At 37.0% G+C, this 288358-nt stretch overlaps 18 protein-coding genes across 27 annotated transcripts in view; 7 read left to right on the top strand and 11 right to left on the bottom strand.

Annotated features, from left to right (window-relative positions):
• Positions 1-30623: 30623 nt before the first annotated feature.
• On the bottom strand, positions 30624-32919 carry LOC120633119 (transcription factor jun-D). The gene has a single exon (XM_039903231.1). The coding sequence runs from the start codon at positions 32794-32796 to the stop codon at positions 32080-32082; it is 717 nt and encodes a 238-aa protein (XP_039759165.1). The 5' UTR covers positions 32797-32919; the 3' UTR covers positions 30624-32079.
• A 3169-nt stretch (positions 32920-36088) lies between these two features.
• LOC120633292 (peptidylprolyl isomerase domain and WD repeat-containing protein 1) lies at positions 36089-53371 on the bottom strand. 3 transcript variants are annotated; one of them, XM_039903475.1, is made up of 12 exons: positions 53331-53371; positions 53069-53221; positions 52493-52653; positions 47467-47605; positions 46441-46528; positions 45296-45620; positions 43927-44045; positions 41231-41423; positions 40430-40664; positions 39032-39220; positions 37427-37578; positions 36089-36286 (listed from the first exon to the last, which is right to left on the bottom strand). In XM_039903475.1, the coding sequence occupies exons 2-12, from the start codon at positions 53190-53192 to the stop codon at positions 36143-36145; spliced, it is 1869 nt and encodes a 622-aa protein (XP_039759409.1). In that variant the 5' UTR covers positions 53193-53221; positions 53331-53371; the 3' UTR covers positions 36089-36142. The 3 variants fall into 3 exon arrangements, with proteins under 3 accessions (XP_039759409.1, XP_039759410.1, XP_039759408.1); XM_039903476.1 differs by having other exon boundaries at positions 53290-53361; XM_039903474.1 differs by having other exon boundaries at positions 53069-53361.
• Positions 53372-60151: 6780 nt separating this feature from the next.
• Positions 60152-76247, top strand: LOC120633089 (CCHC-type zinc finger protein CG3800-like). Of its 2 annotated transcripts, none has more exons than XM_039903196.1 (3): positions 60152-60319; positions 68892-69072; positions 75282-76247. In XM_039903196.1, the coding sequence occupies exons 2-3, from the start codon at positions 68894-68896 to the stop codon at positions 75538-75540; spliced, it is 438 nt and encodes a 145-aa protein (XP_039759130.1). In that variant the 5' UTR covers positions 60152-60319; positions 68892-68893; the 3' UTR covers positions 75541-76247. The 2 variants fall into 2 exon arrangements, with proteins under 2 accessions (XP_039759130.1, XP_039759131.1); XM_039903197.1 differs by lacking the exon at positions 60152-60319 and adding an exon at positions 62574-62595.
• A 5212-nt stretch (positions 76248-81459) lies between these two features.
• Positions 81460-119893, top strand: LOC120633532 (CD109 antigen). The gene is made up of 33 exons (XM_039903766.1): positions 81460-81697; positions 83156-83605; positions 84105-84285; positions 85096-85267; positions 88043-88155; positions 90011-90151; positions 93463-93679; positions 95163-95341; positions 96311-96499; positions 97272-97496; positions 97939-98116; positions 99262-99437; positions 99764-99874; positions 100587-100727; positions 100984-101133; positions 101737-101876; positions 102791-102954; positions 103408-103631; positions 104507-104683; positions 105735-105917; positions 106350-106586; positions 107107-107291; positions 108047-108149; positions 108944-109105; positions 109492-109593; positions 110456-110642; positions 111784-111938; positions 112419-112490; positions 113053-113214; positions 114580-114773; positions 115952-116126; positions 116527-116632; positions 117882-119893. The coding sequence occupies exons 2-33, from the start codon at positions 83181-83183 to the stop codon at positions 118070-118072; spliced, it is 5517 nt and encodes a 1838-aa protein (XP_039759700.1). The 5' UTR covers positions 81460-81697; positions 83156-83180; the 3' UTR covers positions 118073-119893.
• Positions 119894-122645: 2752 nt separating this feature from the next.
• LOC120633533 (ER membrane protein complex subunit 7) lies at positions 122646-124839 on the bottom strand. Its single transcript, XM_039903767.1, has 2 exons — positions 124273-124839; positions 122646-123014 (listed from the first exon to the last, which is right to left on the bottom strand). Exons 1-2 carry the CDS (start codon positions 124677-124679, stop codon positions 122753-122755), a joined length of 669 nt encoding a protein of 222 aa, XP_039759701.1. The 5' UTR covers positions 124680-124839; the 3' UTR covers positions 122646-122752.
• Positions 124840-125990: 1151 nt separating this feature from the next.
• Positions 125991-131849, top strand: LOC120633325 (beta-hexosaminidase subunit beta-like). The gene is made up of 10 exons (XM_039903516.1): positions 125991-126264; positions 127729-127948; positions 129564-129673; positions 130021-130229; positions 130306-130418; positions 130497-130698; positions 130800-130926; positions 131101-131184; positions 131320-131522; positions 131614-131849. The coding sequence occupies exons 1-10, from the start codon at positions 126085-126087 to the stop codon at positions 131795-131797; spliced, it is 1632 nt and encodes a 543-aa protein (XP_039759450.1). The 5' UTR covers positions 125991-126084; the 3' UTR covers positions 131798-131849.
• A 211-nt stretch (positions 131850-132060) lies between these two features.
• LOC120633174 lies at positions 132061-151389 on the top strand. Its single transcript, XM_039903305.1, has 10 exons — positions 132061-132286; positions 132359-132641; positions 135669-135897; positions 141498-141646; positions 142797-142873; positions 143348-143430; positions 144898-145083; positions 145565-145699; positions 146819-147082; positions 149529-151389. The coding sequence occupies exons 1-10, from the start codon at positions 132224-132226 to the stop codon at positions 149770-149772; spliced, it is 1713 nt and encodes a 570-aa protein (XP_039759239.1). The 5' UTR covers positions 132061-132223; the 3' UTR covers positions 149773-151389.
• On the bottom strand, positions 147515-149181 carry LOC120633175. The gene is made up of 2 exons (XM_039903307.1): positions 148993-149181; positions 147515-148886 (listed from the first exon to the last, which is right to left on the bottom strand). Exons 1-2 carry the CDS (start codon positions 149029-149031, stop codon positions 147549-147551), a joined length of 1377 nt encoding a protein of 458 aa, XP_039759241.1. The 5' UTR covers positions 149032-149181; the 3' UTR covers positions 147515-147548.
• A 10473-nt stretch (positions 151390-161862) lies between the features above and the next one.
• Positions 161863-186244, bottom strand: LOC120633004 (WD repeat-containing protein CG11141). Its single transcript, XM_039903025.1, has 9 exons — positions 185876-186244; positions 185220-185383; positions 181903-182026; positions 177836-177999; positions 176197-176332; positions 171069-171268; positions 170384-170487; positions 163184-163688; positions 161863-162925 (listed from the first exon to the last, which is right to left on the bottom strand). Exons 1-9 carry the CDS (start codon positions 186098-186100, stop codon positions 162451-162453), a joined length of 2097 nt encoding a protein of 698 aa, XP_039758959.1. The 5' UTR covers positions 186101-186244; the 3' UTR covers positions 161863-162450.
• Positions 186245-186871: 627 nt separating this feature from the next.
• On the top strand, positions 186872-198331 carry LOC120633131 (minor histocompatibility antigen H13). The gene is made up of 6 exons (XM_039903246.1): positions 186872-187161; positions 188640-188821; positions 192529-192703; positions 193619-193802; positions 194717-195026; positions 196093-198331. Exons 1-6 carry the CDS (start codon positions 186970-186972, stop codon positions 196157-196159), a joined length of 1110 nt encoding a protein of 369 aa, XP_039759180.1. The 5' UTR covers positions 186872-186969; the 3' UTR covers positions 196160-198331.
• Positions 198332-198770: 439 nt separating this feature from the next.
• LOC120633176 (RNA 3'-terminal phosphate cyclase) lies at positions 198771-212315 on the bottom strand. Its single transcript, XM_039903308.1, has 9 exons — positions 212160-212315; positions 211965-212082; positions 205595-205721; positions 204287-204472; positions 203600-203738; positions 202741-202856; positions 201103-201250; positions 199754-199864; positions 198771-198981 (listed from the first exon to the last, which is right to left on the bottom strand). The coding sequence occupies exons 1-9, from the start codon at positions 212199-212201 to the stop codon at positions 198892-198894; spliced, it is 1077 nt and encodes a 358-aa protein (XP_039759242.1). The 5' UTR covers positions 212202-212315; the 3' UTR covers positions 198771-198891.
• Positions 212316-212802: 487 nt separating this feature from the next.
• LOC120633062 (arp2/3 complex-activating protein rickA-like) lies at positions 212803-222866 on the top strand. Of its 3 annotated transcripts, XM_039903149.1 has the most exons (7): positions 212804-213019; positions 214475-214610; positions 214691-214842; positions 215630-216118; positions 221404-221518; positions 222350-222558; positions 222593-222866. In XM_039903149.1, the coding sequence occupies exons 1-6, from the start codon at positions 212972-212974 to the stop codon at positions 222547-222549; spliced, it is 1140 nt and encodes a 379-aa protein (XP_039759083.1). In that variant the 5' UTR covers positions 212804-212971; the 3' UTR covers positions 222550-222558; positions 222593-222866. The 3 variants fall into 3 exon arrangements, with proteins under 3 accessions (XP_039759080.1, XP_039759083.1, XP_039759081.1); XM_039903147.1 differs by having other exon boundaries at positions 222350-222866; XM_039903146.1 differs by lacking the exons at positions 221404-221518; positions 222350-222558; positions 222593-222866 and having other exon boundaries at positions 212803-213019; positions 215630-220479.
• Positions 222867-230238: 7372 nt separating this feature from the next.
• Positions 230239-242974, bottom strand: LOC120633132 (iroquois-class homeodomain protein irx-2-like). 2 transcript variants are annotated; one of them, XM_039903247.1, is made up of 8 exons: positions 242653-242974; positions 236522-236637; positions 235216-235365; positions 234345-234524; positions 233548-233744; positions 233268-233406; positions 232348-232481; positions 230239-231203 (listed from the first exon to the last, which is right to left on the bottom strand). In XM_039903247.1, exons 1-7 carry the CDS (start codon positions 242795-242797, stop codon positions 232365-232367), a joined length of 1044 nt encoding a protein of 347 aa, XP_039759181.1. In that variant the 5' UTR covers positions 242798-242974; the 3' UTR covers positions 230239-231203; positions 232348-232364. The 2 variants fall into 2 exon arrangements, with proteins under 2 accessions (XP_039759181.1, XP_039759182.1); XM_039903248.1 differs by lacking the exon at positions 242653-242974 and adding an exon at positions 242319-242541.
• Positions 242975-245022: 2048 nt separating this feature from the next.
• Positions 245023-246800, bottom strand: LOC120633169 (lipase 3-like). The gene has a single exon (XM_039903300.1). The coding sequence runs from the start codon at positions 246786-246788 to the stop codon at positions 245145-245147; it is 1644 nt and encodes a 547-aa protein (XP_039759234.1). The 5' UTR covers positions 246789-246800; the 3' UTR covers positions 245023-245144.
• Positions 246801-252043: 5243 nt separating this feature from the next.
• Positions 252044-253429, top strand: LOC120633406 (lipase 3-like). Its single transcript, XM_039903613.1, has one exon. The coding sequence runs from the start codon at positions 252044-252046 to the stop codon at positions 253427-253429; it is 1386 nt and encodes a 461-aa protein (XP_039759547.1).
• Positions 253430-256702: 3273 nt separating this feature from the next.
• Positions 256703-258499, bottom strand: LOC120633236 (lipase 3-like). Its single transcript, XM_039903391.1, has one exon. It carries the CDS (start codon positions 258485-258487, stop codon positions 257108-257110), a length of 1380 nt encoding a protein of 459 aa, XP_039759325.1. The 5' UTR covers positions 258488-258499; the 3' UTR covers positions 256703-257107.
• An 8182-nt stretch (positions 258500-266681) lies between these two features.
• On the bottom strand, positions 266682-279108 carry LOC120633201. 3 transcript variants are annotated; one of them, XM_039903344.1, is made up of 7 exons: positions 279059-279108; positions 275391-275454; positions 273578-273914; positions 272204-272357; positions 270859-270944; positions 270606-270697; positions 266682-267662 (listed from the first exon to the last, which is right to left on the bottom strand). In XM_039903344.1, exons 2-7 carry the CDS (start codon positions 275448-275450, stop codon positions 266730-266732), a joined length of 1662 nt encoding a protein of 553 aa, XP_039759278.1. In that variant the 5' UTR covers positions 275451-275454; positions 279059-279108; the 3' UTR covers positions 266682-266729. The 3 variants fall into 3 exon arrangements, with proteins under 3 accessions (XP_039759278.1, XP_039759279.1, XP_039759280.1); XM_039903345.1 differs by lacking the exon at positions 279059-279108 and adding an exon at positions 276599-276691; XM_039903346.1 differs by lacking the exons at positions 275391-275454; positions 279059-279108 and adding an exon at positions 275348-275377.
• Positions 279109-283042: 3934 nt separating this feature from the next.
• Positions 283043-288358, bottom strand: part of LOC120633352 — a 14165-nt gene continuing 8849 nt past the window's right edge. For both annotated transcript variants that reach the window (XM_039903545.1, XM_039903546.1), the window contains 3 exons: positions 285654-285700; positions 284944-285056; positions 283043-284442 (listed from right to left, as the gene is read on the bottom strand). In XM_039903545.1, the coding sequence (XP_039759479.1) occupies positions 283579-284442; positions 284944-285056; positions 285654-285700 (1024 nt within the window). In that variant the 3' untranslated portion in view covers positions 283043-283578. The remainder of the gene's footprint in view (positions 284443-284943; positions 285057-285653; positions 285701-288358) is intronic.

Genomic DNA, 288358 nt, shown 5'->3' with positions numbered 1-288358 from the left:
CAAGAATTGCTCGTTTAAAGATATAAGATTCTGTTTCGGCGCACACACTAATGCACAAACACGCACACACACAGACACACGCGTCCTAAAGCAATATAGAAACTATAAGCAAACCTTTGTAACGGCAGGGCACACTCACACAGATGCATGCACCGACGGGGCCCCAAAGCTATTATCGCAGGATTTCAGTCGTGTGCACACTACGCGGGTGCTTTGCTTAGCTTTGAATGTGAATTCAGAGACAGTTCAGTTTTATCATTAAAAAGTAGGTTAATACGCATATGTATTACCTATTTTATGTTCAGTTTGAAGTTTCTCCGCATACCTAAAGGTCAATTACCCGCATAGAAAGTTAGAGCTCCGTTTTACTGTATTTAAATGTACGAAACACCCCCCTAGTAAGCACACGTTGACAGTAATACAACAATGGCAGTTAATATCCGAATTACAGGCGGGGTGAACGGCCCGGTCATCACTCCTGCGACGTTCACAATGAGTTTACTGCTGATAATAATCGTTTTAACGATCAACATTTTCCCGTGAAACATGGTGGGTAGCAGTGGCGTGCACTAAATGCACAAAAATACTGCCTACCCTAATTTTATTATATAACTCGCATATTAGGAGGATTCTTTCGATTTGTGTAATATTCTTGGTTTATGCCTATCCTGGACAAAAACCCTGTGCCCGCCACTGGTGGGTCGGTACTCATTGGATTTTAAAACGAATCAAATCAAATTAAACCTTTATATACCTATTGAAATAAACATTAACGCACTCTTGTGTCTGATACGTCATTTTTTCAAATAAACCTTCATATAAACACTAGCTGTTGCCCACGACGCGTCTGTGTTTGATTTTGTTCTTTGATGTGGCATTCAATTCAGATGTAGTTCTAAAAAATAAAAAGTATTCTGTATCGTTAAGCCTTAAATGAGGGGTTTGTTGCTGCGGAGTTGTCCGCCGAGGAGTTCTGTCCTCTATCTCAAACCACATTCAGATCTACACAAAGTTTGGGCAAAATTAACACATATTATAACCTCTGTAGTACAAAAATAATTATTTAAATCGGTTAGAATTTGTCGGAGTTATGATTTAAAATCGCCAAACACTTTCATCCCCTCTCCCAAAGGAACGGAGGTTAGTGTTGGGATAAAAATTATCCTATATTACTTCTAACACTTCCAAGAATATTTGTACAAAGTTTCATGAGGATCGGTTAAGTAGTTTTTCCGTGAAAGCGTAACAAACAAACTTACATTGACATTTATAATATTAGTAGGGATAGGGATAGGGATTAACGCACTCTTGTATCTGGATACGCCATTTTTTTATAGAGTACTGACACGATAATTATATCTACATCACCATCACCCATCACCCACCCATCATCACAAGGCGATATATGAAAAATTGACGGCCAAACTTTACTAGTTGGAGAGGCATCTAAAGAAGAAGAAGGAACTATAATATACATTACGTTACAACCCTTAGTTTACACGAGTCAAATCGCGGGGAACAACTAGAAGTAAATATTTGGATTTACTTTGTGTCTGTTTGCATATACCATTTATTTTTGTGCCACAGTCATTTTGGAGAGTGCAAATAAATAACGAAAATAAATTATTAAGTTTAGATGGAACTCTTAATTATTTTGGGCAATTTTAATCAATCAAAGTCTGATACTCTTGACTTTTGGTTAGACCGACAGAACTTAACGATTCAAATGAGCTTGTAAAACCTACTCGTATTTGTATATCAAAGTAACTCTGGTTGAAGAAACTCTAGTTTTTTATGACACTACAGTATTTCGTGTGGGATGACTCCCACAATAACAACTTCAAGGTGCCTTGACTTTGCCGTATTTTCTCTATCTCCAACAGAGGACTTTCTTCCCATCGGATGACAGTCGACTGGCGCAGTGGGCAGCGACCCTGCTTTCTGAGTTTGTGTGATGAGCATAAGTGTTTTTCAGTGTGTGGGTGTTTATATGTATTTTCTAAGTATTTATGTATATAATTGATAAAAATATTCATCAGTCATCTTAGTACCCATAATACAAGCTACGCTTACTTTGGGGCTAGGTGGCGATGTGTGTATGGTCGTAGTATATTTATTTATTTATTTATCGGGGGAAATATCTGCTTGGTACGGCAATTATTACCGTACGTTACTAATTCTGAAAACAAAACATTAAAAAATATTAAAATAATACTGACTTAAGCGATGGTAGTATGACAGCTGGGTGTTCTTTCTCCGATGAATGTTTGCAGGCTGATAGCCTTCGCTTGCGATTGTATGTAAAGCGGGAACATTGAAGTGTCGAATACGACATTGTTTTGTGGACAATCGGCAATAAATCTTCATGTCAGTATTGAACAATGACATTTTAATGGGTAAATGTATCCATCATTATCATCCTCATTCTCAGCCTATTGAAGTCCCATGGCTGGATGGATGGATGGACACAGGCATCTCTCATTCTGAAGAAAGATCTGGAGGTTAGAATGGGAGATTGCAGTAAATGGCTAATTTTAGTGTTTATTATAAAAACAACTTCTGTTAAGTAGTGGTAACTCTCCGGACGAGCTCTGTCACAAAAAACTCTACACTACTCACACAAATCAAAGACGTATCCTTATACGTTCCAAGTATGAATGTATCTGAAAAAGTACAAAATCAGTCCACTAAAGCCCTCCTGAACCAGAAGTATTTTTTACTTTTTCTCTCCCGCATGCCATATATCAAAAGTCCTGATAATTTATTGGTATTACGAGCTTGTATGAAAATTAATGATATATAAAAGTTAGGCTGGGTTTACACATTCAATTTTTATGTCAAACTGGTGTACAGTCGAAGGCTCATGAACTTGTAAGGATGTGCTCAAGAACCATTAAATTTAGTTCCATCACACTGACAGATTGTTATTTGGAATAGCATATATTCTTCCGAGAAAACTAACCGTTAGTTTTTACGAATGATAAACGAATGTTATTAGTAAAAACTGTAATAAACAAGGACGAAGTTGCGGGCAACAGTAAGTATTTTAATATAAAAGTTAATTTATTATAGGCTGGATAGGAACAAATCTAACTGTAGACCCCCAACGAGGTTGACGGATGAAAACACGCGAGTCCTAGATCGCTGGACCCAAGCGGGACTAGACCGTGGTATTTGGAACTCCCTACAAAAGACATATGTCCAGAAATGACCGTCCATACGTGGACATGACTGACGAGAACAAATATCAGAGAGATTACTTTATTCATTCAAATCACGTATAAAAATTATGAAAACTAAACTTTACAGTGAATCATTTGTTTAGACTAAATAATCAACGTGAAGTCAACGTCTCCTGAGGATGCTCCGGTTTCGAAGCGAAGCGTGCGAGGAGGTTGCATTGCCGTGGATTTGGTGTGGAGTGTAGGGATTGAAGAAGTTGTAAATTACAACATACAGATTCTCCTGCATTTCGCAGAGTCTAGCAAATTAAGCGTAACGCCTGCTTTTATCCAACACTAGTGTTGCCCAAATTCAGTCTTGGTCTTGCAGTCTTGGTCTTGTTCTTGCGTTTTTGCAAGACCAAGACCAAGAACAAGACCGCGTATTTTTAGCAAGACCAAGACCAAGACTGACCGTGCAAGACTTGAGCAAGAACAAGACATAGCCTGCAAGACTCTTGCGTCTTGCAGCTAGGACTTAGCGCTATTTCACGGAGTAGTTAGGTGTAACAGTTCGGTGTATAGGTAGGTAGGTACGCTTAGGAATTCTATGAGACGCAAAAAACTATATCAAAGAATATGAAAAACTGGACCTATGCGCATTACGACTAATACCATAAACATAGCGAATAAAAAAATATCTATTAAAATCAAACTGAGTGCATGCATAGTTATGTTTTAACCATCGGCACTTTGATAATGCGGCATCAAAGGTTTTGTACTTACTTCTCAAAGAAATTTGCCGCTTTTCGGAAGTACATGGTTATGATACACGCGCCGGCGGCTTCTTTTGAAATCTAAAACAATCGTTGCCGCCGCGCCGAAATCATAACATTTGACACTATTCATGCAAAATAATTTCGAATTTTAAGAGTACCTACAGGTGTTCCAAAGAATAAATAAGTTTCAGAGTGCTTAGAATGAAAATGAATACATTATACTGATCACGCAAGTAGTATTATGATTAGGATAAAATGGTGAGGATAGGTAGTAGATGTCATAATAATTCATTCTAGTAAGTAATTATAATATTGATTACTTATATGGTTTTAAACTAATTACTTAGGTACTATTATTGTACATTTAGTCATTATATTTCTTAAGTTTTTACAAGAAAAAATAGCAAAAAAGTGTTCGAATATCTCTGAGAGAGATGATGAGAGTAAGTATTTACTAGCTGTGCCCGCGACTTCGTCCACGAGGAATAGTAACTTTGGAGGTATAGTGACGTTCAGGATTTATTTATTTATTTTAAAACTTCTGTCATCAAACATACAAACGAACTCTTCAGCTTTATAATATTAGTATAGATGCACGCCAAAACATTCACTTATATGTAAAAAATAGTGATTGGCACTAATTCTTTACATATATTTTATTCACGGGTCGCGTCTGTACAAGTAGGTAATATTTAGTGTGTGTTTGTACGCCGCACGCGGCATCTTTTCGATTTGCGGCGGCATCCTTTTCATAGAGCCGGCACGTGGCGAGGCGGTGCGGTAAAAAGCAAGGAAACGTACTATAAATGAAGGAATTATTTTAATTCCAGTCATTTCCAATTGAGCTGTGCTTCGATTCTAACTTAATAATTGTTTTTACTAATTCTCGTTGTTTTCTAAAAACGTATCACGTGTACAATTTAATATGAGTGACGAAGATTCAAATTATTCTAGTCCGAGTAACGAGAGTTTGAGTCACAGATCTAAAAGACCCAAAAGCAAATTTGAGGAGTTTTTCGAAATAATTCATGCATCCCAAACTGCCTTGTGTAAATTGTGCCAACATAAAAAGATTGAAATAAAAATGAAAAACAGAAACACTTCAGGCTTAAGGAAACATCTAATGTCTTTCCACAAAAAGGAATCAGAAATATTTCTTCCTGTTAAACCAAAATTAAGTGGAGATATCACAAGCTTTTTAGTAACCGCTGGAAGAAGTGGACAGGTAAGAATATTTTTTTAACAGTTAAAAGAATTTTAACTCCGCGTAGCTATTCATGCGATACTTTCAAAAACGCCATTAACTTACGTAAGTATTTTTGAGTTAGTGGTGTTTTCATCTAGGGGTGCGACATATTAAGTATGTAATTATCGTCTTAAATATTTTTTATAAACACCCATATTTTCATTTAATCGGCCAGTAACAACTAAGTACTTTATTTTGGTAAATTACAGTACAGTGCAACCTTAATATAACAAATATCAATTTAACGATTTTCTCGATTTAACAACAACAAACCTCCTCCTCTTATACGCTCAAACCTAGTATGTTATAAATAATAACACAAGATTTATTGTTTTGTTTCAGTCGGAAAACAGCAGTGACAACATCACGACAGCTACAGTTGATTGGGTGGTGAAAAAATATCTTCCCTTCTCATTTTTCGATGACGAAGCTACACAAGTATATTTTCGACGTATTTGCCCTAATATGGTGTTTCCTAAAAGGTCTACACTTAGAAGGAAAGTCAAAGAGCGATTTGAAGAGCTCCAATTGAATCTCAAGGAACGACTTCAACCATTATCATCTAAAATGTCGTTTACCATTGATGGGTGGACGTCAATTGCTGGTAGGAGTTACTACGGGGTTACTATTCATTATATAGACAACGAATGGAAGTATCGATCTGTAGTTCTTGATTTTATACCATCACGCGGTCGACATACTGGGGAAGATATTGCAACGATTTTCCATGAATGTTTATTGGAATATGGCATAATTGATAAAATACAAGGTATCACGGTCGACAACGCAACTGCAAATACCAAATTTATGTATGAACTGGGCAAACAGCTGCCGCCACACTTTGATTCAGACAATCAACATTTCCGGTGCTTTGCTCACATTTTAAACCTTGGTGTACAAGATTTATTAAAGACCTTAGCATTACACTGTGAGTCTGACACTAACGCGCAAGATCAGCAGTACGAAGACTATGCAGACGAAACTGAGGATGAGGAAGATGAAGAATCTGCACCAAATATTGCTGACTCGCGTACATCTGTAACAAAGTTACGCAGTATTTCCAGTAAAATAAAAAGAAGTGAGATAGTGAAGAAGAAGTTTCAGTCTGCTTGTGAAGCAGCTGGCGTGCCATCAAATCTAAATGCCATTCTTGACTGTCCAACGAGATGGAATTCCACACATGATATGATTGGATTTGGTTTAAAAGTGAGAGCGGGCATTGACATATTGTGCAGTTCTGTCACCGAATTGAATGATTTTCAAATCACAGCTAATGAATGGCAGGTACTCGAAAAATTACATAAATTTCTAATAAACTTTAAACTTTTAAGTACAAAACTTGGTGGAGACAAATATGTTACGTTACCGCTAGTCATTGTATCATTTAATCTCTTGCTAGATAAAATTGAATCCATGGTAAAACAGTTAGATGAGAAACCTAATCGATCTGAAGTGGATGAAAGGCTCATTCTAGCTTTCCAAGCAGCTCAAGACAAAATGCTTAAACATTACAAGAAGAGCAACTGGATTTATTGTACTTCTTTAATTTTAGACCCAAGGCATAAGGCTCAGACTTTTGACCTGACAATGTGGGGGAAGCAACTTAAAACAGAAAGTCTGCGCAAGTTCAATGAACTTTATGAAGAATATAAAAGTCTACACTCACTGAACAAATCTCTGGAATTACCAGAAAAAGACAATAAAGTATGTGATGAAGATGAAGACGTAATAGACTTTGATAAACTCTATGAATGTCCCTCGACGTCATCTGGATCTTGTCTTCAAGGCTTAGTGATAGACGAGTTGGAGGAGTACCTGAGAAAACCAAGAACTGCCAGCTCGGAAGACATTTTAGATTGGTGGAGGACGCATGAGACAGAGTATCCGATTTTATCGAAAATGGCCCGTGATTTTCTCTCAATACCTGCAACTTCAGTACCTGCTGAGAGGTTATTTTCTAAAGCATCATTAGTAATTAGAAAACATAGAAATAGGTTAAGTGATGAGTCAGCCAGATGGTTACTTTGTATTAATTCTTGGTCAAAAGAATTGATATAAAGTATCATAACCTAATGATAAAGCTGTTGATTTGTGTTGTATTTTATTTTTTATTCAAATAAATGATAAATCGTAAAACTCTTTTATTAAATTTCTTATAAGTTGAGGGTTCAATCTCTTTCTAGACAGATAAGTATTGTTCTTTAAAATACAGTCAAGTTATTGTAATTAATTTGTTTTTTTACATGTTTTAGCAAATGTAAGCTTATAAATCATAAATGTTTATTAAGAAACAGTTACTTCCATGGAAAACGACATATAGGTCAGTTGATTTTTCGAATTTCTTATCAAATCTTCAGTTATTTATTAATCTGCTTGATCTTTACTATGGCTATGTTAATTCAAGCTCACAATGTTCCAATTCTAATACGTTTTTCTAAGATTTAAAGTAAACTTTAATAAATAGTAATAGACTAATAGGTAATTGCAAGACTTGCAAGACTCTTGCTGCAAGACCAAGACCAAGACCAAGACTGGGAGCGCAAGACCAAAACCAAGACCAAGACCAGGTGTATTGGCGCAAGACCAAGACCAAGAATGGCTAAGTCTCGTCTTGTTCTTGCATTTGGGCAACACTATCCAACACGTATCAACAATTTGTTCATACCAGAATATGCGATGTATTCTAAGCCTTACTGCGCGGGCGCAGTCCCCTTCGTCGACAATGAATGATGGCTCCCATTCTTTCGGTGAAATATTTTCGGCCGGTGTCGTTGACTCCACGGGGCCGCACCGCACCGTGCTCATATACGAGTAACACCATTGTTATAGCCCCATGCATCAAACCAACAGTGCGGGCAGTGCACTGACGCGATCATCATCGGCATCATCATCATCATCAGCCTGATATAAGGATATATATATACCTTATCTCCAGGATATCTCCAATTACCAAATTAATAATTTTTTCAACATATACCTAACAAGTATTGTGTTATTTGTTACAAGTAAATTTTATATAGCGGGAGGCTTCGGTCGTGACTAGTTACCACCCTACCGACAAAGACGTGCCGCAGCTGCATGCCGATTTAGCGTTTTGGTACGATCCCATTAGTGGATATAACTGCCATAATACCTAACAAGTTAGCCCGCTACCATCTGGGACTGTATCATCACTTACCACCAGTGTTGTAGCAGTCAAGGGCTAGCTTGTTAAAAAAATAAAAAAAAAGTTTTAACTCGACCCGGGAATCCCACCCAGGCCCTCGTTATCCGTAGTTCATTTTCCTAAACAATAAATTAACGCATTAAGTTATTCAAGCATACAAAGATGAGATATCGGAGTTTATATGAGACCCTTTAGATGTTTCGACGACGCAGTGTTTGTGTTTCAGCAATGAACGTTGTTGTCTTATAAGTGGGAGGTCCCGGGTTCGGACTTCTAACCCAAGCAAGGGATGTTTTGTTTCTATATTTTCTCTGGTCTAGTCTGGTGGAAGGCTTCGACCGTGGCTAGTTACCACCCTACCGACAAAGACGTGCCGCTAAGCGATTAGGGGTTCCAGTAAGATGCTGCGAAGAAACCGATTATGGGTCTAATATTTATTTATTTATTTATTAGGAAGACAACGTGCATACACGTATCTTAATATATAGGCACATTAAAGGATTGTTTTATAATGTTGTACACTCCTCTTAAACGCTAACTCTACATCATAACGTAAAAGAAACTCTTTACAACTTAATTAAAAAAAAAAATCGCTAAACAGCTACATACTACTTACATAACAAACCAGAAAAAAAGAAAATAACAATGAAAAATTACTAACTATCATGCAATAGTTTTAAAAGATTTTAGACCTCGTTTTTGAAACACTGTCAAGAAGAGTCAAGAACGCCACCATTTTAGACTGCTTCAGTACTTACCACAAGCAGGGCTAGCACGGGACGGATAAAAAATTATATCCCCGATCATATCCCCTGAGGGATATAATAAACGTTTCCACCTGCTAAACCACGGGGACATGGAATGGGAGAAGTTTACCCCTGTTTATTATTACACATATATTATTTGGATATTATTTCCACGTGTGCGCCAGTACTCTCAGAGTAGATAAAGCTGTGGGAGAAGATACATTTTTATCCTTTCCCCGGGGATCTATTGGATAGAAGCAGGCGTTACTTTGTGGAAATCCATAATATATTATGAAAATTAAGCTTTATTTTCATTATATAATTGTTTCCTGCGATTGCCGTAAAGGGCTAACTTGTAGTAAAAAAAGGAATGGCTTAAAAAAATATATAACGCATCGAAAATCTTCGCTGAAACGAGAACGACCTCAATTGCGGGGCCCAGACACGCCGAGGGCCTCTTATTGAGCGCCTCTGGTAAATGCATAATTGATGCACGCTCTCTTTGTACGAAAAACCTTAACTAATAAACCGCACACATAAGCACGCTTGTAAGCACGTGCGCCGCACACGTGCGCGTGCGCACGTACTGATTTCTTTGTCTCCGAACAAAGGACGACTCTTCGCGCCGATATGGCCGATATGGCAACTCGCTCGGTGAATAAATAAAGAAAATATTTTTTTTCTAACAGAAAATTTTTTACTAATGTTTTCTTATTATCTCGGTCTGTACCCTCGGGGTCACACATAAAGTTAGCTTCCATACTCTGAGGCACAAGCGGAATACGGAAAATTATCACCTCCCTACAGTACAGTGGTGAAATATGTGTTAACAAAACTGCCTTTGTCTGTATGTTTATTAAAAAAAAGAGATCTCATTTCAGACTGAGTATAGAAACCTAGTAGACCCTAGTCTAGCTTGGTAAGCCATTTTTTTGTTTGTTCTTCAAAATTTCGTAAGAGATGAAATGTCATTTTTTCTAAGAAGAAAATTTTGCAGAATCATGCAAATTAAATAAACAAATATATACGTGGGCAGGTTATGGGTGGATATGCTGATGATGACTACGACAATACACACATCGCCATCTAGCCGCAAAGTAATAATAGGTTGTGTTATGGGTTCCAAGATGACTGATGAATATTTTTATCAATAATATACATACTTAAATACTTATAACATACAGATAAACGCCCAGATATTGAAAAATATTCATGTTCATCACAGAAACATTTTCCATTTGTGGGAATCGAACCCACAGCCTTGGCCTCAGAGAGCAGGATCGCTTTCAACTGCGCCAATCAGCCGTCAAAACTTAGATACTACGAAAAAGTATTCGAAAAATACAAGCTGGCAAAATGTTCACTTATGGGCCTGGTTTTCAAATTGCGGCTGGCGGTTGAATGGCCCAGCAGGCTCAGCTATATATGCACTAGTAGCGACGCCCAAAAAAGGAAAATTTAATCAAAAATATAGTCAATAAGAATTACTTGTTTCGCTTTGCCGAACTTCATATATTCTTATAAACCTCATTTAGCAATACGCAGTTCTTTACACTGTGGTACTGATAACAAAACGAGTTTGCGCGTAAATGGGTATAACAATAAAAGAAAGTTCGCCAGCTGCTTGCGAGCGGTTCAGGAGCGGTGTCGAGGGCGCGCGCCGACTTCCGCGCTTGCGATGTATTGTGAAACTGTTAGAAAGCGCAGTTGCCTAAACTTGCTTAACCCATTTAAACCCAGCACGGCTAGCATAGCACTGAGAAAGGTTAAAAAATTATCTTCTCTCACAGCTTTATCAGCTCTCAAAGCACTGGCACACAAGTGGAAATAATATCCAAGTTATGTATGTGTAGTAGTCGTAACTACGGGCCTCATAAGAAGGGTCAGAGTCACTCAGCGAGCGATGGAAAGAGCTATTTCAGGATCACGAGATCAATTCAGAAATGAAGAGATCCGTAGAAGAACTTAAGTTACCGACATAGCTCAACGAGTCGCGAAGCTGAACTGGGAATGGGCGGGACACATAGCTTGGAGAACCGATGGACTTTGCGGTTCCAAGGTGATGGAGTGGCAACGCCGCACCGGTAAACGCAGCGTAGGTCGAACCCCAACCAGGTGGACAGACGACATCAAGCGAGTCGCGAGGAGCTGCAGGAAACAAGCGGCCCAGAATCGTTTTTCAAACTTTTACATTTTCAATCGAGTAAATTTTAATGAGTCGTTAGGACAAGAATAATTTGCGAATATCAGGAGAATCTGTATGGTGTTATTTATTACTTCTTCAATCCTTATACTCCACACCAAACAGATCTTCGGCAATACCCTATACGCACGTTTCGCTCCTAAACCGGAGCATCCTCAGGAGATGTTGACTTTACAACGAATAATTGTTAAGAGACTTAAAATTTATTAAGCAAATTAAGCTTAATTTTCCTATGATGGATTTCCGCAAAGTAACGCCTGCGTCTATCCAATATTTAATAAGTCGTGTAAAATGGACAGCGAAATTTCAGTCAGAAATTTCTTTGGTCAGAAATATCGTGAAGAATATTATTTAACTTTTCGCTGTGAAGGACTACATATATTGTTGATATTTTAAGTTCTTTCAACTTCATTTAGCAACCACTCAGCACCGTAAGATAAACAATGAAAGAAAGTGTGCCAGCTGCGCATTATGGTTTGTAGCGGCCCTGCGCGTGCGCACTGCGCAGCCTTCGGACTTCGGAGGCGCGCCGCATTATTGCAACACACGCAGACAGCCTAGCCGTTCCTACCTTCTTCTTATTCTAGTCCATATCACACGTTACGTGGGGTCGGAACAAGATTTCTTCAACCTTAAAGACAGATTTGTTTTTTTAGTTGTGGCATATTTTTGACAACCGACGGTCTCGTAGCTGGCTAACATGGGCAGGAGACATTGTTCTTCCCGGAATGGACAAAATTATATCTCCTCCCACAGCTTTATCAACTTTCCGAGCGTTGGCGCAAAGCTGGAAATAATATAAAAATAATATTATTTGGATATTATTTCCAGCTATGCGCCAATGCTTGTAATAAAAGAATTACAGAAACCGGATGGGCACACGTCTAATTTTGAAGCATCAAAAACCACTCTAGTTTAGTAGTGTTTCTCGAACAGGTGGTTAGTCACTTCATTCATTTAGCAGTTGACAGTAATAATTTTACCTCTAATGTTTTAAAGTTTACCATACAATCATTATATAAACATGCTCCGGGCGTTTTCTCTGTTTTTGGTCACAATGCACTGCATGCAATAATGTCAGAATGAGGATTCTGTATGTTCGTGTTCTGTGCTTGTTATAATGCATAAAATAATAAACGGGGGTAACCCTCTTCTATTCCCTGTTAACGGTTTGGAAGGTAGACATGTTAATTTTATCCCTTGCTGGCAAGCTTGGGCAGCAAACTTTTTTGTCCCCGGAAAAGAAAGAATATTATCTTCTCCCACAGATTTATCAACTCTCCGAGCATGGGCGCACGTTTGGTAATAATACGAGTATATCTATTATTATAAGTATTTTATAGTATAGAGTATTTTATAATAATCTGGTAAACTTTCTCTTCTACTGAAGCGGTTATGGCCTAGTGGGCAAAAGCTTCGACTTTCTTTTCTTAGGGACCGACTTCGAGGCCCGGTACGCAACACTAACTTTTCGGTTATTTGAGTTTTTAATTTAGTTTAACAATAACTTGTTGAAGAAAAACATCGTGAGGAGAACTGCATACCTGAGAATTCTCCATAATGTTCTCAACTAAGTAGAAAATGTATAGTATTAGCCCATTATCCATCTAATAAGTTCGCATTTCTAATGAAGAAAGCTAGTTCTGCCAACTGCGATATTTGCGGTACGATGGATGATGTCCAGCATGTACTGGTGGAATGTAGCAGATACAATTTGGAGCGACTAGATGTTATGCGGCGGTGCAAAATCAACAGATTTGACGTGGGTGCTCTAACGAGCCTTCTCTCTCAACCGACCACAGAAGATTTCAGGTCTGTTGTTGAGATATTTGTGCATAGGCAGCAATAACAGATTGTATCTGTTTCATTTCCCTTATATTAATATAATTATTAGGTTTTCTGTTTCCTTGTTACTTAAGGGATGATGGGGCTGGCATATCCGTGTTGGATAAAAGTCCCAAATAAATAAAGATAAAAAAAAAAAAAAAGTGTTCTCAACGGCGTGTGAAGTCTACCAATCCGCACTGGGCCAGCGTGATAGACCACAGCCTAAACCCTTCTCATTCTGAGAGGAGACCCGTGTCCTGTATTGGCACAGCAATGGGTTGATGATGATGATGATGATGACACGTTGATTTTATCCCAAAAATACAAAATATAAAATTCATTTACATCAAGTAGGCCTAATATAAGCACTTTTGAAACGTCAAGTCTGTCTGTGTGTAGTGACACTACCACTTCGGAAGGCAGATTCTACCGAGAAGAAGCTGGCAAGAAACTCAGCAATTGCTCTTTTCCAAAATAAACAATTTGCAATTTTACATTTTAACTAAATTCATTTTTCTATCTTGTGAGGGATGAAAGCGGAGCTGGATGCTTCCAAGCAACCTTGTCATAAAGAAAATCATCAATTGTATAGTTACCTCGCTGAACCCTTGTGGGGATATAATCGGAGGATGTAATTTTTATCCGACGAATTTTTTTAGACGGCCGATTGGCGCAGTGGGCAGCGACCCTGCTTTCTGAGCCAAGGCCGGTTCGATTCTCACAACTGGACAATGTTTGTGTGATGAGCATGAATGTTTTTCAGTGTCTGGGTGTTTATCTATATATTATAAGTATTTATGTATATTATTCATATGATTATTCATCAGTCATCTCAGTACCCATAACACAAGCTACGCTTACTTTGGGGCTAGATGACGAGGTGTGTGTTGTCGTAGTATATTTATTATTATTATTATTATTTATCTCCTGCCTAGTCGCGCTAGTTTAGGATTGCCCTGTGTACAAAAACCCCTAGTGACGGAGGCTTACCTCTTAACAGTACCACTAGCTATAATTAATATCGACAAGTCCCCGCGGAACAAAACTGTGTTAGAATGTAACATCCAAGTAACAACAACTACAGTCACATAGCTAATTTACGGTTAAGCCGCAACGCCCTCGTTTCGTAACTAATTACGCCTTGAAGTCCATAAGTCTTTCGTGTTACATAATTTATTTATAATGGGAGCCGAACAAGTCGAGCGACGCGGAGACTGCACAAAGGGTGGAATAGAGCGACTAATTAGAAAAATATGATCGATGATTTTAAGGACTGCTGTCAAGTTACGTTAAGATAGCTAAGTACAAACGTAACACAGGTGTTACGTTTGCAAATTTGTATCATAAATTCCAATCCAAATTCAAAATTCATTTCTTTTAAGTACGACTAATATTGAAACGTCAAGAATGTCTGTTTGTAGTGACACTATTATTATCAATCCATTAACGGCACGGGCAAGGGTCTCTGAATCAGAAAAGTTTAGGCCATAGTCCACCACGCTGGCCAAGTGCTGATTAGTGGACATCACACGTATTTAAAATAAAAAAAATCAGACCTTACTTATTTTGAGGAAACCTGCCTAAGAGGGTTCTCAGGCATGTTTCCTCAAAATATTTCCTTAACCGCTACAGCAAGGGAGATTTTATTGCTTAAAACGCCATAACTTAGAAAAAGGAGAGATGCGATCTAGCTCGTCAGCCCCACTGAAAGCGGAAGTCCCATCCACTGAGCTATCACCATTGACATTCACACCATTTACAAAGTTACAAATTTATATGATTTCATCAATCTGTTATGATATATATTATTAGAGCAATGGGTCTAAAAACTAGAACTCATCAAGTTAACAGCAATGCATTAGTAGAAGTATTGCACAAGAGATTGAAAATAATTTTACTAATTCTTTACACTAGTACACTCGAAACGATTCCAAGAAAAGCGTGCTCACAAAATAAGTCGTACTAAGGGTATCAGAAATTGTACACAGAAAAATACGCAGACGATCGCTGTATTTATAATGTTTACTTACAAAAAAATCACACATAAATTTACACAGATAAAATCTAGCTAGGATAGCCAGTTCGTTAACACATAATATGTACAATTTTGATAAACAATATAAACAATAATATTAATGTTTGAATAATGTTTACATACAAAAATCACACAGATAAAATCAAGCTAGCATATAGCCCGTTCGAAAACTAATAATATGTACAATTTTGATGAAAAATATAAACAATTATATTAATGTTTGAATATCTTCGACGACAAAACAATGGTAACGCAATGAATCTTAGCGATTTTGTTGAGATTTATTTCAGCGTAGTCGGCACGAGCTCTATTGGAGGACTGCCAATTGATTAGCGAACGTCACTCGTGTCGATATCGACTAAAAATATTTTACTATCAACATTAAAAAATAAATGCATATATTGTATTAAACATTTATATTGCGTAAGCGACGATTATAGAGCAACCTGAAAACATATGCTTCGTTAATAAATCAAAACTTTATCGACACTTAAATTTGTAGGTATTTGTGGTATTCCGTCCACTACCAGCGTTACTAGCGTAACAAAAGAACAATAAAATTGCGTAGTACGAAATGTGTGACTTCAAAAACGACGTGATATATTTTGGTATTTCAGCAACATTACCGTGTTTCGATGCTCAAAACCGACCATATATTCCAAGCTTATAAATTTAGTACTAAGGCTATTTCATAAACCGACATTGATCTGTGAACAAGTATCGGTCAATCTATACTTAAGACCGATCTTAAGAACCTATTGTTAGCTCGATGTAGGTTTATAAAATATATAGGCCTAAGGGTACACAAATAAGGTTCCTATATTTGCTGTGACAGCTTTATCCTACAAAGCGAAGGACATTTTTACTATGGTATTTGTAACCAAGTTTCGCTGTTCAAAAATGAGCATAGGTTTTTTGCTCGCTTTCGTACTAAAGCTCGACTTAATAATCCGACATTGAATAATTTTGCACAAGCGCAATTTTAATTTAATTTTCAAACAAATTTAAATCTTTACCTTTATCTGGATATCGTGGATAAATTGTTCTTAGGCAACCTATACGCCATTTTGACGGCCGATTGGCGAAGTGGGCAGCGACCCTGCTTTGTGAGTCCAAGGCCGTGGGTTCGATTCCCAAAACTGGAAAGGTTTGTGTGATGAACATGTAGGTTTTGAGTGTCTTTGTGTTATATTTATATTATAAGTATTTATGTATATTATTCATAAAATTATTCATCAGTTATCTTAGTACCAAAATCCACAAGCTACGCTTACTTTAGGGACTAGATAGCGATTTGTGTATTGTCGTAGTATATTTATTATAGTCTCTGTAACACAGGCAGCTAATATTGAGACCAACTGCAAAGCTGATTGCAATATTTTATTTACAATAAGCTGCTGCCCGCGTTCATACAACACCCACGAGAACATTTTGTTTTCCTGGTAAAAAAGTAGCTATATGTATGTTAATCTCGGTCTTTTCATCTAACTCTATACCAAGAATCAAGTTTTTGGTTTCTGAGGTAGGGCGTAAATGATAAACAAACACATTTCTCATTTATAATAGCAAGGAATGCATTGTGTGACATTTTTAACCTAGCCAGAGGGCGTCTAACAAAGCCAACAACAGGGACATGCCGTGGTTGTGTTTAGTTTTGGTATACCCCCTTTATAGGGGGGAGTTCCACATAACCTCCGTCCTGCTCAAGGGTCGTAGGTAGCGATAAAGCTTTTCAACCACGCCAAAAAAAAAGTATTGCTATCAAACATACACTTCATTTTTACATGGGACCCGTAATGTCAACACACACGGTGTTTTATAATACGGTCGCTATTTACAAACACAATCGTGTTTGTGCATGACCGGCACTTCGACCGATGCAAACGCCTCCGTGTTATTAAAATACTCGTATTTATTATTCAATGGGTCAAACAATAACTAAAGTACTAACTAAATAATATGAAAATATCCTAGAACGTAAGTCCGTCACGTCTATTGGCTGCATTTATACACGCATGTGGTGGACGATATGTTGTGGATCTGTGGATCTTATGTCTATGATATGTCATAATCTGTTTCGTGTAAATAAAAAAATAAATTGAAAAAAAAAGAAGTTAAAATGGTTCGATATTTTTGCAGTACTAATGAAGAAGGAAAACGTCGCGAGGAATCCTGCATGCCTGAGAATTCTCCATAATGTTCTCAAACGCGTGTGGAGTCCACCAATCTGCACTGGGCCAGCATCGTGGTCTACGACCTAAACCCTTTCTCATTGTGCGAGGAGACCCGTGCCCTTTAGTGAGCCAGTAGTTGGTTGATATGATGATGATGAGTGAAAAAGGCGACATTTTGATATTTTGCTAAGAGTTATAGACTTTTTCTGCATGTGCTAAATTAGCTTAAAGTACCTACTCTTACCTGTCCTGTCTTCCGTTTTCGGTTTCCGTAGTTAGATACGTACGTAGTTTTTTTGAAGTAAAATTTCTTTAGGCGCGACTAGGGTAGTAACTCAGATTATTTTCTGGCGGAAGTAACGCTTACGTCAGACGTCGTTAGTATATGTCATATACTCCACGCTTCTTGATGTATATGCAAGCTAGTGAAAATATCATAATCAATTAAAAAATATTTACTATTATAGCATAGTTACTTGTTACTATTATACTATTATTCCGCCCCGTTTTGCCGCACAGTGTCCCGCGTTAGATCGCCCATTCCTCGCACTCTTTCGGCGCTAAATGCACTGCTGACAGAGTCCTCACCTCACTGTGGCATATTTGCGGATCTTTGGAAAACCTTTGTACTGTGCGAGATGTGACTGCACCATATTTTTAACTTAACTTGATTGTGTAAGAACATAGCATAGTTACAATTTTAATGATCTTGTTATACTTTTGTTTTATTTTTCTTTTTTCTTCAAATTTGTATAATTTAATCGACTATGTATTTATTTAGTGTAATTGTTGTTAACCGTACTGATTGAATAAAAATTAAAAATAAATAATAATAATAATAACTTTGACTAAAAGTAATAGTTTGATAACTTTTCCTTCCCGAAACAGAGATACTAGATTGTTCAAGTATGGCAACTTTTTATCCTCGAAAGAAAAATAGTAGGATTTATAAGGTTATTCACTTTTTCGGTGTCTGTGTCAAGTCAAATGGATGGCAAGATTCACACCTCTCATAACGAGTGGGTTTGCTCACCACGCTAGACGGACTGACCGTGGCGTGCACTTAATTCATGTGTGCCTGACCTAAAAATTTATATCACTCGTAAAGTAAGTTTTCTCCATTTTCTGCCGAGTTTCTGAATTATGCCTACCCTAGTCTAAATCCTCGTGCAAACCACTGCAGACGGGTTGGTGAGAAGATGGTTTAAGTAGTAGCAGTGGCGTGCACTTCATACATTCACCATTCTGCCTACCCGAAAATTGATATATAACTCGTATAGTAGTTTTAGTAGTTTTGTACAATTTTCCTGCTGTATGCATACCCTGGTAAGAAGCCCAGTGCACACCACCGTAGTAGCAGCATAGAGGATGCTGCTGACCATTCTCCGTTATTTTGCTTAGTCGAGGGAACGACACACGCAGCAAGAAACGTGGTGACAGCTGTTTTCTGATCTGCCATCCATACGACACAAAACTATACTTAGAAGTTAAGTATACTTTACCACGCACAAATTGCAAACTTAGTTACTGAGTAAATAAGAATTATAATTAACTTTAAGTAGGTATATACTTATTATTTATCGCTCAATTTAATTTTAATGGATGTCCGAGCATTTTCCTTATACTTCTACACAATGTTGAGGTCTACTCTGACCTCGATACACAAACATGTGCTGATAATAATATGTAGGTAGATGCTTAGTTATAAATTATAATTATTATAATAAAGCTTTCAATTGTAATTTGTATTGATTACGGTAATAATAACGAACGGAACGGAATAAATGGTAAGATATAAATATAAATATACTACGACAATACACACATCGCCATCTAGTCCCAAAGTAAGCGTAGCTTGTGTTATGGGTACTAAGATAACCGATGAATAATTTTTATATATAATATACATAAATACTTATAATATATACGTAAACACCCAGACACTGAAAAACATTCATGTTCATCACGCAAATATTGTCCAGTTGTGGAAATCGAACCCACGGCCTTGGACTCAGAAAACAGGGTCGCTGCCCACTGCGCCAATCGGCTGTCATCCTACCTACCATTTTTTTAAATTATATTTGTTGGGGAAGGTTAGAACACACATTGGGTAGAAGCTCGACTTCCCTTTTGAGGACCCGAGTTCGAATCCGAGCACGCACCTCTAACTTTTCTAAGTTATGTGCGTTTTAAGTAATTAAAATATCTGTTGCTTCAACGGTGAAGGAAAACATCGTGAGGAAACCTGGACGCCTGAGAGCCCTATATAATGTTCTCAAAGGTGTGTGGAGTTCACCTAATTACCAGGCCACTAAAGGGCACGGGCTCCTCCCATTATGAAAAGTGTTTGAGACCGTAGTCCACCACCCTGGCCCAAGGCAGATTGACGGACTCCACACACCTTTGCAAACATAGTAAAGAACTCTCAGGCGTGCAGGTTTCCTCACGATGTTTTCCTTCACCGTTAAAGTAAGTGATATTTTTATTGCTAAAAACTCGACCACTCCACTTTCACTTTTTAATCGGCTTCGTACGCTCAGGTTGCCTTTAAAAGATCACTTTTAGTGATAAGGCCGCCTTTGCACCCTAGCACTAAGTACTATTACTGTTTTCCTTGTATTTTTCCTATTGTGTTGTGTTGCAATAAAGTTTTTCTATTCTATTCTAGATAATTCTAGAAACCCGAAAGTGACGTTGAAGTCCTACCCACTGGTCTCTCATCGCTTACATTTTAGACATTATATTAGACGGCCGGTTGGCGCAGTGGGCAGCGACCCTGCTTTCTTTTTCCAAAGCCTCGGGTTTGATTCCCGAAAACTGAAAAATGTTGGTGTGATGAACATCAATGTTTTTCAGTGTCTTGGTGTTTATTTGTATATTAGTATTTATGTGTATTATTCATAAAAAAGATTCCTCAGTCGTCTTGGTACCCATAACACAAGCTACGCTTACTCTGGGGCTAGATGCCGATGTATATTGTCGTAGTATATGTATTTATTATTATTTATTTTTATTACATATTATCCTTATTAGTTTCATAGTAAACTTTCACTCGGTTATTAACAAACTACTGAGAAACTCTTTATTTGATAAGATAACAATGGACAGAAATTCAAACTCGAAGGCTACTTTTCTCAGAAATGCGAAAATCCAACTTGGTTTAAACTAAAAAGCCACAGGTACTTACCGATAACAATGTACAAAGAAATTATCAACCGATTACAACGACTGCCAAATTGTATACTTTGCGTTAAATTTTTATTTACAACTGGCTGTTGCCCGCGACTTCGTCAGCGTTTGTTTTTCTTTTCAGACCAGGTTTTTATGTTGTGTATTCTCGTAAAAAAATCGGGTGTAGTTTTTAAATAGAACTTTTCCAATAAAGTTTAGCTTAGGTGTCTTTATTTTTTTTAATCGCATGATGATATAAAATATTGTTTCTTAAATAAACGTAGCCTAAGTTACTCCTTATTACCTCCTTATTACATTATTTACGTCGGAAATCGGTCCAGCCATTTCAGGGATTAGAGGGAACAAACACACAGATAGACAGATAAAAATTGTAAAAAATGTTATTTTTGTGTATGTACCGTATAAATGAGTATGTACAATGTACATGTAGTAAAAAACGATTATTTCAATATTACAAACAGAATCTCTAATTTAATTATAACTATAGATTTTTCTCTACGTTTATGTGGTGTACAATAAAAGTGTATTTATTCATTCATTCAATTCATTCATTCAACGACAAAACTTCAGACAGAAACACAGCCATGGTGCTGTGCGGCGGAACTAAGCATGGCGGTAGTACTCTCCCACGAGCTCTGTCTCAAAAACTACTACTGCTACTAAAAGTGAAATGAAATAGTGTATGTGGAATCCCGATTAGTACTATTTTAACTTTTTGTAGTTATACTTCTTTTAGCGCGTTAGGGTGAAATTATGACAGTCATTTTTACGACACACCTGAAGTTAGCTTTAATATTTTTTCTACAAACGAATTTTTTTTCTTGTTACGCCAAAGAAGTATACCTTCTAACGCGTGTACATAAGTAGATACACTTTTTTTTTCTTTTGCCACAGTGTTTGACCCCATTTGACCCTAAACGTGAACACTTGACTGTAATAGACTTAAGACTTTCATAGTATCGAGAAGAAATTATAGCGATTGCTTTTAAAATAATTGGAAGGGGTCCAAGGGAACCACTGCCGCTGTGTGCGGTCTTTTCTGCCAAACCAGTGACTCACGTTAGGCTTGTTGAATAAATTTCGATATATCGATAATTTCGACTATGTAATATTTATTATTTGTGTCGTGTGGCGACTGCAGATCAGAATACAGTTTTCACCACCCCTTCGACTAAGGGATTTAACGGAGAGCATACTGCGATCACCCGTCTGCCCAGCATTGAGGTTATGGGCAAAGGTTAACCATCCTATTTCGGTCTGCATCCATAAATGCTTTGATACAATTCATACAACTTTTCAATGCCCTCTAATCCGCTACTCGTTTTAGTCTCCCAAATGCACATATATTGTAATTAGACCGTTTATTTTTTTGAGTGTAAAAGACGTATAACCTCAACGGAACTAGAATTGTAACTATATCGATATATTTATATATGTACCTATATATATCGAGTAATATTGTGCTAGTGTGCAAGCTTCAAAAATTGAAAAAGACGGCACCATTTTCTATAAATCTTTTCAGGTTTTAGGATGCCTTGGACTCAAATGGAGAATTATGTTTTACCAAGCCAAGACCCATCCAGCGCTGTAGAGCTTTGATGATGATGATGATGATATATATCGAAGTTACAAGGTAAAGCAGTGATAGCCTACTTAGTTGTTAACACTGCGGCCGCCTTTTCAACTGAGTTCAATCACTGAGTTTTCACTGAGTTCAATCCGTGGAATGCCCGTCAAGTTTTCGGAGTTATTCTCGTTTATAATTTAAGCAATTGAATATCACTTGTTTTTGAGTTTTCTGTAATGTGCTAAAAGGCGAGTGGGGTCTACTAAGCCACTTGGTCTACTTACTTGGCTAGCGGTAGTCTCATTGTAAGAGAAGAACCGACCCCGCAGTGGGAAGGTAGTGGTTTGGCAAAGATGTTTTTTTTTCCTTTATTTATCTGCGATCAGTCATAAAAAACTATAAGCAGACGTGTTACGTGAGGTTTCGCCAGTTGAGTGTCCTCCATTGAGAACATCTTCTCAAATGATGGCCAATGATGATGTTATTAAAAAACATCGATAAATTTTGGCACTGTGTACATCCCTAGACCACGCTTAACATAGTGACAAATGTGTGGGAACAGACTAATGGTCTAGAAGACACTTGGGCAGTTCTGTTGAAAGACTTTTTATTGTTAGTTCAAGATTCTGTATTTGTGGAAATGTAGCTCAGTTACTTGTATTCCCATAAAACATACCCTTGTCCGCGCATAATACCTAAGTTTAAAAATTACAATGCTTGTTATATATGTATTCTATTTAAAGCTTCAATCCGCCCACTTCAGACTTTTTGTAGGTTCGATATACTAACCGATAATTTCGATTGATATTTCCGACTTGTTGTTGTTTGACGTGTGCGTTTCAATATTCGATATGTTAAATATGAAATCGGTCACCGAAAATTGTCCGATGTGGGCGGCGACCCTTATAAGATTTGCTGGTATTGTTCAGGCGGATTTCCTTTTTATCAGTTCCCCACGGTTTCACTCGCGTTAATTAAATGTCGTAACGTAATGTTATATTGGCCACGCCTACTAATAGACCTACCTATAGAAACTAGGCAACCAAACAACATGCTGTGCAAGGTTTATCTACATAAGATTGTCTTGATGTTTTTGACGTGAAACTTTTTTAGAATCGTTATGATTTAAAACTCAAGGCACTGAAAATACGTAATGAATTCACGACGAAGATACAAACATAAATGTATAGGAATATGTCGGCGAGAGAATGAGATAGAATACATGACACATATTGTTGCAAGTACCATGCAAACGGAAATAATACATTTAATAAAATATTTCATAATTAAAACATTAAAAAATTTAAAAAAATAATATTCCTAACATTTATTCTAATACTTCTGTATAAATCTCAATTTCTTGTAGACTACCATTCAGAAATTTCACTTTTCTACTGTGTGTGAATTGCACCGGATTTTTTTAGGGATAAATAATTCTGTCTGGCCTTTAGACAGCGCACGCGGATAAAACAGATCGCGAAATTATTATCTCCTGACACCTGACACCATTATTTCTAGCTGATTTTTTTTAATTACTAACATGAAACTTCTGTTACTCCTGTTACTTCGGAATAAAATAGCTTTCTAAAGGTAAAAAAAAAATATTTAAAATAGTTTCAAAGTTTATCGCAAGCAAACAAATCTTTCCTCTTTTGAATATAGAAGTAAGTATAGGTTTCTAGAAAAGGTAATAGTTTTATTTTTAATGCTTTATCGTGTTATTTTTTCATGGAAAATAGCCTTTGTGTTGAGCAGTTAATAACGGTATAGTGATAGATAGTTTAGTTTAGTACAAAAACGACCCTGAGCTATTTTCGTATGCCGCTGTAGGTAGTAAAAACTAATAGATTTTTGACCTGGCAATTTACCGGTAGTCAACCAGTCCGTAAAACTACTTAAGGTATTATTGTTAGCATTTCTTTTGTCATGGATTTTTTTTTAATAATTGTAACAGTAATTTTATAAAGAGGGTAAATAATTAAACTTAACTATAAATTCATATTTACCAGATAATTTATTAAATTGATTAGGTTTTTTATAAAACAGTAAAAAATATTATTTAATTAATAAATAGTTTTCATGAAACGGATAAAATTATATTTGAAACTACCAATTTTCATCTCATTGAGTTGGTGGGTATTTCGATATAAATACGACTGCATTGTCGAAACACTTCAGTCCTACATGGACTCGAACGATGCAGTGATACCTCCTGGTGTCTTTGTCTTTATCATAGTACTTAATAATTGACGGGCAAAGCAGACGGCTAACCTGATGATATGATATGTCTCCATTACCTGAGGCGTATGTGCCTGCAATTACACCGGCAACCACGCCTTTGTGACCAGAACAAAACAATGCTCTGATAACAGGGCATTGCTCACTAAACAAACACCTTTTCATTTTAGGTATAACCGACGGTCCTCTGTGCAGAGCATGAATGGAGGCAGATGAAACACCGATTCACGTATTACTCCAATGAAGAGGAGTAAAATAACAACGCGCAGCATACCTTGGCTCCCCAGCATCACTCCCTGAAGCACTTGGCGACCTGGGCGGCCTGCTAAGCTTCTGGAGTGAGCTCGGCTGGCTGGAGTGACCCAGCGGGGACCACAATTCAGTAGAATGTTCAACATCGTCCGGGAGGTATAACGGGTTCCCCGGGCGTCTAACAGAGCCAACAAGAGGGACATGCCGTGGTGGTTTTTAGTTCGGGTATATCCTCTTTAGAGGGGGGAGTTCTACATAACCTCCGTCCGGCCCAAGGGTCGGAGGTAGCAATAAAGCTTTACCACCACGATAAAAAAAAAAAGATTGTTCAACATAGGGGTAAGGCAATATATTACGTTACGGGCGTCAGGATAAATCCTGAGCAACCGAGGCATTTAAGTGAAACTCCCGAGCGGAGCGAGGGCGCTGCATCTAGAATCTTAAGTGTAGCAAGGGTTTTAGGTTCACCCAAAACGAAGGCACCCCGAGTTGAATACTCTACACACCTCGCAAGGCAGCAAAATGAAGTTTTGTGGGGATATTTTGAACTAACTCAACTCTATGGTTCGCGCTACACAGGCTGGTGAGTGACAGGGACGCCATCATACGTTAGAGCGAGATAGCAATACAAGTTTGGGATGATTTTATTCAGATACGCCGTGCACGCAGCACGATATTCCTTATTCAGAGGTACTAGGGACTCAAGTAAAACATTGCTTACCCGCTAAGCCTGATTAAGGAAGTACTGACGTACTTGACCTTTCAGTACTAGGCTATGTAATGAGACATTGTCGAGCGAGTGGTGTGAAAAGCAATTTGTTACATCGCGCGGAAACAGTTACGATTGCCATTCCGGGACAAAAAATATTTATTGGATGCAAGTTATCTCTGCAACAAATATCAATAAAGGAACAGACAAACGAATACACTATGCCACATATTTATTATAAGTATAGATTGAAAATAAAATAAAATACTTTCTACGTTTACCCTTAATAGCAACCTTTCGGAAAGAGCCCTAGAACTTCCGCCTATTTATTTCTGTAAGAGATTATAACGTTATCTTTGTTTATTGGTATTCCTACTCATTGTTCGAGAATTCCAAGTAAATTATTACAAGAATTATAAGAATAATGATAAGATTCGCTATCATAATACCAGTTTTGTTATCGCAGTGATATGAAACGAGGAAAGTTTGTTTTAGCTGTTTTCACGCTAATTCTAATTCAGTTCAAATTACAAAATCTTCATTGCATGCTTCCATGATAACAGCTGATGGTGATGACAACATTTTGAAGACCTATCTGGCGCGACCTATAAGTGAGGGGTACCAGCCCATCATAGCGAGACAAACGGCAAATAAAAAAAAAAAAAAATAGCATATTTTTCAAATTTTAACAGTTTTATAAAGATTGTAAGATTGGAACCTTCTATAAGATATAGTAGTACTACAACTGTATCAGAAGAGATGTTATATGCGAAAAAATGTAAGTTGCGTTTCAGTGAACCTAAACGGTACACTAAAATTTAGGTAATTTACATAATAAAAACAATACAATTAACATGGTTGAGGTATGCGTTTGTGTGTATGTGTGTGTGTGTGTGTGTGTAACCAAAATTATTCCAACGTAATGCCACGTTTATGAATAAAGCCCTACTGGTCTTAGCATTGTTACATACATTTTTAGTCTTTCGAGCTGGACTCTTTTATAATCGGGCGTCACCGCGGATGCTTTTAGCTTTTACTCTAGATCTGGTGCTTCTTTAGCTGAGAGTTTATCTAGCCATACAACCGCCAGCCGCGCGGTACCAGCTTATTGGTGATCATTTTGCTGGCAGTGGCGTGCACTTCATACAAGCACAAAAGCACTGCCTACCCTAAATTTTTTGAATGTCTAACAAAGAAGATTTTTTCCCGTCATGCCATCTTCCTTCATTATGGTCAAAAAACCTGTGCACGCCACTATTTTCCGGCATATATTTTTCTAATAATTTTTTCTACTATCTAAGTTTTGACGGCCGATTAGCGCAGTGGTTAGCGACCCTGCTTTCTGGGCATAAGGCTGTGGGTTCAACTGCAAAATGTTTGTGTGATGAACGTGAATAGTTCCAGTGCCGGGTGGTTATCTGTATATTATTCATAATAATATTCATCACTCATCGTTGTCCTCTAACACAAGCTACGCTTATTTTGGGGGTAGATAGCGATGTGTGTGTAGTAGTGTGTAGTTCATTTATTATTATGAGTGTGTCCATTATTTATTTAGTTTATAAACTGTATGGCTAAAGTGTTTTCTTGCAATTTTGTATTTCAGCTTGAGCAGCATTTTAACTGTTATTTTTTTTTATGACTGTTTATAAAAACAATTTCCAGCAATGCAATGCAATACTAGCGTTCGTCGCCAGTTTAGTATGAACTTCATACTTTTTTATATTTACTATTGACGGACAAAGCAGATAGCCTACCTAATGATAATTGGAAAACTATTGCCTATGAACAGAGTAACACTCTTTAGGGAAAGCCAGGAACACGTCCTGTACTTCGTTAAGCGAAGGTGTTAAACATAAAAAAGGTGTGCCACAACACAAAACAAACACGCCCTGCAGATCGGCACAGCAATGCAACAATGCTGCTTTGCGGCAGAAAAAGTACTTTCCTTGACGAGCTATCATGAAAAGCTCTACTACCAATAAAATACTTAGGTAGCCATGCTTTTGTAATAGTTATAACAAGTCCTCTACTTTCTTAGTCATTGACAGCAATAGAGTATGACCAGCGACCTTGACACCTATTGATTCCTACTATCGTACCTCACTGTTGACAGCAGTCGTCATCCCAGTAAATGTTTCTGCTGCCAAAACAAATGGAACTATATGTGGCTCAGTTTAGTTAGCGTCATCATATATTCGGATGTCCGGTTAACAGTCATTTTGGCAGCTATTCTAATGTCGACCTTCGCGGCATTTGTGTGACAACAATGTTTTTTCAACATTAAATTGCACGACTCAGGATGCGAAACATCAGAGAGTGCTTTACGATCGATAAAAATTTTTTTCGCCTCATTTCGGCGGCTATTTTTATTATTATAGCCTTGTTCGTTCACGGAATCAAGATATTTTGCATACTATTGTCGAGATAATTTAATGGAGATTAATTCCATACTTTTAAAAAATTGATTTACTGCAATAGAATTGGAAAAAAACACCAAAATAGGTCAAAAAAAATTCCTGTCCGTCATGTGTGCAACCCGAAAACACACTGTGAACTTGTGAAAAAATCCATTATTTGAGTTAAATTTTTTTTTTTTTAATTCTAATCGACGATTGTAGGTCACTGAATGCGAATGATTAATTAATTCAATGTAGTTTAATTGCAATTAATAAAAAACGAAAACTGCAAGACTGTATATCTATATTTATCCATGTAAAATTAACATGGATGGTGATATATCTATATATAGATATTATGTACATTTTATTCCACCAGGGGCGCCCGAGCATCACTTTCCTAGTACAACTGTTTTAAATATTTTTTTTCTTTTTTTTTTTTTTTTTAAATGAGCATTAAGAGTCGTGCACTTTTGACTTTTCCAAATTTTTATCATTGCGAAGCTACTGTCTTGACTAAGCTTACTAGACGGCTAACAAAATACACTTATAAGGTTTGCAGTTGAAACTATGACCATTTTCTATAATAGATGTGCGTGTCCGTGTGCAGTGTTTTGTCACGCTCTGACATATTTTGATAGGTGCTCTTAAGAGTGCAAAACACTGCGTAACTTACATTATTTAGTAAACATTGATTCAAAGTTGGTAAGGAAGACCCAGAGTTTTATTAAGTTAAAAGGCGTCACATCTTCATTTGTATACAAATTTAGCTGAAAGTTTAACTTGAAAGACTTCGATCATAAATAATCTTGAAAGTTGATGCTATAAAAGATCTATTTAAGAAAATTATCATACTGTCAACCCAATGTATTATGATTACAATAAGTACCATAAATATAGAGGTAGTGGGGTAAACTACAAGGGGTAAAATTTTGTAGTGGGAGAATGGAAATTCATGATGACAAGGGCGGTGCACTATTAATTCTCCGGTGTATAATGAGGCTTAGTAATTAATTTAAAAAACTGTTTAAGGAAAACCCCAAAAAAGTTAAACAAGCGAGCGAAACTATCACTGGGCTAATAAGGTAGTCTCAAACCGAAAATAATGGTTCTTGTTTTGGATGCCTGGAATCAGAAATATACCTCGCATCCTAAAAATATGCTTGAAATGTGGAAAAGCACAAAAAGCTCGAAAAGAGCAACAAGTTTAAACTTTCTTTATTTAATTTGTTCTTAAACAGACCCTTTGGTGCTTCGGAAAAGTGCCCCAGAAATTCTTACTTTCATTTAGTTTTCAGTAAGTAGTTTGGTGACAGTAACGAATAAGGAAACAATTAGGGTATGCATCATCTACCAAACAGTCTACTTAGTCTGCAAGAGCGAAGGAGTTTTAATGAAGGAGCTATGTCACCGCCTTCGGGAATATTTCGGACAGCTAGTTAACTTGATTGCTCTTAATTGAGACCTCCCAACTAGGTGTACAGAGGATATCAGCTTTAGCGAGAGATTGAAATGCTTACTAAAGCACAGACTAAGGATAGTCGTATAGAGGTCCGACGAAATAGTCTTATCGTGGGCGAGGAAGGGACCCTAACCTTCAACAGGCCACATACACTATGTAAACGCTGTTTATAAGATGTCGGCATTTACCACGAGATCAAAATTTTAAAGGTGTCAAAATACGGCATCTCTTCTCTGTTCTGACTACGAGAGGCCCATGTTCAGCCCTGAAAATCGGATGTTTGAGACGACGACAAGGTCATTAATTTGTCCCTTGATGCCTCCAGTCTTGAAATCAATTTGGAATGGCACGAAGGGGTACAGTTTATGTTCCCCAATGACAGTTCGACCGTTAAACAGAAAGCTTACTTGATACAATTGGCACAATCTTGTCAGAGTTCATTTGATGCCCTGCCTCTTGTTTTGAAAATACGATTGGGAATGGTTGGAAGGGGTGCAGTTTCGATTCCCCGAAGACAATTAACACTGCTTACTCTAATGGGCAGGTGATAGCAAAAAAATTACAATTGAAGGACGGGTCAAAATATGTTTCTAAGCGTAAATCTTTAATAATATCTCGAAAGTAGAAGGCTATTGTGAGTCCCAATGTAAACAGAGCATTACTTAACATGAACTCGATAGTACAGTTTTGATTCATTCATTACGTGTTATTACGTAATAACGTACCATAATATATTTTACGTAACGTTACGTCTCTTATCATGCAGATGATTAGGTATACATGTGTCAATGTTGCTTTGTTTATCTGCGTTCATCTATTTATGTTATTTATTTATCTCACGAGTATTACGTAATTATGGTTATGCCATGAAAAATGGGTCAATCAAAATCAGAGATGACCGAAGATCCAGATCAAAATAACATAATTTACAAAAGCACTATCTCTTCCATCAAAATTAAAGCTTTGAGGCCAACGCATCTGATGCGACTTTTTCTTCATTTATAGGTAAACAAGTTCTTGCACGTGTTTCTTCCTTGACCTTTTCACGATTTTATTGGTCTTCATTATCTTCAACAAATTTGCTGATGGAACTTTTTTAGCATGCGTTTTTCGTCCGTTCGCTAGATTTTAAATTAACAAAAGAGTTACTTAGAAAATAAGTTTCTGGTACTGATATTTCTGTTTTCTCTTTTCTCCCTTGTTATTTTGGATCAACTAAGAGATTTCATTTTACTGGTCAGTATAATTTGGCTTTTTAATAGATTTTGATGGATTTTTTAAGCTGTGTATGGTGTTGAAAATGTCTGTGTCAGTTTTGGATCCTCTTTCCAGGATGTCACGCGGCAAATACGGTAGGTTTTGTTAGAAATATTAATACCTTTAGTAGTAACGTTGCGGTCGAGGTTCTTCGTTCGTTCGCGTTTTGTTTTCGCAATTATGTGTGAAGAAATAAAAGAAAATATTGAATGGTATAATAATCTTCATAATTTTTCTCTTTATTCTGTTTTATCATACAATACGTATTCAGTATAAAACAATATTCTTTGTTAAATTGATAAAAATATATTATTTTAGTATAACTGTGTTTTATCTTTATAAACTTACAAATTATTGTTAACATTCTGAAGAATCATTTTTGTATAAAAATAATACAAAAAGGGTCACTTGCTGTTCACATCCTCTACATAATATACTATATCTGTACATAACATATTTTTAAACTCATTCATTCTTAATGCAAAGCCAATAATCACGATCCCAACGGCAAGTTCCCCCAATATAGTCTATAACAATTCAACTTGTTAATTGGTATATTATTACTTATAACCTATAGAAGACAATGGTACAGAACAATTTTACTGTAGCGCATTTAATGGTAACAAAAACAATAAAAACAGGTAAAGGCTTCACTTACAAAGCGTAGGCACTCGAGATTGCTACTTGATACTAAATAATTAATACATTCTCACTAATAAATACATCGCACATTCAACCGTTTTCACACATGCACTCTCTAGAGACTCGCTTCCATTCGTCCATCACACTTTTTAATCGGACGGCCTCATTTTTAAAAGACCTTTAAAGAGCACCGGGTCAGTTCTGAGACATTTTACAAAACAGCATCGTTGGATATACGTCTCGCAACATTCTACAAGGCACACTGTCTCACACACTATCAGTCTTTCACACTAGCTACGTGAGTCGTCGAGCGTAACGAATCCCTCAGGCATCGAGGCGCCATCATCGTAATGAAAAAAAGTTAACCTTGTGTAACAAAACGTGATTCGGAACGTCCGACTGCCGAACACATGGCCGCCATTCCGCGAGGGCGGTGCAGGCGGAATTTTAATTAACAGAACATCCGCTCGTGACTTGTGTGATGCGCGGTTGCCAGCTCAACGCGTAATTGCATCCCTTTCGCACTGATTACTTAAGGGCCCTGACGAGCCATCTTCTCTCTCGCTTGTCCAAATTTTGTATGTTTCTCGTCCCAAAGTACAAATTGGTAAGTTTTGGTCCTTCGGGGTCACCGTGCAAGTAAATGAACAATGCGAATCCCAAACACTGAGAATCGAGTTTATGGCAACATCGCTGGAACGGGAAATTCGCCGTAAAACTGGCAACGTCGCCTCAACCTCGCTCAGTCTGCACTCGAATGACGTTGCACGATTATCCTTTCTAGTTTCTACACTATTCTAAATGAGACAACGCAATACTGATACAAGGAAAATCATAACTGCGACTTACGGCTCGCGACTCGCTCCGTGGCCGCCGAGCGACTCGACTCACATCACAATCACCGGTCCACCTTAACACTAAGCTAACTATATATTACACGGTAAAATTAAGATCACAAATCGCTTTGTATGCTGCGTCCAGCGGGCGCGACTAGCATGGAATGTGGGGGGCGGCGGCGCGGCGCTCAGAAGTGCGCGTCGATGTGGCAGCCGCTGTTGGCGTGCTCGATGACCTGCTGCTTGAGCCGCGACACGTGGTCCTTGAGCTTCACCACCATCTGCGCCAGCTCCACGTTCTCGCCCTTCAGCAGCTTGACCTTGTCCTCCAGCTTGGAGATGCGCTCGAGCTTGCGGCGCCGGCACTTGGACGCGGCCACGCGGTTGCGCTGGCGCTTGCGCTCCAGCTTGATGCGCTCCTGCGAGTCCATGTCGATGGGCGACAGCGGCGGCGAGCTGGCGGCGCTGGGCACGGTCTGCGGCTCGTCCTTCACCACGGGCGTGGGGTAGCGCTCCAGCGGCCGGTCCAGGTCGGCGTACACGCGGCGCGCGGGCGGCGCGGGCTCGCCGTGGTGCAGCTTGTCCAGCGCCTCCACGAAGGGGCGCGCGTACAGCTCCTGCTCCTCCGTGGGCGCGGCGGCGGGGAACAGCGCGGCGCCGCCGGGCGTGGGCGTGGCCGACGTGATCATGCCGTTCTGCATGATGAGCTTCTCCAGCTCGGGCGAGCCCAGCTTGAGCAGCTGCAGGTCGGGCGACGACAGCACGGGCGCGGCGCGCGCGCGCTTGCCGCGCCCGAAGTCCAGGTCCAGGGTGAGCGACCGCTTCAGACTCTCCACGGGGCCGCTCAGGGGGTACTGCTCGTCGTAGAAAGTGGTCTCCATCCCGTGGCCGAATTGCCGAACCATGTGTTAGCACCGAACTCCTCGGTAGCACTCGACTCACTTCACGAATAAAACTTTCTCATGCGACGACGCACATCCACCACCGTCGACGTTCCACTTGTTTCTAAACATTGTTAAGAAACAACCACTGCTTTTATTCCATGACTCAGATAAGCTATTTTTAGAAATTGCGTGATAATTTCGAACGCTCATTGGTCTAATGTGACGCGATATGTCGTGGTACTGTATCCCCATTGGCTAAAGCGATAGTGGCGTAGCGCGAGGCCACCGCGGGCTGTTTACGACTTCGCGCGATTACCGAGAATCGAGTGCCTTATGTCCATTGTATTTCCGATAACGTTCACAAAAATAATAATAGATAATACTACTATGGATAACCTTATCGGATTATATCATTGTTAACCATACTCTTTATAGTTTTAATGCATAGGTTACTACTGCTTACTACCTTTACCATGTTATCATTGGGCAGGTTATGGTTGGATCCATAATTGCCTTACCCGTACTAAAGTTACCTTAACTAGTACCTAATTAGTTTTGTATAATAACAATAATCAGGAAAGATTAAGACCTTCGTTATTATAATACTATGTACCTACCTAGTTGGTTGCCTAAATACAAACGACCACAAAGAAAAAAAAGGAAAATATCCGAAAATTCATCACCTTCAACTGACATACATTTACGTCACATTGTTGTACAATTATTTATGATAGGTAGTAAATACGGGAGTATTTTTATGTTAAAAAATCTTTGTCTCGCAACATTACAATGGAAACGCATTTGGGGCGAGGGGCGGGGTAACCGCGCCTCGGTACAAGAAAATAAATGTCCGAGGTACGCGGGCAGAGGAGGGTTACGGCCTTTCTGCGAGAATGAGAGAGACGGAATTATATAGCCTACCTACTCTCCCTACCGATAAAGTCCGGCAATTTAGTAAGGAAAATAATGGGAAAAATATTACTTTTCATTGAATATATTTTAAACTATAGGTATTTAACATAATATTTTAATAAATAACCAAAAACAAGCCAAATTTGTTTATTCGAAACGTGTAGTGGAAGTTTGAAATACTTACCTAATACCTACATAGGTACTGGTTTAAAAGTTGAATTCACTGTAACATCGCAACTAGGTTTAAGGTACAAATTATAAAAAAAAAAACGACTCGGTAGGTACCTACAACAGTAAAAACAAAAACATTCCGCTGATGTGCGAGTACACGTTTGGCTTAGATTTGTAATAAATACGCATAGATTAATTATAGTACAGATAAGGAAAAAGGATTACCTAAGACTATTTTTAATTTTTAAATTAGTAAAATCTACGAATTTAATCAAAACTAATATTGGTAATAGAGCGCCACCTATCGTGTCAGTGTTAATAAAGGCTGAATCTATCGGTTGATAGATGGCGTTTATACAAAAAAAAAAGAAAATACATGTTTGTTAAAAAATGGACCTATTATGAATAAGTTTGAAATAAAAATGTACGATATTATGCTATCATTTTAAAATTCGCTGGGTATCCACTACCCTATAAAATACAAAGACTACGGGTACAGTACTGCTATTGACATGTAGATGGCGCAGTCTACAAAAAAAATTCAAAAATGTTTTATTCATATCTACATGAATAAATCACACTTATGTAGCGTACATCATATCATATACATAGCGAATGATCTTGGCTGGCCTGATGTTGGCTCTTTAGGACATACAAGTTTCATTGGATTCGTAAAAAAACTATCTCGACGCAGCAACTCGTGACTTACTTCTGTCCGCCCTGTCAACACAGTCCTTGCGTACTACCTCAGGCATCGAGTAGATCTTATGTTCTTAGCTGTATTTTTCTCGTATGGGAGATTATTTTTTCCGGATTGTTTGTAGCTGAACGAACCCTATTGATTTTAACAGCGTAAAGCGGGCTTTTTGGCGTGCCTTGGGATGGGGTGCACCTCGGCTCAGGCGACGATAGGAGTTAAAGGGTTACGGATGATGATTAGTCCGGACGCCTCCGAGCCCATGTCCAGAGGCGTTCACTTCATATATGCACAAAAGCACTGCCTACCCAACATTGTTCCTATACCTCGTTTATGAGTCGGATTTTTCTATTTTACGCCATCTTTCGCCGTGTCGTTAGAACAAGATCAGAAGACACTGCGCAGAGGTTGTTTCTGTGTCGGATAGGGAGCATTGTCAGTAGTAATCTGACAGTCAAGGTCGTGAAGGATATGTTTAGGCCTTCTCTTGTTGAGAGTGGCGCTAAGGTTGGGTAAATAAAAAAGGGTTGGGATGACGGATACACTTATCAACGTATGAGAGAGAAGGCCTATGCCTCTCAGTGGGCCATTGATAAGACAAATTTGTAGTCTATTTTATCAAACTTGCCTTTTAATGTAAACAAACCTTTCGTAACAAATTGTTTGAAATATATTTAAAACTGAGAATGGGCATCAGCTGCTATTAACATCTACTGGGATCACCTACCCGTCTACCCACAGGGCTAGCACGGTCGGGAGATAAAAATTATATCCCCCGATTATATACCCTGACAAGGGATATAATTAACGTGTCCACCTGCTAAATCACTGGAACATGGAATAGGAGAAGTTCACCCCCGTTTATTAATACACATATATTATTTACACTTGTGCGCCAGTGCTCTGAGAGTTGATAAAGTGGTGGGAGAAGATACATTTATATCCTTTCACCAGGGATATAATTGTCTCCTGCCCATGCTAGCCGTGCAGCTTGGTGATTATGGACAAAGCCGTTGGAAGAGGCCTTTTGTGTCCGTCAGGCTGTTGATCATCATCATCATATCACCCCATACCCACCCACTGCAGGGCCCAGTGCGGTATACGGGGTGGTCGGTCAATTGACGTCACAAAAAAAAATTAGGTCCGGTATGTTGTGGAGTATCCGAATCACACGCATGTATGTTCCGCGATTTTTTATAGTTTTGGAATTATGATTTTTTTTCTTCGATTTTTCGAGGAATTTCGATATGATCATCTTAACAAATTTCTAAACAAAAGCAAACGAATTTTTTAGAGTTTTTTTTTTTTTTTTTGCAACTGGATCTCATGTACTTTTATGCATAAAATTATCAGCTTCGTAGCTTTGATGAAAGTTATGAAAATGTTGGTCTAAAGTTAAAAATTTACCTAATATTTAGGTAATTTTTTTTATTTTTATGACGTCAACTTACCGGCCCCCCTGTATAGCGTTCACTATAAATACTTCGAAAAAACATTGTTAAAAGTCGGTCAGGTAGTAAAATAACAGCATACTCTGTAGTTAGCATTCAAAAATATTTATTTAGCCTTAATTTAATTCGCCATAAGTTATTTGACAGTGACAGATATGACTCGTATGTCATCGTAAGGCTTGTCCGTCTTGGGGTTGGTTTTCACGCTACCGATGTTCTGCACCACCTCCATACCGCGCACCACTCGCCCGAACACCGTGTGCTTATTGTCGAGCCAGGGCTGTAAAACATAATATGTGCACTCAGTCATCATTACAAGGTCTTAGGGGCTCCAAAGACACAGTCGCATGTGTTCGAATACTTCGAACAGTACAGTTCTTTACACTGTTAAAAGTAGTCGGTTAGGTGGTAAAATAAAAGCATACTTTACAATAATAATATATAAATAATAATAATATTAATAAGTTACTCAGTTAACTAGTCCAGTTATAAAATAGTGTATGTAAATAAGAAAAGATTTTAAACGAAAATCTTTCGTGGTTAATCAACATTTCTTAAATATATAGTTCAACAGGTACATACCACGATTATATTTTAGATTTGTCGATATCTCGACCCAGTTACATTTCCCATTTTTTTGTTGCCCGTGGCATCTGGCAAAAAAAGGGGGAAACAAGAATACGAAAGGGGGTAGTCAGATTCTGTCAGTGACATCCAACTTGACATCTCGTACTTCCGCAGTCTCGCCGTGACCACGATCCATGCATCTGGGTCGAAATATCGACAAATCCAAAAATATTATCGTGGTATGTAAGAATCCGTTGAACTATATTTAAGAAATGTTAACTAGAAATACTTCGAAAAATAAACTGTTAAAATTATAAGGGTACGTATTAAAATAACAGCATACTCCTATATAACTTGACGGCCGAGGGGCGCAGTGGGCAGCGACCCTGCTTTCTGAGTCCAAGGTCGTGGGTTCGATTCCCACAACTGGAAAATGTTTGTGTGATGAACATGAATGTTTTTCAGTGTCTGGGTGTTTATCTGTATATTATAAGTATTTATGTATTAAATTCATAAAAAAATATTCATCAGCTATATCAGTACCCATAACACAAGCTACGCTTACTTTGGGACTAGATGGCGATGTGTGTATTGTCGTAGTATATTTATTTATTTATTTATTTATTTTTTATTACTCTGTAATTAGCATTCAAAAATAATTTTTTAGCCTTTATTTCATTCACCATAAGTTATGAGTCGTGTGACAGACCAAAGCGAGATTTGAGTTTAGTTCTAAGTTAACACCATCCTATCATGATAATGGAAACCAGTAGTAACATTTCATAGGGGCCTGCGATAGCCGTACATTTATAAAGTTCATTTTAATTTTCGAAGATATTATTTGGGTACTCACAGTGGGGGCCAGCGTGACAAAGAACTGGCTGCCGTTGGTGTTGGGGCCAGCGTTGGCCATGCTCACTGTGTAGGGCCGGTCGTGTTTCAGGTGCGGCCGGAACTCATCCGCAAACTCTCCGCCCCAGATACTCTCCCCGCCGGTGCCAGTGCCTGAATGCACAGTTATAAGTGTTAGCAAATCTGCCTCTTTATTGTTTATCGTGTCTTGCTATTAGGTAAACAAAATAGGTAATAACTAAAAGTAGATCTAAATATAAGTAATAACAAGTATTGTTCTAAGCTACAACCCAAAGATTTTAATTAATATTAAGGAGAGCCGTAGCTTAATTTTAATTGAGAAAGCGCTCAGACCGCGATGACCAGAGAGTCGCAGGTTCTTTCTAAATAGCGATCTCTTCCAGGCAACCAAAGGCATACAGGAAAACGCTATACGAAATTAGTGAGTAGTACAACAAACATTAGTGAAATATTAGGATTTAAAACTAAATTAATATAAAATAAACATAAAACATAGTACATGTTAAACATAACATATTAAAGATATGTACAAAAATAAAAAATATTTTCCATACATATATACAAACATATAAACATACAAATACGCTACTATAAATACATAATTAAAAAATAAACAAAATAAAAGAACCCTCAAAAATATGTAGAATACGAAATAAACTAAATAGAATACAGTGATCAATAATACATAAATATATACAATATTGTCAAACCCCAAATAAAACAGAAGGTTCAGACAAAAAATGATCTTTAACATGGTGTTAATCCCCTTTCGAGAGGCCGGAGTTGATTATACGGTTCTTCAATTTCCTGATTTTTTTTTATTTTTTTTTAATAAATATTAAATAAATATACTACGACAATACACACACAGCCATCTAGCCCCAAAGTAAGCGTAGCTTGTGTTACGGGTACTAAGACGACTGATGAATATTTTTATGAATAATAATATACATAAATACTTAGAATATACATATAAACACCCAGACACTGACAAACATTCATGCTCATCACACAAACATTTTCCAGTTGTGGGAATCGAACCCACGGCCTTGGGCTCAGAAAGCAGGGTTGCTGCAAACTGCGCCAATGGGCTGTCTAAAGTGTCTGACTTTGAAGCTCTTGAAGACGTCCCCGGGTGGGAATGAAGTCGAAATTCTTCTCCTCTGTCTCCACGTCTTTGTTACGTTTGTGTTCGTTGATGTGTGAATCGCTTTTCAGTCTGCTGGTGCACCGGTCAATGAGAGTATAACTTGAAGTCAAAGTCAAAGTCAAAAATATCTTTATTCAAGTAGTCCCATAGGTGGCACTTTTGATGCGTATATGAGAATTACACGTAACACGGTAGTGAGATGATGGCGATAACCACATATTCGTAAACTTTAAACTAAAGCTACGAGGGTTCCAAACGCGTCCTGGTGTAAGAAGAAGCCCACAACAAAGTTAGCCGGGTGTTTTTTTTTGTTATCACCATCTCACAATGTCATTTTAAATTATTAGAAGAGCAACCTGGTTAGAGCAATAATTTCCACCCAAGCTTCTTTATCGATTACGTAGTCCTTTATACTACAATAGGATTAGAGCTCACCCGTGGGGTCGCCAGTCTGCACCATGAACCCCTTGATGACGCGGTGGAAGATGTGCCCGTTGAAGTAGCCGTTGCGCGCGTGGCCGCAGAAGTTCTCGACGGTGCGCGGCGCGTCCTTGCCGAAGAGGCGCACGTGCACGTCCCCCAGCGACGTGTGCAGCACCGCCTGCTCGTACAGGCGCTGGACGCCTGCGGACACACCCCTCAGTCAGTAGGTCACAGGAAAAGTTAGGGGCGAACCCCTCATCAGTAGGACACGGGCAGACCGAGGGGCGAACCCCTCAGTCAGTAGGACACAGGCAAAGATAGGGGGCGAACACCTCAGTCAGTAGAACACAGGCAGACCCAGGGGCGAACCCCTCAGTCAGTAGGACACAGGCAAAGATAGGGGGCGAACACCTCAGTCAGTAGAACACAGGCAGACCCAGGGGCGAACCCCTCAGTCCCCTCATAGTGAATCCACTATGCAGTTTAACGGGATATGAATGCCTGGAGTAGGGAGATGAAGTAGAATATGCTATGACGAGGTGAGGGAGACATTATGTTGATAATGGGATCTAATGGTGACCTAGATCCTATTTTTATGCCCTTTAAGGAAATGTGGTCTTGTGGACTCGTTGCTTCTGACGCTCTAAAAGTCTTGAGTTATTATGGGACACCAAGGTTGGGGTCTTAGCCTCTGGATGATCATGTGCCAATATTATTTAAGAAATTATGATACCTTACGGAGTGATCTTTAATAGGACCCAGTTGGAATTAGTTACAGTACGGAAACCCCTGCAAAAGACCTATGTACAATAATGGTCGTCCTGCGGTTGAGACGATCATACATCGGTGATTGTACGTAGGAATTTCACGATCTTCTTTTAGACAACATCCCTGATACTGTGGTGAGCGTTGCTGGGAGGTCCTAGGTTCGATCCCCAGCGTGGGAAATTAAATAATTTATAATTTCAGAGTTTTCTCAGGTGTGGTCATATTTGAGTTCATACAACGAGAAAGGACATAAGATACCTTTCCTCTTTTTTTCCTTAATTCTAAGGTTGCCTGGCAGAGATCGCTATTAAGCGATAAGGCCGCCTTTTCTAGTCTACTTCTTTCTTCATGTTTCTTGTATATTCTTGATGTGGTGTACATTTTCAACAGCCATAATTTCTTTATTTTTCTTTTGGCACTCGACATTTTAATGTTGGTTTGACTGGGATAGTTATTATATTTCTCTATGGTTATAAGTTGTTCGAACAAAACTAAACTCTATCATCAGTTTATAATCGTCCGGACCGGCCGGCTCGGCGATGACATGTATACAAAATATAGGCGAGCCCATCCATGGGCTCACCTCGTCCACTAGGAAAATACCTATCAATGTGAAATATTAAATTGCAAACACTCTCTCACCTTGTCCTTCGGTAGCAGATATGATATCCTCCTTCGAGGGTTTCTCGTTGAAGATGTCCCGGTCAGCGTCCGGACTCTTCACGTCGTCCGGACTTCGCCGGGAGAACATATAGAAGCGATTCTTCTTATACGCAGTGCAGAAAAGCGTCGGGTCAGTTTTTATGTTAAGCAGTGTCGGGTTGTCGGATCCTTCCATTTCGAGTGTCGTCGCCAGTTTAGACTGATTGGTTCTACCCTGTAGATCAAACGTATATTTTCAAATGTTTTTTTGGTTAAGAAGAAAAGACCTAAAAACCTTTTCAATTAAATTAAAATCAATTCAATTGTATGCATTGATACACTCTATTTTTTTAATGATGCACTGTCTTACATGTTGGCGGGTTAACCTGTTGGGGAGTATGACAGTTATATCAAACCCCCCCCCCCCCCCTGGTATCCCCCTGGTATCTACGGTAGCTGTGGAACGGTACGTTTACTGTTCCGTACGGTTTATCTTCAATATGGATGTGTGTGTGTGTGTATGTGTGTGTGAAAGACACTTATCCTATTCTAGCCGTGCATTAGAACCAGCTAATAGCGAAAACGTACCTGGAACAGCGGATATCAGGAAAATTGCATAAAACGGCTCAAATTCTCCTCCTACACGAGTTATATATCAGTTCTAGGGTAGGCAGTGCTTTTGAGCATGTATGAAGTGCACGCTACTGTCTACACGTATTTATAATTTTTTATAATTAGTTTTTATTAATCGCTATCTGCGGCAGCTATGGGAGAAAGATACACTTAAATCCGAACTCATACCTGGAACAGCGCCAGGTGCAACGGGCGCAAGTTCTCGGGCTTGCCGAGCATGGCGACGCAGCGGTTGGTGGCGAGGTTGATGAGCTTCACGCCCAGCATGGTGGAGTACGCTACGAAGTGGCCGCTGCTGTCGAACACTATGTTCGCGAGCTGAGCCGCTTCCGATTTGTCAAGGTCACGCTCCGTTGCCATTCTAAATGGACAGTTTTTTGAATCAGGCCAAAGGTAGTATTTTTCGCAGGCAACCCTATACCATCGTGTTCATAATTAAATAATATAACAATTATGTAATCTATATGACATTGTAATGGACTTGTAATTGAATAAATAAATAAATCATCTTTATTTTCATTGAATTTTAATTCAATAATCAGTCCAGTGCAAAATGTTAGTATCGATTTACCTGATTATACCTGGCTACCTGAGAGTTGTGACCGGAAAAGAATAGGCAACCTAACGTTTGCATATTCTATGGGCTTCATACTGTCACATATGTCACATTTGTCTAATAATCAAACCGGTGTTGTGGAATCAGATCAAATCAAATGTTAAAAAAAAAAAATTTTTTTAATTATTAATTAAGCATATCCTGGACTGAAATTTGTTAGACAACCCATATGCAATATTGATATATTAAATTAAATATAAAATACGTTTCATCAAATGACCATCTCGGTGAAGGACGTTTTATATCGGTATCTTAGACTTCAATGTCCCATCTCGGAAGTCCGTACTCGGAAAATAAACACCTTTAATATGTACATCTTTACCTATATATAAAAGGCAAAGATCACTGACTAACTGATCTATCAACGCACAGCTCTAGCCACTTGACGGATCGGGCTGAAATTTTGCACACAGATAGTTATTACAACGTAGGCATCCGCAAAGGATTTTTAAAAATTCCAACCCTAAGAGTAACCCTCTTAATGGGGGATGAAAGGTTGTATAAAATTCTTCATTTATCAATTTATTTTACAAGTTACACTCATGAAACTTTGATTTTAGCTTTTCGATTTATCAACAAATTTTAAAAATTCCAAATCCAAAGGCTTCAAATTAAAGGGATTAAAATTTATTTTACGGTGTCTGATTTTTTAAGTAATTTACGTTCATCTATTTCTATTAGTAAGACATTTTTATAAACCTTAGAAGTTAAATTTTATCACATCAAAAATTTGAGCGAAACCGGGGGCATAAACTAGTAAATAAATATATTATTCGCAAATATCTTTACTTATTAATTGTATTTAAAATTGTCATATTCGTCAATTTCCCTTTTCTGGCCGAGCAATCTATTTTTGCAATCTATTAACTGGGCCCCACGACACAGGTTACCTATTGTGGGGTCCAGAGGTTATCAAAATAAACACAAACAACCGGAACAGAAGAAAACACGAAAGTTCTGTAATATATATATATATATATATTAATTAATATTTAATGTATTTCTATAATTTTAATTAATGGAATTTGTAGGAATGGTGTGGATGAACTTCCACCTTGGAGTTTTTGCACGTACCCCGAATGTAAGAACGTTTCAATTTGTTTTTGATTTGGTTCAGGTTTTTATTTTTAATTTCTTCTAGTAAAGGTCTAGGTAATTTTTCTAAAACACTAGGCAGGAGGTACTCCCACACCCTCTTTCCATAAATATTATTAAATGTGGGTGTTCTAAACATAGGTAGGTAGTTTAAATGACGTAAGTTCATAGGTCTAGCATTCTTGTCTAATTTGCGAATGTAATTATGATACAGGGTTATTATTGCTAAATCCACTCTGTCATAAACAGACATTACATTACTATATTTAAAAAGCCTTTCGTAATTATTTTTATGTCTATATTTAATTTTCAATGGAACTATTGTTTTCAGTAATCTAAGTTGCAATTTATAAATGTTTTGCAGATGGGTTTTATAAGTTCTGCCATAACTAGAGATGCCATAGTTTATAATCGAGTCTTATTTATTCAGTTTTTATTTAGCATAGGTACAAGCAGTGCCGGATTAACAGCGTAGCGAGGGTAGCAATTGCTACGAGCCCCGCGCGAAAGAGGGAACCGCATATTTAATATCACTCATCTATGACAGACTGACTGACTGACTGACTGACACGCACACGCACACACACACGCACACGCACACGCACTCGCACACGCACACGCACAAGCACACGCACTCGCACACGCACACACATCGTCTATAGTAATGTACTACACTATTCATTACCCACAAATTTGTAACTTGTAGATAGCAAGTACGTATTGAGTATTGAATTGTTTTTTTACCACTTTATACTTAAGAACCCATAGCAGATCAAGGGCTCTTTTAAAGAATTTGCTACGGACCCCGCGCTTGCTAAATCAGGCACTCTGTATAAGTAAGGTATAATTCAAGTTTTATTTCGGTGTTTCGAAATGGTAAAATAGAAAGCGTATGCCTCTTTGGCCATCTTCCGAACGTTTGAAGGAAATTCGTGCAAAACAAAAGGAAAAAAAAATATAACTGTAATAAATACTGTCTCCCAAATTATTCGGTTTTTATTTAGCATAGGTATAAGTAAGGTATACTTCAAGTTTTGTTTTCGGTGTTCCGTTACCGAAGTAGTGAAATAGAAAGCGTATGCGTCTTTGGGCATCTTCCGAACGTTTGAAGGAAATACATGCAAAGCAAATGGAAAATCTCTGTAATAAATACCGTCTCCCAAACTCCATATTAGGCAGCTGTTGTGTCTGATGCTGTAGCTCTTGAAACCTTTGCAGACTCTCGTCTATAACTTTGTGCAGTTTTCCCGTTAAGAAGTGGAACACTCGGACCTGTCAGAATTATTTATTATATACAAGTAAACAATTTAATAGTAAATAATAAATAAATATACTGCGACATGACACACAACGCCATCTAGCCCCAAAGTAAGCGTAGCTTGTGTTATGGGTACTAAGTTGACTGATGAATATTTTTATGATTTTTCTTTAAGTTTGCCTTTGACTGCAATCTCATCTGATGGTGAAGTGACAGCAAGTGTTATGGGTACTAAGATGACTGATGAATATTTTTATGTATAATACTTATAACATACATATAAACACCAAGACACTGAAAAACATGCATGTTTATAACACAAACGTTATCCAGTTGCGGGAATCGAACCCACGGCCTAGACATAGAAAGCAGGTCGTTGCCCACTCCGACAATCGGCCGACGAATTTTCAAAAGTTATTGTCCATTTTATAAGAATCCATGAACTGCGGAGCTACGCATATAATCCCAAAATATTATCGTGGTATATACCCGTTAAATTATATTTAAGAATAGATTCCTAAACATACATTTACCTTTCACCAATAGATTTTCACTAGGCAACTCATATAACCAACTTTTCTATGATTTTTGCCACAAGGTTTTTTTGTGTTTGTATTATTATATTTTTGTGTCAGTTTACGAGTATCCGAAACATTACAGCGGAATTGGTATTATAACTTTAAATGGCGCCTAACATCGTTAGTCATCATCTAAGAGTCGGTGAAACGTTTTTCTTCTATGCATCATCACCATCACATCATCACCGGCCCACTACAGAGCACGGGTCTCCTCCCATAATGAGAAGGGATTAAGGCCGTAGTCCACCACGCTGGCCCAGTGCGGATTGGTGGACTCCACACACCTTTGAGAACATTAAGTAGAACTCTCAGGCATGTTTTCCTTCGCCGTTGAAGCAAGTGATCTTTCAATTACTTAAAATGCACATAACTTATAAAAGTTGCGTGCTGGTATTTTAACTCTGCCTGTAGTGAAGTCGAGCTCCTAACTAATGCGTTATCACCGCTTCTCTAGATTTAGTAAAAGCGGGCTTAAAGCCCATAATCACCACGCTGGGCAGACGTGTTTGAGATCCCAATAAATGGTAGTAGTAGCATAAAGAAAGCTGCTGCCCGTTCTCCATTATATTCCCTTAATCGCCTCGTACGACATCCGAAAGAAAAGGTTGGTGACCACTGCATTCTGACCTGCCGTCCCCACCTGCAATCGTGTCCTATTTAAATATATTTTAAATAAGATCAAGTACCTTTCTATCCAAACTTATGGCAGCCATTTTCTTTCCATCTGGCGAAAAATCCAAAGCAGTGGGGTAAGTTTTATTCTTCACGAAATCGAACAGATCCGTGCTCAATTTGGATTTGAATTTGACGTTTTTCGGAAACTCGTGCTCATATTTAGGTCCGGTCCAGTACTCGACTATACCAGCTTTGTCCACAGACACTGCCGCTTCGAAAACTGGGTTGTATTTGATGGTGACGACCTCGTTTTGATGCAACTCGAAGGTGTGTAATGGGGTTCCCGAGATTTGCGTGCCGTCGAATATGTGGATTTTGTTTGTGCCCTTTTCTGATCTAAAAGGTAATATATACATTACTTTTATACTGACAGCATACAAAACAGTCCATCATCTACAAGTCAGTCTAGTCAAAAGTCCTGACTCACTGATATAATATCATATCATGTCCACGACAAGTTTCGTGGACATGATATGATATAACATGTCCACGAAGTAATACGTAAGCGCTATGGAAGGGTGGGCCTTTGTTTTGCTTATTTCTGATAACATGAGGCTTTTTTTTTTATATTAATAGCGGGCAAACGAGCAAGTGGGTCACCTGATGGTAAGTGATCACCGCCGCCCATAAACATCTGCAGCACCAGAGGAGCCACCGATGCGTTGCCGGCTGGGGGAGGTCGAAATGATGATTACGACAGCAGTTGTTTTATTTTTTTTTCATAATACTATAGCAATGATTATGTAAGCATGGGGAGAGGGGGTAAAAGCTTTGCTTACTTTTGCTGACAAGGGGAACGGAGTGTAAATTGTAAAAAATCTGCCTACGTAATATTTGAATGGCCCTCTACTACAAATATAATGTCGGTTAATGCTGGAAATACTTGACTCTTTACAGGATATAACAGCAGATTGCAAGATCGGAATGAAGATGACTAATCAAGATCTCAGCTCTAAAATATAATAATAATAATAATCTTTATTGAAAGGTATAAACCCAGTTATAAGAATATAAAAAGATAAATTAAATAACAAAATAATAATAATAAGTTATATATTATTACAATATAAAGATATTGCAAATATATAAAATAAAAAATAAATAAATATATATATAAAATATAAAATCAATATATAAATGAGAAAGAAAATCTTACACTGCTATCGCTGATATAGGGTCGCCAGCGGAATGCACCCACTCTGTACAGTATGGTTCAAACTCTATTGATATCATGTTGATCATGTCTGGAAAGAGAAAGCATTTACACTACTTATTTCATCTCATTTTCATCATCATTATATCAACCCTTTACCGGCTTACTAAAAAGCACGGGTTTCCTCCCACAATGAAAAGGGGTTAAGGCTGTAGTCCACCACGCTGGCCCAGTGCTGATCAGTGGACTTCACACACCTTTGAGAACATTACGCAGAACTCTAAGGTATGCAGATTTCCTCAACATGTTTAACCTTCACAGTTGAAGCGAGTGATATTTTAATTGCTTTAAACGAACATAACTTGGAAAAGTTAGAGGTGATTGCTGGGATTCGAACTCGCTCTCCGAACGTGAAGTCGAAGTCCTACCCACTGGGCTATCGCCGCTTCACATATAAAATAGTAAGGTTTTTGGTTATGGCCTTGACCATAATCTAATGGAAAAAACAGGTGGTAAATTTGGCCCAAGATGGAATATGCTTGCAGAAATAAGTTAGTAATATTCTATTTGTATATTTATCATTACTAACCGGACCATTACAGGTCACAGGTTTCCTCTCAAAATTAGAAGGGTTTGGGCTGTGGTCCACCATGCTGGCCAAGTGCAGATTGGTGGACTTCAAACGCCCTTGAGAAGATCATGCTCTCATTCATGCATAGTTTCACCGCTATATAATATTGGATAGAAGCAGGCGTTACTTTGCGGAAATCCATGATATATTAAAGCGCATTTAGCTGTACTCTTTTAGCGGAGTTTAGCAAAATAAGCTTAATTTTCATAATATACTGTTAAATAATTAATATTTAATTGTTTCAAATGTTCAAAAGCTAGAGATGTGTGCAGATTGAACTCTGCTCCCCAGAAAAATAAGACAAAGACTTATATTATACAGAAGGGTATAACTGCTAAATTTTATATAAGAAGGAAGAATGAGATCAAATGGTTTTGAATAGTTAAATAAGTCAATACCAAAATTAACAACATCGAAAACTTTGACAGTTTTCTCAGTGGAAGCTGTGCAAAGCAGGGTGCCGGTGCTGTTTGTAGCAACATGGCTGATAGGTGCCAGGTGACAGCGGAAATGCTTCACAAACTCTATCCCTTCTTCCTAGAACAAGGAAAGAAAGAAGTTAAAAAACAACAAATTCTCTTAAAACAAACATTTTAACAACAGGTATACAACAATTTTTATTAGTGTTTTTATTTACACTTGGAAGAATTATCAATTTTATAAATTTTAAAAGATATAAAAAATTATAAAAGATATAAAAAAAAAAAAACAATGTGTCATCTCTTGTTTCAAACGTGTCTCATTGTAATATGGACCTTTGAAAAAGTAGATTGAAACTGCAACGTTTCCTACTAGATGACGCTACAGTCGCTATAAGACTGATGTGAAAGGCATATACTAATTTCGGCATCGACAGTAGGAAAGCCGTAGCTTAATTGGTGAAAGCGCTCAGGCCGCGATTGCCCGAGAGTCGCAGGTTCAAATAAATCCTTTCGGTTCCGGTTTTATATGCATTTTAAATTTATAAAAAAGGTATACAACAATTTTGGATATATTCAGAAGTTACTTTTCCTCCCCAGCATCACTCCCTGAAGCACTTGGCTAGCTGTGCTAGCATTTATAATTATTTTATTGGTAATCATTCACTGTAAAGTGTGGAAACAGTTCCAGAGTATGCTCCATTCTTGGTGCAAAACGTGTGGGGAGAGTACATTAGGAAAGATCCATTTGGTCGGCAATAAAGATTGAAGAAATTATAAATTACAGTGTACAGATTCTCCTGCATTTGGCGGAGTATAGCAAGTTAAGCTTAGTATTCATTGTGTTGGTGAAATAAAAGTATTATTTTGCATACACTTTTCAACTCTATACAGACATAACATAATTTTTTTATAATAAGTGACACTGACATGAGCGTCGGCTTAGGAGAAAAAATGACATTCTATTTTAATTCTCTAGGTAGAACTGACTTTGCTATAACTTGCTTTACAAAGCAAAATGCATCCGCAGAGAATATCAGAGAATTCAGAGATGACTGCAAAGGATTATGTTATCTTATTGATTGGACAAAACGATAGCAACTGTAATTTTATTATTAACAATGTGTACTCTGCCCTTCGAATTTTAAATACTACTAATGTGTTCTTACTGAATGTGTTTAAAAATAATTTCTTAAACGAATATAAGCTAAATCACTCACTTAGAACTATTGTAAATAGCTTCAAAAATGTAAAATATATTAATCTCAATTCAGCCAACTTTAGCCATAAATTTTGTAAATCTATATATTATGAAGTAAGTTGTAAGGAATATGAACGAATGTATCTAAAATCTATCATTAACGCAACGAAACACTCCCATGCTAAAAATCATATTGCTACACAGCCCAGAAAAGGAACCATACCTTTTTACTTCTTGCCAGTAGATACAAAAAATAATATAAAACGTAGTTCTGTTAAACCTACAAATTTACGCAAAGGAACTATTCCTTACTACTTTTCCAGAAAGCCTGACAATTATAAAAAAGCTAAAATAAGTAACAATGGCTCTAGAATGAATTTTCCAAAAAGTTCGGAATCCTCCACCAAAACATAGCTGGTGCATTAAATAAAACAGACAGTATAAATTTTAGTCTCTCTGAGCTCCAAGATCAATCGATTAATATTGACATTATTTGCATGTCAGAAACATTTTTACTACCTGGACATGAAACCAATCTCTGTATAGAGGATTTTAATGTTGCATCAGTTTTTTCCAGAAAAGAAACTAAACGAGGAGGAGTTTGTATTTTGACTCGCAATGGTATTGAATCGGAAGAAATAATAAGTCTTCACAGCGGCGCGCAAGAGAAAGATTTTGAATGCTGTGGTATATTTATTAAACGACTAAACCTTATAATTATATGTCTATATAGAACACCACAATCTAGTATAAAAATATTTCTAAATAAACTTGATTTAATATTATATGATTTGACAAATAAATTTAATGAATGCAAATTAGTAATATGCGGTGACATGAACATTAATACTCTAATCAATAATTCTGTTTCAAAATCCTATAATGACATATTGTTTAACTATAATATTGTAAATAAAATTCGTAAATCTACTAGATCTACATCAAGGAGCGAATCTTGTATAGATCATATTCTGACTAATATTAATGAATCAACAGGGCTATTACACAACTTATGCTTATCTGACCATAATACTGCGCAATCATTGCATTTTAATTATAAGAGTAATAAAATAACAAACAAGTTTAAAACATACACTTACAAAAGAGATTACTCAAAGGAAAACATCAATATCTTTGTCAATTGTATTAAAAATCTGTCTTTTGCAGATGTTTTAGTAGAACAAGATGCAAATAAAGCATTTAACCTGCTCCATGATATATTAGTATTGTTTCACAGGCTTTGCTTCTCCCTCATAAAAGTATTAATTAAAAAAAAGATAAATGTTACAAAATGGATAACCAGAGGTCTTAAAGTAAGTTTTAAAAACAAACGTTTGTTGTATTTTAAGTCTTGTAAGAACAATAATAAGAAGCAAAATTATAGAAAATATTCCGTAGTTCTGCGTCGATGCGTATATTACCGACAACGTGAGTGTAATAAAAAATACTTAGACAAAGCAAGAAATGTATGTAGTGCAACCTGGAATATCATTAAAAAAAAATAGGACATAACAATCAACAACAGACTATGAAATACTTAACAGACAATGGAAAAAAAATAACTAATCCCAAAGAAATATGTAACTTACTAAATAAACATTACATAATGACATCCAACAAACTAAATAAAAACTTTAAAAATACAACAAAAATTACGAACAATAACTCAAATAATATTTATTGCAGCCCTACTGATTGCTTCGAAGTAAGGAAAATAATTATGAATTTAAAAAATACCAACTCAACTGGATATGACGAATTAAACACGCATTTACTAAAATGTTCGTCTATATTCTTGTCTAACCCATTGACTCATGTTATCAATTTATCAATAGAACAAGGTATCTTTCCCGACAGACTGAAGCTGTCAATTATAAAGCCGCTATATAAAAAAGGGAAAAAAGAGGAAGCCAACAACTATAGACCAATTGCTTTAATTTCCGTTCTATCGAAAATTTATGAAAAAGTTATTTGTAATAGAATTAATAATTTTGTTGAACGTTTTAATATCATCAATAACGCTCAGCACGGATTTAGAAAAAATAAATCTACCACAACTGCGATGTTTGAGCTAGTTAAAATCTGTAACAATTCTCTTTCTTGACATGTCCAAAGCGTTTGATTTAGTCAATCATGAAAAATTATTAAATAAATTAGAGCATTACGGAATACGCGGACAGCTGCATCAATGGCTTAAATCTTATTTAGACAATAGAATGCAAAAAACAATAATTCAAAAGCAAATTGGTGAAAACATTAATCTGTATGAGTCTGATTATGAAAATAATAGGTATGGCGTTCCCCAGGGCAGCATTTTGGGCCCACTATTATTTCTGTTATATATAAACGATCTCCCAGTAAACTTATCGCACCCATCAATACTTTTCGCTGACGATACCACTATAATTATTCCATGTGATGACAAGCAGACACATGAATCGGAAGTAAACAAATCATTAACTGAAACTATTTATTGGTTAGAAAGCAATAATTTAAGTGTAAATATAAAAAAAACAACGTGTATGCAATTTAAAACTAAAAGAGGACATAGTACAAAATTAAATATCATCTATAATAACGAACAAATTGACATCGTAAATAGTACAAAATTTTTAGGTATCCAATTTGACGAACATTGTGATTGGAAAAACCAAATCGAGGACATTTGTACTAAAGTTAATAAATTTGTATATCCCTTGCGTCGTCTTAGGCGTACAGTATCGCTTGATGCAGCACTAGTGGCTTATCACGGTTATGTCATGTCTGTTTTGCGCTATGGTATTGTTATATGGGGGAACTCAGTGCATATAAACAAATTGTTTATGGCACAAAAAAAAGTGTATAAGAAGCATATTTCTTATAGACCCAACGGATTCCTGTAGACCAATATTTCAAAAACACAATCTCCTTACTCTGCCGTGTCTTTATATCTACGAAATATCAGTCTTCGTTCATCGCCACCTGGAGTATTTTAAAACTTTCTCGAACGTAAGCCATTTTAAAAGGAGAAATAAAATTCGGCTGTGCAACAATAAATATAAATTAAAACAAACCGCAAAATCCCCCTTTGCAATGTGCGTTAAAATATACAATAAATTAGATGCAGGTCTAAAAAATCAACCTACGCGTTTTTTTAAGAAAAATCTGGCGCATTGGCTGTGTACAAAATGTTTCTATGCAATATCCGAGTATCTGAATTAAAAATGATATTATTTTGACATTATTATGATAACATTAATATTACCTGTATAATTTAATAAATAACTTTTCAATGCTTGCTCAACAAGATTATGCAGACATGTGTAATGATTGTTCTTGTTGTGCATTTTACATTTCGCATGCTTAATAGTAGAATATGGAGGAATGTTATATTATAATAAGACCCTATGTAAGCTCATATTCAGCGAATAAATTTCCTTTCATTTCATTTCAACATGGCCAGGAGACATTTCCTCCAGGGGGGAAAAGACAAAGTGTGTGTCTTCTCCCACAAATTTATCTACTCTCCAAGCATAGGCACACAGGTGTGAATAATATACAAATAATAATTGTTATATTTTTTCCCCCCTGTTGCAATGCTTTGGCATGTGGGCAAAGAAAATTTTAACTCTCAGTGGATATATTTTTTGTTACTGCTTGTACTGCTTATGCTTACTGTGCTATTGTTGCAAAACGTGTGTATTTCTTTTTTTTTAATGCAATCAAATTGTGTTTTAAAATACAAGAATATATTTTTTTCATAGTTTCTGAACTATAGTTTGTTATTAAGTACACATTTATAAATAATATGGAAAATTAGATAACCTGCTTTTTCCAAAATTTCAAGTGTCCATCCTGGCTGGCAGTTATAACAAAGTCTGTCTTTGTAACTACAACATGTGTCACAACATCTCGGTGCATGTAGCTTCTCTCATATGTTTCAGATAGTGGCAAGTTTTCTAGATATAGAGATTCAAACTCCAACACTGAAATTGAAAAATTATAATTGTTTTTTTTATTCAACTACAAGTTAGCACTTTCCTGTCTATGATGTTACTATTCTTTACACAATTTAATTATAAAACATTTATAAAATTAATATTCTATGAAGTAGCCTTGGAGCCAGTTTTGATTTATTTATAGAATAAACCCTATAAAATATTAACACTACTCCACACTAACTCATTAGTGTTCTTATTGTATCTAGAGAAAATTGAGAGAAATAATTGTTGTGTGGCTTATTGCAATATTTAAGTATAGATAAAAAATATAGTCGTTAATACTAAATGTCCCCGCACACAGATAAGCAAACAACCTCCTCTTTTATCAAAATCTGTTAAAAAGGAAACATCAACATGAAAGATATTAACACTGAAAACAATTTGAAATATGTGATGCTACCTTTGCGTTTTTTAGGTTTCGTTGCCGTTGTTGATGCCTCCGATGGCAAGGGCCCAATCCAGCCCTCTCCATCCTCTGCTTCTTCAGGATTCTCTGGACTAGTAGGCCTTTTTTCCCCTGACATTTTAGCTCAGCAAATTTATCTAAAACACACTGTTGTTCGACATGAAATTTAAATTCACTTATAATCTGCTTTGTGAATTACGATTGAGTTATCTTACACCTTGTACACAATAATTGTATAAGTTTTATTTGTATTTACTTTTTGATTTCACGAGCATTTCGCTGCCAAGCACCTGTCAAATGCCAAGTGCTAGGTAGGGATGGCGATCTGAGATCGATTAATCGAAGAATCGATTTTTCATGCAGAAAATATCGATTTTTTTTAAATCGATATGAAGTACTGTGTCGATTCACTGAATCGATATATCACCCTTGAAAATCGACATTCGATTTTTTCTGTTTTGGTACCAATACCATACAATTATTTGCATTTAGTTGAATGTGCCTGAATTATAAGAGTGCTGCCGGTTAAAGAGTTAACTACTCATAAACTCGCGAGATGGCTGTATGTTTAGTATCCTTTAATCGCCTCTCTTTAATAAAAAAGTTACGTTTGTAGTCTTTGACTTTATGTATCTATAATCTGTGACGATTGATATTGCATTATTCATTTGTTGTTGTCGTTTAATGAATACTGTTATTAGCGTAATACAAGTATTTTCATGATTGATTTTCATCAGATTTTCATGTAGTGTTTGTTGCGAAATAATAACTAATTGAGAGTAGGTAAGTAAATAAGTAAACCGCTTGGATCCCAAAAGGCTTGACAGACTGTTGTTTTTAAAAAGTTTAGATATTGAGCATTGGGAACTATAGTTCCCAGTTATAATACCCAATGCTTAATATTTAAACTTTTAACTCTTACCTTATTTTTTACTTTTTTGCAATCAATAAAAACATTCAGTATATAAATACTTATTTTTTTTTTTTTAATTGATCTTATAGTTTGATACGGTAATAAAAATAATTGTTATTTTTGAATTCCCTGATTTTATTGATAAGATATTGTTAATTGCAATATTAATCTTGTTTTTAGTAAAATTGATACAAATTTACATTGTAAACGCAAACTTGAAAAAAAGATCGATTTTTTAAGAATCGATTTTGTAGGCCTCGATTTTTTCGTGAATCGATTCATTAGACTACGATTCGAATCGATTTAAAAATCGATCTTTTTCGTAAAGAATCGCCATCCCTAGTGCTAGGTACTTGTTTGCTAAGGCCCAAGTGTGAATGCTAATAAATGATCAATGAGGATACCAACAAACATTATATCTGTTGTCAGAACCCTGTGGTGGTACGCTTGTAGAAAATATATCGATTGAACCTGGAACCTCACCTTGTAAACTTGTGCGCTAACCAGAGTGCCATAGTTATTCATAGTAATGAATTTGCTTACTAATATATCAATATTAGTTTTAACTATTGATATAGATAAATTAAATCGATACTTTTGAATACTCCCTACCCTTTCCTCCCTTCCCTTTCGTTGTATATGTTTTAAATCCCCTTTGTGTATCTATTCTATACACGTGACATTAGCAAAATTGGTTTTCACACACAGATTTCGCACATATCCTAAAAGCCATAAGCAAAAAAACAAGAAACACCACCAGCCCAATTCACTAACTTTTCCAACAAGCCTCCGACTCGTCATAATACAAATCGCATAATTTGATAGTGACAGTTATCAACTCATTACATAGTTTGTAATGAGTTGATAACTGTCACTAGGATGTGTTAGGATTGTCTGAAGTCCGGCGAGAGGGGGAGGACTCGATAATCTTGGAATCCGGCAACTTGTTTTACTACCGGGAGGGTGACCAACAGTCACAGGGTGGTGTCGGGTTTATCGTCCACAAGTCTCTCGTCAACAATGTTGTAAAAGTCGAAAGTGTGTCGAGCAGGGTAGCATACCTTATACTCAGAATTACCAAACGGTATTCGTTGAAGGTCATACAGGTATACGCGCCGACTTCGGCACACCCAGACGAGGATGTAGAGGTTTTGTATGAGGACATTTCAAAAGCCATACATGCCTCGAACACCTACTACAATATTGTGATGGGGGATTTCAACGCGAAGCTTGGCGAGCGAACTGGTTCAGAGTTGAGGGTGGGGCAATTTGGGTATGGGCAACGGAACCACAGGGGTCAAATGTTGGCTGACTTCATGGAGAAGGAGGGCCTTTATATGATGAACTCCTTCTTCAAGAAGCGGCCACACAGGAAATGGACCTGGATAAGCCCCGATGGTTCCACGAGAAACGAGATCGACTTCATCATGTCTACCAAACGGCATGTATTCAATGATGTCTCTGTGATCAACAGGGTTAAAACCGGAAGTGATCACCGTATGGTAAGAGGCACATTGAGTATAAACGTTCAACTTGAAAGAGTCAGACTGGTGAAGTCTACACTCCGGCCTACTCGTGCCCATATTCAAAACCCCGAGAGCTTTCAACTAGAACTACAGAACCGGTTCGGTTGCCTAGCAGATTGCGACACTGTGGACGATTTGAACAACAGGCTGGTGGAAACTGTCCAAACAGTCGGGTCCAAATTCTACAAGGCCCACCGTAGAAACAAGGCCAATAGGTTCTCAACCAATACACTCAAGCTTATGACGGAGAGGCAAGAGATGAGACTACAGTCTATAGCAGACGCGTCCGCTTACCGGCGGATTAATAGGCAGATCTCTAAATCACAGACTCGTGATATGCGGCACTTCAATACAGAGCGTATTAAAAATGCCATCGAGCAAAACAGAGGCTCTAAAGTGTTCGCTAGAGATCTGTCTATCGGTCAGAGCCAGTTGATGCGACTGAAGACCAATAATGGTAGTCTTGTCTCTTCCAAACCTGAGATCTTGGGTGAGGTTGAGAACTTTTATGGACAGTTGTACACCACAGTACAGACGCCTGTTGAAGATTTGGCTAAGGATCCTAGAGCCAAATTAACTCGACACTATACCGAAGATATCCCAGACGTCAGCCTATACGAGATTAGTGTGGCTCTCAAGCAGCTTAAAAATGGCAAGGCGCCGGGTGATGACGGAATAACGGCAGAACTCCTGAAGGCAGGTGGAAAACCGATACTGAAAGTCCTTCAGCGATTGTTTGATTCCGTTATTCACCAAGGCACAACGCCAGAGGCATGGCACAGGAGTGTGGTGGTTCTGTTCTTCAAAAAAGGTGATAATACCTTGTTGAAGAATTACAGACCCATCTCGCTGTTGAGTCATATCTACAAGCTGTTTTCGAGAGTCATTACGAATCGTCTCGCTCGTAGGTTTGATGACTTCCAGCCTCCCGAACAAGCCGGTTTCCGTAAGGGCTTTAGTACCATAGACCACATTCATACGCTGCGGCAGGTTATACAGAAGACTGAAGAGTATAACCGGCCACTTTGCTTAGCGTTTGTGGACTATGAAAAAGCCTTTGATTCGGTGGAAACTTGGGCTGTGTTTAGGTCACTGCAGAGATGCCGAATTGACTACCGGTATATCCAAGTGTTGCAGTGTTTGTACAAAAACGCCACTATGTCAGTTCGTATACAGGATCAGACTACGAGACCAATCCAATTGCAGCGAGGCGTGCGACAGGGAGATGTTATCTCCCCGAAACTATTTACCGCTGCGTTGGAGGACGTCTTTAAGCTTCTGGAATGGAACGGACTTGGCATCAACATTAACGGCGAGTACATCACTCAACTTCGGTTTGCCGACGATGTAGTCATAATGGCAGAGACTCTGGGAGACCTAAATACGATGCTCGATGGCCTCAGCAGAGCTTCTCAACAGGTTGGCCTACGAATGAACATGAGCAAGACGAAGATTATGTCTAATGCTCATGTTCCGCTTCAACCAGTAATCGTTGAGAACACTGCACTCGAAATTGTTGACGAATACGTATACCTAGGACACACGATCCAGTTAGGTAGGTCCAATTTCGAGAAGGAGGTGAACCGCCGAATCCAACTCGGATGGGCAGCGTTCGGGAAACTCCGTGCCATCTTTTCGTCAGAAATCCCTCAGTGCCTGAAGACGAAAGTCTTCGAACAGTGCGTGTTGCCAGTGATGACCTATGGCTCTGAAACATGGTCGTTAACTATGGGCCTCATAAGAAGGCTTAGAGTCACTCAGCGGGCGATGGAGAGAGCTATGCTCGGAGTATCTCTACGCGATCGAATCAGAAATGTGGAGATTCGTAGAAGAACCAAAGTTACCGACATAGCTCAACGAGTCGCGAAGCTTAAGTGGCAATGGGCCGGGCACATAGTTCGGAGAAAGGATGGACGTTGGGGTCCCAAGGTGCTGGAATGGCAGCCCCGTACTGGTAAGCGCAGCGTTGGTCGACCCCCAACGAGGTGGACAGACGACATTAAGCGCGTCGCAGGTAGCCGTTGGATCCAAGCGGCTCAGAATCGTGGAACTTGGAACTCCCTACAAAAGACCTATGTCCAGCAGTGGACGTCTATCGGTTGATGTGATGACATAGTTTGTATGGGTATTTAACAAACTGCTTAGCAACTGTTGGAAAAGTTGGGTAAAGTAGTGTGTACCCTCTTTGGTAATACGTGGTATGTTTGTGGATTGTTTTGTGGCCACTAGCCTTCTTTATGTGAGTCAAACAAGTGAAAAATTTAGTTAATCACCGCTCAGAAGATGGCGATGTATTTATTTTCATAATCATATTGATCATGATTCACTTTACCAAAAAAGCTATTATAAAGTACAATACGAATATACTACATATTCCTTAAACTGTGTTCTTTACTATTTTAATTCTTATGTACATATAAGTTTCTGTCTTCTTGGTTAAAAAGTGCATGACATTGTTTCATATCCAGTAAAAAGTTGCCAGTGGTAACTATTTAATTTTCTGAAAATATAAAAGAAATTAAATTTGTATCAGTATTATTAATTATTATAGGTGTGACCCTTACGATACTTGTACTTGCCATGTTGCAATTACAGATTGGACTACAAGATTGGCAGCCCATCTAAATCAATAAAGAAATAACTTATTGTAAATGTTTGCCTTTATGCCGTATTGGATTTTATTTCAACCGACGCATTGTTCAAGTCGGTTGAAAACAAGTCCAATATGAGCATCTGAGGTTCTAAATTCGATTTTATTTTGTATATTTGTTACGCTATTACTCCGCTAATTATAATTAGGAACCGATTTTGATATATTCATTCATGATGACATACCTACATCAGAGATGGTCATTATAATTTAGTGAACATCTTTCAGAAGGATTTTAAAAAAATTGAGAGAACTATTTAAGTATTATAGGCACACTTATAGCGATTTGAGTATTTTTTAAGCATTTTCTTTCGAAAAGCACCATTTGGTCAACTGAAACTGATGATGAAGACGACTGATGACCACCGGAACTATACAATAATAACTATTACACGGGTTGCGCTTCCTATATGGCATATCGTATGTAAGCAATTTATGCTCTTCACAACAAAGAAGAATAAAGAAGATGAAGAGGAGAGACCTCCTCAACCAACAACGCCCCGGCTTCGTGAAAACCAATAATTTGTGCAAGTTGATGACTAGTTGACATTTTGTTATTATAAACTGACATTTACTAATTGCAAACCTAACGTGTTAAAAAGCGTAAAAAAAATGTTTTGCCAAAAAAACTGACCTTTTAAATCAACTCAAAAGCAAACGTAGAAGTAATATGTAGAAATTTACTAGATGCTTTCCTTGCTACTATATATAATACTACTATATTATATAACAGGGAACCGCATACAGAGAACAGTCTTTTTTTGAGTCCCTTAAGTCCATTTTGGAAGTTACATTTTACTTGGCACCTACTAAAAAATGCAGAAAATATAAATCTTACTCTTTAGTTGTTTTAGGACGTCAGTTTTTTGTTCATTTTTTTTACAATCATCGAAGGTACTTTTGCTTTTAGCAAACATACATCACAAAGCAGTTAAAAATTGTTAGACCTATTTAGTTCACACATCAGTAATCCCTGATATATAAATCCCTCAAAAAAAATATTGCTATGATGGGATTCCCAGCAGATGTGAAACCTCAAATTTTGAATGTAAGAAATATCGAGTACTTAACAATAAGACATAAAAGATTCTTATTATTAAAAGTACTCTTTCTTTATATTTACTTATTTGTTAATTTTATAAAATACCTAATATAATTAACAAATAAGTAAATATGCAGCGGATCAGAGGGGGTATGGCGGCTAACGGGCCGATTATAGTGTCAAGGCGCGTGAATCGATGACACGCATCTGCAATAATATAAAAATAAATCGAATAACTGTCGAAATGTTTAGTAAAAGAATGTAAATAAAAATATACTTTTTAAGGCGGGTGATTTTCATTTAAAAATCGCGCTACTTTTAATAACCGTCCGACTGCCATAAAACTTGACCTATTTGTCTTTTTGTAATTTGCGATTACAGCGAACAAAATTGATAAGTGATTTTAAATATCAGTATTAACTATAAGTACAAATGGACGACGCAACTAGAACGCTACCTACGGAGAAAAAATCATTGAGTCGAGTTTGTAGCTCTAGATTAACAGTGGAGGCAAGTAAGAGGAGGCGAAACCGAAGTTTATCAGTGTCGTCAACTTCATTAAATTCGTCAGACTCAGAAACAAGAGCAAATTGGCGCCGTAAAAGTATTAAAACATCACACTCTGGTACGTTACATTATAATTTAGTGCTAAACTAACCTAACATTTTTTTTTAATCTCTGAAGTACTAAGTATTATCAGATAAGAAACGAAATTCTGCACTACGATTTACGCAGTAACCAATCTCAAATAAACATATTATTAATATATTTTTTTCCGATATTACTCAAGGAAATGTGTTCGTGTTTTTTATTCGTAACATAATGTGTATAAAGCATAGTTTAAAATCATTTTATAACAATCACCTAGTGGGCTAGTTATCTCAGTCAATTTTCACTACTGGCAACCGGTTTCACTATAACGCATTCATAACTTTTTTATTTTCGTGTCTATGCTCAAAAATGTCTTTTACGCATTCGTAGTGATGGTGGCTGGCTTCCTTGCAAACATAGCGTCATAAATTTCGTTTAATTTGTAAAAAATCTTAATTATTCGATCGCATAACGATCGTATTTATAGTGAAATAAGTGAATAAGAAGTTTTCATAGCAAATAGGTAAGTGTTAAGTGGAAATTTGTGCTCCAAACCGCGCGCTGCCGGTACCCTACACGTGGTTAGGCTAAATTACCGTGTACAAACTTGCATTCGGTATGTGTTTTTACACGTCTGCGATGAATTACAGTGTGTAGGCGTACACCTTTCGTATTTTTGTATGAAACACTGTTTTATTTCGAGTCAAAAGTCCGTGTTTAGGTTGTTTGATGAACGTGGTTGTTCCGACATCGAGCTACATCGACACGCATAGCTGTTTAGAAATTTAAGGTAATTTGTCACTGTAAACAGCGATCCTAGTGTTTTTGATCATCATTCGGAGGGTTTGAATGAATCAGATATATCGTACAGGACTTAGTTTGTATTACCGTCTGTAGGTAGTGTTTGGTATGCCATGTAATCAACTTTTCTTTTTTTTTTCCACATGACGCATCTAAATGTCATAACTGCTGCTGGGAAAGAACTAATAATTACAGCACTGTGTACAGTTGGAAGATAATGATCCATGAAACTTAATATTGAATTTTATTCAGTTAACCCCCATAAGACCTTTATAACCTTGTCAAAGTAAATAGTGTTCTTATAGTAGTGTAGCAACGATTGAAGCAATTAACATGATAAATGAAGTATTCAGTATTATTAGCATAAATCAAGTGCATTTTACAATGATAAGTTGTAATAATATTAATTTTGAAATAACCTCACAAATTTATGTATTTTGTAGTCCTAACCTAACACATTTTAGTCATTTCACTAAACCTTAAAAAATTTTTTTTAATGTATCTCAGTAGGTATTGTTTCAATGTTACACGTTTTTTTTGGCATCTGTGCAAAATTTATCTCTTCCTCCCAGTGTAGCCCTAATTGTAGCAATTTATATATGACAGGTGGATCAGACAGCTTTGGGGGTTTTAGGGTCACATAGTGTATCCAGACTACTCTGTTGGCAAAATAAATGTCTATGGATTTTTATCTTGAATATACAACATGGTTTGGGCTTTATAGTGCCTCTCTTCCTTCCTATGCTTTTTAGAGCTTGGCAAGCTTATGATCATCATCATATCAATCCATTACAAGCCCACTACCGGGCACTGGTCTCCTCCAACAATAAGAAGGGTATAGGCCGTATTCCGACGTTCCGGCCCAGTGCAGAACGGTGGACTCATGGAGCTTATGATGTTAGTATACTGAATACCTAACGATAATTACTATCTAAATGCTTATATTTGTAGCCTAAGCCCACCAACCGTGGTTTGAATAACACGGTGGGTCTAAGCTCTGCATAGTCCCAGTGAAAGGCTAGTGTCTAATAGGGGATCATTAATTAGAAGGGTTATGAAATTGCATCTTTATTTTTTAATATCTTTATTAGCTTATCATTCATGGTAAACACTAATTTTCGGCCAATTATTCTTCTATTACTAGTTAGGCTGTATCTGCAATCTTACATGTTGATAAGTGATGATGTCTAAGATGGTAACAGGCAGGAGGTGTGGCAGTTATATTTAACCCATACTGTAATCAACACCATGCTGAATTGCTGAATCTCTTGCGGGGCATATCTGGTGGTTGGTGGTGGTTTTTTTTTGCTTTGAAGAGCTACATAGATTTTTAATAGTTGTTCTGTCATTGTATTGAATAGTATGACATACCTGACTATTCTTGGAAAACAGTTTAAATTAGTCATCTATTGTCCATATATATTTTTGCTATTGTGGTTCTTGCCTTTGACATTCATTTTTAACAGTGACCTGAACAATGACTTTCAGAACATCTGCAGCTAACATTTTATTACCAATAACAAATATTTACATTTATAATAAACAGTTAATTTCAAAGGTGCCTCACACAACACTATTATGAACCATGTGAATAATAAGTTCTTTTGTTTTAGACTGTTGCATATAAATGTATAGATGAATTGCACCTGTGTTCATAAACATTAATATATATATTTGTGAATGTAAAATAAACTGAGTATGAAAATAAAAGTAAAAAAAATATTCCTACCTTATTACTTTCACACTTCACCTATTTCTGAACTTTCAAAATGTACCACTAACACAGATAACTAAGCTATGGCACTTCATTTTAGAAAGTTGATAAAGAAAATTGTAGCAGCCAACTAGATGTAAGAAAATCATTTCAACTTTCACTGTAAACCTAGTTATTGTTTTTCTAAATTTTTTTCTATGTTTTATTAGCCATTTATTTTTATTATTACTATTATAATATACATATATTTGCAATAGTGTATTTTCTCAGGCATTTGGATAAGGGTGAGATTTAGAACAAATTTTATGTTCAGTCATTTTTAACTATAGATGAAAAATAGCTTTTAGCTAAGCTTTTCTGATTTTGATCTCTGGAATGCACCTGGATCATTTTGGAGCTGCTTTAATATTGAAGGAAAAATTTGTGAGGAAACTTGTATGCCTGAGAATTTTCCATAATGTTCTCAAAGGTTCATGAATTTTCCAATTTTGTATAAATGGGCAACTGGTAGTAGAGTCTCTACAATGTGTGTTTGTTTGTCTCTTGATGTTTCAAAAGTCCTTATATTAGGCATACTTAAAATAAACAATAAATACTACTCATTATAAATTTGATTTACACAAAATTCCCCATTTTGACTCAAATATATAGATAGAGCTCCCTCTTTCTAAGCTCATGTACATTATTGCCTGAATCTGATTTGCAAATGAGTTAAATAGAGTTAAACTATCAATACTATCTGACTTACTAAGTTTTTTACTGCCATCATATATTGTCACTAGCTGCTAGCTATTTGGCTGCTTAGTAAACCAAACACACACTTGCATTTATAATATTTATAGTCGTAAAAATGTAATAGGCCCGTTTTGACATTTGTCATCGCGACGTAACTAGTTATGGAACCATAAGACTCGGGACTCGATACTCACGATAAATCAATTCAAGTTTGTATCAGTACTTGATTGATATTATTATGTATTGTAAAGTGTTCGTTCGTTCAAAGCATTCCTTTAACTTCACAACCAATACGCGTGACTGGCTGTTGATTATACGTCCACTTTTCAACATGTTGAAACAGAGTTAGTACTATATAACAACAAACACAAAAATCGAGTCAAATCACTATGTTTAAAATAATGTCCAAAATAGAAGAGCCATAGTTAACGTAATAGTAAACAATATATATCAAACTTAAACGAGCGCACAGTCAACTTTACAAGATGAGGAACGAAAAACTGCGCAGTGCGCGCGGGGACGCTTCAGTCATGTGCCGCTTGGTCAGACACATCAACTCTCATTATTTAGAACCCATTTTGAGAACCAAGCTGATTCTTTGCAGTAAAGATAACTACACAATATTTAATTTCGATATTCAGTAAAATGGTTACAGCTCTAGTATAAAAAAAAAAAGACTGAGAACGTAACTGTTTTCGGAACGTTTCGCAAGAATTATAAATTGCATGCTACTATAAAGTAAGCGCAAAAAGAATACTCGCGATATATTCTTTCATATTATTTAACGTCCCAAAAAAAATTACGTATTTTTTAAAACACTGTATGTAATTGATTTTTATTTTATTGTTTCTTTCAGTTTCGTTCCAAGTTACATTCTATGGTCTTGCACAAATGTCAAAACGGGCCTATTACATTTTTACGACTATAGTAAGGATGTCAACGGCAAAAAAACACAGTAGGTAACCAACAGCATATCAAAAATCAGGCAAACTAAAAAAAAAACAGAAATCCCCAGACTTTGCTATATCCAAGAAACTATTTGTTATGAAACAGTTAATCTTTATAATTTATCTTATCACCAAGCATTTAAAATTCTCAGTAAATACCCACCTAATTTCACCTTGTAATTCATTAAAATTGCCTCGCTAGTCTTATATGTAACCAATCTAATCTATATAAATAAACAAAATTGAGGTGTCTGTATGTGGTTCCCAAACAACTAACCTTAGTACAGCTCACTATAGCACTAGAGTGAGAACAAAACCCAAAATTTTTATTAATTTTTCTTTTGTTTGTAATCAAATCTAAAGCTAATTTGGAATGACTGAATCGATTTTGATGGAACTTTCACAGCCAGCTGTCAAAATTCTAATGTTAGGGTTTGAAAGATAGTTAGTTTTTTTTTTTAAAGAAGTGACATTTACATTTAGAACATAATATAGTCCTTTTATGGTATTGAAATACATTTTAAACTTATACACCCTTTGTCTGCTGGGAGGCTCCGGCCATGGCCAGCTACCACAAAGCGTTGTGGTAAGATGTCGCGTGGAAACCGATTAGTGGTGTATAGTATTAATTTAATATAACTACCTACCATTCAGTGGCGTGCATAAAGCTTTTGATCAGGGTATGCATAAAGCAGGAAAAAGGCATAAAATTTAAAAATTCTACTTTACGAGTCATATCAAAAAAATTAGTAGGCAATGCTTTCGCGCATGTATGAAATGCACGCCACTGTTATATCATGATACCACTAATTGGTTAGCCCGCTACCATCCTAGGCTTCATCACCACTGACCATCATGTGAGTTAGTAGTCAAGGGCCAACTTGTAGTGGATTGAAAAAAAACTTTTTGCGGGTAAAAAGATAAGCTTTAAAATTCAAATCAATTCTAATACTTGTAATTAATTAAAAATGGATAGCCTCCTAAGTAGTGTTACATGTATAATATAGATGATAACTTATCAGTTTGCCCATACCTATACCTAATTATTAAATGTATTTTTTTTATTTTTTTAACAATTTATTTATTGATTCTTTATCGCGATCATTATCGATCGGAATCGATGCCGCATGTCTATATTTATTGAAAGGCTACCTACTTATACTCTTAAGCCTAGTTCGCACTATGTTAGTATTTTAGTCTAGTAGCAAGAAATTTATTAGATAAAAATACTCGCTACTGTCCAGAAATCGTAGTGCGAACTAGACACTACGTACCTATTTAAATAAAGAGTTTATATAAGAATTACGCATATATAACTTCTTCATCGATTTTGGTGAAATTTGGCACATATTTTGTCCTAGCTGCGTTGACTTCAGAATTGGGTCTAAGGCTTCGCTCGTTACCAATTTTTAATCTTACCACGGGAACTATTTGAGAGATCGGTATAGAAAGTATCTGTCATTTTCCATAGCATAGGCAACATGCATTACAAATTTCAAAGCTGTCTGCCCGCGGCTTAGCTCGAAAACAATTCAATTTTCCCTCTGGAATCGGGATAAAAGGTAGTAGCCTATGTTCTTTTCCATGTCAAAGGCTAAATGCATCCCAAATTGCATCCAAATCCGTTCAGCCGATGTTGTGTGATTGAGTAACAAGCATCCACACTTTCACATTTATAATATTAGTAGGATTCTTACGCCTGGAAAAGCATCTGGTTTCCGCGGCATTGAATTCAATAGTGTTTGTAGTCTATGCACGAACTATCTGTTAAAGCGACATTAACGCATACGCGAGTCTAAAGCTGACTTATCGGTTGCACTGATATAATAAGACTAGGTATATTTAATACGTTACACCTATTCGCAATATTATGACATACAGCTTCAAGCAGCTTTTTTAGTTTAATTCCAAAAACCTTAGGCTGCACCTCCACGAGCGAGAGGAGAATTGAACTTTATTTACTTTGTTTAATACTCAAATTCTTTCACAACTCAATAGCCAGCTGTTTTAGCGGGAAGTTTCTAAAATAAAAATCGATATTACGAGCAATATAAACAAATTAAATGGTTTATATTTTTCTAAGATTAATATTTACGTTTGTTAAATTCCGACACTGTTTAATTATATGTATACTTTGAAATATATGTACCTTGTACGTACCCCGTTCGCCATGATCTTGTCGCATACGCCTCTTATCAGCCAGGGTCAAGCGCCCACGTCACGAATGAGAGTGCGAATTGCTAATAATTAGTCGAAGTTGCGCCTTGTCATACTGATGGGCGTGGTCGCGAGAGAGAAAGGGACGCAGCTAGAGGACAATGACCGTGCGGACCGTATTCGGTGTATCCGTGACCTTAGATCGGTTAGGAATGACGTTCGCTATGTTACCGCTGAAGGTCTTTCGCCATAAAATCAATTAGATTTAATAATATTTTTTTGCATTAACGAGTTTTTTATGTCGACCAACCACGTTCATGGTCGATACGTGATGATTCAACGGTGTTGTCAGATAAGATATTGAATTTTAACGTTGAAGATGGGGTAAAAAAAACAACGGGCTAAGTTTGTAGTGGACTTCTTCTTAGACCAGGGCGTGTTTGAAACCCTCGTAGCTTTAGTTATAAGTTTACGAATATGATTATCGCCATCATCTCACTTCTATGTCATATTTCACACGTAATGTACGCATCAAAAGTGCCATCTATGTACCTATTTGAAAATTTTGTCTTTGACTTTAACAGTGGCTACCTGTTGCATAGTTAGTGCAAAAAGGTGTGTTCCAGCCTCCACATTTATTTACGTTGTCTACAAATCCGCACTCTGCCAATGTAGTGGACAACTGCCTAAAATCGTCTCATTCTAAAGAGAGACCGTGCTCTGTAGTGGGCCGTTTATTTTGTCGCATGGTATTTTGTAAATATAAGCGGTTTAAATTATGGTATACTAGCTATTGCCCGCGACTTCGTCTGCGTTTGATTTCGTTTTCCGTAAGTATTCAGTATCGCGAAGCCTTAAATCAGGGGTTTGCTGCTGTCCACTGAGGAGTTCTGTCCTTCCTCTATCTCCAACCAAAGTAACCAAAAACAGTTGGTGCAAAATTAAACACATATTATACCTACCTCTTTAGTACAAAAATAATTATTTAAATCGGTTATATTTTGTCGGAGTTTAGGTGTAAAATCGTCAAACACTCATCGCTCTCCCAAAGTAACCAAGTCGGGATAAAAAGTATCCTGTATTACTTCTAATACTTCCAAGAAAATGTTAAGTAGTTTTAGCGTGAAAGCGTAACAAATAAACTTACATTGACATTTATAATATTAGTAGGGAGAGTAGCCAATGAGAGCAAATCGGTACATGTAACATTTACACTTAGGCGAGAAACATGTCCACCAGTAAAGCTAAACTGCAAAGTTATCCCTCAAGATAATAACGCAAAATACTTGGGCATGCACCTAGACAGAAAACTTACATGGCAAAAACATATTTGGACAAAGCGGAAACAACTAGATGGAAAATTGCGGTCACTGAACTGGTTATTGGGACGCCAATCACAACTAAATCCCAACAGCAAGATGCTAGTGTATAAAACTACCATAAAACCTATCTGGACTTACGGAATACAGTTGTGGGGAACTGCCAGCAATAGCAATATAGATATCCTGGAAAGATTCCAGACCAAAGCTCTGAGAACAATGTTTGGCATCCCTCATTGTATAAGTAATAGATACATATACTTCGACTTCGGCCTAAAAACAGTTCGGCAGGAAATAACCCAACACAGCCTGAAGTATCAAGAGAAGCTGACCGTCCATGTAAACAAACTGGCACACGCTCTAAGTGGAGAAGATGCTCTTCAGTATACCCGGCTAAAAAGAAGTGACATACCGAGCCTACATAAAAGATTTACCACTTGACAACAAGAGAGTCGTGTGAAAAGAATTTTCACACAAGTGTGGCTCTTGAGGAAAACATAAACTGAGAAATCAAACAAAGAAGTGGCTTATTGTTGGAAAACAGATTGCCATGAAGCAGAAATCATCAAAAAAAAAAAAAAAGTAGGGATTAATGTGCCGTTAATGGGATGATGATGACCCGATTTGAATAGTATTGAATTCGTGAACTGCTGTTATTATTCCAGTTCGAACTTCCAGGGCTAACTTGCGCGTCACTCGATGTTAGCCACTTTTATTACGACGCTTTCATCTTGACTTCATCGTTCACCAACCGTCTTGCTTATGTACTTTTTAACAAGCTGAAAAAAAGGGCAATAATCCGCATGAGAGCACTAAATTTCTCTTTTCTATGGAGGACTGTTTCCCGTAGTAGGTCTGTGCTTTTAGTTGTTGTAGAGCATAACCGGTAAAGTAAGAGATGTGTTACTTCTACTTCCAAGCAGCCTTGATGTCTGATGGGCGTGGTTTCTGGTGTAATTACAGAAACATAAGGCCATACCTTCGCCTCAGGTTGGCTAAAGATTTTTTATTTGCGTAACTAACGAAGTACCTTTTATTACGTTACCAAAAGAAATTCAGCGACGGATGAAAAGTAGCTATTCTATTTGGTCTTTCGAATTCAAGGGCCATCGTATCGTCAAATAAAATAAAATACGTGACGCTAACGATTATTAGCGTAACGTGTACAAAATGTATTAATGTATTATGAGCACAAAGTCAGGAATCCCGGACGTGCGTCAGAAGTGAGAAGTAGAATGTACATTTTCTTTTTTTAATTTATTGTTTAATTAATGTAAGACGACTTTACACCGTTCAGTATCCAATAAGATCTAAGTGTTCGCATTTTAACACTGTGGTGTCTTAGAAGATGCAGCCCAATGAGACCGGAGCCTGTGCTACGGCTAGCATTATTCAATTACATTGTTGGTTTTTGTTTAACAGAAATGAGTTCAAGCGTGTGCTACAAGTGCAACAGGACCGGCCATTTCGCGCGCGAATGTACGCAGGGGGGCGTGGGTGCACGCGACTCTGGGTTCAACCGCCAGCGCGAAAAGTGCTTCAAGTGCAACCGCACCGGACACTTCGCAAGAGACTGCAAGGAGGAAGCCGACCGTTGCTACAGGTAAGCGCAAGGAGATGGGTTTAAGCGTGCTACAAGTGCAACAAGGTTAAAGACACTTGCGATAACGGCAGCGCGGCTAGCAATATCTAAATAAGGTTTAAGGTTTAAGGTTTAAGATCTTTATTTCTCAGAAGAATTACATAAAAATTCGCTTATTGAGAAAACATTAATTAACTTACAAGTTCTATTACATAGTGTGAGCGTACATTATAGAGGGTATTAACAATTATTACTAATAACAAAAACAAAAATGATCTTAAAAGTGGGTGGTTACAAAACTACTAAACAGAAACACAACTCTAAAACAAAGATCATCGAATACTAGAAAGGACTTACAGTGACACATTACTTATTAAGTAAAATTTTAGTTTTTTCTTGAAAATAAACATAGATTTAGCTTCTTTTATATCAGATGGTAGCTTATTGTAAATCTGCGCTCCTTCAAATATAATATTTTTGTGGCCATAGTTAGTGCGAGGTTTATTATGCAATAAGAGGTGGCTCGCGCGTCGGAGAGAACGTTTTTGTACTTGAATTTTTTTCGTAAAAGTTATTTTCGAATGTATGTCTTTATTAAGTATTTTACGAATTAATATAGAGGTGTTATAGATATACGTTTGTCTTATGTTGAGTAATTTTGTTTCTTTATATATTTTGTTGGTTGGCGTTAGAAAATCATAGTGAAATAATATTTTAATTAATTTATTTTGTGCTATTTGAATTCTATTTAAATTTGTTTTTGCCGCTGTCCCCCATAACTCAATTAAATAATCGATATGTGGTTTAACAAGGGAGTTATATATAGTGTACCTTACATTTTTTGGAAGACAGTGAACGATGCCACGCAGGCATCCCATCAAAGATGACAGTTTATTGCGAAGCTTGTCTAGGTGATGTCTCCATGTCAGATGCTTGTCAAGGATTAAGCCGAGATATTTTTGGCTGTCAGATTTAACTAAAGTGTCATTAGAGATAGTGAGAGGGTCATAATTATGAATTGTCTTATTTTTTGGAGCAAATATAACATAATTTGTTTTTGAAGTATTTATGGTAAGAAGGTTGCATTGAAACCATACGTTAAGATTATTTAAATCATTTTGTGCATCTTTCATAATGGAATTTATAGATCCACCAAAGTAAACAAGAACAGTGTCATCAGCATATAAGGATATATCACCTTTTAGACCTATTTCGTGTATGTTATTTATATAAATAAGGAAGAGCAAGGGACCTAAAATCGAGCCTTGTGGCACGCCACAAGTTATTGAAGCAGGACCACTACAATTTTTACCTATTTTTACTATTTGAGACCGATTTGCGAGATATGATTTTAATATTTCGTAAGCTTTACCATTAATACCAATACTATTTAATTTGTTAAGAAGCAAGTTGTGACTGACAGTGTCGAAAGCTTTTTTAAGATCTATGAATATTCCCACAACTATTTGTTTTTTATCAATTTGCAGTTTCATATTGGTCACAAGATCTATAGCTGCTGATATAGTACTCGATTTAGATCTAAAGCCATATTGTTTTTCATATAGAAAATTAATTGAATTTAAATATTGTATAAGCCTGCTATATATTGCCTTTTCAAAAATTTTTGATAATACTGGCAATACTGAAATAGGTCGGTAATTACCAGGATCAGACTTACTACCGGATTTAAAAATTGGAGAAACTTTAGCAACCTTAAGAGTATCGGGAAAAAGGCCCTGATCAAAGCAATGATTTATGCATATCGTTAGTTTTTCAGCTAAAACATTCTTTATGCACTTGATTGCCTTAGAACTGACACCATCAATGCCCAAAGCTGTATTAGTATTAAGATCGTCAATTAACTTAGAAACCTCAGTTAAAGTTACTGGAGACATCTGAGATAGGCCTGCATCAGAGCATCGTTGATTTGGTAGCGTATAAGTTTCATTCTGATGATATTTTATAGGTATACTATTTGCTAAGGTTGACCCGACAGTCGAAAAATAATTATTGAAGGATTCACATATTCGTTGGGGGTTAGTAATTGTATCATTAACTATATTTAACTTTGTTGGAGAACAGATTTCTTTAATTTTATTATTAGAGAGGCTGTTTAATAAATTCCACATTTTCATAGGTTTTTTTGTACATTCTTTGAATGCTTTTATGTAATATTCTCTCTTTACTTTTTGGATCTTCTCAGTCACAGCATTTCTTTGTTTCAAAAAGTCATGCTTTATTTGGTCGTCTTTTGGTGACATTTTATGTTGATGCCATAAAGCATTTCTTTTATCAATATCAATGAGTATATTTTTATTAATCCAATCATTTCTCGGTGGGTTTAATATTTTGGTTTTCTTTATTTTACTCGTCTTAATACTGTTAGTTAATATAGTTTCTAAATCTGAGAAGTTTGTGATGTTGCCTTCCATTTCTTTTTCCACTCTTTTAAATAACATTTTGTAGTCCAGTGCTTCGTATTCGATTTTCTTTTTAGTTACAGGTTTGTATTTCTCCACTTCCAAATACAATTGCTTGTGATCCGAGATACTTGATTCTATGACAGCCATATGAAAAACATGACTTTTTAAGTTAGTAGACGCATGATCCAATAAAGTTTTAGTTGTAGACGTTTCTCGCGTGCAATACTTAGCTTCAACCTTATTTAGTAGACTAAACCCGTTTTCTTTTAGCATTTCTTTATAATCCATTGTCATTCTGTCAGAGCGTAAAAGATCAAGATTGTAATCTCCAAAGACAATAACTCGTTTTCTTTTTTGAAGTTGACTCGAATATGTTTCAAGAAAGCTTTTGATGTTGGTGCGATCAGGATTATATATAACACCAATATCCAGACAGTAGTCACTTACATGTATCCAGAGATAATGCATGCCGGCTATACACAGTTCTTCAGTTATATTATGTTTTAGGTTATCGTGAGCAAAGATAGAAACTCCGCCACCTTTTGTGTTTTCTCTATAATTATAATAGTGGGTATATCCGGGTAATAGAAGTCTCTTAGCTTCGTCTTTAGATTTAATCCATGTTTCAGTTATTACAATAAACTGTATTTGTGTATGGAAAGAGTGTAATATGCATTTTAATTCATCAAATTTACCTGGTTTAAGAATACTGCGAGCATTAAAGTAAAAGAAGCATAACCTTTTATTTGTAATAGAGATATTTGCATAATTAGTGGTAATTTCATAGGATATTTTATTATTGTTTTGTAAAGTTTTGTCAGATTCTTGTTGAGTTATGTTTATTGCTTGTAGTTTTTTGGCTGAAATTTTACAATTTTGGGTACTCCCTTTATGTATTTTATACCAATACTATTTTCACCATTTTTTTGACGTTGCTCCAATTCTTCTTTAAGTTTCTTGAAATTTGCCTGCTGATTGAGAGTCTGATCAGAGAAAACTTTGATGTTATCTACTAGCATATTATTTTTATTTCGCAGTATTGTTTTTACTAAATTAGGTCCATTAAAGACCGCTTTGATAGGTCGATTTTTATTAGCGTTATATTTTCCTAAACGAATAACTTTAATAGGCTCTGGACTATCTTTAGCTATTGATCTTATTACTCTTAAGACTTCATGTTTGTCTGAAGACTGTCTTTCCTGAGAGTTATCGCAATTAGGTTCACTAATTCCTGTAAGTATAATATTCTGCTCCCTGATCTTCCGCTCTTGTATTTCATGAATTATGTCTTCATATGTAAAGTTTATTAAAGGAGTTGTTGCGGTAGATTTAATTTGCTGGACATCAGTCTCTAATGCTAAAATTTTCTCTTGAGACTCTTTTGCCGAGTTTGTGAGTTCTAACAATTGTGACTTCATTGTGTTTTGTGCTAATACTAGACTTTCTGTTGTTTCTTTTATTGACGCAATATCTTGGGAAATTTTTGACATACTTTCCTTTTGGACAGAAGTAAATTGAGTAAGGAAATTCATCATGACATCCATCTTGTTTTGTATTTCTGACAACTCTTGTCGAAGGTCGTGGTCATCCTGTGGAATTTTCCTCTTATTTCGGAAAGTAATTCTTGGTTCTTCGGGCATAGCTTGAAAAAGTTTTGGACTCGATAAATTGGGTTGCGAGCCACTTCGCCGCTCATTGGAGTCACTTCCAGTAGGTGAGCGTAGTTGGTTCGACATAATATTAAAGATCCGTGGTAATTGTAAACTCGTTCACTTGCTGCGTACGCCGAAGCAAGACCAAAAATAAATTTGTCTCTCTTACCCGAGGTGGGGAGGGACGCAGGGTACACCGATAGTTTGTAGCTGCAGAGTAGCCAGTAGTCTTAAAGGTCAATTCACTTACAATGAGATAACTGCTTTAGAATAATTAACGTAAGATTTAATTTTGAGCACTATAACAATTAAATATTTTAATTTGATTTGTAAACACGTCCGTTCTGTATGCACGCTCACGCTTCTGTCGCTCTAAATCCCCCAACAACATGCTCATCTGCCAAGGCACGGCAGCAGGGAATAGGAGACGTGTACTCGAATTTATTATTAGTAATTTACTATTTGTCCATATTAATTTTTAAATGTGTTTAACATTTCAATGAATGAAAAAATATTTTCCTTCATATTTTAGAAATTATTGGCAGGAGACAAAAATTTTATCCCCCGATTATGTCTACTGACCAGTGTTGAAATTTACTTTGTCCACATGCCAAAGACGGAAAAATAAATTATTATTTCGATACAATGCTTGGATAGTTGATAAAGCTGTGGGAATGATAACATTTTCCTTTCCAAAACATTTCCCCGGGGAGATAAAGGTCCGCCCATGCAGCCAACATGGGCAGAAATTTATCTCCCCGTGCAGGGACAATTAGTGTTGCCAACTATTTTAAAGAGAAATAGGGTGAATCTGATTCCGGAGAGCCTCGATAAAAATCACAGTACTTTGCAGTTTTTTGTGCATATTGCGCAACAATAAATTCTATGATTGCAAACAATTACATTTTAAGGTGGTTGCGTTTTAGGTTGAGTTGGGGAGACCAACATTTTAACATTAATAACTATAAATTTTGGGTTATGACTGGTATTAGTATAGTAAACATTGTCTAATCAAGAATATTTTACCGTAGTCTATTAGTATAATAGAATATAAAATACGCCTGCATGAAGTGGAGTAGAATACCTTATTTTTGTGTCGGGTAACCCTAGGTATAACTAGTTATACCTAGGGTCATAAGATCGAATCGGTGAGGGAAAAGTTTAAGGACAACGGCCACTTAGGAGTGACCGAAACAGGGTACCGTGGCTACAGGTAAACACACACATAGAGACGAGTTAAAGCGTGCCACAAGTGCAACAAGGGAGGACCAAAGCGTAAATGCGGGAACAACAAGGCTTATCTTGGGCACGAAAAGTGTTTTAGTATGATCGATAAGATAATATTCTTGTTCGTATTAATTTAAATGGTGTATTTACATTTAGAGAAATAATGGTTATTTCTCTGTATTTCTACTAATTCTTCGAAAAGTTCTTTCTTTTTACTTCCATGATGTTTGTTTTGTGCTGGTTTTTTTTTTCAATATTTGTTTCATATAATTATTATAAAAACGATGAAACATTCTAAAAATGTACTATATAGCAAATCTCGAAAGTAACATATTCGGTAAGGTCATTTTACTGAAATCAGTATATTTTAACAATGATAATTGAATTCAAATATTAAGGATATTCGCCGGTTCAAACTTAATCGACCGGTCTTGACCGTGACCCCCAAACAATCACGTGATCTCGCGGCACGTGTTTTAGAATTGGCCGTGTGATGTGACGTAAGTTGAGAAATATCCGTGAATCTAGAGAATTCTTGGTACAAAAAACATTTATAAAGAACTAGCTGTTGCCCGCGACTTCGTCCGCATTTATTATTTTTAGTTTTTTGACAAAAAGGCTTAGGAACTTTTTGTCTCGGGATAAAAGTATCTTCCTGTAGGGCTAACGCAACGATTTAAATATGGTCATCAATCACCGTCCTATTAAATAAGATGACATAATAGGTAGAGATAATATCTAATGGCGCGCATGTCAGCCGTGTAAGATGGAAGCTACCTATGTATCTTTTTATACAAAGAACATTCTGACCACGTTGTCCTAGCCAGTCACTTTGAAAAATGTCCTTTATCCTATGTTATGCAGGTTTATTCATACGAAAGAACACGTTTGGTGTTAGAGTATTAAGGTGCCCCTTTGTGGTTTGCAGATGTAACGGCACGGGGCACATAGCGCGCGAGTGCGCGCAGAGCCCCGACGAGCCCTCGTGTTACAACTGCAACAAGACGGGGCACATCGCGCGGAACTGCCCCGAGGGCGGGCGCGAGTCGTCGTCGGGCCAGACGTGCTATAACTGCAACAAGGCCGGCCACATCTCGCGCAACTGCCCCGACGGCACCAAGACGTGCTACGTGTGCGGCAAGCCCGGCCACATCTCGCGCGACTGCGACGAGTCGGAGCGGAACTAACACACGCACCGCCCACACCGTATAACAATAAACTATGTATATTATGATGCCACGCACGGACTGTAAGCAAAGGACGCGATACGCGACACTAGATCGGACGACCGCAGACGTACGACATGAAATTAAAGCAACGGAATTATAAGACAGAGTAGACGCAGGACGGCGTTGTCGCGAGACTGAGCAGCATGGATCGTTGACTTGTACATAGACTCCGCCGGCGCGGGCTCTCGCCGTAGGTTAATGTTTGTTCTTGCACGTGAACGAGTTGTGTTTTTAAATCATTTAATAATCGTGAATGAACTATTGATGAGGTAGCGTTACAGTTTTTAGCAATACAGAGTATATATTTAATATATTTTGTACAGATTTATTTGTCAAAAGATAAATTGGATGCTGGCGTATGATGCGTTTTCACTGAGGAGAGGAGGAGACCCCACCGGACTCTCTTGTTCGTCTAGTAGTAGCCTTACTTGTTTGTGGTGTGACGGAACTCGGAGCTGTTCACCTGTGACCATTTCATTTTGTTTTCTATCAATTCCTTTGTTTATGAGGTCCTGCTGACTTGTGGAGAATTCAGTGGTTAATTAATTATTAGAATTTCATCAATCAGTATATTTTTTATTTTGTTATCCCTTAATATGCCTGTATAATTGAATGTACAATATCAGCTTGCAGTGGGAGATAATAAACATCTTGCCTTATTTTTCTATCTAATTTTCCATTAGCCCTTTTTCGTGACTAGCGCTTAGATAACCCTGTAATATCGCCTGTTATAATATGAATCTCCCAAAAATAATGAAACAGATTTATCATGATAACTCGACAGAACAAGAGGGCATAACCTATCCTTTATCACACCTTCCACACGAATCTGCATGTTGTAAAAGACGAGGAAGGAGGTTTATTAAAAAAAAAACTTAATTTGTTTCATATGTCATCATAAGTTTTTAATTGTTCAGTTGGTAATATTACCAGTTGATCAAGCAAGGAGTAAAAGTAAAGCCAATTTGGATAGTTTTTTTTTTTTTTTTTTTTATATTTATAGACGAGCGCTTGACTGCAATCACACCTGATGGTAAGCGATGATGCAGCCTAAGGTGGAGCGCGCTTGCCTAGAAGATGCCTATTCACTCTTGATTTGAAGGTACTAATGTTGTAAGAACTGGGGAAAATGGAAGCTGGAAGAGCATTCCAGATCCTAGCGGTGCGAATTAGAAGCGAAGATGCGAAGCGCTTCGTACGCGTCCGCGGTATATCGACCACGTAGGGATGCAGATCCTTCGCGGTTCGATGGTAAAAAGGCGAGGGGGGAACTAGATCAAATAGTTCTTGAGCACACTCTCCGAAATATATCCTATAGAATACCGAAAGGCAGGCAACCTTGCGACGATGTTCCAAACTCTTAAGTTTTTTATTGGCTAGGTCACCGATGAGCCTTCTAGCACGGCGATCAACCGAATCCAGGGCATCAAGCTGATACTTGGCAGAGCCATCCCATAAATGGGAACAGTACTCCATGCACGATCGAACTTGAGCTTGGTACAAGGTAAGAAGCTGTTCAGGCGTGAAGTACCGCTTGACCTTATTGAGGATGCCAAGTTTCTTGCCAGCTGTTTTTGCCCTGGATTCGATGTATTGTCCAAAATTGAGGTTGGATGAAATATTAGCACCTAGAAGCTCTAAACTGTCGGTAATAGGCAAAGATATACCTCGGAAAGTCGGAGTCAGGGGAAATGGACTCCGTTTGGTAGTAAATAAACACGCTTGCGTTTTGGTAGCATTAAATTTGACCAAATTGGCGTCTCCCCAATCAGACACCTCATTTAAGGTCAGATTAATGCGTTCCACCAAAGCCTCTCTGTGTCCTAAAATTTCAGCGCCACTAGCACGGGGACCGGGCATATATGTCTCCGTTACAGTGCTATCAACTGCGTACCCAAAGATACCGGGTTTCAACAGATCATTAATGTGAAGCAGAAAAAGTGTAGCGGAGAGAACAGACCCCTGAGGGACACCGGCATTGATTGCCATTTGATCTGACGAGGAGCCATCTAAGACAACTCGAAAAGATCGTCCACTCAGGAAATCAGATATCCAGTTGATGAGACTAGTGGGTATCCCGTAGCTAGGTAACCTATTTAAAATGCCTTCATGCCAGACCCGGTCAAAAGCCTTTGACACGTCAAGAGAAACGGCTAGCGCTTCAACATGTTAGTCAATGGCCTCGCCCCAGATGTGAGTGGATAGTAATGAATGTATATTCGCCCCAAAAAGAACATTTTCGAAGTAATAACCCTTGTAATGACTTCTATGAAGCTGAACTAGTAGAAATTTTGCTTGGCTACCCTACTTGCACAGATTCTGCCCTGCTAATGAAAAAGGCTACTGAAGCGTAGTCCTAATCAAACTGCCTTCGCGAAATTCGTACGTTTCGGTGCGCAGAATTCAATACCTATACGGTATGCGCGAAGCTACACTCGCATCTATCTTCCCACATATATTTGTCGATTTGTGTTTCACGAAAGGGAAAGACAATACGAGATACGTAGGTGGAGTTCTTATGCAGATTTTAGCAAAATATCCAAGTCTCCTTTTTCATTGGCAAAATAGGATTATCATCGTAGCGAATTGCTCTTAAACTTCAGCTTGAAGCAACTATCTCTTACAATTGCTCTGCCCGATATTCTGCAACTTCGGAGATAGTATGAGTGCCTAGTTATAAAACTACGTACCGCTAAAGTGCAGTTTTGGTGCGGTTTGCATAACTGCCTGAAACTGCGAACTGACTGCTAGCTGCCTTAAATGATTCTAGGGCGTTAAGATATACAGTTAGCGTGCCGGCCAAGCGCATAAGACAACTGCAATTCTAACCCAAACGTGTGTATCTACTAATTAGTAGTGGCCTGTCAACATAAAATTTGTGATAGTATGTATTTTATGAAGACAAAGAAACTGTTAAGGATATGTAAGGCGCACCATTGGTTCCCGGTAAGTATGTAAATAGTAATATCAAAAAAATAAGCTTGATGAGATTCAGCATCATCTGTCGAACTTCATCAAATCCTATAACAGTTTGACTAAACTGCTGACTCTTCAAACGGGAGGGTTTGCCCATAGTAACCACGCTGGGCTGACTGATTGGTGATCACAGTAGATGCTAGTAGTAGCAGCACAACGCGTCTGACCGTTCTCCATTATATTCCCCTAGTCCCCTCTAAAAGAGGAGAGTATGGTGACGACTGTATTCTGATGTGCGGTCACCACAGAACACTGCTATCGAACTCATTGGTGCTTCTGGTTGGAGTATTAAGTTTAGAGCTGTGTTTAAATAACTGGCCCATGTTTCCACACGTTTTACTAGAATCTAGGGAGTAAGTACAAAGGGGCTGTTCCAGGTGCCACTGCCAAGATATCCCCTCTGGTGAAGGAGAGGGTAGTCTTTCTATCTACTTTTAGAAGAAGAAGAAGAAGAAACACTATTGCATGTATAACATACAGGAAAAGAAACAGTAAGGAGTATACAGTACACAATGTAGACATGCAAAGGCGGCCTTATTGCTGCAAGCAATCTCTTACAGGCAACCTTTGTAGATAGGACTTACAGCAAGAGAACGGGATAGTGCCAAGAGTGTTGATAGATATACATAAATACCAAAATGTAAAGATACAAATACATATATAATTTAAATAAATATACGTAATATATAAAATATACATGATATATAAATAGAAAATATACATAATATATATAAATATATAACAAACATAATATATTTTAGATTGGTACTAGACCAACTACAGGAAAAAATTCATGCATAATTTCATCGCCATTCAGACCGATACATGGACCGGACTGCCTGCCTGAAAAATGATTTATTATGTTCTCAGTGGATAAATACGATAACATGTCGCGGCTTCCTTAAATAAGTCGCCGCCACTGTGGAGGCACATGCGGAAACGCAACGTTGGTAAGTGGTACCCGTGCCAATGAGAATACAATAACTGCGTTTAAGCCGTTGCTTGATATTCTTTAATGCTTAGATATTATGTTCTTATCGTAAACCATTTTATTAAAAAAAGAAGTTTTATCAATTGGTATGCGTTTATTAATTAAATAAATAACTTGATAAAAATTTAAGAAATTCACAAGCCTCGATCGAATCTAATCTAATTTTGGGCAAAATAATAACATCTTCATGACGACTTTTATATGGTGCTTGGTCAATCTTACGCGCATCGTATGGGGTAAACTGCAGTGGAACTAAATTGCTTCCATTTTTATTTCAGACGTTAAATTCCTTTGGATTGGATTAAAATTAAAAACGCTTGGTCCAGCATGATTCTTATACTTGACTTGCGTGCCGAAGCTGCTCCGTGTACAATCACCAATATAAAGGTCATCCGTGATCCAATAATTTATATATTCTTAGGTTGCCAATCAAAGAACTGTCCCATAATGTGAATTTAAGAAATGAAATGAAAGAACTTTTTACATTGATACTATGCGGAACTGATAGATAGGTACTAAATGAATTTGTTGTGACTAAGGAAATAGTAGTAGAAGACAAGTATTTTCAAAGATATAGAATGTCAAAGGTAGGACTTATCAGATTGTATATTTTTTCTGTTACATAGGTACGCTATAATTTGGAAAAGTACGTTTTAAAATATATTTCATAGGCATTACTACTACAGTCAGCCTAAGGGTGCGTAGAAGTGTGTTTGGCATATTTTCTTGAAAACTTTTAGGTCTTAGCGTAAATATATGCCGTATTAAATACGAGCTGTAGAACTAGCGGCTGAACAAAGATAAAACCAAAATGGAACGTTGGCCAAACTAACCGATTATCGTAAAAATACAGGCTTTGGGTGTTCTGTGGATCATGGAAGGGCCGTTGTAGTTTAGTCTTTCGAAAGGTGCAGTTGCCTTTAAATGGAGCTCTCGGTGTTTCATATAACGAAGCTTTCAGCACAAACTGGTCAAGAAAATCATCTTGACGTGCTTCTTTCGTGCTCCTGTTGCATCACGTATGCGGTACGTCGCGACGAAGATGTCTACCAGCGCCAGGTGCTTTGTCTTTTTTATGGAGCATTTTCCTGCGTTTGTAAACATGTTTTACTACTACTACAATGCCTCTTTGCTGTAAATTAACATGGAGGATTGTTAATTATTTAATGATTAAGTTATATATTTTAAAGTATTTAATCAATAAAATATATACATATTTAAAAAAAGTGTATGACGCCTGGCAGATGTCAAACATCGAAATTGTTTTGTATAAGTTATACAGATTACAACAGGAATCAGACATCTTCAGAATGGATCATGGCATCATTAATATCAATCCTCTAACAGTCCACTGCTGCACTAAAGGCATCTCAACGGGAGGATTTACCCATTATCATCATGCTGGGCAGACGGGTTGGTGATCGTAGGAGGTGGTAGTAGTAGGTCAGTGGACGCTGCTGCCCGTTCTCCGTTATATTCCATTAGTCATCTCCTACTACGTCCGCGGGAAGAGGTGGAGTGGTGACAACTGTATTCTGATCTGCCGTCACCACACGACAGCATAATGATATGGCATGATGAAAAGATAAAGCATTAAACATTTAATTCCATGAAATAATGACTGTTTATTACATAAATGTCCGTTTTTATTAAATACTAAAATTCAAATTTTAAAAATTATTTGCAATCTCGTCAACTCAGCTACGTATAGTAAATAACATCATATTCCATCATATAGCGATTAGCGTTGCGTTGCTAAGGCCGGGCCTGTAAAACCACGCCAACAATCAGGTATACCATCGCCTTTAGATCATGTTTCACATCGAAATGTTTATAAAGCAAAAATTTCAATTATTTTCTGGCAACATTTGCTCAAACCCAAACTGTCACTAGCCGGGCGTGGTGCGGCTGCGCGGTGCGTCAAACAAGTTTTGGCTTTGGTTGGTTGAATACTTTTCCGTTCATATGAATAATATGACGGTGTAACGAACTTGTTAGGTGCATATTTAACCAATATTTATGTTAATACACCACTAAATTTGCAGAAATTCATATAAATTTAAAGTGCAGTGATTGTTTTGATAAAATAGTGATTTTTTTATAAGAAAACGGTACAAAGGCGAGCGTATCCATGGGCGTTAACTTCAGGTTAGCTATTCGTTTGTTATTATTCAATTAAAAATCGGGTTAATCCTTTCTCGAGGTATAAAGTAACCCTATACCTCCTGTAACACAAAGATATACAATACGAAGAAGTACTTTTTAAATTTCCTTTGGTTTGTATAATATTGAATAAAATGTTACGCTTCCCTATCGTACCAAACTTAGTTATTTTTGTTTTTTTTTTTTGAGTTTCATAACTATACCAATTTTTTAAATTTATACCATAGATCCTACCTATATATCTATATATCCAAGTTTTGAGACTGCTTTTCAATGTAACTTTGTTGGTAGAAAATTAAAAACATGGGGTTAGTTTTTTTCTGTAATCATGATCACAGTTAGCCAATGAATATCCCACTGCTGGTAACAAAGCCACTTACATTGACTCACACAGCAAAAAGGTCAGTTTACAGTAACACCAGGCTGTTCCTATGCAGTTTGACTGGCTATAAACACAATTTGTTGTTGTAAGCAGAACTCATAGCTTAACATGTTCTCAAAGACTAGGATGAACAACACTGATTACTATTCTAACTTTGAAGGCTGAAGAATTTGGGTAGAAGTGCACCCTGCATTTGGTGAACCCTGTGAGGTTGTGGGTTTTATTCCCACAACTCAAAAATGTTGTGACAAAAATGAAAGTTTTTCAGTGCCTGGGTGTTAGTGCCTATATAAGTAATGATGTATATTATTCATAAACTATTAATCTGTTATCTAGTACCCATTATACAAGCTATGCTTATTTTGTGACTAGATGGGTGATGTGTGTATTGTTGCAACATAATATATTTATTTCTAACTCTGGGCTGGTACTGATAATTGTTAATACAACAATCCAATAACTAGCAATATTATGCTAGGGAATCACCCTAGGACCTTGTGAACTATAAAGTCACAATGTCCCATGAGGCATTTAGAAATTCTTAGTATCATTAATAAAATCTGGAATAACTGATTATTCATTACTTTATTCATTGTCATCATCATAGTTTACCACTCTGGCCAAGTACGGATTGCTGAAGAACTCTCAGGCATGAAATTTCCTTGTGATGTTTTTCTACACCACTAAATTAATTAAATGTTGCTTTAAGTCTGTAGACTCTGTCACCATGATCATAAGGCTGAAGATCTTATCCCATCCTCGGGCTATATCTGCTTGTTCCATTAATTAATATTAGAAAAAGATTAACAAACCCTATTTTTCCACTAAACAAAGTTACAGTACGATTCAAATTAAAACTTAAATGCATCTGTGTGAATTAAGCAGATGTGTGCAGTAACCTTCCCTGCTACAACGGACACCCAAAACGTGTGTGGCCGAACATCAAGGGCGCATTTACGTTTGAATCGTACTGTACATTGAACAGTAAAAACAGTTATGTGATTACATAGTGAATTTGTTAAATCTGCCATTGAAATTGTACATTTAAAAATTTGTTGCAGGCCCCTAAGACAATAAGACTGAACTATGAATCTCATAGTAAAGCATTTATTATCAATATCAATATTACAAATATGTCTTGCACAAGATTATGCCACTCCAACATACAATCCTGATTATCAAGTGAACCCCACAAATGACTATCTCAACCCAAATGATCCAAGGTTGAACACCAACGATCCAAGATATGACAACCCATATGATCCAAACAGACGATTGGCAAACCGGAATCAGTATGACAAAAACCAATATGATTCTAGTAGGAATACATTTAAGGACCAAAGGTATAATCAGTATGACAATAGGAATGAACAGGGATATGTGAACCAGTTTGGGTCAGAGAATCCTGAGAATACTCCGAGGCCATCCACATCATGGGGAAGCGGAAGAACTTATAACACTGCTTATAAAACTGCTGAGTTAGAACATGATAGTGTTATAATTAATGAAGCGTAAGTTACTGCATTATATTTTGAATTTTATACTTTAAGGATTGTTTCCTTAAATAAGAATTAAAAATTAAGTTTTCTCCATATTCAAATTACGTTTGAAAAAAGAGTAAGCAAACTTCATTATTTTCAAGTGCAACAAAAATGTTCCCAGGCTTGGTTAGCAAGATATCTGCATAATATTTTCAGTAGAAAAAGATCGGTCCGTCATCTGGTTTTGCGATTTCTCCCCCAGGAAGGAACTGTGTGTGTGTGTGTGTGTTTTTGGGATAAAAACGACTCTCTGTTTATATACTCCAGGAGACAAGACCTCTGTGCCAAACTTTGTCGATTTTTAGTACTACAACAAAGTCCATATGTCTCCAAGCTTGTCCATTAAAAAATGTGGCATAACATGTGAATTGATATGCATTCAAATGACAATGTATAATAGCTTATGAAGCTATCCCCAGTTTATACTTCATTATTATTCAAAGGTGTTATTGTTTTTTTAATTTTTCAGAACATATTTCATAGTAGCCTCTCGCATGGTGAGACCAGGACAGATTTACAAGATATCGGCAAACATATTACGAGCTCGCCTCCAAATGACCATAAGAGCTTCGATATCCTGCAATGGGGTAGAAATAGCTGATGTCATTGAAAAGGTTAAAGAAGGAGTGCCAGAGGTTTTGAATATGAGAGTAAGTAATTTTTATCTGATAACACCTACAAATAACATGCGTTTTACTCTGAAATTACAACATGTTTGGATACTTTAAATAAACTCAATTGAGAGCAAATCAATCTTCAACCAAGTGATCAAACTGTGAGTGAAGTGGCCAAACAGTGATCATTTCGTTCAGTAGTATTGGAGCGTGTTATGATAGTGCTCATCTGCGAAAGTACTACCTCAATGCTTATTCCTACAAATTGCTTATTCCAAAGCAGCATTGCTGTTGCCAAGCAGGTGTGTTCTGGTCTTCAGTGGTTGCCAGTGTAATTTCAGGCACATGAGGGTTAACATCAATGCTTCAGATTGATAGACACAGTGAGGCACATTACGGGTAATGTCCCTCACATACCACAAGTGTTACTCGTATACTTTATAACCTATATGGTTTTCTACCTACCAACAGGGGGCCCATCTGCTTGGTTTCAACTATTCATCACATCAACCTATAACCGCCCCACTACAGAGCACGGGTCTCCTCTCACAATGAGACCTCTTCTCATTGTGAGACTGTAGTCCACCACGCTGGCCTAGTGCAGATTGGTGGACACCACACACCTTTGAGAACATTATGTAGAACTCTCAAGCATGCAGGTTTTCTTACAATGTTTTCCTTCCCCGTTGCAGCAAGTGATATTGTAATTACTTAAAACGCACATAACTTAAAAATTTTACGAGGTGCGTTCTGAGATTAAAACGAAATCTCGAGGTTTAGTAAATATATGCATATGTATGCTTATTTGAATTCATTACAGGCAGGCTAAAGTTAACTATTTTTCAGGTACCGGCAACATCAGTGCCTGGGGATTATAAGTTACGTGTTGAGGGTTTATTCTTGGATGACCCCTTCGGCGGACGTGCATTCGTCAATGAGACCCAGCTGACTTTCTCCAAGCGTTTCATGACAATCTTTATACAGATGGACAAACCTGTCTACATGCAGAGTCAGACTGGTACGTTGATTTTACATTACAGCTAAACAGAATATATTGGCGTCATTTTGCGGAGATAGCTTGCTTCCTGCATACATATATAATCTGACGGCCCACTGGCGTAGGAGGCAGCGACCCTGCTTTCTGAGGCAAAGGCCGTGGGTTCTATTCCCACAACTGGAAAATGTTTGTGTGATGAACATGATTGTTTTTCTGTGTTTCATTTCATAAAAATATTCATCAGCTATCATAGTATCCATATCACAAGCTACGTTGTCATAATATGTATATGTACCGATTGCATGTTTCACCGAATAACCGTGTTCCGATTTTTACTTGGTTTCATATCTTAGAGACGCGAAAACAGGTTTATATAGGCATGGCAATAGCGACTGCGAGCTAGCGGTCACTCGGCTTTCGCTTCAAGTGCACTTTATGCAAGTTTAGTACGTCACGTATACTTTATGCAAGTTTAGTACGTCTCGTATAAAGGTCGCAACTGTCTTTTATGCTAGTTTATTACATCTCTTATGTAGGAAGTAAGTTTCATTTATGGCAGTTTAGTAAGTCTCTTGTACAGGAAACTGGTGTAATTTTTGCAAGATTAATTCATCTCGTATACAGGTCGCAAGTGTCATTCATCCAAGTTTAGTTCGCCTCGTATACAGGTCACACGTGTTTTTTATGCAAGTTTGGTAAGTCTCTTATACAGGTCGCAGGTGTCGTTTATGTAAGTTTAGTACGTATTATATAAAGTTCGCAAGAGCCTTTTATGAAACTTCAGTACGTATCGAAATAATTAGGTTAGTGTCGTTTATGCAAATTTATTACGTCTCATATACAGCTCGCAAGTATCTTTTATACAAGATTTTTCTCGTTGGTCTTGTTTTAACACTTAGTAATGTCTGAGCGAAGTCAAAGTTCGCTCTATTGATCTCAGACTTAGAGCGCAGTTAAAGATGATATAACCGTCTAGTGGGCTAGTTTAACTGATGTCCCATTTCCGTTAGGCGAGACCCAAATAGTTTGAGTGGATGATTGAATGGCCACGGTTAAGTGCCAGGTTATTTTCGACGCGCTCGAAAGTTACGACTGTATCGGTTGGTTATTTATAAGTTTACTCTATACGATTATGTATGAAGGGTTAAGGTAAAATAACACAGGTAAACGGAGATTTGACAGGATTATAATTGTCAAGCACACAGTACAGCTCATGGTTAAACTACAGAGAGAGCCCAATATGCATGATGAGATTGACAAAGAATCGCTAAAATATTGTATTTATCTAATGATTCGCAAATGTATTTTTATTTCTATTCTGAGAGAGATTAGTATTTATTTTCAAAATATATAACTGCAAAACTAGCAATCCATGACGATCGAATCTAGATATGACAGGTGAAACGCTGAATTCTAAAGTATGACGTCACTTCTATATAAAAATAAATTTGTACCGTTTTAGCTTCCAGAATCTCTTCGTATATCAAGTATTTTTTGATTTAAAACTAGCATTTGCTAAGTTTTTTTATCTTTACCAAAAACAATAATCTTTTTCTATGGAACAAGGACTTACTAAAGCTCTAATTTTCCTATGACATTACGAGTGCGGCCAAAACACCCGGCAAGCGTTTCCGCGGATTAAAAAAAAAAAAATAAATTTAAACCAACAGAACCTTTAATTTCTTCATAAAGGATATATTTTTTATATAGTAGGCTAGAGTACCCAGCCCGCTTCGCCGGGCTAGATTTTGCTTCATTTTATTTAAACAATAAACTTACATCATTAAATTTTTAATTTAAGCCTCATAATATATTAATTCATTTATTTCTCTCCGTATTCATTCTCTTCTATTCTTTTCTCGAGCGGGTGAAGATCATTATCTACACCTATGTACACCCAACAATAGAATATCATCATAGTAAATAAAAGCTGTATTTGACAGTTTGACAGTTCAAAAATAGGAGTACTCCGATCGTCACCAAACTTTACAGGATTACTCGCCAGGTCAATCCGGAGATTCCCTTAAAGTTTCATTGAAATCGGTCCAGCAGTTTCGGAGCCTATACGGAACATACCCACACACTTTCTCTTTTATATATATGGATACTTCCGAACATCATAGAGCATTTTTTCAAAATCAGTCATCATATCTATTAGTCTTTTCTCTTCGAAAGCCTCGTAACAAGTAAAGCGTTATCCAGTGCTTTACTTTCTATTGAAAAAATCTATATATATATATATACTGTATGTATATACTGAAAGTTATCCGAAGTAGCAATTACCATACAAAAGATTTTGTCGGTCGTCCCCAATTATCTCTTTTCCTATATCACCACTTTAATCAGGCCAACAAAAAGAAAATAATAATAAATAAATAAAATATACACTACGACAGTACACACATCGCCATCTAGCCCCAAAGTAAGCGTAGCTTTTGTTATGGGTACTAAGATGACTGATGAATATTTTTATGAATAACACACATAAATTCGTAGAATATACATTTAAACACCCAGACACTGAAAAACATTCATGCTCATCCCACAAACATTTTCCAGTAGTGGGAATCGAATTCATGGCCTTGGGCTCAGAAAGCAGGGTCGCTGCAAATTTCGCCAATCGGCCGTCAAAATAGCTAAATGTATGGGTAAATCTGATACATGCTATTTTGAGTTCTTGCAACGGCAATTTATTTACACATAATACAAATGACCCTTATCATGTGAACCAATTTCATCAACCTTTGTTATAAAAATATAGAAGAATTTTATTAAAGTGTATATTTTTGTTTGCAGTGAAATTCCGAGTTATTCCAATAAACACTGAACTAAAAGCCTTCGGTAGAGCGATCGACGTCTTCATACTCGATCCGAACAGACGCATTATGAAGCGGTGGCTTTCGAGGCAGGTAAGAAGAATTATCACAACACATTACTTATGTACATATAGGCTTGCAGAAAAACTATGCAGGATCTAGAAATCCATCTAGAGTTTAAGAAGTTTTGAAAACTACAGTAAAAGCATACTTCATTAAATATTAAAATAATTTTATTTTCTGTCCATAAAGTTGTGAATACTTTTTTTTTAAAAGGTCCATCCTGCTTTTTTGTGTAATGTTACGCAAGAAAAAAAAAAAGAAACACGTGTGTTAAAAGAAATAAAATTAAAGCTCAATGTCGTTATCAATGTATGTTTATATTTTATTTTAAAACATATTTTGTACTAAAAAGTAAATAAAATTTTACATAATAAGACAATTTAAGTAGTAAGAAAAAATGGACTACTGGTTGTCTTATTTTTTTTGTGCGTCTTTGCCTGTTATGTGAACTGAGAGAGTGTCATTGCTTTTTTTCAATGATACGTATATAAAAAAGTATATATAAACAACCCATATTTTGTTTATTTTCGATTTTTGTTTGTTTTAAAAATAACTTTATTAATTTTATGATCGTATTATAGTAGTTTGTATCCTATTGACTAGCCAAGGTTAAACAAATAAATTGTATCCGGGTGACTTGAAATTACTTATTTTTTTATCCTAGGATAGGTTAAACAAATAAATAATTTATTACTAACAGTTAACGGCACCTTTTTAAAACTTTAATATAAACTAAACATTTTTACCAACTTATTGAGCCACATAACAGATGATAATAACTTTTTTTTTACCTAGAACTTAGTACAGGCATACTTAAATATTGAATGTCTTTATTTTGTCATAATATGGATCCTATATATTTAACATTTAAACGAGGGTAGAACTCGGAACTATGCAACAGTTACGTACAAAGCATTCACTCAGTCGTCGAGGATGTTTAGTAAATATAAACATAATATATATGTATCTGTTTACCTACTTGGACAATGCACATCTGAATGAAGCTGTAAAATACGACCCCTTGTATTGTGTCGCGGTAATGAACATCTAATTATGTTACATCGATCGATGTTTCGTCTGGTGGAGACGATATTGTAACTGAGTCCCAGTGTCTTATATCCTTAGACCATTTTATGTGTACACATATGCACACATATATACACATATTGATAATGTAGGTATTTAACTGCAGGATGTTATACAAGTTAAAGCCTTCAACATAAATCCGTTTATAGGATTATCTTTATAACGTAAACCGTTAAAATAAATTTTAGAGAGTGATCAAAATAAAAGTGTTTGTTTTATATAGTTTGTTTGTTTGTGTTTTGCTAGTCTTTGTTATGTTAAAAATTGCTTTCCCCTTCTCTTTATACTTATTAATTCCTGTGCGTTCCTTCAAAGTTCCTTTTAGCTAGAATTGAAGTTTTTTTAATTTTTAAAAGTTTAGTTTACAATGGTAACCTGTTAAGATGTATGGTAGATATATTGAACACATAATCTCTAAGCAGGAATCGTACCGAAGCGTTAAATCGCTTGGTGGCACAGCTTTGTCCGAAACACACACATAAAAAAACACGACCACCTCACACACACACAGATATGTCACACTTATAAACACATCGTAATTTCTGCGTCCGGGGTTATAAACGCAAATATGCTATTTATGACAGTATAAAGTATTTATACATATTTACCCTCAAGTTTTTTTAATAAAATTTCCGATTTTTTTGTACGTGCTGTTGTTTGTAGTTTTAATACTATCTATTAAAAAAAATAACTTAATAAGTTGTAAATGTTCTCATTGAGTGAAATTTTAATTCATAATGAGAAAATAAACGTCTTTAACTACAAATAAATTGGAATTGAGCACTACTTGATGTCGCAGAGCAACTTCGGCACGGTGAGCCTGCGGTACCCGCTGTCGGACCAGCCGCTGTTCGGCGAGTGGCTGGTCCGCGTCGAGGCATTGGGGCAGGTCGAGGAGGCGCAATTCCTCGTGGAGGAGTACTACCAGACCAGGTTTGAGGTACGTATCAGCATCATCATATCAACACATTACCTGCTCACTAAAGGGGAACGGCTCTCCTCCCACAGTGAAAAGGGGTTAAAGTTATATATATGGTTCACTACGCTGGCCCAGTGCGGATTTGTGGACTCCACACACCCTTGAAAACAATATCGCGGACTATCAGGCATGCGGGTTTCCTCACCGTTGAAGCAAGTGATTTTAGAAAGGTAAGAAGTGCGTGCTGGGATTCGAACTCGGCCCCCAAACAGTTAAGTCAAATATGTGTTATATATTGATATAAGTATTTATGTTATATATTTATATATGTTGTATATGATTTTTAAAGTTTTTGTAGTTTAAAATAATTATGGGTAATTTCATGGATGTTTATATCTTATTTGTATTTATATGTTATATATTTATATTTATATATATATATTATAGTAATATATTTTATTTATATCTTTGTATAATTTTTATTATACCTACCTCTTTTCTATGTTTTTTCCTTTTACGCCTTTGGTTGCCTGGAAGAAATCGCTATGTAGCGATAAGGCCACCAAATTGTACTCTCTTCTTCGGTGTACAATAAAAGTGTGTTCATTCATTCAAAGTCACCCAATCTAAAAAGCGTGTTTTTTTTTTTAAATAATTTTCTACATTTGATTTGGCAAGGACTAAAAAATGTTGTATAAAATAATTATTTCTTGCATTTTAGTTTTATAACGAAGTCGATTCTTTTTGTCGAAACATTTTTAAAGGGTCATTTCAAAGTCGTTTATCATATCATTATTGCCCTCATCTCAGGTCATGTGGGATCGGTATAACATTTCATCTGTTGTATTCTAAACCACGGCACCATAATCAATTGAGCATGGAATAGTTTTTGCTTAACCTAAAGCTATTGTCCGATTGAGAAAGATTATAAAAGAGAGAGAGACAGAGGAATAGCAGGTACCTACTAAATTTTTGCAGACGTTATACAGACACGTGTTTCTATGGACACAAACGCACAGTTGCGCAAGTTGAATAAGCTTTTTGAAGATTGGTCCAAGAGTCCTTGCTCCCTAGTCCTAGGTATATTTTAATGAAGCAGCCCCTTGCTTTGTCATTCGGTTTCAGCTGTTCGTTATTCGTTATTTGGAGGTCTTTCAGTGTTACTTATTTATCGGGATTATTTGATTTGGGTATTCCTTTACCATAGCATAGTAAATATTCCGTGTAATATTAACTTCTCGAGTTTATTATTCATTATCTTTGTGTCTCTCAATCACGCGTGGTTTAATCTTTGTTATGGGGTCAATAACTGCTAGATGTTACCTTTTTTCCTTTTATTTTCTTAAAAACTAGTCTGAAATTCATTTTTGCATTGAAATGCCTAAATTTGTCCATAAAGCTTTGTTCGATTTTCATCGATTATGTCAATACAGGGTCGGTTACATTGTGATTTTCGTAAACGGGTGTACACTTTTTTGGATGGTTAACGTGTTAGTTGCTACAAGTGCAATCCGTATTATTACCTAGTGATCTGTTTCTGTGGCGAGAGCAATATGACTGGGGTCGCAGGCCGCGGGGGCAGGGGAGACGCAAGGGGCGCTGGCCGTCCGGCAGTCAGCTGTGCGAGTGTCATGTCGTCGCATCTCGTCGCGCCGTGGGAAGTGGCCTAAATTACTGCCCCTTCATTGATTCTTCGCTAAATTTTGTTTCTTTGCCCCGAATTGGCAAAAAAAAGTATTGAAATTACTTAGAATTTTGATAGATAACACAGGTGTTGCTGCTGTATTGAAAAGTTAGTAGGTATGTTTTCCACAATGAAAGACCTGGAATTTGAAACTATTTGCAAATATTTTTTCCTGTAGTACCCATAGTCAAGTGTGTCTTTTGTGTTGCATCAACTTTTATCTTATCATTTTACCTTCACAATATTACAGATTTACAATGAATCCCATGATCACATTATTATAAAGTTTCCTGTACACCTTGATTGAAATTCAGTGTAATTCTGAATATTTAAGTTAATCTGTACTTGTTCAATTAAATGCATCTTAGAAGTCCAAGCCAAATATATATAAAACAAAATTTATTATTGGTTAGGGGTAGAGCTAAATAATGTAACCACTAAATTTATTATTTCAAAATGTTGAACACTGGGTAATAAAATTCAAAATTCATTTATTTCAAGTAGGCCTCCTTTATATAAGCACTTTTGAAATGTCAAGTATGTATGTTTGTAGTGACTCTACCACTTAAAAGCCTCAAGTACCTGTTATTGCACCTACAACCTTTCAGAGGCAAACAAAACAATAGTTTTAGAACATTGTCATAAAAATGGCAATACACTGTGACAATTACAAAAATTGTTATATAAATGACACCTATATGAACGTGTCTATTATACAAATGAAGATCTATCTATATTATGTAAATAAATTAGCTATACTCCGCTAAAAGCAGGAGAATCTGTATGGTGTGATTTATAATTTCTTCAATCCTTATACTTCACACAAAACCGATCGAATGTAGGGCACATTGCCGAAGATCTGTTCTATGCACGTTTCGCTGCGAAACCGGAGCAATCTCAGGAGATGTTGACTTCACGATGAGTAATTGTTAAGGCATTGTGTCTTAACAATTATTCATATATCCCGGACTATCCCGGAGTATAGCAAATTAGGAGTTATTTTCATAATATATTCCGTAAAGTAACGTCTCCTTCTATCTGTCCTTAGATCTGTCTATCTATCATTTTTACGGCGCAACGGTGAGCGCTGTGAATTTAATTAGGAGGTTCCGGGTTCGATTTTCTGAATTCATTATTTCTGAATTTTCTCTGGTATGGTCTGGTGCGAGACCACCATGCAGCAAAGACGCGCCGCTAAGTTATTTAGCGTTGTGGTGCGATGTCGCGTAGAAACCGATTAGGGGTATGACTATCATAGTCTATTATTTGTATACCACATACACTAACATAAAATAAAAACAGAAACATGAAAAAAGAAGTAGAATACAAGAGGCGACCTTATCGCTTAATAGCGATCTCTGCCAGGTAAACTTAGAAATTAGGAAAAAACAAGAGGAGAATAGACTGCTGGTGGTACAAATGTTTAAAATACATACAATAAATAATAATAAAATCTTTTATTTGGGAAAAAAAACAACACACAGCAATTAACATATAAAGTACGAGTTACACAAAGAACTTGTCACTGGAGATTTTCTTCATTTTATATCATCTGCATACCCTGTACATACCCTCTATGGACGCCACTGATAAACAGTTTACACAAATACATCATAGTCCGTAACTTCATAGAGCAACCATTCCACAGGTGAACGTCACGATGCCAGCGTTCTTCTTCAACACGGACCCGTACATCCACGGGCGGATCATGGCCAACTACACGTCGGGCGCGCCCGTGCACGGCAACCTGACGCTGCGGGCGACTCTGCGGCCCATACCGCAGTACCGGCCGCGGCACTACCAGCAGGGACAGTTCAACAATCGGGGGCCCTATGGATCTGTAGTCACCGACCAGTACACTCGAGGTATGGACTCTATGGGCAAGGTCCAAAGGCCATTAGAAATAAAGAAAGAAAGAAAGAAAGAAAATACATTTATTCATGCTAAGTGTTACAAACAGTACATCTTATAATAATATAGTAACAACATAGTAACAATGTCTGTGTGTAAACTCAGCATTTGCCATGCAGTTTAGGTACATGCATGCCGCTGCTTTTCAGCTGAGAACCGAGTTACAATACGGCAAAAAATTCAATAAATAAAGTGAAGCACAGGTTATTCCCATTAAATTAATAAAAGTGATAAAAGCAGCAAAATCATGATTATATTAAAAAAAAAAAAAATCAGAAATACTGTAAATTATATAATAAGTGTTAACGATTTTTATATAAAAGATAACAGATGAACTAAAACTCACACGCCCTTGCATTAGAAAAAGGGGTCGACCAAAGGTCAATGTATTCGAAACTAAATTAGCTTCTTATATATTAAGTAATAACAATAAATTTAAAGACGAATACGTTGAATGAGTAGATAATAGTAAAATTGAATTTAGTTTAGTCTAATGGCGAAGTGTATTAATTTATTATAGAAAATTAAGTTTCCTATGTAAGTGACTTAGGTCTTTTTATGGGAATAAATGTCTTAAACCTAAACCTAGATGAAATTGACAGTGCGGCTGGCGAGAACTGGCTTGAAAGAGCTCTAGACAGAGCTGAGTGGTAGAAAATGGAGAAGGCCTTTACCCACAAGGACGCCCTTGATTTCAATACTCAATTTACCAAAAAAAATTATTTAACATAACAAATTTGCAAAAGCTTACATTCTTTTCTATTTTTTTTTCTATTTATTACGTTTTTTATTGGTTTTTTTTTCTGTACTTCAATTAAGGCATAATAAAAAGTTTTTATTATTTTTATTTATTTCTATTTTGGACGCTATTCGTACGCGACGTATTGCAATAGAGAATAGTGGCATTGTTTGTTTGTTTGAATTCTTTATTACACAGTAACAAGTAATATAATGTACATAGGCGAAACTTTATGCCCTAAAGCTTTTTCTATGACCCTGTCCCATTTACCAAGGGTTAGGACTACCTTTGGTAAAGCGGACAGGGTCATAAATCGTAATTAATGATTGTGCGTAGATGGAGAAGACATAAGTAGAAAAATTACAGCCATTTAAAAGTATGTAAAAAAACAAAAGGAAAAATTACCAAATGAAATGAAAATAAAAAAGAGTGGGGTGACAACCACAACAAAATAACAAGGGGTCACTAAATGCTCTGGCAACCGACAAAGTAAAAAAAACCAACCAAGTTTTATTATAGTACTATATTTATTTGTTGTTAAAGCGGCAACATAAACACACCATCGGTAAAACTGTTTTACCGAGCATGAGTTACATCCTGGAGTCAGACGGACAGACAAACTGACAGACAGCGGAATTTTAGTGATAGGGTCTCGTTAGGACCTTTGGGCGCAGCGCCCTAATAACATTGTTTTACAGTGCGTCCAAACTACAATCCATATCTGTACAACGAGTCGGGTCACCTGCCTTACGATTACACGGGCCAAGTTGACGAGTACGGCCGACCCACCAACTACAGGCCCGGACAACCCAACCAGATAGACCAGCCGGACTGGTGGTACGATCCGCAGAAGGTCTACACCAGGATGTTTAACTTCGTAAGTCATACCCAGATTTTTTATTGCAGACTAGATGACCCGAAGAATTTCTTTGAATATCGTACCATCTGAAATTGTTTTAATTGTAACTATTCATAAGCGATTCTAATCAGAAATGATATAGCGAGTCGTAAGGCTTATTTCTGCCGCTAAGCAGCATTGTTGCAATGTTGTGTTCCGGTCTGAAGGGCGTGGTTGCCGGTGTCATTACAAACACATGAGGCTTAAAACCTACACCTCAAATTTATGGACACAGAGCGGCATGTTGAAGGACGTGCTACTTGCATGCCCTGTGAAGTGTTGCCCTGTTTATAGGCGATTATTTTCCACTTACCATCAGGTGGGCCTTCTGCTTGGTTCGTCAATTATTACTATAAAAAATAAAAAAAACTAAAGTGGCAATGGGCGGGGCATATTGCTCGGAGAACCGATGGACGGTGGCAGTTAATGTGTTAAAACACATAACTACATTATATATTTACACTTCTATTACTAATTACTAAAAAAGTTAGAGGTGCGTGCCGGGAAAAGAGCATCTGAAATTGAAGCTACCACAAGGCTACCACAGGTTATACGACGTGTAACAGAATAACGAAATAATACTGAATTATCATATATCATGAGGAATCGTCCTGTAAAAATATTAAATCAAAAGAAGCATATTTATTTTTCCATACAAACAAATTCCAAACATTTTAAGTGTTTACTTTTGACAACCCTATTGAAGGTAAAAGACCGACACACGCATATTACCAACGCTACGCGACGCATACCTAATAGTCACTTGATTTTAATTTTGCATGTGATGTCAGGACTGTATCTTATTACTTTCAGTAAAAACTATGGCAGTTGTTTACTCAAACACTATGAGTTTTTGGTTTCACAGATAAGTATCAAAAACAGGACATAATGTACCCCTAAAGCGTGTAACACGCTGTATATAACCTTTACTATTTTCTATAAACACAGGACGAGAAATACCCATTCTGGATGCCGAAGCCGGACCCGATAGAGTTTGCGAACCAACAGAACCAACAGAATCAACAGAATCAACAGAACCAGCAGAACTTAAACAACCCCAACTATAACACGTACAGCACTTCCAATTACAACTACTATAACAACCCATATTACACACAGTTGCCGTATCTGAGATTTGTAAGTATTGTCTACAAGCCAAAATTCATTAAAAACTAGCGGGCAGTCGTTGTCCTAAAGGTAAGGTCCCGGTAAAGCAGCGCTGCCTACCCGTTCGAATAGTGTTCTTAAATCAAACAGGAACCTATTGTAATTTACACAAAAAATTTCATCAAGATTGGTCCAGCTGTACAGGTGTTAGGTGACAAACGCACAGTACAGAAGAATTTTATGTATTACTGTACCTTTTAGTATTTCCTCACCGTTTAAACTTCCCTAGACCTCCATGAATGTTACTAGACCTTAAATTAGCCAATTAGATCCAGGTTCGAAAGCAGTGCTCGTGTTTTAGTGAGACTAATGAACAGCAATTAATTTATATATATGAATAAATATCCGCGTGATTCGTTAGTTTTTCTGGGAGTACGTGTCCTATATCCTACTCAGTATGTTAGCTATTTTATGCAAAGTTGGGCCAAAATTACTCCTGTAAAGCTGTGCTATGGCATTAACAATAAAGGCTAATTTTACGTCAATGTAATCCAAAATTATCAGATGTCAGATCAAATTTATTAGTGCTGTCCTTATTCTACTCTTCCTTTTAGATAAGGATAGCAATACTAAACTCAACTGTCATCTAAAGATTTAGGATTAGATTGGTTGTTAGACTGTACGTCACATACCACCAGGCGGCACTGCAGTCAAGGGCTAGCTTTTAATTAAATAAAAAAAATATCGAATGGAAATAAAGGACTCAAGGATTTTACGTGTTAACTTTTACTTTTATTCACAGTTTAATGGCACATATGACTTCAAATATCCCATGACGGAGCTGTCTCAATTAGTTCCCGCCCTCGACGGAGTGGAGGTGATAATCACGGCATCAGTCGGGGATCCATTCTTTGACGAAGTGATCGAGGGGTACAGTATAGCCAGGATCTTCAACTCCTCACTGGCTGTTACGTTCCTGGGTGGGGAGCTTCAGGTGTTCAAGCCGGCCATGCCGTTTGATGTTTATGTAAGCTGTTTTACTTTTTTTTTTTAGTTAAATCATTCTTTATTGGGCATTTTTTTATATATTTGTTTTTTACCGATGTTCAATCTAGGTCGTAAGATATTAACTTCAATAATAAATATACTACGACACACACATCGCCATCTAGCCCTAAAGTAAGCGTTAAAGCAGAGGTTTCTGAGTCCAGACCGTGGGTTCGATTCCCAAAACTGGAAAATATTTGTGTGATGAACATGATTGTTATTCAGTATCAGTGTCATGTGTGTTTATCTGTATATTATAAGTATTTATGCGCATTATATTAATAAATATTTACCAGGTAACAAAAACTACGCTTACTTTGGGGCTAGATGGCGATGTGTTCACCATCCTAGTATATTTATTTACATATAATTTATTCTTATATCATAACAGTAATGGCATTAATATCACCTGTGGCCGTCAGATGGCGGTATCGTACCACGACGGGTCCCGCTTGCCCGCGTGGCAGGCGGTGGGCGTGGCGCTGACTGTGACGGGGCAGCTGGAAGGCCGCGGGGGAGCCTTGGAACCACAGCGGCCCACCCTCGTGCCGGGACACGACGCCGTGTGGCACCTCAGGCTCGACCTCTTTAAGCTGCTGAGTGAGTATCTTTGGGTGACTGGATGCACGCTTTAGGGGGCGTTAGGTTGCGTTTAATTAAAACGCACAAAGACTTTCCAATCAGAATTATAATTATTTTAAACAAATAGAGTACATATGACACAGCTAATTTCGTATAGCATTTTCTTGTATGCCTTTGGTTGCCTGGAAGAGATCGCTATTTAGCGATAAGGCCGCCAAATTGTACGATCTACCTTATAGTGCTGTTGTATTTGTATCTCTGTAAAGTTTCTCTGTTGTGTACAATAAAAGTGTACACAGCCTCGTCACAGCTAAATTAAGGACAACACGCAATAATAATTTAGGAGACGGTGCGAACTTAAACTTAAAAGGTCTATTGGTAGGTAGTATTTATTTAAGGTCGAGTCGCGCGGAAGGTTTGGACTGCACCCCAGCGCCCGGAGCGTAGGCGATGATTGCTTTGGGAATGTCGCACGCCGGCAAACTGAATAATTATATATTTACGTTATGTGGATGAGTTAATGTGAATGTGCACGTAGTACGTGATGAACGTAATACGAATACTTATTATATCTATGATATATATTATTAAAGTGTATTGTGGTGTATGAATGAATAAATGATATATTTGTGTTGCCTACCCACGCTATGTAGACCGTTGCAGTATCTGCAGCTGCATACGGCAGAGCTAGACCAAGACCAATTCACCTTTTTATGGTTACAATAATACGGATGGCCCGATAGATGGTCCACCTGTTGGTAAGTGGAAAACCATCAACTATAACAGAGCCATCCTGTATCCATCAACATTAAAGCCTTATGTTTCTTCAATTACTTTGGCACCCTTTAGAACGGAACACAGCAATGCTTTGGGTAGACGTATAATTATAGTGACAAGGTAAAGAGCCTGAAATCGAATTCCAGCACGCACCTTATCATCAGTTTTGACATACAATTACTTTAGTGTAGGTTTGAACTCACAAAATACTTCTATTTACTCATTTTTCAGTTCGTTTGAGTTAGATTTGCCCTCATGTGGAGAGTGCCTATTTTTTATATGCAAAAATCGCAATTGAAAATAAACACTCACGAAATCGCAAACAGAGAAACGTAGTTTATTTGCTTTTCTTTTAACGGAAAAACTAAAAAAGAATTTCGTTTCAGAACTGGAGAATGATCCGAACCATCGTGAAGTGCTGAATAGTATAACCGGATTGCGTCTCTCGGCGACGCTCGGGGACGCGATGGGAGGCCGGGCCGCTGCTGACGTGCATCTAGTAGCGCACGAGAGTCCCAACCATCACCATCTTCGTGTTTCAACGTCAACCACCGATGCGAGGGTAAACCAACACACAAACATATCACCTTCCTATACCTCATATAATATTCACATAATCTATAATCCATATAAGAGATTCAATGAATATCGAAACAGTTGGCTCGCGTATTCTACCGGCCGCATTTTTCAACGATTAATTGCGCGCCGTTACTGCCAATGAGAATACAAACAAGTGTACTCACTATATATTTATTAAAGATTACATAACCATCGTGATTAACGTGAATTACATGAACACAAAATGAATAGTTCATTCTTGAAAACATTTAGCATGTCATTGTTTGAAATAAGTTACCTATTTGAGAATAATATATATTTTGGTCGCAGGTGGGTGAATACGTCGTTTTCCACGTACAGAGTAACTTTTACATGGAATCGTTCAACTATGTCGTTATGTCAAAGGGCATTATTCTAACCAGCGGTCAAGAGATCAATCAGGTATGTTTTGACCTAACATACATTTAATTTTGACTTATTTGTATAATCTCTTTTCCAGATGCGTAAAAAAATCTACTAATAAAACTATAAAGCTGCAGAGTTTATTTGGGTATTACAAAAACTACTGGTTCTAATTGGTAAAATCTTTGTGTTTTATAGCCCATTTATGGAGTAGGGCTATTGATTATATAACATGAGCTAATAATAGGAGCGGATCCGCAATGAAACTGTTGCAAAATCGGGAGAAAATATTCCTTTAGAGAGTAAACAGTTTAGAGCTCTAAAAATTCTTAAAAAAAAAGTCGGCGACAGCTTGTTATGTCTTTCTTTTAAGGTTAACTACGCGGAAGAGGTCGATAGACGTCGTCGAAGACCCGAAACATTATAACTCGTGATGTGTCAATGGGCTACGTGTCGCGATCCATACCAAGGACGATCGAACTTAATACTTCATTGCGTCGGATGTGTTAACTCATTTTACAGTCATGTCGCACAGCCGCATTAATTAGGTTGTTGGTTTAGCATCGCGTGGTTGCGCTGTATTAGTAATCTGTGGCGTTGTAAACTTCAAACTTCATGCTGCCGTCATATCCATTGCTCGCCTGCTGGGTATGTTGCCTACTGCCTCCTGAGGGCTCTGCGTAATGGCATGTGCTGTGTTTGTTTGTTGCTGCATAAACTCAAGATTATTTTTATTTCATCTCGTATATAGGAAGGCGTGCGCACATTTTCGGTTGTGGTGTCTTCGGAGATGGCTCCAGTGGCCACGCTGCTTGTGTGGGCGCATCGCCGGCGTGCACACGTTCTCGCCGACTCACTCACCTTTCCTGTCAACGGCATTAGCACCAACAACGTAAGTAGCTCTCTCTCTTCCAACTAAACCGTTTATCCCCCATAATTTACCTTTATAACCAGGTTGTCCCCCTAATTACCCGGTTCTCCTCCTCTACCCCAATCCCCCTTTTTCTCCTCCTCTAGCCTCTATCTCCCATCTACCTACCGCTTAGTAACCATTTTTCTCTCCCTCTCCCCTCTTACCCTGGAAACCTGTTAAGAAAATTACTCAATAAGGCATCCGGTTGAATATTAACACAAGTATTTTTTTTCAGTTCACTGTGCACGTAAACAATCGCAAGCACCGCACGGGTGAGCGCGTGGAGGTGGCCATATACGGCGAGCCCGGCGCGTACGTCGGCCTCTCCGCCATCGACCACGCCTTCTACACCATGCAGGCGGGAAACGAGCTCACGTACGCAAAGGTACAGTATATTGATGTATAGATGTTCAGTAAGTACTGATATCTCATTATCAAAGATAAAGATGAGGTCAGCGAAACCAGGACAATAAATGCCATTATTGCTGACATAGAATTTTAAATCTTAAATATAAGAATGCAAAAGTTCCTAACATTTAGCCTTGAATCTTACTAACATAGCAATAAAACTTTTAATTTTATCACTAAGATAAAATCAATTGCCTTTTGATACAACAATAACACAATCAAACACGTTAGTAAGGTCTAACAGAAAACCAGAAAACCATTCTGCGATATTTTCTAGTAAAAATGCTTGAAGAGTTAACAGCGTTAGATATAAGGAGTCAAATCAATTCTTAAGTTTTGAGCCCTCGCACCATGTCGACTTGACACCAACTCCTCTTACATTATGTAAGCGTATGACGACGTGCGTGTCCGGTGCTGATGCGAACTCGTCCTATACAGGATGAAAATTTAGCTTGTTGTGTCACATTCCATAAAACACATACTTCATAGCTTTTATTGAGTCGTAATACCTTAAAATGGTTTAATGAGGTTATATGCTCAGTAGGTAATATGAAAATGAATGAAGTAATTCTTTTATCAGGTGATATCAAAAATGTCGCACTTCGACGAGGCGACGAACGGCACGTTTTCGTACACGTGGCGCTCGCACTTTGGCGACGCAGACGAGCTGGTATACTTCCCCTCACCGAGCTTCGGTATCGACGCTAATCGCACGTTCGAGTGAGTCCGTAATACTTTTACTATCTGACATTGAAATGAATGAAATGAAATACACTTTATTGTACACCAAATTAAAAAAAAAGCATCAATTTAAATAAAGGAGAAAAGGTACAATAGGCGGCCTTATCGCTTAAAAGCGATCTACCAAATCAAATTGAGTACATGAACTTAAGAAGAAGGGTTATATACTTTAACATACATTATCTGTCTTGTCCTTGGGACTTCTTCTGTTCTTAAATTATCTGCTCCTTTAAATCGTAGTTTTTAACATTGTCTGTAAAAAGATCGTTGCGTTATTAACAAAGCACCCAGCCTGCGTTTTCCGGAAATATGTGCATGCAACACCCGCTGGTTCTGATATTTTTATATGCATTGAAATTGTTCTTTATTATTAATTATTGATATTTTCTCGAAGTGTGGATAAAAACACTTAAGAGTTTCCGAATCGGTCAGTTTACTGGTTCATAGTCCGCTATTCAAATCCAGCTCGTAGCACCATAATTATGTGGGTGATTTTTATATTGTATCAAAAGAGCAGGGTTTTTTAACTTTACTTGAAAATCTATGCTATGAACTGAAGCTTGTGTGTGGAGCCGCATTGCCCCGTCGCGCTACACTCCTTTCATTCCCAACAAATGCACAGCTCAGCTGCTTAACCAAACTTAACGAAATTTGGCACAGGGATTGCATGCAGCTTGAGATCTTACAGGAATTTCTATTCCAGAAAGACGTTGGATTGCTATGATAATTTTACTACGATAATTAAAACGAAAATTCGGTCATTAGTTTTACAAAAGTGCCTCCTTGCAACTTATTATTTTATACACTACTGATATAAATAGGTGGAGTATAAATTTATTTGTTACTATAAACGATACATGCGGGAATGTCTAGTAATCCCCATCTGCATTCAGATACGCGGGTCTGGTGGTGCTATCGGACGTGGCGGTGTACAGGCGCTACTCGATGTGCAACGAGTCGCTGGGCATGGCCGAATGCTTGGACGGCACCTGCTACCCCATCGACAAGCGGTGCGACGGCTCACTGGACTGTGCAGACCGCACCGATGAATCTAACTGTAAGTTCTTACCATCTGAGAGATTGTTTATTGTAAAGTAAGCATCTGAGGATGCTCCGGTTTTGGAAACGTGTGTAGAGAGTACATTTTGGAAGATTTGTGAGGTGCACAAAGATTGAAGAAATTATTGCACCGAACAGATTTGCCTGGTAGCAAATTAAGCTTATTGTTTATTGACGTTTTATGTAAACTTCGAACATATCAAGACACATCTTAAATATTTAATTCGGTAATTTTTGTAAAATAATATACTATTTCACTTGAATGTATATTACCAATTATAAGCGGAGTTGATCTCAGAAACTTGGTGCGTGTCTTCTTCGACTTTTGTGACGTATCTATAATACCGTAGATAACATTTCGCCGCATTCAGTGAGGCATTACTTCACTGTAAGTTGACTCCTTTCATTGGCCAACGATTTTGATGATACGGTGAACGTGATTGTTGTTCAGGCAAGCGCGACGACTCGTTCGAGCTGGCTCACTTCCGCAAGTTCCGCTTCAACCGCATCCAGCGGCAGTACGAGAACGTGTGGATGTGGCGCGACGTCAACATCGGGCCGCACGGCCGCTACGTGTTCACGCTGGACGTGCCCGCCGCGCCTGCGCACTGGACCATCTCCGCAGTGGCCATGTCGCCCGGCGCCGGCCTTGGCATGCTTTCGCGCCCGCTTAATGTGAGTATCACAAGTCAACATATGACCTTGACTATTTTGAATGATTGATTTTTCTAAGGGTTTCCGTACGAACCCCAAGGGTGCCAGAAATCCGGTACTATCAAGCCTATGTTTCTCCGTCCGTATTTCTGTCAGCTCCTTAAGCGCAATAGGAATTAGCACTGGAAAATGTATTTAATGTTAAAATGTTTTCCATGGAATAACAATTACATACAATTACACTATAAATTAGTTACTTAATAATTACAATTAGTAAGCGTATCTTATATTATGGATACTAAGATGACTGATGAATATTGTAATGAATTACATACATAAATAATTATAATATACATATAAACACCTATACACTGAAAGATATCCATGTTCATCACTCAAACATTTTCCAGGGTGGGTACACACACATACTTCAATTTTCTAAAGTGCTAATAATGTAGACCTACTATAAAGTTTCGTACGTACGTTAACCAATATAAAGTTACTGTCATAGTATAAACGTGTGATGGGAAAAAGTTCCACACTTTTCAAAATTTATCTCACGGCACAATACGCCTGGCAGATGTGAAACATTGAAATTGTTTTGTATAAACTATATGCATAAACTACGAAAGGAATCAGATATAGCGTACTGAAAAGATAAAGCATTACAAATTTGTTCCATAAAATAATGACTGATTATTACATTTTTATTAAAAACAAAATAAAATTAAATAATTAATTTGAAATCGCGACAACTCAACTAAGTATAGTACATATATTCCATCGTATAGCGTGGCGACGCGTCGCCACGGCCTGTATCGCTGCGCCAACAATCACGTTCACCCTTGCCTATACATGTTTCACGTAAAAAAACTAACCGGTTGGTTTGCCAACAGTATGTGGGCATCTTACCGTTCTTCATCAAAGTGGAAGGCCCGGACCGTTGCAAGCAGGGCGAGCAGTTGGGATTGAGGGTGGCGGTGTTCAACTACCAGCCGCAAGCTATTGAGGCCGTCGTAGTGCTCGCTTCCTCGCCCGATTACAAGTTCATACACGTGGAGGAGAATGGAATTGTGAGTATAAAGCAAACGAATTTTTCACCGTAGAAAACTAAACTTATGACGCGTTTGCTCACAAACACTGACAAAAACATTTAAAGTAATTTATTTAAGTGTTGCTATAGCAATTTAATCGACGTAGCCTATTATAATTTCAGTAATGGCACTATTGTGAGATCATTGGGTTTTACTATAATCTGCAGTGGAATGCACAAATTTGTATTTTTTTCTTTTTATACAAGCCCAAAATACTTGTGTTGCTTTATAATATTATATAACTTTACTCATTCTTGAACATCATAAAAGGTTCAATTGACTTGATTTGGGAAAAAGTAGTTATTTTTATCAATGAAAAAGTATTTATGCTTTATTTAGAAAGAAAATTGAGAATGAGAAATCGGAGGTGCTAAACCTCCAATTTCACGTGTTCTTATGTATATATGTGTATATCTATCGTCTAGAACCTCTGTACCCAAGAAATTCTATTTAATATATTAATAAAAAACAGTCACACGAGAGCAGAGTATCAGTTTAAAGTGCATGGTGTAAAACTACAAACTGAATGGAATTGGAGACAGAAGGTCTGGCACATTTTGGATGCTCAGCGAATCTTGATGGTCAGCATGCATATGTCATATGTCAGGTATGACTTGTTCAGTGATTCAGTAAAATATTATTATCAATAAAAAAAACGTGTGAGCCGTCACGGGACGCCTGGCAGATGTGAAACATCGAATTTTTTTCCCGTAAGTTATTGCAGATATGGCATAATGAAATAAAGCATTACAAATTTGTTATACAAATAAATAAAAAATACAACCAAATGGATAGCCACTCCTTTTTGTAAGTCGGTTAATAATGACTGTTTATTACAAAATTAACATTCATCAACATCATTTTTATTGTTACATACGAAATACAAAAATTCAATCATACCGTGGCAATGCGTTGCCACGGCCTGTGTCGCCACGCCAAAAATCAAATTTACCCTCCGCCTATAGATGTTTCACATCAAAAACCTAAATTGTAACTTGGAATCACTTTCATCGTATATTTCCTGTGCTAGGTGCGTTCGTACAACCCGCGCACGTCGTTCGGCGAGCACCAGTTCTTCGTGTACATACTGGCGGGGGACGCGGCGGTCGTGCACATCCCCGTGGTGCCAGCGCGCCTCGGCCGCATCCGCGTGGACATCATCGCCTCCACGCTCCAAGGCCAGCATCGGGCGTCCAAGCACATCGATGTCGAGGTACTGATTTTATTTAAAAAAAAACTGACTTTTGAAAATAGTGTTCATAATATCCCAGACCCATTACCGCCCCACTACGGGACACGAGTCTCCTACTGCTATACGAAGGGGGGAACGCCGTAATCCACCACGCTGGCCCAGTGCGGATTGTTAGACTCCACATACCTTTGAGAACGTTATGTAGAACTCTTTGGCATGAATTTTGCCTCACGATGTTTTCCTTTTGCAAGTGATATTTTTAATTACATAAAACGCACATAGCTTAGAGAAGTTAGAGATGCGTGCTGGGATTCGAAATCGGCTCCCCGAAAGTTAAATCGAGCTGCTACTCACTGCGTTATCCCCGCTTCGAAATTAGCGTTATACCAACTAACGGTGACGAAACGACAAATTCTGCGTGTGATTGAATATTTAACTGTTTCTCTTTCCCAGGCCGACGGCATACCGCAATACAGGCATCAGTCAGTCCTTCTAGATCTTTCGAATCGCGCGTATGTGTTCCAATACATGCACGTGAATGTGACCGAGACACCCATCATACCGTACGAGGTCGGTCGGTACTACGTGTTCGGATCGAATAAAGCGAGGGTATCCATAGTGGGTGATGTGGTCGGACCACTCTTCCCGACCATGCCTGTCAACGCTACAAGCCTTCTAGATTTGCCTATGGTGAGTTATTGCATACTGTTACGATCTACCATTTTTTTAAATAACATTTTTTTAGGAAAATGTCCTAGTAAGTCGTCACATCTAATAGCTATGTTTATACACGCATGTGGTGGAGAGTGGCTAGTTTTTTTTATTGGTTGTTGTTGTTTTTATATTATGTCAAGATCTGTTTTGTGTGTTTAAATAAAAAAAACAAAAAAAACCATTAAAATAGATATAAGATAGTAGGCCTATTTGAGTTACCTACGTAGGTAACTCAACTAGTTTTGAGAACCCCAAATTTAAAAATGGAACGCACCTTTTTTTATGCTCTAAAAAAGCTTATAGCTTTTTTGGTTCTTACCAAGGTCCATCGTTTTTAAAAGAAAGTATTTTTTTCTAAAAACGATGGGCCTTGAAGATGAAAGCGAAGCCTCCCAAAAACCGCACAGATTAAAACAAGTAGTGGTTACTTGTTAAGTTAAACTTTGTTATTTAGAGCTTATACTTACAAAAATTAACCAAGTAACACTGTCACCAGGACTCGGCGGAACAAAACATGTTCAGTTTCGCGGCGAACATGTACCTCACACTGTACATGCGTCTCATCAACCAGCGCAACCGCACCTTGGAGCAAGAGTCGTTCTACCACATGAACATCCTCTACCAGCGACAACTGTCATACATGAGACCAGACGGATCCTTCAGCTTGTTCCGCAGCGACTGGTAACATATAGCACAGTTATCTTACAGCGTGCATTATGAATGCGTCTCATCAACTAGTCCTACCGCGCCTTCGAGTTGGCGTCGTTCTACCACATGAACTTCCTCTACCAGCGACAGCTGTCTTACATGAGACCAAACGGATCCTTCAGCTTGTTCCGCAGCGACTGGTAACATATAGCACAGTTATCTTACAGTGTGCATTATGCATGCGTCTCATCAAGTAGTTCTACCGCGCTTTCGAGCTGGCGTCGTTCTACCACATAAACGTCTTCTACCAGCGATAACCGTCTTACATGAGACCAGACGGATCCTTCAGCCTGTTCCGCAGCGACTGGTAACATATAGCACAGTTATCTTACACACTGTAAATTATGCATGCGTCTCATCAACTTGTGCTACCGCGCCTTGAAGATGGCGTCGTTTTGAAAATGGCCACATGAAAATCGCTCTACCCTATGAATATCATCAATCACATGAACACCTTCTACCAGAAAAACCAGTCATACATATGACCCGAAGGATCCGACAGTTTCTTCCGCAGGGATTTGTAAGCTATGTACCTTAACTGTACGTGTGTATCATCAACCATCACAACCATATCATCTTCTATGTTAATCATTTCTGAGTATAGCATCAGTATGACTCCCTAAGTCATACTGATGCTATACTCAGATACTTCATTCAAAATCGTGTAAATCAGATATAGATATATATTATACATTTGAAAGTAACGTGTTTAATATTTTGTTGTACAGGAATCAGTCAGCATCTAGCGTGTGGCTGACCTCGTACTGCGCTAAAATATTCCAGGACGCTTCCTTCAACGAGTGGGAGAATTACATCTACATTGACCCCGACGTAAGTTCGTTATGGTTTATGGTTACACTTTAAGGCGTGCAAACAGACTGACTTGACGTTTATTATTTATTAAACTATTTATTTGTATACCACAACATTAACGTTTCAAAAGTGCTTATAAACTAGGCCTACTTGAAATAAATGAATTTTGAAACTTCAACGGTGAAGGAAAACATCGTTGATTCTCAAAAGGCGTGTAAAGTCTATCGGCACTTGGCCAGCGTGGTGCACAACAGCCTTAATTCTTTCAAGTGTTACAGTCATTTTGTAAAGTGGGTAAATAATAATATGTGCCAGATAGTTTATTTAATTGATTGCATTTAAACAAGTGTGCTAATAATTCTTATTTAATTAATAAATAACTTTTAAGAAATAATCAAAATTATATTTGATAAACAGCCAATGTTCATGAAATTTTGTCTGTGGGTATTTTATCTATACAATTCTAATTTATTTAATATTACATTGTGTTACAATCAATAGTAATTGGGCGTGGTCTGTTCTAAGGGTTCAGTAATAAATAAATAAATATTCAATCTCGAGACTCAGACGATGCAAAGACACATGGAGTAGTAATCTTATGCCTATTATCTATATTCAATATATCCGTAAACTACAGATTGATTACTTAGCAACTTGTTATTGACAAGGAATATCCATAATCTTTTAACCAATGTCAACTTTGCTAAGCAACTTATCAACAGATTACAGATAGATTGAATATATATACAATACTGACGTCAGTCGTTATCTCAAGGTCGATAATGATGATCCATTACACCCTCATCCCTTAGGTGATATCAATGTCCGTGTCGTGGGTGCTGGAGCATCAGATGCCGGAGGGCTCGTTCTACGAGGTGACGTGGTCGCCGGACCGGAACGCGAACGACTCAATCGCGGTGCCCATGGACTCGCAGCTGTATCGAGACGCGAAGTTCCAGCTGAAGGGACAAAAGGTATCATCGTCATAATTTCCTGACCTTTTTTTTACAGTTTTTTTTTTACCTTCATAGGAAGTGTTCCTTGCAGTTTACGTAGCCCTGAGAATTGCTATAGGTTTGGATTCCTACTTATAATCTGCTTGATTCGTCTATTATTAATAGAAAAAAGTGCCACACATTTAAAACGTTATCGTTACCTTTTGTCGTCCTAAGCCTGGAGTTTGGTATCCTCTCTCGTAGAAGAGAGGGGCATTCCGCATAGACTCACCATTTTATTTCATTTCATATAGTATGCGATAATTAAGGTACATAAGACCCAGTTAAACAATTGATGTTCCAATGCGAGCTGAAAGCTTAAAAGGTGAACTGAATTCATTATTAAAAGTTGTATTTCATGGCAGGTCAATAACACGATAATTCTGGAACGGAACATCACCCTGACGGCGCAAGTGGTCATAACGCTGGAATCCGTCAAGAACTTGAAGGACATCGGTATACGGGAGGTGAGTTTTATTACTACTAAATATTTTGAAGATATCATTTATCCTTTTTCGATGAGGACTACTTTGATATTTAAATATGCAATGAACATTAAGCGTAACTTATTATATTAGCTAATCATTATTTGGAAACAAGCATTTTAACGATAGAATTATATCACAAAATCTATTAACGATAGTTTTGATTTTAAAACCCCGTAAAGTAATCTATAATTAAATCCCTGTAAATAAGAAAGTTACTCTCCAATATCTGTAAAAACAAAACTTAAGGTTCAGATGTTTTTCTGAAAATTCAAATAATAACTTATTAACGGTGATTTCGAAATCGATTCGAAATCGCGGGACAATTTTAAGCACAAATATTGCATTTCCTTGTTCGACGGTGACATAATACGACAATGAAATTAAATATAAATTAACATGTATATTTATACATGTTAATTTATATTTAATTTATACATGTGAAATTAAATATGGGGTTACACTATTGCAAAATTATATACATATATAATTTACACTATTGCAAAATTATATATGTATATAATTTTGCAATAGTGTAACCCCTTCTTATTGTGGCACGAGTCCCCTACTCGTGCTCTGTAGTGGGCCGGTAATGGTTAAACAGTAGTTTTAGGATAGTTACAAAAGATCCTCAATAGATCTTAGCCGCACTAATATATAACCAGTAAATTTATTAGAATAGTATATTTAAAAAAAACCTGCGTCTCAGCGGCTTTGAACTATGCGTCCTGCGCCCGACCAATCAGAACGCTCGCTCGAATGCGCGCTACCTGTGATTGGTCGCACGCTCGACGCAATCTTAAACGCCGCTGTTCCTCGGTTAATTAAAACGTGTGCTGCGCAGGGGCTGAGCGCACGCGTGGCCACGGCACAGCAGCGCGGCGTGTCGTGGCTGGAGCGGCACCTGCAGCTGTTGCACGACTTCGGCGAGCCGCTGGCGCTGGCGCTGGTCGCCTACGCGCTGAGTGCCGCTAAAGCGCCCAGCGCCGAGCACGCCTTCCGCCTGCTCAAGCGGCACCAGCGCTCCGAAGGTACGCTCGGATGAATCCTTTTATAGAGAAACTTGTAGTTGACGATGGATTATTACATCGTCAACTACAAGTCTCAGACTTTTTCGACTGTGTGTTGCATGTCGTGTGACGGTCGGCCGCGGAGTAGGGTTACAGTGACGGTGGCTCGTCAGAGCAGCCGAGGCCAATATGGCGGCGCCTTTAGCTCGCATCAGCTGAACGTGTAGTGTATATAAAATGGCACTGGCACAAATGACTGTCCCTCACTTTTGCCAGTGCCATTTATAAACTGTGAAACTCACGATGAAGATGGAATTGATAATAGAATGATTGCAAATAATTGAAAAACGGATCAAAATGACTTAACGATTATAAAATATTGTTTTCAGTCTTTTAATATGTGTATCTATATATGTGTATACGACATACATAATACTTAACATCTAAATAATTGTTAAGTATTATGTATGTCGTACTTTAAAACACAGGGTTCAATAAAAACATTGAGAGTTCTCCATAATGTTTTCAAAGGTGTTTGGAGACCATTCCGGTCCACCACACCATAACGTAGTACAACAGTGTCTTCCTTATTCCGTTGAATGTCTACTATATGGTATATACTGAAATAAAATAATTTCGGTTTTTTCGTAATACAACAGTAACCAACTTAATTGAATGTCTACTATTCATTGTAATGAAATTATTTCATTTTTTCATTGTACAACAGTGCCCCAGTTAATCTGTCACATATTTACTATTCATTGCAATTAAATAATAACCAAAAAAAGATTGAAGAAATTCAACTAATAGTTTGGTGTGTAAGAAGCATACTGTATAGAGTGTGAGCAGCGTGATGCGTTATCAATTCAATCTATAACGTTTCATTAAGCTCAAGTAATTATTCGATTAGGTATTTAATTAGATCAGCTGCTTCCGGCAAATTAGATTAGATTATTTTTTACACTGATTTTGTAAACTAAATTATTTTGAATATTGCTTAGAATTACTGTAGATCGGATAGATAAAAGGGTTGGTCGTTTTTCGACTATAATAAAAAGGAGATATCTTTATCCAGCAGTGGAGCGTTATAGGAAACATCCTATAACGCTAATCATAATGAACAGATTATGAAATGAGTTAAATATTGAGCTTTTTCGACCAGGTGGTCTGGTATATTGGGGGAAGGAACCGGTACCACAGCCTCCATACAAGATGGAAAACCAGAAGCCTTTCCTGCTACCTCGCCTGCCCTACAAGTACGACTCCAACAACATCGCGGCGACCGCTTACGCACTGCTAGCGTGCATGGACCATCAGGTATACTTTAAATAAAATTCTTGTATTTATATACAATACAGAGATTTTTCAACTAAGGGGGAGATATTATATAGTGCACAATTGTGTGCGCAATCACAGGTGCACTTTCTATTCCCACTCTCATAGTCTCATAGTCTGATGGGGCAGATCTGACTTGACATTAACAAATTACAAGCTTCAGGCCGGTATTAAGAATCTATTGATAAGAAAACCTAAGATTCACAAAGGCGGGAATCGAATTCAGGATCTCTTGATTTGCAGTCGAACATGCTCAATACTAGACCAACGAAGTTTTCTTGTATATGACCATTTCAAAAACTCTTTAAATAATATATTTATGAATTTTCCTTTCTTTTAATATAGTTTTTGATGCTAACGACAATCGCTATAAAATATTATATAAAATTCTTAGTTTCTTTACCAATATAAAGGCATATTCAAATTTAACAGGACAAAGTTTAAAAGATAACTGTTTTTCAGGACAACAATGAAGCGATCGTTATGTGGCTTAACTCCCAGCGGCTCAAAGATGGCGGATGGGCGTCTACGCAGGTGTGTAGATTATAAAACTTTACTTTAACTTGAATGCGTGAAATCAGACTGTTCGGATTTTAACGAAGTTACCGACTTGAATCAACGATTAAATGCAATTAACTGTAGGGACATCATTTTATAATGCAAGACAACTACCATAATTCGAAATACGAGCCAGGCAGCTATTTACCCAAACGCGCTAATATACTCGTCTGACCAATATAATAATTATGCTAAATATAAAACTGTCAAAGTTGGTACATACTATCATGTGCCCATGATCGTTATCAGCACACTATAGGTCTACACTCGGAATGGGAAGGGCTTATAGGCCGTGGTCAACCATGCTCGCCAGGTGCAGATTGGTACACCTTACACGCCTTTGAGAAAATTATGGAGAATTCTCAGGCATGCAGATTTCCTCACGCCGTTTTCCTATACTGTTGAAATTAGCGATGTTAACCTGCCTAAAAGTAACAAACTCGATCGAGAGGGTGGGGGGTAACATTCCAATACCTAGACTATCGCTGCTTGGCGTTTTACCCATGCCATCTTTAAATTAATAACGTTTTGTGTGCAGGACACGTACATAGCGCTGCGTGCGCTCATCGAATACACGAACCGGAAACGACTGCGTGACGTCAGCGGCCTCGCCGTCAGCGTAGACGCGGTCGCGCTGGCGGGGGAGACGCGCCAGCTGCGCGTGCGCAACGACAACCTCGCCGTCATGCAGAGCATCGACGTGAGTGTGACGCCACCATCCACCAAAATCATGTCCCACTAATGGACTACCTGATTGAATACCTATTCAGACAGACAGACTTGACGTTTCAAAAGTGCTTATAGAGTAAGCCTTGTCCTAAGAGTACTTGGAATAAATTAATTTTGAATTGCTTATAAAAACACGTAATTTGGCATCAATCTTTTTACACTGTTTTTTTATTCTTTTAAGGAGACGTTGAAAGATGACCTCTTCTTTCATATTATAGCTCAGTTTTATTATTTGTTTTATTTTTTTATTTGTTTACAAACTTAATTTATCTTCACAGGCTTAATTTAATGTGATAAACAATTGAGGCTTATCTATGAAACCGAAACGCTAATAGTTAGAGTACATCACTGGCATAGGTTTTACTGCAAGAAATCAGATACAGCCCTAACATCGGGTGCAAAATGAAAATTAAATCAATCTACTGTCTTTATTAGGTACTCATCACGTAGCGTAGGTACTATGGGCGTGTCGGTCTTTTATCTGCAATAGGGTTATCGTTTCGTTTGTATGGAAAAATAAATGCTTCTTTTGATTTAATATTTTTACAGGGGCATTCTATATGGAATATACTTATGCAATCTTTAACAGTATTTCTTAATTCGGTTACACGCTGCATATTCACAGACTTAATTTAATTCGAAAATGTATATAATGAGATCACAATATCAATAAATCTCTTACCGTAACTTGGTTCTTCTTTGCATGTAGGGTTCATTCACTTTAACAAGGAAGAGCTGGTCACAAAATTTGCGAGACATATGCTATCTGTTTTTGAAGTTATACTTCTTTTGCCGCGTTAGTGAAAAATGATAAGAGTAAATTTTTATGATGCGCGCGCACACCGTTACGAAAAACCGACGCCCTGAAGTTAGCTATAGTCAAAATTTAAGGTTTTCAAAAAAAGTTTTGACAGTGTACCTACACTTTCAATTGTCAAAGTCTAAGGGCTCATTCCAACATCTCAAATTTGAATGAGAGTTAAACTTGGTTGTACGAAAACTAGATAATGCGTTATAATAAAACTTTCAATGTATTAAATACTAAATCTATTGTTAGTGTGGTTTGTTCAACAAAAGTTAGAATAAGGCGAAAGATAAAATTTTATCTTGTTACTCCAAAGAAGTATAACTTTTAACGCGTGTACACACACGTTTTTCTGTGTATTATAAGTATTTCTATATATAATTAATTAAAACGCTTACTTCGGGGCTAGATCGCGATGTGTGTATTGTCGTAGTATATTTATTTATCTGGAAATAAAATGTCAACCTTTACGTATATGTGTTTAAGTTGGCTTATTTTGCTTAAAAGGTTTAACAATGCTGTCCCCCGCAGATCCCCGAGGCGTGGGGCACGGTGAAGGTGACGGCGCGAGGCGCGGGTTACGCCATCCTGCAGATGTCGGTGCAGTACAACGTGGACATAGCGCGCTTCCAGACGGCGCCGCCGGCCACGTGCTTTTCGTTGCTGGCCAGCGCGTACTACCACGGCAGGAACCAGTCGCACATCCGCTACCAGACGTGCGCCAGGTACGTGCGTGCACGCTTCCAGACCGCGGCGCCAAGCATTGTTTTTTTTTTTTTTTTTTTTTTTAAATTCACAAGTCGTCACTTGTTGTTAACTTGATGACTGTCGACAACTGGACACATGACGATTGAGCAATGACAATTCGACTAGCATAAAGTAACAATAATAAAATGAAAGATGGCACTCTGGGCATATATTGATCTCAGGCATATATTACATTACATATGTACTGCAACGAATTTCAGGATGCTGTTGTTACTAACCCGTAGTCTACGTACCATGGATCTTTTTCGCATTTTCGATTTGTGTTTTTTTAACTAACTAAAAGCATAAGACACCACTTGTAGTTGGCTTGATGACGGTCGACAACTGGACACATGGCGATTGAACAATGATAATTCCACAAGCATAAAATTATAATAATAATATAGTTGTTAAAGCTCACTATAGATAGAAGCAGGCGTTACTACAAAAACAAAAACAATTATTCATTGTAAAATCAACATCTCCTGAGGATGCTCCGGGTTCGGAGCGAAACGTGCGTAGAGGGTATATTGCCGAAGATCTGTTTGGTGTGGAGTATAAGGATTGAAGAAATTATAAATTACACCACACAGATTCTCCTGCTTTTCGCAGAGTATAGCAAATTAAGCTTAATTTTGATAATTTAGATAATTTATTTATTAGCTTTTCAAGAGAAACAAACAGTACACATAAAAGTAATGCCAAATTTTTATATCACATAAACCAATGAAGTTTCCACAACATACACACATACAACATAGTTATACATAAAAGATAACATTAACCACAATTGCTTAGGAATAAGTACTACATATATTTATCTTGTACACGGGCTCGTTGAAAGTACATTTTAATTATTTTACTAATAATAAATCTTTATTTCGGACAGCATGTTAATCACAAAATTATAAATATCTCTTTTAAACGTCAGAATTTGTTGATTTTCATGGTTTGTTTAATATTTAATAACTCGGGAATCCCATGCCACGATTGCGATATACGATTGAATAGGCTGTATGGTCAATGATCTTTGCCTGTCCTAATAGGTACTGAGTAAAAGTAATGAGGTGTTTTCCATCCACAGTTTAGAAGCATAACTACAATTTTCCGAACATGAGATATGAAAATAAATAGAATTAAATGTGAATGTTTTCAGCTGGACAATGACAGATGAGGCGCCGCGGTCAGGGCTCGCAGTCCTGGAGGTGGGAATCCCGACGGGTTACATGATCCAGCAGCAGCGGTTGGATTCCTACGTGCTGTCCCGCTCCGTGCGTACTCTGCAACGCGCCAAGTACCAGCCCGACAAGCTTCTGTTCTACTTTGATTATGTGAGTTATAGATAAAAAAAGCTTGCCATTTATTACAATAAACATGATGAATAAGATATTTTCAAAAAATAACCTATTTTTCTGTTGCTTCTTAAATAGTTTTCAATGACAATGTGAGATACTGATAACATAAAAAAAACAAACTGCTAAGTTGACGTGGGCTTCTTTTTACCTTTGGAACCCTCGTAGCTTTAGTTTTAAGTTGACGAATTTAGTTATCGCCATCAACTAACTTCTATGTCATATTTTACATGTAATTTTCGCAAAAGTTCCATCTATGTGACTATTTGAATAAAGAAATATTTGACTTTGACTTTGACATATACTTGGCTTGGTCAGCAATTTCTATTTATCTAGAAGAAGGTTGAGAGAAAGATATTATTATAATGTTCGTCCCCAGCTGGACCAAGAGCACACGTGCGTGAACTTCACAATCGAGCGCTGGTACCCCGTGGCCAACATGTCGCGCTACCTGCCCATACGAGTGTACGACTATTACGCGCCAGGTGAGTGATTTTTTGCTTGTGTTATGGCCCATACTTTGAATTAAGAACATACAGAATCCTCATTCAGAGATGCTGAGTTTCTTGCCGGCTCTTCTTGGTGGAATCTGCCTTCCGAACCGGTGGTAGAGTAACTACAAACAGACTGACTTGACGTTTCAAAATTATTGTATGCAGTGCATCGTGCCCAAAAATAAGCCCCGAAAACGCCCCGCGTACCTCTCACTTTACACCCTCATTCGGCTATTTTGCATGCAGTGCATTGTGCCCAGAAACAGTCAAAACGCCCCCCCGCACGTATCACATTACACCCGCGGAATGTTCTAGCTCAGAATTTATTTCCCTTTTTTCCATTTTATGGTGAATGCTTAGAACATTGCAGGTAAAATGATTAATGTCAACTGCTAAATTGTATGGAGTTGTTTTCGACGCTTCAATATAAGTTGTGTACACGGTTTCTGTACGTTCTTAATTCTGTGGGCCCACATGCCTGGCAGAACATCCGTCATAATAGATGAATAATTCCAACCCATCCACTACAGGCCACGGATCTTATCTCAGAATGAGAAGGGTTTAGGCCGTAGTCTATCTCGCTGGCCAAGTGCGGATTGGTAGACTTCACACGCCTTTGAGAGCTAGAGTTTAAGGGTGTCATACGTCGTGAGGCAATAAAATCAAGTTTTGAAGGGATTTTTTTACCGGAATGCTCTATTTACCACAATAATTCTTGAGCAACATACAAATGAAATTAAATGATAAGAAAATTTATTTGTTCACATATTAAATAGCATAAAACGGAGAACTTCTGTTAAGTTTAAAACCTGTGCCATTAGATCTCGCTCTTTCCTACATAACACATTTTTATTTCAGTTTTTATTACATAATACATTTATTTAATTATATTTGACATGCAAACAAAACACGCAGACTGTGTGCGAGTATGTTATGTGTACGTGCGTGTATGGATTGATATTAAAAGGATGACAGAAAAAATACTTAAAATAATAAATATCTTACTTTTCATATTATTTTGTATATGGGTTTTCTGCTATGTTGTGATATGTTTTACCAGACTTTAAATAAAGGGTAACCTACATTGGTGGTTGTCCAGCCTAGCAGAGCCACATGTATACATAAGGACACAAGTCACAACAACAAGGAGGAAGAGCCACAGTGTCAATAAGGGGTTGTTAACATAGAATATACAAACACTTATAGGCTATTAAATTGATTGAACAATGACATTTTCCAGAGCGCTTCAATGAGACGATATTCGACGCCCTGCCGACCTACCTACTTAACATCTGCGAGGTTTGCGGCTCATCGCAGTGCCCCTACTGCTCCATATACAACGCGGCTGCGGCTCTACAGATACCTCTACTGTTACTACTGGCTACCTTCGTCGTACTATTGCGGAACATACGACCGCAATACGACACGTAACGGCGTCGACTTTGTTATATAACCTTTTTATAGCGTCATATCATAACAGGGCCCCAAGTCTGCTATATCAAATTTGCGTCACTAGCCAATCTATGACAAAAGTACCGCAATACGACATGTAGAGGCGTCAACTTTGTTATATAACCTTTGCATTGCGACATATCATAACAGGGCCCCAATTCGGCTGGTATAACAGGTGCGTCGCTAACCAATCTATGACATAAAGTAACGCAATACGACACGTAGCGGCGTCTTATTTGTTATACGACCTTTGTATAGCGTCGTATCATAACAGGGCCCAAGTCTACTATTACAATTTTGCGTCACTGGACAATCTATGACAAAAAGTACCGCAATGACACGTAGCGGCATCGACTTTGTCATCTTACCTTTGTATAGTTTCATGTCATAGCAGTCCCCAAGTCTACAATTACAATTGCTCGTAAAATTCAATGACAAAAAGTACTTGTGAAAAATCAAATTAAAAAGCGTTTGTGACCCTGACACAAAATAAAATATCCTTTGGCCTGTCGTGTACCTTACCGTTGTTCTATTCAAGTTTTGTTAACCTTTCGCTCTAGTGCCTTAAGCTTTTTCTCATTCATACTTTAATTAATAATTTTACCAAAAAAGCGTGCACTCAAGATAATTCTTTCAGACCTCTTGTATAATGTAAACAACAAGTTTGTTAATATCAATAAAAACAAATAGTTCATAATTTTTTTTATGTATGTCTTGTTTTTATTATTTTTGAAAATATACTGTGTACTAAAAAGTGACGCAAATATTGTTTACAACTAGGCAGATGAGAATAAATAGGCTTAAGAAGATCCAGTAATTTTGAAGAAACAAACTTACTCTCTTATACCTAGGAAGTATACGGTAAAAAGACAGGAGTATGAATTTTTTGCTGGAATCTCAATGCTAAACTATTTTGAACCACATATTTGTAGCTTTTCACGTTAATTTGGCAATAACCATCGTCTTATATGTAGTTATATTAATGCATTTAATATTGCAGGTTTACAAATAGTAGTGTCATAAATGAATACTAAAATTATAAGTGTTCTTGAAGTGAGAAATTAAGCTTTGACATAAAATAAATTTTTAAATTTCACGCATTCACATTTTGAAGTGGGTTAGATAATAGAATACTACGAACCACAATGCCTCATGAAAGAATCTACTACACCCAATTCATATATCTAAAATACACTTCTTGATCGTAATCGTATGCTACTCAGTGCGTCGTGTGAGATTTTCTATTATCTCATCTTGAATTAAATGAATTTAAATTTACTTGAGCCGCTCTTTCAATTCCATACAAATCGCAGTTAATTTTCTCGCGATTGAATAGGGATAAAATCTCACAATATCTCTCTGTTCCAGAAGGAAATTTGTAAATTAGTTTAGTACTACCTTTAGACCTGACTATTAAATTCACTTGTGTTAATCCGATTTAGCACCATTCTATCAAAGCTAAACAATATAAGTTTTTTTTTAAATTAGTTTTGTGTTAAACTTTTTCCTCAATACCATATAGTTTTCCATACTGAAAACTTGATTAGCATAAGTTTACTATTTTAAGACCAAATAATACTTCGCTTTTTTTATTATGCTGATATCTTTTTTTCTGCTTTATACCTGAAACATAAAATATCCCACTCTTAGCCACGCTAACGCTTAGCGTGGCTAAGAGTGTGATGTTTGTTTCTTCAAAATTACTGGATCTTCTTAAGCCTATTTATTCTCATCTGCCTAGTTGTAAACAATATTTACGTCACTTTTTAGTACAAAGTATATTTTCAAAAATAATAAAAACAAGACATACATAAAAAAAATTATGAACTATTTGTTTTTATTGATATTAACAAACTTGTTGTTTACATTATACAAGAGGTCTGAAAGAATTATCTTGAGTGCACGCTTTTTTGAGTCAAAATTAGAGAATTATATTTAATATATTTTGTATGACCGATACTCGACTCAAGCCCTCTCTCTACGGAATTTAACCGAGATTGTGAGCTATTAATATAACCTTTTAACAAAAACTCAAGGAGTGTGGCAAGTTTAAAGTTCCTCCACATTTCATACTTCGTCATGGCGTGCAAAGCGAGATATTATTCCCATATCCATTCCAGTGTAGTTACTAGTATTAAATTGAGTGTAAATTTAGGTGTACTGTACAAATAGTGTATTTCAATTGTGAGATGTTAATCCTTAAAGTAGCTTTGCATATTTTGCGATTCAGATTTTTTAGGACATGCGTTGCATATTCGGTCAGTGGGGTTTGCTTGTTTGACACTAGAAATATGAATTCTACAACTCTCTAGGCAATAGCATCTCACAGCTTTTTGTGTATGAACTGTACATTTCCGAAAGCTGATTTAAAATTGCATTAAACATTTTTTTATTATGTTTATAATTTCTATACAGCATCTCGAATCTTTTTATAAATCTCAATACTAAATTTCCAGTTGTGAAAGTGCCTTCCTTTACGATAAGACAACGGATGCCTATATCAGTGGCATGCAATATATGTAAACATATAAAAGCACTGCCTACTTTTTACCTATTGCAGTATGTAGTGTACTGTATAGTGTAGTTCAAATATGTATTTTCATTACATTACAATTTAGCTTTAATACATGATATATTGAAGATCAATTTTACTTTGATGTTGCAGTATTTTGTCCTTATTATAGTTTATATCTGTTTTTTAGTTTTGAGAATTGATAGGACAAATAGAATTGTGCTGTAATTTTAATTGTATTTTGTACTGAAACTTGTCTTAACTTTTACTTTCTGGTGCTGTAAAATTTTCTTTTTGTTTAATTTTATACCCAAACTGATTTTTAAATTAATACGATAAACGGAGCTGCATTAGATGCATCCTTGCCTTCAAAATGTTAAATTGCTTATCATTTTCTATGTATGTAAATAGTTTAGGAAAATAATTTTCATGTAGTATTAAGGATAGTAATGTCTGTTTATTTGTGTACTTTTATAAAGTTATTTTAATAATTTATCCAATAATGCAATAAATAAAAAAAGAAAATAATTGTCAATAAAATTGCCTTATTAGTCGGAGACAAAGAAATCAGAAAACAATAATATAAAATGATTAAGGAAATAAAATTAGTAAAATTATTATTGAAAATCGATATATTTACACATATTTTTAAACATATCGGCAAAGTTATATAATAAGTACAAATTCGGCAATGACCGTCCAAAATCATAAAAAATGTATTATTATACTAATATAATATAAATGAATGCTGTAAGAATGAATCTCATATACATTATAAGAGTTTACTTAATTAGTTTCCGTCCAAAATTACCAATGACTGAGGTTAATTTTTACTTTTATAAGTAATATATTTTGTGTGTTTTATTCTTTTTTATGTATAAGTTTATTTTGTAATTTGTTTATAATGGTAGTTTCAATGTAATTACAAAAGGTCCATACTTTATGAAAAATTTGGATTTAAATCACATATTGGTTTTATCGTTAGCCAGAAAATGTGACTCATTTGACTTCAATTCGTGTTTTATGTTAACTTAAAGAAAATTTCAAAATCAATTTACAACACATAAATAGTAGTTTTAAGCTTTTTAATTTTCAACACAAAATATAAATATAGTATTGATATTTTCCCATGATAAGAATTTAAGTGTATGTTTCACATTCTGAGAGTATTAAAGTGCAATAAACGTTTAAATTAAGTTTCCAGTTAGTTTATGCGATGGACCTTTTTAAGCAGATCGAAACTAAAACGTTTTATACTTTAGATATCATTATAGTCAATTAGTCTTGAACTGATATCGCAATGGCAGCCAGGAGATATATGTCGATAAAGCACTCCGGCCGCGAAATCTAGATATGCGGATTGGAATCCCACAAGTTCTGCAATTTTGATATGTATTTCAAAACGTATGTATAAGTTGTTACACAACAAATGTGGTTAGTGTGGAAGAGCAGAAAACTTCCAATATTGAATCTTCATAGACATTATTTTCCAAATTAAAAATAAATAAAAGTAAAAACAATGTTTTATTTTTTCACTGAAATGTGAATGTGTTAATTTCAAACCTCTAACTACGGAACCTCGTTATTAGATATCTCTTCTACTTGTCTGACGCAGTGGTTGCAATGTTTTAAGCTACCGATTGACAAGAAGTTTTAAGGTGATGCTCCAAATTTTAAAACTTTGTATCTATGATGACTATGGCTATTTAGATTTAGCTGTGGCTAATACTTGCAATGTTTTTGTGTTGCTCAGTGGTTTCGAATTCGCCGAAGTATTGAACGACAGTCTTTATGCAAGTCCTATTAGAGTGTAATTGGACTTTATTTAAAGAAAAAAATCATTTTCTTAATAATAAAAATAACAGATTGAATTACCTACAACATTAAAAATCACCCTCTTTTTGAACTTGCTCCAAGGTAATAAGTGTGAAACGAAAAAATCCAATGAAATTGGCAAATTAGTTTTCACGAAAATGGTAACAATTAAAAACACGATTGTAGCACTTCAGGGTTAAGTGTTAATAATAAATATACTCAAAGTTTACATATTAGGTAAGAAGTGTTTATTTTCGAAGTATAAATTATGCTATTTCTATATACAAAAGGGAAAATAAACTTGATAAATTAACTAGAGTAACAAAATGCAACTACTGTCTCTTCTTGACTTGTTTTGGTTTGGCATTCACTTTAGCAGATCCTTTGCTGAAAAGGGATGTAAACATTTCAGACATCTCTGGAAACTCTGACATCTTGGCCATGTTGCTGATTTGCTTGAAGTCTTCCTTTGTGTCTGGATCATTCATCATCTTTGGCAAGATCATGATGAGGAGGAGTGGCAATACCATCATTATAACCATAGGGTTAAACAGGAAATCTGTTAGTCTCCATTGCTCGCGAACTTGGAAGTACCTATAACAGGTTAAAATTACGTTTTATTTAACGAAATTACTCTCTTTTTGCAATTAGCATTTTCTTTTATGACAGATTTTTAACACACTGTAGTTGACAATTTAGATTTTCTGTCTGATGAATGTTTTTCCGTGACTGGGTGTTCATATATTCATAAAAATATTCAACAGTCATCTTAGTACCCATAACACGAGCTACCCTTACTTTAAGGCTAGATGGTGATGTGTCATGTCATAGTATATTTATTATTATTATTATAATCTCCCATGCACAAAAAAATATTGATGCTGCCAATTAACCACTGTCCTAATGTGCACCAGGCACCATACTAGAACTACATCCCAGATGTAAGGACTGGTTGGCAGTTAAAAACAGTTATTATGTTACTGTGGACTTTAAGAGGTCAACACTACTTTTTCTAAAGAGGCAGTTAAAAACACATGGACTTGTCCCAGTAATGCTGTTATAAATCCTGTGTTATCCACCACTATGCACCTAACTTCCATCTCAACAATTACCTTTTTTTATTGCCACCACTATCTATGGTTACCTTTAAGAGTAAGTACTATTTCTTGGCTGGTAGTTGTTTACTTCATAGGTTGAACAAACCATTTCTCATCCTGACATTTGGAGCAAGAATTTTTTAACTATAAGTTTCAATTTAAATGAAACTATTAATCCATAAAGCATTAACACATATTGCAATATAATATGTTTATTAAATCCAATCCCATCTATTTAAAACACTATAATACTTAAATAAACTTGTTAACCTTAACTTGTTAATAACCATATCTAGTAGGGTGGTGTTGAGGTTTTCACTGGCTCACCATATTATAAGCAGTCACATATGTTAATCACTTCTATGTATTGTACACAGTACAGGTAAGTTTACATTTCAATGTTTAGTCAAAATGTAAGAAAAACATCATCATTTATTTATATTGTTTATACAAAATGGCTTATATTGGCTTGATGTGAGTCAAAAAATATTTAAAAATTTTTTTGTTTAGGCAAGTAAGTTAAAAATTTACTTCAGGACTGTATCGCTTTAGTAGTAGTAGAAGTACTTTAGAGGGTATCATAAGCACATACCTACTATCTCAGCAAGTAATGTACTAGATAGTATCATACACTGTATGTTTGGAAGGAGGCTTCAGTTTGAGGCTTAACCCCCTATGCCTCAGGATGATCGACACAGGGTGGCACTGTATGACATGTTCTTTAAAAAAACCAAACATTATTTATTAGTACTTACCTAATTTTAGACATAACCTTCATTCTCAAAGGATAAGGAACCTGAATAATCTGCGAGGTCTGTATATAATTCACTTTACGGGCTCTGTATTTCCCTTTAGAGTTAATTTCGACTCTGATTGGCTCGTAAAAGTAGTCTGGGTGCACGATTTCGACCACATAGGAACCCGTGAGAACATTGTGTATGACAAAGGAGCCATCGTCCTTTATGAAACCTATGTACTCGCCGCCGTTTACGTGGACTCTGGTATCGACTTGCCAATTCGTTGGGTCTTGGTCTTCAGCAGGGAAAACTCGTCCCTCGATAAAGTATCTGCCATTTCCATTTTCTTCTTCAGCGGAGCTCAATGCACAAAATACATTGCTGATGAAACCCAAGGCGACAATCAGAATGTCTAAGCGAAACATTGCTATACCAAGATTTGAAATATAGCTAATAAGGTTATACTATTCTTTTATATAAGGTTAACAAGAATTCAACTGCTACATAAAACTAATTAATGACGACTAAAATAATTGAATGAATATTCACTAATTGGATCGAGAACCGTATAGGTATAAGTCAATTGTAAATGTTAAGTAGTTAGACATTGACATTTGACAGTTTTATACAGATTCAAATATTTAGCGATGTACTTACCAATTCTACAGATATTGTTATAGTAGCCGATCTTTACGAAGTCAGAGTAATAACTTTCTAGCGTATTTCTTTTTTTAATTATTCCTCTTGACGGGAAGTGTAAACGTGTAAAAACTGGCTGTGCTATTGGCTTCACCATGTTTAATCAACCTTATATAAAGCGAAATACCACTCACTGACTATGGCAAGAATAAAATTTTTAGTTTTAAAATTTTCCCTACCGCCAGTATGCAAGGCGCAAGCTATAACTGTGTTATTCCATAAAGACTGGTGCAGTAGTTGACGCAAAAATAAGTAACAAACAAAAGAGTACACTAAAAAACTTTCTTATTATATGGTTATGAAATGCATTTTCACTGTTAAGGTAAAAATAGTATTTGAGATATGTTTATTTTAAATGTTTCCAGCTAGTTCATCATAAAAACGTTATAAATTACTTTCAGTAATAATTAATACAATTATTATTACCGATTTACAACCTAAGAAACACGAACTATGAGAAAACTCGGAACTCTTACTAATCTCAATAGAGGTCTAAAGTTATCAACTGTACGTATATATTCTGAGATATTTAAAGGTTTTGGATCGCTTAAAAATTTTAATGGTGGAGTGGAAACCCTATCCTATTTGTGTGCCCAATTCCTGATTTTGCATTGCATAGTTCAACAGTATTTATAACTATTTAACTTCTTATCTTGACAGATTCAAGAAATCTTAGCTCCACAGATTGTCTACCATCTCTCTATTTATTTCACTTGAGCATTAGAAAAGACCTTATACGTTACACGTTACAAATACTATATAGTAGATTTATTTGCGGACAAAGTATTATGAGCATCTGGATTGCACGCGGTATCTACTTGTTCAGTTAGATTTTTTTTTTAATTTACAATAATTCAAAACAAATTTTAGATATCTACCAAAATACAGAAACAACAACAAATATAATAAATATTTGATCATTACATAATTTTTTTTTTTTTTAATTTGGGAATTATACACGATGCCGTTTCAAATTATTCACTGTAACATAACATATATGTACTCTTCCCATTCATCATGCTCGAGATGTTATCGTTTTATAAAGCGTTTAGTACAGTTCGGTTGTTCAAGCAGCGAACTTCGTCCGCGTTATTCTTTTCTAATGTAATATTTATATTTCTACAATCTACAATGTTGCGTTATTTTGTAGTTTTCTATGTATTATTTGGCTCATTATTCGTCGAAGGCATGTGGTTGGCCCAACCTGGCCCAAAATATCCACCGACAAAAGGTGAAGTCTGGCCAAAACCTCAAATTGAAGTTAAGGAGAAAACATTTTATATTTTTAACCCTTCTCAATTTAAAGTTAAGGTGAGTGTTAGTGTGGTGGCGATATTATCGATTGGACAATGTTTTTTCATGTTCTTGTTTGTAGATGTTTCATAAAGGATGAGTATTCATAAATTACCTTTGAACTGTGTTTTATTGTACATAAAGGCTACTTCTTTTATCTGCACTAACGAAGAGCACGCTGAAAAGTTATACTGAGCGCGCTAAACACTGGAACCAGATGGATATGGAAAATCTTGTTTGCATATATTTTGTGAGGAAAGTTATAGTTGAAGAGGAAGGAGTTGAGCAACGGGCGGGTGATGCGATGCGGAGGGTCATAGAATAGCGGATGAAAGTGAATATGGGAACAAAATACCAAAACGGAAGTTTTAGTATATTATGCAACAAGTACGGTTACATTGCATTTTAAAGACGAGCCGGTCGCGGTATTAGGCATGTAAGCGAGCGCGATAAGAAAGCCGAGAGTGTGAGACGCTTATGGTACATAACTTATATGTACCAGAAGCGTTTTATATGGCGATTCTCAGAACAAATGCCAGAAAAAAAACAGTTTTTCCACTGTATGAAAGTTTCGTAGGCAGCAGCTCTCTAGATTTTGTGCTAGCAAGTTACTCGTGATACTTGCCTCGATTATTATTCCTGGCTGAGTAAAATCTACTATTGCTTTTGTGTTTTAAATTGTATTTAGATCACCACCGTTGGAAACATTAGTTGGTTATATTTGTATCGCAGTATAACCGAAATAAATAGTTTTATCATAAAGGGTATTTATTAAGCAGTGAAATACTTTTACTTTTTTTTGTTGCTGATGTTACTGCCACATATTTCGCAAACATACTGTCCCTATTTGCTTTACAAACAAAAACAAATGCAGACGAAGTCGCGGGCTAGTTTCATATAAAATGAATAGGTAAGACATATTTTCACTCTTTTGTTTTATATTTCATCCAGAAGGAACAAAGATTTATTACAAACGCAAAATTTTTCGCCTGATAACGAGCCACTACCTCTATAAACCCCTATAATGTTTTGCATAGTTGAATGAGTAAAAGTGCCGAGTAGGTGTATCCTCATGCGTATATTATAATTATACTTCGCTAATTATGTGCATGTACATACATTTTACAATATTAGTCACACTGCATTAAATAATGGAAAACACAAATTAATTTATGACTATTTCTCAGGTATATTAACAATCTTTTAACCCAATATTACCGACAAAATATAACACTTTTTTCAGACATCTTTTAGCATCGGCAATACTTGGGTACATTTCTATACTCTGTCCTTCAGTTAGAGCTCAACGTATAAGTTACAAATACTACTTCTATCCACACATAATATTCTACTAGCCCCGAAATTGCGAAAGCAATTTGGAATATAAAAAATGGGTTACTGGGGAGCTGACATTGTAACAAAAAAAGCTACAATGCGGGAAGCGCTATATTAATACCATATTGACTTTATTACATTTTACAGATTCTGGATCAGACCTGCGCAATATTAACGGACGCAATTGCTCGATACTCCTATATAATTGAGAATAAACTTGGGGCAAAAACTCGTGACATAGAGCCATTAACACTTCTCAGTCTCTCTACAAACAATGATACTTATTTCAAGGGGCATCTAAACGAACTGCAAATTACCCTCACGTCACCGTGTGAAGAGTATCCTTATTTGGATATGGATGAAAGCTGTAAGCATCAGAAATAGAGGCTAAGTATTTGACAATGCATGAAATTAACATCATGATCTTTCTCAGTCGATTACTGTACGGCACAGGCAGGAGATCAAATTTATAACCCCGATTATTTCCCCTGAAAATTAACGTGCCCACCTCTAAAGCACGGTAATCGGGAATAGGAGAAGTTTGTCCCCGTTTATTTGGATATTATTTCCACCTTTGTGTCAATGCTCGGAGAGTTGCTAACTTGTGTGAGAAGATAACATTTCGTCCTTCCCCGAGGATAAAAATGAATTCTCATACTAACCATGCAGGACTCTGAGCTGGACCAATCAGATAAGAGTAGTCTGGAATAATAGGAGCCAATAGGAGGAATTCTGTCTTATACAATACTCCAAAATAAACTAAATAGACTAGCCTAAAAATTGTCTTTTACCTTTCGAAAGGGTGGCATAATTTTTAGAAGGATGGTAAAATTAACGTGCCCACCTCTAAAGCACAGTAACAGAGAATAGGAGAAGTTTATCCCCGTTTATTACACGTATATTATTTGGATATTATTTCCTTTGTATTGGCACAAAGGAAATAATATCTGAGAGTTGCTAACTTGTGGGAAAAGATAACATTTTGACCTTCCCCAATGAGAAAAATGAATTTAAATGCTAGCCATACAAGACCCTGAGCTGGACCAATCTGACAAGAGTAGTCTGCAACAATAGGAGCCAATTCTGTCTTATACAATACTCCATAATAAACTAAATCGACTAGGCTAAAAATTGTCTTTTACCTGTCGAAAGGGTGGCATAATTTTTAGACCTGTCAATTTAGTAAAGAGTTTTGTTTACATCGGAATTGGCTCCATTTATTTCGTCTTTACACGTGTATTTTCTAATTATGGAATTTAAAAAGTGGCTTAGTACCAAGATATTCACCTCTAAACACCAACGATATAATGTTTTTTCTATTCACATCTTAATTGAAGAGCAATGCAAATCTTTGCATAACTTTATCGATATTTACACATGTCAAGTATGTTCTTATAAATAATAATTTAAACTCTTCTTGACCTTAAATAATTTATTTGTATAACTCAATTAGATACAGAATCTTTATCTTAGTTAGCAAACAAATAAATGGTAATAAAAGAGAGTAACACATAGTTAAAGGCTCAGCGTATTTACGTGATCTTGTTACAATTTGTCTATACTTGATAATATAAAGAGTAAAGGTTTATAAGACTGTAGGTTTTCTCTGGATCTAATGAACCGATTTTGAAAATTCTTATACCAATAGAAAACTAAATTTTTTGTCAGTACGCTATATATTACCCGAAGGATGGAAAGACTTTTTCCAAATTTTAAGTCAGATTTGCAAATCTTAAGTCTGATTGGGTTTTAACTACGCGGGTGTTCATTTTACGTATATAGTGTATTTTTACATTATTGGCTTATTTATATAATTTGCATTAAACTTATATAATTTGTAAATAAGTTACGCTTTATTTATTAAAAGTAACATAAAAGTAACGTAACATATACTATATATATAAAATATAAAAATTTGGTATGTTGGTCTTCAAACGTATGCTATATTATAATGCAAACTATATTAATTACACTTTGCTTAGATAATCTTACCGTATCATCGAGCGCAAAGCTGATCAGTTCATCAATATGGGGTGCCGTAAGAGGTCTCGAGACGTTCGCACAACTTTTTTATCTATCCGATGATCGCAACGTAAGTTTCTTAAATCATATGATAATTAACGAATAATAAAAGCAAAGCAAACTTAACTCCTGCGAAAATAGCATTTAGTAAAGCACAAGCAAATTTGTAGGGAAAAATAGCAATCTTTGATATAATAAAAAAAATATTCTTTTTCTTCTTTTGATTTATGGCTTTTCATAGTGCAAAAACAGCTTAATGTAATAAAAATTATTGCACTGAGTTCCCGCTCTTTTAGATGAATTGACAATCTGTCACGATTCACAACTGTCAAATTCAACGTCTTTTTTAAATTTTTAGTGATGTATCAATAAATTATCATCGGTTTACCGATTTCATTATATCGATTATTTCTACAGGAAATTCAAGTAAATGAAACCGTGATATTTGATTTTCCACGATATAAACATCGAGGACTGTTATTAGACACATCCCGTCACTTTATTACCCTACCAAACATCTTAAAAACACTGGATGCAATGGCAATGAATAAGATGAATGTATTCCATTGGCACATAGTGGATGATCAGAGTTTTCCTTATCAAAGTGAACGATTTCCAGAATTAAGGTGAATTTTTTTTCAATTAGAATTTTTTAATATATTTAAGAACTTATTTTTAAAATACATGATTTTTTGATCACAGCGAAAGAGGTGCTTACGACCCGTCAATGATCTATACAAAGGCAGATATTGAAAGAGTGATTGAACATGCTAGAAATCGCGGTATCAGAGTTATACCGGAATTTGATGTTCCTGGTAATTATTTTTGCTTTCTTTAAAAAAGCTACTACACGCATGTTTTTAATTTAATCCAGTCATTATTTTATGTTTTAGGACACACTGGTTCTTGGGGTAATGCATACGGTGGAATGCTGACTGAGTGTTACGAAAATGGGCAAGTTATAGGATTTGGTCCTATGGATCCGACGAGAAATACGACTTACAAACTTCTCCGAGATTTGTTTAAAGAAGTGCAAAATTTGTTCCCGGATACGTACTTCCATGTTGGTGGCGATGAGGTTGAGTTAGAATGCTGGTAAATATTTAAGATAATTTAGATGATTGACAACGCAATAATGTTATAATTTATCATTTTATGGATGAACCTACATACTGCAATGCTATTTTTCTTTACAGGCGATCGAATCCTAAACTTATAGAATACATGAAAGTTAATAACCTAACTGCATCGGACTTGCACGCTCTTTTTATGAGAAATGTTATTCCACTATTAGCTAAAACAACAATGCCCATTGTATGGCAGGTGATTATTTAACATTTTATACAATTCTTAAATCTTGGAATTTGAGAAAGTCGTTTCCTTCGAATATTTGGTACTAATCAAAAAGTAAATTTGTCAAGTTGTGTTTATCACGTGTACAATTTATTATACTATGGTATTAATGTATATTTCTTAATGTTTTTTTTATTATTTCAGGAAGTATACGATGAGGGAGTTTCCCTTTCGAGAGTTACGCTTGTACAAGTATGGAAATATAACTGGATTACTGAAATGATAAATGTAAGCCTTCTTATTACAACATGTGCACGTTTTATCATAACTGTTAAATTTAAATAATTTTACGAATACAAAGAAGTGTACGAATATAATCTTCATTATATTCAGTGTTCACTGGTCTTTTTTCTTAAATCACAGGTATTGAGAACCGGACATCGAGTTTTATTCTCTTCTTCGTGGTACTTAGATGCTTTGGGCTCCGAGTGGAAAGACTATTACGCAGCTGATCCTCGTCAAATGGTGTTTGATGTGACGGGTAACGAAACACTTCTAGCAGACATCGTTGGAGGAGAAGCTTGTATGTGGGGTGAGATGGCTGACGACAGAAATGTTATTAACAGGTGAATAAACAAAGGTGAATTAATAGGAGAATATCGTTAAACAAATCTTTACGGCATTCTTCTAACAATTTTCCGTTTTATCTTTCTTTAGAGTATGGCCACGGGCGAGTGCTGTCGCTGAAAGACTCTGGAGCTACCAAGATAGCATGAGACGTTACAAGTTATCGCGCGCCCCTTCCGAAGCATACCACCGTATTGAAGAACATGCATGCCGTATGATACGCCGCGGTATTGATGCGCAACCACCTTCGGGACCTGGATTTTGTGTTGTCTAAGTTATTTATCGCACTATCGTTTGTACGAAATTTAGATCGTAAAATAGTTTTTAATAAAGTTCTTTAAAATTTTTTTTAGTTTACCTAAATGGTTGTTATTTTTTACCACATTTGTACCTTTGACTAGATTCCTAAAGAAAAATCAATTCAAAAAGTCTTAAATAAAATTAACTAATAGTAAAATTATTTGGAGTTACTTTCGATATTTAAACTACGATTAACTAGCGATCCATTGGAATAAAACCGGTTATTTCAGACCACACCCCACCATGCAACACTAGTGTTTGTTGTCTGTGAAAATTTTGTAAACATTAAACAATTTTTTTACGATTGTTTGAATACATGTGCACCTCGTGCAAATAAAGGCTTAATTTCAAATTTTCAACAGCTATTTAAACATGAATTAGGTAGATTAAGCTATAGAAAATGTCTGGTTACTTGGAAGTGAAGTATCCGTTTAAATCGAACATCGGATTGAACCCTTTCAAGGTGAGTTTCGTTTGTGGTGTAATGTTTGTAACGTATCATTGATTATTTGTTAATGTATTTAAATAACTGCAGTCGTGGAAGAGACAATGGTGTATTCTGAGACCCGGGCCTAGCGCGGGCGGCGGGTCTTTGGCTGTTTACTGCAGCGAGGCAGGTGCTTCGGCGGGGATTGTTGAACTTCGATCGGGATGTGTTGTCAAACGTGCAAAGTCGCGAACTAGGCCTCATGCCTTCGCGGTGTTTTCCATCGAAGAACCCTGCAAACCGAAAATCCTGCTCGCGGCCCAAACGCTCCAAGAAGCCCAGCAGTGGATGGATAAGATTCGAGAATTATTAAGTGGACAGAAGCTTTTAGGTGAGATCTAAATTCTATCTACAATTTTTTTTTTTTTTAAACGAGCATCTTGTGAATGTTTTAATAATTAGAACCCTGCCGTACAAAGTCAATTATTTAGAGTTAGTTATGCAGTCTTTTAAAATTTAAAAAATTACTCTAAATCGAATTCATATAAGCCTATTTAATATTTATATATTCAATTATACTAAGGTAAATATTCCCCATGATTTTTTTAACAAATACATAAAAAACGATTTGGATAACTTTTGACATTCCCACATTTTTTAATTAAGCATTCAATAGAGTGTATTGTTTTTTTTTATCTTGAAAGTAAAATCACTGAACGCTGTAAAAAATGTTCAAATTGTAAATTATTACTAAACAATGCCATATGTATTTTTAAATGAAATTTACACTCATAGCCTTTGTATAAAACTTACTGACCCTATTGTTTAAAGTGCTATGTTTAATGTGTTAAGGCAGAATCAGGTCAGTAACTTTATATTATTACCAAACAATAATCTTCTGTCCCATAAACACTAAAAGAAACAGGTCTGAGTTCAGTGCCTACAGTCAAAGTCAAAGTCAAATATTTCTTTATTCAAATAGGTACATTGATGCCACTTTTTATGCATACATTACATGCAAAATATGTACATACCTGAAATGAAAGATGTCACTGCTGCATCAAATTCATGCATAGAAAGCAGCTTGCTTAGCCATCTATACCCAAATTTTGTAATTGCAAAGCATATGCATAAATCAATGCAAAAAAACAAACATTCTTGATTTATGCTTTAACATAGTTAAAAGTTTGCACACGCATATTTGTGAGTAATTTGTAACTGTCTATTTAGGAACGAAAAAAATATGTCTGATTGTGGACAACCCTCACTCATTTAACTAACACAATGTCAACAAATATGGCAACCTCATGATTATACCCTAGGTACCCCAGATGGAACCGCAAAACAGCATGGAGGTGTAATAATGCTTTTTTATATGTGAAAATTTCTACCAGCTAACTCCTACCAAGCCACAATAAAAAAAAGCAATCAATATGTTATAAGTTTTCTATTCAATTTCATAAGCTCCTGTTAGAAATCAATTGAAAATCATAATTAAATAAACAACATCTTTCCTTATGACAGTTATGGCCATGGCCTGAAATTTGCAATGAGACTTGATGTCACAACATTCAATGCAAATAACTCGACTACTTGTTATTGTAATACCCAGCCTTATAAACATAAATACTGCTATTATTATGTGCCCAAGCTTTCTGTGTTGCAACTGACTAAAATGTTAATAATATCACTGTCATTAGAAATTCTTAATGATGTGATGTCAAAGTTTAAAAATGTTTGCACTACAAAAGACATTCTTTTGAAACACAAAATGAAAGTTATGAAATTTTAAATAACAAAATAAACTAAATATTAAAATACTTTTATTCTTGAAGGATTGATTAAATTGAAGCTTTCAAATTCAAAACAGTTTTGGTCTTGGTTAAATAGTATGAAAGTATTATGTACTAAAAACTGCATAGAATATGAATGTACCTATTTACATCCTGTCATATAAATAAAATAAATAATATTGGTTGTTGGATCAAGGGTTGTATACAGAAGGCAGTAATTCTTTAAACGGCACGTATTGTGCGGAGGTTCCTCACTTTGACTGCCAGTTGCTTGGGTACTCAAAAGCCTCGCAAGCGGAAGAGGGGTTTTTTTTTTATTAATTTTTAATAGTGATTTTTGTTTGACTTATGTTGTTATAATTCACATTGTTGAAATTAATTTTTCCAAAAAAAATGATAGAATAATAAATAAATAATAAAAAAATAAAATAAAAGAGACACTCATATTAATATCAAAACATACAAATGCTTCAGAATTCAAACTAATGTCACCCATTACACTCTCAATCATATGACTTTGAGTCAATGGTAAGAAAACTTGTAACAGAAATTTCTTAATATTTAATGTTAATGGTGCTATTTGCATTATAATTAAAGTATAACTTAAGCAGGTTCTACACCTTCTGATCCCACCCACATTTTAATTAGTATAAACATAAACATTAACCATTTTTGGAAAAGTTCTACAGGGAGTAGTGACAGTCATTTGCTTGGTTCTGAAAGTAGTGCTGTCTTTTTCTGAATTTTTGCTGAATGCAAAGTGATGATTTATAGACTTTTCAATTTAGTTAAGTTTAGAGATTAAGCACAAAGGAATTGGTACCATTGTGTCACTAACTGGTCAACCTATTGGCAAAGACTCCTTTCCGTTACTAGTTATCTCTTTGTACAGCAGCAGCTGGGATGTATTATATCGCCATAATAACTAAGGCTGATACCACCCTAGGCGATTTTACGTAATAATTGGCATTGGAATGTGTAAAGCTTGCATAATACTTTTTAAAAGTAAGTTTGTGCTTCTAACTTACCCAAAGCGCCATCATTTTTGATCATTATGTGTTCCATTTTAAGTAACAAATTCACAGATTCATATAGGTACCAATTCTCTTGTAAAAAAAACTGATTGCAGGGTTAGACTGTCACCAGTGCCATTATTTTGTTACTTATGGGATATGAATATTTTGTTTAATAGTTCTCTTATCCTTTGTTTACAAATGAATTGGTACCATTCGCTATTTGTGTTAGAGCAATTTTGTTTATCTAATTTTAAGCCATAACCTGCAGTTATGGCTTAGCATTAGCATTTCTAATGTCTGAGATAATGTGACCTACTGGAGCTATCTTAATGTATGGAGACATATCTTCATACATTAAGATGGCTTCTGTTTTTTGGTACACCTTTACTAAACTTTATCAAGATCCCAAATTGGGTATCCCAAATTTATATAGACAGACAGAAGTTATTACAGTAAAGTAATTTTAAAGACCCTGCTGAACAAAAGGTTATAAAACATATTTGTAAACGCACAAAGTATAAAATATATTATGCCCAAAACTTCTTTAAACTCTCAAATCAAATATCAAGCAAAATTGCTCACATCATGCTATCTCATACCATTTTTCAGGCACCGAAACATTGCTTAAAGATTCGTATTCAGTGACGATTATACCTACGGAGCTGTCACAAAAATGTGGCATATCCGGAGACAGCAACCTCACCCTGTCATCCACCGGACTGACAGTGTCGCCCCTGCTGGCCAGCGCTGTCCTGATTCGATGGCGGAACGTCACTGATGTCCTCCAGGAGAGGGAGAATGGGGACAAAAATAAAACTTGTATACTCAGTGTTGATAGGTTGGTTGTATTCCGCTTTCTATATTGGTGCACTGGGCGGTTTGAGCTTAGGAGTTATTTAAATGAAGTGAAGATAAGTTCTGAGATATTGGTGCCAATTCAGTCAAATTCCCTAACTATGTTTTTGGCCTGACTCATTACTTCTTTCTAGGACATTGTGATCCGTAGATGCTTCCACTAGATCAAAAAGATATATATTAGGGTCATAAGTCACAGTATATATTAATTTGACCAAAATATAATCATTTATAACCTATGCAGAGCCTACTGGAGCTGTAAATATTTAAAATTAAACCTTTAAGAAGCAACATCTCATAACTTACTTCACTGCATTTAACTGGTTTTGCAGTGAACTCTGCTTTTGTTTTAGTGCACTTGTAGTTTTGGGGATTACCCTAGGGCCACTGGGCCAGTGTGTTGCCAATGCATTTTAGGCCGCTATGACTAGTACGCCCTGAAGTACCTACAAACGTTGGCTGAAATACATTGACCCAACGTGTATTGTGGGTGTCACATAAAAAGAGCGCTGGCTGTCGACCTTTGTATCGAATTATTTTTTTCAATAAAAATAAGATTAATGTTCAGTATTAAGTAAAGGTTTTATATTTTCGACGCAAGTGTTCATATCACTAACAAAAAATCTGTTAACTAATATAATCACACGAATTTCTATGTAATTGCTTAAATTGTTTACTGACCATTCCTACTATTCACTACTTTTTCTTACCTAACCCGTTTTTATATAATAAAAATAATATGACAGCGTCATTACAAATTTTAGTATGGTGGAGTTGGTGGGGTGGGCTAACTGCCAGTGCTCTTTTTGACACCAACTTTATTGAGGCTTTAATATCTGATGATTGCTTATATTATGTATTTAGTCATAGTAGTATTCTTCACTGAAAATAGTTAAACTTAATAAACAGCAAACAGAAACGACGATTTTGTATAATCGACGACACTGATAATATTAAATACAGCATCGCAATCGCGTATTAGAATGTAATACTGTTTATTTGCCTATACCTTAGAACCTACCGCATCATTCATTTTGTGTGCTATGTTAACATTACATTTATTGCATGCTTTAATTATAATCTGTAGTTTTAGAAGGAAAATTACTAATATATATATATATTTTATTTTTAATAAGCTTTTCACACCCCACAGCTTTATCAACTCTCAGTGCACTGGCGCACCAGTGGAAATAATATCCAAATAATATATCTTATATCTTTAAACGAGCAATTCTTGTATATATATCTTAATATATATAAATCTCCTGTCACGATGTTTGTCCGCGATGGACTCCTAAACTACTTAACCGATTTTAAATAAAATTCCAATTATATATTAATTGGAATCTCGGAATCGGCTGCAACGATTTTCATGAAATTTAGTATACAGGGGGTTTCGGGGGCGAAAAATCGATCTAGCTAGGATTCATTTTTAGAAAATGTCATTTTATTTGTGTTTTCCGGTAATCGGTTATTGGTACAACAAAGTTGCACGGGTCAGCTAGTGTGTAATAATATACGAAGGTCAACTTCTCCTATTCCAAGTTCGCGTACTTTAGCAGGTGGACACGTTAATTATATATTCTCTCATGGGATATAATCGTGGGATATAATATTTATCTCCGACCTGTGCTAGCCCTGCAGGAGGTTCACTGAATGGTTTAGAAAAAATATATATTAATAAAAATTAATAATGATATTTTTTGTGCCTCAAAACCTCAGACGGCCTCATGTGAGGCCATCTACGTCTGAGGTTAATCGATACAGGGTTGCGGGATCTGTTCCTTGCATGCTCTGTTGATAGGCGATTGTTTTCCATTTACTTCAAATAAATCATATTTCAGTTTTAAAACTAAGTATATTTAAGTAGTAAAACTTTCATAAAAATTCAATTGTAAATTGCATTTACAAGATGTGTATGTTTATGAAAGCGTAAATGACATTGATTCAGTATGTTACTGGTAAATTATTGTTTTCATATTATGTTGACTTAAACCTTTTTGTTAGGCGCCGATTAGGTACACCTTTTTTTTTTATTCCAGTACAAGCTAGCCTTTGACTGCAATCAGGTGGTAAGTGATGATGCAGTCTAAGATGGTAGCGGGCTAACCTGTTAGGGGGTATGGTAGTCATACCCGTGATCGGTTTCTGCGCGACATCGAACCGGAACACTAAAGCTCTTAGCGGCACGTCATTGTCGGCAGGCCGCCAACTAACCACGACCAAAGCCTCCCAACAGCCCTGTAAGTTTTACTTACGTAACTCAGTTACGGAAGTTCCTTACGATTTTGACGGCCGAGTGGCGCAGTGGGCAGCGAACCACGCTGCAAGCGAAGCTTTCTGAGTCCAAGGTCGTGGGTTCGATTCCCACAACTGGAAAATGTTTGTGTGATGAACATGAATGTTTTTCAGTGTCTGAGTGTTTATCTGTATATTATAAGTATTTATGTGTATTATATTCATAAAAAAATATTCTTCAACTATCTCAGTACTCATAACACAAGCTACGCTTGCTTTGGGGCTAGATGGCGATGTGTGTATTGTCGTAGTATATTTATTTATTTATTATTTATCAATTTACTAATGTAAACAACTTTGTAAGCTAGTTCACATATATATTACGTATACTTACAGTTTACGTACGAGTGTCTAGTGGACTAATGTTGGGATTTTAGGTATTATTAGGTCATGACTGCAAACGTTTTATAGTTAAAGAGGTCAGACGTCAGTAGGTGGTATAACCGCAGCGCCAGAAAAAAGCATTCGAGCTGAAGAAAAATAGTAAAACATCCTTATACTATCGCAGTATGACGTAGAACGTATAATGTTATGACGTCAAGTTCTTTGAATTGCATTCAAAGTCAAAGTCAAAGTCAAATATATCTTTATTCAAATAGGCACATAGATGGCACTTTTGATGCGTTATTATATACAAAATGTGTACATAGCATTCACAAGATAATTAGGCTACGACATATTATTTTGTTTCGCCATATATGTCATTCAATTTGTGTGGTTGCTCATGCAATTGTTATGTAGTGACAAATATTTAACCTCTAAAATATTTTAGTATGTTTTGTCCTTTGATCTGAATTAATTAAATAAAAAATATAGAATAGAATAGAATAGAAAAACTTTATTGCAACACAACAAAAAAAGGAAAATACAAGGAAAACAGTAATAGTACTTAGTGCTAGGGTGCAAAGGCGGCCTTATCACTAAAAGTGATCTTTTAAAGGCAACCTGAGCGTACGAAGCCGATAAAAGAGTGGAAAATGGATGGTGCATAAAGTAAGTTACAAAAAAAACAAAAAAATTTGAAACATCAAATTTAAATTTACTTTTAATATGATGATGGCAGTAGGATCCACCGTTATATTTATAATAAAATTGACATTATTATTATATCGTATAGCCTAGTGAAATAATAAAAACGGATATTGAGTTTTCTTTGAGCATTGTAAAGTCAACATCTCTGAGGATGCTACGGTTTTCAACCGAAACGTGCGTAGACGGTACATTGCCGAAGATCTGTTATTTGTTTGAAGACATCATAAATTACACCATATAGATTCTCCCGCTTCTCGCGAGTTATAGCAAATTAAGCTTAATTTTTATAACCTACCGACAAAGCCGGTTTGGCGGAAGACTGGCGCAGTGGGCAGCGACCCTGCTTTCTAAGTCCAATGCCGTGGGTTCGATTCCCACTGCTGGAAAATGTTTGTGTGATGAACATGAATAGTTTCAGTGGCTGTATGTTTATCTATATATATATTTCGGCCGAGTTCGAATCCCAGCACACACCTCTAACATTTCTAAGTTATGTGCGTTTTAAGGAATTAAAATATCACTTACTTCGACGGTGAAGGAAAACATCGTGAGGAAACGTGTGAAGTCCACACGTCTCCGGCCTTAATCCCTCCTTCGTGAGGGTGGAGATTCGTGCCCTGTAGTAGGCCAGTAATGTGTTAATATGATAATGATGATTGGTTATATTTAAATAATGATTAATATATATATATTTCTTTTATTGTTTATTATTTTTAACTTTAATTTCATTTTATTTAACTTCGAACAAAACTTGTTATTATTTATATTTAGATTCACCTTTAGTTATTACCTGTTTTAGTTTACCTATAATAACAATAAATAAATTTGTGTAAGTTCTGTTTAAGCCTGTTTATATCAATCTATATACATATTATAGTTTCAATATTTATAACGAAAATATATGTTTTTATATAAGTTAAATATGTATTTAGGCTATACATTATGGTGTATGTAAATTAATGTAAATTTATTATAAGTTATATAATTAGGTTATTTAATAAATAGGTTTTCTTTTCTTATCTGTACACCACCCACCTATTCAACTCTTTGTTCATCGTACTTTAATGGAAAATGCCTGGAAAAGATCACTAACAGTGATAAGGCTGACTTTAAACTCAGAAAATTTATAAACTAGTTAGTTTATTTGTTACTTTATGAGTTTTCGATACCTATATATATTATAATAAAAAGAAATAAATCGGCAGCCCTAAAATAAGCGTAGCTTGTGTTATGGGTACTAAGATTACATAAATAATTATGATTTACAAATAAACAGACAGACATTGAAAAACATTGATTGTGTTTTGAACATGAATATGTTCAAAACACAATCATTTTTTCAGCTGTGGGAATCGAAGCCACAGCCTTGGACTGAGAAAGTAGGGTCACTTTCCACTGCGCTTATCGACCTTCAAATGGATCTATGTTTTATAATAAATAAAACTAGTGGTCGCGCAGTGGTCGATATTCGACCACAATAAATTTAAATTATAAGTTTGAAAATTTTAATAAAGTTTTATTTTCAAAGAGTATACTACTATAATCAAAGATTCCAAGGCATTGACACCTAACTTTCTACATTTTGGCACCGACTTAAAAATCTTGTAGAAAATACATATTTCTTGCTTTTACGTTGCATAAATAAGTCTGTTCTTTTTTGTAAAAATTTTTTTACTCTATATCTATATATTGTATGTAAGTATGTATGTATATTATTTCAAACATTATAAATAGTCCAAAAAACCATTAAAAAGAGTATATATTATGCATGTATGCCAAATATATGGTACTGTGTGTAAATATTGTTTATTTTTATGTTTTAATAATAAATTTATACATAATTGTAAAAAATATTAGAATTCGGCACTGCTTCTTTATAAACATATAGCTGTGGGAAATACTCTTCGGTTCAAAGTTTATGCTTCACGTAATATATAGATAAACGACATAAGTTTAAAGAATGTATAAAAGCAGATTTAATACATCGAGGTTACTATAGGTACTTTGATGAATTTCTTAATGACAAAGTTGCCTGGAAGCAAGCCGCTCCGCTTTCATCTCTCACAAGACGATAATTGTTAAATTGTAAAATTATATTGGAAAAGAACAACTGCCGAGTTTCTTGCCGGCTTCTCTTCGGTGGAATCTGCCTTCCGAACCGGTGGTAGAGTCACTACAAACAGACGTACTTGACGTTTCAAAAGTGCTTATAATTCGACTATTTGAAATAAATGAATTTTGACACGTTTGCAGCGGCTTCCACGGCGGCGGTGAGATGAGGCTGGCCACGGCACTGAACAGTGATCTCGCGGCGGCCATCAAACTCGCCTTGAAGGAGAGCGTTCGCGGCGTACAGCGTAGTCGCAGCCATCCCGAACTGAACACCAGCTGCGATGTCACAGGTACACAGTTACCCTACCGACAAATATTGGGTAGAAGCAGATGTTAATTTGCTGAAATAAATGAAATCGGAGCATTGTAAAGTCAAAATCTCCTGATGATGCTCCGGTTTCGGAGCGAAACGTGCGTAGAGGGTACATTGCCGAAGATCTGTTCGGTGTGGAGTATAAGGATTGAAGAAATTATAAATTACACCATACATATTCTCCTACTGTTCGCGGAGTATAGCAAATTAAGCTTAATTTTCATAACCTACCGACAAAGCTGGTTTGACGGGCGATTGGCGCAGTGGGCAGCGACCTTGCTGAGGCTGAAGGCTGTGGATTCGATTCCCACAAATGGAAAAATTTTGTGTGTTAAACACGAATGTTTTTCAGTGTCTTAAAATATATATCAGTCATCTTAGCACCCATAACAAAAACAACGCTTACTTTGGAGCTAGATGGCGATGTGTGTATTGTCGTAGTATATTTATTTATTATATGTTTATAAAGACGTACCGCTAAGCGATTAAGCGATCCGGTATGAAGTCGCGCAGAAACTGATTAGTTGTCAAGGGTTAACGTGTAGTGTAACAAAAAAAGGGTACACTCCATTATGTTTCATTCGCAGACTCTTAACATCCCACTACTGTGGACAGGTCTCGTCTCTCATAGAAGAGACTGTTTTAGAGCCTAGACCCACCAAGCTACTTTAACGCGGGTTGGTGGGCTTTAACGACTATTACCACAATTGAGTGATAATAGCCGGGAATGACGGCTTTATGTGCTCAGCAAGGCACAGAGGAGACGGCTTTAGAGCCTAGACTCACCACGCTACTCTAATGCGGTTATTTTTTTTATAAATAATTGTACTACGACAATACACATAGCTATCTAGCCCCGAGGTAAGCGTAGTTTGTGTTATGGGTACTAAGATGAATGATGAATATTTTTATGAATAAATACTTATAATATACAGATAAACACCCAGACACTGGAAAACACTTATGTTCATCGCACAAACATTTTCCAGTTGTGGGAATCGAACCCACGGCCTTGAACTCAGAAAGCAGGGTCGCTGCCCACTGCGCTATTCGGCCGTCAAAAATGCTGCTTAGCGGCAGAAATAAGCAAACCCCCGGGCTGTACTATTAGTAACTTTTGTTCGCAGGCGAGTTGAGACGCAGCAGCTGGTACAGTGGACCCTCAGAAGTGTCATTGGATGACACAGATCTCATTATGTCAAAGGTACAGGTGTCATTTTATCTTTATAAGACTTGCATACTAAATGTTCAGATATGCGTGCTTTTTTTAATTTATTCAATTGAATATCATTTACTTCAACTGTGAAGGAAACATCGTGAGGAAACCTGCATATCTGAGAGTTCTGCATATTGTTCTCAAAGGCGTTTGAAGTCCAACAATCCTTTTTTTTTTTGTTTTATTCCACTACAAATTTACACTTGACTGCAACCCAAACTAGTGGTAAGTGATGATGAGTCGAAGATGGTAGCAAGCTAACCTGTTAGGGAGTATGGTAGTCATAAATCGGTTTCTACGCGACATCGCACCGGAATAGTAAATCGCTTAGCGGCACGTCTCTAGTGGTGACTATTTTATCCTCTTTCGTAGCCGAGTTTCATAACCTGGAAATATAGACTCAACTCAAAATTATTCATAACTACATTTAAAGATATTCACATGGAAATGTCCGTTTGGCAGGAGTCCCAGCGCATGCCGAGCGGACAACTGTCACGTTGTAGCGGCGGCCTGCTGCGAGCCTCGCTGACGTCACTGGATGACAGGTATGCCACTAACAGCCATGATAGCCTAGTGGTTAGAGCCTCGGCCTCTCTTTCAGGCGCACCGAGTTCGGCGAGCACCTAAAACTTTTCTGAGTTTTGTGCGTTTTAAAAATAATCGCTGAAGATAAACATCGTGTGGAAATCTGCATTATGCTTAGTTACAATGTACCTGTATTTTATTAACTCTTACTGAAACTACTGCTCTGCTCAATGCTTTAAATTTTTGTTTTAATAAATTTAGTAGCTGACCCATGCAACTTCTTTGCACCAAATCGGTTATTACCGGAGAACACAAATAAAATGACATTTTCTAAACATGAATCCTAGCTAGATCGATTTATCGCCCCCGAAGCCCCCTGTATACTAAATTTCATGAATATCGTTGGAGCCGATTCCGAGATTCCAATTATATATATACAAGAATTGCTCGTTTAAAGATATAAGATATTATTGCATGTTATTTAATAAACTCGATGACGCGGTCCCATGAGTTTTGTTCACCCAAAAAAGTACTCAACGCGCTTAAGAAGTTACACTTCGAAATATAAAATTGCCGAGTACGCTAAAAATTTAATGAAGGAGAATTTTATAAATTAAAGTACATACGCATTGGTTAAGTTAAGCTCATAAGAGTTGGTCAAATGAAGCGCATGATTAAAAAAATACAGATTAATGCCGCTAGTGCAATTTTAATTGGCAGTCAACTTAACGAGAAAGGAAGGATTGGATTCCAAAATAGACTGGATAATCTTTGAAATTTTTGCATTTCTTTTGTTTTATATCCATTGGATCGTGTTTTATGCTTGAAAATACGAATATATCCAGTATGTCCCAAAAACATACAATTTGCTTCAAATTTAAATGTATTAGGGCTGTAATTTGTAAAAAGGAAAGTTCATTGACATTGTTCAAAAACAATTAATGATATAAGTTTTAGCTATGTTTAGCAAACAACATATACTGATTTATAAGAAACTTGGCGTTTTTCAACGAAACATTTAAATAAGTTAGTCTAGAAGCTGAAGTGGCAATAGGTGGAGCTAGACCGCGATACCCCCCGACCCCGTACCGGTAAACACAGCGTTGGTCGGTCACCAACAAGATGGACAGACGACATCAAACGAGTAGCTGGAAACAAGCTGGCCCGGACCGACAAAATTAAAAAAAAGTTTAAAATTCATTTATTTCAAGTAGGCCTACTTTATAAGCCCTTTTGAAACGTCAAGTATGTATGTTGGTAGTGACTCTACCACCGGTATAGTTCGGAAAGCAGATTCTACCGAGAATCGGAACTCCCTACCATAACCTATGTCCAGCTGTCAATCGATATATTGATAATGTCATTATAATGATAATGTCAATCGATTGAAGTGATGTTGATGATGATGAATAAGCAGATATAAAACTTTTTAAAATTATCTCCAACTTATGTCACACTGTCTTTAGTAGTGATGATGTAATCCGCAGCATGTGCGACCGTCGCTCGCTCGTTTCCGTCTCGTCGGGCGTGTACGAGGAGATCTCGGAGGAGCCTCGGCCGCGCGCGCTCGAGGAGCCCACGTACGAGTCCGTGGCAGACTGCATCTACGCCACCATGCGCCGCTCGGGCAAGCGACACCCGCCGCCGCCACTGCCACCCCGCCACCCCTACCAGTGAGTGACGACCCTACTCCGGGAGAACCCCGAAACATATTAATAAAGAAAAGTCCAAAAAAAATCATTCCCAAAATTTTATCTTTGCCCAATTTTACGTTAAAACTACACTAACAACCAAAAAAACTAAAAAAACATTGAAAGTTTTAGAATAAGGCATTATCTCGTTAAATAAAGTTCATTTAAATATCACAAAAAAAAAATCTGTACATAATAAAAAAAATAATAATACAAACACGATATACCGCACCTTACTTGTCTATGATTCTAGCCACAGACTGATTGGAGTATTATTTAACGTCAATGGCACAATGGAGCTCCACTTGAAAGTTGATTAAAAATATAAATTCGTATTTTTATAAAAACCTTAATTAAATCCATGCGAGAAATAAAATAAGAAAACATGATAATACAAACACAAAATATCACACCTTACTTGTCTATGATTAAGACTGATTTTAGTATTATTTAACGTCAACAGCACAATGAAGCTCGGCGAGTCGTGGAGCTGTCGTATGGGTGGCGGCGCAGGCGACGCGGGTGTCACCCGCCACTCCTCCCTCGGCTCGCTGCATCACAAGCCCGCGCGGCCCGCCAAGCCGTTTAGTGTGTTCAGGTAAACGTCAAAACATATTATCTGTGGTAATGCCATGCCATTGTGAACCGCAATCTTATTAATGTGTGACGGCCGATTGGCGCGGTGGGCAGCGACCCTGCTTTCCAAGTCCAACGCCGTGGGTTCGAATCCCACAACTGGAAACTGTTTGTGTGATGAACATGAATGTTTTTCAGAGTCTGGGTGTTTATCTGAATTTTATAAGTATCTATGTAAATTATTCATAAAAATATTCATCAGCCATCTTAGCACCCATAACAGAAGCTACGCTTACTTTGGGGCTAGATGGCGATGTGTGTATTGACGTAGTATATTTATTTATTAATTTGTTATTTTAAAATTTACGGTTCCATTTGTACATTATTGTACATTGCTACAAAGCGGAGGTATTTTTAATGTAAATTCATACTTAACTAGTGGCACTTATATACAAAAAATATATACAGTTAGTATATATTTTTTTTTAAATATATACAATTAGTATATATTTTTTTTCATTTTCATTCTGCAATTTCAAACTGCAATCTCACCTGCTGCTAAGTGATGATGCAATCTAAGATGGTAACAGGCTAACCTGTAAGGGGTATAGCAGTTATATTAAACTCTACTCGGTTTCTACGCGACATCGTACATCGTACAATGGTATCTTTATATTGTTACAACTAGTTGCGTATGATATTACATAGGGTAAAGATTCTTGGTCTATGAATTGGCAATAGTCTATAACAGTTCACTGGATGGACTAAAAGTAATTATAAGTTTATAACTATGAAAAAGAAAAGTATAATTTTCACTTCATCAAATCAACCAATTACCACTACAGCACGGGTCTCTTCCCACAATGAGAAAGTGTTAAGGCCGTAGTCCACCACGCTGGCCTAGTGCGCATTGGTGGACCCCTTTGAAAATATTTTGTTGAACTCACAGGCATGCAGGTTTCCTCACGATGTTTTCCTTCACCGTCGAAGCAAGTGATATTTTTAATTACTTAAAACGCACATAACTTAGAGGTGCGTGCTGGGATTCGAACTCGGCCCCACAAAAGTGAAGTTGAGCTCCTACCCAGCGCGCTATCATCGCTTTCATCGCTTTCATCGCTTAATTTTCTCTTACTCGCAGAAAAAGACTGAAAAGCGACTCACGCATCGCAACATCACCGAACACCAACAAGAACAAAGACGTGGAGACAAAGAAGAAGAAGTTCGACTTCACCCCCACCCGGGACATCTTCAAGAGCTTCAAAGTCAGCAGGAAAATGAAGAATCTCAAAATCAACTCCGGCCTCTCGAAAGGCGAGACGAAAAGCTGCGAATTCCTCGACGAGACACAACACGTGACGAGCAATCGCTGCTCGAAATCTGTTGAATGTTTGGAAGGGAACGGGTAAATGCATGCCTTTCTTTAAACGTTACTTACTCCCTTTATAAAACTTGGCATAACGTCGGAGACAGTGACGAACTCCCTAGCGCAACGGTGAGCGCTGTGAATTTAAGTAGGAGGAGACCCGCAGGGGCAATTTGGGAATTTATTATTTCTGAATTTTCTCTGGTCTGTTCTGGTGGGGGAGGCTTTCACCGTGGCTAGTTACCCCCCTACCGACAAAGACGTGCAGCTAAACGATTTAGAGCTCCGCTGCGGTCCTTTAATTATCAATAACTGGTATAGATACATCAACTCAGTTGTGCGCGCGGCCCTATGTGTGGGTAAACCTTGTACATATACAGTGACTTTGTGTGCGTGACAAGAGGTACAGTCGGGTACAAATACAAATACAGTTATTTACGGGTTATATACGGGTTTTTTTTTAAAAAAACAGTTATTTGGTAATTTAATGTTTATTTATTGAACATTATTCTGAATCGCTACTTGAAAAATCAAATGATGAATTTTCGGATTCGCTGCTCTCATCAAGGTTAATTATGAATTCTGACTCCATGTCAAAATGTCTATAGTATTCTTCTTCTTTCTTTTGTACATGTCGACAAGTATTACCCCACATCCCTTCATCAATTTGACTTAAACATTCATTTATGAGTTTCATTATTTCCGTCACATTTTGGTCGACATTACGCGAAGCAATATAATTTTTTAAAATTCCCCACACATTTTCTATGGGGTTTAGTTCAGGATGATATGGTGGCAATCGAAGAACTTTTATGCCATATCGCTGAAGTATGTCATCAATCTTGTAACAGATATAGTTTTCTTTATTTTTTTTAATCAAATCATACAGTTCAATTTTTTTCATATCTTGATTAAAAGCTATATTTTTTTCTGTCAGCCATCTCTGCATTTCTATTTTTTTGGAATTCGAATTTGGGGCTCTGTCATTTTGAACGTTATGGTATGAGGCATTATCAAGCACAACCACAGAGTTAGGTGGAAGATTCGGTACTAGACGTTCTTTTAGCCACTTTTCATAGTTTTCCGCGTTCATGTTAGAATGGTAATCACCAGAAACACTATTTGCTTTGTATGTCAATAGTGCGTTAGGTACGAAACCTTGTTCTGAACCAGCATGCACAATGATAATTCTTTGTCCTTTCGACAGGTTTCTCTTTAAAGGTGGTCCATCTTTATTACCCCATCCTTTGTTTTGAACATGATTAGTTAAGATATAGCTCTCATCTGTATATACGATACACCGATTTTCTTGACGGTATCTGAGTAAATTTTTTAGGTAGGAAAATCGTAGTTTTTGGATGTCATGCCGCTCTATAATAACACGTCTGTTATCCACAGTTTTTCGCCATTTGTATCCCAACTTTAACAAAGCTGTACGCAGAGTCGAAATACTTCCATCATAGTTAAGTTTATCTTGAAATATTCCTTTCAACTTTAGCAAGGTAGGTAACTCACGATGTTCTAAATGGTAATTTTGAATAGTGGAACGTATAACATCAACGTTAAAGTTGTCTAATTCTAACTTCTTTAAACGTTTTTTACGGTCTTTATGCGGAGATTTAAACTTAGAGTCAGATTCTTTTCCTTCAGCCAATATATTAGTAACTGTTCTCTCTGATACCCCCACTGCCATTGCTGTTCTTTTCCGTACGCTATTTAAATGTTCACTTAGTTTCGATATTAAAATTGGACTTGCACTGCAAACTGGATCACTTACTAGTTCCAATATATCTCTCGCATCTATTTTCAGAAATTCGTATACCTTAGCAATGGTTTCTCGAGTCTAAAACAATAATACGTAAACGTCAACAAGGATATATTTTTTCGTATATAGAATCATAATAAATACCTATTCATTACATCTAAATTTAAAAATAAAAAATATTTACCTGACTCCTTAAACATTTTTTCCGTGAAGAACTAGACATTTTCGTAAACGACTGTACCCGTAAGAAAAAGCGATAGGAACACGTCTTGCTCGAACGACGACTGCCGCGTCACTGCCACACGAATGAAAGTTGTATATTTACAAGCGCACGCACACATAGGGCCGCGCGCACAACTGAGTTGAAGTATCTATAACAGTAGTTAAAGCCCACCTACCCATATTGAAGCAGCGTAGTGGGTTTATGATGTAAAACCCGCTCTCTTATAAGAGATTGTCTCCAGTAATACGATAAAAAGCCAAACTTTTTTGTAAAACCAAAAAAATAGAGCAAACAGAAAGTAACCTATGTGCATTTATAAGTACCGAACTAGAACTGCCATCGATTCCAAAGTCAAAGGAAAACGGAAGGACAAAATTATAAAAAAAAAAAAAATGCGTATAAAAATTTTGTAACCGGCCAATCGCAGCCTGAATATTTCCTCCCATTGTAGGTAAAACGACTTAAAAAATTCTAAAAGTCCATGTTTGTTCCCGCAGGTACGACGAATTCGACGGTAACATATCCTTAGAAGTCACAGAAGACCAGAAAGTGGATTTCGTACCGCAAGAGCTGTTCCAACTAATTCTGTGCCCGGACCTCAGCAAAGTGCGCTTAAAAGATAACCAGTGCTTGCAGGAACCTTGCGAGTGCGAGAACGACTACCTGCCCATGTCGCCCATAGTACCGCCGCCCATGGAACACCACTACATGGTGATGTCTCCGAGAACCCATCTGGCCTGAACTTCTAGTCTTGGCAGCGTCAGGCCGTTTCCTTATTTATCGGTGCAGAGTTATGCGGCTATGGAAACAGAATAGGTTCTATCTACACATAACTTTATAATATTAATCATGGAATTCCACATTGAAACGCTGCTTCTGTAAAATTAAATGACTTATCGTCTTAAAATGGCGACTTATCTAAAGTACAGAAAATATTTAAAATGTATTCAGCGATCGAAAAAATTAATCGAATTTAGTACCTATTCGCTATAGTGTGTGGTAGATATCACCGCCGCGCCGCGTCTCTTGCACTCGCTGTAGGGTGCTTCTTAATACACCTAGTTTGTATTTATTTTTATTATTTATTGAATTTTTTTTCCAAACTCGCACTGGACTCGTAAACTGGGAATAAATAATTTAGCCGTTATACAAAAAATTGGTTACCAGAAAGAAATCGACGACTGACATACATACAGGGTTTTTTAGAAAGTAACCTAAAAATATAAATTGACAACCCTAAGTACTTGACATGACTTATCGCATTTACACTTGTGTGTGTGTGTATATGAACGTGTGTAATGTGATGATATTATGGTTGTCATTGCGTAAAGATATTGCCCTAAAAGTAAGTCAGGGATAAGCTGTTATGGTACACAAGTCATTACTATGAATTTCTAATTTACCTTTTGTAACCGTTTATTGTAATAATAACAATCTGTAATGATGGAAATAATGTACTACGTCATTGAAATCACGCGATCTTTGCCAGACACACAAAAATGTCCATCTTAAACTTCGAACGATCTTTTTATGGGCATACCAACGAAGCGTCGATAAATCAGGAGACGGTCTCGAACTGCACCCGGTTTGTGATATTTTGATGGTTAGATTAGATCGAGTAGGTTAATGCTAGCGGAAATTGACTTGGCTGTCGTCAGAAAGGTGGTCTCTTTTATAAATAAACTTCCTTTGCCGGAAGTGATTGGCTCAACTAACAACATTTAGTTCAGTTGTTAAGTCCTTATCACGTTAGATTTTTTTTCGCTGCTAAATGCTTACTGCTTCGTAATAAGGTGGAGCCTGCGATCCTGAAGACGAGGACCCCGATGTACGACTTCTGACGTGATCCATCCGATCTGTGGTCACGGGGGCGTTAGGACTTAAACCCCAGTCCAAAAACCCACTCACAATTTTGAATCTAAGCTCGGCTTAATATCCTGCACAGCTAGCATTTTTATCCCTTGGGAATGTACAAAATTGTATCTCCTGCTACAGTTTTATCAACTCTCAGCCTATTTCGAACGTGTGGAAATAATTTCCAAATAATAAGCTTCTTTTAATAGGCATGATGACAGTAACAAAGAATCGCCAAAATATTGCGTTTATCTAATGATATGTGATTAATGTATTATGCAAAACGTATTTATATTTATATCACTAAGCGAGATTGGTATTTATTTCCAGTAAATAAACCTGCAAAATTTAGCGATCTGCAATGACAGGTGAAAAACTGAATTCAAAAATGTGACGTCACGTCTATATAAACATAATCTGGTACCGCTTTAGCTTCGAAAATCTCTCAAGTATGTTATCAATACCAAAATCAATAATCTTTAGCTATGGAATAAGGACTTATTAAAGCTCTAATTTGCCTATGACGTCACGAGTACCCGCCATCACATGATATAAAATATAATTCATATTTTATATCAACAAATCCTTTAATTTCTGCAAAAAATAAAATATATTTTGGTACCAGTATTTCAAAATTGGTAACCATGATTCCGTGCTTTGGAAGGACATGTTAATTTTATCTATATAGGATATTATTTTAATCTCCCGTCTATGCTAGCCGTGCAGCTGTATTACATTATTCGGCCGCGTTTGATGATTATGAGTTTTATTTATAACAACCAAGCTAACTCCAGCGCCATTCTTACGTATTTAACGAAGTAAGGACTCAACAAACGAAACCAGTCAATTATTAGGACTCTTTTACAGTCGAATGGCCAACATCTATTTGAGAATGTGGTTTCGTAAGACAACCAAAGTTTAGGCAAATTTTATGATAGATTTAATATTGCGATGGAACACGACCACGTGTTGGACGTGTTGTAAAGACTGATGGAGAAGACTTGAACGTTTGTAAAATTGTACAAGGTCATTTGTGTTCAGAAATTGTGACTCTGCCAGATTAGTCAGCTCTGACCATAGAACTACGAATAACAAAACACCAGAAATGTTGTGTACGCGTCACCTTGCGACAACGAACGAGACTCAGAGTACTCTAATTTTAACAAAACATTTGTAACTTTTAACGACTTTAAACTACGTTGCCTCTTGATCTCTAAAACAACTAGTGTACTCTTTTGAGAAAAACAGAAATGTATGATATACTATGTGTAAATGAAGCTTAATTTTTTATACTACGCGAACAGCAGGAGAATTAATTTATAATGTAGATGGTATAAAGTCAACAGTTCCCGAAGATGCTCCGGTGTCGGAGTGAAACCTGCGTAGAGAGTACATTGTGGAGGATCTGTTTGGTGTGGAGCATAAAGATTGTAAATGACACCATACAGATTTTCCTGCATTTCGCGGAGTGTAGCAAATTAAGCTTCATTTTCATAGTATATCATGGAATTCCGCAAAGTAACGCCTGTTCTATTCAATATAAAAATGTATGACAAACAGCGCGTGCGTGTTCGCATACTGGCATAGCCGCTGGGAGCCGTTGTTCAGTGTCTTCTATACTTTCTGTGGTAAAGGACATTTCTAGTGTATTGTTATTAGGATTACAATGGCCAATAAGCTGACAAAAGCTGACCAACTAGTTAAGCAATACTTAATCTGACCAATGTGCTGATTAAACACTGGCACATGTTCGAATCGCCAACCAATGTCATGCGTGTTAAGTTAAAATATCGTTATTTTTTATATCTAGAAATACGAAACAAGTTATATTGGACACTGGTTACCAGAAACACGTTGACGTAAAACGAGTGTTCTTATCTTATTGTCCCGTTCTGTTGATTATCGGTTATCGATTATTACAAAAACCGATATCGTGTATCGAGCGGCGTATCGAAATCGCGTATCATAACTGCGTATCATCGTCCGTCCAAATATGCAATGATGATAAGCGTTGGCTACGGTGCTCGGACAGATGATACATACCCAGCCTTTTGGTTAAAGCTGGTGTACCCTCAGATGGCTGCCGTAATAACTTTTTACTTACGTGAATCCGCACTAATTTAATGGCATACAGACTGTAAGTGGCGTGCACTTCATACATGCACTAAAGCACTGCATACCCAAATTATTTGATATAAGTCGAATTGGAGGGAAATATCTCCCAATTCATGCCGTGTACCTGCTTTATGCATACCCTGGTCAAAAACCCTGTGCACGCTACTGTATACTTTCAATACTGTTTTTATAAGCTCGAGATGGTACGGCATCTATCTTGTCACGTTTAATTCAGCTCGTCGTTTTCGTCGGAGTGGATTAAGAACTAGATTAAATTTAATAAGACTCAACACGCGTGGCGTTGCATAATGAGCGGTGGCTTTGGTAATGCCATCTTCAACGCTTATGTTCTTGTCAAGAAAGTTGAAACATGTTTTCGCACGCACGTATCAATATACGTATTGTATTTTATAAATCCATTCTTTAATAGCGCGGGTTTTACAGTGAAATCAGTTTTATATTCATAAAACTGTAATCTCTTCAGAAGTGGTATGTTCCCGCCCACTTTCAACTTTCTTGACGCATACTCTGTAACTAGAGACAGTATTATTATAATTTATATTATGTAAAATAATGTAATCGAGGGTAGCTTCAATAAATTTGAATAAAATGCAGCTTTATTGTTCACTGTATACGGCTTAATTTGCGCTGACGTGTTGTGATATTTAAATTATTGTCGTTATATGGAGCTAGGCTTTTGTTGATGTTGGTGGGGACGGCGTTTTACGGCATGCGACTAAGGTACGCGTCTGAGAGATATCTCGCCTTTAGTTGGGCGGAACGCATTATTTAATAATAATTTTAATAAATCAATTGTCTATTTTACTGAATAGCCCTGTGTCTCAGGACTACAAGAAACTAAGCTGTTTTAGTTATGCGATCCCTCAGTACGCTTATCTTTGTAACTTGTCTGTATATAACAATGCAGTCTTCAGTGTCTCAAATGTAGAATTTCGTAGAAATGTTATAAAAATTTAGAATGCACTCTAGTTGATTAAGTTTTACGCAAATCTATATTTTAAACTAAAGTGACAGAAACATTCCGCGTGGCTTCGGACAGCGCGTAAAACCTCTGGTCTTTGAAAATAATTGATGAAGCCCGCCAACCACCATTCTAGCCGCGTGGTGGCCCTAAAACCCTCTCTTCTATGGCAGAGGGTAAGACAGTAGAATTTTAATAAGACAGAAGGATATTCACATTTCGAAAAATGTTTAAAATAAAATACAAGGTTTCCTAATCGCGTTGCATGGTTCCCGATCGGGATAGGTATAAAACAGTAAAATGAAAAAATCAACATCCTACACCATTTATATGAAAAATTCCGTGCAGGCAGTGCTTTTGCGCATGTACGAAGTGCACAACATTGCTAAACACCCAATTCACCTAATGGTGCGACTGACAATGCGTGTTTGTTTGCAGTGCCTGTCAAGATTTCTGACAATTTAGTTCAGTTTAAAGATTTGCGCACAACCGAACTAGTACCGTTATTTTGGCAATTTTTAAAGTGTTCATATTGATGGATATGTTAGATTTATTCGCATTGGTAGAAAGTAAAATACAGTGGACGGGGGTCCACTGTATTTTACTTTCTACCAATGGTAGTCCGGCCCCTGTCTAATCCGGCGCCCCCTGTAATCCGACATGGTCTATTATTTATTATTGAATACGTATTCGCTAAGCATGATTGAACAAGTTACAACTTGTACGCACCATCACTATTGTGGTCGGATTACAAGGTACTCTTTTGTAAAAAAATCCGGACTATAGGGGGTCTTAGGCAGTACACTATAATCCGACGAATTCGATAGTTCGACACTGCCCTGCAAAATGTTTGTCGGACTACCGGGGGTCCACTATATAAGCTTTTCAATTCTGAATCTGAGTAATTGTTTTATGCATACTGTTGAAATTTTTATGAGATATTTGCATATCGGAGTGTGCTCAGAACAGTCCCATTTGTGGTGGATATCCAATCAAATCGAGACATTTTTATGTTTCAGAGTGCCACGTATGAGATTCTCTACCTATTTTCCCTTATTCGCTCGTGCGATAGTTAACTACTATTTATATGGCATCGATGGAGCGCCATCTATTGTCAAAACTAGGAAACGGTACTGTCATAAGATGACGCATTTAGGCAGAAAAACTCATACTCGGCACTCTGGCGCGAAAGCTCGGCCCGTTTCGTATCATTTTCCCTTTGCGGTCACCGTTTCAATAGTGTTTCCATATCCAACTGCGAAGACCATGCGTTACTAATTACCCCATTTTTTTTTTAGTTTCTTTGATGATCGGTCAAAACCGGTTCTACTCTATACCGCGTATCATATCAGAGCGGGGAATCGAGACCGTCCATATATTTGATCAACATACGGTGATACAATGGTCAGAGCGGGAAAATGATACGTAGAACGCTCGTTTTATCTGTTTTCTGCCACTTATCTACTCCAACTTAGATCTCATCATTTCTTTTCCTTCTGTCATCGACTACAATACCAAGCGCAAACTTATTAATAAAGAAAATGCTTCATATAACACATCTCGTCAAAGATGTATTTTATGTATTTACTTGGTGGTTTTTAACGTAATATTTCGCTTCATATCACTTTAACGTTATATTGAATCATTTATCTATTTAGGTTAATTGTATTAGGACAATTACTTAGAATACTGTTTATATTTAAACTATTTGCTTTGTAAAAAAACATGAGAAAATCACCTAATGTTTGCAATTGCAGCAAACTGGTTTGAATTAATATTTTATTATAAACCAGCAAAGTAGCTTGAAATTAGTTTCTTTACTCATTGGCTAGCATAAGATGCAGCAACGATTGTTGAAATGGTACAATTTTGACGTTTAAAAAGAACAACTGCTGAGTTTCCTTTGGGTTCTTCTCGTCAAACCCCGGCCTCCGATCCCGTAGGAGAGTTTTTACAAACAGATAAGACTTGACCTTTTTTTAATGTATGTTAATAATGAAACAGATTATCTTGCCTAATATTAAATGAATACGACGCTCTTACAACTAAAACTAATCAGTTTTAGTTGTAAAAGCGTTATATTAAACTTCAGAGTAAAATAGGCCTAATGATGTTTGTTTTGAAGTCGTATATTCCGTACTTCCGATTTTAATATTTAAAGTTTCCGCTAGGGGCGCTGACTGTAGTTGTATGCACGAAGCTTGAGCTTGAAGACAAATCAGGCTAATTCTATTATAAATGAAGGTTTTAATGGTCATTTCTATTTGACTGTCCCCACCTTCAGCGAAGGCCAAACCAAGGTGTCTAACTTGCGTCTATAGTGGCGGGCGAATTGGCGTCTACAAAAACACCGCCATGGATCGAGCGGGCGCAGGGTGGTCGTCTTGCATTGACCATTGCTTTACTTATACAGTATTCTGGTGTAGGTGTATGTGTGATATTTTATCATAATGTGATGTTTATTGCTAAGATAGGAAAATATAACCGTTGAATAATAATGTACTAAGTGCTAGAGACGACGTCGTAAGGCTGTACTGTTACGCTATACTTTGCGGCCCATTGGACTGCAAGTGACACGAGTATCATCGAGTCACAGTTACTATGATATTTTTGTCCTCAACGTTAGTGTCTCCGTGCGATTTTGTTAAGCGAGGACTACACCGTCAAACTTGCATCATTAGCGGCGTTCAATTCTACGCCCGGTATACTTCCTATCACAAGATGCGGGCGATAGAGCAAGATATGTAATTGGTCGCACGCAAGACGCAAACTTGAACTCCGGGGCTTCCTTGGCTTTACTATGACTGCTCTTATACGAAATACATTATCGTTCAATGGCAAAAAAATCCGGCCTATAATATAGACTTATAAAAGTTTTTAATTAATTTATTTTCGGTTCAATAACGATTGCTCATTAATATATTGTATTTAATTAACTAACCGTGCAGTAAAATTCGTCTTTGTAAAATGCTTAATGGAAAATTATTGTTTATTTTTTTATAGCAATAATAACAACGGATTTTTTGGGCTCTTTTAGAGTTTGTTGAATATCAGGGTAAAAGAGTTTGCATCCAATTATTATTACAATGTGGTTGTTTAATGTGAAAAGCTTTAATTTTTTTCTTTTAAAACTCATAGCTGCTTCAATCTATCTGGGTCGAAAGTAATTATTTTTAAATTATAATCGATATAGCTTGGGTCTGATTAATTACTATCTAATATATGTTCTTTACAGATTAGTTATTTATGCATACGAATGAGGTAAATAACAATCATTTATGTATATACAGCTTGTAGCTATGAATAAAATATACTGATTAAAATCGCTTCTTGATTCAAATGTGTTTAACCAAAAACATTGGTGCTAATCCGTTGCATACAAATATCTAAATTTCATAAAGCCCGATCAACTAATGCATTGTAATCGCAATCATTGCTAGTCCTAACAGGCTAACGGCTTAGTGTGAGATTTTCTACTCACATCTACCCATTCGATCGCCTAAAAGTTTGTAAACGAAAAACGCCATCTACTGACAACATTGTTTCCTTAAAGTTTTTATTAAAAAACTAGATGGCGCTCTATTTATGTTCTAGTCAAATATTAGATAACTTTCACGCAATCGTATAGGTAGATAGGCCCATCATTTCAACACCAACTGATCCGATCGCCGTATTATTCTTATCGTATCTTTCGTTGTGACCGTCTCATATTACATCTCATATTGTGACAGCTCTCTGATGACGACAAAAACCGACTCTACATGGACCTGGCCGTATCGCGTTTCGTGCTTGCGTGCCATTCGCATACGCGTATAATTCTCATAAGCGTACCCGCACATATACACGTCGGCAATACGAATCGGAAAATAAGACGTCTTGTCTAGAGTTTATATATCTATAAAGGTTTGAAAAATTACAAAGGACGTCATTTACGTCACAGCCCTTTCCAGTACATAAAATAATAATTCGGCCTAGTAAACGACCCTTTTCCCAATACTCTGTGGATAAGAGCAAAGTTTTTAGAACTGTCAGTTAAGTTTAGTCTAAACATTGGTATATTATTAGCACCAATGTCAAAAAGGGGTTTTGATAGGGAGTGAAAATACTACCACTCTTACCGCAGGAGCTGTTGTTAAAATTATGGCAGTACTTTCAGATTAGTTTTCTGTCCAGTTGTCTCATGTCATACCAAAATGAGATTTTTAAGTCCCTGGCCCGTATTATCAAACCATTACCGAGCTAAGTTCTCGAATATATATAACTTGAGAACCTGTTCATAGCTCGATATTGGTTTATTAATATAGTATTTATAACACGAACTTAGTTTTGTTTATGTGTGGTAGAATAATTTTTTTTTGTTATATACAATTATTTTTTTCCACCACCAAATATTGTGTTGTATGTTGATTCAGTTAGTGTATTTATTGAATTAGACAAACGATAAGTAATTATTGTATTATTTAAATAAAGTTTGTACGTGTCAATCTATCTTTTACTCACTGAAATCCCTCCCAGATTCAGGTACATATATTTTGGATAATTGAATTACATCTGGAATCATCGAAAATGCTATCCATATAACATATAGTGTAGCTGTAATTATTTCTTTAACAAATAATATACTACGTAGTTAATAGAGATCACGTCGCATAGGAAATTATATCACTGAACTGCAAGTTAGTTATTTAAATTCCAAATTTATCTATGCATCTACGACAAAAGCAACTAAAAAATTCCATGGCTTCAATTCAATCGGCTTCATTCCGTATCTGTTTGTAGTACCGTGTATATTTCTTTAATGAAACCAATAAAACCATTGCAACAATATTTTATTTATAAAATCTTACAATGCTAAGCTTCGTGATAGTTACAACTTTATACAAATACTACTTTTTTTGCTCTGTCATAGTTTACGTTATAGTTGAAAAGCGTTTTTTTTCAAGTTAATAACGATTCATGTGCAGTGATTAAGAATTGTGGCTAATTTTTTGCATAAAAAAAGGTGATGTTAAAGCACTAAGTTTATAAGTTGTGATAATTACACATTTATAAATGCACTTAACTTGTTTCGTTCGTTTTTTCCTATATCCATCTTACAATTAAATAGTCTCCAGCATCAACGCAAAATAGCGATTATTTCTCTCTACTTTTTGCACTTATTTTCCCATAGAGGTTCAATACAATAGTGGAGTGTGTTGTGTGTTACATTAATAATTACAACAGATTCTTAATTATTTATTATAAATTTTATTGATTACTATTAACAATATTAATTCATAGCCTCCCATTTCATATGGCATTTAATCTTTGCTCTATTTATAGATTATAATTGGTCATAGACAATTTGTAGAGCAAAGGTAGTTTATTTTGTTCAAGCAAAACAAGAAAAAAAAATATTGACTTTTAGAAAAAAAAAAAAAAATTATTTAATTTAGTAAGTAGTCCATGAATATTTTAAAAGGAGCAATAAAATTGTAAAACACTCAAAATTCGAATTTAGATTAGATTCTATTTTTAGAAAAAGAGTTTTAATGTCAGGTCAATCCGGCTTCTAAGTAATTGAACTCCGTCTCAACCTTTCGACCGACTTGTCTCTAGTGTAGGGTGTATGAATTAGGACTTAAGCACAATAGTAAGATAGAAAGAGAGGTAAGATATTGTATATCTCATTTCTAATTTATACCTACTCTAAATATTGATAAAACACATTTAGGTTTTTCCTTTTTTTTTCAAAAACAACTACGGCTGGCTGCGTGTACACCTGGCGGTAAATTATGGCTCGCAATATATTATGGAACTAAGAGATCGGGAAGGTCCCGAGCGATTTTTTAACCATTCGCATTCTAATAGTCTCACAATTAAACAATTCTTGCAGAATTCATCATAAGAAAATTACGCGATATTCCATTATATTCGATAATACAACATTACACATTATGCTATATAATACAATAAATTCACTCGACAATAGAATAATACTATACCCTAAACACGGTGTTTCCTATATAATATATTCCTATATAAAAAAATAAAAACATGTTCAGTACCTATAGGAGAGCTGCTAAATTCGCTTATTTAAGTATTCTCTTGTAAAGCATTTGCAATTTTAAAAACATAATTTTACATCAATTAGAAATCATTTAGATACAATAAAAATAAAATGTTTAAAATTAAAGCATATTACATTGAAAAAATGGTAGCCTCTCTATTATAATAAATGCATTAACTTCTTTATATTTTGGTCATTAAGTTTTGAATATCATAATTCTTATTATTTGTAGATACGCATGTTACTAATATACCTCCTTTAACGTAATTTACCTCCCAACTTAGCGTAAAGTTTGGTGCTGCTTTTGGGTGGGTCATGTCTAGAGATGGGATACTACGAAATCATAAAAGCGACATTAAATGAGTTATTAGTTAGGCATTCCTGAAACTTACGGGAGCTAAATATTTAATTTTTAAGACCTGTTAAAAAAAGCTACTTTCATAATGGTAAAGCCAAATGTTTACTTACAAATATGCATCTGATTATCCCATCTTAAGAAGAGGCGCATTATTACATAAAATTCAATTTTTACCTAGTCAACAATAGTGCGATTGAAATTCAACCTTGCCACCATGACAAAGTGTTCATAACTCGTTAATTTTGCCAGATTACAGACATATTGATAATGCTGGCACTGGCTCGAGCGATATGCTATAATTAAGTTTTTTTTAATGTCCTGTATAAATTAAATGTAGGGGCATCGCTCATGTGCACTAAATATGTGTGAGGAGACACGCACGACATTGTGAGTAAAAATGATTAAATTAGCACCAACGCACGACGTCAAGCGCGACTAGGTACGACTTCTTTCCTATGGTGTGGTGTGAACCTGGTCTACTCAGGGCGATATACCTATTCTAGGACTAAATAGCTATTAGAAGTGAGCCTAGTCTATGCCCCCAGGATTGTGTGGTAAACCCAAGTGACATAAGAAATACGGTAACCCAGAGCAGCCGCAAACTTTACGCTTTGTGAGAGCGTGCCCTTATTGACTTTGAATAAATTCATAAGAATACTTGTTTGGTTTCATAATAAATATATCACATTTTACAGTACATACAAATAATAATTTAATGTTTTGTACTTTTGTTTAAAACGAAAAGATAATGTTTTTCAAATTATTTTGATGCATAAAGCCTCTTATTTACTAGTACAAATAAACCCTATATTTATTATTTAAAGATAAATATTTATCTCCATCATTTAATAGAAGTTAGGGGAAAAAAAAAGTATTTTTCTTATCTCGCGCTTTTTACAGCGCTTTTAAATAAGCGGAAATATCACAAGAAAATACTCGAATCAAATAATTAAAAAAGAGTTCCGACCGAACTTCCAAAATAACACTGCATTAGACATTAATATTTCACAAATTACTAATTATCAAGAAATGTATAATTCGAATTCATAACAAATATGTTTATATATAAATGAGCGTAGCTTGTGTTAAGGGTACCTACTAGATAACTGATGATTCATTTACGGGTAATATCCTACATAATCATATACATAAATACTTACATATAATAAACAGATAAACACCCAGACACTGAAAGACTTTCATGTTCATCAGACAAACATTCTTCAGTTGTGGGAATCGAATCGACAGCCTTTGACTCGGAAAGCAGGGTCATTGCCCACTGAGCCAATTGGGTCGTCAATTATATAAATACATATTATAAATTACGATATGAGATGCCTCTAAACGCGTTCTAAATCGAAGGGTGCATTAAAATTCATAACTTGTCATAATACAAGAACACTAAACTTTATCCGCAAGAATCAGGCTAAATTTTTATGTCGGAAAATACTACGAGTTGGCAAAGAAATGAAATATAGCTGTGCTCCTTGTATATTGTACATTCGTAAGTATAGAGATGTATGCGACGTGTTCGTATAGAGATTCCCAACCATTTATACCAATTAAAACTCTGTAATTCGAGCCTATCGAGATTCATAATTTGGGCAAGCAAAGGCGCAAGCAAAGGCAAAACCCATCCCAACCTAATTGAACATTGATTAAAAATATTCTAGCTCCGCTTCGTGACTTAAAAAAAAAATCTTCTGTAGTCTATGGCATTGACACACAAAATGAGTTTTGACAAAATGTGATGTTTTTTTTCTTTAGTATAAAAGTAGCTGCACTGAGATCCTTCTTAAAAATATTCCCGTTTATCATATCCAGGTTTGCTGTAAAAAATTTAAAACTTTGTTCAATGTCGATAGCTAATAATACAAAACACGTTAGAAAAAACAGCAATTCTACTACGAATGCAGAAGTAATTATAAATTTGCAATCCCGATTGCGAACGAATTTACAGAGCGTTTTGAACGCGTGATAAATTCGTCGTGTGCAATGGGCTCAAAATTAATCTTCGAGTCGCTGCTACAGTGTTATTGGAAATTTCTATGCGAATAGACTCTAAATTATTTCCCATTCGCTTTCCGTCAGTTCGTCAGGCGAGGAAATGAGATTAGAAACGTCCTTTAGACCATTTTTCATATCCAATTTTATTTCAATGTTCTCTAAATTCCAATTATTGGGTAGTTTGACCACTTTAGGAACTAAATCAACTGTTTCGATGTTCTTTAGTACTGGTTTGTCATTATCAACTTTTTTTTCAATCTGTTTTGTTATTTTTTTAATCAATTTTTGCTTTATTGGTGTATCCCTGACCGATTTATCCAGCGGTACTTCTCTAACCGATTTTTCCATTTGCGTATTCGTTACAACATTTTCCGTTCCTTGTTTGTACGTTTTATCTGGTATATCTTTTATCGGTTCTTTTTCTACGGGGCTTTTGATGCTCAGAGATTCTAGGTTAAGCATTTTCGCTAATATCTTTTCTTTTTCTTCAATCTGCTTTTCTAGAAGGTCGTCGTTTTGTGGCATGTTTCTGTGAAACAAACAAATATTGCGTTTTTTACAAACTAGTTTAACAAAATTTCTATATTTTTCAGCACTTCATACAAATATAGTTAAGGATAAGTCAATCGATATATTTAAAGAAAAACTGGCTATCTTCAAAAAATTTAATTTAAAACCAAACCCCATCAGGTTAGCAAGATACTATCATAGACTGCATAGTCATTTACCATGTGAGATTGCAGTAAAGAGCTAGAAAAAAAAAATTGGTCACCATAGAGATACTCACCCACATACACTTATGTTCATAACACACGGGCTCGTATAGCTAAAGCTGTCTGGCTTACGGACCGGCGTCAACATCCTGGGGGTATTTCCCCCTGAACCGTTCTCCTTCCTCCTACTTCTGCGGCTGTGAATCAATTCCTCATCACACTTCTTCTCCATAATGCTATTGTACATCTTCAGTTTCTTCTGCAGCTCCTCGGACTTCACGCGCCGAATCTCCTCAACCTCACTCGACACGTCCTTGAACTCGTTTATAATAGATTCCAGAACGTTATCTGATATATCGAGCGGTAGGTGTTTTATCGGGGGTAGTTCGAAACATTCCTCGCCGTTGGGTATAGTTCCCGTATCTAAAGTCTCGTTTCTTGTGAAAATCGATATGGGTTGTTCTAGAACGCTTGTTATGTATGGCACGGTTTGATCTATGTGTGTGAGGTCGCGCACTGTATTGACAGCTTGTTGTAAAGACGTTGTTAAGGATTTCGTCATCAGGTTCGCTTGCTGATCTGGTGGTAAAAAAAAATAATTGTTTAAGGTAAGAAAATACATATATATAAATTTTTTTTTTAATTCTACGACCGTAATTCTTTTTGCTACAGTTTTCAAAACTTTCCTGACCGATGCTAACTGCTCTGTTATCTTAATCTGTTTGAAGATGAGCATACAAAGATAAAACGGTGATGACTTAGAGGTTAAGACTTCGGCTACACTTAAAAGGCCGAGTTCGAATCCCGGCACGCACCTTTAACTCTCGAAGTTATTTGCATTTTAAGCAATAAAATACTTACTTTAACAGTGAAGGAAAATATCATGAGGAAACCTGCATGTCTTGGGAGTCCCACACAATTTTCTCAAAGGCGTTAGGTCTACCAATCATGTTTCAAGTGGAAGTCGCGTGGAAGCGCTAATTAAATATACGATTATGCAATATGTATACTCTTAAATACAGTATCATCTTCTTCATAATTTCAACCAATCGAACTCCAATACTGGACATAGGTCTTTTGCAGAGATTTCCAAAATTCAGGGTCCGCTTGTTTCCAGCTCGTGCTATCAGACGATACAGTATAGGATACATAATTTTAACTCATTTCTACTACAATAATTTTCATACAGCAAAGTAATATTGGTAGTTAAAAAGTAACTACGAGTTAGAACGATATTTAACAGAGCCATTGCTCGCAAAAAAAAATAATAACTGTCAAAATTTTACCAACATTCAGTGCATAGTACTTAAAATAACATTATCGCGGAAGAAATTCTCGGTAAAATTTTGACAGCGAAGCGATAAAATAAAAATGCAAAATATATTGTAAAAAATATATATTTAAAAAAAATAAAGTACAATGGCCATGTTAACATCGATTATATTTAAAAAAATGTAACTACATTGATTTAAGTACGAAATAAAATTAAACTAAATTATATATATTTTAACTAAATGGTTAAGTAGGTACCGAAAAAGGTAAAGCTATAATTACTTTTTAGTTTGGTACACATTACGCTCATCCGAAGTGGGTATCTTAAGTGTATGCAAGGGCCCGCCAAGCCAATTAATAGCGGCGTGGTGACTATAAGCTCTATGATAGGGAGGCTTGCGTGCAGCAATAAGGCAATTTGATGGTTAGAAGCGAAAGATGTTTTGCGGAAACGTCTTCTCCATACATCAAGCGTATTATATATAAACTCAATTTTTTCTTACATGTCTTATCATATAAACAATCTTTCGAGTACTTCTTGGAGTAAAGATCGTTTTGAGAATTTCAAAAAAATAATAAAAAAATAAAGTCTTCAGTATGTCTTCTTAATTCATTTGTTTTTATTTATTACGTCATATTTGTTTATCTTCTATTTTTAAAACATATTTACATAAAAAAGTCCTAATGACAAGATTGTTTACCTACATAAGACAAGTCAGGAAAAATTTAGTGTACGTCGAAAGTTTATGGTATAATACGTATCCACGCCACGTCTCTGCCTCGGATATAAGATAAGGATTTTTGTGATTTCAATCACTGCCTTCTATCAACCCATTGCTGAGAACTTTAGCTCCTTTACTTAGCATGAAACGGTCTGACAGATATCCCAACTTATTCTTCCTACTCACAATTAAAAGACTAGAAGAATTAAACAACGTAATCACAACTACACATTTAGTAAATATGCATTTTTATATAATCCGTTAGTGTTAAGGAAATAATAAGTCATTAAATTCTTTAGATATTTGTGAACTAAAGAATTATTGGCACCATTGGCCTAGGATTACATCTGTTATAACGTTTAACTTTTCAAATATTTCCCTAGAATACTTTTTTTGTGTAAAAAACATCTCGTTATACAAAAAAATAGAGTGTCAATTCTGTTTTACAAAAATCTGCAGTCTAAACTAAATTGACAAGTGTAAAAATAGTGCTGTCCTTTTGGCAATGTTCCCTGTAGAAAAGGATATAGTCATGTGTGTGTGTGTAAACATACGCATGGGCGTTTAAGTTTATTACATAGCAATAAACACGTTTATTTTATATAATTACGTAAAAACTTTGTTCTAGAAGCAAGTTACTAAAAATTGCCTACAATTGCTCCACATGACTGCCATATCACTATTTTAATACATGTTTAGTTTAGTTCAGAGAATGGTGAACAACAGAATAAGCAACAAGTCTCTATCTTAAAAAAACTTATATCTAAAGCATAATGCAACTACATTGGTCCTAATTTGGTATTCGTTAAGACATAAGGCACATAGGAAAGTCTTGTTAGGTACATTTCTCTTATAAACTATTAAATGAAAATCTCCGCTATAATCTATGTCAAAATTGTTTGGTAACATCCAAAGTATTGGATGTCAATAATAGGGAGAAATCTGACGAACAGTGAAAACAAAAAAAACCTACGATGAAAAGATGTTTTAAGCATTTTCTTAGAGATGATTATATAGAGATAAATTAGTTAAAAAGTGTTGGAAATAAACCTTCCACCTTACTATATTTTTTTTAATAATAATTGACGATATATATTATTAATAATCAACAATTATAATACAATTGTATACGTTGTTTTGTTATACTTTTCTTTTTTATGTACTTTTTGTGGTGTGCAATAAAAGTATATTCATTCATTCATTCATTCAACAATTCAATTTGTAACTGCGAATGAATACGAATGAATTTGTGAAATGTCGAAGAAAGTTCGAAGAGTTTTTCCTCAGAGTTTTCTCTAATAAATTGGAATGACTAAATAATATAGGTATATTTATAATATAATTCACAACCTAATAACATTTTATAGGCCACAACTTTGTTATTCATTATTCTTAGTAATAGCTAATAAAAAACGGTCACAACAATTAAATAGGCATTTTTAGTGTATTCACTATTAATATGAAAGTATTATTAAATACTTTTGCCGCGATTAAGTTATCCAAATCGCACGTAATCTGTAATGGTCGATTGTAGCAGTAATATTAATTATAAATGCTGATTAATGATTAAATAGGTCACAACAACTAAGTCTTAACTCAACTTATACTTTAATCACGATATTTAAAATATTATCAAAACAAGTCTTCACTAAGAAAGCCTTTTTATATGGTCAAAAATAACGGAGAAGGTACTTTATTTTATTTATTGTTAGATACTTTTGCCGCGCTATTTTATAGTTTAAATTCAATAGCCTGGAAGATTGATTTTATGTATCAGTTTTAGTTATTAGACGTTATACAGTTATTAGACATTAATCAGCGATATTCGGACAAAAGACAAGGACACGCCGTATAAGTCATAAACTAAATAAAGCCTAGTTTTACTCCGCAAAAAGCCAATCCCACTTCTGAATATACTTCGCAATGTCAATATACAAAAAAACTCTCAAACCAATCATATACAGGATGGAAACGACAAGTTTGCGCGCATGTGTAATTTTTCTCAACATTACAGATATAAAATAGATATATAAATAATACTGTTGTAGAAGTAACATTACCTGTTGAATGAATTACAAAAAATATTGTAAAAAGAAGAATTTTTAGTAAATAAAAGCAAAGTTCTTGTAGTTCAATGTACGATTATTACCAGAGCAAAACAAACAAAAACCTTATAAACCAGACCTTAAGGCGTTTGCCTCTAGTGCCGCAAATCTTATTATGCGTTGGGTGTTACTTAACATCAAGTGACTCGCACGCTCGTTTGTCCGCTATTTTTTTAAAGCTTTCATGCAAAGAAACAATACGTTTCCATAGGCGACATTCTTCAGGTTCTTATTCGAACTGATACCATAAATCTTGTTACTGTTATCAAAACAACATCTTCTGACAAACAAAATAACACGAATAGAACAAATAAAACGCTATTTTGCCGAAATAATTACACTTACCGTTTCCCCCTGTATACAAATAATTTTACGACAGAGGCTAGTACATTTAAATCTACTGATTTTTCACAACTTCTTCACAATCATTATGACTTATACTAGGGAACTACTTAAAGTGGTTAAATAAATCTAAGTTTTTACTACACAAAAGACGAATATACTGTGTTAATATTACGATACATGCTAAGAATACAAAATACTCAAATCTATTAATTAAAGTGAATACATACTAATTATTGTCTAGAGTCAACAATTATAACAGGTAAATACTAAATTGATGACTCTCGACTGATTAGAATACACTAGACTATTAGAAAAACTAGGTTAATACATAATAAACTATGGACTTTTATTCAGGGGGCATCCATTAACAAAGTGAGGTGTTTTCTTGAGGTTTTGCTCAACCCCCTCTCCGATTTTTCGACTCTCACTCTCACTCTGGTGAGATTTCGCAATATTTTGCTCGATCACGACCTCGTTCTAATTTTTCAAGACGTTTAATCTAAATAATTTTATCTGTATGAGATGTGTTTATTAAAAAAAAAATATTTCTTAAAACTTTGAATCATTTAAATTCCATTGATTTATTTTTAGTAACCCACTTTTCTCACAGCCTTACAGTGTTTCTTGCGGAAAAAACTTGATTTTGGACCCGGCTAGACTCTTTCCCCTCCTGAACGCCTCACGAAAGTAATGGACGCCTTATGATACTACTAAGTAAATATTATTTAAGTACATAATTAAGATGATAGCAGACTACCGTCAGAATCGCACGAGTTGGTAAGCAGTCAATCGCATTTGACATTTACTCAAACTAAAGTAGACTGTGTCAAAGCACCACAGAAGGCAGGCGCTTTAGCCCCGATTAAGGGTTGATTTTACCGTTAAATTTATAAATCAAGATTAATAAATCAATGTTTTGCTTTACGCTCAAATGTTCAAAGAATAGTCCTGAGACCAGTTTAACGACTAAACTGAGTTTAACTTAGTTGATCGTTAAAAAGCTAAAGTTTTAACGGTTAAGACCGGCCTTAATCGGTAAAACTTAACAAGTTGAAGCAAGCTAAATTCAGTTTTGCCGTTTGACTAGATTCAGGGCTGCACTTGAAGGTAAAGAAAAAGGTAGTTATATTATAATGCTTGGTATCCGAAGCGAAAAGTCAATTCAGCACTTGTTCTTAATAAAATGGTATATATTTTTCGCATCAACAGATTGATTACAAATCAACCCTATTTTTTTTTTATTAATTAAATTTATTAATATTCAAGTTTTAAAAGTAAAACTCTCACTAAATTTAATAGCGTATCTTTCATGAGACCCTCTAGCCATAGACTTTGTTTACGGAAACCAAAAAAAAAATGTGGGCGACCTTGAAGATGCTTTGACTTTTTCTCGTAGCATTAACGTTAGGTACAAAATGCATTCCGTCTGTATGGTTTCTGCGATTCTTCCGCTAGTGTGTGATTAACTCACTAATATTGAGTCTGATAGAGAAACTGGGATATGATAATGATAACATAACGTAAATATCCTCGATATTTTTGTGACTTTTTGAGGAGATTCATCATCATTCATTGGGTGAAACTTACGGGTTACGAGGGGTTTAAATAGTTAGTAGAAGTTTCCTAGGAATATGGTTCGGGTGTTCGGGGTTTTTGACGTCATGTATAAGTATTTAGAGAATGAGAGTTTTGAGAAATTGTTTGACTGGGATTGTGGGCCTTACAAATAAACGTGGTATAACGTGGAAATAATTCAACTGATAGCACGTTTCAAATGCCAGAGCGAGATTCAAAAATATAACTGTTCCAACGCTATTCCATATTTATTTATGAGGTGCTTAAATCAATGATTTATCACTTTCTGCCATCAGTAATTTCATCATTCGAGAGAAGAAGACAAAGCATTGTGTACAAACGCTGTAGGTGCGTTTATTAGCAACGAGTTACTGTGCCGCGAGTGAGTTAAAATGAAATTCTAACCAGGTTGCTTCTTTTTCTAATGACAATGAGAGATGGTGATAACAAAAAGAACACCTGGCTTAGTTTGTTGTGGGCTTCTTCTTAGAGCAGGGCGTGTTTATAACCCTCGTATCTTTAGTTTTAAGTTTACGGTTGTAGTTATCGTCATCACCACTCACTGCTATGTACACATTCTGTATATAATCAACGCATCAAAAGTGCCATCTATGTGCCTATTTGAATAAAGAAATATTTGACTTTGAATTTGAAAGAAATCGAATGGAATGTTGTCGGAAAAGTGTTTTATGTTACCTGGTAACATCAAAAGAAGGTGGAATGTTGCAGTTATTATGAGTGAATAGACTGACCTCAAATATTGCCACTGGACAGGCTGTTGCCACTTTATTTTTATCTTCAATAGATTGACGCCATTTTGGCGCTGTAAGTAGAGAAACTGTAATGCGTGTGTCTTCAGAACTAAAGTTTTAACGAGCGTATGTCAAATGAGCATTTTAAGATTTAACTTCATTTGTATAAAAGGACAGCCAGTAAAGTGGTTATAATAGAGATCATTACGGCTAGCATAGGCAAGAAAAAAAATTTTATTCACTGACAAGGGATACAATTTTCTTCTCTATAAGCCAAAGGACCGCAAGATAGAGAAATTTACCCCCATTCAATATTACTCGTATTATATTTAGAAGGAGAAGATAAGATAATATTTTGCCATTTCCCCGTGGAGAAATACCTCCTGCCCATGCTAGCCGTGCAGGGCCATGTGGTGTGGTGGGTATAGAATGTGGTGTGGTGGGTATACAATGTGGTATGGTGGGTATAAAGTGCGGTCATGTTTTAGCTCGTGCGAACAGACCTGCGGCGAGCGCGGCTGGCTCGGGAGCATGCGCGAGGCGGACGAGCGATCGAGCGCCCTCTAGTATGAACATCTCCTCCTTGTTCACCGACACTGATAGGATCCTGGCGAAAAACGAATTCATTTATCACATCATCAACTGATTACCGGTACGGGCCTCCTCTTAGAATGACAAGGCTCGGGTCGGGTGTATAAAATACATAATTAATTAAATAAATTTATTATTTTATTTAATTATTTATGTATATTTTTATAATAGAATTGCGATTTCCCGTCTCTTATTGCCTTATTCCATTAGATAAGGTAACTCCTGGAAGAAATCAATTTTAGTGATAAGGCCGCCTTTTGCATCATTTATGTTAAAGTGTTCCTGTGTGTGCTTCCTTTATTATGCAATAAAGTTATTTAAATAAAATAAATAAAGGCTCTCCGACTCAAGAACCCCTAACTTTAAACATTATAGACAGGTTTTGAATTCTTAAGAAAATTACTTGACTATCTGGTACTGTTAACACGACGATTTACGGACTGAGAACGGCAATTTCAATTTAAAAAAAATAATAATAATTTCTTCAAAAAATTACTTTGAAATCATACCGTCTAGTTCATATATCGAACGTAGAAAGTGACAGCAGTGTTGAATGAATTCGGTTACACGTTGTATATGTATCTCCATTTTCCTTACCTTCTTAGATCATCGACAACTGCCACCGCGGTGAGCGACCTCGGGTCCAGGATGTACAGAATGTGCTCGTTGTGCGACACTAGGAAATTCTCCCGGAACACGTACAGCGGCCCGAAGTTGTACTCCCGCTCGGCGTGAGAATGCTTCTTCTGAGAGGGGTTCAGCAGCTCCGCTACTGTCAGCGGGTTTGATATTGCTTCCTGTCAAAGTTTTCAAGAATATAGGTTATTTAATCATCATGCTCAAAAGGGATTAACTGTTTCGTTGGTCTATTGGTTAGCTTGTTGACTCATTCGTCGCGTACGGGTAGTTCGATTCGGACGTTTATAATGTAATGTAATGTTATCTAAGCCGCTGGCCCAAATTATAAGATATGGCGGGTCAAGTAATAATTAATGAATTCTTGACGTTTGTTCAAAACAAAATAGATGTGTTAGACGAATTGAGTATAGTGCAAATTTGTGCCACCAACTTTTTGGATGCGGAAATTGAAGCTGGAAAGAGTACTCTGTACAGTGCGTGTGGTGACAAAGTACGTATTGTACAAAGAAAAGGAGATGACAAGAAGAAACGCAACATAAAAGATGTCATCAAATTACTGAAAGAAGTGGACCCTGATGCACAACCGACTTTCGTTGCCAAAGACCTGAACCGGTTGCCACCGGTCTCTTTTGACTATGTCGATGTAACTCGACTTTTAAAAGACATGACGACCATGAAGACAGAACTCTCCGAGTTTCAGATGAGAATGAGCACGGAAATAGTTGATTTGCGCAACTCGTTTGAGCAACAAACGTTTAAGTGCAAGGAGGTTGGTCCGCTGCATATATCGCCCGATAAAACAAAATCGCTACCGCTTACGCCCGAACCATACGCAAAGAAGACATGCCCGACAAAACCGGTTGAGACGATGTACACGCCGACGTACAGAGACATTGTGCATAAGGCACCGCGCTCTCGACGTGCTAAAACCACCCGTATTCATAGTAGTCAGACGGATGGGGATCGTGTACTAGTTGATAGCAGGCTAAAGTTAAAATCGAATGAGGTAGTTAAGGGACAATTACCTGTATGCGATGACGATTTTACTTTAGTTATGAATAAGAAACACAAACATAAAATTAATAACTTGCGAGGGACATTAGAAAGTTTTGGGAAGATAAGGGTGGTAGAATCACAATGTTCAATTTATGTCTCACGAGTTATGAAGTCTGTTACTGAAGCTGATATTAACGACCATATTACGGACAGGGGCGAACAATGTAGTAAGGTCGAATTGCTTAAGCAGTTCCAAGAAACATCGTTCAACTCATTTAAAGTAACCATACCTACCAGTAAATTAGAGACATTCCTGAATCCCAACTTTTGGCCCGCTGGACTGGTTTACCGTCGTTATCGAGAACGCAGATTTCCCACCGTCTTTAAATAATCATTTAATGGACAGAGCTAACAACCTATCAATAATTAAAATGGTCACGTTCAACTGTAGAAGTATAAAAAGATCCATAGAACAAGTAAGATCCTTGTGTCAATTTGCTGATATTGTGGCGCTACAAGAAACGTGGCTTTTACCTCACGATCTTGGTTTCATCAATGAAATTAATGACGAGTTCGGATGCTTTGCCAAATCTTCTGTCGACACCTCCTCGGGCGTTCTAAAGGGGCGGCCATACGGTGGCTTAGCGCTGATGTGGAGGAAATCAGTATTTCCCAGTGTTACTTTAGTAGACTGCACTAGTGATAGATTGGCCGCAATTCAAGTTAACTTGGATTGTCGTCAATTTTTGATTTTGAGCGTTTATCTGCCTACAGACTCTGAAGAGAATCTGATTGTTTTCACGGATTGTCTTGCCAATATATCTGCGCTAATAGATGACAGTAACGCTGAAACCGTATATGTTTTGGGGGATTTCAACGCTCACCCTGGGGCCAGATTTGGGGAGGAACTTAAACAATTTTGCTTAGATCACTCCTTGATATGTGTGGATAGAGAACTTCTTTCGGCCGATACACACACGTACGTAAGTGATGCACACGGAACCAGGAGATGGCTTGATCATTGTGTCGTTACTTGTGCTGCACGTAATACTGTTAAATCTGTTCATGTGGAATATGGTGTGTACTGGTCTGATCATTTCCCAATGGTTATTACTTGTGAGATGGACACGGTGATTCGTAAAGTTATTTTAACCAACGCGGACTCCCTACAGGGAATAAAGTGGGGTCATAGACGGGATGACCAAATTAAATTATATACAAAATACTGCTGTGATAAATTAAGTTCCTTATATTTGACTAGTCATTGTGATAATTGTCGATCTTATAATTGTAACCAACATTTTTATTTAATTGATGATTTTTATAATAATATTGTATCTACACTACAGTCTGGCGCTAAAAACAGCGCGGACATTCCGAATGGTGCACTGAAAAAGCCTAAGAAAATCTTTGGGTGGAACTATCACGTAAGAGAGTGTCATCAAATGGCAAAATTGTATTATGGATGGTGGAGCTGTAATGGTAAGCCTAGTACCGGTGAACTTTATAACAACATGATTGAAAGCCGTAAGGTATTTAAAAACAAACTGAAGTGGTGTCAAAATAATGAGGAAAAAATTAAATTAGACGCGTTAGCAATGCACAGGACAGATAAAAATTTCATTAAATTTTGGCGTACTACAAAGTCTTTAAATCATAGATCCAGCGTACCTGAAACGGTAGATGGAGTGAATGACAAATATAAGATAGCAGACTTATTTTCACACCACTTCAAGGTCAATCCCTTTCCGGCTCGTACTGCATTAAACCCTACTAAGGTAACTGTAGATATAACAGACACTGTAAGTTTTACTGCTGGCGATGTGGCTAGTGTGGTTCATCAGATGAGTAAGGGAAAGTCTCCTGGGTTCGATGGTTTAAGTCTTGAACACATTATGTATGCTGGCGAATCAATATTCAGAGTTTTGGCCACCCTGTATAATACTTGTATAAACTTTGGCTATTTACCAAAACAGCTTATGAAAACCGTGGTAGTTCCAATCCCCAAAAACAAAACAGGTGACCTTTCCAGCCTAAAAAACTACAGACCGATTTCGCTAGGTACTGTGTTAGGAAAAATACTGGAAAGGTTAATACATCCGAGCTTAAAGAATAACATCAAGCTGAATGATGCACAGTTTGGTTTCCGTCCCGGTCTTTCAACAGACTCGGCGATTTTCAGCTTAAAAGCAACCGTGAGCCATTATGTGAACAGAGACACATCAGTTTACGCGTGCTTTCTCGACTTAAGTCGTGCTTTCGATCTCGTAAATTATAATTTACTTTGGGAGAAATTACACGACTCTAAAGTCCCTCTAAAAACGATTAATCTGTTGAAGTACTGGTATGGTAACCAAGCAAGCTATGTAAGATGGGGCGACGCGACTTCTAGTGAATATAAGCTAGAATGCGGTGTTCGTCAAGGAGGATTGACCTCTCCTGACCTTTTTAGCCTATACGTGAACGACCTGATTGAGAGACTGAGAAGCACCAAGATCGGTTGTCATATAGGGTCCACTTGTATGAACAACTTTAGCTACGCGGATGATATGGTTCTTCTCAGCCCCTCTATTAGAGGACTTCGTAAACTAGTAGCAATCTGCGAGAGTTATGCTGCAGAACACGGTCTTAAATATAACGTTAAGAAGACAGTTACGATGGTGTTCCGATCTGGCAGAGGTCCGGGGACTATTCCGGGGGTTTTCCTTGATGGAGATTTGCTCGAGAGAGTTGAGCGGTTCAGATACCTTGGACATATTGTGACTGAAGGCCTTGTCGATGATGAAGATGTAGAGAGGGAACGACGTGCTCTGGCTGTTAGATGTAATATGCTCGCACGTCGCTTTGCGAAATGCAGTGACCAAGTTAAGGTGACATTGTTTAGAGCATACTGTTTATGTTTCTATACATGTCAACTTTGGGTAAAGTCCACCAGACGCGCTGTCAACAATATCAGGGTGCAATACAATAATGCTTATCGTATCTTGATGAAGTTGCCAAGGTACTGCAGCGCGTCGGACATGTTCGCTAGGTCCAGAGTACCGGATTTCTTTGCGATCATAAGATCGAGAATAGCAACATTTTGGAGTCGTTTGCGAGCCTCCGATAATGAAATCCTAAGCACGTTGGCAGAGGGTCTGGACTGCTCGATTTTCAAGCACTGGCTTTCGGTGCACCGTGAGGCAAATAGAAAATAAACTGTAGTGATTTTTGTAAAGGTTAGGTATAAGAAAACCCATAAAATATGACAAACTATGTAATTAATGATTATTATTATGACGGACGTGAGTTTGCAATATTTTTATATTGCAATACTGTTACTTATTATTATTATTTTGTTATTTAATTTATCTTTTTATATTCTTATAACTGGGTTTATACCTTTCAATAAAGATTATTATTATTATTATTATTATTACTCCCAGCTCCCTCGTGTATGTGTTTACGTGCGTGCTTGCGTGCGTGCGTGCGTTCATGCGTGCGTGCGTGCGTGCGTGTGTCAAAAAGGAATTGTTATAAGAACGTAACCATTTTAAGGTTTGTCTCATTAATCCCTACTTAATATTATAAATGTCAATGTAGGTTTGTTTGTTACGCTTTCACGCAAAAACTACTTCACCGATACTCATGAAACTCTGTAAACATATTTATGGAAGTGTTAGAAGTAATATAGGATACTTTTTATCCCCACATTAAGCTCGGTTCTTTTGGGAGAGGGGATGAAAGTGTTTGACGATTTTACACCGTAACTCCGACAAATTATAAACCGATTTAAATAATTGTACTATAGAGGTTATGATATGTGTTTAATTTTGCCCAAACTTTGTGAAGATCTGATGAATGTGGTTGGAGATAGACGACAGAACTCCTCAGCGGACAGCATTAGTCACATCACACTTCAGGCGACGCTGTCATCTTTGCATTAAATAGTCACCGTGATTTTGCAAGACATTCCTAAATGGGATCGATACCTTGAAATTCTCAATTCTCTTCCAAAAAAATTATAAGCCTACGAAGTTTGACTTCCAAAAGGATAATAGTATATAAATTTTTCTGATCTCAAAGCTTAGTATCATGGTAGATGGGTCACCTTGAACAGTAAGGTCTGGTGTACGTGGCCGGCGACGTCCGCGCGCCAGAGCCGAAGGCCAGGCCGCGCGCAGTACGCGGCCGCCGCGCCACCGCGCGCGTACGAGTACTGGAACACGGCGCCCAGTGCGCACAAACTGCGGGCAACAAATACTTTAAGTTAGGATAAGAGGGATAAGCGATTTTCCCATACTAATATTGTTCCGTGTGTTGATTACAAATTACAAATTATATTGGTGTGTATGTAATAAATGTGTGTAATGGTGCCATTTTAAAATCTACTGTACCTGATTTAGGTAAAAACCTGTATTACAGGCGACAGTGCTCTCCTTAAATTGTTGTTTCGATGATTGAGTGTATGATTGTGCGTGTGTGAGTTTGCGTCGCGTAGGTAATTGTGCTCGCGTATATGTTTGCTTATACAAGATAATTATTATATTAAATTATATATACATTTATAAATTTGTTTTGCAGGTGTATATGTGTGTTTCTATGTGCGTGTGTGTATGTGTATATATGTGAGTTAGAGTTTTACATATTAATTAATTACAGGTCAGAATACAGTTGTCACCACACCTCAATGTCAATCATCATCATCAACCCATTGCTGGTCCAATACAGGACACGGGTTTCCTCTCAGAATGAGAAGGGTTTAGGCCGTGGTCTACCACGCTTTGTCGAGAACATTATGGCATCAGGCATGCAGGTTTACTCACGATGTTGTCCTTCGAAGTTTAAAGCAAGTGATATTTAAATTGCTTAATTCAAAACGCACATAACTCCGAAAAGGCAGTGGTGCGTTTAGGAGCTCGAGTAAGGGGTAATAAAGAGGTCACTTCCCTTGTTATAACTCTATTTAATCTGCGTGTTCGCCTTGCGTACAGCGCAGTGTACCGATTGCAACTCTCGTGTAAAAATATAAAATTTTCCTATTATAACAAACGGAGACGGCGGGGCGACACGCTGTATCAGCAACAGGAGTCGTGTTGCGCTATGCATGTGTCCCTACAGTGCGTGCCGGGGCTCGAACTCGGTATCCACGAAAGGAAAGCCGAAGCGTTAGCGTTCCACTACGCTATCACCGCTTCGAGGCGAATAAGGGAATATAACGGAGAGCGGGCAGCAGCGTCCTCCGTGCTACTACTACCATCTACTGCGATCACCAATCCCTCTGCCCAGCGTTATGGGCAAACGCTCGCATTGGAATAGACGTTTAGTCCTGCAGTAAACTGCCATAGGCTATTGATAATCTTTTATTTTATTTTATTAAGAACACTTTATTTCACAAACTTAGAAACAATACAAGAAACACACAAGAATAAAAAAAATAAATAAACAAAATAAAATTAAAACACTTAAGAAAAAAAAAAAGTTAAGTACACATGTGTGCAAAGGCGGTCTTATTGCAAAAGCAATCTCTTACAGACAACCCTCGGTTAAAGTAAATAGAACACATAAAAGAGGGACAGTTCAAACAATGAAACATACACAGGCGAGAAAAAAAATCTCTTAGTGGAAAAAAATCCCAAAAAAAATCTCCATCACTGTATAAATTGAGCAGTTTTAAAATATCAGAATCCCTTCAAAGCCCTTACCAAGATTTAGAACTAAACCAGCTCTTAGGAGGAAATAGAACCCACCTCTTCCGCTCCTTTTTGCCCAACTGCGTTACATGCCAGCGGCTATCCCGCCGCTCGCAGACAATGCTGCGGTACACGCTAGACACCAGCAGCGTGTTCTGGTAGTAGCTCATCTGCACGATCTCGTGCTCCTCATTTACTATTTCCATGGACTTGCATAGGTGCTGCAAAGAGTATTTAATTCATTTGCATAGGTGATGCAAAGGGAGTTTAATTTATTTGTGTATGTGCTGCAAAGGGAGATTCATTTTATTTGCATAGGTGTAGCGGTCTCCACATTACCGAACTCCTGCATCGCGCTAGCGAAGTGTTTACAAAAAATTTCTTTATATACACAAAAATTTACTTCAAAAGATGAATGTTCTGACCTCGGTCCCCGAGCACGATCACCCGCTCGGAGGACGATCTTCCTATTTTTACGGTCGAGCGTATCACTATAGCTCCCTTAGAATAGGTTACACAAAAGGAGTTTAATTTATTTGCAACTCACTGTAAAGACTATAGAGTTTTATGGATTCGCAGAATTGCACATCAACGTTTTTTATATAATATTAACATAATTGATAGACCTAATGATAAGTGGAAAAACGTGGCCTATAAACAGAGCAACTCTTAGCAGGGCATACAAGGAACATGTCCTGCAATGTGCCAACCTGTGTCCATCAACATGAGGCGTTGGTGCTAAGCCTGTACACCAGCAACCACGCATTAGCAGCCCGGCCGAAACAGCATTGCAAGAATGACGAAACAGCATTGCAAGAATGACGAAACAGCATTGCAAGAATTGACGGCAGCAATAAGCACATTGGTGGTAATTCCCCGGACGAACTCTGTCACTAGAGCTCTGCTACTACTAATTTCGCAATCCCAATAGTCGAACATAACCACCCCTACTACCTTTTCTCCTTAAAACGATTCTCAGCGGGAGAGTTACGGTTATGTGGGATTTCTACCCAATAAAAAACCCCCTCGGTAGCCAGCCTCAGTACATATTGAGCGGCTCCGGGATCGCCTAGGAACGAACCGGTGCCTCCCTCGCACAACACTTGTAGCTCGTCCCGGGAAGAAAATTGATTCCCGACTTCATGTAGGTATTTCGCTTTGAGGTAAGTCAACACAGCTTGCTTTGCTTTAGTATTTAGCAAGCGGCTGTCTTCCCAGGGTCGTAGTAGGGGTGATGACGTGACTGCTAGTCCCCGTCGCACCGTTCTCGACCATGACGTCCCCCTACTACCTTCCATAAATATTGTTTGTTTTGTAATATTATACATTGTATAACGTAGATATTGATATGTACATATAAACGCAGATGGATCAAATGTGGGGCAAGTAAACATTAGGTATGAGACCTTGACAGCAAGAGGTCAATGTAATGTAATGTCAACAAAACTGCAACTTTATTGATGCGTAACATATCAATATCATATGTTTATGACTAGCAGTTCTTCCGTACAATTACTGCTATGTATAAATTTACACATAAAATCTGTCATTCGCAGCCTATTAACGTCAGACTTCTGGGCACAGGCCTCGTCTCTCATAGGAGAGACGGTTTTAGAGCATAGATCCACCACGCTGCTCTTTTGCGAGTTTGCGGGCTATAACGACTATAGTCACCAGTTATTGATAACAACCGGGACCGAAGGCTTAACGTGCTCTCTGACGCACAGCAGATGAAACCGCCAATTTCCTAACAACGAACTGGTACTGGAAACTCTTTAACAGAAAAAACACAATACCTTAGAATTTTTAGTCCAACCTAGATTTGAACCAAGGACCTTGTGATCCGTAGCTATGTACATGCTGACCACTGCAACGAGGCAGTGAATGAAAAATTTAAGAGTGGTTTATTTTTGTTATTTTTTTTATTTCACTACTAGTTAGCCCTTTTGCATCAACAAGTATGATGCAGTTTAAGATGGTAGCGGGCTAACTTGTTAGGGATATGTCAGTTATATTAAATTCATACACCTAATCGCTTTCTAAGCCGCATCGTACCCAGTGGCGTGCACAGAGGTATGCACAGGGTATGCAGATGATATAAAATGAAGAAAATCTCCAGTATTAGTTATAAATACTTGAGGGTAGGCATTTTATAAAACTTGCAATGCCTATTCTTATGTTTTTCATAGCTCGTACTGGAGATTTTCTTCATTTTATATCATCTGCATACCCTGTGCATACCCTCTATGCACGCCACTGATCGTACCGGAATCTAATCATCGCACCTACATCGCTAAACGGTATATCTTAGTCGGCAGGCTCCCAACAGACCAGACCAGATAAATTTCAGAAATTATGATCCCGGGACCTGCCACTGAGACTACCACAGTGGTCACAACTGCGCTATGGAAGTCATCAGCAAAAACGGAGATTTTATTCCAAATGATTGCAAATTAAATGTCTCATACGCTGAGGAGTTACCAAAACTGAGTGAGTTTTGATAAAACTCCCTCTAAGCAAGTGTCAATTGCATGAAAGAAACTTTATTAATTTTAACATTCCTAACATAGAAAAACCTATTTGTCCATTAAAACTAAAAAAAAAACGGAATTATCCTCGATCTGCCTTTGAGAGTCGATTTATTTGTTAGGAAGGTCTAATATTAATATTTCTAGTGCTTAAATAAAACATTCGAATTCGATATTGGATAGAAGCAGGCGTTATTTGCGGAAATCCATGATATATTATCAGATGCATCTTAACAATTATTCATTGTAAAGTCAACATCTCCTGAGGATGCTCCGGTTTCGGAGCGAAACGTGCGTAGAGGGTATTTTGACGAGGATCTGTTTGGTGTGGAGTATAAGGATTAAAGAAATTATAAATTACACCACACAGATTCTCCTGCTTTTCGCGGAGTATAGCAAATTAAGCTCAATTTTAATAATGCGAATTCGAGGCAAACGTTAGCACGATCAAGCACACAACGCCATATTGTAAGAAATATTATTAACAGAATGTAAATTATTTTTAAAACAAACGATAAGACTTGTAATTACTATTATTCAATTATTTATAACTGATACGCAATGGTAAACAGCAAGCGGAAAAAATACGACATAATATATGATAACGCTCGGAGGCTGTTAAACTGTGGGTACTGATAAGTGATAACACAGACAAATAAAAGTCTACTAAGACTTGATTTGTATGTAACTCCAGTTCATTCGATCTTTTAAACTACACTATTTTTACTTATTTGTGTTTTATTTTTATTGCTTTTTAGTGAAAAGTATATTTTAAAAATAAAATACCAAGAAGTGAAAAAAAATTAATAAAAATAAAAAAAATAGAAAAAAGTTGTCTTTTTTTTCTTTTTTAGAACATAGTTGACACTAAACTAACACACAAAAATAGATTACACAGTAGATAAACTGAAATAAATATAGTTTTATGTGTTACACACTCTGCTTGAAAAGGTTTTGTTAGATTTAATCCAAATATATCTCTATAATGATATGATTGCTTGGAAGCATGCAGCACCGCTTTCATCTCTCACAAGATTAGAAAGGGCAAATTGTTAAAGGTTGAAAAGAGCAACTGCTGTGTTTCTTGCAGACTTCTTCTCGGCAAAGTCTGCATACTGAACTGGTGTTAGAGTCACTACAAACAGACATACATGAATTTTTGGGACACGATAACGCTAAGTCTACGTTTAAGTCTATTTGAAATTAGTAGACATTTGTTTTCTTTTTCTAATTTTATTAAGGATAAACTGGATTCATCATTAACGTTTTGTTCTACGACAATTATTTACTTTTACTGGTGATACGCTTATTTATTTAATTTATTTAATAATTGTTTAGGTTAATCTAAGTGTTGAAGAATGTCGGACAATTTCGATTGCTAATTCGGACACGAGGGGTCACTCAATCCAGTCAACGCTCACACAAAGAAACGCTCACTCTCCGGATCCTTTTCCTGATTCCTTTCTAAGATATTAATCAGCTAAAGCAATATTTTATTCTTTTTCATCATCATCATCATCGTCAAAACGACTATAACTATATTACACGTGAGGCCCGTGCCTAACAATATAACTAAATAGAATTTACCATACGTACCATATAAAAGTCGATTTCTGTCATAATAATGACGCCATTCTTGTCACCGGAGAAAAGTCGCATGCCATTCTTGGACCACTCTATCGCTGTTATCTTACTCTTGTGCAAGTCTCCAATTGTGTATCTAGAAATTAAGTATTTTTTAGCAATTTTTTCTCTCAAAAACTCAAAAGCCATCGAGCCAAAACTGACGCCATGAGATGGGCCGTTAGACTGTTGAGATTTTAAACACGGAAGTGTTTTTTCTTTAAAGTAAGTTTTAAATAAGAGAACAAGTCACTATGATTTATGATTTAAAAAGCTACATTTAAACTTTGGAAGCTTATATCTAGAGTTTTTATCAAGATTATGTTTGGTTTGTAAGAATATTAACTATCAGTTTTTGAAAGAACTATTCGGGAATGGGAATTTTAAATGAAATCAAAATGGCGGACGATAGGTAAGCCAGGCTGCATACGAAAAACTTCATTGGCCTTTTACTTAAACCCCCACAAAAATGTTTTATGGCAACGTATACATATTTGTAAAAGGTATTTATTGACACTATCGCCCCTATTATACTTAAATGTATGTCTTAATTTTCGCAAACAGTCGACTTAGGGGGCGTCCATAAATTACGTGAGGTGTTTTTTTTAATTTTCTGTCCCTCCCTTACCCCCTGGTGATATGTCGTGAGATTTTATTCAACCCCCTCTCCCATCCCCCAATCTCACGTGAGATTTTTCCAAATGTGGGTTTCTTACGTAAACGCGTTGTATTGTTATTGTATAAAGAAAAAAACATATGGATCAGTAGATGTGTAACGTCGAAGTATGAATGAAATTATTTTCTCATGAACGAATTAGTGAATGATCTTAATCGTATTAGGATTGCATTTAAAATTAACTCTTAAGCATGTACAATCTAGATTAAATGGACCAAAACAATATAATTTTTTATTTCCGGCTCCGCTTTCATCTCTCACAAGATAGAAAAATGAATGTTAAAATGTAAAATGTAAATTGTTGATGTTCAAAAAGAGCAACTGCTGAGTTTCTTGCCGGCTTCTTCTCGGTAGAATCTGCCTTCCGAACCGGTGGTAGAGTCACTACAAAGTGCTTATATTAGGCGTACTTGAAATAAATGAATTTTGAATTTGTAAGTACAAAAAAACATTGACCTACAAGTTATGAAACTCAGACTACTTAATTATCAAGAATAAATCTATTGGATTTAATCACTGTATAATTTAATAAATAACTTCCTACGCGCGTTCAATAGATTACGCATACGGCACAAGCGGGCGCATTTGAAATAAACTTAGAATCATGTTTTAATCAACGAGTGTATTTATGTAACAATATTGTCTCCTTGCGATGGAACCTTTTATAGGTTTATTCGAATGAGTAAAGAATAACTTTTCACTTTGATTTTTATCAGCGGTTGCTCGTTTACTTCGACTTTGCAATTCAAATTTCGAATTTATTGTTTCCAGTTTACGGCGGGTAAAATAGCCTGGAAGCCAGTGTTGTGCACTTCATACATGCACAAATGCACTTCCTATCCAATTTTTTTTTATAACTCGCTTAGGAAGACATTTTATTTCGTTTACGCCTGGTAAAACATTTCTTGCATAGTGTTTGTTCTCCCGTACGAAAATTCAAAATAGCTACCTATTTATGTCCTACAGGCTGAAATGAGTTCAAACTCATCGTCTGATGGTTACGACACGGGAACGCTTTCGCATACAACCACAACACCGCCATCCTCCTCTGGGGCATCAGAGGTTCCTACGTACTTCTGCGCTCCAGTTGCGATTCGTGAGGCAAACACGGGGTTCACCTTTTAATTTGAAGGCTGAGCGACAGATACCATGTGTGCACACAATTGCTCCTAACGCGTATTAATTAATAGTAATTGTTGTACTTTACATTTCAGCAATCGTGTGTATATACCAGCGGTCATACCCGTTCCCAAAATTTTCCCATAAAAAACTGAATTCCGCTATTTTAAACGATATATCCCGATATACCGCATCGACTCTCTCGACGGTTCTATTACTAGTCATCTCGGCTCCTCAAGGTCGTTGTATAATGTTAAAAACCCTGCTTTAAGCTAATAAGTTGGCCCTATCATATGCAGTAAATATTTTTCAAACACGACTGATAGTTTCAGGGATTATTACATTTGAACAAAAAATACTTTAGCTTTATTTTTTGTGTAGGTATATACTTGTTGGTGCTTAACGGGCGACGGCCTTGGCGACGTAATATCAGCGTCTACCACATGACAACAGCTGTATTGCACATACGAGATATAATAAAAAGAACCGCTTATCTAACGCACGCAATATGAGAAAAAATAAATTAAATATACAATGACAATAAAAACTTATGCAGTTAATAAATATTTATTTTTATCTATGGTAGGGTTATTGTCCTCCTTAATTGTTTGTAAACTCCCTCACAGGGAACTACCCTAATATATTTCCCTGTGAGCTGCGATACATCTGTCCGTCCATACTAATATTACTATGTGAATGTGTGAGTTTGTTTATTACCTATTTACAGTCAACCACTGCACCAAACTTATTAATTTTTATTTCACGACAACTGCTATCTCACCTGGTGGTAAGTGATGATGCAGTCTAACATAGTAGCCAGCTAACCTGTTACCTAGCTAGGGCTAGCTAGCTATGCATTCAACTTTAAATTTCAGTGTTTTTTCTCCCAATCTACGACAATATACTTTAATAGAAGAATAAAACATATTTAGCCTTTTAGAACCAAATCGTAAACATTGGCGATTGGAAAATAGTTACTATGAACATTTTTTTTTTATACTACAACAATACACACATCTCCATCTAGCCCCAAAGTAAGCGTAGCTTGTGTTATGGGTACTAAGCTGCCTGATGATACTTAGAAAATACATATAAACAACCAGACACTGAAAAACATTCATGCTCATCACTTTAAGCAATTTTTATATCACTTTCTTTACCAGTGAATGGTGTGTGAAGTCTACAAATCTGCACTTTAACAGCATCGTGGGCTATGGCCTTAACCCTTCTCATTCTGAGAGAAGCCTATTGTGAGACAGTAATGGTTTGATAATGACAATCTATCTATAATGATAACATAACTGAAGAGATTGTTATTTTGTTTGAATATGCTAATATCGGTATCTATCAATTGGGTTAGAAAAATATATTGCGCATTTGGTAGCCCAATTTTTGCAGAAGATAACAGTGCAGGTTGGCGAGTCTACGCAGGTATTGGTTAAAAATTATAGAGGAATATATAAGCCTGAAAAGATAGTTTGTATGTTAAACTTACCTTTCCACTTTAGGTTCAACCTTTGGTTTGAATGTGTCTGGTACATTCTCTGGATGCTCCTTGGGGACCTGGAACACGGTGACTTGTCCTGCAGCATTCCCTGCACCCACCATGTAATCCACTGTGCTTACTATTTTCACAAACGTTATTGGGGAGGTTGACGCCTGAAACAAGAGCCACTTTGAGTCACCAGGCTAAGTAACTTCCAGTCTCCTAGATACAAGAAATATACATGAAATTTAATAGCTCATCCTTAAAAAGATCTTGCAACGTCTAATGTCATTTGGTAATTATGAAATAAAAGAAAAAAATTACATGTCTTCTAATCTGGCTATTCTTCTTAAAAGAGCTTGATTGGCTGAAATAGCAATTCCAGCTTGCTTGCTAGCAATTTTCCTCATACAAGAAGATAAAGTTATGATAATCTTTGCTTGTGCAGAAAATATCTTTACAAAATTGCAAATGGAACAAGCAAATATATTCTCTGAACTTAGAGTAATATTTATAACTGTTCAGGTTTTTTCAATATCGCCCTATTAATTTTTTAAATATATACCTATCTAGGAATGTACTACTGTGTAATTTTTTTGAAAGTGAAAGTTTTAAAGTGTTACAAGGTGAACGAAAGCCGTTCTAGCATATGGGTAAGTGCTTACTTCGCATCGCAGCCGTTGTATGTTCCCTTTTTTCCTATCGTACCAGTACACAAGCCCTACGTTCGTTCCAAGGGCTATATACTCGCTCACAGCGTCCACGCATGTCAAGCACAGTTCATTAGAAAACAAACCAGTCTGAATCCGGGGAGGAATCAAGTTCAATATATGAGAACAGGGTGTCCATTCGCGGACGAAACCCTCCTCAGCACCACTGGTTACTTCCATGCTTGTGTATTTCGTGAAATCTACGTGTGGTGATGATGAGAAAAATGCGAATTCAGCCTCAATATCATGACTTGGTAGTGAAGTTTTAATAAAATATTAACCAAAAACACGGTCTTCAAAACGACATCGACTTGTTTTTGACGGCAGAAGCAGATGTTTTTTTTTTATTGAACAGTGACAGTTGACACAATATGTTGTCTGAGAATGTCACTTTGAGCTTAGATAACTATATTGTGACTACGATTTGATGAACAGTGTTACTTCATAGGTACATTTCTCGGTAACTCAAATAGTAAGTACGTAATTAAAATACCCTTCGCTAATCCGCACTTGGCCAGGGTGGTAGACTACGGCCTAAACCCTTGTAATTCTGAGCAGAGACCTTTAGTGGGCCTGTTGTCCTTATCTTTAGTCATTTGACAGTTATAGATATCGAATATACTCAGTTTCAATATTTAATCCAAACAAAAGGACGGTAAACTACTTCCTCAAATCTCAATATTTCAGCTCATTCAAGCATTCAAATATTCGCATTTCGGTTTTCTAATATTATATTGTCTTTATAAACTTTACTTTTCTACTCACAGAGCTTATAAATACTGATCTATAACTATTTTCTAAATATTGATTTAAAACTGTCACTCTGTCTCTGCCTCGTACGATTGAGGACCATGCTGTGTTTTGTATCTGTAGTTCTATTCGCCAACTTTCACAAACAAATTGAACCTTATGTCATCATGTCATCAGCATCAAGTCATTTTATGTCGTGTCTGTCACTTGTCAAAAGTAATCCGTCGGGGCGTTTGCGTCGGGGGGAATTTAGTCCATTATTTATTGAATGAAAGTTTAAAATAGTGAAATTATAAAAAATGGCTGAATCTGTAACAGAACTCCCTATTACTGTAGAGGAAAGTGTTATAGAAGGCCTACAAAATGGAACATGCAAGACCCCGTTGAGCATTGAGGGAGTCGCAATAGCGTACTTAAGTTTAGTGATAATGGCTATTTTACCCATATTTTTTGGGTCTTTCCGCTCTGTAAAATACTTAAAAGAGCAAAAGGTGAGTCTAACTTTGATTATTTCATTTATCAATCTCACTTTATCATTGTTAAGCGTGGTTTCAACGTCCAATAAGAACAGCGCACGCACTGTCTTCGTGGCACATTTTGAGCGTTTATCCAGCCTTCCCATGTGTCACTGTAGAGTCCCAACACTGGCGATTACTTGATCTATCCCTAGGAAATAATTTATTTAAGGAGTTATCCTAGGTTGAGAATTGGTTTAGCCAACAGACCTTTCTAAAATGCTCAGACACCATTATGCTCATTTTCCATTTCGTTATATCTGTGATGAAGGGAAGTATTGATTAAATATCACTAGCCCACTGTCACATGGGGAAATTTTTTTTAGCTTAGACCCTCAATACTGATCCATTGCAGGCAAGTTGGCTCAGGTGATGACAGAAAGTCCCACTGGTGTTCAAAGGGCTGTTCTATAAACAGAGTTTTATCATCAGCATACATTTCTGGACATGGCCTGGCCTTTCCAGGCTTTGACCTGTTGCCGGTTGGACAACCAATACAGCCCAAAGTTTTTTTATTAGCCCCTGATCACTCTTGTGACTTTCTCTTTTTGATCTTAATGACTACTAATGTGTCTTTAGTTTAGGAAATATCACACTTACACTAACACTATAATTATTATATTTACTCTATAATTAATGAGGTAATAGATTTGTTGTGCACAGGTTTTTTACTCAATTATTCAAAAATAATAAATAAATTTAGCACATTTATTTTATTTCACAGCAAAAATATTAAGTTTTCCTAAGGAAAATCAAAACATTTATCAAGCTTCCTTATTTTTTTTTTAATGTTAGCTAATGTTGAAATTACAAACTAAAGATAATAAGTTGTAAATCCATAACCTGAATACCAAATCAAGAGCTTAAAAACAAATAAAGACTTATTTAAAAGAGTATAAAAAAATTATAAAAATCAGGATATCTATCAAGTCTGGACATATGAAAAGAATGAGGAACTATTTCCTCCATTCCTGAACATAATAAGATCCTAACTAAATCAAAATGGAACTGAGAACTAAGTGGCACACCTTTAAATTGAATAAGAATTTTTGGAATGCTGCCCATTGACCAGACCTATATATGATAGGTCTGGTCAATGGGCAGCGACCCTGCTTTCTGAGTCCATGGCAGTGAGTTTGATTCCCACAAGTGGAACATGTTTGTGTGATGAGCTCAAATGTTTTTCATTGCTGGGTGTTTATCTGTATATTATAAGTATTTATGTATATTATACATAAAAATATTCATCAGTCATCTTAGTACCCATAACACAAGCTACGTATACTTTGGGGCTAGATGGTGATGTGTGTATGGTTTTAGTATATTTATTTATATATACTGTATGTATTATTTTCCCTATTGTAACTATCTCAAAAGTTTCCAGTAAAGAATATATTATAATTATCAATTAATAATAATTGGCAGAAGTTAGTTGAATGAATTTATTGTTTCAGGAATCAGGTGAAATACATGAGACAATGACGAATAAAGATGCGCTGATGTTCCCCCTGTTTGCATCTTGTGCTCTCTTCGCCTTCTACATATTCTTCCAATTCTTCTCCAAGGAGTACATCAACCTTCTTCTCACTGGATACTTCTTCTTCCTTGGCGTGTTGGCTTTGAGTCATCTGCTTAGGTAATTATGAAAGGAATTTTATATGATATCTGTTTAATTAACCAGGTAAGCCTGGCCTCCTTCTTCAGAGGGACTTAGATATTGGACACTGCTGCTATGAGGCTTAAGCAGTAACTATGAAATGATAGTGATGATAATTCAAACTGACAGCTAAATTGTCTCTTCACAGCATGGGCTCAACAGTACCAATTAAGTAATGCAGGTTATTTCTGTGAGTTCTTTAATAGAAAAATCACTTGTTTCGCAGTTTGTGACCTAAACCATGCATCAAAACAAAAGGTTGGCTTTAGTTATAGTTATATGAGGGAGACACATCTTCATTCAGGTTTCGGTGATAACTAGCCACGGCCGAAGGCTCCCAGAAACAAGACCAGACCGCAGAGAATGCTAAAATTAAAAATTCCCTATCCCTAAATTGATCAAACAATGGACCTCATCTTATAAGACCACTGCTCGCATCACTGAGCCAGAGAAATTGAACAATATATGGATTTAAAACGAAATTTTAATAAATTAGTTCATTTTATTCTTGACCTTAAATTAGCTTATATCTATTAAGTTTATGGCTAATTTAAGATAATACTCTATAATTTATGGCTAATTTAAGATAATACTCTATAATTAATATAGAGTATTATCTTAAATTAGCCATAGCCATAAAACTGTTATTTGTGCTACATTGTGGAGTTCCAGTCCTTGTGTAATCAATATAGTTATATCTCTGCTGCCTTCGTTCTTCGTCCGCATTTACGGTTTCATACAAATAAAGTGGGAAACGTTTCTTTCGCTGGGATAACAATTATGTTTCAGAGGTACATTATATACCGTCTCTAAGACTTTGTGAAACCAAAACGCTACTAGTTTTTGAGTAAATCACTGCCATAGCTTTTATTGAAAGAAATCAGATACAGCCCTATTATCACGCGCAAAAGAAAAGTCAAGTGACCGCACTTTATTAGGTACGCGTCGCGTAGCGTAGGTCCTATGCGCGTGTCGGTCTTTTATCTTCAATAGGGTTGTCATAAGTAAACACTTAGAATGTTTTGAATTAGTTTGTATGGAATAATAAATATGCTTCTTTTGATTTAATGTATTTATAGGGAATGATGTGTGAAATATTATGCACCCCCCAATAGTACAAGTTGAGCGTTGTACTTCCGTTACAAGTTGTATACACGTTATAAAGTAATAACAAATATATGCGCTTATCAACCACGGTTGGAACCTTTTAGAAAAACATTATTATGATTTTAGTGTAGCGTAACGAATAATAATATGCACAGAACAAGTTGTTGTATAATTTTGTACCGCATTTAATTAGACGTGTTCAAAGTCTAACTTTTTTTATTAAAATTAAAATTGTAGTTCACGCGGATAATGGACGTGGATGTTTACGTTATTGTTGACTACTCTTTCTATCTCTCTCTCTAGTCTCTCCTGTGATTGCTGGAGATCGTAGTCATCGCATCGGTTTCTATCCGAGGTCAGCCTAGCAATAGCGTAAAATTTGCACATTGGGTATCTCATTGGTCTACTCAGCCTCTGAGCGGCCTCTTGGTCTCTTGCCTTCAGTGTTTCCCGTGATATTAAGTTTTTCTAAACTCTCATCCCCACGTAGCAGGATATGTCTAAAATAAAGGAGCTGGAGTAGCATATGTAGCAAAAAACTTGCAACTATTTTACTAAAAATTACTCACCACAATGCTAAATTTTAGGTATTTATTTTGAGTGTTTAAAGAGACTAGTTGTAGTTGGGTTTTTTTAATTTTAGTCACAGAGTTAAAAACATTGAGAAAACGCGTACTCGACCGATATGTATTGAAGCAATGAAAAACCACTCCACTTTAGTAGTGTTTCTCGAACAGGCGGTTAGTCACTTCATTCCATTCAGCAGTTGACAGTAATCATGTTACCTCTAATGTTCTAGAAGTTCACCATCAAATGGGGAAAATGGGAAAAGTTTATGAGCTAGCATATTCACGGGTGTGAAGTGAGACGTGTGCGGGGCGTTTTCACTGTTTTTGAGCACAATACACTGCATCCAATAATGGCTGAATGAGGGTTCTGTATGTTCTTAATTCTATGATGTTAATCATTTGACGCGGGTAGAGTTTGTATATTAATGACATTTTATAGTTTCCTAAAAAACTGTGCCCATTTTGGGCCATTATTTGCATATCAGCTATGCAAGTTTTAAGATATTATTTAATAATATATCTATCATTTATTCTTTTTCATTTTTTTTTTTAATTCTTGTGCTTTTGTTTTAAAACAAATAAAAAACTAAAAATTTATAATATAATAAAAAGTATTATTTTATTATTAAAAGCCACGTAGGGGCACTAAAGTAACTTGTTTTCGCCTTCGGCTTTTAGTTTATTTTAGTCATGACATGCACACTGATTAAAAAATAATCATATATTTTTTAGTAAATCTTTATCTTGTGTTGATTGACCTACAAATGCTCAGAGGCCAACGTCTTCACGTCGTGCGTAATGTAAATCCCAATTTTACTGTTTACCCACACTTATCAGTGTTAGACCCGGTCAGGGCTTCCCTGCTGTGATTCATAATATCGGACGTGTTAGCAGCCTTTTGTTTGTTATCCAAACACCCATAATATGTGTCCTCTATAGAAGATTCAACGAAACAACAAAAATCATTACGCATTCTTATAAATATCTTTTGCAGCGTTTAAAATATCCGGCAGTATGCTGTCAAAACGTGAATAGCTAATTTTTATGCAAACAATATAACGAAAATTGCAGGGTTTCGAATAACCTAGCCTGTTACCATTTAAGGCTGCATCATTACTTACTATTTCACGACCTGCCTGGTGCAGCGGTGAGCACTGTGGTTTAAAGTTGGAGGTCTTGGGTTTGATCCCGGATGGAGCAATTTGGGAATTTATTATTTCCGAATTTTCTCTTGTCTTGCCTGGTCGGCCGTGGCTAGTTACCACCCTACCGACGAAGACGTACCGCTAAGTTAGCGTTCCGGTACGATGTTGCGTAGAAACCGATTAGGGGCGTGGGTATAACTGCCATACTCCCTATCGGGCTAGCCTGCTACCATCTTAGACTGCATCAACACTAAATTTCAATTTATTCAGCACAATACATAATTTTACATTTACAATACAATATTTGAAATTAATTTAATTATATAATGTAACGTATTTACACCCAGGTGATATTGCTGTCAAGAGCTGACTTGTACTTGAATAAAAAAAGCATCAGGTGTTATTTGTAGCCAAGGAAAATTTTATAGGGGGAATAAAATCGTGTGAGCTATGTCGGTAACTCTTGCTGTTTTCCGAAGCATTGTTTGCCCTATCGTCCACTGAGTGCTTCTGAGCTGTTGTAATATATTTTTATATTATTGGTAGGACTTCGACTTCACTTCCGGGGGGCCTTGTTCGAATCTCAGCATGCGCCTCTAACATTTCTAAGTTATGTGCGTTTCAAGAAATAAAAATATCACTTTCTTCAAAGGTGAAGGAAAACATCGTGAGAAAACCTGCATGCCTGAGCGTTTTCCACACTGTTCTCAAGGGTGTGCGGAGTCCACCAATCTGTACTGGCCCAGCGTGGTGGACTAAAGCCTTAACCCCTTCTCATTGTGGGAGGAGACCCATGCCCTATAGTGGAACGGTAATGAGGTGATATGATGATGAATATACATTTTAACTTACTCATATCTTGCAGCCCCATCATAGCTCTGATCGTGCCTGCGTCGGTGCCAAACCTCCCGTACCACATACTGTTCACGCGCGGCGAGAGGGACGCACGCACCGACATCGTCAACTACAAGTTCACGTCTTATGACGTCATCTGCCTCGTCATATCGCTCATATTCGGCGCCTGGTATCTCCTCAAGAAGGTGAGTCTCTTAGCCTCTGTACCGAACGTGTCCTCTGTATTTCATGTCGATTAGTGGCTTGCATAGAGGGTATGCAAAATAATAAAAAACGTGGCGTGCATAGAGGGTATGCAGATCATATAAAATGAAGAAAATCTCCATTACTAGTTAAAAATACTTAGGGGTAGGCTTTTTATAACTTTTACAATGCCTATCCTTTAGTTTTTGACAACTCTTACTAGAGATTTTCTTTATTTTATATCATCTGCATACCCTGTGCATACCCTCTATGCACGCCACGTTTTTATTATTTTTAGGTTCATTAGTACTTTCTGTCATTGATCGACCACTGATACGTTATGTAGGTACCTTACGTTATAACAAGCTATCTTTAAGTCCCCAGTAATAGAGCTTTATCTAACAAAAGCAGCAATACAACATTGTTTACTAACTTGTAACGTCACAAGTAGGTAAACAGATATTCAATCTCTGTTTTGTGATATCTCTCTACATGGATAATACCAGCACATGCGATATTTTTATTACATTCAAATACTTTATTGCAGTAGCAGTCTTCATTTTTTTTTAACGGACGTCCTTTTACTTTTAAATGTATGTTTGTCAAACTCTGTAATTAATAGACAGTTTTGCAAAACTGTTTTTGTTTTAAAATTGGCTTTTTCCAAATTGTTCTAATTAAAATCTCATATAGATCTGATGCAGATCGAAGACAGGCGACTTAACTCTTCTAAAAATACAAAAATAAAAATACCTGTACACTGAAAATGGTTACGCAAGTATATTCAGTATATTGGGATACGCCTACATTTTCTATCAAAGTTAGGAGTAGTTACATATTTTTTCGCCATTTGAAGCTAGATATACTATCGAAATAGTTTTATTTTAAAATATCTTGTTTGTTTTCCCGTTGTGCAGCACTGGATAGCGAACAACCTGTTCGGCATAGCGTTCGCGATCAACGGCGTGGAACTCCTCCACCTCAACAATGTGGTGACCGGCTGCATTTTGCTCTGCGGCCTGTTTCTCTACGACATCTTCTGGGTGTTCGGCACCAACGTCATGGTCACCGTGGCCAGGTCCTTCGAAGTGCCCATTAAATGTAAGTTGGCAGTTGTTACTGTCTATAAATCAATCAATCAATCAATCAAAATTACTTTATTGCACACAAGAAAAAAAAAACAACAAAGGTACAATTAAATTTGTGTAACAAAGGCGGCCTTATCACTTATAGTGATTTCGTCCAGGCAACCATTATGAGGAATTGGCTCACATATGAATCCTTATAATATATAAATTAGAATAAATATATATAATATAAAAATATATTTTTATACATATATATAAAGTGTAAACAAAAACCGAAATAATACTTTACAGGCTTTAGAGGTACATTATTTACTGTCTCTGAGACTTATCTGAGAAACCGAAACGCTAATAGTTTTTGAGTAAGGCACTGCCAAAGCTTCCCACCAAACCGATCCCACCGTATAAGTTTTTATTAATTAATACATTCTCTTTTTACGTTATTCTTTGATCGAAGAAGCAAGTAGTGGCAACCTATAAGGTTTTTTAAATTAATGCAAATAAGCTATTGTCCACTTTTAACAAATCTCGTGGGAGCCGATTGTTTTTGGCACAAAAAGTAGCCTAAAATTTTATACTCTCCTAACATTTTACGTTATGTTATGTTTTCCTTATCCTAAGGTTGCCTGGAAGAGATAGCTACGAAGCGATAATACCTCATTTTGTATACTTCTTCTATGTGTTTTTGTTATTCTTCTTCTGTAGTTTTATTTGTGTGCAAATAAGGAGTATAAATAATTAAATAAATAATTTTATCCTTCCAACTAACTCAGTGCCAAAAAACAAGTTGAAGGACAAACAAACACTATCGTATTAATGAAATTAGTAAGGATTAGTTAATTATGAATAAAAAAATGTAACATATGCTATAGCCAAATGAAGAAGAAAAAATGTATAGGGCTAATAATGATATTCAACATTTGTCCACAGTGGTGTTCCCCCAGGACCTCCTCGTCAACGGCTTGAACGCCAGCAACTTCGCAATGCTGGGTCTCGGAGACATAGTCGTCCCTGGACTGTTCATCGCTCTCTTGTTGCGTTTCGACAAGAGTTTGAAGCGCGGCTCGGAGTTCTACTTCCGCGCCACATTCACCGCGTACATCTTGGGGCTTCTGGCTACTATACTGGTGATGCACGTGTTCAAGCACGCTCAACCTGCGTTGCTGTACCTGGTGCCCGCTTGTTTGGCCACTCCCCTGACGCTCGCCTTGCTGAAGGGAGACATCAACGCGCTTTTCAAGTGAGTGATAAACAAATTCTTAACTTACTTTGAACTCCTAGTGTTTATGCTTTTTTGAGCTCCAGCATAATATCCAGGCCTCAGACGCAGTCGTTCCTGGACAAAATAATATATCCTGAGTCTTTTGGCCAATACTGGTGATTAAATTTTCAAGTGAGTGGTATACCTGGTCATAACTTTTGGTGGTGTTTATTTCTTCTGATCTCATACCTGCTTCCCGTTTTATTGGTCACGCCACACACGCAATCTTAGTTGAAAAGTAACATCAACGCCCTCTTAAAGTGAGTGATAAACAAACTCTTAACATCTTCTGGACTCCTAGTACTTTTGCTCAGAACGCTGAAGGATGACATCAATGCGCTTTGGCACTTCCAAAGCGCAGTGATGTACACATTCTTTACTGCTTCTGGACTCCTGGTACTTATGCTCAGAAAATTATATTTCACTAAGCTTAAGCATCTTGTCCGGGCCTCAGTTGCAGACGTTCATAGATAAGGAGAAGTTCATAATTAAGGATATGCGTGTAAAAGGAGTGGATAATGAGATGACGGCTGATAGAAAATATGAGAAATATTGTGCAGACTCGTCATAGTGTGGGATGAGGACAAGAAGAGTTGTGTGCGCAAACACAGGTGCACTCCAGAGTCTAAGCCTGTGGATTCGATTCCCAAAACTGGAAAATGATTGTGTTATGTATGACCATGAAAGTTTTTCAGTGTCGGTTTATTAAAAGTTTTATGTATATTATTTATATATACTAATCAGTGATCTTAGTACCCAAGACACAAGCTGCGCTTAAGGGCTAGGTGACGATGTGTGTATTGTCGTAATATATTTATTATTTACTAGCTGTACCCTGTCACGCTTCGCTGTGGTACATTGTGATTGAATGGTTTAGAAAATAGATAAAAACAGTCCTTGATGCGTATTATATATCATGCTAAAATTTCAGCTTGATCGGTGCAGAACTTTTTGAGTATTTGAAGCGTACACAAACCAACATAACATTTTTATATAAATGGATTATATATAGACAGTCAATAAATAAAATGTTCCTTATCCGCAGCTATGAAGACCAACCGGCGCTGCCCGAATCTCCGACGGACGCGGTCAAGGCGAAGAAGTCTGAGTAAAACTTACAATCCACTCATTGCACGCACAAATAAACGACAAGTTGTGAATTAGGCACATTAAGCTCAGCGCACACTACAACGGGCCGCTCCGCACCGAATCACATTCCTGATACATATTATGATATATGATTCGCTGTTGCCCGCGTTCTTTGGAACACAGCATCGCCACAATGCTGCTTAGCGGCAGAAATAAGCATGGCGATAGTAATTCCCCGGGCGAGCTCTTTTACAAAAAGCTCTACTAATAGTAGTACTGGGATAAAACATTGCCTATTTTACTATACGTCTTTTTAATTAATGCAAAAAATCAAGTTAGGGCGCAAAGGGAGGACATACAAACAAACAAAACTTCCGCATTTATAATATCAGTTAGGATGTGATCGATTTTATTTGATTGGTATACAATCAATGAATTTGTTTTTCATAATTATGTTAATGAATTGCTCGTTGACGTCTTGTCCTTCAAAGGTACACTGCTGAATATATTTAGAATAAAGTCTTTGCTGGACATTACTCTTTTTGACAATGTATAATGTAGACATCTTATCCTTGTCCGCATCTTCTCTGGGTTTTACTCTTCTTTTGATAGTATTAAAATAAATAATAAAATATATTAATTACATCTTGGTTAAGAAATTTTTAATAAAAAGGCTGGCAATAAGCGTTCTGTCCGCTGTAATCTTAAACAAGATGATGACATTTGGTTATTGTAATATAGATACTGGATTAAAGATTAACTGTGAAGTTTCTTCTTCTTTTACGGTGGTAGTCACTGCAAACATTCAAACTTGACATTTCAGAAGTGCTGAAAAAGTGGGCCTATCTGAAATAATTTTATTATGAGTCTCCTAGGAATTTCTAAACTCCATTATCATTGACCCTTTTTTGTTATCTGTCCATCTAATGGAGGATATACAAATGCTGCGACTTGCAGGACCATTCAAACACTACAGGTTCTCTGAGTTACGAAAATTCCTTTCAATGTCAACCACAAATTTCCCTAAAAATCGATTAATTATAGGTGTTTGTTTTGCGGTGCGCCCCGTTTAAGTGTGCGCAAGCCTTTACAAAAATATTTTTCTATCTGCCTTCAATGGTGAGGGACCATTACAATGAGAACATACTTCCAACACTAGATTACTTTATTTAGGCCGAGAGCTAATGGACGATTCATTCAAAGTGTTGATAAGTCGACATAGAAATTTCAACGAAATTATAAAGTACAAGATTTGCTCGCTCGCAATTGAGGTGTCGTTTTCTTGTATAGAAATAAATGAACATCGGAGTATAGTGGATCTTATTTACTAAACAGTAAAGCTCAAATTTGCTTACAATTCTTAAATAGGGCTTTGACATAACGTTTGTGTAATAAAAATCAGGAGTACACAATTTGCAACTCTACAATGAGTGACATTAGGTTCATATGACTTTAAGAATACAGTTTAATTTTCGAAAACAATTCCTCGATTGCAAGCGGAACGGAAGCTTGTACGGAACAATTTAATCTCCTCAGCTTTGTTTTGCAGAACCATAGCAGTACTAAAAGATTAGAAATATACCGGTGTACTTTGAACGAATCTGCTTTCGTGCCTTCGGATGTAATGATAAGTAAAATGACACTTCCTTTTAGAATCTTCCATTGTTTTATTAATTCGGACTTGCATAAATAAATGGTTATTGTAATAAAATGTGCATGATTAATGTCTAAAATTGTGTACGTTTAGAATTGTGGCTTGTGTATATGAATGTATATTTTGGGCTCGTGCCGTATATAGAAGCGGAAGCAGATTTAACCTGGGCTAAGTTCCCGGTTTGCTAAAATCATCAAAGGAAATAAGGTTGTAAATCTTTTGGCAGACTAAAATTACTGAACTGATGAATGAGTGAGGTACTTAAGTATTTGTTTATATACTACAGTACAATATTACAATTAAATTATATAATATATAAATAATATTATAATTGTTTTTTTCGTTTAAATGTGAGCACTAGATTACATTAAGTATATTAAGTTTTCGATTTTTTTTTAATTCTATTTTTTTAATATTTGATGTTACCAATTAGTAAACAATATTGCCAGAAGTAAATGTCGATGTAAAATCTCTAGATGAATCATAATATGTATAAATGTTTGTGTAATAAGTACATTCCGAAAAATAAATAAATAGGAAATATGAATTAAATATTAAATTGAAATACATAGTTTCATTTCTCGATTGGGGCCCGAAAGTTGTATATTATATAAAGTTGTATAGATAAATTCTCTCTTCTCGTCTTACCAGGTGAACAGAAGGTGAGATTGCAGTCAAAGGTCTAGCTCTAGTTGTATAAAAATAATGAGAGTGGAATTTCGAGGTCACATTTCCGTACATACAGATCTATTTAAAAGTGTTAATTCGGTTGTCCATTTATATTAATAATTGGCGAAACAAGTTGTAAATATAAATAAAAGCAACAACGATTCGCCGGAAATGGAAACGTCCTACATCAATCCACCTAAAAATTCACCAAAAATATCTAACCTATCAATAAATAAAACAGAATTATTTAAAAACAACAGTATATTTGACAAACCTAGACTTGCTGCGGGTCACAACTTGTGTAATTTAGAAAGTTAATAGGTTATATTTTAACAGTCTCATGGTTACTGAAAAGACATTAAACAAATAAATTATATTATAATATACAATTATATTATAGTTTATAACTTAGTATTAGTCTTGGCAAAAGTGTTATTCCCGAGGTATACTTTTATTCATGAATCCTAAACCGGTACACTCAATTAAGTTTTGTTCCGCATCAGCCTTGATACTAAACTTTACCTGAAAAAGAAAGCAGAGTTGAGTATGAATGGAGCCAGTATCATTGCAATCAGCCTGTTAACATCCCACTGCTTATCACAGAACCCTTTCATAGGAGAGAGGTCTTAGAGCATAAACCTACCACGCTGTTCCAATGCGAGTTGGTGGGCTTTGTAGATTTTATCACATGTTAGTGACGATAACCGGGACGTCAATTTTCCAACTGAGGACTTGGAAAAAACTCAACATCTCACAATTCCTGGCCCGATCCAGGAATCGAACACGGGACCTCGATATCCGTAGTGATCTCGCCAACTACTAGACAAACTAGGCTCATCATCATCCGCCAACTTTATATCGGATGAAGGTTCAAATTAAAGTCTAGCCCGCCAGGTATGGCAGTTATATTAAAGTCAAGCCTAATCGGTTTTCACTTGATATCGTACCGGAACGCTTCATAGCTCAGCGGCACGTCTTTGTCGGTACGGTGGTAGCTAGCCGCGGCCAAAGCCTCCAACCAGACCAAATAAAATTTAGACATTTAGATTGCCTCTGTTGCACCTCCTATTTAACATTACGCTACCCTTATTAAAAAAGGATATTGGCGGGGTGATAAGGACAGAAATAAAACACGAGATTTAAGCTGTCAAACGTCATAATAAAAGTGACGTTTGACAGCTAAGATCATGAGATTTACAAAACGCCTTTCGTGATACGTTATTACACTGCTGATAGCACGGGCGGGCGATGTGACGCGGTAGGCCGTAGTATGGCGGATGGAGAAAAAACGTACCTTGGCAATGATTTCAGCGATGTATATAGCAGTTTCTGTGTGCAGAGTGACGTCACCCGTGCGGACTACCGACCTGCCCTCCGCCAGTACCATGTACAGTATTACCTGGTCCTGAAACATGTTACATTTTTGAAGTTTACTCCTTAAGAATCGATTTTCATATATAAGGCGCCCGGTATGAGAAAAATGTGAGTAGTAAAATCTACTGATGAATGACCTCGTTACGTTTTCGCTTTGCGACATTGCATGCCCGGCAACTGTGATGCGCAAACATGCAACGTCGCTTTCGTTTAATTAACTTATTTTTCCTATTTAAGTTACCAAGGAAACCGAATATTATCTAGGTAAAGAAACAAACACATAAATACATAGGGATAGTGTGAGATAGAAAACATTATACATTTGACGGCCGAGTGGCGCAGTGGGCAGCGACCCTGCTTTCTGAGTCCAAGGTCGTGGGTTCGATTCCCACAACTGGAAAATGTTTGTGTGATGAACATGAATGTTTTTCAGTGTCTGGGTGTTTATCTGTATATTATAAGTATTTATGTGTATTATATTCTTAAAAAAAAATATTTATTAGCTAACTTAGTACCCATAACACAAGCTACGCTTACTTTGGGGCTAGATGGCGATGTGTGTATTTTCGTAAAAAAAAAAAGTACATTTTTTTTCCTATTTAAGTTTCAAGGAAACCGAATATTATTTAAGTAAAGAAACAAACACATAAATATATGGGACAGAGTGAGATAGAAAACATTGTACATTTTTTTTCCTATTCTTGTTATTTTACAACTACAATTTAACTCGACTGCAATCTCACCTGATATTAAGTGTTTATGCAGTTTAAGATAGCTAGCTAACTATTTAGGTAAATTATATTTTTAATACTACAGGCCTCCGCTCAGGACGAGCAGGGTTTATAGTGTAGTCCACCACGAGAAATTTATGGATAACTCTCAGGCATGCCAGATTCCTTATGATGTTTTCCTCAACCATTGAAATAAGTGATATTTAATTGCTTAAAACACACGTAACTCCGAAATATTAGAAGTTCTGGGATCGAACTTGTTCCCCAAGTAAGGGAAACCACCATCTCAACTACTAGGCTAACATAGCTAGAACATTATGAAACTCATGCATTCCGGTTTCCTAACGACTCTTTCCTCCATCATTCAATTAAGTGATATTTAATTGCTTAAAACGCACATAACTCCGAAATGTTAGAGGTGCCGATGGTCGAACTCGGATCGAGTTCCGATACGGACTCTACCTAATAGGTTATCACCCCATCAGTATACCCTGATATACTGTGATGATAATAAGGTTTATAATATTGCGTTTAGTACCTGCGTATGGGGATCAACGCACGCGCCGCTGTCCAACGTTCGCCTCAAATTCTCCCCCGCCTTGCGTCCAACGTCCGACGCTTCAATACCGCGTTTGCCCAACGCGTCACTACCGAGGACGCATCCCGACGACAAATTGCATGACAATCTGAAGAAAAAAGGCATAGTAGACCACAGATAGCATACAGAAATTACACATCTATTATCTTTCTGAGATCTGTCCTTTGTTATACCTATACAGCGCGCGTTCAAGCCAAATTGCACCTTAACACTGCGCGTTGGCGTACGTTATAGTTTTACAACGTGTAAATGAAAACCAGAATATTACGTCACAGGCTTTGTAGGCACAGTATATACTGTCTCTGAGACTTATCTGTGAAACCGAAACTAACAGTTTTTGAGTAAATCACTGCCATAGTTTTTACTGAAAAAATCAGATACAGCAAAATATCACATGCAAAATCAAAATCAAATGACTCTTGTCACTCAATTAATCTATTATAGAGGTACGCGTCGCGTAGCGTAGGTATTATGCGCGTGTCGGTTTCTTATCGTCAATAGGATTGCCATAAGTAAACACTTCTGACGGCCGACTGGCCAAGGTCTTTGGTTCGACGCCCACAACTGGAGAATGCTCGTGTGATGAGCATGAATGTTTTTCATTGTCTGGGTGTTAATCTGTATATTATTAGTATTTATGTTTATATTATTCATAAAAATATTCATCAGCTATCTCAGTACCCATAACACAAGTACCCATAGTACATTGCGATGTGTGTATTGTCGTAGTATATTTATTTATTTATTTATTTTTACTCAAAATGTTTTGAATTCGTTTTTATGGAAGAATAAATATGCTTCTTTTCATTTAATATTTTAATAGGGTTGATTCTTTACGTATTAAATAATCTTTTGAACCCTTCAACAGTATTTCGTTATTCGGGTACAAGTTATATATTATTGCCCTTTCTTATTTGGTCGCGTATTTTAAGAGATAATACAAAATTACAGTACTGCGGGACTTCGGGACGTACGGCAGGGTGATTAAATTTTACAATCACTGCTGTCAAACTTCACTTTTGTTTATTTATTGTATGGAAAAGTGACGTTTGACAGCAGTGATTGCAAGATATACGGTTGTCGCAAGTCTGTCGCGACGTACGTAGTCACGCTGCGGGTGGCGTCTATAAGTATGGTATCCGCGTGGCCCACATTACATAACGGTATGACCAGTTAACGCGGGTGAAACAGTGGGGAGCAGCTAGTATTCTGTAATATTAGTCTGGATAATTCATCATCCTTAGCTTATTAACTTCCTACTGCCGGGCGCAGGCCTGCTATATCATAGGAATCTCTCCTATGTTATATAGTTTTAGAGCATAGACCCACCACGCTGCCCCAATGCGGATTGGTGGGCTCTAATGTCACAAATTAGTTATAATACCGTACCGACTTAACGTGCTCTCCGAATAGGGGTTGACACCGCCTATTTCCTAACTCTGGACTGGTACTGAAAATTATTTTAAAAGAAAAATGGGATTCGAACCCAGAACCTCGTTATCCATAGTTAAACATGCTATCCACTAGACCAACGAGGTATTTACGAGTGTGGTCTATATTATTTATTTCAAAACTAACATGATACCATTGCAGTTGTCGGGAGCCATCTGCCAGTATTCCTTGTAGCTGTGTATTTTAATATTCTTCTCAGAACTCAGTTCTCGTTTCGCCCCTTCCGCCATCAAGTGTGAGAGCTAGAACAATAATACACAAATAATAACCATAAATTAGAAATTTAAACAAAACACAGACACAAAATAAAAAGTACGCCATTTTTTTCGTGGCGGCCATCTTGGATTCGAACTTTGTCATAGTAAGTCATAACAACAAATTTTATTATGACTCCAGTAGAAACTCCCAGGATAAAAAGTATCGAATTTTATAGTAAACATTTAGATTATTAGAGGTAAAATAATTACTTTCAAGTGCTAAATGGTATGAAGTGACTGTTTGTTTGAGAAACACTACCAAAGTGGAGCGGTTTTCGATGCTTCAATATTAGTTGTGTACACGGTTACTGTATGTTCTCAATTCTGTGTTTTTTTAATAATAGTTATCAAAATGGAGCTACTACATTTGTTATAGGCTGTATAAAGAGAGACTCTGAAATATGCACAAAATGCAATTATACTCAAAATAACTTCAAAAATTTTGACGGCCGATTGGCGCAGTTTGCAGCGACCCTACTTTCCGAGCCCAAGGCCGTGGGTTCGATTCCCACTACTGGAAAATGTCTGTGTTATGAGCATGCATGTTTTTCAGTGTCAGGGTTTTTATATGTATATTCTAAGTATTTATGTATGTTATTCATAAAAATATTCATCAGTCCTCTTAGTACCCATAACACAAGCTACGTTTACTTTGGGGCTAGATGGCGATGTGTGTATTGTCGTAGTATATTTATTTATTATATTTTTTATAAAGATGAATCCCTTACCTTAATAGGCAAGCTCCCAGCGACAAAGCTCGTGCCGGTTATTTCCTTAACGTCGCCTCTGTCAGTGAGGTCAATCCTTTTTAAACATTGTACTGGTTTCACTTCCACACGCACTTGCCCCCCGCCTTTTGGAAAGTAACTGCAATTTCATAGAAAGTTTCATTAGCAACTTCATGGAAAACCCACATTACCATCATAAAATTTAAAATTCAAAACTTAATTATCCCATTAGGCTTACCCTATGAGCATTTTTGAAACGTGAGTTATGTCTGTTTGTTACTCTACATCTACTCTACCTCTATAGTGATTATTATGATGACATAAGCATCATATCAACCAATGGACCTCCACTGCTGGACACAGGTCTTTTGTAGGTAGTACCAAATACCATGGTCTTGTGTCGCTTGGATCCAGCGGCTTTCTGCGACTCGCCATCTCATCGCGGGTCTAACAATGCCGCGTTTCCCGGTTTCCCGAGGTCGCCATTCCAGCACCTTGTGACCCCAACGTCCATTAGTTCTCCAAACAACTGTGTGTCCCGCATACTGCCACTAGCTTCGCGAATCCTTGAGGTATTTAGGTAACTCTGGTTCTTCGACAGATTCCTCATCACGTAGATATACTCCAAGTATAGGTCTCTCCATCGCCCGCTGAGTGGCTCCGAGCCTTCTTACGATGTATACTCACCCCCTCCTTAATATTTCCATGCTGAAGTCCGCACCAAACTTTTCGAGGGTGACCCTGAACACTCGGTCCATGTAGTCGATCTGAGGTGCCATATCAGCGTTGGTGCCGCCCTTCAGATCCAGGGTCACAGGGGCGTCCGCGAACAGCGCGCATGGTAGTGCCACTTGCAGTAACAGACTTATTGAGCTGAAAAACTACAATTATATAAACTCATGACTGGCCCAATACAGGGCACGGTTCTCCTCCCACAATGGAGGTGTGGTGAAGGTGTTAAAGCCGTAGGACACCGCGATGGCCCAGTGTGCGGTAGACTCCACACACCCTTAACAACATTGTGGCTAATTCTCAGGCATGCAGGTTTCCTCAAGATGTTTTCCTCCAGCGTTGCAAGTGATAATTTAATTGCTTAAAACGCACATAACTTAGAAAAGTTAGAGGTTTGTGTTGGGATTAGAACTTCACCCCCTGAAAGTGAAGTCGAATTCCTACCGACTGGGCTATCATCGCTTCCCACTGATTTCATCACAGTAATCTACTTGTGCAAATATATAAAAAACGTTATATATTAATATAAACGTTATATATATATTAGAACACTCTTGGCACTATCCCATTATCTTGCTGTTAGTTCTGTCTACAAAGGTTGCCTGTAAGAGATTGCTTGCAGCAATAAGGCCGTCTTTGCATGTCTACATTGTTTTACTGTAAACTTGTCACTGTTTTTTTTCTTATGTTTGCGTGCAATAAAGTGTTTCTTCTTTTTCTTAATTATTCAGTTATGACGACCTCCTTTGCGCAGTGTAGTATTATAAAGAAGCCCGAAGGCAGTGCATTTATAACTTCGTAATTTTCTCTGGTCTGGTCTAGTGGAAGGCTTTGATCGTGGCTTTACCGCCGACCAAGACTTGCCACTTTTTTGACAGCGCTGTAGCGTTCCGATACGATGTTGCGTAGTAACTGATTACGGGAATGGGTTTATTTATAACTGCGATATCCCTCACAGGTTAGCCCGTTACCATCTTAGACTGCATCATCACTTACCACCAGACTAGGTGAGAGTGTAGTTAGGGGCTAACTTAAAGTGGGCTAAAAAAAAAAGAGATGTAGTTTTTTGCATTAAACAGATATAACCTCTGAGTATGTACTTTGATATTTTATTAAACCATTAAGAAAACTGTACTCTGTTGGGAAACATCAAGCCTTATTAACTTAATTGAATTGAATTTAATAATGGCGCCCTGCTAAAAGTAGTTAAGTTTCAAATATATTAATTTAGATGTTTTTAAAATCGCCTATGCTAATACGAACCCCGCTGTCTTAGTATCAGCTACATAGTGTCCTCCTCTGATTCTGCCCGGAATAAACTCGATTTCTGTGGAGCCTATACTGGCACCTTTTAACTTCGCTTGGCACATGTCCGCTACAAGTTCAATTCCTGCAAAATAATTGCCAAGTTATGAAAATTATGCTTAATTTGCTATACCTACTCAGAATAAAACAGGAAAATCTGTATGGTGTAATTTATAATTTCCTCAATCCTTATACTCCACACCATACAGATCTTCGGCAATGTACCCTCTACGCAGGTTTCGCTCCGAAACCGAAGCATGATGATGTTAACTTTACAATGAATAATTGTTAATTTTTCATAATAGTTGATTTCCAAGTTATCTGTACAACAACGTATAGACGCTTTTGAGATGAGGTGCTGGAGGAGAATGCTGCGAATCCCGTCGACGGCACACCGGACCAACGCATCGATATTGAGACATCTTAAAATTACAAGAAGGCCATCCACCACTTGTCTTCAGAGGATTCTCGTGTACTTCGGACATTAGAAGTAAGAATAAAACTTACAGTGCAATATACTAGGTTACATAAAATTCATAATTCGTTTAAAGGAAATTGGATACAATTATACAATAAACTACCAATTGACATCTTGGAGATGTCTCTTTAAAAGTTGAAAGTTTGTAAACGTAAGCTTATAGAAAAGTCCTATTATAATATAAAGGACTACGTAATCGATAAAAAAGCTTGGGTGTGAATTATTGATCTAACCAGGTTGCTCTTCTAATAATTTTAAATGATATTGTGAGATGGTAATAACAAAAAAAAAACCACCCGGCTAAGTTTGTTGTAGGCTTCTTCTGAGACCAGGACGCGTTTGGAACCCTCGTAGCATTAGTCTTAAGTGGTTATCGCCATCATCTCACTACCGTGTAATTCTTATGTACGCATCAAAAGTGCCACCTGTGGGCCTACTTGAATAAAGATATTTTTGAATTTGACTTTGACATTGCCAGAAGAGATGGACACAATCTTAAAATATGGTGGTCAATGGCAAAGACCTCGAGGACGTAGTCCGATTCGTTGGTCGGATCAAATTCGCACTGCTCTCGACACCAAAGTGCATATCGCTTTACGGGCTGCTAAAAGCCGAGTCAAATGGCACAAAATCCTCCGAAAGGTTGGAAGTGGAAGGGGTCACAACCAGAGAAGTTATCTGTGGCACTTTTGCTTTTTAAACTATTTATTGACAGGCCAATCAGATGGCCCAAAAATCACCGTCTAAATATAGAGCAACACTTTACATGCATGCAACATCAACCTGAGGTGTAGGTGTTAAGCCTCAGTGGCGTGCACTTCATACATGCACAAAAGCACTGCATACCCTAAAACTTTTGTATGACTCATAAATGCGAAGGATTTTTTTTCATTTTATTTTATATTTTTACTAGCCGTTTCCAGCCCGCTTCGCTGGGCGAATTGAAAAATGAAATAAATTACATTTTATGTTTCATTTTTATTTATTTTTTTCATATTTTTATTATTCTCCTTTTTTTTTATTTTTGTATGAACATAAATAGGCCCCGCGGATAGAACTGTAAGCATCGATATTGTTTAGACTTACTCAAATTCCAAATTCCATCGATTTAGCCTGTATCTTTCATCCAGGTGATTTTTCTCACTAAAATTTATTGTAACTTTCAATGTGCAATCATTATAACATTTCCGTGCCTTTCTTCCAAAAATTAATAATAATTGACATGAAGAAAAAAATTTGAAATGAGCATTGAAAGTTTAAGTTAAAGTCATTGCAAGTCTCATATGTGAAGTTGAAATCTGTCTAGGTTCAAGTGCGACGAATTTTCTGTTAACTAAAATTTTCTCCGTGACATCAATTTTTTATAGAAAATTAATTGTGCATGTTTTTTATGAATTCTATTGGAATAAGTAACTAAATTTCTTTTCACATCTCATGTGCTTGGAAAATGCATTCATTTTAATCTGTTACATTTCCGCGATCCCACAATAAAAGAATTCGTCGGTTATGTAGTCTGCAAAAGTAAAATGAATGTAAAATTCTTAGTCCGTTGATTGGATAGCTACATGTAAAGTTAAGTTTTTGAAACCTCTCAATGACTTTTTCTCCGCTGCCAAAAAGACGATTGTTGTAAGGAAATACACGAATATCCCTACATACACGAAGATCCCCACCAAATTTGGAGTCTGTAGAAGTAACAGGTTAGAAATAAAAATTTTAGATTTTAACACCCACCCCCGCAATTCCTGTCGGAAGTAGACTTTATTGAAATCCATTTTGAGATGTTCTTTATGTGAATAATAAAAGATTCCTACCATATTTAGAATTTTTAGAAGCTATATTTCGAAATTGAATTTTTTTATTGTTAACACCCACCCCCGCGAACCTTATTGGAGGTGATTCATTGTAAAATCCGCTCGAAGATCATTTTTATATTACATATAGAACACTCTCACTAAATTTGGAGTCTATAGGAGCTATCGCTTGGAAATTGAAAATTTTCATTGTTAACGCCCCCGCAATCTTCTTTGGGGTGGGATATCGTAAAATTTGTTCATAAATCATTTTTACATCACTTATAGAAAATTCCTACAAAATTTGGAGCTTGTAGGAGCTTTAGCTGGAAAATTTAAAATATTAATTGTTAATACCCACCCCCGCAACCCCCTGTGGGGTGAGCTATCGTAAAATTCGTTCATAGCCTATTTCTACACCTCTTACAGAAGATTCCTACCAAATTTGAAGTCTATAGGAGCTATAGTTTAAAAACGGGAATTGTTCATTGTTAACGCCCCCGCAATCCCCTTTGGGGAATGAATTTCTTAAAATCTATTCATAGCTGACCTCTACATAGCAAAAGTAATATTCCTACCAAGTTTCACGTTTCTAAGTCTTATGGTTCCCGAGATTTCGTGGTGAGTGACTATATAGATGGGAATTCTTCGATTATCATCGAAATTTTTAACTTTTTATCGGGCTTTTTTAAAATTTTCTTACATACAAAATTTTCTCCTGACAATTCTGAAAATAAAAAAAATCCCAATTGGTCCAGCCGTTCTCCACTACCGTGAGTAGATTCTTAGCTGAATGTAAAAAACCATAATCCGTCTAATACACTCTGTTGAAATCCATGAAAACAAAAGAATCAAGAGAAAATGCTTATCTTTTGTTTTTATTAGCGGGATAAATGTTCATAAAAGTAAAACAGCAATAAAAAAATGAAGGAATGTTGGAATTCAAAAAATAGATAGCCATAAACCATCTAGGAAAAATTTCGCATCGAATGGTGGTAGTTTCATATCGATACGATCAGTGGTTTAGGCGTGATTGAGCCTCAAACGAAGACCATTTTCATTATATATATATAGATATACCTTCCTTCTTTACCCTGCATACCCTGGTCAAAAACCCTGTGCACGCCACTGCCTGTAATTAAACCAGGAATCGCAGCATTGACACTGAACACAGATAACACAGAAACAGTAGAATTAGCCATGGTGATAGTACTTCACCAGAAAAGCTCTGTCACATAAAGTTCTACAACTACTAGAAGGAAAGGACCGATCTGTCAATACAAAACTAAAACCACTGGATGCATTGCACTGTAATATGAAAGAAAGAGTAAACATACATATACTACGACAGTACACACATCGCCATCCAGCCCCAAAGTAAGCGTAGCTTGTGTTATGGGTACTATGTTATGTTATGGGTATATGGCCTGATTAATATTTTTATGAATTATATACATTAATACTTAGAAAATACATATAAACACCCAGACACTGAAAAACCCACGGCTCCCATGGCTCAAACTGCGCCAATCGGCCGTCAAAGTAAGCATAGGTTGTTGTGATATATGGGTACTGACTGATGAATATTTTTACGAGTAAAATATATAAATATATATTATTAATTTAATATATAAATAATATATCTTAATATTTAAATATATCTTATATTATTCGTAGAAATATTCATCAGTCATATGTATGTCATATGTATTTTTTATCTTCGCCATTGGTTGCCTGGAAGAAATCGCTATGAAGCGATAAGGCCGCCAAATTGTATACGTTGTTTAGTTATACTTATCTTTTTTTTTGTCCTTTTTGTGGTGTGCAATAAAAGTATATTTAGTTTTCAGTTTCAGTATATTCAGTGTAAGACACTGAAAAACATTTATGTTTATCACACCAACATAGTCCAGTTGTGGGAATCGAACCCACGGCCTTTGACTCAGAAAGCAAGGTCGCTGCCTACTGCACCAGTCGGCCGTCAGCAAAGGAAGAACGAAAAAGATTTTTATAAGGCCAATACATATACTTGTTTTTATGTTATGATCAAACGCAATCAACCCATCTGGAGTTATGGATAAAAACAAAAATTCGCGAAGGAGACCCTACAAGAATATTACTGCAACTAAACCGGGCTAAACTATAAATAAATAAATAAATATAACAGGTATATTAAGCAAACACCTTTCAATTTTAGATATAACTGACAGTCCTCTGTGTAGAGCATGCATGGAAACAGACATAACACCGATACATGTAATGCTCCAATGCATTGGAGTGTCAGAACAACGTGTAGCACACCTTGGCTCCTCAGCAACACTCCATGAAGCACTCTGCGACCTGGGCGACCAGCTAAGCTTCTGGAGTGAGCTCGGCTGGCTGGAGTGATCCAGCGATGAGCCGCACATACAATAGACGGTTCAGGCTAACTACTAGTATAGTACTAGTACGCAGACAGGTCCAGGAAGAGAAGAAGAAAGTTACTGACTAAATAATGGTCAACTTAATAGCATCAGCTGCAGCCAGCTGTGCAGTGATCGTATGATGATGGGTCAACAGTCGTAATAACTTAACAATCTAAAAAAACTTAATAACTATACAAATTTACTATTCATCCTACTACATTCATCATCATCATATCAACCTATTACCGGCCCACAACAGGGTCAACTTCCACAGTGAAGGGTTTACCTACTACATTAATATAAATTAAAACCATTTAAAAGTATCATCTTACAAACAAAAGAAAAACTGTGTATTGCAAATGGTTTAGACAAGTTTAACCAAATTAATAATAGTGAGAGACAATATGAGGCAGAGGTTAACAATTTTTGTACACAATAGTAATAAATGCTGGAACAACAATATTTTTGATTACCAAAAGTTAAAATTTGGTATACAGGTAGCCATTATAATGTAGGGATCTGCTAACAAAGGGTTTTTGAAAATAATTATTTGAAAATCAAGCTGTTAATCAAAGTAGCAGTTACAAAAGCTAGGCATGTATAAAATGCAGTATGCTGCAACGTAATACAGACAACTGTCCTAAACTTGTCCAGAATGTGGTGAAGTGGAGACTAGCTTTCACTTGACAACTGAGTGCTCCATGTACACGCTGGTAAGATGGGAACTACAAGGTGAGGATAAAATAACATTTATTTTAATTCCACTAAAAGTTAGCCCTTGACTGCAATCTCACCTGCAATGAAGATCGTAATAGACGAACCTGTTATGGCTGTATGGCAGTTATATTAATCCCATACCCCTAATTGGTTTCCAGGTGACATTGTACCCGAACATTAAATCTCTTAGCTGCACATCTTTGTCAATAGGGTGGTAACAAGCCACGGCAGAAGCCTCCCACCAGGCAATAAGTGAAGAAAACATAACAAATCTCTCCATAGGAGATATTGTTGGTTCACAAAAGATAGGTAGGACTGATAGGTTTCAGGGGAGTGTACTGTTGGGTCAACACTAAAATCGGTGTCTCAAATATGTGGAATAGGGTTAAATGGTCCTTACATAGGACAGATCCCCTATCTAGCAATGGCAGTTGCACCTACAATAAATACAAAACAATGCTTCATCCTTAGCCTATTAATGCCAAGCAGCAGGGCACAGAAGTGAGGGATTTAGCAAGCAGACCACCAAACCAACACTATAAGAGATGTTGGATCATCATTACATATCCTAACTAATGTTATAAATTAGAAAGTGTGTTTGTTTGTTTGTCTATGCTTCACCCCCTGAAATAGCAACCAATCAACTTGATTTGTAGTATACAATTATTTCAGGGAAACGATTGGTTCCCACAGGAATTTAGAAAAAACGTAATAAATGCGGACAAAGTACGCCGTCAACAGCTAGTTGGTTTATAATTTCCAGCACTGGTGGCCCAATATATCCTTCAATATAGGTATCCTTCCTATATCCTAAATATATCCTTTATTCTATTAACAGGAGTGCAAAACGCAAATTCCGTAGCCACAGAAAATCTAAACCAAGGCTTTGTGATCCATGGTATAGTCCATCCCTATAAAGTGCAAATAATAGTTACCCTTTAAATGCTGTGGAGCTAAGCCCGGCTTGCTGCGGCCAGCGCGGATGTTCGTCACCCGCACAGGAACGCCTAGGATAGCACTAAGCGAGATCGATATCCGGAGAATTTGACCACCCTGCGATTAAATTAAATGTTTGAATATTTTATTTAGCTTTCTTTAACTTTAAAAATTATTAGGTTTTCTGCACTTACCCCTTCTAACACATTCCCATTGATTTCCAATATATCCGACATATTTAATTTATTTTAGTAAAGTTTCGTCTTATGTAATACTAAGGTAACCAGTGAGTAGTTTAACTATATAGTATTTAATAAAATTGACCAGAATTTCTAAATTCACCGGTTGCCCGTCAGCCGTCAATAAATTTATTATTTGGATTTGACAAGATATGACAGTAAATTTATTATTTGGATTTGACAAGATATGACAATTTAGTGAATTTACTCCACAGACTACATACTGTAACGACAGATATATAATATTATGGTAAATTATTTGAATAATTACTTTTCACAATTTGAACATTAATTGTAATGCAGTATCATATGTAATAACTCAACAGTAAGCGATCTTATGGGATGTACAACCTCGGAAAGGCTTCGTGGTAATTAAGGATAAATACTTAAATATAAACCATTTTTAGTTGCCGAACAATGTAGTGTTTACATTCTCATTGGTACCAAATCTGTTGTACATAAATGCCTCAATTAAACTAAATGGTCAGGTATCTTTTTTAGAAGGCGCATAGAGATTTGTGTGGCGCTATTATGGTAGATAAAAACCGTCTTTGAGATAATCTTCACACCACAAAACCATTCATTTGACATTAAAAAGCAACAATAATCTGTTAAACTTGTCTTTGTTTATATCATTTTGCTTGCAAATCATTTATCTGTGTTTGCGTGTTTATTATTATTTTCAAATTGGATATTTTACCATAATTTGCTTTGGGTCTTAAAATCATCGAAAACTGCAACCTCCGGGCACACTTGAGTTTATAAGGATGCAGAGGAAACCAGGATTTCCTGTTGCTAATTGCAACATAAAAATGGTAATCTCCGGCTGATCTTCACAACTTCTAGAGTTACACACTTTACTAAATAACAAATACTAGAGCTGATTTTTCTACTTATCACAACCGCCTTAGCGTTTTCAAGTTAATGAAATATAAATCCTAGAAGCCCGAAAAGTGCCAGCTTGGAATAGCATGATTTAGTCCTATGATATAATCAAACTACCCTCACATTTAATTCAAATTTAATAATCTGGTTTTGTTCTTTCGCATCTCTTTCAACCTGCCTCTTATAGAGTCTAAATTAAATGTTGGATACATATTAATTTGCAGCCTTTATCCACCATTGTCTAAAGCATGCCTCCATCTTCCTCATCATTGATTTCCTGATGATGGATTGAGTAAATTTGACCATGTTGGTAACCAACTTACAATAAAACCAGGAATAAAATTGAATAATGTTTTTGTTGACAGATATTAAATCCATTCACACATTAAATAAATCAGATATTTCTAATGTTACTTGTAATGTTGACATAAAAGTTATGTTAACTCTACATTTTTCATTATATTTATGCAAAATTGAACAGAGTTGATATTCTATAACTATGATGGATGTTTGTTTTAAAAATGGGACTCATTTCAGCATATGGTTATCACCGTCATCTCACTACCGTATACACATTTGTCATGTAATGTACATATCATAAGTGCCATCTATTGCCATCTTCTTGAATAAAGATAATTTTGACTTTGACATGTTTTTGGTATTTATCTTGAATATGTTATTTGGCATACCTTCTGTTTATGGTACATCATATCCTTATACAGACTCACTCAGTGCTTCATTAGTTGATTTTCCAGCAATTCCAGAAATTAATTGACTGTGTAGGCAGTTGTAGGCTTATATATCCCCTACAAAGAACATTGCCTATATATATATTTTTTTAAATCAGCCCTGCCGTCTCAGCACCATTTAACATCATTTGTATATTTAAAAGTGATACTAATCCTAACTTCAATGCAACTAAAGTTGCAGAAACTACAAGATACATTTTGGAGAGTGGGATCAGGAGCTATTAGATTTGGTCAAACCATCTCCTTTCTACCATCGGAACTGCGAGGTACCGAAAGTATCTGCACTGTTACGTTGTTGAAATTCCATCAACACGTACGAAGCGTTTTGCTTCTTCCTTTCTGATACGCACCGCAAAGGCCTGGAATGCCCTCCCATCTTCCGTCTTCCCCGATACCTATAATCTGGGTACCTTCAAATCAAGAGTGAATTGGCATCTTCTAGGCAAGCGCGCTTCATCTTAGGCTGCATCATTATTTACCATCAGGTGTTATTGCAGTCAAGCACTTGTCTAAATATTAAAAAAAAAAAAAAAAACTGCCCATTGGTGCAGTGGGCCGCAACCTTGCTTTCTGAATCTCAGAAGCTGGTGATTGGTGAGAGAACAGGTGTTTAAAAATTTGTATTTATTTGTTTAGCCTGACAGCTTGCCTGTGTCAGAGGGCATGCTGGAAGAAGAAGAGCCATTGCAGCGTCGCCAGCAACTCATCAACTTCGGCCACTCGCAGTGGGGCTTCAACAACTGGAGCTGGGCGGTCACCAAGCAGGACTTGGGTGAGGCAATTAAGTCTATTAATAAACCCGATCAACATCTTCATGGAGAGCTTGCCAACGAAACTATTCCATTGTTACAGATTTTGCAGAAATAACGAACGGCAAGTACTGTGCAGGGGTAGTTTCCTTCGTGTCGGTCACTGTGAAGAGCCTCAACATCCATCGCGAGAACATCGGCTATGCAACCTCGATGGCGCCGTACAAGGGTGCTGCCATACACAACGCTAGAAAGGTAAATACATCATCATCAACAAACCATTACCCGCCAACGCACGGTTGAGGGGGAAAAAAGGGGGACAAGGAGAGGGGCGGGGGGGGGAGTTTCCTAATAATAAGAAGTTTGATCTGTGTCATCTGTGTTTCCGTCTGGAAATCTGCGTGGCTGACAGTTCTCTATAACGTTCTCAAGGGCGGGTGGAGTCTACCAAGTCTTGGCCAGCGCGGTAGAATACAGCCTAGAGAAATTTATAAATTTAAAATGCATATAAAAAAATTCGGAACAGACAGGATTTGAACCTGCGACTCTCGGGCTATCGCGGCCTGAGCGCTTTCACCAATTAAGCTACGGCTCTCCTACCGTCGATGCCGAAATTACTATTTGCCTTTCGCATCAGTCAGTTTTTTTTTATATGCATGGGCTTAATGGGTTTAATTATTACTTTAAAAAAAAGTGTGAGCCGTCACAGGACGCCTTGCAGATGTGAAACATTGAAACTTTTATACAAGTTATGAGTATATGCATAAGAGAACAGATTACGACAAAAATCAGATATATCGTACTGAAAAGATAAAGCATTACAAATTTAATCCATTAAATAATTACAGTTTTTTTCTTTTTTATAACAAACAAATCAAAATTTAAGAATTAATTATTTTGTAAAATTAAATTTTTGCGATTACCATATCGTGGATTTCGACATGCCACCAAGGTCATAAGTCAAACCTTAGAGCGAATCTCATACTTGCATTTGGAGTATCAATATTGATAGATTTCTCTTAACGCCACGTTTTTATTTCAGTGCGCGGTAACAAACGCCCTTCGGGAAACGTTACTGAGCTTCGGCGGTAACGTTACCACGGAACTAATGGAACTCCTCGACGCGCACCGGCACGACGTTCCCAACAAGAACCAAAATCAAAACCACAATCAAAATCAGAACCAGAACCAGAATCAAAACCAAAACTCTATTCAAAATCAGAAACACGTACCCCCTGACGCGCTGCATGAAAACAACCAGAATATCGCAAACATGAATAAGCATGTGGAGAAGAACGCGTTGAATGTGAAGAAAGAGGAGGTGCCGGGCGGGGCCAAAGTGCAAATCGCCCCCCTGAAGAATGTCTCTACCCCACCTGTGGCCAAGGCGCATCCAATGCCTGCCAACGTGCCGGCCAACTTGCCAGCCAACCGTCCAGTGCCAACAGCCAACGTCAACGCCAAAGCACAACGTCACTCCGCGCCCCCGCCCGCACCTCAACCCGCTCCGCTCATACGCCCGAACTCTAACGTAAGTTTCGTCCTCCAACCCGTTATGGGGGGAGTGCCGCCCATGTTTTCCAACCCCCCTCGCTTAGCGCCCCCTCCGCCCCCGATGTACCCAAACTACTACGAGTACTCGGTCCCGTGGCACTTCGCCTATGAACCGTACGACCGTCACCATGGCAACGTGAACCTAAACTTCAACATGCCGCCTAAAAATTTGGTCGTCAACGGCCGCGCTGGGTCCGTGGACTGCAAGGGTCGCGAGGAACACTACAGCGGGCAGGGCTGCTGGATCAAACCTTCCATCTTCTACGACGGCTTTTGGACGGAGCAGAAGGTTAAGAAGTGGGTCGCTGAACAGGTGGAAAAACAGTTTCCCGGTGACCCGGGTAACAGACAGCTTCCGTCCGACCCCGCGATACCTTCTAATCCCCAATGATTTATAATAAATCGTTGCAAACCCTCAACCTTTTAACGTAGGGTTACATTGCACAATACAGTGGTAATTTTGACAGATGACCGTGGCGTATTTCCACAAATCATTAAAGTATAAGAAACTTTGTAACTAGTAGTTAGGTAGATTTTTGTCTACCTATATGACTAGCATGGGCAGGCTACATTTTTCTCCAGGGAAAGGATATAATGTTTATCTTCTCTCACAGTTTTATCCACTCTCCGAGCATGGGCGTACGAGTGGAAAATGATATCGTGTTAAATTAAACAGGGCAAAGGTTCTTTTTGTCTATGCCGTGCTTTGACAGTTGTACAAATAAATTTTATCACTTGTGAGTGGATATAATCGGGGGATAATTTTTTTGGCCATCATTGTGGATATTAATGCTATAATCGTTTTATAAGAGTTGGCCGCTGCCCAGATGTGTGACTGGTTTAATCTGTACTAGAGTACATGACAACCTTATAATACGGTAAGGAATAGAGGCTAGGAATTATTTGTTAAAGAACCGATTACGCTGGTCCACAACCTACAAATATAAGCGTCGGCCCTACCTATTCATGAGCATGACTCGACGGTGAATGTTTAATGTATCATAGCTAGACTTCATAATCATCGGTAAGAATGAAATTACATTTATTTGTTTTGCAACATTAAATAAAATAAACATCTGAAATTGTAAAATGTAAAAAAATTTAACTCAAACAATCAAACTTATCAATTGCCGCAGAAACAAAAGATCAATGCAGAAATATTGTCGTTAGACGTCTCACACTGTAAAACTTAATATATATGAACTGTTATGTAGAACCAAAGTGGTCTTGTACTGAAATAGTAACAAAATTGAAGGAGAACAAAATGGTCCTATACACAATTACGCATGCAATTTGGTTGTTTATTTAGTATATGTTTTTATTTTATATTAGCAGAAGTGTACTAACTCGTTGTCTAACAATGTTGACAAACAAAAATGTTTATCTATTTTTGTTACACAGTATGGAAGTATCAAAGTCGATAAGTTTAATTTAACTGCAAAGCCTCAACGTAAATAAGTTATGCGGTGAACTGGTTGCAGTGTGAGCCCGCTGGGCACAGAAGGTTCGGATTGTCGGTCCTCTCAAGTATTCCTTACTCTGAGATGGCAACGTTTTGAACTTTTTATAATGAATGTATGTTCACACGTATGCACATATAAGTATAAAATAGTTTGACACCTGAACTCTTAGTACAAAGTTTGTACGTTCGTAATAGATTAACCAAATACTTTAGGCCGAGCGTGACAGAATACTGTACAAAGGTTATTTGAAGAGACCCCATCGAGAGAGTAAAATTGAATTTATTGTATCATCGCTAATGAGAAAATTCATATATATCATTCCACTGCTGGACTAAATCGCAGTTGATGGTAGTAGTATTACCGAGGACTCTGCTGCCCATTCTCCGTTATGTTCCCTGAAAGCTGCGGGGGTGAAGAGGGGATATCGTGAGCGGTGAGGGGATGTAAATCGATCTTTAAATGAAGGTAGTTAGTTAACTTTATTTTTACTCTGGCGTTATTGTTTCATTCTTTGAAACAGAATATTCTACCAGGGGTACAGAATCTATAGCTGGTACTTATGTTAGAAAGTAAACTGTAAAATTGGTACGCTCTCATTCGTACGGTCTTTATCGATTTATCGATTAAAGCAATTATTATTTTCCTCTTCATGAGACATACTGACGTCGATTTATTTAAAAAACTGTCACCCGAGGGGTTCTGGCATCAGGTATTTTCAAACAGGGTTTTTTTGTTGGTTATATAAATAATCAAATACTGCATTTAGTTTAATGGCGGTAAGAGATAAAATTAGAGAAGCGTAGGCTAGTGGTTAGGCCTTCGACTTCTCTTTGGAAAGAGTTCCAACCCCGGCACTCACTCCTAACTTTTTCAATTGAAGGTAAACAAAGTGAGAAAACCTGCATGCCTTAGAGTTCTCCATAATGTTCTCAAAAGTGTGAAGAATCCCCACTTGCACACCGTTGTGGACTACGGCCTTAAACCTTTTCACTTTGGGAAACTATATATGGTTTGATATGATGAAGAGATATAAATTTTATCTCTGCCGACATCCAAAGGGATTAGGTTAGATTTGTCTCAACACCGGTCACGTCGGCTGTTTGTAAATTATAAGTTTGTCTTGCCATTATCGAATAAGAATCTCAGTAATACTAGTATAGATAAGTTTAAGAAAATGTTTATTGCATTTTATTAAGAGTTTCACAATATATATAGGTCAATATAAAAACAAGTAACTAGTAGGGTTAGAGTTATTGCGAATGTAAATTGGACTGCGTTATGTAATATCGAATTAAGCGACGTCGATATGAGTCGGTGTTCGCGGCATTTGTAAGCGTACATTAAACGCAGTAACAAAATTTCAAATATTTTTTATCGTTATATTATATTAATTTAAAACACAACATGAAATGTACCTAGTAAATGTACCAAGTAAATCCATAAATCCACATTTATAATTTTCGTCGTAATATATTTACCTAACTTTTTTTTTCGTTGTTTAATTCGGTATGACAACGGAGTCCAATAAAGTAGGTTAAGATATTTGGAGTTCCACGTCGTCTTTGGCGCCGCCATAAGCGCGAGGTCCCGAGTCCGATTACCTATATAATACAACTGTCATACCTGTTACAGGTTAGCCCGCTACCATCTCAAACCTATCATCGCTCACCATCCGGCGAGATTGAAGTCAAGGGCTAACTTGTAGTAGAATAAAAAAAAATGTTTCCAATTAAGTGTCAAAACATTTCTTATTTTTTTATCCCTGATGAGAACAGTTACCAGAGGTAGTGCTGTCATTTCCTAGTGTTCCCTATTGGAAAAACTTTAAAGCTGTCAATTTAGTTCAATCTAAGATTTTGAACATTGCAGTGCATTTTGTAAAATACTATCTCACATAGTTATATATTACGAACCGGTCGCTATTCGGGCCGGTATTTCGCACCTCGAGCCTTTATTTTTGTGATGTTTTGTCACGGCACGGTGGAATTGCGTATTCATAGATTTAAAAGTGTCTGTAAAGGGTGTGTACAGATGGAATGCGTTTGTAACGCAAACCAACTGCAAAGTGCAGTTCATTAGCAGTTGATAACTAGAACTGCAGGTTAACAGTGGTCTTAGCGTCTAAAAGTTTCATGTTAATATACGATACGCTATCATTTTTGTTGTCTTTTGACATCCGAATATGGTTCCGAATCTAGGAGACTCCTCGCTTTCAAGTGAAAGAAGTTTTTTTAACTTGTCATCAATAAGCTTGCCAAGAGGCGCTCTCTAAGCTTCTTTAAGCTTTAAGGCTCAAAGCAAAGTTCTTGCAATTCGCCATAGGTTATAATGTAAACAACAGTATAAAATGTGAGCAGACTGTGTAGGACAACATTTTTTCTCCCTTTTCATTTTCAACTAAACTTTTCTTTATATTATAGTGTAAAGCGTGTTTTTAAAATTAAGAACACGCGGGTTCTAAAAAAATACATAAAAAAAGTCACATAAAGAGATTTTCTTTAGGAAAATAATTTTTTACATAATTTTGAAATATACTTTACAATTATTAAAAGTTACCCCGAGATTGTACAAGCCATAGGATAGGATAAGCAGAAAAAACACTATAGCTGCTTAGTTGCTCGATAATTTCAAACTGCAATTTTGCAGTTGGCTTGCTGACAGTCCGTCTGTATGCACACTAAAAGCTGAATCACACTGAAGGGAACTGGTTTATACTGGGAGGCTGTAGATTTTCTAACCTTTCTCCATGTGAACTTTTTGCCGAACAGAGTCCTACAGTGTGGTTTAACCTAAAGACTTTTTTGTGTGTTTTTATGTATGCACTCAAGCAATGCGTAGACGTACATGTTTTATTACAATAAACTTTTTGAAAATTTGTAATGTTTCATTGTTAAGTTTGATTTTATAATTTTGTTGATTTTTTAAACCCAAGCGTGTTGACTTAGCAACGTCAGTGATTGTGTGATGCGTTTTGTTAGGCCTATAGTAAAGCTGGTTTCAAGTCATTGATTTAATGTGTTATTATCGTGTTCAAGTGTTCTGCATCTGTTTGAAACTCAGATAAGGAACCTATTTAACTTGATTGTATAATCGTCGCTTGTCAACTCATACAAACCCTATAAAACGCTTACAGGGCTAGCTTAGGCGGGAGACAAGAATTATATCCCCTGGAGGGATATAATCAACGTGTCCGCCTGCTAAAGCAAGGGAACAGGGAATAGGAGAAGTTTACCCCCGTTTATTAATTACACATACATTCTTTGGATATTTTTTCCACTTGTGCGCCAGTGCTCTGAGAGTTGATAAAGCTGTGGGAGAAGATACATTTTTTTTTTTTTAATAAATATACTACGACAATACACACATCGCCATCTAGCCCCAAAGTAGGCGTAGCTTGTGTTATGGGTACTAAGATGCTTAATGAATATTTTCATGAATTATATACATAAATACTTAGAAAATACATATAAACACCCAGACACAGAAAAACATTCATGCTCATCACACAAACATTTTCCAGTAGTGGGAATCGAACCCACGGCCTTGGGCTCAGAAAGCAGGGTCGCTGCAAACTGCGCCAATCGGCCGTCAAATTTTTATCATTTTCTCGGAGAGATAATTATCTCCTGCCCATGATTATATCATCGAGGGAAATATAATTTTTGTCTCCGGTCTATGCTAGTTGTGCAGATGTGAATCAAGTGTTAACTTGTAGTGAAATAAAAATATGAACACTACTACTTCTTAACAAGCCACCCTTTGATTCCGCCACTAGTGTTACAAAGGCTTGGTGTGACAGGAGGTGAAGCTGGAGGACCTTGGCGAGGAAGAGGCGCGTGCGGAGCGCAAGAGGCGGCAGAGACAAGCCCAAGAGGAGTTCCGCTTGAAGCAGTTGATGAAGCAGAAAGACATGGGTTAGCATTCCAACATTGCCAGTGAGCAACATATTGAGGTTCACTTCCTCATTTGACTCTAGTGTGATTTTTTTAAGCAAACGAAGCGTTAAAAGGTTAACACGTACTATCCTAATTCAGCGAGTCTGACAGTCTGTTAGTAATGCGAATATTTAACTAATTCTTTAAAAAAAAAATATCTGAATACATATTTTTGCTTATGAGTATGCCATGTGTTTATTTCCTTTGATAAACCATATTTCCTCCATATTTTATTAACAGAATAGTTCATATTAGGTACAGGTCTGCTTATTATTTAGGCTGGAAGTTTTCTGAAAGTGTTTATGTTCTCTTTGTTCTGTTAAGTTTTTTTTTAAAGTGTGAGGTGACTGGTAATGGGCATGTTTTTAAAAAAGCGTATCGAATAAAGACAGAAATAACTAACTAGTTTCAAATTAGTAGTGTAGTTTTTTTAGCTTCTTTATGAGTATACCTATATCATTAAAAAAATGCCTCTGTCCCACTTTAAAAGTAGGTATGACCACAAATCTCTATTTTCAGCGGAATACATTTAGTTTTAATTTAAAATCGGTAGATCAAATTCATAACTAACCGTCCTGTCAACCTTCCACTATGATGCCAGGTCCTGTGAACAGTAAGTAAAAAGGCGTTTTTTTAGCAGTTTCTCAAGCAAGTTAAGCTGACAGTCCCCATTGCTATCACTTAAATGTGATAATGATTGATAAAGTCGACAAACTAACATACAATACAAATTATCTGCATAGTTAAACTCTAAACCCCTTTCTCCTTTATGAAACACTGAGGATGACACCCGTTTCATTTCCCCTGCAGATGAAAATCAAGAGGTGAATAAAAACAGTAGTCTAGACACATTGTTGATGGCAATACCGACTCAAGACATCGTTATAGAGGAAACTGGCAACACAGCTCAGGCGGGAAACTCCGCCGGAAAAAGGAAGTCGCCCTCGAGCGACAGTGGCGCCTCCAAGCGGCGCAGTGCTATCAACAAACTGGATATCGTTGAGAAATAATTTGAATTATCCGTAAATTTGTATTCTTACAACAATTATGGAGTCTTTTGCAAGTATCGTAACGCTCAATACTTCAATGTAAAATGCACTTCAGATTGCCGCAGTCGCAAATGTATACTACTCCTGTTTATTTTAAAATTATTTTCGTCAAGCGTACTGGTTTAAGGGCACTTTAGCACGCACCCACTCACCACTTTAGCCTTTATTTTTGGTTTAGAGAAAGAAACAAGTAGGAGAAAAACGATACAGTTCAGTTGTATGATGGAATTATTTATACTTGTTTATATAATCGTATTAGGAATAAATGATAAATTTTAGATAATTTTGTTTATTTTACTGCATTAATGCATCTATGATCTTTGAAAATACCCGTTTTCACTAACCACCTTTCGCGAATCGACCAGACTTGTCTATGGCTCTTGCCACAAGGTGTGGTATTTCATATTTTTCAATTTTCGTGCGGCATTTAAGCCGAATTTATATTTTTTTTCATCTGTCAAGTGTCAGTTTAACAGTTCCCTAAAAATTATGTACGCATTTTTTTCTCTACTAATCGTGAAAACGGGCATTATTTTCTAAGAATCTGGTTTCCCTCCTAAAAAATTACGCAGATTTTGCTCACCATCGTAACCATCATCAACCTATTATTGGTCCACTGCAGGGCAATGGGTCTCTTCTTGGACGTGAAAAGCCTAGGCCGCAGTCAACCACGCAGCAAAGTGCGAATTGATAGACAGTAGACTTCGCACAGCTTTGAGAATTTCATGGGGAGCTCTCAGGCATGCAGGTTTGTCTCACGATGTTTTTCCTTCACCGAAAGTTTTTCAAAGTTTCAAGGTGTGATACGTTTATGACGTTAGCATGGATATTTAGGTTTAGGTTTTACTAACGGGATTGGTTTAAAAATGAAACACCGATTGCGAAATCATATTTAATTGAATTCACTAAAAAGTTACGAACTTACACATAATTATATACAGGGCACGCTTACAAACTCCTAAACCTCAGGACGTTGTACTCAGAGATGTGAGATAAAATAAAAACATCGCCTTATGTTATGAATTTTTGTAGGTTTTTTAAAACTAATTTCGATGTCGGTATTCGACATCTAGCTATCGGAAAATGAGTTAAATAAAAATAACATCTATATAGCTGAAACCAGTTTTATACTAGTTGCGATAAAATAATCGAATAACAATATGGTCTGAAGCGATTCGATTTTACACAAATCCTAATCCGAATTGACAGGTCTAAAAGGAGTACCATGCTTTAACTATTTATACCTGTTATGATAGAGCGCTACTTTCAGAGCTATCAACATAATGATTTGTATACAATCGAATATAGAACCAATGTCGACTTCAGTTGGGTTTAAATTAACAAAACGTTACTTACGCACTTACGAGCCATTTTATAAACACCAGCTTCATCCGGTACCTTGAGTTTGATTGTAGATTCGCATTCTCATTTTTAAATAACAAAATAACATAACGACAAAGTAAAAGAGAACTTATCTTTATTATTATAAAGCTCAAATTAGTTCATATTAAATTCAGTATTCCCACCGGAACGGACTCGATAGTCGACAACGTCTCTACGATTGCTAATGCGAAAACCTCATACTGGGAGGATGATATTTCAAGATATTTTGCTCGCCCGCAATCGAGGAATCGTTTTCGAATATTGAACTATGTAACTTTAACGTAAAATGGACCTAATAGAACTCGTTTTAGCGTCTCAAATCCTGCACTTTGTATTATTGTTCTTAAAACGTCAAAAGCCTGAGCTAAAAAATTGTAGGCAAATTTGAGTTTTAAAGCAATTCAAATAAGAACCATTTTACATTTTTCTATTTCGAGCGAGCAAATCTTTTACTAAGGCGACAGATAATTTATCAAAGACTAAGGGTAGGATCTATAGAGATTACTATGCTCAGGTTTGACTTAGTGTGCAAAAGAGACAGACTTATGACAGGCAATACTATGTCTCGTTTTAATTGATATGTCTTAGCCAAATCAAAGTGCACTCTATAGTTCTCAGCCTAAGAGCCCAACAAGGAAAACAACGAAAGAAACGATTATTATGAAGCACACGACTAACGACTAGTTTTGCTTAAACTTTTTTTTGGTTATAAACTCTTGTGCAAACCTGCGATTTTGATTGGTCGCACACATTGCACGCAATGATTAAGGTTGCTTGGTTTGTTATTTAAAATGCAAAAAAATATTTTTACTTTTAAAAATACTATGGGGTGTGAAACTTTTTCATATAAAAATATAGAAATGTAAATCTAATAACTTAAATTTTCGTTAACTTTAACGTGTTGGTCTGATTATCGTGTACCTCTTCTAGTTTTAATGTAGGGATCTTAGGCTATTTATTTACAGTAATAATAAAGTCCAAATAAAAACACTTTCAATTACATCTTACGGCTTAGACTGTCTACATAAACATCGAAGTCGCAAGATGCAATATCTTAGATCCATAGATCGCAAAGGACTGGCAACAAAACTTGACAAAAAAAAACATACAATTGATTCACCAGATAAGAAAAATGCCCTAATAACTCTTTTAATCGATATACAGTATAAAAGTAAGGACAACAGTTAAGATATTACATAAAAAATAGTACAAAACAAAACGTTTGTTTCCATTGATTAGATTAAAATCTAAAGCAGTTACGTGCTTTTCCTATCCTTACAATATTAGAAGGATAATACTAGACGGAAAATCACTGTGTGACTAAGTTATGTATTCCTATATGTAATGTTTAATTCTACTATACATATACACTAGTATAATTATATAATCATACATAATGATATTAAATGTTCGTGGTTTAAATGACGCTAAAAAAAATATAATCCACGAAATTTCTAGAAGCTAAAGTCGAACCATCGTGTAAAACCTGCGTTCGCGATAGCGTGCAAATTAACAACCAATCACAGAACGCCCCGGTTTGAGAAAGTTACGTGATTGGTTATGGATATTTTGGCTATCATTGTTTTAAAAATAGCTTCCACGATAAAACAGATAAAACATCGATCGAAAGCTGGTATTAATAATAATAATAATAATAATTGTATATTTATGTACTTTGCTAGCGTAGATTATATCTTGCAGACTTTGCGCGTAAGATTTCGTCTTATATAATACGTATTTGTCTTGACGACAGCCATTAATACAGACAGGTTTGGTGTACCCGCTAAAAAAAAAGACAGCAAGTAAGCCGTACTAAAATATTCAACCCTCTTTGATTGCCAACAGACGCGATGGTTCGACCTGGCTTTAAAAATGACAAGGGTACATATTAATTTGGCTTGTGACCACGATCAAGGGGTATCTAAATATGACTGGGTCGAAATATAGACAAATTCAATTAACTAACGTAGTGTGTACCCATAGTTATGATTTTTAAAGAAATTGTATCATACATGTTTTATACATAGTAGGGTAGGTAGTGAAATTCCGAACAGAGATTTTGTCATAGGATTTTATTATATTAGCCTTATAGAATACAATATATGAAAATTTATTGCGATATTTAAAGCTATTTGTTATAATTTAGTTGTTTAAATATATAGTATCCAGAAAACTCTTGATAACAAATTCGAAGAAGACTTTATACCTATACCTAGACTACGCGGTCCAGATAGATACGAGTACATCAAATTTCGAGAAAGAGTTTTCGTTGAATTCAACTCGGATATGCGGCGTTCAGGAAACTCCCTTACTGATTAGTGGATAACCAGGTTTTCGACATAACAGATGACTTGCGGCTCCAAAATATAGCAAACGATAAAATAAGAAAGCTCAAAGTCATTCGGATGCAGAAAGGTATTGAAACCTAGATAGAGAGAGTTTAATTCACAAATGAGAATAGATGAACCAGAGTTACCGACATAGATGAGTGGGTTGCAATGCTTTTATTTGGGATGTTATTGTTATTTGAGTTATTTCTGTGAACGTCTGTGCCTTGCTCAAAGATGTAATGAAGCAAACTCAAGTTTTCCGACGTGTGGGGGCAAAGGAGAAGCGTATTTTTTGTACTAGACACAAAAAAAAACAGTTTTATTTATCGATAGCCTATATGAATTTTGAAAATTGTTGATGTTATATAAATGATAAAAGCCTCTTTAGAAATGCTCATCAAAGGAACTATAAACTAAAAAAGCGGTAGAGCAGTCATTCTTATATTTAAAAAAAATCGTTGTCAGTAAATACTATTTAAATATGTTATTTAAAAAAAAAGATATCAACCATTTCAAATGGTTTCACAATAGTGAAAACACTATATCGCCGCTAAAGGAAAGCAATGCCGTGCAAGTAAAATTATCAAAGATTCAGGATGTGTCCCAAAAACACTCTCTTACTATATCACGCAAAAATCAAATAGATAATAATTCCAGCGATATTGCTTAGCATTTTTTTTTTCATCATAAGACAGGTTTATCGTACGACTTTGGTAAAAAAAAATTAAAAGAGCTGTTTATTGTATCTTATACAACGTGTAACAGAATTACGAAATAACGTTGATGGATGCATAAGTATATTTCATAAGAAATCACCGTATTAAAACATTAAATCAAGAGAAGCATTTTTGAATTGACACTTCTTTTGGCGTGTTAGGGAAACATTATGGGAGTAAATTTTTACGATGCGCGCGCACACCGTCACTAAAAACCGACAACCTGAAGTTAGCTATAGTCAACATTTTAGTTTTCAAAGAAAGGTTTGATCGTGGATACTTTCAATTGTCAAAGTCTGCGGGCTCATTCCGGTGATTTAACTTTCAATGTATTAAATACCCTTTTGCTATTGTTAGTATAGTTTTTTCGACAAACGTAGAAAAAGGCGGAAGATAAAATTTTGAAAAGATTTTTATCTTGTTACGCCAAAGAAATATAACTTCTAACGCGTATACATAAGTACACACACTTTTTTTTTTCTCTCCATAGAAACATTTTATTTATGACAACCCTATTGAAGAGAAAAGGCCGACACGCGCATAGTACCTACGCTACGCGACGCGTACCTAGTTAAGTGACAGGAGTCCCATGATTTCAATTTTGCATGTGATGTTAGGGCTGTCGGGTTTCTTTCAGTAAAAACTATTTATTTATATTTATTTGTGAACAATAGCATAACTTAAACGCTAATGAATGAAACGATGATCACTGTAAAAGTATGAAACTGCGTAACAGTGATCACGCCCAGCTCCAAAACTTTAAAATTACCACTGTTCACTATGGCAGTGGTTTACTCGAAAACTTTTAAGGTTTTCGATTTCACAGTAAGTCTTAGAGACAAAACTTGAATGTACCTCTAAAGCCTGCGAGTAATATTTTGGTTTTCATTTACACGTAACTACCAAACAGTTTTCTTAGAAATTAATTTTACAATGAACAATTTACTTGCGCGGTATAAGCTTAGCGACGATAACGATATTTAATAAGTGTAACCGACCAATACAATTGATTCCAAAAGAAGCTTTATTAATAATACAAATGTGCCTTCTTTTCTAAAAAAATTTGATTTGTCGGATACGCTAATTCGGCGGTAACGGCTCGATATGTTCAGAACTATCCTATCATATTATGCATCAGAATCATTTTGGTATATGACGACAGTTTTTGCATGTTTTAAGCGTCAATGAGTTTGTGCAGCAGTGGAAACCCATCTTCTAGGAAAACCACGAAGCAGTGCATGGGATGATTTGATAAAAAAAACTGTTGATATTAAGGTTGTGTTCACACCAAACGTACTGCCAGCATCCGTATCGTAAGTCATTAAAGGTAAACAAAACATACATGTCCCTACATTTCAGTTTTGCTAACAATATTTTCAGTTTTGCTTTTAGTAAATTACACACAAAGGTATTCCAAAATTAAAATTAAAATTTTATAAAAACACATAACTAATTCAATAGAGGATATGCATTCGATGAAATGAAAAAAAAAATGATCTACGGTAATATGGTATCATTGACTTAATTAATCGACGACCTCTCTAGCGCAACGGCAAGCGCTGTGAATTTTAATAGGAAGTCCCGGGTGTGATTCCTGGCAAGGTCATTTTGGGGATTTATAATTTCTGAATTTCCTTTGGTCTGGTCTGGTGGGAGGCTTTGGCCGTGGCTAGTTACCACCCTACCGACAAAGACGTGCCGCTAAACGATTTAGTGTTCCGGTGCGATGTCGCGTCGAAACCGATTGAGGTATGACTACCATACTCCCTAACAGGTTAGCCCGCATCATCACTTACTACCAGGTGAGATTGCAGTCAAGGGCTCACTTGTAAAAACACAAACAGTCTCAACATTCAGTTAAAAAAATAACCTCTATAATAAGGCCAAGCAGCGGTCAATTAAATAATCGACCGAAAATCCTGTATAAATATATACTATAAGCTATACACAATATATTATTGATATAGTATTATAATAGTTAAACTATTTTTGAATTTACATCCATACAAGGGCCGTTTGTATTGTTACCAATGGTTTAAAAAAACTATGGAGTAGATAAATGTGATAAAAAATCATAATACTGTTCGATTTCGATAGCGGCATTAGCCTTATACGGCTAGTACTGCTGTTATTTAGTAATATTTGGATGATGTCATCAGTGCATTGGAACTCTATGGCTTAGCGCGTAACGCTTAAACACGCTAGGCAACAAGTAGTTCTTTAACTGCGCACAAAATGTATTTTGTGACATTGATTTTAGTTAAGAATTTGTAACCATTAGATTTAAAAGACAGAACAGATGTGTGCCAATAATCAGTAGATTAAAATTAACAATATCAGTAAATGATTATAAACTGTAGTAATTCAAAGATTTCAGTGAAATTTATTTCATAACTTTCAGTATATCACCATAAAGTGCCTATTTTGGTATGAATGTCGAAAAATTGTTTTGACGCCAACTTTCCAGAGATAACTACGTTTATTAATAAGTCTGTATAGGTTGGCTAAGCAAACTGTAATCTAATAATTATAATTCAAACAACAGTTGCTGAAATATTTTATCATCTATAGATGCTTCGATTTATGAGAATACAAACGGCCCTTGACAACCACTATATCCTACAATACACATGATACACAGGTTAAAAAATACTGTATCTTGTACCCTAAGTAAAACTGTACTCAAGGTACAAAATATTAATTTATTTAATTTTAATGTTGATGGTGGAAGCCATTTTAATTTTAGTCCTAATACAATCTACATCGGTATGTACTTAAGCAGCTAATCACATGTTTCATACCAACATCCAAAAGTGTATAATATATAGATAACTAAAGTAGTTTGTTTTTGTATAACATGTAGGGCAGTATTGTTTTATTGCTTAAATCTGTAAAATAGTTTAAGGAAAACTTTGATAACAAAAAATTTCGCGATGAACGGATGTTACTCAATGGCAATATCTTAAAAAGGTTCGCCGGCAATACTTTTCTTAGATAAGTATGAAAGTTTTCCTGAAATATTAAACAAACCTCGATACATATTAATCGGTAGCAAGTAGGTATTATGTTACTATAATATTATGTATTTATTCTATAGGTAGATTCTAAGTGCGTATTAAAGTTAATAAGAACATAGAAATGGGAGCGCGGTAGTCGATGCAATGAAAAAAAATCTATATTCTTTGAATTAAAATAAACTAAAGTACTATATTATTTTAGTGTATATTAAAAATAATTATTTTATTATAACATAAAACAAATCCGTCCAATTTTTTTTTATACACAAGTATTTGAGTGAATATTCATAATGGCTACTCCATAAATTCCGAATGCCCCATATTTTTTATGCCTACGTTTACTTACAATATAACCATAGTGTGTGTAACAATATAAATATAATGGACACCGAAAACTATGCTTATATTATAAACAGTGGATTTTCATTCGCATAATGAAAGCCACCAAATAGCTACATCGATTAATAAGTAAAAATAAATCAAAATATTAATTTGGTGCATTAAGAAACACTTAAAAGCAAGTGCGCGGAACGCGGCACGGCAGCGGTATCTATCACTTTTACCTGACATTGGCTAATCTGTGTAAAGCCAGACGAAAAAGAAAATCTTTAACAGGTCCCTAGTGTAACTGATTCAGGCGTGAATCGCGTGGTAGTTGACCACGATTTGTATGAAATCCAAAAAACGCCATCTAGTTTCTATACTGGGAAACAGTATATAAGATGGTGTTCTAGAAAATGTTACACTAGGTGCTCTGGTCTTTCACAGTAGCCAAATAGTACATCTATAGAATATTATCATTGCGACATTAAATGCGGCGGAATAGTTCAAACACGATATTATTCCGTAACTTAGGTGTCTATTTTACAAACTACAGAGTAGCTATTATGAAAATTTCACTAAAAACAAAACTTAAAGAAACGTATACGTAACCATATTAATAGTCCCATCCATAGCTCAAAAAAATATTAATCATAATTATTATATGACTACAGTATACAACGGTACGCTATGGAGTATTCGATAAAGGTAGTCGCATAGTATGTTGGTTAGAAACACAATCGCGGTGCGTCCAAGTACAAGTGTGTGCGTACTTTAACGGAAATAACGGGAGACAGCATACCGAAGGATTCCTTGTCACGAAGTGATGTCACGTTCGTGTATCAACTCTGTGGACAGAAAAATTACATCTGGTTGATTTGCAATTAGTATTATAAATGCGACAGGCATGCGGTGAAGCGGTGAAACGGTGAAACGGTGAAACGGTGAAACGGTGAAACGGTGAAAGCCAAGTGGGTAAGAGCTTGACTTCACTTTCGGGGAGCCGAGTTCGAATCTCAGCACGCACCTCTAACTTATGTGCGATTTAAGTAATAAAATATCACTTGCTGGTGAAGTAGAACATCGTGAGGAAACCTGCGTGCCTGATAGTTCTCCAGAATGTTCTCGAAGGCATGTGAGGCCCACCATTAAGCACTGGGCCTGGGTGGTTCACAAAAAAAATATTTATTTTTCCGATTATTTAATATACTTATAAAATATTATAATAATTGCAGCGTAATAAAATGCAAGTGAAAAGCGAGTGTCAAATATTTATAAAAAATAACATCATAGAAATATATTTACTATTTATATAAATAGGATGATTTCAAAAGTGTCAAAATTGTGCAACATTTAACCGTGCCATTTAGTCGGCCGGTAGTCGGTAGACTCTAAAACTAGTGTTATAATGTATATTTTACTTTGAAAGTATATTGTTTCGTTTATGCGAGTGTTTGTGAGCGTATACATTTAATACTATCATAGTATAAGATCTATAATCTCGCAATCTAAGAGTCGTTCACAAATCCAAACACTATGAAGTCAGAGTAAAATGGAACTTACAACATTGGTTTAAAGCTCGGATTTGTCGACAATTGCATATAATTGAAGGCTCTAAATGAATGCAAGTTATATTTCCATATCTGGCTAGCATGGGCAGGAGTAAATTATATCCCCGGGGAAAGGATATAAAATTTATCTTCTTCCACAGCTTTATCAACTCTCAGAGCACTGGAGCACAAGTGGAAATAATATCCAAATAATATATGTGTATTAATAAACGGGGGTAAACTTCTGCTATTACATGTTCCAGTGATTTAGCTCTAGGGCACTTTAATTATATCCCTTGTCAGGGGATATAATCGGGGGATATAATTTTTGTCCCCCGCCCGTGCTAGCCCAGCTTGCTTTATATCGATACTCGAAAACGTCTCTCCGATCGCGAGCGTGTTGAACTTATACGCAGGGTACAGTTGTTTCGCTCGCACTCACCTTGAGCGCCGCGCGAACTAGACGGGCACCTCCTCTTGCTCTTTCTCACGCTGGCGCACGGCCACCGCGGTCTCAACCAGCAGGTACAAACACTTGAACTTGTCCCGTTCGCCCTCGCCGTGCGCGCCCACCACCTGTAACAACATACAGCATAGTTAAGTTTCAAATAAAACAAATATATATATGACAATACATACATAGCCCACCTAGCCCCAAAGCAAGCGTGGCTTGTGTTACTTCACAGGCTTTAGGTACATTATGTACTGTGTCTGAGGCTTATCTGTGAAATCGAAAACCTAATAGTTTTTGAGTAACCACTGATATAGTTTTTACTGAAGAAATCAGATACAGCCCTTGTGTCACTTTATTAGGTACGCGTCGCGTCGCGTAGCATAGGTACTATGCGCGTGTCGGTGCTTTTATCTTCAATGGGGTTAAAACAAAGATTTTAAACTAAGATTTTCGTGGTTAATTCGTGGTTAATATTTCAAGTATAGTTCAACGGGTACATACCACGATAATATTGATTTGTCGATATTTCGACCCAGTTGCATCAACCAAAATATTATCGTGGTATTTACCTGTTGAACTATACTAAGAAATGGGGTTAAAATTAGTAAGCACTTTGAATGTTATGTTGTTTGTATGGAAAAATAAATATGCTTCTTTTGATTTAATATTTTTACAGGGTGATTCCTTATTAAATATACCTGAACATTATTTCGAAATTCGGTTACACCGATAAAATAAAATTTCGGTTGAATATTGAGTATACCATAGACTCAACTAGTTTGTATACTCATTGAGAGTACCGTCGCGCAAGCAAAGTCGAGCTGGCTTATCACTAGGTGGGATCGCTCTTAAGGGTCTAACTTGGAAATAAAAATGCACGCGATTTTTTGATTTTACGTAGCACGTACCTGTAGTTTGCGGCGCAGCGGGTGCGGCAGCTGTGGCAGGTGCGCCAATTGCGGGTGCCAGCCACCCGCGCCACCCGAACCCTCCGCTTCGCCTTCCACCTCGCCCTCCGCCGTGCGCACTGTGACCACCGCCGCGGACCTGTAATACGCACACACTTCCGTTTAATAACGGTCTTTTGTTTGCTTTTGTGTTTATGGTCATGAAACGGTAATTTAATGGGAAAGTACTAAGAGGCTTGTGATAGTCATGTTGATGGCGGAGGATGGGAGGCGGGCTCACCCCCTAGCGGCCGGGTGCACATCGCGGTCTTCGTAGCGGATGACGGACTGCCACACGGAGGGGTCGTACTTGACCTCCTCCTCGCTGACAGCGCTGGACGAGTAGCCCTCCTCCGCGTCGCCGATGTCGTCTCCGTCGCTGCGGTACACCAGCAGCCCGTCGCTGTAGTCGTGCTCGCCGCCCGCCTCACCCTCGCCCTGCGGACAACGTTACAGTATCTGTAAGAAGCACCCTATGTCGAGTGTAAGCGGCGCGGTTACTCGTTTCTTGCAACAGAAAAAATATTCGATTACCAGCATGATTAGCATGGCACACTTTTCTCTCCGGGGAAATGATAAAATTTTATCTTCTTTATCAACTCTACGAACATTGGCGCACAAATGGAAATAATATCTGGTAATAATAAACGGAGGTAAACTTTCCTATTCCAAATTGCTTTAATTGTGTGCTTTGGTAAGTTGGACTTGTTAATTTTGTCCTTTGTCGTGGATATAATAGGGGGACATATTTTTTCTTGTTTTCACTCGCACTTGGATTATGTGTGTCTGAAGGAAATTTCACAGTTCTCGATCTTTCGTTATGCTATAAGAGCCCAGCACTAAGTTTGTTGTGGGCTTCTTCTTAGACAAGGACGCGTTTGGAACCCTCGTTAGCTTTAGTTTAAAGTTTACGAATGTGTTTATCGCCATCATCTCACTACGTGTACTTCTCATGTAATGTACGCATCAAAAGTGCAACCTATGGGCCTACTCGAATAAAGATATTTATGACTTTGACTTTGACGTGTAGAAGCTCACCTCGCCTTCTCCCTCGCCGTCCCACTCGGTGACGACGACGCCGCTGCCGGAAGCCCCGCCCCCTGAGCCAAGCTGCTTACGGCCGCGCCGGGAGATCGTGTAGTGCAGAGGGTCGTGACCCTCGCGCCGGATCATCTCGGGCAGGATTCGACGCCGCGCGTTGATGAACCAGTTGCATACCTGCCACATAGCCGAATACATTTTAATTTATTTCTTCTAATAATTTCAAATTATATAAGCGGTGATAGGCCAGCGGATAGGTCCCAGCACGCACCTCTAGTACCAGTTATGTACGTTTTGAGTAATTAAAAATATCACTTGCTTCGACGGTAAAGGAAAACATCGCGAGGAAACCTGGATGCCTGAGAGTTTTCGATAATCTTCTCAAATGCGTGCGAAGTCCACCAATCCAATCTGGTGCTAGCGTGATGGACTACGGCCTCAACCCCTACTCATTGTGGTAGGAGACCCGTGCCCTGTAGTAGGCCGGTGATTGATGATAAGGCTTCATCAATCCCATATTAATTGGGGTCGGCTCTCCTAACAATATATCGCCAAATTAATCTGTTTTGGGTCGTCGAAATGACAATTCGAGCGGTTTTGATGTAGTTTAAAATTACTGACAGCCAGGTTCATTTGGGTCGTCCACGGCGATTCTGAAAGTTGTTCAAACCCGAAACATTGTAAGCAAATTTGTATTTTAACGCTATATGAATACGATAAATTTTAATCTGATGTTCAAGTATTTCAATACTCCAAAACGACTCCTGGATTACGAGCGAGCTTGTACGAAGGGTAGTGTTGGGGACTTCTCAGGTGTCACCTCATCCACTGGCCAAGGACGGAATAAAAGAATTATATGAATGTTTACCTGGAGCACAGTCAAGTTTGCCTCCTGGCTGAGTGTTAGCTTCTCCGCGTCGCTCGGGTACGCGTTGTAGCGGTGCTCGTACAGCCACCGCTTGAGGATCTTCACCGAGTGCTTTGGCAGATTGCCGCGCCGCTTGCGCACTATCATACCCTGTACAATAACATCGGTTATAACTTCGACCGATTGACGTCCACTGCTGACATCTTTCGTAGCGCGTTTAATGTCGTCTGTCCACCTCGTTAGAGGTCGACCAGCGCTGCGTTAACAGGTGCGGGGGGCGCCATTTTGACGGCTGGTTGGCGCAGTTTGCAGCGACCTTGCTTTCTGAGTCCAATGATCTTCCAGTAAAGCAGTATTTTTTTTTAAATAAATATACAAACAACAATAGCCACAAAGTAAGCGCGGCTTCTGTTATGGATACTGAGATGTCTGATGAATATTTTTATGAATAATGTAGGTACATAAATACTTAGGATATTTTTTTTTTATTAGGGACCGTGAAAGTAATAGGCTTCCATTCCTCAAAATACTGAAGCCTATAAAAAAAAACAACTCTAAGTGAAGTATTTCGCTCGTTATCGTGACCACAAGATACGGGATCCGCACATACAGACACACGGACGTCCAAGAAAGAACGTTTTTTAATTAGTTTAAATAATAAAAAGATATTTAAAAACATCATGAGTGTTTTTTCTCAACATTTGTCTATTTATATTCACTTATAAGAGCAATAAAGAATAAAAAAGTGACATTAAGTTGGAGAATCACTCGGTGTACGTAAACTGACAGTAATACATATCAACGCTTCGCTTATGAGGCGTGCAAAATAGGGCTACACAGAAATTGAAAAAGAAATTGAAGTTAGTACGCAAATAAAAAAAATTTATCACTTATAATGCAAACTACTACTTAATAAGACTTATTATTTTAATTTTTTTATATTTCAGATTGATGATATACATATAAACACACAAACATTTTCCAGTAGTGGGAATCGAACCCATTTAAAAGCCCAGATTGTCAAAGCGTACACAAAAACTATTTCATGGATTTAACTGAAATTAATATGGAGTTTTCGGCGTTATTTGATTTCGACTGTCCACAGTGACTAGCTAATTATAGTGTCAACTGAGATTCAGAACAGCTGGCTGCTTGCTTGCTTGCTGAGTTTGCAGTCCAAAATACCATGTACCTTGGATAAAGGGTTGATAATGATGAGTCAATCAATAGTTACGTTCTTAGTTAATAAAGAATATTGTGTCAAAACTAATATATATATGTATTAGTTATAAAAAAAAATAGTTACCATCGGTGGTAATGTGTGCGCGTGCGACATCCCCGATTTCCGGGACCTGTCGAGCTCGCCGTCCGTACCGGATTCATTGTCATCTGTTGACGACGTCGACGGGAACCTGTCCCGAGCTGTAAACAAAGACTACAAATGTTATAAAAATTCCTACCCATTTCACAACTGTGTCGCTGTTCTAAAGTCTTTTTTGTTGGTGTTCTAAATTTTAACTTGACTTATTATATAAACAATCTTTTGATTACTTTTAAGTGAAAAAAATATTTTTAAAATAAAATTGGTAGTAATGGTAAAAATGGTACTATGTACGGTGTTATTTATAATTTCTTCAATCCCAATACTCCACACCAAACAGATCTTCGGCAAATACAGCTTCTCCTGCTTTTCGCGGATTATAGCAAATTAAGCTTAATGTTCATAATATATCATGGATTTTCGCAAAGTAACGCCTGCTTCTATCCAATAGTGAAAAATAAGTTTAAAAGATATATTGTCGCGTTCAGCTGAATTCCCTGTCATCGATTGTCACATCGATTCTATTATTTGTAGCATGAAATCTTAAAGAATGTTTCTTCACGTGGAGGCTTCTCGTACTTTCTTTAAAGTTTTTTTTTTTTGTTTTTTTTTTTTTAATATTTGACGTGTCCTTTGAACATGGCGGTAAAAAAGGGGACTCATGGGTAATTTAAGAGAGTTACATTTTCTCAAGTAATTAGCTTTTTCAGAAAAATCAACGACAGCAACGCGACCCAACTGTACTGTTCTTTTTCGAGAAAAAAAAAGAATGTTCCAGCTGCTCATTATCAAGGAAGAAAATAGGGGACTATATTTCTATGGAGAATCCCGACAATGCTATCCTCATAATGTAATTATTGGAGTTAAATTGAAACAAGTCCCAGGTCATCAGACCGCGAGGAACTTGCGTCGATAAGCGTCGAACGTAAACACGTGCGGCCTCTTTATTTTGTCGACTCACAATTTTAATATCCGCTCTTTCTTCATTTTTCGATTTGGCGAATTATCATTGCCTATTTTAGAGTATCTAAACGCTAATATAGAACCTACTTTGAAAAGGGTACGTGTTTTTATGGTCTGTGGACAACCATCGCTAATAAAAGGAGCAACACTGTGAAGTGGTGCTCTGTTCAAAGTCAAAGTCAAAAATATCTTTATTCAAGTAGGCCCATAGGTGGCACTTTTGATGCGTACATAAGAATTACACGGTAGTGAGATGATGGCGATAACCACATTCGTAAACTTAAAACTAAAGCTACGAGGGTTCCAAACGCGTCCTGGTCTAATAAGAAGCCCACAACAAACTTAGCCGGGTGTTTTTATTTTTTTGTTATCACCATCTCACAATGTCATTTTAAATTATTAGAAGAGCATCCTGGTTAGAGCAACAATTTACACCCAAGCTTTTTTATCGATTACGTAGTCCTTTATACTATAATAGGACTTTTCTATAAATTTTGTTTATACAAGGGCATGCACGCCCTACGATGTGCAGCTGCACTGTGGCTATCAAGCTAAGGCTCCGTGCTAAATTGCGACAAAGTCTTAATTTAATTATCTTTAATAAAGTAGACCTGGCCCATAAATAGATTCCCCATACATTATGATGCGTACATTACATGAGAAATGTGTAAATGGTAGTGAGATGATGGTAGTAACCATATTCGTAAATTTGAAACTATAGCTACGAGGCGTGAGGGTTCCAGCCGCGCCCTGGTCTTGGTGTTCGTTACTGTTATCACCATCTCACATTGTCATTTAAAATTATTAGATAAACATACTACAACTACTACACACCCAAGCTTTTTTTATCGATAGTACATAGTCCTTTATAAACCCACATCCGTTCAGCGGTTCTCGCGTGGCTGAGTAACAAACAGCCATTCATCGAAACCTAACCTGAGCTTAACGTACTCTCCGAGTCATTGGGTTGAACACAGCCATTTTTCTAACCCTCGGCTGGTAAGGAGAATTGCTCAACTTCAAAAACCAAATACCTACCCATTATTTTGGCGAGGCCCGGGAATCTAATCCAAGACCTCGAAATTCGCAGTCGTATATGCTAACTATAAACCAACAGGTAGTTGTTAAATCAATATAAAAGTATACAGATTGCTAAGTGTGTGATTGTCTACCTACGTACATAGATGGCGGTCCTTCAAACCAAATACATTATAGTTAACTTCACGTGATCGAATAAGACGTAGTGCATTGGTAGACCATCACACTGTGGGCACTCTGTAGGGCCTAACGAGGATGCCCTTGGTCAGCACACATTGCGTAACGAGCGGCCATTCAACTCGATCGATAGCATGCCGCGTCCCCCGCCCCCTCCGCATTGTTTACGTTGCGATTTTGTTTGTTGTGTACAAGGGCTCCTTCATGTTATGAATCGGGCATCTACCGGAGTCGGAGTTCGATTCACGAGAATTCAAATCGAAGCGGCTAAAATAGTTTACGCTAAATAAGATTTGGTTTTAGATGTTTCATATTTTTTAATTTTCTAAAATATATACCTATCTATATTTGGTTTCCGTTTGTTTACTAGGCACCGTGAAGGCTATAGTTGTTAGGAAACCTACATAACCTGACTATATCCTATATGTATGTCTATGTAGGCTACATAGACTACAATAGGCATAATATAAATGCGAAAATTTGTATGCAACTCTTCAAATCAAACTTTGTATGTTACTCTTTCACGCAAAAACTTGTGAACCAATTTGATTGAAATTTGCGATGAAGATAGATTATACCCCGGATTAACAGATGGGCTACTTTTCATCTCTGAACAATGTACGGTTCCCGCTGGATTTAGAAAAACAAAAAAAAAACGAAGCCACGGGTATGGAACAGAATTGTAATAAAATATACTGTATGAACTGTGAAGGTGCTCAATGATACAATGAATTACCTATCTGCTTACCTATAGCACAAAAGCACTGCATACCCTTAATTTTGGATTGTATAACTCATGAATGCGAAAGATTTTTCCATTTTATGCCATATTGCTTCTATATGCATACCCTGTTCAAAAACCCTAAGCATGCCACTGCCGAGTGGGCTTTTGTCAGCTATTTCTATTTCCCCTGAATATTATTTCAATATTATTTCATTACTAGGTAACCAAGTAGTAGACGTTGAATACTAAGGGATAATAATAATTAATCACCATTTACTCATATCAGTACCCTACTTTTGGATTCTGATAAGAAGTTTGTTATCAGCTATATTACTTAATTACATTTATGTCAAAATTACATTATGGTACTTATTATGCACTAGGTGTTTTTTATAAATCTTGTAGGAACCACTTGTTTGTCTGTCCTGTCAACATACTCTATGCAAAAAATAAACACACTTTTGCATGTATAATATTAGTAAGGATTTAACATACTTAACACAAAATATTAGCTACAGTAGTGATAGCCCAGTTGTTGAAACTCAACTACACTTTTGAGGGTTTGAAAGCAGAGTGGCAGAGTTTGAATCCTATATCTAATTATTAACTAAACTCAATAATTTTTTTTTGTATTAATTTAATAATTTGTCTACATAACCATCATTGACAGCCCATACTGTGAATTTGAAAATGAAAGTAATTCTGTGAAATACTGTACCAATATATTTTTACAAGGGGCTGAAACAAAATTTGAAGAAAATTTATATCATCCGTTTTGTCTGTGTTTAATATAAGTTAATAGTGTTTACAGAATTATTTAAACCTTGTTGTTATAAGCAGATCTTAGGACATTTATGGTACATATTTAACAATATTTACAGAACAATAGTTCTTTTTTATTGCATCTTTAAATTGCTAGGTACAAACTTTATCTCATAAGTGTTGTTCAGAGCATAGATGTTGTGAGTTTATATACTAAAAACCCAACTCCTATGATAGAGAGTGGCCTGTGCTTAGCAGTGGGACACAAAAACTTTTTTTTTTATTTAGTGCACAATAAAAATATTCTAAATCTATGTTGCTTTGATGAAACTTATAACTGAATTATTATGTATGTCTGATCTGTGTGTAACAGATAAAAAAAAATGTTTGTATGATCTAATAAAATACCTTGGAATACCAATAGACCTTATTTATTATGGTAAAAATATGAAGAATTATAAAATTAAACGAACAATTTAATAAGTTTTTCAAGTAAATAGTAGAAGTTATCAATTGACTTATCGACAAGTATGGATTTCATGATGTTCAGTTAGTAGTTAAGTTGTGAAAATCTTTAGCAAACTAAAGATGTTAATAGTCTAACTAGTTAGAGTTTTATCAGTTATGTTGAATCCCCCAGATCAGTTTCTATGCACAATCATTCCAGAATAGTAAATCGCTTTGCATGTAAACAACTTTATTGGTTTCAGTTAGGATTTAAGGATTTTAATTTATTCATACGAATGTCTGAATTTATCTTAATTACTAGCAGATGTCACACGAGAAAGAAAAAAATTAATGTATTAATTTAGTAACAGATTTATGTACAAAAGAATTGGCATTATTATAGTCGTAAAAATGTAATAGGCCCGTTTTGACATTTGTCATCGCGACGTAACTAGTTATGGAACCATAAGACTCTGTACTCGATACTCACGATAAATTAATTCAAGTTTGTATCAGTACTTGATTGATATTATTATGTATTGTAAAGTGTTCATTCGTTCAAAGTATTCCTTTAACTTCACAACCAATACGCGTGACTGGCTGTTGATTATACGTCCACTTTTCAACATGTTGAAACAGAGTTAGTACTATATAACAACAAACACAAAAATCGAGTCAAATCACTATGTTTAAATTAATGTCCAAAATAGAAGAGCCATAGTTAACGTAATGGTAAACAATATATATCAAACTTAAACGAGCGCACAGTCAACTTTGCAAGATGAGGAACGAAAAACTGCGCAAAGCGCGCGGGGACGCTTCAGTCATGTGCCGCTTGGTCAGATACATCAACTCAGACTCATTATTTAGAACCCATTTTGAGAACCAAGCTCATTCTTTGCAGTAAAGATAACTACACAATATTTAATTTCGATATTCAGTAAAAAAATGGTTACAGCTCTAGTATAAAAAAAAAAAAGACTGAGAACGTAACTGTTTTCGGAACATTTCGCAACAATTATAAATTGCGTGCTACTATGAAGTAAGCGCAAAAAGAATACTCGCGATATATTCTTTCATATTATTTAACGTCCCAAAAAAATTTACGTATTTTTTAAAACACTGTATGTAATTGATTTTTATTTTTTTGTTTCTTTTAGTTTCGTTCCAAGTTACATTCTATGGTCTTGCACAAATGTCAAAACGGGCCTATTACATTTTTCCGACTATAATTAGGTTCCTGACAAGTCATTGCAAATGGAGAAAGTGTACTTTTTGCTTTAATTAAATTGTATGTTTGGGTGCATGAATATATTATGTATATATAAACAAGTGAAATGCAGCGCCACCGAGTAAGTCTCGTGATTTTTAGAAAATAATCACGCTCATCCGTACCAGCCGCCATCTTGTTCTACTTGAATGCTGTCATTTTACTGTCAATACGACGTAAAAAGTCAAATTCCAACAAAAATAAACATTGAAAGCGCAAAGCACTATCAAAATGTGGTGAGCGTGCACCAGTAAAACGAGAAACAGGACGCTGAAGTGACATTTAGTAATTTCAACATCTAACTGGGGCAAATGATATGACATAGCGTTATGCGTACAAGATATCTAAAAATAACCTAGGCACATACATAAATTGATTTTGTAATTAAAAATATATCGTACCTTGTAACAGGACGCAACGGGGCATAGCTTTAGGCGAGTTAGCCATTGTTTTATGGTCACAACAGAAAATTTAAGACGCCGAGACAAAATGAAAGCGCCTAGAGCGATGCATTGGCGCCATTTTACTTTTGTGCGATCGAGTTCTTAGGTGACGTAACAGACCTAGTTTCTGTCCCTAATGTTTGAGAAACAGTTTTAGGCATTAATATTCCCGGTTTTTACTTCTAATTTCGGCGGAATTAATTGTTTTTGTATCAATGTCACCTTGACGTATGTCAAGTCAATCTGACAAGCATGGCGGAAACGTGGCGTCGTTTTGGGCCGGCTTGCTTACCTCCAGGTGACATGGATCCTCTGTTTGATACATGAGCTTCCCTGATGATCTCCCGAGTGATTTCCCTTACGTCGCGTCGTTGTTGGTACGCCATTTCGGTCCGGTCACGTTGTTCCTGCGCTATACCGGCCGTAGGTGGTAACATCGTCACTCAATCCATGTGAAAAACAGTAATTCACCGAATCACTGATGATGATATTTTCACTCAAACCACAGTTTCCATCAAAACTGTCAGTAATGTAAACATTAGATCACAAAAAACAATATTACAAAAGCGGACTGTGGCATAGCAAACCAAACTAAACGCGACTGACGGCCGAGCCGTTTGTTTGGGGGGAAGGCGGGAAGATACGCTACAGCGCCGTCGCGCAGTTATCTCTTTCTAACATACCGCAAATAGATATGTTTTCTCCTGCTCTTCCGCGCAACGCTCCGATAACAGAATGGACGCGCTGTCAAAACAAAGCGTGGGCTTGGCATTGGCAATTGGATATTATTTAAATGTCAAACATGAAACAAACAAACGTTTACAAAAATGCCTAAGTACAATTAATAGAATGTCATCTAGTTTTTTTTTATAAAGATCAAATAGGGCATGAAAGTAAAACGATGGACGTGCGTTGTTGTATCCAAAAAGGTTCGTGCGTGATTGTCTGATTCAATTTTCTCCCAAAGTAGGTTATATACATATTGCCTACCTACTTACTGAACCGATTTTGATAAGGCTTTGTGCATAACTCTGCTCGAGGTGAGTTTTTTGCAGAGGTTGCCCGGGATCGACTTTCAATTTGAATTTTATTTAAACTCCTAGAAGAGGACATTTAGGTTCGATAGATAATCACTATATACCTAAAAAAATGCGATCGGATAACTAAATATGACGTAACGAACTAAAGTTATGATAGTGCATAATTAATACATATATGAACATTTAATTTATATACTTACATAAAAATATATCAAAATTTAAAAAGAAAGTGGGCAGTCCACTTTCCTTTTTACACAATATTAATATAAGAAGTAAAAATGAAGTGCATAAAATTAGTACCTAATTCATTTTAGTGTAATTTTATATCTTTTTATAACAAATTACCAGACGAAATCCTTGAGATGTCTCTCAATACGTTCATAGTTTATATAAAACGTAAGCTTATAGAAAAATCCTATTATAATATTAAGGATTATGTATGTATGATAAAAAGCTTGGGAATGAATTGCTCTAACTTTATAGCTTGTTGTTTATTCTTGGTGATAACGAAAAAAACCAGACCAGAATTTAACTTTTTACCTTTTTACCTTAACTTGACAAAACTATGTCCAGTGTGTAACAGCTTTCGAGGACTAAGTTTTTTTTAGCATTTCACGGATGGACCGACCAGCTTTCAGGCTTTTTAGTAGGTAAATACCCAAAACACATTATGGATACTAAGTTGTACTAAGATTCAAAGTAATTGAGTTTGGGGCTAGATGGCGATGTGTTTATTGTCATAGGCTATTTATTTATTTACGCTTACGCTTGTGTTATGGGTACTATGATGCCTGATAAACATTTTTATTAATAATAAACATAAATACTTATAATGCTGGGTGTGCAAGTGCTGAAAATTAATATATTTCAATATGTGTATTTGTATATTAAAAGTATTTATGTATATTATTCATAAATATATTCATCCGTCATCTTAGGTGATCTTTGTACCCATAACAAAAGCTACGCGTACTTTGGGACTAGATGGCGATGTGTGCGTTGTTGCGTGCGTTGTGTATCTATTTATTTATTAAGGCTGCTTGAGGGCAGAAATAAGCCTTGAACATAATATAAGCATTTTATGGAGTATATAATCATAGGTTATATGGTTCAGTGTTTTCGAAGTATTATAATTCTATCATTAATATTGAGAGCTTAGCGTCTCTTCAGTAGGTAGCGACTTCCAAATAACATCAAATTCAAGTAGTTTCACTACCAACAAGTTTAGCTTTTGACCAAATCGTTTAACAAGATCCATATCAAGTTTGACCGCCTTTATGGTAATAGGTGGTTAATCTTGAGTTAATTTTTAAGTAATGTAGATTAGGTAGGTATTCTAGGTATTCTATGGCCTATGAAAATACCTTTTACAATATAAATTGGTAAGTAGTATAAAACACTAATGTGAAACTAACAAGGTTTTCTTTCTTTTCTCCCCTATTACGTGACAGTTTAATAAAGAAACTGGTCAATCCAATATTTATGTATATAAAGAGTTTTCTAATTATTACGAAGTTGAACCATACCTTTACCCTTGTAGCAGGTAACCTATAAAGTTACCTGCTACAAGGGTAAAGACAAAGAGAAGCTAAATGAATAGGATTATAAAAGAAAATACGTAGTAATAGGCATGAAAATCTTTTTTATTCGATGGACGGATAAATATAATGCGAGCTTTAAATTACAATTGGTCTAATACAAGTACATTATGCTAAAACAGTTTATAAATAATATTAATTACGATCTAATAAGTTTTGGTCTTCTTGATAGATTCGATCAGCCACTTGTAGACAACCTCGGGGGCTTTCTTAGAGAATTGGAAGTCCATGTGGCTGAAGTGTTTCTCCGAAACTTTGAAGGTTCCTCTTACGTCAGGTAACTCCTTCTGCAGCCTCTCTACGTCCTTGGGATGCACAAGCCAGTCCTCTTCGCTGTAGTAAAGGCTCACCGGGACTTTCACTTCAGTCATGTTGTACTTAGGCGGATGGCGGAGACCGTAGATCTTCTTGTTAATGTCAATGCCGTAGTCGTACTTCCTGAACTCGTGCGACGACACAGCCTGCCCGAACTGTTTGATCTGTCTCGTTGACGCTCCGCCGGGCAAGTGGCTTACGATCACGGGGATCAGTTCTGTGTCTATTCCAGCGGTATCAACGCCGGTCATTACGAAGTTTACGTTCGAGCACACGTGCTTGCATCCGATTTCCTTTTCACACATGTCTCCTCCGACAGTTTGAATGAGCTCCTTGCTAAGTTTGAACTCTCCGTGTCCTAGTTCCTGTGCAATACGCTCGTAGAAGCGGCTGGCCGGTGATATCATCCTTATCAGAGGACTGCGTACGTTAGTCATGTAGACCATCGGTGCCAGAGCGTGCATCGATACGATCTTGTCTCTGACCTCAGGATGGGTTGCGACCCAAGCGAAGAATACTGTGGAGCCCTGAGAGTAACCGACGTAGTGCAGCTTCTTTTGTTCCGTAGTCTTGAGGGTGTAGTCTATCATGGCGGGCAAGTCGTGGAGGGCGATTTCGTCGATGCTGAAGTGCCAGAAGTCGGGGTGAGATTCGTGCTTGCTGACGTGACGGCGGGAGTATGTGGTTCCTCGAACGTTGCCGAGCCATACGTCGTATCCGGCTTCCGACAGTAAATAGGCGAGGGATTTCTCTGGACCATTTAGTAGCCATTCATCAGCGCTGCCCAGGAATCCGTGCATGAGGAACACAACTGGACGCGGTTTCTCTTCAAGGGATACTTGTCTCGGCAGAATGCGGAACAGGGTGAGGAAGTAACCGTCGTCGGTTTTCACGACGTGCTCTTCTACTCCGTATCCGTGTTTCTTGATCAGTTGCGTAGCGTTTAAGTGGACATCTTCATTGGCGGTTAAGGTGGTCGTTTCGAAAGTTTCGTGAATCTTCTTCTTGTCCTCCTCGCTCAGGTGTTGCATATTGTTGTAGGCGTTGTTGAAAATTCGTTCGATGTCTTTCTTGTCCTTGACGAGTGATTTCGCTCCAGTCGCTATTTCGACGCCGTGCCAGGATATAACGTCACCGAAAGGTATCGGCTCTCCCGGTGTTATCATTGCGGAGAACAGCGGGGAATTCCAGTTTCTGTCGCCGGATCGCAGTGGGGAAGCGTAGTCGTTCAAGTCGTCGTAGCTGATGCGTTCCTTGGTCTCTTCCGAGGAGGAGACTGGTCCTCGGAGGTGCATTTTGGTTTCCTTGGCATGCTGCTGGTACTGGTCCACGTAGTCGAGCGGCTGGACAATCAGACTGTCCGTGTGAGGGCGCAGCTGGTGGCGGAAGATGCTGGCCGAGGCGCAGCGAGCCAGAGCGAGGCAGAGCAGGAGGTAGACAGCCCTCATGTTGTGAAGTGCGGTAACTGTGCCCATCCTCAGTCGCACACCCGTTTTATATGCTATTTCTGCAAACTCTGCAATTTACCGATGACATTTTGCAGTAGAACAGTTGTGTGTCGAATAAAAACATTTTGCATACTAGTTTTGTTTACAGGTTTTGTCTTGCGGTTATTCGATATTTGTATGTAATATAGACTTTTTTATGTTTAAAGTTTTAGATTATACATTATTATTGGTTGGCTTGTTTGTTCGCTTATTACCTATTTTTGGCTTGTTCCGTTGAACCGATCATGATGAAATTTAACACACATGAAGCTTGCAATCATAGATTGACATAGGATAATATTTATTTCGGAAAAGTTGCTTCATACGTATACCTGTGAGGCTATGTATTAACTTGGTGTTATAGTGTCGGTGCATAGGAATAGTTTCCATCCTTAGGCCTAAAGGATTCAGGATTTTTAGAAACCCAAAATAAACGCGGACAAAGCCCACAGCTAGTTTATTATATTATGGGATACGTGACGTCAATGGGAACGTGACGTCATTATAATATGAACTGAAATAGCACCCACATTTTTTTATCATAGTAGTAACGTTGCACTTTACATTTTGTTAAGGTGTTTACATATTGACTCGCTGACAAGGGGTGCCCATACACGGCCGATCCATCGCCTATCGTCTCGAAACATTTACTATAGTAACTACGAGTACCTACGGGTGTCTGGAGCGACAAAGGTACGAATTTACGTACGATTACGAAACACGCAAAAGCTTTTTTTCATTCCACTACATGTAAGTCCTCGACTGAAATATAAATGTGTTTTTAGTGATTCAGTCTAATAAATTGGTAGCAAGCTAACCTGATAGGGGTTCTATCAATCGGTTGAAAACAGCTCGCTTTTTCACACCGGTACACAAAATCGCTTGGCGCCACGTCTGTGATGGTAGGCTGTTATCTAGCCACGGCTGAAGACTCCAACTAGATCGGAACTGAGAAAATCCGAACGACCGCACCGACCACTGCGCCATGGAGGTCGTTAAAAATTACCTACGGAAAAACACTGATGCTACTGACCTATGCCTTTTCAGTATTTGGCATCGGTCACTGTTCCTATTTTTTTGCGTCTGCGGCCAGCAGGTTTGCTGCGGTTTACCTACACCGATGCGTTAACACCTTAATGTTTGTAAAATAACTTATTCAGGTAATTTTTATTTTTTTACCCATTAATATAAAATGTAATAGTTTCAATAATACGACTTGATTACCTAATCATTTATTATTTACAAGTTTGTTGCCCGCGACTTTATCCGCGTTTTTTTTGATTTCTTTAAAATCCCGCGGAAATTTTCCCTGGATAATGTATACTCTGGCCGTCTCCAGGATGAAAACTATGCTATATCTATGCAAAATTTAACCTAGTTAAGTTAAGAGGTAAAGCCATGTAACATTTGTTACACACAGGGTAAATTCAAATTCAAAATTTCTTTATTCATTTTGGCATATCACATGCACTTATGAAGCGTTCATAAATATATTTTTACATAATTGTAAGGGGATGGAAACTTTTGCTAGTAGCTCTACATAATGTTCTCAAAGGTGTGTGGAGTCCAACAATCTCGGCTTTAAACCCTTCTCAATGTTGGAGGAGATCCGTGCTATGCATTGCTAATGTATTGGCCGGTAATGTATTTATGTGATGATGATGATAATGATGAAAGCAGGTGGCTTCGCATGAAGCATTATAATTCTAATGCTTCACGCCCTTGTTTCAGAAACATAAAACTTATTTTAGGGGTATCAAGAGATATAATGTAATAATGTAATTTTGGACCTACAAATGCATAAGTTTAAAGAATGTGTTAAAACACATTTATTACAGCGAGGTTATTATACAATTGATGAATTTCTTAATGACAAGGTTGCTTGGAAGCATCCGGCTCCGCTTTCATCTCTCACAAGATAGAAAAATGAATTTTGAAATGTTAAATGTAAATTGTTAATGCTGGAAAAGATCAACTGCTGAGTTTCTTGCCGGCTTCTTCTCGGTAGAATCTGCCTTCCGAACCGGTGGTAGAGTCACTACACACAGACAGACTTGACATTTCAAAAGTGCTTATATTAGGCCTACTTGAAATAAATGAATTTTGAATTTTTTTGAATTGCAGGGTGCGCACGGGTCTCGTCTCATAATGAGATGGGTTAAGGCCGTAGTCAACTTAGCTGGTCAAGTGCAGAATGGTGGACTTCAAATGATGAAAATTGAGCTTAATTTACTCCTCGAAAAGTAGGGGAAGCTGTACGGTGTTATTTATAATTTCTTTAATCTTTATCCTCCACACAGGGTACATTGCCACGAATCTGTTCGGTTTCACTCCGACGCCGGAGCGTCCTCAGAATATAATATCTATCTTCTATCTTCTATCTATATATATAAAAGAGAAAGTGTGTGGGTATGTTCCGTATAGACTCCGAAACGGCTGGACCGATTTCAATGAAACTTTCAGGGAATCTCCGGATTGACCTGGCGAGTAATCCTGTAAAGTTTAGTGGCGATCAGAGCACTCCTATTTTTGAACTGTCAAACTGTCAAACTGTCAAATACAGCTTTTAATAAAATAAAGCAAAATCTAGCCCGGCGAAGCGGGCTGGGTACGCTAGTGTTTTATAAATTTAACTAAAGAAGGGAAATTCCTTTGAGAGTGAAGGCGTTTGCCAAGAAAGTGTATGACTCATGGTTTTACTAGATTATCAACCCATTACAGACCCACTTCAGTTCATGGGACTCCGAGGAGACTTTCAGAATGACATGGGTTTAGGCCATAGTCTACCACGCTGGCTGGCCTTGAGAGCATTATGGAGAACTCCCTGGCGTGCAGGTTTCCACACGATATTTTCCTTCACCGTTGAAGCAAGTGATGCAAACTGCAAACTACATGTATGTCAAATTACATCGAGAATGGTTCAATGGTTGAGCCGAATGGTAACAAACAAACTGACACACTTTCGCTTTTTATATATGGATGTATGTTTGGATAGTGTGGATTAGCAATTACTCTGCACTTCGTCGACAAAAGTACCTGTAATTAGGTTGAAATGTAAGCGATAACAGTTTTGTAGCAAAGGTTCAGCCTTCCTTTCGGAGCGGCCGAGTTCGATTCCCGGCACGCACCTAGTAAAGTGCGCTTTAAATTATGTACTTAAATATCACATGTTTTGAATGTGTTGGAAAACATCGTTAGGAAACCTGCCTGAGAGTTCTCCATTATGTTCGGGGTCGTGTGAAGTCTTCTATTTCGCATCTTAGAGGAGACCTGCATCCTGTAGCCGGCCGGTGCCAATAATGCTGGCTGCATTTCCGCGCTAAACAGCCAGGCTGATCCTTTGCTTAAATAACTAGCCAGATATGGCAAACAACTGCAGCGTTACGTATTGTTCTCGAAATAATTTTGCACTTAGACTCCATATATTTTGAAATAATGAAAATACATGTTAATGGGTAGTAATTACAGTTTCTCTGACCGATTCCAGCCACAGTGGGAAATGCTCAAAGAGATTTTCCAACTACGCAGGAGATATTATAATGCACAATTGTCCACTCAATTCCGACGCGACCGGAGAGAGATCAGTCGAATGGCCGTTGCTTCACGCGTTCTCTGAGGGGGTTAATCACCACCAATTTCCAAACTCCAGGCTGGTACTAAGAATTTCTTGATAGAAAAACCCAATACTATTCATTCGAGATCGAACCTTATACCTCGTGATCTGCAGTCGAACATGCTAACCACTAAACCTACGAGGTAGTTGTTACAGTTGGTCTGCTATTACTAAGTCTAGGCATAGATCAGCGGCGTGCACAGGTTCTTCGACCAGGGTATGCGAGCAGATACACGGCATAAAAATAAAAAAATCCCCTCCAGTACAAGTTATAAAAAATATTTTGGGTAGGCAGTGCTTTTGCGCATGTATGAGTGCACGCCACTGCCATAGATATTTAGAGTATAGACTAGCATATTCCGCTTCTATGTTCGGGCAAATGACTATTAAATAAGATATTACTATAAACTTTAATAAAAAAATCTCAAAGATGGATATTATCATATTCTTCCTCTCAGAATGAGAAAGGTTTGGAACGTAGCCCACGCTAGCGAAGTGCGGATTAGTAGACTTCACACGTCCTTGAGAAACATTATGGAGAACTCTCAAGCATGCAGGTTTTCGCACGATGTTTTTCTTCAAAGCATAAACGCAGATAACTTCGAAAAGTTAGAAGTGCGTGCAGGGGATCGAACTCAGACCCTCGAAAGGGAAGACGAAACCTTACGATTTTTATAAAAGATAAAAGATAGCCTTAAGATGAATATCCAATTTAAATTGTAAAAAGGATTCAATAATAATAAAATTTTGAAAAAATATCGACCTACTTCATTATAATGCAATCTATGTATATATATATATATATATATATATATTATATTTATTTATATATATATATAAATCGAAGCCTATATATATATATATATATATAATTTTTGCATAGCTAAAAATAGTAACTGCTGGACTTTATTCGCAAAAGAAACAGTTTCACTCATTTAGAAATTTAAAATTACTAACTAGATAAAATATTACCACTTGGTAATATATTAATATCTAGTTAGTGTGATACAGAACTGGCAGCTTAAACAAATAACAACTTTCAGAAGGTGGAACGTTCATAAGAAATTTAAACAATGTTTTTTTAATGATTTAAATGATTTCTCGCAACTCTTTAGGTAGACTATTGTATCAATCCGCGGGCAAAAAAGGCTTCAAAAACTAGTATAGCTCCCAAATTCACTCCTTTGGATTTCCTAAAAAATAAGTGGTTAGAGTCCTTGTATCCACTTCCTGGACATGGAAGTCTCGTCAAAATAAGTTCATCCATTCCGGAGTTCTCGTCAACATTTCATCTTAACTAATCAGACTTAATAAAAGGTTTTTTTTTAATAAAAAAAACACCTTTTGTTGCTTTGATTTACTAACTACTATTTTATCTTATTATTCAAATATAACACTTATTACTACAACCACTGCGATTAGCCCATACTGTTAAACAAAATTTATTACATCCTGTTCTTACGTTAAACTCAAATGCTATGCAAAAGAGCACATAAAAATCACATAAGTATTAAGCGTACCTATAACGACCTAGAAGTAAAAGTCGAATAGTTATAAACTTCATCAAGGCTCAACTCTCAAGAGCTCAGTATGACTTCTAATCGTGTGCAGGTGGTCCATTTTATACATTATGATTTCGTCCGTGTTCACGTTAATGGCGTTACTGTCATCATGCCACACTCAAGATTTAATTCCCAATGGGAATGTATCAAATAACAGGCTAACAGAAAACCGGCTAATGCAGCTTCCATTTCAAACATCAACGGAAATTATTGAGGAATCCGTGAGTGCACTCACTAAAGCTCCCAGCAAAACCGATCAAATCGCAGACACACTTTACACCTTTCCATTTCTCGTGAACAAAAGTTTGCTGAACTACGCTGATATACTGGTCTCAGAATATAATACTCATGTAAACGATGAAGACGTCACGCTAAGTATCAGTGAGCTCATAACAAAGTATGGATACCCAGTGGAAAGGCACGCCGTCCGCACTGAGGACGGTTACAACCTTCAGATGTTCAGGATACCAAACAACGGATCCGTGGTTTTCCTCATGCACGGTTTGGGAGGTTGTGCAGACGACTTCATTTTGGCCGGACCACAGAGTGGACTCGCTTATCTCTTATCCAAAGAGGGCTACGACGTTTGGATGGGGAACGCCCGTGGGAACAAACATTCACGCAGTCACCAGTACCTCTCGCCTTCCGATCCGAATTTTTGGGACTTTTCGTGGCACGAGATTGGTTACTACGATCTACCAGCTATGATAGACTATGCACTCGGAATAAGTAAGTCCGAAACACTTAAATATATCGGATACTCTCAAGGGAGTACAGTTTTCTTTGTAATGGCAGCGGAGAAAGTGCAGTACAACGACAAGATTTCCATCATGGTCGCGCTGTCTCCGATAGCGTATATGACACGCGTTAAGTCTCCGTTAGCCAGGCTCCTATCACCGGGCACATCTCTAATGTACGAGGTGTCGAAAAGCTTAGGCATTTACGAGTTTCCGATGAAAAGTGAATGGACAGGCCCCTTAAAACTCCTGATGTGCGGTGTTGGCCCCTTGGCAGACATTCTGTGCAGTAATGTTTTGTTTTTAGCCGTAGGCTTCGATTTGGAGCAGCTCAACATGACCAATCTGCCCGTGATATTGAGCCACGTGCCGGCCGGCGCATCGGTGAAACAGCTCGTACACTACGGCCAGGGTGTAGTTTCGGGGGAATTCAGACAATTCGATTTGGGCGCGCAAGGAAATCTGAAGAGGTACGGCTCGCTAACCCCTCCGAAATATGATCTGGATCGAGTCCGGGTGCCGGTTTCGTTGTTCTACAGTAACGAGGACTGGATGGCTCATCCTGATGACGTGGATCAATTATATAAAGAATTGCATAACGCTGTGGACATTCACAGGGTTCCGTACGAGCATTTTAACCACATAGATTTTATTTTCGCAAAGGAATTTAAAAGATTAATTCACAAAAGATTAAGAAAATTGCTGTCATTATTTTAACAACAGAATTTTTTACACTGTCATAAATAATTGGTATCTAGCTACAGCTGGAAATGTATTTTTTAATAAAAAGATTTTCGGCATTTCTGTCCAATTTATTACATACTTAAGTTATCACATAAGTGTACTGGGAGAAAGTATGCTAAATATAGATTGTTTCTGCACGATCATGCGAAAACGGTGTACATCCTTTGTGCGCAGGGTTCGGGCTAGCTCCAGTGGCCTTCTGAGGGCAGTTGCTGGCAGGATTTATTGTCAGTACTTGTGCCGTATTGTACAGTATTTTTTGCTTTTGTGCGTTTTATATAGGTAAACTATTTCGTTAGAGATCCAAGTCGGCCGGAATAAATGACTTTTTTATTTTTTATTTAAAGCCGTGTTAAAGGTACTTATTGAAAAATTCATTCTATTTTTTTTAAAGAGATACGAGTATTAACGTTGATCAATTCGAAGTAGGTGGGTTCGGTAGACATCAGAAAATGCACGGCGAAAATCGCGTTGTTACGCGATGTGAATTAATGTATGGTTTTATTACGAAATTATCGCTGAGTTTTTTTTTAAGATACACTTCTTTTGGCGGGTTAGGGCAATATTTGGGAGTAAATTTTTACCATCACAAAAAACCGACACCTTGAAGTTAGCTACAGTCAACAAAGTAAAAAAGTAAGGACATCTACGTATGTTTGCGAATTGACAACTGTATTCACGATATTATGTGTTTATTCGTGATATTTAAATAAACTTTATATAAATAGATAATGCGCTATAATAAAACTTGTCGTCATAAAAAAAAAAATTATATTAAAGTGTTTCTACCTACACTTGCTGGTATTGTCAGTACCCAAATACCTTATTATTTTTTTAATACTGGTATATATTATCTAATAATATTCTATATTTATAATTACAATGTTACCTGAAAATATAAGTGTAATATATACGTACATAAAAACATTATTAAAAGTTAAAAAAAAAACCACAGCTCCGCTAGCGAGGCTGTTGAGTAGGTACCCAAGCAACCGGCAGCCGTAAGGGCTCCAGAATGAGGGACCTCCTTTCAATAAGTGCTGTATCAAGGATTACTGCCTTTTGTATGCGACCATTGATTCAACAACCAAGTCAAAGTCAAAGTCAAATACATGTTTATTCAAGTAGGCCCATAGGTGGCACTCAGTGGCGTGCAGTTCATACATGCACAAAAGCACTGCTTACCCTAAAATTGGTATATAGCCTTTGTAGGAGGAGAAATTTTGCCGTTTATGCAATTTTCCTGCTGTATGCATACCCTGGTAAGAAACCCAGTGCACGCCACTGGTGGCACTTTTGATGCGTACATTACATGACACATCATATTACACGGTAGTGAGATGAGGGCGTTAACCATATTCGTAAACCAAAAACTAAAGCTACGAGGGTTCCAAACGCGTCCTGGTCTAAGAAGAAGCCTACAACAAACTTAGCCGGGTGATTTTTTTGTTATAACCATCTCACATTGGCATTTAAAATTATTAGAAGAAAAGAAGAAAGAACCCGGTTAGAGTAATAATTCATACCCAAGCTTTTTTATCGATTACCTAGTCCTTTATACTATAATAGGACTTTTCTATAAGCTCACGTTTAATAAAAACTTAGCACTTTTTTAAGAGACATCTCCAAGATGTCAATGGATAGTTTATTGTAGTATTGTATGCAATTTCCTTTAAACGAATTATGAATTTTCAAGCGAAAGCTTCTTAAGATGTTGGTCGAAGCTTTAAGACTGACTGACATTGACTGATACCACTATCGGAACAATAACGGTCGTCTCAACATTCCTTATTCAGTAGACGTCGAGCTTACTGTGACAGCTCGCCGAAGTGGTAGTACTTCGGCGAGCCTACCAAGCTTATTTCTGCCGCACCAGCATTGTTGCAATGCCGTGTTGCGGTCTGAAGGGCGTGATTTCCGATGTAATCACAAGCACGTCAGGCTGAACACATAGAGATTTTCAGGTTGACGGAAGAAGGGGGGCACGTTGCAGAACGCGTTCCTTGCGTGCCCTGCGAAGTAATGCTTTATTTATAATCGATGGTTTTCCACTTCTGATCAGGTGGGCCATATGCTTGGTCCTTCAATTCTAAATAATAATATTAATAATAAAAGATAAAATTTCGTGAGCAAGGTCTTGTGGTATTCAGTAGTGTGCACTTCATACATGCACAAAAGCACAGCCTACCCTAAAATTTAAATGTAGCTCGTATAGGAGGAGGATATTTATTATTTTTTTATTTATACTCTTTATTTGTACACTACTCAGAAAAACAAGATTAAAAAAAAAGAACAAACACATGAAGAATGAAGCAGGATACAAAAGGCGGCCTCATCGCTAAGTAGCGATCTCTGCCAGGCAACCTTAGGATTAGGAAAACTAAAGAGAAGACGAATAGGTGGGTACACTATTTAATACATACATACGAATATCTACATACTAATACATAAACCAAACTACACAAATACAAAAATACTATTGATAAATATAAAAAATAAATATAAGTACTAATATACCATAAATGCTTAAATATGAGTTTGAGTAGATAAATAAATAATAATAGTCGTCTTTACTGAGCGATATTCGCCATGTTATGCAATTTTTCTGCTGTATGCATAACCTGGTAAGAAACGCAGTGCACGCCACTGGTGGTATTTCATCCTTTTCCCTTCCAGCCTTAACCAGATCGTCAACTATCGTCAAATGGAATAGAAATGTCTACAATTAGTGCACGGCGCACTGATCGATCGACTAGCACTATATCAGTTCTATTGGCTGTAATATACCTGTCCGAGATTATTATTCGAACCCAGTAGAGCAATGCACTGTTATTTTCAAGAACTGACGAGGAATTCTAAAATCCACAAGGCCATACTGAAGAGCAAGCTGTGTATGGAATATGATGCCAACTTGATTATGTCTGTGCGAGATGAGAACACCGTAAACTATATACTTGAAAGACTCCCTAGGGCGATGTCACGCTCGAAATAGGTCTTTCGTAATATGTTTCCGGTACTTTCTTCTCTTGATAACTTTGTCCATGATTGCACGGACAATATCTCAAAGAGATCACAGAATTGTAACAAGGATACAGGTTCTATTTGATCTACAGCAGGTCCCGACAGCGCTTTGTATTGAATCTACGGACTAAGACCCTTGTCTATTGCAAATACATCGTTTTACACAACCAAATACATCCTAAGAAAAGGATCTCTAAATGAACCTTTATATTATAAAGGTACTTTGTATTCAAAAACCACGTCCTCAATTCATTTTTTGAAGGTGACAGATTCCTTGGTGTTGGTAGGAAAATGTACTATTTAACCATCGAAAATTGATTATGAAGTTTATTTCTAAAATCAGCTAAAAAAAATTTCAAACTGACAATTTGGTATTAATGAGGATCAGCGAGTTAATCGTTCTACAATTATAGACACCAATTGTTTGTTAATCTAACTGCTGTACTATGGAAATACTATGTAGGAACTATCTAGGTATATCTATAGTTATTGTACGTATACACAATTTAATTACACATATATGCTAATTCCATTAGTAAATATATACGGTGTTCATTTTTTATTTTTATTTACCCCTTACAGACTTAAGTATCTACACATCACAATTAATGGTGTATAAAATTTCCGTTGTTAAAATAATGACAGCAATTTTCGTAATCTTTTATATATCAATCTTTTAAATTCTTTCGCGAATATAAAATCTAAATGGTTAAACTGGTCGTACGGAACCCTGTGAATGTCCACAGCGTTAAACAGTTCGTTGTATAATCTGTCCACGTCATCGGGATGAGCCAACCAGTCCTCGTCACTGTAGAACAACGAAACCGGCACCCGGACTCGATCCATGGCATATTTCGGGGGAATCAGCGAACCGTACCTCTCCAGATTCCCTTTCGCGCCAAAATCGAATTGTCTGAATTCCCCCGAAACGACACCTTGCCCGTAGTGTGCGAGCTGTTTCACTGATGAGCCGGCCGGCACGTGGCTCAATATCACGGGCAGATTGGTCATGTTAAGCTGCTCCAAGTCGAAGCCGACGATTAAAAACAAAACATTACTGCACAGAATATCCTCTAAGGGTCCAACTCCGCATAGCAGAAGTTTCAACGATCTTGTCAACGCATTATCTGGCATCAACTCGTACAAGCCTAAGCTCTTCGTCACCTCGTAAATGAGAGGCGTTCCTGGTGATAGGAGCCTCACTAATGGAGACTTTACGTGTGTCATATACGCTACTGGAGACAGAGCAACCATGAGGGCAATTTTGTCGTTGTACTCTTCTCTCTCTGCTGCCATTACGAAGAAGACTGTGGTTCCTTGAGAGTGTCCTATATATTTAAGTTTGTCAGACTTACTTATTGCAAGTGTATGGTCTATCATAGCTGGCAGATCATAGTAACCAATCTCGTGCCACGAAAAGTCCCAAAATTCCGGATCGGAAGGCGTGAGGTATTCGTGACTGCGTGAATGTTTATTCCCACGGGCATTCCCCATCCAAACGTCGTAGCCCTCTTTGGATAAGAGATAAGCGAGTCCACTCTGTGGTCCGGCCAAAACGAAGTCGTCTGCACAACCTCCCAAACCGTGCATGAGGAAAACCACGGATCCGTTGCTCGGTATCCTGAACATATGTAGGTTGTAGCCGTCTTGGGTACGCACATCGTGCCTTTCCACTGAGTATCCATACTTTGTTATGAGCTCACTGATACTAAGCGTGACGTCTTCATTGTTCACATGAGCATTATATTCAAAGACCAGTGCGTCAGCGTAGTTGAGCAAATTTCTGTTCACGAGAAATGGGTAGGTGTAGAGGGTGTCCGCGATCTGTGCTTTGGGAGCTTTAGTGATGACACCAACGGCGTTGGCGAATACTTCTGCTGATGTTCGCGATGCAAGTTGCACTATCGGATTCCTGGTGAGTGTATTAATAAACACACTTCCGAAGGGGATCGTTTCTTGACCACAGCATGATAAAAGTAGCACCATAAATGTAAATACGTTAACAATCATAATGTAGGAACAACCAACACACGAGTAAATAACGAACTGAGCTCATCTCACGAGTTTAGCCTTGATGTCGAAGTATCTAGTTATTATGTTTTTTACACCATGGTTCTAATTTCTAATTCATTATACACTACCTTATATCCTGTGCCAAAGTCTAATAAAGTCTGATCTGTCTGATATACCTACTTTATGACTATGGTATTTTAACCATAGTCATAAAGTAGGTATATACTTCAAGTGTTTAGGAAATAAACATAATATACTTTTTTATTATGAGATTCTTATAGTTTTCCTTAACCTTGTGGCGGGGTTTCTGCAACTTTTTGTTGACTTAAAAAAAAAAAACTTAGAATTTGGGGTAGCAGTAGAGTTTAGCGTAATACTTACGCTACGCTACTTAGTTCATTTTCATTTGTTTTTTTCGGCGATAGCTGATTAACCCTTATGATTTTAACAGCGTAATCCGGCCTTGTTGGGCAGCCTCTGAATGGGGCTCTGCCAGGAAGAGTTTGAACACTAGGGCTAGAAGAAGCGAAGGGGTCTTCGGGCTGAGGGTGCCTCATGTGAGGCTGAACCTCGGCTCAGACGACGATTGGAGTGAAAGGGTTACGGACGGTGATTAGTCCGCACGCTCCCAAGAACGTGGTGTGAGCCCACGTCCGGATGACGTCAGAAGTCGGGGACCTCGTCTTCGCCGGCGAAGACGCTATGCAGAGTGTTCTGATAGGGAGCATTGTCAGTAGTAATCTGATCGTCAGAGTCGTGAAGAATATGTTTAGGCCTCCTCTTGTTGAAAGTGGCGCTAAGGTTTGGTATTCATTTTCATTCATTTAATTCGTTACTATGCGCCATCGTAATGGAACGCTTTATCCCTTAGAGTCACGACCTTGTCGATTAGGTAACTAGCCACGGCTAAAGACTCATACCAGACAAGCGAAAAATCGGAAATCATAATCTCCGAACCCACAAACTCTCCTTATACAACCACCGCTGTCACCACTGCCTTAAGTTAGACGTTAAAGAGACTAAGATGATATAAGAGAGATAGAAAGTTCGGAGGACCTATAGACGTTTTAGAATTTTGGGGCCTAAGCTATTAAAGTGGCGTGCACTTCATACAAGCACAAAAGCAATATATACCTGTAAAACTTTATATTCCATATCGCATAGGCAGCTATGATAGCCTAGTAGTTAGAGCTTTCGCCTCCCATTCGGGGTGACTGAGTTCTATTCCCGGCTAGCACTACTATTTTTTTGTAATTATGTGCGTATTTAATAAAAGGAGTTTTGAATATCAATTGCTCAGTAGCGGGCGCAAGATTTTAGACGAGGGTATAAACCAGGAAAATAGCAACAAGAGAAAAATTCCTCCATTTATTCGAGTTATATAAACTTTAAGGAGAAGGCAATGCTTTTGTGCATATATGAAATGCTAATGTTGAAGGAAAACATCATAAGGAAACCTGCATGCCAGAGAGTACCAGATAACTTTCTCACAGTTGTGTTAAGTCTACCAATCCGCACTTGGCCAGCGTGGTGAACTACTGCCAAAACCCTTCTAACTAACTTGATTGATATGACGGCCGACTGGCACAGTCCAAGGCCGTGAGTTCGATTCCCACAACTGGAAAATGTTTGTGTGATTAACATGAATGTTACTCAGTGTCTGGGTGTTTTACTGTATATTATAAGTATTTATGTATTAATTTATAAGCTTTTTAAGGGAAATAACAGTACTATTAAACATAAAAGTAATGCCGTATTTTTGTACTACATAAACGATAACATTAACCACAATTGCTTCGGAATAAGTACCTGCCAAGCGAAAATTATACAACAAAATTATATTAAAACAAAAAAAGAACGAAAACTTTAAAGCCTATATATACCTACTTGCCATAATAAATCCTAAAAGTGCCAATTTTGACGTGAAAAATGTCCATCGCACAATATTTGCTGTTGAAAGCATTGCATCCACGAGATAAAAAGTTATTTTCCGAATACCTTGTCTTCCATCTGGCCCACGCAAAGGGAGGTTTACGCCTTGCATTTAACCTACGTCATGCAAAATCGATATTACTTAGAAGAAGTGGGGAGTCAACTAAATTATGTAGATATTATTTTATATAACAACATTCCATCTCTTAACCCGCGTCTGTTTTCTGAAGTAATTTCAGTTGTAATTGTATATTATGCATAAATATTCATCAGTCATCTTAGTACCCATACCACAAGCTACGCTTAATTTGGGGCTAGATGGCGATGTGAGTATTGTCATAGCGTTTTTATTTATTTATTTAATTCTTATAGGAGACCCTGCTCCGCAGTGGGCTAGTGATGATGAAGATGATCGTATAGAGGTCAGAGGAGGCTTTTGCATTTTATGCCATCTTCGTTATTTATGCCAACAATACTCAAAAGCCCACAGGGCGTATCGTATCGTATCTACGAATATTTATTTACCTACGTACCAAAGACAAATAGTTTTTCTTAAACGTGTTTTTTGCTTGGTTTTTGCCGCCATATTTATTTGACAGAATGTTTAATAAAACAAACGACAGCTCAACTATTAATATAATTGAGTCGTTAAGGTTAACGATGCAGTGAACCTACTATATTCTATTAACTAGATGTATCCTGCGGCTTCGCTTGTGTAAATTACGACCTGCAGCGTACTGCTACATAGTCTTGTTAAACGTAAAGTTTTCAATCGTACTGGAACAGAGTCAGAATAATATAAATTCTCAAAATGTCAAGCGGGGCAATTTGTGAATTTGGAATATTCTGAATTATCTCAGGTGGGAGGCTTTATGACAAAACTGAGCCGCGAAGCGATTTAGCGCTCTGAGTTTCAGCATGATGACGCGTAGAGACTGACTGAATGCAAAACTGGTTGGAAATTCCTGACAAATCCCTAACGGGTTAGCCCGCTGCCATCTTTGAATGCAACATCACTTACCACCAGGTGGTTAGGTTCAAATCATATTGGACGTTTAATGAAAACCGAAATTATACTTCACAGGCTTTAGAGGTACATTATTTACTGTCTCTGAGACTTATCTTTGAAACTGAAACGCTAATAGTTTTTGAGTAAACAACTGCCATAGTTTTTACTGAAAGGAAACACATACAGCGCTAACATCACATGCAAAATGACTGCTGTCACTTTATTAGGTATGCGTCGTAGCTTATGTACTATGCGCGTGTCGGTCATATAATTACAATAGGGTTGTCAATAAGTAAACATCTAGAATATTTTGAATTAGTATGAAAAAATAAATATGTTTCTTTTGATTAAATAATTTTACTGGGTCATTCCTTGTGAAATATACTTAATGCACCCTTCAACAGTATTTCGTTATTCGGTTACACGTTGTACATATATTCCGAACCCAGGATCTCTTATCCCTAGCACATGCTAACTAAAAGACCAACGAGGCAATCAACTTAGCTAAAATTTTGCCATAGTCTTGTAAAAAAGGCAATTAAAATAAGTAGGTATGTTTGGTGTAATTCAATAACGCATTCATTATAAACAAGTGGAATAGAAATTGTTTTTAGTTTCAATACAAATTCAGCAGTTTACTAAAGTACCTATGTCTTTACTTACGCTGCACTATGTAATTATTTAGATTATATTCAATTAAGGTGTGTTTTCACTTGTGAGACGCAAAGACGCCTTTTAATGGGATTCTTTTTTTTATTTTTTTTTATTATTCAAAAACCAATGTCCTCGACATGCTCGTGACGTAATGCTCTAGACGAGTATACAGGTATTGCCGTCCTAGCAAATATCTGCTGCAAAGCATTTTTGCAATGCTGTGATCCGATTTGAAGGGCGCGGTTGCAGTTTATTAAAGGCTTAACACCTACTTCTCAGATTGATGGGGACTGTGTATGCCTTGTGAAGTGTTACTCTGTGGGCTATGGTTTTCCACTTACCAACAGGTGGCACATCAGTTTGGTCCGTTATTTTTGTAATAAAAAATCAATATACATTGTATCTATATACATTAAGCTATTTTTAATAAGCGTGTATAACTTTTTGGATAGATCAAATCTGTGATGACATTCTGTCATAGCAGTGAAATTATCTTGACCACTTGAAAAGTTTATTTGAATTGATTATTTGTTAAAGACAGTTATTTTATGTTTTGAGTTTTCATTTCTTTAGACAGTCCTTTTGAGTTATGACGAAGTAAATTGCATGCAAAAAGGTTCTCGATAATGTTCTCACAGGCGTGTATAGTCTACCGATCCGCATTTGGTTAGCGTGGTGTGCTGCAACCCAAACCCTTTTCAATCAGAGAGGAGACTCGTGCCCTGGAAAGGGACGGCAATGGGTTGATGGTGATGATATATAAAATGTACCTTAAGAGCGGAGCTTCAAAGTCACCTCCGATTTTTAACCCTTTTTACGTTTTTAAGTCATGGAAAAGAAGCGATTCTATTGGTGGGTTTCAAATACATCTCGAGCAGCGGCGTGCATAGAGGGCATGCACAGGGTATGCAGATGATATAAAATGAAGAAAATCTACAGTAAGCGTTATATATATGTAAAGCATTGTTAGAGTTATAAAAAGCCTACCCTCAAGTATGTATAACTTGTACTGGAGATTTTCTTAATTATATATCATCTGCATACCCTGTGTATACCCTGTGCATCTCTGCACGCCACTGATCTCGAGCGTTTCAGCCCAGCACAGGTTTGGTGGAAACACGCCTTAAGTGTATTGCAAGTGTAGATTTAATAGGTTACTTTAGGTAGCATATGACGCGATATGGTCAAGTGGGCGACGTTACGAATAATGAGGGTTCGGTATGTAAGAAAGTAATAGAAAAATTTTATTGCCACAAACCCCAGGAAACAATACAAGGAAAACAAAAAATACTTAAGCCTAGGGTACTAAGGCGTCATTATAACTAAAGGTGATCTTTTAAAGTCAAATAGAGCGTGCGAAGCCGTTAAAAAGGTGAAAAGTTATGTTACAGAAAGTAAAAAAATTTAAATTAAATAAACTTACATGAATATACATAGGTAGGTACTAAATTGACGTTTTTATTCTGTTTATCATGCAAACCTAGTGATTATTATTATTTTCTCTTTTATTTTGTTTTGATTAATATTTTAATATTGTAATATCTGTGTTTTTTTTATTCTTCCTATGTTTTTTTTAACTTGTGGTGTGCAAATAAAGAGTGTTAATAAAATAATATTGGTTCTATGATGGTTTCTTATAGTAGTAGTTAGTTGTCCAAGAACAATCTAGAATGTCATCCAAGCGTCCAGTATAACCTTATGTATCTATAACTCAACTCATCTTTATATACGATGGACGAAGAAAATCTGGACGGGTTACCTATAGACGGCCGATTGGCGCAGAGGGCATCGATTCTGCTTTCTGAGTCAAGGCTGTGGGTGCGATTTTCACAACTGGAAAATATTTATTAAAATGAATGTATTTCAGTGCCTGGGTGTTTATAAGTATTTATGTGTATTATTTATAAAAATATTCGTCAGTCATCTTAGTACACATAACACCAGCTACGCTTACTTTGGGGCTAGGTGGCGATGTGTTTGTTGTCGTGGTATATTTATAATCAGTGGCGTGCATAGAGGATATGCAGATGATATAAAATTGAATAAAATCTCCAGTATAAGTTACAAATACTTGAGGGTAGGATTTTTATAACTCTTACAATGCCTAACCTTAAGTTTTTTATAGCTTGTACTAGAGATTTTCTTAATTTTTTATCCACTGCATAACCTGTGCATAACTTCTATGCACGCCACTGTTTATAATTATTTATTATCATTACTTGGGAAAAAAACCGCAGCAGACCGCTGGTTTTAAAAATGAAATTACGAAACGTTTATTCGTCTACGGGACCTTAAAAAACTTGCCAATGTAAACAATTATTATTATGCGTGGATCAACAATGGAAATTATAATATTAATACGTATTATTTTAATGCTTACGACATTTGAAATGTGCAAAGTCCATTATTTTGCTGTAGGTACCTATTTTCTAGCACTTGACAAATCTTTTTCAAATCGTGTCGTAATCACCATCATCAACCCAGTACTGGATTTACTGGCCCACTACAGCACGGCTAGCATGGGCAGGAGACAATTATATCCCCGGGGAAGGATATAAATTAATCTTCTCCCACAGCTTTATCAACTCTCAGAGCACTGGCGCACAAGTGGAAATAATATCCAAATAATAGATGTGTATTAATAAACAGGGGTTAACTTCTCCTATTCCATGTTCCAGTGATTTAGCAGGATATAATCGGGGGATATAATTTTTATCTCCCGCCCGTGCTAGCCCTGCAGGGCACGGGTGCCACAATGAGAATGGTTTGGGCTGTAGTCCGCCAAGCCGGCCCAGTGCGGACTGGTGGACATGTAGAATCAATATGGGGGTTTTATATAACTAACAGTTTAGCCCACTACCATCTGAGACTGGTACTAGGTGAGATTGCAGTCAAAGGCTAACTTGTAGTCGAATTAAAAAAAAATCGTAGGCGTAGGGTACGGGTCTCCCTATCAGAAAGAGAAGGGCTTAGGCCGCGCCGTAGCCCACCACGCTGGCCAAGTGTGGATTGGTAGTTTTCGCACGCCATTGAGAACATTGTGCAGAACTGACGACCTCCCTGGCGCAACGGTAAACGCTGTGAATTCAAGTACGAGGTCCCGGGTCCAATTCCCGGCAATTACAATATCTGAATTTTCTTCGGTCTGGTCTGGTGGGAGGCTTTGGCTAGTTACCACCCTACCGACAAAGACGTGCCGCTAAGCGATTTAGTGTTCCGGTGCGATGTCGCGTAGAAAACCGATCAGGGGTATACTACAAACTCCCTAACAGGTTAGCCCGCTACCATCTTAGATTTATGAATCTCACCAGGTGAGATTGCAGTCAAGGGTTAATTTGTAGTGGAATAAAAAAAATAAGAAAAAACCCAGGCATGCCGTTTTACTGACGTTTTCCTTCACCGTAGAAGCAAGTGATACTAACGCACGTAGCTCCGTAAAGGAAGCAAAAGTCTTACCACCTAGGCTATCATCGTTTCGTTTATCTAATAAGTGTCATTAAATTCTGCATATTAATCATTATTTGCAATAAGTCTATCAGCGATCTATATATATATAAAAGAGAAAGTGTTTGGGTATGTTCCGTATAGGCTCCGAAACGGCTGGACCGATTTCAATGAAACTTTCAGGGAATCTCCGGGTTGACCTGGCGAGTAATCCTGTAAAGTTTGGTGACGATCGGAGCACTCCTATTTTTGTACTGTCAAATACAGCTTTTATTTACTATGATGATATTCTATTGATGGGTGTACATGGACGTAGATAATGATCTTCAAACGCTAGAGAAGAGAATAAATACGGAGAGAAATAAATGATTTAATATATTATGAGACTTAAATTAAAAATTTAATGATGTAAGTTTATTGTTTAAATAAAATAAAGCAAAAACTGTCAAATACAGCTTTTATTTACTATGATGATATTCTATTGTTGTGTGTACATGGGTGTAGATAATTATCTTCACCCGCTCGAGAAGAGAATGAATACGGAGAGAAATAAATGATTTAATATATTACGAGACTTAAATTAAAAATTTAATAATGTACGTTTATTATTTAAATAAAATAAAGCAAAATCTAGCCCGGCGAAGCGGGCTGGGTACACTAGTATTTTATAAAAACAACCCTTTAAAGTAGTTGAAAAGATAAAATCAGTTTGTATTGGAAAATGGATACAATCATAAATTGTACGTAATTGAAGTAATAGACAGACGATGCCTGCTTTCTGAGTCCAAGGCCGTGGGTTCGATTCCCACTACTGGAAAATGTTTTTATGGTGTTTTTTAGCGTCTGGGTGTTTATCTGTATGTTAGTATATATGTATAGTATTTATGTGTATTATTCATTAAAATATTCATCACTTACCTTAGTACCCATATCACAAGCTACGCTTTGGGGCTAGACGACAATTTGTGTATTGTCGTACCTAGTATATTAATTAATTTATTTAAATAAATTGTCACGCATACCTACTCCCTCTTTTCTACTATTTAAACAATCTTTTCATTACTTTTCAGTGTAAAATGTATTTAAAAAATAGAAAAGAAGAGAAACAATAAATAGAAAAAAAAATTAAGTAAAAAGAAATTTTCTCTCTTATTCATGTTTGTGGTCATTATCGTAAATTAGGATTTACAATTAAAGATTCTAGTTAGAAAACATTGTGCCAAAATTACTCCAAACGACTTTCATCTTATAAATTGGTTTTTTCAGAACAGGGACTTCGCATCTGCAGCTACGATATTTATCCACACCCAAAACCGGAGCGCCTTTCTCTCTCAGCTCTTCGAAAACGTACTTCGTGAAGTCATTGTCTCTGTAATACGTCTTCTGTGGGATAAGTAAAAGACCACCACCCTTCGCGATAAAAATAGTGATAGCTACAGTAATTTCTTCGTCCCATTTCAATATAACAGGTGTAGTTTCGGTGCCGAAGCAAACCGTGTCATTTTCAACGTGCGCAAAATTATCGAATGCGAAATTTATATCCTTTGCATCAATCCTTGCTTTTGCTATCATCCGCTTTGGGGCTTTAACCAATATATCCCTCACGATATCTTCACGTTTGCTCTTGGCTATTTGAAGCCACGATCTCCTCAGTTTCATCACCTCATCGATTTCCGGACACTCCGTAACCAACGCGGTGGTAAAATGCGAATCTATTAAGGAGTAGAAAGCTTGCGACGACTTCGGTGGGCCGTTGAAATTGCAGAAGTCGTTGATCCAGATGATGCTAGAGTCGATGTTGAAGGCTATTTCGTTGGATTCGGCGATATCGCTGCACCAGAGCGATGCGGCAAAGTGATTCAAGCCTTTTAAAAGGGATAGCAACTCCTTTGTGGTTCGGTAGCTATCGATTAGGATAGTGTTTACGCTATTTTTCTCTAACTCAGTGCCAGCGAACTCGCAGAGAAATATTTTGCCTTCGTAATTGTATACGGATGCACTCAGTGCTTCTAGTTTTTGATCGACCATCCTTTTTGGTGTGTTTTGCGTAGATTTTGTCTTCCATTCGAGCGTATTTTTAAACCGTTCCAGCACACTCTCCTGGACTAGGATCTTCTTAATATTCCATGGGCGCTGTGAATAAACGTAGAGAAATATGACTACACTGTAAAAAACAAACATTTTCTTTTCTCCGCTACTAGTTAGCCCTTGACTACAATCTCACAGGCTTTCACATCAGTCTTATAGCGTCTGTAAAATAATGAAAGGCATATACTTATTTCGGCATCGACGGTAGGAGAGCCGTAGCTTAATTGGTGAAAGCGCTCAGCCGCGATTGCCCGAGAGTCGCAGGTTCAAATCCTGTCGGTTCCGAAGTTTTTTATATGCATTTTAAATTTATAAAATTGATAATTCCTCCAAGTGTAGGTAAAAACACTAATAAAAATTATACAAACAAACTTTATTCTGATCTTCCGTCACCACACATCGCGAGTTCCATCTTAGAAATACTAGTATGAATTTAAGGAAGACAAGGTTTCTACTACCAAGTACCATTTATGGTTCCAAAAATATTTACAGCATCGAGGTAGGGGAGCCCAAGCGGGGATTTACTAAAGCGCAGCAGATTAATATACAGGGGGATACCTTGTACCCGGTTAAGTACCTGCACAAAACATGTGGCCCATATATAAGGCCACCCGTGAAGAATACAGGATCAGATTAGTAAAAAAAAAAATTGACCATCAGAAATTCTCAAACGCGTCAGATTAAGGTAGGGTGAGTTAATTACATCCTAAAAAGTGTATATTCCACTAATCTGACAATTTGAGAGTGACGTAAGAAAAGGGGAGGGCAACAAAGTTGTAAAAAAAAACGACTCGACATTCTCGAGCGTAGCAACATTTTTTTTTATTTTGAAGGAAATAATTCAAGAATAATGAAAAATATATAATCTGACGATTTCCGCAAGACGAAATAACAAAAATTCGTCGATAAAGTTAAATGCGTGCAGCTGCGTGATGCCTACATTTCCTTCTCCGCGTTTCTATTCCTCTCTATCTATTACTCTCTCACTCCGTCCCCACTCTGGTTTCTGCTGCCATGACGCCATCACAGCTGATCATAAAGACTCGTTCGTGGCATACTGTTTACAACGCGTTTCCAACGTTTTGGCTTTTTTTGCTATTTTAATATTATTTGTGTGAATTAATTTCGTCGATTCGTTCGTGATATCGTGAACGAAAGAAACCCGAAATAGTGTTTTTTCGGGATTACTCCGAAATTTCTAGTTCGATCAATTAAAATTGCAAAATTACTTATGAGGATCATAAAACTGCGTCGAATGCCGCCAACCGCGTGAAAATTGCTTGATCCATTCAAAAGTTATTGCGGTTTGAAAATTCCAAAAATAGTGTTCTATGAAACTTCTATCAGACTTTCGTGAATCGTGCTGGGAGAGCTCAAATGCATAGAAATATTATTTCTTTGAACTCAGCGAGCTCAAAATATCACATAATAGTATATTTTGAGCTCAATAATGTCATAAGTACAATTTTAAGCGCCTAGGAATGGAATTAGCGGGAAGTTGCAGGTAAGGTAAACCGTTTTTCTAATTATTTTTTTTGTCAGATCAGGCGAATCCCTCTAGATAATCGTCAGACTATGAGACAGTGCGTTTAGAATATAAAGATGAACTATATATATCTTAATCTGACAGAATTTTTTTGCACATTTTGAAAATGGCCGCTAGTTTGCGTCCCATCGAAATCGTCAGATTAGTGAATGAGAGCTTTTTTTTGGTGCACTTAACACTCCCTTAGAAAATCTGACGCGCTCGATGAAATTTTTTTTTTTTCATTTTCAACCCTTAAATACTACCACCCGCATCATGCAAACGATCAGATTAACATACGTAAATTATTAAAAATACGTAGGGCATTGATGCTATCAATATCTGACGCGCTCGAGGATGTCCATGCAACAGTTTTTTTTTACATATTTAAAAATCTATAGCCGCTTCCCCCACCGATGTAAAGGTTATATATCATATAACATTTTTTTCTTCTTATCATCTAAGCTTTGCATCCGGCATCCCAATAGGTCTCTACGACGCTCGAGTAAATCCCCATTTAGCAACGTGGGCTCCCCTACTATAAGGCGTCGTTCACTGACTGAAAGTTTGTAGTTTTTTTTATTTTTTGAGTTTATACATTGTCATGTGGTAAGACAATAATTGTAATGTGGTACTTAATAAGGTGATATCGCATTGGGTAGGAGCTCGACTTTATTTTCGGGGGGGCTGAGTTCGAATCCCAGCACGCACCTCTAACTTTTCGATGTTATGTGCGTTTTAAGTAATAAAAATATCACTTGCTTCAACGGTGAAGGAAACCTGCATGCCTGAGAGTTCTACATAACGTTTTCAAACGTGTGTTGAGTCCACCAATCCGCACTGGGCCAGCGTGGTGGACTACGGCCATAACCCGTGGGAGGAGACCCGTGCTCTGTAGTGGGCCGGTAATAGGTTGACGTGATGATGATGATGATTTCTAAGATAAGAGAGCCAACTCACCAACAATCTGGCTGTTCAGATTGGCGAGAAATATAAGGACACTTGATCATCTAAATGTTTTTTTTTTTTATTCTACTATAAGTTAGCCCTTGACTGAAATCTCACCTGGTAGTAAGTGATGATGCCGTCTAAAATGGTAGCGGGCTAACCTGGGGAGTGTGGTAGTCATAGGCTTTAATCCGTTCTTACGAGACATCGCACCGGAACACTTAATGGTTAAGAGGCACGTCTTTGTCGGTAGGGTGGTACTAGCAATGGCCAAACCCTCCCACCAGACCAGACCAGAGGAAATTCAGAAATTAAAAATTCCCAAATAGCCCCTGCTGGGAATCGAACCCAAGACTTCGTACTTCAATTCACAGCGCTCACCGTTGCGCCAGGGAGGTCGTAAAATATCAATGTATCAATAAATAAAAAAAAAATACATAATCATAAATAAATGATTCTTCCGGGATGCAAAGCATTGGTACTAGGGGTACAGGAAAATTAAAGAATATGCTTACTCTGTTTGTGGCGGCGAGGAATGTATCCACGGCTGAATCGACATCAGACCTGGCGGTCACTATGCCTACACATCCACTTTTCATCTCTGAAACTATATTAAGTTTATTAGTATAAAGTATTGTTGTACTTAAAGCAACATAGTTTTTCGGGAAAGTGCCATGCTTATTTCTGTCGCCCAACGAGCTCTGCCACAGAAAGTTTTACTTCTACTTATACTAAGTTAAGTACTGCTTGCTTACAAACTATGCTTACCATATATATTATTCAAGTCTACCGTCACATTGCTATGCCTATCTGTAGTTTCACTAAGAATTGCGAGCTTCACCTTTTCTTGGAGACTAAAACATTCGAAAATAAATACCAGTCAATATAGAGAAATACAACACTAGATAAGTACCCACTTCTAAAAAAGTAACCGTTCCCAGCGACATTCTCTGAATAGAATATAATAGAATAGAAGAAAAGAGACTGTGTAAATAGAATAGAATAGAGTAGAATAGAAGAGAAAATAAGAGACCAAGAGAGGGGAAGAGGACAATAGAATAGAAGAGAAAAGGAGAGTATAGAAGACAAAAAGAGAGGAAAAGAAAAAGGGGAGAGGAAAAGAGAAGAGAAGTTGAGAGAAGAGTAGTGAGAGAAGGTGCAAATAGAATTAAAGCGGAGAGGATAGAATAAACGAACGGAGAGGAGATAACAATAGAAGAGATGAGAAGAGGGGAGAAGAGGGGAGAAGAGAATAGAAGAGAAGATACTTGTTTATAAAAGAGAAAAAAAGACGACGAAGACGAGATGAGAAGAATATAATAGAAGAGAATAGAAGAGAAAGGCAGAGTATAGAATAGAAGACTATTCATTTCTATTCTATTCTCCTCATTTTTCATTTCTTCTTTACTCCCCTCCTTTCTTCTCTTCCATTTTCGTCTCCTCTCCCCTCTCCACTCTTCTCTTTTCACTAATCTATTCTTTTCTATTCTCTTCTCTCATCTTCTCTACTATTCTTTTTTATTCTTATAGCACAGCCTCTTCTTTTCTTTTCTTTTCTAGTCCATTCTCTAGAATAGAATAGAATACAAGGAACTAGAATATAATAGTAGAGAAGAGAAGATAAGAGAAGAGAAGTGAACATGAGAGCATGCAAGAGAAGAGAATGGAGTAGTATAGAAAATAAGAGAAGATAAAAATGAGCAGAAGAAAGGAGAACAGAAGATAATAGAACAGAACAACTTTGATTAATTGATTTATTTACATTTATCATCATCATCGCGTCAACGAAAGGACGTCCACTGCTGGATATAGGTCTAATATTCATGAATACTTCTTTTTGAGTGAAAGTTTTTTAGATAAGTGGAAAAACATCGAAAAAGAGAGCAAAATTTCACAGGGCATGCAAGTAGCACGTCTTGCAATATGCCACCCTGTGTCCATCAATTCGAGGCGTGGGTGTTAAGCCTCATGGCTGTAATTACCCAGGCAACCACGCCCTTCGGACTAGAATACAGCATTGCAATAATGCAGCTTAGCGGCAGAAATTTTAGTCCAGCAGTGGACTGTTGTAGGCTATTGATGTGAATCGTTGATATAGGCACAGATATCTAACCCGACTTGGTGGCATAGATCAGTGAATAAGCAGCAGATCGCCGCGGTCTCTACGGTGCACTCTATTGTCAAGTGCGTCACCTTCGACATAAGCGCTTGAGCTACGCAGCCTAAAGTCGCTAGTGAACTCTCGGTGTCTATCCGTATGCACCACACTGTAAAAAAAGTAAAACAAAGGAGTTTTATCGATCTTGATCATTCACAGAAGAAATATAAGTTGGTGATTAAAAAAAGGCCGGCTAAGTTTGTTGTAAGAACTTCGGCGCGTTTGAAACCCTGCTATATAAACCTCACAAATAAAAAAACATAGGTTTATTTATGAAAGCTTCAAAAGCCTGTGTATCTTTATGTGTATCTTTATATATAATATGTATAAAGATTTTTTTTGATGAAAACTAAATTGGTTTCTTCTAATTTGTTAGCTAATACCGGATAAACAGGTATTTTATAAATTAAAATGCATATAAAAATTTTCGGAATTGACAGGATTTGAACCTGCGACTATCTGGCAATCGCGGCCTGAGCGCTTTATCCAATTAAGCTACGGCTCTCCTACCGTCGATGCCGAAATTACATTCACATCAGTCTTATAGCGACTGTAGTATGAAACGTTCCAATTACGATCTACTTTTTCTAAGGCCCATATTACAATGAGACACGTTTGAAACAAGAGATGACACTTTGCTTTTTATATTTTTTATAATTTTTATTAGTGTTTTTACCTACACTTGGAGGAATTATAAATTTTATAAATTTATAAAATTTAAAAAAAAAATATTATTCCTCCAAGTGTAGGTAAAAACACTAATAAACGCTGTCCCAAGGGTCCAAAGGTGCTGGAATGGCGACCTCGTTCCAGTAAACGCAGCGTTGGTAGATCCCCCACGTGGTGACAGATGACATCAAGCGAGTTGCAATAACTAACAAAAGATCATGTCCAGCACGGACGTCCATTAAATACATAAATAAATACTACGACAATGCACACATCGCCATCTAGCCCTAAAGTAAGCGTAGCTTGTGTTATGGGTACTAAAATGACTGATGAATATTTTTATGAATAATCTTTATATAAGTATATATACAAGCGGACCCCAGCGCCATCTGTCGGGCTGATTTGTGAATCTAAACCATCCAGGGTGCCACCCAAACATATACCAAAAAACAGATGGCGCTGGGGTAGTATATATATATAGATTTCTTGTGTGCGTGAGAATGTCACTGAACTCCTCCTAAACGGCTGGACCGATTTTAATGAATTTTTCGGTATGCGTTTAGGTAGCACCCTAGATGGTTTAGATTCACAAATCAGCCCGACAGATGGCGCTGGGGTCCGCTAGTTTACATATAAATACTTATAAAATATATAACTTACTAAATCCTCCACAGAATATTCTACCCGAAGTGTCCCCACTACAATATAATAGATTTTGTATTAACAGCTGCAGATCCACATTCTTGCTTTCGTTTATTGGTATTTTTCGTATCATGTAGTCTAACTGGGAGAATAGATCGATATTTTCTTTCATTTTCTCCGCTAAACTAAAGAGTTTCTTCGGTATTTCGCTTATATCATGGACCAAAATCATTGATCCGGAAAATCTTTTGTAATCAGCATAGAACATCAAGTTTTTACAGGAATCGTAACCAGCATCCCCTCGGTCATTGTAACCCTTTGAGTGGAATTGCTTCTGCTCCTTTGCCAAATATTCCTGAAAACAAGCATTTGTAGAAGTACGTATGAGGTGGTAGCCTAGTGGGTATAGTTGAGCTTTTTGTGACAGAGCTCGTCCGAAGAAGTGTTTCTGCTGCATAGCACCATTATTGCAATAGTGTGTTCCGGTCTGAAGGTGTGGTTTCCGGTGTCATTAGAGGCACATGCGGCTTAAAACTTACGCCTCGGGTTGATGGATACAGGGCGACATGTTGCAAGACGTGTTCCTTGTATACCCAGCTTAGTTGAGCCTTGTTTATAGGTGCCGGTTTTTCAGGTAAGCCATCAACCTGGTCTGTCAACTATCACTATAAAAAAAAAACCGCTTCCCTCTTGGGATACCGAGTTCGAGCCCCAGTACCTCTAAATTTTCGGAGTTATGTGCGTTTTAAGCATTTCAATATGACTTACTTCAACTGTGAAGGAAAACATCGTGGGCTGGGATTTCTCTATAATGAAAGATAAAAAAAAGATAAACATTGTCGGAGATAAAGGACATAACTCTTCATAAATAACAGCAATTCGAAAGGCATATGAGACAACGATCGAATGCATGCGTATTCGATCGTTATTTATTACCTACTAATATTAAAAATGTGAAAGTTTGTGAGGATGGATGTATGGATAGATGTTTGTATGTACAACTAAAATAATTACAACTTACTAACTCAGTATACTCTAAAAAAGTTTAAAGTTTGTATTGAGCGAAAGCTTATAGAAAAGTCCTATTGTAGTATAAAGAATTACGTATACGATAAAAAAGCTTGGTGACCTATTGTTCTAACCAGGTTGCTCTTAACAATTTTCGAATGACAATATGAGATGGTGATATAGAGAGAAAGAGAAAAAATATATAAAAGATATTTCTCAAAGACGTGTGAAGCCCACAAATCCGCACTAAGACAGCGTGGTGGATTAAGTCCTAAACCCTTCTCGTTGTGTGAGGAGACACGTGCCTTGTAGTGGACCATTAGCACAGACGTAGTAGTTTCAGTAGTAGTAGAGCAGTTTGTGACAGAGCTCGTACGGGGAAGTACCTGCTATCGCCATGCTTGTTGCAATGCTGCTTGGCGGCAGGAATAAGCAGGTCTGAAGGGCGCGGTTACCGGTTTATTTACAGGTACTTGTGGCTTAACACCTACGCCTCAAATTGCTGGATACAGGGAACATGTTGCAGGACGTGCTGTTTACATGCCCTGTGAAATGTTGCTCATTTTATAGGCGACGGTTTTCACTAAACATCAGGTGTGCCATCTGATTGCTTCGTCAATTTTAACTATTAAAAAAAGGAGTCACTAAGGCTTAACTAGGCACGGAGGTAGAATACACGTCGATTTTCGCACTACGGGCTGGTACTGAGAATTTGGTGACAAAAAATCGCATCACAATACCTAATGTGGCGAATAAGCGATTTAGTGTTCCGTTACTTACTTAAACGCTTAGCTTAATGTTCATTCTAAATCTAGCAGCTCACCTGGGCTAGTTTGGTATCAAATGGTTTTATATCATCAAACTTAATCGCCTTTTTAGCCATTTCTCTGAAAAAAAATACCTTTCACTATTTTATTCCGTCTATCCAAATACCTTTCACTATTTTAATATTATATAATTATATAATTATAATGGATAGGGGATTCCCCCTATCCATTATAATTATATACCTACAAGTTACAACGTGTAATCGAATTACAAAATACTGTTGAAGTGTGCATAAGTATATTCCATAAGGCATAAAATATTAATATTTAACAATATTTCTCCATACAAACGAACGAAGATAAAAGACCGACACGAGCATAGTCCTACACGAAGCGCACCTAATGAAGTGACAGGAGTTACTTCATTTTAATGTTGCATGTGATTTTAGGGCTGTGTCTGATTTCTTACAGTAAAAACTATGGCAGTGGTTTACTAAAAAAATATTATTCGTCGGTGTGTATTTGATTGAATTTTTGTATTCCGTATGTAACAATAAAATGAATATAAATTTTGTAATAAAACAGTCATTATTAACCGACTTACACAAAGGAGACCATTTGGTTGTATTTTTTTTGTCGTCACAAATTTGCAATGCAATAACTTACAGAAAACAATTTCGATGTTTCACGTCTGCCAGGCGTCCCGTGACGCCTCACACGTTTTTTTTTTATTATCACGTTGCACTTGTACAAATAGCCCTGGCTGAGAGCGTACCGATATTGTGCGTAAGAAAAATCTATTCTCTTATGGCGCGGGTCTATTCTAAACGGCTAAAAATCGGTGCAATAGCACATTTCAAACCCAATTCCTTAAGACTTCATCTTGGATACCGATATCTTGTCGGTCACAATTGTATGATCTACATTCCACCAGTAGGTACATGCTAGACTTCATCTATCGTACCACAAATACCGCAGGTGGCAGAATTAAAAGTTAGGTTTTATATTTTATGAACATTATTGTTTATCCACCGCTATACTGAATAGGCCTGCGGGTCCTAACCTAAACAGACAGAAAAAAAAAAACAAGTTCAATAATTTCTAAGCGTTATCTTCCAGTCTTAGCTTAGATTGACCGATACTTGAGACTGTTCTTAACTCGGAGCTTCTTTCTTACAACTGCACCATCAAGTGAGATCTAACTTATATATTAAATTACAATATGCCACTATTTATTTCTATTAAATTACAAGTTGGTACTTACTTTTATTTATTTATTTTTTGCAAAATTAAAACTAAAGTTTACACCAGTGCCAATTTTGTTTCGGATCCTTATATATGTAGACTACACTAAATTGACGTTTTTAAAATAGTTAAAATAGTTCTATTAGATACTGTTTTGTTTGTAACATTACACTATTGGATTACTTTTCAAGATTTATATATTGTACAAAGGTATCGAAAAATACCAATCACCTCCGACGTTATCTAAGAGTATGTAGGAATCGGTTTTGTTTTATGTTTCACTCTTTACTGAAACATCGTTATCACTAAGGTCCGTTTCCCACTGTCTACCGGAACCAACTCAGTGAAAGACGTAAGACATCGGATCGTTAAACTTAGGATAAGGTTTATTAGTACAAGCTGTTGCCCACAGCCAGATACAACTAGCTGTGAGCAAATACCCTGGGAACCGTTCGCTTATGTTACCCTGCGTGCTTCCAACTAACTGTATGCAAAAAAAAGTAGATTAGTGGCTAAGTTGTGGCGTAAAGGGCAAACAAACAAATAAACAAACACACCTTCGCATTTATCATGTTATAACTAACATGATAAATGCGAAAGTGTGTTTGCGGATTATGATTTTGGGCTAGGCTTTTGTTTGCCCGCCGATGGCGAGGCTATGGCGGCAGCGACAGGTGTTGGGATGCGATGGTCTCCTTGAGTAACCGAGAAACCGACTCAAAAGCACGAGCGGGCGATAGTGTGCGGTGGGTCGGGGTATGTTGTGTTAATGTTGACACGTAACAACTACGCCATAATACATTTTTTTTTTTATTAGTGTTTTTACCTACACACATTAGTGTTTTTTATATGCATTTTAAATTTTATATGCATTTTAAATTCATAAAAGCCATTAAACATGTTGTGACGACTCAACTAGTTTTGTTGCTATATAAATGCCTATTAGCTATAGCACGTTTTAAAACAATTATGTAGAAAGATATAATCAGAAGAAAATACGATGAACTGCTATTCGATCAATAATTGTGAAACTGTCGGATCCTATAAATATAAAGTGTGCGCTTGGTCAGTCATTTCGCTTAGCAAAATTAGCTGATTAAGAATTACTGATATCAAGAGATATCCGCGTATCAAACACTGAAGATAGGCGATAACGCCGCGCTATAATATTATAAAATATTTGTATTGAAGAATCACAATCATCATTGCTTTTAATTCAAAATTCTTAAACGAACGCAATCATGACACACTCTCATAGATGTAACGTCAGAATAGCTCGGAGTGCCTAAAAAGCGGCACCTAGTGACAATACTGTTTATCAATACTAGTTTCTAGTAATGTAGTGACATTACTGGGAAAGATGGCGCTGCTTCGACACCATACAAATCGTAGTTCACGTAAACGTAGGTAGAAAATCTCACACGGCTAGCATGGGCAGAAGACAATTATACCTTCGGGGAAAGGATAAAAAATTATCGCGTTTGGAACCCTCGAAGCTTTAGTTTTAAGTTTAAGAATGTGGTTATCGCCATCATCTCACTACCGTGTAATTCTTATGTACGCATCAAAAGTGCCGCCTAAGGGCCTACTTGAATAAAGATATTTTTGACTTTGACTATCTTCTCCCACAGCTTTATCAACTCTCAGAGCACTGGCGCACAAGTGGAAAGTATATCCAAATAATATATGTGTAATAATAAAAGTGGGTTAACTTCTATTCCCTGTTCCCGTGCTCAAGCAGGGAATATAATCGGGAGATATAATTTTTATTGGAGTTTACTCCTTAATAATCGATTTTCATGTAGGTACCTATAAGGCGCACGGTATGAGCAAAATGTGAGGAGTAAAATCTACTGATGAATGACCTCGTTACGTTTTCGCTTTGCGACGTTGCATGCCCGGCAACTGTGATGCGCAAACATGCAACGTCGCTTTCGTTTAATTAACTTATTTTTCCTATTTAAGTTACCAAGGAAACCCAATATTATCTTGGTAAAAAAACAAACACATAAATATATCGGACAGAGTGAGATAGAAAACAATACAGGTACATTTTTTTTCCTATTCTTGTTACCATGGAAACTAAATAATAAACATTGCATTTATCCTAATAGTTCTGATACTCTACATCCACCTCAATCCCGTACTACTTTTAAGAAGTTACACTTCCGCCGTGTGTGAATAAATTGCATAGGATCTTTAATTTACCCTTTCATATGATATTAATCTTTATTTAGCTAAATATTTTTTTTTGTGTATGTTTCGACAATCGTACTTAAGGAGTAATCTCCAGTCATGCGTCGGAGCTGACACACACTTTTTCTCCTGCCTGTGTCAGCCTTGCTGCACTGTTTTAACACTTTTCAACGGACAGCACTTTTAAAATGTCATAACGTGAAAAAACACGACACCTGTTCCAATGTAATACCTGCCACGTTTATTAATAAAGGGTCCGAATGCTAAGTATCAAATTTCCTACCTGCGTTTAATTATTCGATCGTGTGAAAGTATGCTCTCAATCTGGTTACAGCGCCCTCACAGGGTTCCATTACAATTGTATGCATTAGATTGACATTCTCTTTTGAAAATATAATAATTATGTATCCTAATATTGTAATAAATAAATAAATAAATGAACTACAATTTGTTTGGTAAAAGCGCCATCTATTTACGATGCCAGGAAACCGTAATGTCACTAGATGGCGCTCAGTGTTTGGGACAAGTAGCAATGAGCGTTGATTAACAACGACGACGGCCTTCCTGGCGCAGCGGTCTTACAAGGGAGTCCCGAGGTACGTGTAACGAAATTAAGAAATATTGTTGAAGAGTGCTTCACCCTGTAAAAATATTAAATCAAAAAAAGCATATTTATTTTCCCTTCCATACTAATTCAAAAAATTCCAATTGTTTACTTATGACAGCCCTATTGAAGATAAAAGACCGACACGTGCATAGACCCTACGCTACGCGCAGCGTATCTAATAAAGTGACAAGAGTCACTTGATTTTACTTTTGCATATGATGTCTGATTTCCTTCAGTAAAACCTAGCGTTTCGGTTTCACAGATAAGTCTAAGAGACAATAAATAATCTACCTCGAAAGCGTTTGAACTATTATTTTGGTTTTCATTTACGTTGCATAATTTCTGATTTTACTCTGGTCTGGGCTAGTTACTACCTTACCGACAAAGACGTGCCGCCAAGCGGAGCGTTCCTGTACGATGTCACGTAGCAACCGATTAGGGCTATATCTTATAACTGCCATACCTCTACTGTGTTAGCCCACTTCCATTTTGGGCTGCATCATCACTTAACACAGTTTTGTTAAAAATACACTGTTTTTAGTAGCAGAGATTTTTGTGACATCACGTCCACGCCGTTCTTATTTCTAACAAAAATAGTGTTCGCCTATGTATCTATTTAAAGTAAAAAGTCAATCAACACAAATGAATAAACAAAAAACGTCATATTAAAACATTTTTTAATTATTATTAATAAGGTACATTTTATAAATTATAAAGTATAATATATTTTTATAAAAAGTAAACAACTACTAAAATGATAAATGCGACGAGTTTTGGTCGACCTTCCAAGAAGCTTATATAAAAGCTGGTATTTTGATAACACGCACTAAACTTTACAATAATATAATTATAACAACAAATTAAAAAAAAAAACATTATATTTCATGGACATGGACCAATATACAAAACAATTTAAAAATGAAGGTAGAAAAAAGGTTGGAAAAAAATAAATATAAAAGTCAGTAATGAAACAAGCCTAAATAAACTGGTTAATAATCAATAAGAAACATTGAAATCCAAAATTAAAATTATTATATAATCTATTTCATATTTATTATATGAAACAGATTATGTAATATCATCGGCTATATCATCATGGCTTGACGGCCGATTGGCGCAGTTTGCAGCAAACCTGCTTTCTGAGCCCAGGGCCGTGGGTTGGATTACCACAACTGGAAAATGTTTGATGTGAATGTGTGATGAGCATGAATGTTTGTCAGTGTCTGGGTGTTTATATAAAAATATTCATCAGTTGTCTTAGTACCCATAACACAAGCTAAGCTTACTTTAGGGCTAGATGGCGGTGTGTGTATTCTCGTAGTACATTTATTTATTTATTATTATCATCATCATTTCGACCCATTACCGGCCCACAGTGGCGCGCACTTCATGCATGCACAAAAGTACTGCATACCCTAAAATTAAAATGTAGCTCGTATCGGAGGAGGATTTTTTCCTTTTTATGCATACCCTGGTAAGAAACCCACTACAGGGTACAGGTCTCATCTCAGAGTGATAAGGGTTAAGGGCCAAGCTGGCCAAGTGCGGAATTCTCCTTTGAAAATTGTTTGTATGTATATTCTAAGTATTTATGTATGTTATTCATAAAAAATGTCATCAGTCATCTTAGTACCCATAACACAAGCTACGCTTACTTTGGGCCTAGATGGCGATGTGTGTATTGTCGTAATATATTTATTACTATAATTAAAATTATTAAATAAAATCTAAAACGTGTAAATTAAAATTATTAGGTACGAATGTATTGTACGCTCGGAATCTGGTGCACTTTTTGCAAAGCGATTTAGCGTTCCGGTACGATGTCGCATACACCGATGTACCACCTATGCCATCTTACCGCCGGGTGAGATGCAGTCAAGGGCTAACCTATTAGCTATTAGGGAATTTTAGCAGCAGTAGAGCTGTGTGACAAAGCTCGTCCGGGGAAGTACTACGGCCATGATTATTTCTGCCGCTAAGTAACATTGTTGCAATGTTGTGTTCCGGTCTGAAGGGCGTTGTTGCCAGTGTTAGTACAGGCACATATGGCTTAACACTTACGCCTCACTTAATGGACACAGGGCGGCATGTTAGAGAACATTCCTTGCATGCCCTGCTTGTTTTTGCCTTGTTTCTAGACGGTTTTTCACTTAACATCAGGTGGGCCGTAAGCGTGGTCCGTCAAAAAAAAGGTAGCTCCATACTTCCCAACTACGAAAAAGTTTTTTTTTTTACAAATAACAGACTTCCTTCAAAAGAGAGGTTATAATTTCTGTTTTTCAAAGTTTGCTCGGACATGTGATTAGCAAAATTAGTGCAGTGGTGTTTTTTTTGTAGATAGTAAGTTAGGCTGAACCGTCACGCTCGGAGGTGACAGGCTCGATCGGGTGAACTCGGGACCACCGAATGTATCCGAGCGAGAAATATAAAGTCAACTGTTCTTCGCTTTTGTGTCAATATTCAATTCATACCTAATAGTTGTCTTTGTTAATTTATTATTGGTATTTACGTTGCGGTTTATATTATATACTAGTGTACCCAGCCCGCTTCGCCGGGCTAGATTTTGCTTTATTTTATTTAAACAATAAACTTACATCATTAAATTTTTAATTTTATGCTCATAATATATTAAATCATTTATTTCTCTCCGTATTCATTCTCTTCTATACTCTTCTCGAGCAGGTGAAGATCATTATCTACACCCATGTACACCCAACAATAGAATATCATCATAGTAAATAAAAGCTGTATTTGACAGTTCAAAAATAGGAGTACTCCGATCATCACCAAACTTTACAGGATTACTCGCCAGGACAATCCGGAGATTCCCTGAAAGTTTCATTGAAATCAATCCAGCCGTTTAGGAGCCTATACGGAACATACCCACCCACACACTTTCTCTTTTATATATATATATATATAGATTAAAAAATATCAAAAACTCAGTTATTGTTATTATTTGCACTTCTGCCGTGCGGTCTTAGCACACACTCAGCTTTTCTTTGATTACCAACTCGCCCTTGGCCAGCATGGTTGTCTGCGGCCTGAACCCTCCTCATTCTGAGAGCAGATCTATAGTGGACCCGTAAAGGGTTGATTTTTTACTCTCCACTACAAGTTAATTTTCAATCTCACTTGCTGGTAAATGATGATGCAGTTCTCTGTTAGTAACAGACTTATCTTTTAGGGGTATGGCAGTGACATTAAAACCATACCCCTAATCCGTTTCTACGCGACATCGTACCGGAACGTTAAATAGCTTAGCAGCCTGCCTTTGTATTGGATATTGGATAGAAGCAGGCGTTACTTTGCGGAAATCCATGATATATTATCAAAATTAAGCTTAATTTGCTATACTCCGCGAAAAGCAGGAGAATCTGTGTGGTGTAATTTATAATTTCTTCAATCCTTATACCCACACCAAACAGATCTTCGGCAATATACCCTCTACGCACGTTTCGCTCCGAAACCGGAGTATCATCAGGAGGTCTTGACTTTACAATGAATAATTGTTAAGTGAAAAATTCGCCAAATGTGTCGCCTTTTATACCTTTCTGACCCCCACCTAATCTATCTAAGCCCCTCCCACCTCATTAGTGCCTCTGAATATGTTCAATAGAGGTGAAGTTGATAAATTATTAATTTTGATAATATGCCTGCCTTTGTCCTACCGTAACGTTACGTCGCTTAGCGTCACGTCTTTGTCGTACCGAAACGTTAAATCGCTTAGTGGAACGCCGTTATCATACCGGAACTACTGCTGAGTTTCTTGCCGGCTTCTTCTCGGTAGAATCTGCCTTCCAAACCGGTGGTAGAATCACTACAACACTTGACGTTTCAAAAGTGCTTATATTAGGCCTACTTGAAATAAATGAATTTTGAATTTTTTGAATTTTGGAATGCTGAATCGCTTAGCGGCATGCCTTTTTCGTACCGGAATGCTGAATCGCTTAGCGGCATGCCTTTGTCGTAGCGGAACGTTAAGTCGCTTAGCAGCACGTCTTTGTCGTTCCGTAACGCTAAATCGCTTCGCGGCGCGTCTTTGTCGAAGCCTCCCACCAGACCAGACCAGAGAAAATTCAGAAATTATAAATTCCCAAATTTCTCTTGCCGGGGGTCGAAACCTGGTACCTTATAGTTAAATGCACAGCGCTATTAAGGTCATAGGTCGTGTAGATTATAATGGCAATTTGAAGCTAATTCGCAAATGTAGTGCCAATACTCATCCAGATAGCTTTAACCGTGTACAGTGTGTCTCTGTCATAAATTATATCACAAGCCGGTATCGTGACCACCGGCGCACCGGCCTCTGTTAACAATGCCATCAACTTGTATATGCTTTTCTCAGACTTATCCTTGCTCAACGCTTGCATGCTACCACCCTCTACGATGTAATTTAGCAGCTGAGTTGTTGGTATCCCGAAATGATCAGCGTCCATTTCCAGTCTAAATATCTCCACGGGCTTTCTTATCGCAATGCAAAGGTTGTTTTCGGCTGTGACAACAGAGTTGGAGTTGGGGCCCACCTCTCCGATTCGGTCTTGGGACCCCAGCCGATACTTTTTAACGGCTTCGCGGACTTTGCGGAGACGCGTGGTCAGTGGTAGTGCTAGCCATTTTGTTTTAGCACTGAGTAATTCAGTAGCCAGTTTGGAAGCACGGAAATGGTTCTCTACGGTGTACAGCGCCGCTGCGGACAGCGGTGGTCCTTGGAACAACCCGTAGTTGTTTATCCAGACGATGCGTGTGTTGACGCCGAACGCGATTTCGTTCGCTTCCGCGCCAACGCTGGCCCACACGCTCACAGCCAACGTGGGTTGCTCAGCCAACAGTCCGAGAACCTCCTTGGTCGTTCGGTACGCTTCCACCACCACAAATCCTGGTTCAACCAGCTTTTCGTCGCCAAAGAACTCTAGCAGGAAGGTCTTGTTCTCTGTCTTTCGTGCGTCTACGGCGAGGTGCGAGTGTTCGGTGGCGGCACGCGTGCGTGAACCCAGCGCGCTCGCAAAGCGCTGCATCACGGGCTCCTGCACCAGAATGCGCCGCAGTCTCCACGGATACTGTATAACAAAAAAAACAACATCGTCATCCATTGAAAACCCTATTAGTAAAATTAGCTTAGCGGTTATGCAGTGCTCTGGTACCTTTAATATCATATCATGGAAAAACACGGCTTAGCTATTTCGACGTTATGGTACGTTAATCACTTATTATAGTCTGGTGGGAGGCTTTGTGCCGTGGTTAGTTACCGCCCTACAGACGAAGACGTGCCGCTAAGCGATTTAGTGTTCCGGTGCGATTTCGCATAAAAAACGATTAGGGGTATGTCTACCATACACCCTACAGGTTAGCCCGCTACCATCTTAGACTGCATCATCACTTACCATCAGGTGAGATTGCAGTCAAGGGCTAACTTGTAGTGGAATAAAAAAAAAGAACATACTAATAACATCAAGGTCAAATAAAGGTTTGCAACTCCTGCTTAAACGACCATGGGGTCAATGTACTTTTGTCTCAATCCATTTGGCACGGACTGTAGGCGTATTTTCACCCCCACTCACCCACTCGGACGCAGCGAGGAATGCGTCCACTGCGGAGTAGACGTCGCAGCGGGCGGTCACCACGCCCACACAGCCGCCAACCAGTTGCAAAGCGAAATCACGCGACATCTCTTCTGAAATATGATTACTATTCAATATATTATACTCCCTCAGCTGTAGCTCTTAGCTGTACCTATAATTTTTGAGAACCTCCATGGCGCAGCGGTAAACGGTTTTAAGTTGGAAGTCCCGGGTTCGGTTCCCGGCAGGGACAATTTGACAACCAATTATTTAAACATTGGCAAAAAGTGCACCAGATGTCAGAACTTGAAATAATATAAAATAGTTGAATTTTTAATTCTTGACTTTATTTCAATTTTTTATTTCTTTATTTATTTTATAAATATAACATAAAATAAACTATGTAAAACTAAATAAAATCTAAACCGTCTTCGAAACCACCGCAGCGAGGCACAGTTCCTAAGAGGCTGGCAGCATTGCCCCTTTGGATGGCCAAACTAATTCATTGGCCAAGGTAACTGCCCGCTCTAGGATCATCGGTAATTATAGTGTCTTTTATATCTCTCAAGTTTGTATACCCCATATACCCCCGACCTGAATTTCTTTTTTTTGTTTTTGTCTCTCGCATAGTTTGTAAATCTCTCTGGATATCGCCACACATTTAATTGCTTGGAAGTACAAAAGCTAAGAAAGTATGGAATTTTGTTTACCTGCAACTTCTTCTTCTAAGACCGCCAGTTGCACTTTTCTCCGCAGGCTGAAATATACAACGTGTAACAGAATTAGGAAATAATATTGAATGATGCATAATTATTTTTAATAAGGACTGACCTTGTAAAAATATTAAATCAAAAGCAGCATATATATTTTTCGATACAAACTAATTCCAAACATTCTAAGTGTTCACTTATGATAACGACCGACACGCGCATAGTACCTATGCTACGAGATGCGTACTTAATAAAGTGACCGGAGTCACATGATTAATTTTAGCTCTATCTGATTTCTTTTAGTAAAAAATTTGGCAGTGGTTTACTCAAAAACGATAAGGTTTTCGGTTTCACAGATAAGTTTCAGAGACCGTACATAAAAAAAAAAACCTTCGAAAAGCTGTGAAGTATTATTTCGGTTTTCATTTACACGTTATATAGACAAAAGTTAAATTGATAATTGTGAAGATCAGATTCTGGCAGATATTTTTTTTTTTTATTGGTCAACTTAAGAGTCAAACTATCAAACCACGCAGAGTTTATGTGAGAAGGTATAGATTAATGATAATAAAAAATAAAAAAAAAAGTTGCAATCACAACCCTACCCGTAGTCAGTACACAACATCGCAAGTTTATGATTACAACTTGTACATAGATGACATACCAGATCCCTACCCCACGCAACATTCCCACTGATTAAGTTATTTTACAACAAAATTCTTTTTTTTTTTTTTTTTTTTTTTAATATATATATAAATACTACGACAATACACACATCACTATCTAGCCCCAAAGTAAGTGTAGCTTGTGTTATGGGTACCAAGATAGGTGATGAATATTTGTATGAATATAATACACATAAATACTTATAATATGCAGATAAACACCCAGACACTGAAAACCAATCATGTTTATCACACAAACATTTTCCAGTTGTGGGAATCGAACCCCGTGGGTTCGATTCCCACAACTGGAAAATAGGGGTTGTTCCTAGGACTTAGAAAGCAGGGTCGCTGCCCACTGCGCCAGTCGGCCGTCATAAGGTTGCCCTTACATATTTAATGTTATAAGTGTTTTTAATCTTATCAAACAAATTAACTGGAAGCCTATTGATAAGTGATGGGAGCACATGTTCCCAGGTAAGCTGGCCATATGCATTATTATAAGAAGGTACTTTATAAGTTGGTAAGTATTTAAGATGTCTCAGGTTCTCTGATCTATTGTGTACTCTTAATGAATTAATATGCGACCACTACTCGCAAGTAACTGCCAGTTTAATTTTTACATGCACATTTAAGACTTTGAAAAACTTAAACAATCCCAACTCATCTTCCCCGTAACATGATTTAACATGGTTAGCTAAAATTGTTTTTAAGATTCTTCTTAATTGTATTTTATAAATTTCTTGTAATGCCAAATATAACATTCTCAAAGTATTGCTATGTTACAGAGTATTTATTGTTCTTAGTTTGTTACAAATGTGATTAATATGTGGTTTCCAAATAAATGTATCCTCTATTATATACCCATACATATGTTGTTTTACTTAATCAAGATGATTACAGGTACATTCAGTGCTATACTGGTGTAAGCACCAGTGCTCATGTGCATCAATATGGGGTTGGAAGGTAGACTTCATACAGCTAGAGTGTATGTGGTTTAAGATCTTTATTTCTCAAAAGAATTACAAAAAATTCGCTTAGTTGAGAAAACATTAAACTTAAAAATAAAACATGTTGTGAGCGTACACTATAGAAGGTACATAAGAAGCATAACTTAATGCAGCTAAAAGAAAATGTTCGTACAGTCGGGTAGTTTCACAAATGTTACCGGGCAAAAACATACGACTTAAACAAAGATCATCGTTTACTGGAAACGACTTATACTGACATATTATTTATCAAGTAGAATTTTAATTTTTTCTTAAAAATAAACTAAAAAAAAAGTATATGTATAATTAAAATGTATATGTATTACAAGGTGCTCCAGCAAAGTGCCATACACTTCATACATGCACCAAAGCACTGCCTACTCTGATGTTTTCATATTACTCGTTTAAGAGGTTTTGGACATCATGATGCTTCTTTGATCAAAAATCCTTAGCACGCCACTGCTCTAGTGCCAACGCTGGGTTAGAGTGAAAGAAATACCGTATACGGGGCGGGACAATTGCGGCAGTTGTGAGATTATCTTCATCATAATATCAACCAATTACAGGCCCACTAAAGAGCACGGGTCTCCTCCCACAATGAAAAAGGGTAAAGGGTCCACGACGCTGGCCCAGTTCGGATTGGTGGACTCCACACTTTGAGAAAATTATGTATCTCTCAGGCATGCAGGTTTGCTCACGATGTTTTCCTTCGCCGTTGAATCGAGTGTTATTTTAATTACTTAAAACGCACATAATTAAGAAAAGTTAGAGGCGCGTGCTGGGATTCCAAACCGGCCACCGGAGAGTGAAGTCGAGTCTTACCCAATGCGCTATCACCGCAACGATATACTATATGTGAAGTAATTTCAATGTAAGCTGTTGTTGTGTTGTTGTTTAAAATATTTCTAAATAAAACTCAGTTAGTAAATTCATAAAGTCCTAAACCTAGTAAGTTAAGTGTGAGTAAGTTTAATGTAAAATAATTCATTATTGTGTTGAGTCGACCCAATGCGCTATCACCGCTTCTCATTCGTCAATTATTAATTATTAAAAA

The sequence above is a fragment of the Pararge aegeria genome, chromosome 21 (assembly GCF_905163445.1).
Source record: "Pararge aegeria chromosome 21, ilParAegt1.1, whole genome shotgun sequence".
Classification (NCBI taxonomy): Eukaryota; Metazoa; Arthropoda; class Insecta; order Lepidoptera; family Nymphalidae; genus Pararge; species Pararge aegeria.
This window is presented reverse-complemented; position numbering and strand designations above follow the sequence as displayed.

Bases quoted from the DNA above. Each gene is read 5' to 3' on its own strand.
- LOC120633119 (XM_039903231.1), bottom strand. From the start codon at position 32,796: ATGGTTCGGCAATTCGGCCACGGGATGGAGACCACTTTCTACGACGAG.
- LOC120633292 (XM_039903475.1), bottom strand. From the start codon at position 53,192: ATGTCAGGGGAAAAAAGGCCTACTAGTCCAGAGAATCCTGAAGAAGCA. The intron at 52,654-53,068 runs GTAGCATCACAT...TTTCAATTTCAG, and splicing joins GAAACCTAAAAAACGCAAAG to TGTTGGAGTTTGAATCTCTA. The intron at 39,221-40,429 runs GTGAGAGAGTGT...GTGTGTCCGCAG, and splicing joins ATCTGCTACCGAAGGACAAG to GCGTCCAGCGCCTGTACGAG.
- LOC120633089 (XM_039903196.1), top strand. From the start codon at position 68,894: ATGAGTTCAAGCGTGTGCTACAAGTGCAACAGGACCGGCCATTTCGCG. The intron at 69,073-75,281 runs GTAAGCGCAAGG...TGTGGTTTGCAG, and splicing joins GAAGCCGACCGTTGCTACAG to ATGTAACGGCACGGGGCACA.
- LOC120633532 (XM_039903766.1), top strand. From the start codon at position 83,181: ATGAATCTCATAGTAAAGCATTTATTATCAATATCAATATTACAAATA. The intron at 109,106-109,491 runs GTATCATCGTCA...ATTTCATGGCAG, and splicing joins TCCAGCTGAAGGGACAAAAG to GTCAATAACACGATAATTCT. The intron at 116,127-116,526 runs GTGAGTTATAGA...GTTCGTCCCCAG, and splicing joins TTCTGTTCTACTTTGATTAT to CTGGACCAAGAGCACACGTG.
- LOC120633533 (XM_039903767.1), bottom strand. From the start codon at position 124,679: ATGTTTCGCTTAGACATTCTGATTGTCGCCTTGGGTTTCATCAGCAAT. The intron at 123,015-124,272 runs GTAAGTACTAAT...AACCTGTTATAG, and splicing joins AAGGTTATGTCTAAAATTAG to GTACTTCCAAGTTCGCGAGC.
- LOC120633325 (XM_039903516.1), top strand. From the start codon at position 126,085: ATGTTGCGTTATTTTGTAGTTTTCTATGTATTATTTGGCTCATTATTC. The intron at 130,419-130,496 runs GTAATTATTTTT...TTTATGTTTTAG, and splicing joins ACCGGAATTTGATGTTCCTG to GACACACTGGTTCTTGGGGT. The intron at 130,699-130,799 runs GTAAATATTTAA...TTTTCTTTACAG, and splicing joins GAGGTTGAGTTAGAATGCTG to GCGATCGAATCCTAAACTTA.
- LOC120633174 (XM_039903305.1), top strand. From the start codon at position 132,224: ATGTCTGGTTACTTGGAAGTGAAGTATCCGTTTAAATCGAACATCGGA. The intron at 132,642-135,668 runs GTGAGATCTAAA...ACCATTTTTCAG, and splicing joins AAGTGGACAGAAGCTTTTAG to GCACCGAAACATTGCTTAAA. The intron at 142,874-143,347 runs GTACAGGTGTCA...TCCGTTTGGCAG, and splicing joins CAGATCTCATTATGTCAAAG to GAGTCCCAGCGCATGCCGAG.
- LOC120633175 (XM_039903307.1), bottom strand. From the start codon at position 149,031: ATGTCTAGTTCTTCACGGAAAAAATGTTTAAGGAGTCAG. The intron at 148,887-148,992 runs GTAAATATTTTT...TTATTGTTTTAG, and splicing joins AAAAATGTTTAAGGAGTCAG to ACTCGAGAAACCATTGCTAA.
- LOC120633004 (XM_039903025.1), bottom strand. From the start codon at position 186,100: ATGGAAGTAACCAGTGGTGCTGAGGAGGGTTTCGTCCGCGAATGGACA. The intron at 185,384-185,875 runs GTAAGCACTTAC...CTCTTGTTTCAG, and splicing joins TACAACGGCTGCGATGCGAA to GCGTCAACCTCCCCAATAAC. The intron at 170,488-171,068 runs GTAAGGAAAATG...GTTTTTCGCCAG, and splicing joins GTTGTCGATGATCTAAGAAG to GATCCTATCAGTGTCGGTGA.
- LOC120633131 (XM_039903246.1), top strand. From the start codon at position 186,970: ATGGCTGAATCTGTAACAGAACTCCCTATTACTGTAGAGGAAAGTGTT. The intron at 192,704-193,618 runs GTGAGTCTCTTA...CCCGTTGTGCAG, and splicing joins CCTGGTATCTCCTCAAGAAG to CACTGGATAGCGAACAACCT. The intron at 195,027-196,092 runs GTGAGTGATAAA...CCTTATCCGCAG, and splicing joins GACATCAACGCGCTTTTCAA to CTATGAAGACCAACCGGCGC.
- LOC120633176 (XM_039903308.1), bottom strand. From the start codon at position 212,201: ATGTCGGATATATTGGAAATCAATGGGAATGTGTTAGAAGGG. The intron at 202,857-203,599 runs GTAAGGGATTCA...TTATTGTTCTAG, and splicing joins CTGGGAGCTTGCCTATTAAG to CTCTCACACTTGATGGCGGA. The intron at 201,251-202,740 runs GTTAGTTTTGAA...TTTTTTCTTCAG, and splicing joins GACAACTGCAATGGTATCAT to ATTGTCATGCAATTTGTCGT.
- LOC120633062 (XM_039903146.1), top strand. From the start codon at position 212,972: ATGCAGAGGAAACCAGGATTTCCTGTTGCTAATTGCAACATAAAAATG. The intron at 214,611-214,690 runs GTGAGGCAATTA...CCATTGTTACAG, and splicing joins GGTCACCAAGCAGGACTTGG to ATTTTGCAGAAATAACGAAC. The intron at 214,843-215,629 runs GTAAATACATCA...TTTTTATTTCAG, and splicing joins CCATACACAACGCTAGAAAG to TGCGCGGTAACAAACGCCCT.
- LOC120633132 (XM_039903247.1), bottom strand. From the start codon at position 242,797: ATGTTACCACCTACGGCCGGTATAGCGCAGGAACAACGTGACCGGACC. The intron at 234,525-235,215 runs GTAAACATTCAT...GCTATGTGGCAG, and splicing joins CAAACTTGACTGTGCTCCAG to GTATGCAACTGGTTCATCAA. The intron at 232,482-233,267 runs GTACGTGCTACG...ATGTTGTTACAG, and splicing joins CGCTGCGCCGCAAACTACAG to GTGGTGGGCGCGCACGGCGA.
- LOC120633169 (XM_039903300.1), bottom strand. From the start codon at position 246,788: ATGGGCACAGTTACCGCACTTCACAACATGAGGGCTGTCTACCTCCTG.
- LOC120633406 (XM_039903613.1), top strand. From the start codon at position 252,044: ATGATTTCGTCCGTGTTCACGTTAATGGCGTTACTGTCATCATGCCAC.
- LOC120633236 (XM_039903391.1), bottom strand. From the start codon at position 258,487: ATGATTGTTAACGTATTTACATTTATGGTGCTACTTTTATCATGCTGT.
- LOC120633201 (XM_039903344.1), bottom strand. From the start codon at position 275,450: ATGGCTAAAAAGGCGATTAAGTTTGATGATATAAAACCATTTGATACC. The intron at 273,915-275,390 runs GTGAGCTGCTAG...GCTTGTTTTCAG, and splicing joins TTGATACCAAACTAGCCCAG to GAATATTTGGCAAAGGAGCA. The intron at 270,698-270,858 runs GTAAGCATAGTT...AACTTAATATAG, and splicing joins AGACTTGAATAATATATATG to TTTCAGAGATGAAAAGTGGA.